This window comes from Gorilla gorilla, chromosome 7 (assembly GCF_029281585.2).
Source record: "Gorilla gorilla gorilla isolate KB3781 chromosome 7, NHGRI_mGorGor1-v2.1_pri, whole genome shotgun sequence".
Taxonomy (NCBI): Eukaryota; Metazoa; Chordata; class Mammalia; order Primates; family Hominidae; genus Gorilla; species Gorilla gorilla.
In genome coordinates this window covers 100,768,525-101,056,882 of record NC_073231.2, presented here as the reverse complement: position 1 = coordinate 101,056,882, position 288,358 = coordinate 100,768,525, and the positions used below count along the sequence as shown (strand labels likewise).

At 42.6% G+C, this 288,358-nt stretch overlaps 3 protein-coding genes and 1 non-coding gene across 18 annotated transcripts; 1 reads left to right on the top strand and 3 right to left on the bottom strand.

The window, feature by feature from the left end:
- Window positions 1-54,315: 54,315 nt before the first annotated feature.
- On the bottom strand, window positions 54,316-77,090 carry PLEKHF2 (pleckstrin homology and FYVE domain containing 2). The gene is made up of 2 exons (XM_031014157.3): window positions 76,949-77,090; window positions 54,316-56,972 (listed from the first exon to the last, which is right to left on the bottom strand). Exon 2 carries the CDS (start codon window positions 56,956-56,958, stop codon window positions 56,209-56,211), a length of 750 nt encoding a protein of 249 aa, XP_030870017.1. The 5' UTR covers window positions 56,959-56,972; window positions 76,949-77,090; the 3' UTR covers window positions 54,316-56,208.
- Window positions 77,091-92,818: 15,728 nt separating this feature from the next.
- Window positions 92,819-262,592, bottom strand: NDUFAF6 (NADH:ubiquinone oxidoreductase complex assembly factor 6). Of its 13 annotated transcripts, none has more exons than XM_063709380.1 (14): window positions 261,746-262,576; window positions 261,296-261,334; window positions 253,933-254,117; window positions 236,608-236,705; window positions 231,051-231,189; window positions 218,322-218,612; window positions 178,091-178,190; window positions 174,581-174,703; window positions 168,538-168,594; window positions 164,525-164,627; window positions 163,064-163,197; window positions 161,637-161,738; window positions 157,967-158,023; window positions 152,237-152,384 (listed from the first exon to the last, which is right to left on the bottom strand). In XM_063709380.1, the coding sequence occupies exons 6-14, from the start codon at window positions 218,333-218,335 to the stop codon at window positions 152,256-152,258; spliced, it is 819 nt and encodes a 272-aa protein (XP_063565450.1). In that variant the 5' UTR covers window positions 218,336-218,612; window positions 231,051-231,189; window positions 236,608-236,705; window positions 253,933-254,117; window positions 261,296-261,334; window positions 261,746-262,576; the 3' UTR covers window positions 152,237-152,255. The 13 variants fall into 13 exon arrangements, 12 of the variants coding, with proteins under 12 accessions (XP_063565450.1, XP_063565452.1, XP_063565451.1 ...); XM_063709382.1 differs by having other exon boundaries at window positions 231,051-231,169; XM_063709381.1 differs by lacking the exon at window positions 261,296-261,334 and having other exon boundaries at window positions 261,746-262,592.
- Window positions 154,881-154,987, bottom strand: LOC115935630 (U6 spliceosomal RNA). The gene has a single exon (XR_004071257.2). It is a non-coding gene; the product is annotated as a U6 spliceosomal RNA (small nuclear RNA).
- Window positions 262,593-262,684: 92 nt separating the features above from the next.
- Window positions 262,685-284,923, top strand: TP53INP1 (tumor protein p53 inducible nuclear protein 1). 3 transcript variants are annotated; one of them, XM_031014131.3, is made up of 5 exons: window positions 262,692-262,959; window positions 271,061-271,322; window positions 271,927-272,290; window positions 278,775-278,812; window positions 280,162-280,273. In XM_031014131.3, exons 2-4 carry the CDS (start codon window positions 271,211-271,213, stop codon window positions 278,794-278,796), a joined length of 498 nt encoding a protein of 165 aa, XP_030869991.3. In that variant the 5' UTR covers window positions 262,692-262,959; window positions 271,061-271,210; the 3' UTR covers window positions 278,797-278,812; window positions 280,162-280,273. The 3 variants fall into 3 exon arrangements, with proteins under 3 accessions (XP_030869989.3, XP_030869991.3, XP_063565455.1); XM_031014129.3 differs by lacking the exon at window positions 278,775-278,812 and having other exon boundaries at window positions 262,685-262,959; window positions 280,162-284,923; XM_063709385.1 differs by lacking the exons at window positions 262,692-262,959; window positions 278,775-278,812 and adding an exon at window positions 266,032-266,633 and having other exon boundaries at window positions 280,162-284,923.
- Window positions 284,924-288,358: the final 3,435 nt, after the last annotated feature.

Sequence of the window (288,358 nt, the reverse complement as noted above, 5' to 3'; positions counted from 1 at the left end):
CTCAAGGTTAAATTTCCTGAGTAGGGCTCAGAGAACATACATCCTGTGTGGTTGGTTAGAGAAGAATCAAGTGTTTGGGATAGCAGGTGTACAGGTAGCATGGATACATTCTATTTGGAAGGCTGAGCAGCCTGTTAAAGAGATGAGGCCTGCCCTATCTCCAGCTGTATGTAGGTCACAACCTCCTTTACAGAAACCCTGCACTTCGGTTATGCTGGATATTCACTTTCTCTAAATACATCTTGCACTTTTCCTTACCTCTGACATTTTCTGGAAGGCACCTGAATGCCCTCTCATTCTAATTTTTACTTAGCAAGGCTCTATTTATATGCCAAGGTCCAACTCATTGTGATAGAGTCATGAAGATAATAATCCCTGTTATCTGTTTCTTCCACATTAAATTTTTGGCTGAGCACTTGGCCACCTGGCTATCGACTACATTTCCCCATCTCCTTTGTAATTAGATGTGGCTAAATGACCAAGTTCTGGCCAACAGGATATGTGAGCCACTTCTGGGTCCGGGCCCTAAAGCACCTGTTGTATATTCCTCCATCCTGTCCGCCCAGCCCATAAGCTGGAACACTAATGTGGCAATGACCAAGTTTTAGCCATAGAGATGAGGCCAACACCCTGTGGAACACTGGAGCAAAGTAACAAGATAGAGCAGAACTGAGTCCCCGAATGATCTTGTGGAACTGAGCTATCCCAGCAGCCTCAACTGCCACCTACATCTGCACCGTCACCGGAGAGAGAAATACAATTATATTTTAAGACTGATCTTATATAAATCACTGTGTTTTTGGGGTCTCTACACTTTAACTTAGTTATTCATACATCATTTCCTCTGGGAAGCTTCCCTAAGAGCTCTGTCTGAAGTCCCGATGTGCGTGTTTGGTGCTAATGCTCTCACCACACTCCACATGGTATCACAGTGACCTCCATGCATGTTAGTGTGTCCCTAGTGGACTATAAGATTCCTGAGGGCAAAGGCCACACCAGTTTCATTTTTCATATCCCCCAGCGTAATTAGCACAGTGTCCTGTGCATGGAAGTCATATTTGTTGAAGAAATAAGAGAATAAACAGTACTTGCCACTCAAATACTCTTTTTAGAGGTGAAACAAAGATAGCAGCAGCAAAGTCAATACACACCATAGTTAAACAGAAACAAGAGAGAAATCAGCTGGCAAATTAGAGGCCCGGTGTGCTGAACTGGGGATGCTAATTCTCCAAAAATAAATGTATTGTGGCAACAAAGCCTGAGGAGACTTAGGGGAAAACACAGATAGTTACTGCAGCCCTGGATCAGAGCCTTCCCTCCACTCAGTGACCCTGTGTCCCTCAGAAGACCCAGGTGGAGGTGGCCATGTGCTGTCAGCACCTGGACTATCACTTCTGCAGACTAGACAACCATGCTGTGGGCACTTGTCCATAGAGCCAGACCTGGAAATATAGTTTCTCAGAGGTACCCGGAGAGGGGCACCAACTGTGTTCTCCCAGGCCATCCCAGAAAAGTGGAAGAAGAGAGCATTTCACAGACCATGAGGAAAACACTCAGCCATAAGGGTGTAGGGCCTGGGGCCAGACTGTCGGGTTTGAAACCCAGCTCTGCCGGTTATCAGCTGAGCAACCTTGGATGAGTGACTTCACCTCTCTAAACCTCCATTTCCTCACAGAGATGATAATATTGCCTAGTAGTGAGGTTGTTGCAGGATTGAATTTATACATTAAGGCATGCTTTGTTCCCAAAATGGGTATTTTGGGTAACCCTTTGTGCAATAGAGCAAACAAAATACCAATTTTCCAGGTTTAAAAAAAAGAACCTGAGGCTCAAAAAGATTACATGATTCTCCAGAGGTCCCGGTCAGAGATCAGGCCCCAGGCTCTCCCTCTAAACTGTATGCTACTGGGGAGCTCTGCAGCCTTTACCTGGGTGCTCTCATCTTGGGTCCTGGCCTCAGGAGGGAGCAGCCCCAGGAGGCTGAGAGCTGAGGGTGCTGTAATGCCCCCCTCCTGTTTCAGTGGTTTCTCAGGAATTGAGGGTGAGGAGCCCGATCTCTGCGGGCACCACCTACCTATCGCCCATCCCCAGCAGGCCCCAAGGAGCTGAAACTTCTGTCAGCCTGGGTCTGGGCCAAGAGGATGGGACAGGGGGCACCAAGAAGATGCCTGTATATTTGCTGATAAAAACGGATGAAAATATGTGAGGGGACCTGAAAGGCATGGATGACACTGTGAGCACGTGTTAAAAGAAGGGATGCATGAGGAAGTGTAAAGGAGAACATGGAAAAAGTGCTTGGGCAGGGCCGGAGCACAGGTGCTTCCTGAGGTGTCCTGGCCCTTCAGCTGAGGTAATAGGAATAAAGCCAGGCTCTGTGTGAGAGACAGCAAGAGAGAGAGAGAGAGAAAAGCAGAGACACAGATGTGAGTGGTAGACAGAAATAGAGACCCGATGTCAAGGAGACATACAGTGAGAAAAGGAAGGATGGAGGGAGAAGAGAGAAAGAAGGGAAGGGGAAGAGAGGGGCAAGAAGAAAGAGAGAAACAGAGGAGAGAAGAGAGACAGAGAGCCACCTAGCACCCCCAAAGCTGTGGCTGCCTTCACCATGTCTGACTTTCAAAGTGCCATCCCCTTTGCCCCCACAAACAAACAAAAAGAGAACAGCGGCTTCTATTCCTGAGGAATGTGCTGGAATGTTCTGATCGCTGGGTGCTGACTGGTATCCTCAACCTTGGGTCCTGGCTAAGGACTCCATTCCCCACTTTCCTTTCTCTTCCTGACAAGACCCCCTCCCTCTTCCCTGAGCTCTCTTTCTTCCATGAGGTTGAAGAAAAATGCCGTCGTGGTCCCCTGCCTGCTTACTCAGTGTGTCAAGCAGGAGTTCTTGGCTCCAGTGTGCCATGGAGGGCCTTGGAAAGAGGTCACATACCATTCCCATCCCCAGGTGAGAGTCACATAAAAACCAAGGTCCAAGGTCCAGGCCACACCGCATGCCCACCAAAGGTGGAGAGGCCTGGAAGCTCCTCTGACCCTCAGGGACTCCACCATCTTCCAGGGCCCAGCAGACACAGCAGTGACTGCAATCATGGCTCCTCTCTAGCCTGAAAGAGTGCTGTCCCTGGAAAGGGCTGGCAGCTCTCTGGCCTGCTATTTCCAGTCCCCCCCCCCCACCCACCCACCCACCCCCACACACACACCCTCGGCTGCAGGTCTCTGAGGCCCCTGGAGCTTGGCAGCTTCACACTTCAGCCCATGAACTTCCTTCCAGGTCAGGCTAGACTCCAGGCCAGGTTCCTCCACTGCCCTTGCGTTGACTACAGGAGAAACTTGAGCCAACACCTGACCTTGGGCTAGCTCCCTCCTCACATCTGCTTTGGAGATTCCAGTCTCCTCCTGCCCAGGCCTGTCTCTTAGCAGGGCCAGCAGGACGGGCTGGGGAATTCCTGCACCCCAACAGCTGCATCCCCAGCTCAGTACCTGTACAACATGAATCCACCCCCATCGTCAATAAGCGTCTTTCAGAGCTGCTAGCTCCCTCTGGGGAAAGCCCTTTCCACTCGTTCTTTGAGGCCCAAAGCTGATTCTGAGTCTAATTATAACTGTATTCCCAGCAGGTGTGACACAAAGCAGGTGCATAATAAAGATTCCTGGATGGATGACTCAATTTCTGACTCCTGGAATTCTATAGGCCATTTTTTAAAGTCCTCTTTTGTCCAACTCCCGTGCAGCTCAGCCTCTTCCTACCATTTCTGCCACTGGCACGGGAGCACTGAGGACCCTTCTTGACCTCCTGGATCAGAAAGGCAGAGGAAATGCTGGGCAGAAGTCAAGGTGTCAGTGGGCTGCCCTCCCTACGGAGGCTCCAGGGGAGAATCTATTCCTCGCCTCTTCCAATTGCTGGTGGCTGATGGCACACCTTGGCTTGTGACCACAATACTCCAATTTCTGCCTCCATTGTCACACTGACTTCATTTCTTCTGTGTGCATCAAATTTCTCTCTGCTCTGTGATTGCATTTAGGGCCCCTGGGTCAGCAATGTCATAAAAGACCCCAGTTCTTCCCCTGTCTCCTCTCTGCCATCTTTGGGGTGTTGATTTAACCCTTAAACTAATTTTCCTTATGGCCACAAGATAGCTGCCACTGTGTCAAATATTACATGCAGTCTCAATGAAGGCCAGAGATAAAATAGAATCATCTCATCCTCGCCTCTGTCTTAAGAATAAGGGAACCTTTCGCAGAAGCCCTCTAGAAGAATGCCCCCTTTCATGCTTCCTTGGTCCTAATGGGTCACATGTCTATTCCTAAGCCAGTCCCTGGCAAGAAGAATGGAACGACCACCTTTGGCTTCCATTATGAGGATTCGCTCTCTAGGGTGGGAACATCCATACACTTATGTCAAGGAGAACAGATACCTGTTGGGAAGGAGGAAAGAGGGACAAGCGCTGGGCAGGCAACCCAGGGACCCTGCAGCAGTCTCCGTGACAACTTCTCTTCCTGGTGCCTCTGCAACTCCGATCATTTTTTCTTGGTGTCCTCTTTCTCTGAAGGTACCCTGAATTTTTATTTCCTTGAATGTTTTATGCCCAGACTTTTTCTGGTCTTACTCCATACCCTCTCCCTGGCAGTCTCATTCACCCCTGTCACTTTAATTTCCATGTATAATCCTGAATAACAGCAATGGGGATACATTCTGAGAGATGAGTTGTTAGGTGATTTCATTGCTGTATGAACATCATAGAGTGAATTTACACAGACCTAGATGTTCTAGCCAACTACACACTAGGCTGTGTGATGTAGCCTATTGTTCCTAGGCTACAAACCTGTATAATACATTACTGCACTGAATACCGTAGGCAACTTTAACACAGTGGTAAGTTTTTGTGTATCTAAATGGAGATAAACATAGAAATGGTACCGTAAAAATATGGTAGAATCATCCTATGGGACCATATGCAATCTGTCGTTCAGTAAAATGTTGTTATGTGGCACATGACTGTATATGTCCAGAAGTCCAAATCTATATCTCCTGCTCTTACCTCTCTCTTGAGCTTTGGTGCCAAATATAAAACTATCTGCTTCTGACATGAAGCCCCAAGAGATCCTCAAACTCAATGTGTCTAAAACAGAACCGCCTTTCCCTTCCCAACTTTCTCAAAGTTGTTCTTCCTCTCTCTTGTGTCTGTAGTTTGTGTTAGTGGAATCACCTTCCACTCTTGACTACTCCTTCTACCACATCAAATTAGTCATCAAGCCCTGGGACTCAAGGCTGAAATCTCGAACTCACCCATCCTCCCTATCCTTATACAGCGCGTGGGTTGGAGCCTCATCATGTCTCTCCTGGTGCATCACAACAGCCTCTCACCGGCCACTTTACACAGCCACCAGAACAATATTTCCAAACCACAGGTCACATTATGCCCCTCCTTACCCACATCCCCCAGCTTCTGAAGACATCCACTGGACCTTCCATGAGCAGGTCATGCCTTGGCCACACCTTCGCCTCACCCCTTGTCCCCCTCACTCTGCATTCCAACAACAGTGAGCTTCCATAAGACGCCACCTCTCTGAGTCTTTGTGCATGCTGTTTCCACTGCCTGGTATGCCCTGCAAACTTCTATTCTTCCTTTAAAACCTGACTTAGTCATCACCTCCTCCAGAAAACCCTCCCAGATTCCCCCCTTTTAAAGTGAACCAGTGACTCCTCTGTGCAACAGCTTTCTTCATTCATTCAATAAACATTTCCTGAGTACTTACCATGTGCCCAGCACTGGGTTACAACAAGGAACAAGACTGACACAGTTCCTGCCCTGCAGGAGGGAGAGGAAAAGGAAACACAGGTTTCTAAGATTGTCGAACAACAGCAATTGGCATAATGAAGGGAAGGGCCTCGAGGAAGACTTTCAGGGGCACCTGAAGTATAACTAGGAGCTTATCAGAGGAAGGGGAGAAAGGGGTTCAGGCACAGGGAACAGCATGTGGCAAGGCCTTGACGTGGGAAGGAACATGGTACATCTGGGAAATGTCAAGATGACAAGTCTGAACCTTGTACACACTTAACTTGTTGGGCTCCTTGTACTGGGTTCACCTGCCCATCTGCCCTACCAGGAGGAACCCCTAGAGAGTGGGCTTCACATCTGACTCACCTCTGCCCCTTACCAGCCACAGGACAGTGCCCAGGGAGAGCTCAGGACATTTCTGATGAAGTGAAAATGGACCTAACAAAAGTATCACTTGCTGTTATGCTCGGGGTTGGGGTCCAGTCCCAGCTGAGGTCCGAAAAGAGGACATGGATGAGCAGATAGCTGAAAGAACACTCGGGGTGCTGTAGGCAGGTGAAATGTAATTTTATTCAGCAGCTCTCTCATCAGCAGCTTACACTAGCTCGTTTACACTGTTCACCTTTATTTTGGCTGCCTGCTCCAGCTCGGCGGCTCCTCTCAGCAGCCAGCTCCCACACACACCTGCGTGGCCAGCTCTCCCTTGCCTTCAGGGTCAGCAGCTGAACTCTTTCTCTCTCTGGGCATGAGTAGGCTGAGCTGTGTCCTGGCTCCCCCATCCATCTGCAAAGACCGACAGCTCTGGCTCTCTCTCTCTTTCTCTGGGTGCAAGTGCACCTGTACAGAGTCAGCAGGGCAATTATAGCTTTTACAGACACTAGTGGCATCGGGCCACATGGCTACATGGCTGTGATAACAAGTGGAGTTATTTGCCTGCACTCTAAACTCACTGAGTCATGCAGGCCTGGATATCCACCTCGGCCTGTTCTTGACCAAAGCACATCCATATACCTTACACTTGTAAACTGGGAGGCTCTCTGTCCAGGCAAGCTTATCCTCAGGGAAGGGGTTGGGATGGAACTCCCTTTCCCCACCTCGTGTTCATGCCCAGACTCCCCAGCAGGCATCTGGCCTCATGGGCAGCAGGAGTGACACTGCCACCACTGACCCCTCAAGGACAGTGCTATGTTGGTGGCCCTCCCCACCGCCCCAAATTCATATGTTGAATCCCTAATCCCCACTGCGAAGGTATTAGGAGGTGTGGCCTTTGGGAGGTGATTAGGTCATGAGGGTGGAGCCTTCACAAATGGGATTAGTGCCCTTATAAGAAAAGACATAAGAGAGGTGACCTCTCTGTCCCCATGTGAATAGACAGTGAGGAGTCGGCTGTCTGCAAGCTGAGAAGACAGCCTTCCCCAGAACTCAACCCTGCTGGCACCCTGATCTTGGAATCCCATTCTCCAGAATTGTGAGAAGTGAACGTCTATTGTTTAAGCCACCCAGTCTATGGTATGGTGTTATAGCCTGAATTAGACAGACAGCCACCTGCTGATACATCCCTTCAGGCTCCTCTGCCCAGCAAAAGGACATGCAGATCCACCCCATGAGAGAGCTGCAGATGGGAGGATGCTGGATCTTTCTGGACCCCCCTACCCCACTCCACCCCTGCACCCCTTCCTCAGCCCCACCACCTGGCCCCTGCCCACTCGAGTGTACCAAAGACGGCCTGTCCTCTCCTCTCTGAAAATGCGAGGTCCAGGCTGCTCTTTCACATATTTGACACAGAGCCATGTGCCACCAAACCAGCTCATCCCGGCACTTTAAAGGAGGGCCACAGATAAAGGCAGAATAAAGCCTGGGCTTCAGGATCCAGGCTGGGTTTTTGGTTGAGCCAATCCCAGCACCACAGAGGCCCGGAGTGCCACCACTGGAAAGAGGCTTGTTGATCACCCCGTTTTCCCCCACTTCAGACCAGCAGATGGAGGAGGCCCAGAGATGCCTTCTGATCTGTGAAAACTCAGCGATCCAGAGCAGAAGTTCACCCAAGGCCACCTGAATCGCCACGCAGGACTCTGCCCAGTATTCCACAATAGCTCTTGGTGCCCACAGGTGATGAATCAGATAAAAGGGAGGCAAAATAGACAAAGATTTTGCCCAGGGCCCCTAGGAGGCAGAGGTGAGACTCCCAGGGAGGGCAGCCCATCCAGGCTGGGGACAGTTAAGCCCTGCAGGAAGGAAAATGCGGACTCTGTACCTACCCAACTCCCACACCAGCTGGGTATTAACAGGACTTGAGCCGAGAGGTCCTGGAATTATACTCTGCTGTACTCCCGCCTGTACCTGGGGACTCTTTACCTGGATGGTCCAGGATACCCGATCAAAGCAATGATGACATCAGGGCAACTTACGAGAATATCTGAAGGATATCCCCTCTTATCCACTTTTTGAGGTTCCAGTTACCTGTGGTCAGCTGTAGTTTGAAAATATTAAATGGAACATTCCAGAAAGAAATAACTTATAAGTTTTAAATTTTGCACCATTCTGAGTACTGTGATGAAATCTCGTGCTGTCCCACTGCGTCTTGCCCAGGATGTGAGTGGTCCCTTTGCCCAGCATCTCCACACCGTAGATTCTACCTGCCTGTGAGGCACTTAGTAGCCACTTAGTAGCCAGCATCACTGTCAAATCAAAAAAACATAGTAGGCCGGGCGCAGTGGCTCACGCCCGTAATCCCAACACTTTGGAAGGCCAAGGTGGGAGGATCTCGAGACCAGCCTGGGCAACACAGTGAGGCCCTATCTCTATTAAAAAAAAAAAAAAAAAAAAGAAAAGAAAAAACATGGTACAGTATATATAGGGTTCAGTACTCTTGGAAGTTTCAGGCATCCGCTAGGGGTCTTGGAACCTATCCTGCATGGATAAGAGGGGCCTACAGTATACAGGTCCCTAGAACAATAAGCCAAAAAGGCATTTGGAACCACTGCGGGCAGGGGAGTTCCATTAAGAGGGTGATGTGGAGTAGGCGTGTGTATAGACAAGCCTACTATATGCAGACACCCAGCCCCTTTCCATTTTCTTTGATCTTTCTTTTTCACGATCTGCTTGGAGACAGAAGACAGGTGCAGCAGCTTCAGGTCCCGGGGAGTTTAAAAAGCAAAATTTCCCACGTTTTGTAGGCTGCCAGCCTGAGGCTCCTTCTTACCTGACCTTTCCTTATGTGGCATCTGACCTTTTAAAATGATCTTCCCTTGTCTCCCAGCAAGTTGTTCTGCTTCTTCCACTAACCCCTGCCCTCCCCATGGGAGAGTGACTAATCAGCACTGTTCAGGAGGAGATGGGGCACCCATCAGAATGCCCAGGGGGCCCTCGAACCCGGGCCCTAGTGAGGATGGGCTCCCTGCTCCTCCGTGTGCCACTACAACATGAGAGTCAGGTCTGGGATCTGCTTTGGCGACGCGAGTGGAGGTCTGCTGAGGAATGGGCTCTAAGGGCAAAAGGAGGTGGTTCTTAGACTTTCCATAGTAATGGAGGCTCCCACCCATGGGCATGACAGCTTTCCCTATGAACTGGAGTCCTCGTCAACACCTCTCCCTGAATTAGAAGTGTTTAGGACCACGTGTCTTCTCCCCAACCAGGCTCCTCAGTGAGGGAGTGACCAGCTCCCTTCAGGTTTCCATCCCCTTCATGAGTATGGCAGATAGCCACCTCCTGATCCCCACTACCTGTGGCTGCCACTGATACAGAAAAGAGGGAGGGGCACTTTGCTACCGGATCCAGGACTCTGAAATGAGGAGATGATCCTGGATTATCCAGGTGGCCCTAATAAGGCAGAGGCACACACAGGAGAGGAGAAGGTGATGTGACCACGGGGGCAGAGACTGCGACCACAGCCAAGAAACACTGCAGCTGTCAGAGGCTGGAAGACATGGATTCTCCCCTAGAGCCTCCAGAGGGAGCGCAGCCTGCCAGCACCTTGATTTCAGCCAGTGACACTGACTGTGGACTTCCAGCCTTCGGAACTGTAAGAGAAGAAATGCCTGCTGTTATAAGCCACCAGGTTTACAGTAATATGTTACAGGAGCCACAGGAAACTAAGTCAGTGAGTAGCCTCATAAGATTCTTTTCTATTTATTCATTCAACAAACATTTAGCAAGTGCCACACATGCCAGGCACTGTCATAGGTGGCAAGATGCAGCTGTGAACAGGACAGGGCAGGCCCTGCTCCATGGAGCTGCAGCCCAGTCAGATAACTGCCTGAAAGAGTGGTGCTTCCAATAATTATGGACGAGCATCACAGGTAAGCAGGAAGCAAAAATGGCAGCTAAAAAAACCACACAGACATCCATAAAATAGTGCCAATTCCTGTACAAATTATATACAAATGCACTTGTGAAGACAGATGTCACCTTCAGAGAAAACACAAGGCTATCTAGATCCCAGCTGCACCCCAGAAAGCCTGAAGGAACAGTACAGGTCAGAGGGTGTGGGCAGAGTCCCAGACACACTGCCTTTCTTCCCCTTCAGGGGGTTCAGCCTCCTGCAGAGGAGCCAGGTACAGCCATCGCCATTGCAGCTGCAGCCCCACAGAAATGGCCTAACCCCCCAGGGAAGGCCCCTAAAGGAAAGCACCCTGAAAGAGTGGCTTTCCAATGTTTACACAGAGATTGCATGGAATTTACACCAAACTTCAGGGTGAGGTCATGACCCTGGGCGAAGGCTTGCTTCAGATGAATCAAAACATGTTGGACCTGAGACTCCAGCAAACAGCCTGCTTTCCCACAAGTAAGTTGGTCACATCAGGTGGGCAGTGACCTCATGTAATCGCCCAGTGTGGTGTACTCCACAACAGGTCATCTCCAAAGCTGCTTAAGCTCCCTGCACAACCCTGGCATTACCAGATACCTGATTCTGCAAAATATCTGCTGATCTTCTTGGCCACAGGACTCGCTCTGTCTGAACAACCTGGGAGGAGGAGTCAGGGTGTGGCAGGGTGAGGGAAGTGGCCAGGACCCTCCACATGTTGCCCCTGCTCCCTCATCCCATGACCCTGGTGAGCCCCAACCTCCAGGCCAGGCTTAACAACACCCCTTCTTTCCACCTCTTTTGAGGATTAAATGAGACAACAGACGGAAATACACTGAAAAGTGTTAGGTGCTAAACCCAGGCCAAGTGATATTTTTAACCTGGAACTACTCAGTTGCCTCTGAAAGCAATGAACTCTATGCTGTCTTTGCAGGTACAAAAAGAAATCTTCCACTAAACTGTGTTTCAGTGGCTACAACTATGTGTTAGCTAATTCTTCCACCCTCTCACTACCTCCAGCTGCTCCAAGTATGCAGCTCTGTGGCAGTTTCAAGAGTAGGGTACTGTGTAGTAAAGAATTGACCTTATCCAGAGATGTCCAGAGGTTCCTGGGAGGCACCTCTAAGCCCTGGGGATGTCCTGCCTGATAAGAGTGTCTTTGTTTGCCTGGGGAGTCTTGAACCACATTGAATAGCCTAACAGCATGATTTATGTTGGGGACTTTGAGCCGCATAGTATCAGCTCCACCTCCAGAAGGGCTGGAGATTAAAGGTCAGTCACACAAGTAGTCCACCATGTCTACCTGTCTGAGACCCAGTAAAAACTCTGTACACAAAGGCTCAGGTGAGGCTCCTTGGGTGGCAGTACTCCACGTGTACTGTCACATATCCTGGCCAGGAAAAGTTGGCGCTGCCCATGAGTCTACTGGGAGAGGACAACTAGAAGCTTCCCTTTCGGGACTTTCTGCTCCATGCACTTCTTCCTTTGGCCCATTCCTTCCACTGAAACTATAAGTGTAACAGCTTTCAGTTGGTAAGTCCTCCTGCTGATTTATCAGATCTGAGGGTGGCCAGACCTGATCCCTTCCCACTCCCACCACCCCTCAACAGATAATTGGCGTCAGAAGTGAGGTGATCCTGGGGACAGCCTTGCACTCTGTAACTTCTTAACTCTTTTTGTGCCACAGATGCCTTTGGCAGTCTGGTGAAGCTGTGGACTTTTCTGAAGATGATTATTAAATGCACAAAATAAAATATATAGTATTCAAAAAAACCAGTTATGTTGAAATGTAAGTATCAAAATATGTGTTTCTTTATTAAGATATTAAATAACGAGTTATAGTAGAGATTTACTATCTACCATAATTTTGAAGTAGCAACAAACACCCAATATTTCAAGATATCTGCAACAACTATAAAGAGATGCAGATTTAAACCAGGCATGGTGGCTCACACCTGTAATACCAGCACTTTGGGAGGCCAAGGCAGGGAAATCACTTGAGGTCAGGAGTTCGAGACCAGCCTGGCCAACATGGTAGAACCCAGTCTCTACTAAAAACACAAAAATTAGTCGGGCATGGTCATGGGCACCTGTAAATCCAAATACTCAGAAGGCTGAGGCAGGAGAATTGCTTGAACCCAGGAGGCAGAAGTTACAGTAAGCCAAGATGGCGCCACTGCACCACTCCAGCCTGGGTGACAGAGTGAAACTCTGTCTCAAAAAAAAAAAGAAAAAAAAGATGTAGATGTATATTAGTGTCAACGTCAGAGGTGATGTATTTTGTTTCCTACATTCATAATTGAAATTAATTCTAAATTTCAGTTAGAGGTTATTGGAAATAAAGGTCTAATTTTTTTTCTCATCCAAGGTCACAAACCCCATAAATTCTATCCCCAGACCACCAACAGGTCCATGAGCACCAGATTAAGAAGCCTAGTCTAGGACTTGGGTGATTATCTCACCCTTCCTAGCAGCTTAAGTAGAGCTGTCACTGTCAATGTTGTTTTTAATGATACTAATCGTAGCTAATCCTCATTGAGCATTTGCTCTATGCCCAGCACAATGAATGTGAAAGTGCCATACACATATGAACCATTATTTTTATGTCATATCACTTAACGAGCTTTCTGATTGAGTTAGGAAAACAAGAGCTGTCGCTTTTGGCATGCTTAATATGGGCGAGGCACATACCAAGCACTTACAATGCATTCTTTCATTAGGCCTCACGGCAACCTGATGAGGTGGAACTGTTATTCCTCCCATTTTATAGACAAGGAAAGTGAGGCTTTGAGAATTTAAACAACTTACCCAAATGATAAGGATAGTAACTGGTAAAGCAAGATATTCAAATCAGGTGTCTGACTCAAGACAGAGCACAGCTCACAAAAGTTAGCAGAATGGCACTCGGCAAACCAGGATGGCCATGGCGGTGCCACTCGATGACCTGACCACAGTGGTCCTGTGTCCAGACAGAAAAGACTGACCACTGAATGGAAATAGAGATAACTCAGCACAAGGTCCTGAACTGCATGGATTAATAAGTCAATGATTACTGAGGCTGTGGGGAAGTTTCTGTGCTAATCATTAGTGTTCCGATTCCAGAACCATGGGGGTCATGAAGATTAACCTGCTCAGCGAAGAGTTTCCTGATTTCTCTAAGGGTGCCCTTGATTGGCACACAAAGGATCCTATGGGTGCTTCACGGCCTAGCAGCATCCTCAGTATCAGGCCATGTGGTCTTTGCTTTCTCCAGAATCATCATCATCATCATCATCATCATCATCATCTGAGAAGGTTCTTACAGAGCAACTATTGGCATCCAAGCCCATCCAAGGACCAGGATGCCCTACAGAGGCAAAGGCAGATGGGGAGGGGAGGGCTGAGACAGACACAGGGAAAAACAAACCTTACAACAAGACAAGTTATAATACAGGAATGGAAATGATGTGGCACCAATGCCACCACTCCCCACTACCACATCCAGTAGCAGAGATGCTACTCATAGTACTACTCATAGGACACTATATAATTTCCCCTTAAATGAGGTTGATGCAGCCTCAGAATCCTTCTCAACACAGCTCTCCAGGTAGCTACAACCAATTGGTTGAACTTGACATACAGGTTGCAACCTATTTTTCATCAGATCCGTGATACCAAAAGGAAAGGAGAAAAGTTATACTCTTGAAACAATGACATAAAACAAGAGTAGCTAATACTTATTGAGCATTTATTCATGCCAATTCCTGTTCTAAGCACTTTACATGATTACTCACATTTTCTTCTCACTACAACAATCTTACGATGTGAATACTATTATTAGCCCCATTTTCCATAAGAGAAACCTGAGGCACGAATCGGTTGTTCCGTATGACTTGTTCCTTGTCACCCAGTGAGAAGGGAGGAAAGTTAGGTTTCGAATCCAGGTGGTCTGGGTCTAAAACTTGCATATTTAATTAGCCACTATGCTGTACTCATCATGTCCAGTGCTGGGGGTATTTTTAGCTATTGATCATAGCAAAAGACAAAGATGAAATGGCTTTATAGTTTTGCATGTTGATATAAGCAAAAGTGACATAACATTCTCAAAGACTGTTCTCTAAAGTCTTCAGAGAGATGCCTTTGTCAGTCAATGCACTTTGCTCTGGTCCTGCTTCTCAATGCGGCCAGTCTCTTCACTTTTTACTTCCCCAATGCAGCTCATCTGCAGGCCCAGTGCTGGCCATACCAGAGCCCAGCACGCAGCATCTACATTGAAGACTCCTGGCTGAGGCAGGGCCTCCCCGCTCTCCCTCCTCACCTTGTCAGGTCCTCCAGTGCCTGTGTATTTTCCTGACCCAACTGCTTGCCTAATTGCAGATCCCTGGCACAGTCTAAACTGGCCCAGCTAGACCTGGAAGTCCCCGGAATCCAGGCATTCTGTTAACATCAGGTGTAGAGGAGAACAGATGCAGAGAAAGCCAGCTCCACCCCGCGCATGGTGCTGATGGCAACGAGTCAAATCTCCAAGAAAACAAGTTCAGTGCCAGAATCCAAGTGCTTAACTCAGCCACCATATTACATCTTTTATAGACAGAACCGAGGGGAGCTTTAGGAAAGGGATACAACCCATCTCAGCAACAGAAAAAACCCATACCTGCCCTTGTAGGTAGCTGCTCTTGGCAGCAGAAACAGGTGTATCCTTTGAGATGGCCCCAAGGTCACCTCCAATCCCCCCTCAAGGCTCCAAGCTCAGTGACTGCTGGCCAAGGCAGCCAGCAGGTGGCCGTGGCAGAGCGGGTAAGGTGCTGTCCACTTTGCCTCCGTTTCCACCCAGACCAAGAGCACTGCCTCTTCTATGGGTGCAGGGGTAGAAATAAGAACTAGACCAGCAGCTCTGCATGATTAGTACTGGCAGTTCTAGTTATGACCCAGATTGGCATGGGGCCCACTAGGCTCCCACACCCAAATCCTGACAGGGAGTGAAGTAGAAGCAGAGTCCGGGCGGGTTGGAGGATCTGGCTGGTTCAGTCCATCTAAACCAAGTCAGCATCAGCCACCATTTGGAATTAACTCGACTTCCTCTCTTCCTATAACCCATGCAAAAGGCAAATTTTCAGAAACTCTATTTAAAGCTCTCCAAGAACTTTCAATATATTTTGTAGAGTGTTTGGCAGTATATAATATTATTCCTTTTGTATGTAGTATTTTATTTATTCTTATATGAAGTCTGAGAGCATGAGGCCAGATCTCTATGAGGAAGATAGAGTGGAAAAGCCACCAGCACACAGCAAGAAAGATGGCAGAAAAAAAAATCCTAACCCAGATCTGACTGAGTGAGAAGGCCTGGCTCTTCCCACTACACCAAGCCAACTCCCCACTGTGCTAATACCTCACAGGTGGTTCATTCATCCCGTAGAAGTTCCTGGGTGTACCAAGAAGCAGACGCAGAATTAGACATGGATCTCTGGGATCCCCTCACCCTCCCCTAATTGGCTGCCTGGCCCTTTGCCTCCCTCTTCCCTTACTCCCTCCATCCCCTCCCTTCCTGGTAATTACCACTGGAGCAAATAAGTTAGGCCATTAGACACTCACCTACATTTGGTCAGCTTGCATCTAGCACTGGCAAGGCAGGGAGCAGCTGAAATGAGAGGGTTGGGCAACCCCGTCTCTACTGGGATTATGAATGTATAATTCTCTGCATTATCTTCAGCTTTTTTGTAGAGAAAGCATTTCACAAATGGGTCAGGCTTAGGGTGAGTCAGACAGATAGAAGCCATTCACATTTGCTGAGGTCAAGAAAACCAGGTGGAGAGAGACATTCTCAGCAGTTCCCTGTGGCCAGTGTGATCGTGGTCATGTGCAATTCTGGTGAAAGCTTTGCTTTGGGAAGTTTTCCCGGAAGCTGTCCAGAGGGCTCCAGGCACATAACGTTGAAAGCACCCCATATTTTTCTTTTTGATGGTAGAATTTGGGATTGGTTCACCAAGCTGCTCAGGTCCAGTCTCAAGAGATGCCCAGGGCCCCAGAGGTCATCAACTTCATACAAGGTCCTTATTCTTTAGGTGCCCTCCACCCTCACTGTGGTGCCCAGCCATCCTCCCTGGCACAGAAAAAAAGTAATACAGTAAAATGATGGCATGGTAAGATGTGCGTGTCACTCTTCCCAGAAATGATGCATCCACTTCAACAGAGGACACAGCACGGATCCCTAAGAACTGGTAACTGGCTTATTGACCATTCTGGACTCCTGGTTGTATAACTGGGTATTGCCTTTACCTTTCCTCTCACCCTGCCTTTCAGACCTTCCCTCTCGGTTTTCTCTTCCCCAGCTGGGCTGATATCTTGATAAGATCCCAAAACATTTTGGTCATTTTCAGATATTAACCAATGATGTTTATTTTTAGATATTAAAATTTGCAGGCCAATCTAAATGAAAACTTGAATCGCTTGGCCCATGCAAGTTTTATTCCCTCTCCTTCATCTTCCCCTATTTTCTACCTCCACGCCTGACCCGGAGTGCAAAAACCTGCCGTGAGGAGGGTCACGGTCTCTTCTTTGTCTCTCCCCACATTTCTACTCCTCCTCACATGTTTACCACCTGCTTCAGGCTCTCCAGGTTCAGGGCAGGGAGGAGAGATGTAAAACAAAGGATAAAAGTGTTCTTTAAATAAGTGGTTGGTTTTCTTCTCTCTTCTGGCTTTGAGTTACCAGATTTTGCCAAAAAAAAAAAAAAAAATTAAAGGATGTCAAGTTAAATTGGAATGTCAGATAAACAACAAATACTCTCTTAGTATAAGAATGTCCCATGCACTACTTGGGCATCCTGTGTTTTCTCTAGCAGCGCTCCTCAGCTGCTGGCTGCCTCCAGAGCAGGGCAGGTGGATTCATCTCCCATGGCTGCTGGAATGAATTGTTTCAAACTCAGATGCATAAAATAACACACATTTGTTTTCTCGTAGTTCTGGAGGTCAGAAGTCTGAAATAGGTAAGCAGGGCTACACATTCCTTCCAGAGGCTCCGGGGGAGAATCCCTTGCCTTGCTTTTTTCAGCTTCTAGAAGGCACCTGCGTTCCTTGGCTTGTAATCCCTTCTCTATCTTCTAAGCCAGCAGCTTAGCATCTTCTCTCCTCTCTGACTTCTGCCTCCATCCTCATATCTTATAGCAACCTGTGACTCTCTTATCACAACCCTTCTTTCTTATAGCAACCCTGTGACTGCACTGGGACCACCCAGATCATTCAGGATTTTCTCACCTCCAGATCTTTAACTTAAACACATCAGCAAAGTCCCTCTGGCCAGGTAAAACAGTATATTCGGAGGTTCTGGGATTAAAATTTGAATATCTCTGGGGGGCTGTTGTTCAGTAACTGTCCGGGCAGGCTCTTTCCCTATCCCTCAAGGAGGGGATTTTTGTGGATTTTTGGAGACCTGCTTGCTGAGGATCCCCAGCGTGCCCCATTCTCTGATGTAAGCAGCATGGGCGATACCCTCTCCAGCTGACTTCCTACAATTCCTCAGCTCCTGCTTGTAGGTACCCCTCACCGGGGCTCTTTCTGCTGGGGTCTCCTCTCCTCGGCAGACAGAAATCTTGAGAGGAGTGCTTTCAAGTCCCTGGGGCCTGGATACCACCCAAGAGATCATGTCACCTCGGACCCCAAAGAAACATTCCAGCCCTGGCCCCAACAAGTTGTGAAAGTGCATGCCACTCCCAAGTGTTTAAGGCTCAGATTCGGGAGCCACAGCGGGGAGCCACAGCAGGGAGTCGGCACACCCTTTCTCATTAAAGAAATCTGCTTTGAGCAATCTTTAGCCTTTGATTAGATCTAGGCTGGAGGTAGATGAAGTGCCAAGACCAGGACTTGCAGGACCAGTTGGAATACTTCTTAGCAAGTTCTGCCTGGAGGGTCTAGCACCTGTCTTTAAAATGTGTGTGTTGCGGGAAGAGAGGGGCATGGCAAGGGAGATTGCCTGTTGTTCTAAACTTTGGGTTTCAGCCGGTACCCCCAGACAACTGGAAAAGTCTAGCGTATCCTTCTCAACAACAACAACAACAAAAATCCAGAAGGTAAATTTGCAGTAAAGTACAGGTGTTACCTATCCCGGAGGTACTTATGTCTTAAAAAAGGAGAGGGCAATGATTGACTCAAATATATGGATCACTAATGAAAAAACTCCCACATCAACAATAAATCCTCACAGGAAACCCTGACTCTTCCCTGCATGCCTATACCTGGCCCTGCCTACCTGAACCAGGCATCAGCATTCTGCAGAGGAGCTGGGCCCTAAAACCCACCTGAGCTGACACAAAGAGCCCAACAATGCCAGGTGGAAGGCAGCATGAATGGTGCTGGGATGGCCCATGGGCTTGGTTTGCATGCCCACTCTTAGTCCATGCAGGCTGCTGCAACCAAATGCCGTAACATGGTGACTTAAAGACAGCAGAAAAAATACTTCTCGCACTTCTGGAGGCTGGGAGATCCAAGATCAAAGCGCTGGTAGATTTGATGTCTGGTGAGAGCCCACTTTCTGGTTCATAGATGGTGCTTCTTGCTGTGTCCCAACATGGTAGAAGGGACTAGGGGTCTCTCTGGGGCTCCTATGATAAGGGCACTAATCCCATTCAGGAGGGCTCCACTCCCATGACCTAATCACCTCCTAAAGCCCCCACCTCCTAATATCACCCTGGGAGTTAGGATTTCAGCATATGAATTTTGGGGGGAAACAAGCGTTCAGATCATAGCCCCCACCCTGCAGGTTGGTGGTGGCTGGCTGTATTTGGAAGAGTACTAAGGCTGCCTCCTGATGCAGCAAGAAAGAGTGCCACAGTCAGTGCACAGCATCTGCCATGGCATGGGGGACAGAGCAGTCGCTTGAGGCCCTCTGTTGTCACAGAGTCAGTCTTGGGTGTGAATCCTGGCTCCCTCACTTACAATTGCATGACACTGGGGGAGTTGCTTAACCTCTGGGCACCCATTTCTATAAACTGACAAAACCTATCTATGATATAGGGTTCTAAGGAAGTTTGAACAAAGTGATGTTTACAGAGCACCTGGGGCCTAGTTGCACCCAAGAAATGTCATTTCCCTTCTTTCCACATCTAAGATGCCCGCATGGCAGCGTTTTGGGGTACCTTTTCTTGGTGGCTATATATTGGTGGGCATAGAAACAAGGAGGAGTACTTACCATTTAAACTCTACATCACACAGATGCAAACCCATCTGTCACCGAGGACAGAGGCATCATTAAATTAATCACTAGCCCTTCCCGGGTGTGACAAAATTCCTCTGGCATTGTTTTTTGGGTGTGCCTGCTAGTGGGAATTCTGCAGAGACAGGTTTTCAGCTTCTAAAAGTCAGGTGGTGGTTTTGCTGTGAGATAATATCACCCTCTCCATACTACACACACACACACACACACACACACACACACACACTCACTCACTCATACACACTTCCTGGAGGCCGGGGGAGGGAAGCAGGAACTGGAGCCCACCCCTCATCCCCCAGGACATCTGCACAAAGCATGGCTTCATGGAAATCTTTTTGGCTTGCTCAAGAGAAGCCATTTCAACCTGACTTCAGATCAGCCTTTGCCTTCTCTTATTAATATTTGGTTCTAGACCAGGCGCTTCTGTTGCATCTTTTCATTATATCTTCCAGCAACCCCATGAATTTGGCATTTTATTATACAGATTTGCAGACAGAAAACTGGGGCATAAAGAAGTGCTAATCTGAGGTCCCAGTGCCTGCACCGGAGCTGGATCCAGGTCTATACCGCGGGGCCTCTGTTCTCCCCTTGGGAGAGCCGCTCAACCATCCACCTGCATGTCACCCTGATACAAGTTTGTAAATAGCCTGAAGTACATTGGGAACTTCTCCCCTCCTGAAGGTGACTGAGAGCTCTGTAAGGTGTCTTTCCCTCCACCTCAAGCACTTCAAAAACGCAGAAAGAGCGTTCACTTGCACCCATCTGCTGACATCCCAGTCCTCCACTCAGGCAGGTGGGCCATCACTTTACCCAGCCGGCAGGGACCACAGCCACAGAGTGAGACCGGCAGGATCCGGGAGGTAGCGAGTGGACAGTGCAGGTTTCTGCAGTCCCTCTCCCTGCTCAGGAGACACAGGAGACACAGCAGACGCAGCACCCAGGGCACATCTGAAGGTGTGGGCCAGGGCTGCCAGCTGCCCTCTCCCTTTATAGTTCTGAAGGCCCCAGAAAGCCATCTCCACAAGAGGCAGACAGGAAGGGCTCACGCCTTCAGGGGAGCCAGAATAAAGTGCTGACTCATAGTCAGGTGTGAGGAGAGCTCAAGAGGGGTGCGGGTTGGGGATGCAGCTTTGCAAGCATGGAGGTGCTAATCCCCTGTGCACCACTTGGCCCTCCCAGAGACCCAGGGGAAGGTGACGGATTAAGCTCTACATTAAGCTCCTGAAAGAGATCAAATGCTGTCCTGGAGTTTCCAGGCTAAAAGGAGGCCCTGAACCTGAATGGTCACCATAACACCAACAGCTCACAACTGAACAGCCCTTGACCCTTGCCAGGGTGTTTCATAATACAAGCTCAAGCCAGAAACCGTGGTGAATCTGTGTCCTCTGCCTTTGTTCATCTTCTGTACCAGCCCAACAAGCACGTGTTGGTTGAATGAGTTCATGGGAATTAATGAGACCCTCACAATGAACCAGAAGATGGTCAGAGTTACAAATTCATGCGTACACATGATAAGGGGGGAAGAAGTGACATTTGCTGGAGGCAAGAGTACCAAATTTAGCAAAGAAAACTATAAGATTTCCAGTAAATTTGAATTTCAGAAAAATAGCAAATAATTTTTTCGTCTTTTTTATGTTAGATTTACTGTGCTCTTCTACCGAAACAAATAATTTTTTTAGTATAAGAATGTTCTGTGAATATTTGGGGTATATTTATACTAAAAATACCTGTCATTTATCTGAAATTCAGATGTAACTGGGCGTCCTGCATTTATCTGGTGACCCCAGTTGGGGGTCTACTGTGCATCAGATGCTGTCTGCACATCTCTCCTTCTGTCCTCATACAGCCCTGGGAGGGAGCGAATATTAGTTATGTTGACCCGACTCTATGGATGAGCAAAAGGATACATTGAGAGGTAACCTGATTTGCTTAAGGCACCACAGTTCAGAAAGGCTGGGTGGGCGCTGGAAACTTGAGCCTCTGATCTCCCTGTGGAGGGCTGCTTCCCCAACCCTTCTTTTTGGTAGGAAGGGGGTTTGTAAGCCAAGAAGAGGCTGTGGTTGGCGCTGAGCTGTGGGGGATCCCACATCATTATGGCCAGGAGCGCAGGCACATGAGCCAAGTCTGCCAGCATTCCTGCGGGCAACACCACACAGGCAGGTGGGGCACAGGCCTGAGGCCCCTACCACCACAGTTCACAATGAGTACCTTTGTACCCAAGTGGTTTAGGGTCCTGTGTGGAATGCCTGGATGCTACACCAATAATAACAACCTCAATAATAGTAATAATAATAATAATATAGTGACAACAATAACAATAGGTCATATGTGCCAGGCATATAACTCTTTGTATCCATTACCTGTTCAATCCCCACCACCACTAAAAAACATTAATCTTATTAGTATTGCTAATAGCTACCACTTGTTAAGTATGACCATGTGCCAGACCTACACCGATATTTTGTGTTATTATCTCATTTAACACAAATGACAATCTTTTTTTTTAGGGTGTTTTTTTTAAATTTTATTATTATTATACTTTAAGTTTTAGGGTACATGTGCACAATGTGCAGGTTAGTTACATATGTATACATGTGCCATGTTGGTGTGCTGTACCCATTAACTCGACATTTAGCATTAGGTATATCTCCTAATGCTATCCCTCCCCCCTCTCCCCACCCCACAACAGTCACCGGTGTGTGATGTTCCCCTTCCTGTGTCCATGTGTTCTCATTGTTCAATTCCCACCTATGAGTGAGAACATGCAGTGTTTGGTTTTTTTGTCCTTGCGACAGTTTGCTGAGAATGATGGTTTCCAGCTTCATCCATGTCCCTACAAAGGACATGAACTCATCATTTTTTATGGCTGCATAGTATTCCATGGTGTATATGTGCCACATTTTCTTAATCCAGTCTATCGTTGTTGGACATTTAGGTTAGTTCCAAGTCTTTGCTATTGTGAATAGTGCCGCTATAAACATACGTGTGCATGTGTCTTTATAGCAGCATGATTTATAATCCTCTGGGTATATACCCAGTAATGGGATGGCTGGGTCAAATGGTATTTCTAGTTCTAGATCCCTGAGGAATCGCCACACTGACTTCCACAATGGTTGAACTAGTTTACAGTCCCACCAACAGTGTAAAAGTGTTCCTATTTCTCCACATCCTCTCCAGCACCTGTTGTTTCCTGACTTTTTAATGATTGCCATTCTAACTGGTGTCAGATGGTATCTCATTGTGGTTTTGATTTGCATTTCTCTGATGGCCAGTGGTGATGAGCATTTTTTCTGTGTTTTTTGCCTGCATAAATGTCTTCTTTTGAGAAGTGTCTGTTCATGTCCTTTGCCCACTTTTTGATGGGGTTACAAACAACAATCTTATCAGGGAAGTACCATTATCCATGTCTCAGATGAAGGTCAGAGAAGTTAAGAAACGTGCCCAAGATCACACAGCCATCACAAATCAAACCTAGGTCTGCCTTATTCAGAGGTCTGCTGCCTTCTGCTTCTCCACCAAACCCTGGTGGGATCTCAAAGAGGCCCCTGGAGCTCTTACCAAGGCAGATTGTCCCTATTGACGGCAGGGAGTTGGAATAGGGCAATGACAGTTCCAGCCTGCTCTTCCACACCCCTTCACCCAGACCAAGGGATCTGTGTCAAAACACACCTCGCTTCCCCTTGGGCAAATCCATCCTGGAGTAAAACTTAATAAGTCTGTGGCCCATAATGCCACTAGTTTGTAAATTCTCACAGGGAGTGCACCTGCCTTTCCCATGATTGCTGGCCCCTTCCTTACATAAGCCAGGCTAGTGAGGGCCTGTCATGGGTCTCATGGCCACCTTCCCATTGAGGTCAATTTCCAGCTCCATGCCCTATGGCCTGGTTGGATTAATGAGCAAAATGATATGACCAAGAACCCATAGGTTTCCTGCAAATTAGAAACCAATGTGTCAATCTTCCCAAATTAATTTATGGCTTCATTAATTTCATTTAAAATTCGAATGGGATATTTTTAGTGAAATCTCACAAATTTGGAAGAATAAACAAGAAATGTAGGGGGAAAATAGTATTGATTAGTGACTGGTGCTTCTTCCTTTTAATATTTATTAAATTAAAACTGCAAGTATAAGCAAGTCATAGGCAGACACACTAACAGAGCAGAATTAAGAATCTAGAAATGTATCTTATACAAAGAACTTGACATACGATAAAGGGTACACTTCAGATCAACAGCGAAGTGATGAATTATTTAACAAAAGGTTGTGAGGAAATGAAAACTTGGAAAAATACTAATTTAAAATACCGTGTCACTTTACAATCAAAACCCTTCCAGGTAATTGTCAAAATGTAAAAAAATAAAAATAAAAATAAAAAAGGGAAGAACTACATAAGCATAAAAGAAACCACAAAGAAAATGATCAATTAATTTAACCACCACCAACTTAAAATTCGTATATGGCAAAATCTTAACAGTAACTCAGAATTTGCACGCTTGGCCAATTATCTCCTTAGGATGCAGCCAGATGACAGGACTCTCTAGGTCAATGAATACACCTATTTCCATGGTAACACATGCTGGCAAGCTGCCCTCCAGAAAGTCTGAACCAATTACACCCCCAGCAACAGTTTCTTTGAGCCCACTGCTCTCCACACTGACCATACCTGATAACTGAACCTACCATCACCACCAACCTGGCAGCAAATCGTGGACTACATGGTTTTAATCTGTATTCCTTCAATTATGAGTGAGAATGACTATATTTTCATATACTTATTTCTCATTTGTTTTTTCTTCTATGAACTGCCTCTTTATATCTTTTGATCACTTTTTAATTAAATAACTTGTCTTTGTCAAATTAATTTGTAAATTTCTTTTGTATTATAGAGATATTAACCCAATGTCACATGTATGGTTAACATTTTTTTAGTTCATCATTTGTACTTCAACTTTGTTCATTCCCCTTTTTTTGTGCTTTTTTTTTCTTTTTTTGAGACGGAGTCTTGCTCTGTCACCCAGGCTGGAGTGCAGTGGCACCATCTCGGCTCACTGCAAGCTCCGCCTCCCAGGTTCACACCATTCTCCTGCCTCAGCCTCCCAAGTAGCTGCGACTACAGGCGCCTGCCACCACGCCCAGCTAATTTTTTGTATTTTTAGTAGAGACGGGGTTGCACCGTGTTAGCCAGGATGGCCTCAATCTCCCGACCTCGTGATCCGCCCGCCTTGGCCTCCCAAAGTGCTGGGATTACAGGCGTGAGCCACCGCGCCCGGCCTGTTCATTACTCTTAATATGCAAAAGGACTTTTAGAAAATGTTACTTATGTGAATCTATAAAATATTTTATAGTTGCTTTTTGGTATCATGACTTACGCACTTTAAGGCTAAAAATAATCACCTATATTTTAGCATTTTATGGTTTCATTTTTCATATTTGAATTTTTTATTATCTTCCATTTATTTTGGTATAAAAATATGAGATAAGGATCCAGCTTTATGGTTTTCCTATTAATAAACAGTTGCTCTGGTTGGGCGCGTGGCTCACACCTGTAATCCCAGCACTTTGGGAGGCTGAGGCAGGCAGATGGCTTGAGCTCAGGAGTTTGAGACCAGCCTGGGCAACATGGCAAAACCCTGCATCTACAAAAAAGGCAAAAATTAGCCAGGCATGGTGGTGTGCGCCTGTAGTCCCAGCTACTTGGGAGGCAGAGGTGGGAGGATCACTTGAGCCCAGGAGGTCGAGGCTACAGTGAGCCAAGCTTATACCACTGCACTCCAGCACAGAGAGAGACCCTGTTTCAAAAACAAACAAAAAAAGACAATTACTCCAAATATTTGAAATGCCCCCTCTATCAGATACTAAATTCTGATATATATATTTATATGCAAATGTACCCACACATATACATGCATACTCACACACTCACTCACTTGGATCTTTCTGAACTAACTTGTTCGATTGACCTGTCTTTTCCTGTATTAGTATCATACACACTTAGTATAGCTTTGTGTTAATATGTGGTAGTCATTCACTACAATGGCAGGCTTAGAACAAAAAATAATAATAATAATAATATTTACTGGGAGGAGTATCTCCATTTTACTTGCCTTTTCCATAATGGTCCTGGCTATTCTCATGCTGAGTTTTAGAATTCACTTGGAATCCCTTAGGGATTCCTTTTGAGATTACATAGGATTTAGAGATCTGTTGGAGAATGTGCCTCTTTCTGACATTGGATCTTCCCATCCAGTAACAAGATTTGTCTCTCAGTTCATTCTAGTCTTACTTCTCTCAGAACTGGTTCATAAAGATTTGATTTGAGTTTGTTTTGCTTTTGACTTTGGTTACATGTATTCCTAGGTGTTTTATTTTATTGCTGCTGATGTGAATGGAATATATTTTTCATTTTACTTTTAAGTGGTTTTGCTGATATATAAGAAACTAAGTTTTTATGTATTATTTTAAATATATATTAAATATGATTTTTAAATATTTGTTCTACGTATTTTCATATACTTATATATTTATTTTGTACAGTCTATTGAACTATATTATGTCTAAAATTTTTTAGGATTCTCTTTGTAAGCAATCATATTATCTTCAAGTGAAGATAATTTGGCCTCTTTCTTGTCAGTGTTTAGACATCTTGTTTAATTATCTTGCTCGTTGTGTTGACTAGGATTTTTAGAACAAGAAAATAATGATGACACTCATCTTTTTAGACTTTAATGTGACTATGTTTAATTAAACATAACGCTGACTATTAGTTTGAGATTTTTTTAAATCACAGAAATTTTCATATGACTTTTCAGTATCAAGATAATCATACAGGGTTTTTATATAAGGTTGATTATATTAATAGATTTCCAAACATGTTCTAATCTCTACATTCCTGAAATGAATTTCACCTGGTCATGATACATTTCTTAAACCATATTGCTGGATTCTATTGTCAATATTTTGTTTGATATTTTTCATCAAGGTCTATAAGCGAGATTGAGATATAGGGCTTATGTGTGTGCTCTGTGTGCTATTGTTTCTGTCTTGTGCAATTAAAGTGTGTGCCATGTTTTTTTGTTCAGGAAAATGCTTACAATGTAATGTAGATTTAGTATTTGACTTTATATACATAGCAAAAAAACAAAGGGCATCATAATAGCAACACTGGTTATCTGAGTGGTGGCATTAAAAGTGTTTTTCCTTCAATTCTATAATAACCGAGTGTTATGTTTATAACAAAATGTTTGAAATACATACCATTAAAAGAGGCTCCATAGAAATATATTAGCAGTTATCACTAGGAAGGGGAAATGAGGCACGATATTGACCTTCTTCATCCTCTTGTAAATCTCTTTAGCTATCAGCACTTCCCCCTTCCTGCCCATCTCCCCGCTCTGCTGAACCCAAAATAAAAGTACATATTACATAAAATATAATTCCTTTTTTAAATGCTACAAACTCAAGTCTTCTTAAATAATAATAAGCCAGTACAAACAGATCCAAATGATTCCCAGATACAATGAACAGGAAATTCTGTGGCTACGGAGTACTAGCAAGATAGAGAAGGCTGTTAGCTCTAAACATTGCATTTTCGAAACTAGAGTCGGGTATAAGCCATGCCTTTGCTCCTATGAAAGCAGACTATTTGTCTAGGGATCTAAGCAAAACTAGGAGGTATTGCTTCTATAGAAAGTGAGCATTTTAGGTTGTGCGGAACAAGAAGGATTTTAAACAGCCTACAGCCACACTGATGCAGCTGCAGCTTCATGCCACACACCTGCAGCCTCGCACGATGTAGCTGTGTCCTCACACAATGCACCTGAGACCTTACACAATGCACCTGGGACTTCACGCAATGCACTAGGACATAGATACCGGCATCTTTTTTCCAAAGTTCCCTAAGCACTTTGACTAACTTCCTTAAGATATTTTTTAAAATGTTGACATGAGTCATAAAAAGCAAAACTTTTTCTTTCTTGGGCATATTCCACTTTAACCAAATGATAAAGTTATTCCTCAACCGAAGACAAGGGTAAGGCTTGGACTGGGAGTGCTCTCTGGCTCCTGAAGACATTTCATCAGCCCACCAGAGGGCTGCACTGATGATTAAAGGAGAAAAATTAATCGCTCAGTCCGCAAAAGACTCTGTTTTTTCCCATCTCTACAGGACATCAGAGCTTGTCCATTCATTGCTGTTGGGCCAACTACAAAAGGTATAACACAACAATTTTTCTTCCCAAGGACTTCACAGTCTGGGCAAGAGACAGATTTTTAAAAGCAATTCCACTGAGATGAGGACTCACAGAAAGACTTGTACAGGGCATGATGAGAGCCCAGAGGATGGGCCCCTACCCAGCTTCTCCAGGAGCCCCTCCCCAGAGGAGCTGGTGCTCAGGCTGAAAAAACACATGGAGATGGTGAGGCCAGGAAGGCCCAATACAGAGCTCAGAACCCCAGCCCTTAGGGGAACTGCGCCCACTGTATTTCCTCAATTCTAAGATGCTGTGGATTATAAACCATAAGGTGGACTTCTCAACCATTTAGCCTTGTACCGGCACAACCCCAAGAATGGGCATCTCCTTCCTTTTGCACCCCAGGTATCTCATTCACCTCTCCTGAGTCCTGTCCTTGTTTAAATTATGCACTTTTAAAGGCTTTATGTTTTAAAGCACTTTAGATTCACAGCAAAATTAAGAGGAAGATACAGAGATTTCCCATCTATTCGCTGCCCCAAACACACACAGCCTTCCCATTATTAACACTCCCCGCTCTGCCCCAGAGTGTTACAGTTGTTACAATTGATGAACCTACATTGACACATCATAATTACCTAGTTTACATTAGGGTTCATTCTTGTTGGTGTACCTTCTACGGGTTTGGGCAAATTTATAACGACATGTATCATCCACCACTATTGTATCATACAGAGTAGTTTTATGGCTCTAAAAATCCTCTGTACGCAACTGTCAATAGCATACATTTATCAAAACACTAATACATCACTTTCTTCTTTAGTATCATAATCAACATTTAAGTCTTAGCCTGCTTTGTATTCTGCATCTGGAGATCCTTGGGAATAATACTAGATCATCAGTAGCTTTGCAAAACATCCTCGGTGGCATACTGCTTTCCATAACCAGGACTTGTGCCCTTGACCTCTAAAATACTTCAAAATATGAGTTCAAGGCCTGCACAAGAATCCTAAGTTTGCCTGCATTTTCTAGTTCCCCTTGAAGTTTCTTCTTTCTTTAGTGGGATTTCACATTACGGAAATTACATGACTTCTCCTGAAAGTCAACCGGAAGTTTTTGACAAACTGTCCATTACTCTAACTTTCTGAATTTTGGAAATTCTGGGATCTGTTCTGAGAGATTTGGCCATCTCTACTGCCATCAGTTCCACTGCCTGGTGTGTGCAAGCCATCTTCTGAAATTTCAATGCTACATCATTGTGTGACCTTTTTGAAGATATTAGGTAATAATTAAGATTCTAAATTTAAGTTAAAATGTAGTCATTCAGGCCAGGCGAGGTGGCTCATGCCTGTAATCTGAGCAATTTGGGAGGCTGAGGCAGGTGGATTGCTTGAGTTCAGGAGTTTGAGACCAGCCTGGGCAACATGGCAAAACCGCATCTCTGAAAAAAGACAAAAATTCACCAGGCACGGTGGTGTGTGCCTGTAGTCCCAGCTACTTGGGAGGCAGACGCAGGAGGATCACTTGAGTCTGGTAGGTCACGGCTGCAGTGAGGTGAGGTGAGATCATGCCACTGCACTCCAGCCTGGATGACAAAGTAAGACCCTGTAAAAAAAAAACAAAAAAAAAAACAGTCATTCAAGATGCTGTCTAAACAAATAACTCAGTGAGGTGCACATGGGATAAGCAGATAACCCAAGCCAGGCCAAGGTCACAGGTATACAGAGGCCAGGCTTTATTAAAACACACTTATTCCCTGTTCGCTGCCTGGACAGAAAAAAAGGACACATCAAAATACTGCCAGTGTAGATCCCCAAGCCACAAACAAGCCATCAAGCTGCATCTCTGGCTCCCATTGCAATGCCTTGCTGGGGTTAGATGTTCTTTGTCAGTGGCCCGAGCCAACTTCCCTTTGCAAAGCAGTCACACCATGAAGCTGGCGGTGCGAGACACCATGTGACCGGGGGCTTGTTTTATTTCCAAGCTGCCACTATCACGAGATCTGCCACTGTTGAATTGCTTCATCTCCTTCATCCCAACTTCGTGCTTTCATGTGAGTGCCACTGTCCTATCCTCCCCATTGTCTGCCAGAGTGCTGAGGAAGAAATGCTCCCTCCAGCTTTGAAGAGTCATTTCAGAAGGCATAGTCCACGGCTCCCCAAAAGCTGAAGGTGGAGGCATTTATAGACACATCCACTTGGCAGAGAGCCTTTGTTGTGGGCGAGGAGGAAGTGGTAACCCCCGGACAGCTGGGCCCCCTCCATGTGACTCGGCTATCACCTGCCATCAGCCAGTTGGCGGGAATGGGATGCAAACCACCATCCTTTGGGGGAGAAGCCAGGATACAACTTCCCGGCTGCAGCCTTATTTTGGTGTCACACTCCAGAGGCCTCCTGGCCACAACAATAACCCATGTTATCCCAACGGCTACACTTGGGTACCTCCCAGCGTCGCTGGCGTTTCCCTTTTGCTTGTTTGACCTCTTGGGAATGTTCTTAAATACACTCTTGAACCCCAAGCAAGTCACCGAGTCTTGCTCTCTTTGTTTTTCTTTTATTACATGGCAGGGATATCATTAGTGTTAAAATTTTGAGTTTCTATTTCCTTAGAATCTTTCCTGAGATTCTACATTTCCTTAGAATCACCCAGTTTCAGTGGTGGAAGGATGTTCGATATCATCTGATTTCCTAAGGGAAAATTTTCACAGGAAAAAGGCTGAAAACTCTATATAAAATTCTTAGAATTGGCAGCATAAATTTTAATGAGGAAGCAGTGCCTTGTGTAGACAGAACTTTCACCAGGAATAGCAAGGCCCCCGACTCTCAGGCTAACTGTGGGGCCGCGGGCTCTCTGCTCCTGTGTTAACTCACCCAAAAACTAGGAGGTGAGGCCGTCTAGCAGTCAGGAATGTGGGCTTCGGGGTCAGACCAATATGGGTTTAAGACATGGTTCAACCAGTTATAAGCCATGTAAACTTGCGTGAGTGACTTGACCTTGTTAAGGCCTTGGTTCCTTCATCTGTAAAGTGAGGACCTAAGAATTTGCACAAGTTAGTTGACCCCCTTAAGTCTTCGGTTCCCGCAGATGTAAACTGATTGTACCTAACCTCTCTTTCTCTAGCTCTGTCTCTCTTGACTCTCATATAAACACACTTACGCATCTCCTATCTTAAAAATATAAGAAAGGCATCAGCAAATAAACTCCTCTTTGACCTTTGTCCCTCTCTAGCTACTGTCCCATCTCTCTGCATCCCTTCTGTCTAAACATCTGAGGAGAGGGTAGATACTTCTCATTCCTTTATCAGTTTCATCCAAAGACATTATAGCTTTTCACATTGGACTATTTCTAAAATTGGACTGTGTATCTTTTGCACTGGTAACAACTCCAAATTTCAGTGGCTTAAAACACAATGGCGGATTTCCTGCTCATGCAACATGCCTATCACAGTCCACCAGGATTCTGCTCTGTGTCATTCCCAGAAGATTACCAGTGACTGTGGCAGGGGAACAGAGCACCCTGGAGGGTCTCACAACACCCACTAAATGCTCTGGCCCTGGCCCAGAGTGGCACATGCCACTGTTCACAGCTCTTCGGCCAGAACCAACCAGAATTCCCCTGACCCCACCCAACTGTTAAGTGCAACCCCACAGTGCAGTATTTGGCAAACCACACAAATGGTCTTCAGCCACATTATTATAACAGCAAATAGACTGTAGACAATCAGCTGTATTATAGCTTCAGTATGCTTTTGTGGGCTAGCTTGGAAACCTGACCACTATTCAAAACAGTGTTCCTATGAGAAAACACGTGCCAAAATCCAAGCTGCTGACTTATAAAACAAGCTGGAACACAATCTGTTAGTAAGTTGAGGCTTCTTATACTTAAGAAATTATTTTTGAAACATGGCCCCAGAATTTGACAGGCTGGATTGAATTATTCAGCTATAGCTATGAGATCCAGAACAAGCTACATAATTTGTGGGGCCCAATGGTGGGGAACCTTGTTCAAAAAGCAGGGGGGAAATGCAGTTAAAGGTACTAAAATATAAAGCTTTTCCCTTTCTCCAACAGTCTCTCTCTTGATTTATCATAGTGTTTTTTATTTGCTGTTTAGGCTGGGCATGGTGGCTAATGCCTGTAATCCCAACACTTTGGGAGGCCAAGGCAGGAGGATCGCTTCAGCCCAGGAGTTCAAGACCAGCCTGGGAAACATAGCAGGATCCTGTCTCAAATATTTTTTTAAAAATAATATGATCAAACAATTGCTATTTATTGTTGTTCTCAGTAAAGGTAAATTTTTAAATGATTAGAATGAACTGTTCTGTTCATTTTTATATTGTGCAATGCCAGGTTTAAATGCAAAGATAAGAGCATCTTACACACTTCCTATTTCAGACTTGGTACATGCACATGTAGTTAATTCTGTTTTTTAAGAGACAAGGTCTCACTCTGTTGCTCAGACTGGAGTGCAGTGGCACAATTTTATCTCACTGCAGTCTCAAGACTCCTGGGCTCAAATGATCCTCCTGCCTCAGCCTACTAAGCAGCTGGAACTACAGGCACCCACCACTGCACTGAGCCAGTTTTGTTTTGTTTTGTACAATCAGGGTCTTGCTTCGTTCCCCAGGCTGGTCTCAAACTCCTGGCTTCAAGCGATCCTCCCACTTCAGCCTCCCAAAGTGCTGATATTGTAGGTGTGAACCACTGAACCCAGCCTGTAGTTCATTGTTTTGTTTTTGTTTTTGTTTTTTTAGACGAAGTCCTGCTCTGTCACCTAGGCTGGAGTGCAGTGGCGCAATCTCAGCTCACTGCAAGCTCCACCTCCCAGGTTCACGCCATTCTCCTGCCTCAGCCTCCTGAGTAGCTGGGACTACAAGCGCCCACCATCACGCCCAGCTAGTGTTTTTTGTATTTTTAGTAGCGACGGGGTTTCACCATGTTAGCCAGGATGGTCTCTATCTCCTGACCTCGTGATCCGCCCGCCTCGGCCTCCCAAAGTGCTGGGATTACAGGCGTGAGCCACCGTGCCTGGCCAGTTCATTCTTAACAGAATAGTGGAACTGCTGCACCAAACTAACTCAACTAATTTCAGCTCACTTCCTAATACAAATCAGAGAACTAACATTCTACTTTCAGCTTACTGACAAGGAAGGAAGGGGTAAAGGAAAAGGTACTATTGGTTGCAGTATCTTTCCCTCTCCTATGTCATTTTCAGTGTTAGTGGTTGGCTAATACAGAAAAGGAACAGGAGTAAGAGCAGATGATAGGGTTCCTTGATCATTTGTGTTTCTTGCTTTATTTCTATGTTCAAAGCAAATTCTGATTCAGACAAAAAGCATGGGCTCTTAGCCTGTGACAGCCCCTGCTGACTCAGGCATAGACATAACACCCTTACTTTTGTTAAAACAAAAAAAAGGAGACAAATTAAATTTGGCAGCGTTTATTTAAGCAAAGAACAATTCATGAATTGAGCAGCAGTCTGAACCAGGAGGGGTTCAGAGAGCTCCACCCAGCAGTGCAGGCAGGCAGTATCTACAGAGAAAGAAAGTGATGTACAGAAACAGTAGATCGATTGCTTACAGCTCTGCATCGCGTTATATGGACATGGTCTGATCAGCCGGCAGCCTGTGATTGGCTGAAGTTCAGCTGCTGTGATTGGCTAAGACTTAGTTATTTGTTATAAGAATATACTCCTTAAGTTAGGTTACAATTTGTTTACTTACTAAGTTACACTGGAGTTTGCTATGTACAGATACAGCTTTAGGTCAAATTTAATTTAACACCTTGTACCTGCTTTGAGTCTCACTAAACTCCCACAGATTGTGGGTCCACTAGATTTTTGTGTTCCTGGGGTGTCATGAATGTTATATGCAAATGGAGTGGCAAAGAATAGAACTGGACACTCACATTACATGTGTCTCTCTCTCACCTGTGTGTTTGGTTATCCCATTAGATTTCACTTATAAAGCAGAAGTTCAAAGAAAAAAATACTAAGAATTTTTGGCAGTGACAGCAGAGTATTAAGCCAAGTACAGGACCCTTTTGAGTCCCTCTGCAACTGCACAGCATACTCCCATGATGACAACCATATCTCCTAACCCTTAACCCTGCCACAAAATCAACTAGACCCATATTTAGCAACCAGACCTCTGAGTAACATTGGACTAAGAGGTATGAAGTGGGCTTGAGCTATAGGGCCTGCCATCATTCATTCATTCCACAAGTATTTATTGAGCATCTACGAGGTGCCAGGCAGTGATTTAGGTGTTGAGATTACAACACAGGCTGGGTGCAGTAGCTCACACCTGTAATGCCAGTACTTTGGGAGGCCGAGGCGGGCTGATCACTTGAGATCAGGAGTTCAAGAGCAGCCTAGCCAACATGGTGAAACCCCGTCTCTACTAAAAATACAAAAATTAGCCAGGCATGATGGCACATGCCTGTAGTCCCAGCTACTTGGGACGCTGAGACAGGAGAATTGCTTGAACCCGGGAGGCAGAAGTTGTAGTGAGCCAAGATTGTGTCACTGCACTCCAGCCTGGGTGACAGAGTGAAACACCATCTCAAAAATAATAATAATAATAAAAAACACAAACAAAAAGCCCTCAGCCCAATGAAACTTACTCTCTAGCAGGAGAGAGAGATGATAATAAAGAAAATGTTTAAATAAAATAAATAGTATGTTAGATGGTGATAAGCGGTAAGGAAGAAAAAAATAAACAAGGGGTAGAAAGGATTGAATTGGGGGTACAGCTTTAGATGTTAATGTCTTAATGTTTTTACAGCCATTTACCAAAACAGATGGTCAATGAAAAGGGTCAAAATCTGTAACATATTTTAAGAAATTTATTCTGAGGCAAATATGAGTGACCAATGGCCTGTAACACCACTCTCAGGAGGTCCTGAGAACATGTGCCCAAGGTACTAGGGCCACAACTTGGTTTTATACATTTTAGGAAGACATAGGCATCAATACATGTAAGGTATACATTGGTTTGGTCCAGAAAGGTGGGACAACCGGAAGGGGTTGCGGTGGGGAGGGGGCGCTTTGAAGTCATAGGCAGATTCAAAGATTTTCTGATTGGCAATTGGTTGAAAGAGTTATAAATAGAAAGGAGAGTCTGAGTTACAATAAGGGGTTGCAGAGACCAGTGTTTTGTCATGCAGATGAAGATGAAGCCTCCAGGTAGCAGACTTCAGGGAGAATAGATCGTAAATGTTTCTTTTCTTTTTTTTTTTTGAAATGGAGCCTCACTCTGTAACTCAGGCTGGAGTGCAGTGGCATGATCTCGGCTCACTGCAATATCTGCCTCCCAGGATCAAGCGATTCTCCTGTCTCAGCTTCCTGAGTAGCTGGGATTACAGGTGTGTGCCACCACGCCTGGCTAACTTTTGTATTTTTCAGTAGAGACGGGGTCTCAGCATGTTGGCCAGGCTGCTCTTGAACTCCTGACCTCAGGTGATCCGCCCACCTCAGCCTCCCGAAGTGCTGGGATTATAGGCGTGAGCCACCATGCCTGCCCAGTTTCTAATGAGACTTAAATAGTCTGTTCTATCAGTAATTCCAAAAGGGAATAGGGCATAACGAGGCATGTCCAGCTCCTCTTTCCCATCATGGCCTGAGCTAGTTTTTCAGGTTAGCTTTGGAATGCCCTTGCCAAGAGGAGGGGTCCATTCACATGGTCAGGGGGCTGTGAATCTTATTTTTGGTTTACAAGGTAAAAGTAGAAAAATTATCACAGGAGAAAGCTGATAGGGAAAATGGAAGATGCTGGTAGTTAGAGAATTGGAAGCTTTCCAGCAGAGGGGGACCCTGTCTGCAATCACGCTGGCCCCCTTCCACTGTGGGCCTGCACAGGGAGCCTCCTGCCCTTTCCAGCCAGTCTGGTCCAGTTTGTATAATGTGAAACAAGGTTCATTTAAAAAGAGAGTTTCACTGAATGTAATGGCTGAACAAATTATCAGTTCTTGTAGCCCCAGGAAAGTTCAGTAGCCCACATTTAAATAAGCTTTTCAACCTTTCACATTCATGGTTAAGTGAGCCAGTTGATGATGAAACAACATACGGTAAGCCAAAAGAGGTACAGGTTTTGTGTGTGTGTTTTATTTCCCAGTCCTGTAAATCAGATGCTCACTTTGCCAAAGTGAAAGACAGAGGCTGAGGTGTCTTCTGTCTGTCAGGGCTGTTTCATTCTGCTCAGCTGAACACAGACCATCACCAGACCTACAAAAACACCAGGCAGGTGAGTCTGTCTTTTGAAACATCGCTAGAAACTATTCCAGTTATTCTCCAAGAGAATTGCTTCATAAGTTCTGTTTATTTTTTTAAATGAGGTTATAATGGATTTCTTGACAAAATACTTGACAACAGACATGAAGATGGAAAAGTCTAAAAAAAGTGAAGATTTCCTCTTCATCTTTTGTTTTTATGATGTTTTTCTTCCTCTTTTAGTAAATCAATAGACAGAAGTTACCAGGAGGCTTTCTGAGACCTTGTTCTTGGCTCATTTTTACATCTCAGGTTCAAATTCCACTTCTATTAACTTTTAAAACATCTGGTTGTTTGGAGAGAAGAAATAATATTATCACTTCTGTAACTAATAGCATGGTGACCTTGCAAAAAAGAAATCAACATGGAATATGCTGACCATCCAGACGCAGGTCTGAGAACTCTATATACCCTGTCCCTCTCTTTAATTTGGGCAGAGCTGAATTTGAAAGTTAATGCTTAGCCACGTCTTCCTGCCTGGTTCTCCAAGCTTGTGCCTGCATGCTGGCCAGAGGAGTGGGCACTGGGGCAGCCGGGTTGAGGAAACAGTAACTGGAGGTTGGGATCCTCGCCGCCCCAGCATGGTTTATTCTGTGCTATCATGCAGAATGAAGAGGGCTGCTGGGGACACTAGTTACTCATTCACCACTCCCACTGAGACCTCGCTCGGGCTCAATGGACTCTGGTGTGATTATTTGTTGGCGGATTCTGCCCACGTCCCTTCAGCGTAAACACTGGCATCTCTGAAGCTGGCTTTGTCTCCCACCCCATTGTCGGGTTCCTGCTGCAGTTCTGCATTTTGAGGTCCTTAAAGAACTTCATAAAGGAGAAGAGACAAGAAAAGGGACAGTCAGACAGGACACACTGATTGTACTATTCTAACCAGTCCATCCAATTCCAAGTAGGTCCTGCATCTTGAAGAGATAATGAAAGGTTAAGATGCAGCTGTGCCCCTTTGACCTGCTACCTTATCCTGAGAGTATTATGATTAAAAAAAAAAAAAAGCCATTTGCAGGTTCATCGATTGTAAAAATGGACCACTCTGGTGCAGGATGTTGATAGTGGGGAGGATGGGGGGTGGCAGGGACAGGGAGTGTATAAGAAATCTTTGTATTTTCTGCTCAATTTTGCTGGGAACCTAACACTGCTCTAAAAAACAAAGTCCATTAAAGACTAAAAGAAATAAAAAGATATGAGGAAATCTCCCTACTCAAAACAGTTTCATAGCCCAACCCCAAATGTTCTGTGGGGATGAAATAAAATGAGATGATAACTAACAATAAAAATATTCTTTATCCTCAGGCAGCAGCAATTTGCATGTAATTTAGAATGCAAGTATTATGTTAAAAACTGAACATCTTAGTAGTTCCCATTAATTAAACATTTGCTGTACTAGATCAGTCTGCTCTGATCGCTTTATTTTATTTTCATAAAAACAACTATGAGGAAAGTGCTGTTATCATCCCTGCTTTACAGAAGAGAAGCAGGCTTCAATAAGTTAAGAAAATTGCGTCAGCCAGGAGCGGTGGCTCACACCTGTAATCCCAACACTTTGGGAGGCCAAGGCAGGGGGCATAGCTTGAGCCCAGGAATTCAAGACAAGCCTGGGCAACACAGTGAGACCCCATCTCTCCAAAAGATACAAAAATCAACAAGCTACTTGAGAGGCTTCAGTGGGAGGATCACCTGAGCCTAGGAGGTCGAGGCTGCAGTGAGCCTTGATTGCACCACTGCACTCCAGCCTGGGCAACAGAGACCTTGTCTCAAAAAAAAAAAAAAAAAGTGTCAAAACAAAAAATAAAAAAAAATTAAACAAAGTGCCAAATCACACTGCCAATAAATGACTGAGCTGGGAAATTAGAATAATGGAATAGAGGAAAAATTGAAGGAGGGGGAAGTCATTAAATATGATTTTACCTAAACACACCTCCAAGATGATAAACATATAAAATTTTTTTAATTAAAAAAAAAAAAGCCCTTACCCTTACCTCTAAAGAGTAAACAAGCTGTAGCTGACAAGCTTAGAGAAGGGAATAGACAAAAAAGTAAATAGAAGGACATAGAAAGTGAGTATCATTTTCTAAACAATATATAATTAGTAGGAGTTAGCAGGTGTTTAAAATAATTCTACTAAAAAAATAGAAGATATGTTTGGCAAAAGTAAGTAAGTGGTGGGAAGAAAGTACATAAAAGAAGAGAGAAGTCTGTTGACAGACTGGGACAATCTCATTTAGATGACTTTTGTATTGGAATTAATTGGTTTCAACAAAATAATAATCTATGGTGGCACTGACCATGCAAATATGCTTTTAAATTATTTAAATACAGTTATCCGATTACAATTTAAAACCTCTAGAGAGTTGTTTTCATGTAGCATAGATGCCACTGTCTGCCCTGCTCCCTCTGAGCTTAGTCCAGAGTAAGCTGGGATGAAGACTGACCCTACTGTCGCCTCAGTTAGCCATGGACCATGGGCCTCTGGAAGGGTGAGCGTCTCATTGCTCAGTGGCAAAAGAGATGTGTGTTTGGGGCACACCATGGCCCCTAAATGCAAACCAGTGACTTCCCCTAGTGCTTCCATGAAGAAACAGTCACCTGTCCAATGCGGGAGGAAATGCTAGTTGTTTTATCTTCCTGAGACACTATGCCAGTCTCTTCCTAAAATATTTTCAGTGGGAGGCCTTCACTTTGCTACATTTCTGCCCTGTGTGCTATTCTAGAATGTAGCCCTCATGTATGGATGTCATGATGAGGGAGGGTGCCTTTCCCCTCCAGGCCCGACGGCACCCAAACACCAGAAACATCCACGCCTGTGAGATGAGCCCTTAGGAGAAGCTCCACCCAATGCCGAGTTCTCCTGCTCTCTATTCTCATCCTTAAAATATTTATTTTAAAGGACAAATCTTCATTTCTGCATTCTCCATCAAAATTACAACAGTGTTTCAATTATCCTGATTCACAGATGCAAACCGAGTAACTGGGAGGTCAAGAAATGTGGGTTCTGGTCCTGCTCTGTCTCACTGCCTCTGCATGACTTCGGGCCAGGAGAATAGGATGGATCAGATAACCTAAGGCCCCTCCAGCTACAAACTTTATTATCATGTCTGCACAACACCTCACAGCAGGTGGAAGCTGGAATTACAGAGAACTCTTAAGTTTTAAATTCTGACTTTGAATTTGACCCAGGACCAGTTCACTCTCATGTACAAGAACACACACACTTGCATGCAAGCACACAGACACACACATATATAGATGGCCTGTACTCCATTTGTCATCATGCAGGTTAAGGAACTCAGACCACAGAGATATACAATAAGAAAAACAGTCTCTATTACTGTATTGGGCTCCAGAATGTAAACAAGTGGCTTCTAGTAAGATGGAATAACAAGACTTTTAAAATGAGAAGAATGAACAAGCAAATGTTCATTCAACTGGAGAGTGACCACTGGTGAAAAATCTTGTAAAATAAAGACGTTTGGCTCCAACTTGGAGATGATGGTCATGAAAACATCGTAAGACAAACTAATGATCAGGAGGTCAGCAAAAATAATCTACCTATTACCTATCATGGGACTGAACTTCCCAGTCTATATAGACTCCTGTTTTTTTTTGTTTGTTTGTTTGTTCATTTTTTGAGATGGAGTTTCGCTCTTGTTGCCCAGGCTGGAATGCAATGGCATGATCTCAGCTCACCGCAACCTCCATCTCCCGGGTGCAAGCGATTCTCCTGCCTCAGCCTCCTGAGTAGTTGGGATTACAGGCATGTGCCACCACACCCGGCTAATTTTGTATTTTTAGTAGAGACGGGGTTTCTCTATGTTGGTCAGGCTGGTCTCGAAATCCCGACCTCAGGTGATCCACCTGCCTCAGCCTCCCAAAGTGTTGGGATTACAGGCATGAGCCAGCATGCCCGGCCAGACTCCTGTTATTATCACAGGAGAACAAAAGGAATAAAATAGTGATGAGTTAATATTAAATAGTTTTGTCAATTTCCATCATGGAGAAATCCAGATAAATTCAGAATGTTTAAACAACCCAAGGGTCAACAACTGAGAATTTCACATCTAATATTCACCGTGTGAATTCATCAATCTCCGTAGCTCTTCAGAGCACTAAATTTTACCTTAGGTCCCTACTTAGACCTTTATTTTAGTTACCTTTTAATTCTCTAGTCTGTCCTCCTGTTTCTGAATTACTTTTCCCTGGAATCTTTAACTAAAGAAGACACAGCATGAATAAATTTACAAATCAAGAATAATGATGTCTCATTTAAGGATTTTCAGGTGATGTGGTCACTGCAGCATCAATGATGCGCATATATTTGGTTTCTAAGTGATGCAGGATCTGAATCTAAATTGCAGGAGGTTTATGACAGTTGATAATCATCATTTATTAAAAGGAAGCATAACAAACAGCTACTATACTTATCTGTTCACATCAGATGCAAAAAAGCCAAATGTACAAAAAGATCTGTTCCTTAGTACCTGTGTTACTGTTCAGATGTTTCTGTGGTATAAGCCTGGGCAGACCTTAGTGTTCTGAAGTTTTCTCCCTCTTCTCAGCACCTTCTCTCTCTGTCTCTCTTTCTCTCTTATGTCTCTGTCTCTCTTCTCTCTCTCCTCTCTCTCTCTCTCACCTATCTCTCTACTCCCATCCCCTTATTTCTCTCTCTCTGTCTCTATCTCTCATTCTCTCCTATCTTTCTTTCTTTCCTTCTTTTTTTTTTTGAGACAGAGTCTCACTCTGTTGCCCAGGCTGGAGTGCTGTGGTGCGATCTCAGCTCACTGCAGCCTCCACCTCCTGGGTTCAAGCGATTTTCTGCCTCAGCCTCCCGAGTAGCTGGGACTACAGGCACACATCACCACACCAGGCTAATTTTTGTATTTTTAGTAGAGACGGGGTTTCACCATGTTGGCCAGGCTGGTCTCGAATTCCTGACCTCAAGTGCTCTGCCCACCTTGGCCTCCCAAAATGCTGGGACTATAGGCATGAGCCTCCGCATCTGGCCTCTCTCCTAGTTATCTCTCCTCTCTTCCCCTGCCACTTTGTCTCTCTTTCTCTCTCATTGGGTATCACTTCTGACTCCTCTGTAGCTCTCATCACTTTATGTTCTCCGTGCCAGGAATGTCCATGCTCCTGGTCTCCTGCCTGGTCTGCACTCAGCCCGCCCTTCTTGCTGGCATCAGGGAACTCTCATTGTGTCACATCTCTGCATAAAGTCTGAAGTCTTGAGTAAGTGCTGCAAGGCCTCTCATAATCTGGCCCCAACTGACAGGCAGGCACTCTTCCACAAACACTGCATCCCAGCGGCACTGACCTACTTAGTTTCTGGACCCTGGTATCGTGAAACTCCCTCTGTGCCTCTGACCATGCTCTTTGTTCTGTGGGAAAATCATTCCTCCTCAGTCCAAGGAAGGCTGCCTCCTTCTGGAAGGCCTAGAGTCCTCCTCTACCTCCTCCCATGCACTAGACGACTTCTGGAACTCATTCTTTTAGAAAACTTGTAGCCAGCTAGTGTCTCCAAACACCAAATTCCCATTTTCTTTAGTCAAGGGCCAAAATGCAGGCTTCTCAGGTCATCTCTTTGGCTACACTCTAACATCCAAAGAGATCTGATCTTCCTCGCCATTCACCAACCTCTCATTGCTCCCTCTCTGCATAACCTTTATCTGAGCCCTCTAGAACCTCATTCCATGGTAAAAATCTCTCATCTGCAGCCATATCACCAATGGGTCCTTCTCTCCACCTTGCTCATCCTTGCAAGGACACTGCGTCTCCCCTGTTCTCCTCCCAAGGAGATGCCACTTATTCTCCCTCACCCCACAGACTGTACCTAGGAGTTGAGAGAAGAACCACAATGTCAGTTCCAGGTGACATTTCCTCTATTCATTCAGGCTGATGCTAAACCAGCCTTTACAGTCCACATTGCCAATGTCAGATGCCAACCTCCAGTCATTCCTCCTCCTCATTCCGGAAGCCTTTGGCAACTTGCCCAGTCTTCCTTTTCACACCAGGTCCTTTATAGCTTCAAGATTTCAGTTCTTTGATCTCAGAGGAGTGTCCTTTCAATGACACCTACACCACCCTTTCTTTCACCACTCCCTGGGCCTTTTCACCACCCACAATTGCTCTGTCTCTGAAGCCTTTAATTCAGTCTACTCAGATCTCAAGCTACCACCTTTCATTCCAGTGACTGCTACCACACCTGTATTTTATTTCAGCAAGAGGTTCAATATCTTGACTCCTCTACTTTCTCCTTTTCTATCAACCCCTTCCTGTTTTTACTTCCTTCTCTATCAAACCCAGACTCCACGGTGCATCTGTCTTATAAATCTCTTTAACAACCTTGCCATGTACATTATCTTTACATTGCACTCCCCTGGCAAAACCCCAAACCTGGATAACTCTAGCTCCCCCACCCCCAACTCCCACTTCTAAACTTTGGCTTCAAAGGGAACTTGCATAAATGCCCCTGGATCTCATGGTTGGGCAAGTACAAGTTCCTGGTCTCCGACTGCAAGGGCCCCCAGGGCAGACCAACAATCCCTCTGGGTATCCCGATCAGCTCTCCCTGCCGGTCTCCATGGCAGCCAATTCAAATTCTTCCCATTCCTCAAATCTCTTGTCCCACCACTTCTTTCCAGAGTATGGAGGGAACCATACTCTGTTCCTTCCAAAGAATATCACACTCCCAACTTCATAAGGAATGAGAAGTCGTGGGAAGGGAGCTGTCCCTGTCTACATCTATACCCTGATGGGTTTCCTCCCTCCAGGCACAATGGAAGTGCTGTTTCTCCTCTAGTATTCCCACCTTTCCTGCCTCCTCGGGCTCAAAGATCCATCAGTTATGCCCCACCTCAACCCCTCTCTCTCCACTGGCAGAGGGGCTCACTTCCAGAGATATGCCCTCTGACTTTGAGGATGGCATTCCTTAAAGAGATTATTCCACTTCTGTGCTGTATTTTTTGAAATTACCAGTTGGTCACAGTCTTGGCCCCCGCTGACCCAAAAGCAAGCCATAAGATTTTGGCTTCTCACTTCTTAGGAAACATAGTAGATATAAGTAAACAGATTCAAATTGCTCCCAAAGAAAAGTTAGTAGAAACATCTTCCCTCCTGAGAGGCAGTGGAAATCAATTTGAAGTTGGCCTAATGTTTAGTATTCTTAGACTAGCCTAGGAAAAAATTGCGAGTAACCAAAGTAAGAGAGCAGGAAAGAGGTGATAAGGAGTGGAAGAAACATTCTTCACCTTTGCTAACACGGTCCATCTGTCACTTCCAAAGCTCACTTTAACAAGAAAAAACCAGCTGACTCTTCTTTTTGAGGATATATGAAAATCAAGAAATGGCTCTTGCAAGTGAGTGGCTTGAGCAGTTCAGCAAAGGCAGAGCACAGAACAGTGAAGTGGCACAGATGTCTTTTCAAAGGGAAATCCCTACCACTGTGGGCTTGTCCTTCTGGCACTTGGAACACGAGGCCGGTCGGGCCACCCCTCCTGTCACACCCGCAGGGCCCACCCGTTAAGCGGGAGCAGGTGGCCAGGCGTGCCTTGGCACTTGCACTCGGAGAATTGAGTATCAACAAGCAGCAGGGCTTCATTTCTGCTTCCATTGCCTGCTTTAAGAAGATAATGTAGGCCACAGACTCGAAGGCACTTCTCTTTCTCCTAAGAGAGTATGCTCAAGTGGACCCTTTGATCAAACTCAATTCCACCAGAAATTATTAAGAACCTACCATATGTCAGGCGCTGTGAGCTGCTGGGGATAACAGGATGGACAAGGCAGCTCCCAGTCCTGAATGGGTCCCAAAGTAGCCTAAGGAGGGGGCACAGATAAAGCAGCACTAATACAACAGGAGCCGAGCTTGCCCAGGGTTTGAACACGGCTCTGCGGGGAGGGAGTGTGGAGGAGGCAAGGAGTGAAGAGGCGAGCGCCGGGAAGGCTCTCAGAAGTGGTCACATCGGAGCTGGGTGTCCTCCAAACTTCCAGTGCCAGGATGCAAACCCCAAGCTTTCTAAGTTCATTGTTCTAAGAAGAACTGGCAAAGGCTTGGAAACAGCTACATCTTTAGATACATAACGTCCTAATTAGTGGTTGTCCTCCAATGCCAAACAAAGCAGCCGAGAAGCCGGCTTCAAAGCAGCTCTTCTGATGACAGACTAGGACACAGAATGACTTTAAATGAGAATGAGCCCTGGCTGAGCTACATTTTGGCTAGCTTCCCAATTATCACCATTGCTGGCATGTCTAATTTATTCACTCAGAAAAGTCCTTTTCTCTGTCATCTTAGAGCCAGCTAAATCCTTCTTCAGGTCCCCGATGGAAAATATTAACAAATTCATTAATTAAAAGATGCCTGTAAACTTGACCCTGAAAACTATCATTCTGTTTTAATTCAGTAAGTGAGCAAGTTCTTGAATTCAAGTCAAATATTTCCTAGCAGGGCTGAGCTTCATCTAGGACTGGAGCCTGACTTTATTTTTAAGCATGGGTTACTTTAAAAAATATTCATCCTTCAGAATAGAATTATAACATTATAGTTCATTCTAGTTTGGGACAGTAAACTTGATGTCTATCTTGAGCTTTAACTTTCATTCCAGCTTTTATTTTTTATTTTATTTATTTATTTATTTTGAGACAGGGTCTCACTCAGTCACCCAGGCTGGAGTGCAGTGGCGTGATCTTGGCTCATTGCAACCTCCACCTCCCTGGCTCAAGCCATCCTCCTGCCTCAGCCCCCAGAGTAGCTGGGACTATAGGCGCACACAGCACCACGCCCAGTTAATTTTTGTATTTTTTGTGGAGACAGGGTTTTGCCATGTTGCCCAGGCTGGTCTCGAACTCCTGGGCTCAGCATTTTTGAGGCACCCAGTATGTACACAGTAGGCTGTCAAAACTGAGCTCTCTCTACCACTTTCAATCCCCAGCACCCTTCTTCATTTTCTATCACAGCACTTAGACTACCTGACATTGTATTATAAATTAGAACATAAGCTTCCCAAGGGCAGAAACTTCAAACTGTTTTGATCCCTGCTATAATCCCACCACCTAAAACAGTGCCTGGCAAGGAAGGAAGTACTTGTTCGAGGAAAGCACTTGCTCCTTCATGCAGGTGAGTGAATGAGCCAGGGATTGTGCTGGGATGTAACTGACAAAAGGTTGCAGAATCTAGTAGCATCCATTCATTCCATATAAAAGGAGTTGAGAGGTCCCATTCTAGAATGGGAAGGAAGACATTTGCCTAAAAGCTGGTTTGCAAGGCCAGCACATTGTTTCTAATTAGATCATGATTTAGGTTGATTTGTTGAGAAAAATGGATCCTCAATTCCTGCCCTCCCATGGTCTCACATTTACTAGTCAAGTCCCATTTACTAGGGTAGACAGACATGTAAATGGACACATTAGGATCAACATGGTGGATGCAAAACATACATAAATTAAGTGCTAGGCAAGCCCCAGGAAATTAACAACCAAATGGGGAACACAGATGAGGCCCTTTGAGCTGGGGCTTACTATAAAAGTAGGAATCTGCCAGTGTTACTCATTTGCTCAAAAATCTTTGGTAGTTCCTTCAAACACACACAGGGACTTTCTTGACTTTGAATAGCCTCTTTAACTTAGACACTGGTGCATGAACTCTGGAGCCAGACTTCCTGGGTTCACATCCTGGGCCTGCCCCTTATTAAATATGAGACCTACCTCTCTATGCCTGTAAGTGAAGGATAATAATATTATACCTACCATACAGGGTTCACATAAGAATCCAATTGACTTAATAAATGTACTTAGAACAGGGCCTGACATACAGAGTGAAATTGAGTGTTAGCCCAGGCACAGTGGCTCATGCCTGTAATCCCAGTACTTTGGGAGGCCGAGCTGGGTGGATCACTTGAGCTCAGGAAAGCAAGACCAGCCTGGGCAACAATGCGAAACCCCACCTCTACAAAAAAATATAAAAATTGCCAGGCATGGTGGCATACGTCTGTGGTCCCATCTACTCAGGAGACTGAGGTGGGAGAATCGCTTAAACCCAGGAGGCAGAGGTTGCAGTGAGCTGAGATTGTGCTACTGCACTGCAGCCTGGGCGACAGAGCGAGACCCTGTCTTAAAAAAAGCAAAGACAAAAAAAAAAAAGATAAAAAACTACCAACTATGATCTAAAGGCAGTTCTACTTTCCACCATAGACAGTGAGGGCAACTGGGACTCCAAATAAAGGCCTATACCAGAGAGAAGGCCAATTTTAATAGTGCAAGTAAATCTTGCCCCTAAAACACCAGCATAGCTTTTAATGTAAAGGTAAATCAAATTGAATGATTCTTAAATCCACAGCATGGCTACACAGAAGCAATGAAGGAGCAATGAATGGACTCTTGGCCCTGTGCAAGAAACTCCATAAGGCTCAATAAGTAATAATAATAAATGTTTTTGTTTTTGAGACAGAGTCTTGCTCTGTCATTCAGGCTGGAGCACAGTGGCACAAACTCGGCTCACTGCAATCTCTGCCTCCCAGATTTAAGCGACTCTCCTGCTTCAGCCTCCCAAGTAGCTGGGATTACAAGTATGTGCCACCACACCTGGCTAATTGTTGTATTTTTAGTAGAGACGGGGGTTTCATCATGTTGCCCAGGCTGGTCTCGAACTCCTGACCTCAAGTGATCTGCCTGCCTCAGCCTCCCAAAGTGCTGGATTACAGGCACAAGCCACCGCACCTGACCCATTATTTGTTTATAAAGTGTTTTAGGCAGATCTGACATGGCCTACCACCAACCCATAAATTGGAATGGTCCCGTTTTTCTTTCAAGATTCTTACTGCCATATTCATTTAATTAAGAATATCCTAAATGTTTGTTATATATCAAAGCACATGAATACTTTAACTCTAGAGAGAAAAAAAAACATATTATTTTTGGTCCTAAGAAAACAAATGTTTATTCATTTATCCAAATGTTATCAAGCCATTTTTATGTGCAAGCTGCTGGCTTATAATGTATTTTAATGCACCATACTTTTGTTAAAGGGCTGGCAGCAAGAAAAAATAGCTACAACTGGCCAGGTGCAGTGGCTCACGCCTGTAGTCCCAGGACTTTGGGAGGCCAAGGAGGGCAGATTACCTGAGCTCCGGAGTTCGAGACCAGCCTGGCCAACATGGTGAAACCCTGTCTCTACGAAAAATACAAAAAATAAAAATATAAAAAGAAATAGCTACAACTAAGCATAATTACAAGGTAAGACAGAACACATTGTCAGAGGGAGTATTTCAGCTCTGAAGGAGGGAAGACAGCTTCAAGTAGGTAGTGTCTGAGGAAGGAGAAAACGGGGTAAATACACAAGGATTGCATAAGCAGTGGCACTGCCATGAGAAGAACAGTGTGAGCAGGAAACAGAGGTGACAACACTTCAGAGCATATTCAGGGAGCAGCAATGGTTCCAATTTGCCTGAAACCTAGGTGTACAGTGAAGGAAAATGCTGTGCAAAATCTGATTCAGGTATAACATCACAAAAACCAAAGTAGGAGTTGAAGGATGCAATTCAGCCTTGGCAACATGGCGAAACCCTGTCTCTACAAATACGAAATAAAAAATTAGCGGGGTGTGGTGGTGCGTGCCTGTGGTCCCAGCTACTGGGGAGGCAGAGGTGGAGGATCACTTGAGCCCGGGAGGTAGAGGCTACAGTGAGCCAAGATCATGCCACTGCATCCAGCCTGGGCAACAGAGTGAGACCCCGTCTCAAAAAAGAAGAAAAAAAAAAAAGCAACTTCAGACATTTTTCCTCATTCACTTTTGCAAACACATATTGCCTCTAAACATTTCAAGAAAGTTTTCTATCTTAGGTATAAACAGTTAATTAAATTTTAAAATAACATCTTTACAATGATTACTATAACCAAAATAAGTGTCTATAGCCAGAAAACAGAGACAACATATTCATGACAATAATCACAACTAATTTTATGGAGCTTTTCATTGATAAAATATAAATTTTCCCTTATCCACCATAGGAAAAATCCACATTAAAGAATGCTTTTAACTTCCTTTTTCTACTTTACAAGTAACCCAAATATCACATTCCTAGCACCTCATGCTCTCTAAACTGAGGTAACTCAATGAAACCTCAGTTACTGTGCACAAAATTAAAACTTCACAAATAGAAGTGAATTTAATTCCCTTATAACACATACATATATATCATGAGCATAGATAATAGTTGTACACATTCCATAGAAGGGAAGCTCCTGGTGAAAATAAGGAATTATATTAATCTACCATTTAGCCTAGACTCTACAACTTGCTTTGGTTAAAGTTAAGATAATTTGGCATCTTAGCCAAGTGAAAGCTGCTTTTAACGTTTTGCCATTGATTCTTTCTGCTTTGAAGACCTTAAAAGCTACCATTAGGTTGATGCAAAAGTAAATGCAATTTTTGCCATTAAAAGCAATGGAAATTACTTTTGCACAAACCTAATACTAAAATATTCCAAATCACAGAAGATATTTCTAAATCACTGGATGTAAAATATTATCACTGTAAACTTTATGATGTTACCATTGACACTTCCCTATTATGAAATGTACATTTCAGAAAATCAGTAAAAACTTTCTAAGTCATTTGTTTATGTTCACACGAGGCATGCTTTTCACACTTCTATTCATACAAAGGAACAGGAAACACCTTGACCTTTATTAGCATAGGCCTCAGCATCTATGCTCAGAGATTTAGATGTTAAGACATCCACCAGATTCTTGCAGATGTTTTTCTTGTAAAAAATATTTTTAAAATGTAAGTTATCTCCCAGAAATGCTTTTAAAAGATAGAAGCCTTTGAAATTGGGAGTCACTACACCTCAAAACCAACTATATGCTTTATTATACCAAGTTAAAAGTAAAGTGGTTTTCAAAAAAAACAAATTTTTCAAATGTAATCTTTTTTAAACTAATTCTCCCTGTTTGCTGCTTTTTTCTATTCTTCAATGACACAGTATTTTGTATAATTATTATTATCACTATGTTTTTGAGACAGGGTCTCAATCTGCTGCCCAGGCTGGAATGCAGTGGCACAATCTTGGCTCACTGCATCCTCAACCTCCTGGGCTCAAGTGATCCTCCTACCTCAGCCTCCCAAGCAGCTGGGATTACAGGCACGCCACCACATCTGGCTAATTTTTGTATTTTTTGTAGAGATGGGGTTTCGCCATGTTGTCCGAGCTGGTCTTGACCTCCTGGGCTCAAGCAGTCTGTCTGCCTCATCCTCCCAAAGTGCTAGGATTACAGGCATGAGCCACCACATCCAGCCTGTATAATCATTTTAACTATCAATATTCCCTTTGTACTTTAACATGCGGATAACGAAGTTTTTATTTACAGACTTTTTTTTGAAATATGCCATGATTTGCCATACTGGCCCAAAACACAAATATAGAATTGTATACAATAGTGGCTACTTATTTTTCACATCACAAAAATTAATTTTCAAATAATTTCTGGAGAATTGTGTACTTCACTTTTGATTCATTTCACTAAAACTCTCTTAAAAATCCAATAAATTCAATTCATGAATTCCTCATCTAAATCGAGATCCTAAGTCTCCTCCTTCCAGCATGTTTTATGTCTAAAAACATACAAAAATTAGCCGGGTGTGGTGGCAGGTGCCTGTCATCCCAGCTATTCGGCGGAGGCTGAAACATGAGAATCGCTTGAACCTGGGAGGCAGAGGTTGCAGCGAGCTGAGATCGCACCACTGCACTCCAGTCTAGGAGACAGAGTGAGACTCTGCCTCCAAAAAAAAAAAAAACAAAAAACTCTCCCTTCCTTTCCTTCTCTTCCCTTCCTCCCTTCTTCATTCCCTCCCTCCTCCCAGGTGAATTTGTTTTAAAAATATATTCTCCTGGCCGGGTGGCTCACGCCTGTAATCCCAGCACTTTGGGAGGCCGAGGCAGGCAGATCACTTGAGTTCAAGACCAGCCTGGCCAAGATAGTGAAACCCATCTCTACTAAAAATACAAAAATTAGCCAGGCGTGGTGGTGGGCACCTGTAATCCCAGCTACTTGGAGGCTGAGGCAGGAGAATCGCTTGAACCCAGGAGGCAGAGGTTGCAGTGAGCCAAGATCGCACCACTGCACTCTAGCCTGGGCAACAGAGCAAGACTCCATCTCAAAAAAAATATATATATATATAATTATTATATATTATATATAATACAATTATAATATATAATAATTATATATATATATATTTCTCCTTTCTTCTTCTCTTGGTTCTCCAATCCTTTCTTCAGGCAGAACAGCTTGAGAGCTCTGGTTTTATCTGTCTTATTTGTTTATGCTGCCAGGTGAGTTTGTTTTAAAAAGATCGTCTCTCCCTCCCCCACCCCCAGGTGAATTTGTTTTAAAACCATATTCTCCTGGCCGGGCGCAGTGGCTCACGCCCATAATCCTAGCACTTTGGGAGGCCAAGGTGGGTGGGTCACCTGAGGTCAGGTGTTTGAGACCAGCCTGACCAACATGGAGAAACCCCACCTCTACTAAAAATACAAAATTAGCCTGGCATGGTGGTGCATGCCTGTAATCCCAGCTACTCGGGAGGCTGAGGCAGGAGAATCACTTGCACCTGGGAGGTGGAGGCTGTGGTAAGCTGAGATTGTGCCACTGCACTCCAGCCTGGGCAACAAGAGTGAAACTCCGTCTCAAAAAAAAAAATATATACACACACACACACACACACACACACACACACACATATATTCTTTCTTCCTTCCAGGTGACTTTGTTTTAAAAAGACATTTTTTCTCCTTCCTTCTTTTTTCTCTTTCTTTCTGTTATGTATATAATATGGCCATAACCCTTCCCTCCTCCTTCTGAACAACTCAGCCCTAAAGCCATAAGGTGGGCCAGAGAAAGGCAGGCACCTATGCGGAGAAGCAGCCTGGTGTGAGGGGTCAAAGCCACAGCTGGCTGAGGAGAGCAGCAATGGTGACAGTAGAGGGTGGTGGGGGCACTGGGATGGTACAGCCAGTGTAGAGTCAGAGCCCAAAGAGAGTCAGGTGTCCACATGGGGGAGCAGCCTGACATGCTGGTTCGAGCCTCAGCAGAGGGAATGGGGAGGGCACCCTCCTACGTGGGGAGCTTGGTGCCTAGTTCTGGATCCCACACAGAGGACTGTGAGGACAACCACACAGAGGAAAGGCTCAGGGCCTGGTGTCAAGGCTCATGCAGGGTGAGGAGGGCACTCAGAGGTGCGGGTGACCCAGTGAGGGGAATCAGAGATCAAGCAAGTAAAATGTACTCACATGTGGGTAGCCCAGAGTGGTGGGTCAGAGCTAGGTAGGGTAGAGCATTCCCACGCCACAGAGGAGGTCCAGTGTTGAGTGCTGGAGCCCAAGTGAGGTGTGGAGAGCATCCATCTGTGAGGGCAGCCTAGAATGCAGTACGAGAGAGAAGGATGTCCATGGCAGTGCGGGCAAGCCAGCAGAGGGTGTTGGAGCTCAAACAGGGTAAAGGGGGCATCTATGATAGGAGCAGCCCGGTGTGAAGTGTCAGAGCCTTAGGAGTGCAACGAGGATGTCCATGTGGGAGAGGGGCAGCAGTGGTGATGAGAGATTGGTTACATACAGGGAGATTGATCAAATAATTTAAATATCTTAGAGCTAGTGAGACCTAGTTCCTCAATGTCAAGAGAAGGATGGAGCCCTATAGTATTGTTAGAATTGGAGGCATCTGTATGATATCATGGATTTCAATAGACACAGAAGTTTAAATAGGAACATGTAGGTATGTATATACTAATGTTCTCTAAATGTGTCCCCTGAAAAGGCCTGGGAGTGGCACTTTCCCCAAGGCAATGAGCACATCTGGTGCTCAGATCTTGGCTTCTAAGTACCACTTAGCACTAAAAGAAACCAGGGATCCTTGAAGAAATGGCCAGGTCCAGGGTTGGGGCAGGGAAAGTACAAGATGAGCCTGGAACATCTTACTGTGGCAAAAAAGTAAAGAAGGGTTCAACTAATGAAGATTTGTCAATAGGCCACAGAAGCCAGTTGGCCACTGACCAAATTAGAGACAGTTTGAGCATCAAAATAATGACAATAACAAGTAATAAAATGTGGTCCCTGGGCCAGCAGCACTAACAGTACCACCTGGAAACTTGTTAGAAATGCACATTCTCAGGTCTCACTCCATACCTACAGAATCAGGAACTCTAGAGATGGGACCTGGCAGTCTTTGTTTTAACAAGCCCTCCAAAAGATTCTGACGCACACTCAAGTTTGAGAACCACTGAATCAGGAAACTATGAGTTCATATTGAAAAGTAAATGAACTGAAAGTTTGATGAGGAGCATAGTATTTACATAATCTCAAAAGTACCACCTCAAAAATACTATAAAGAGAGTAACTCTACAATGAATTCTGGGATACACCACCTTAATCAAGTGATCAAAGTGAACATAAGCCACCGAACAAACTGAAATTGGGCACCATCTGATGTGATAATACAACTTCTGTGATATTTTGGCTACACAGATGCATAACCTGAATTTAATAATGAGAAGAATCAAACCCTAATCAAGGGTTATTCTACAAAATCGCTGGTGCATGATCTTTAAAAAATATCAAGGTCATGACAATAAGGGAAAGAATGAATTGCTATTCTAACTCATTCTAATGATAGTAGACATATTAGAAGTGTTCAATATGCCAGGTACTGTGTGGTTCGTGCCTGTAGTCCAACCTACTCAGCAGACTGAAGCAGGAGGATTGCTTGATGTCAGGATTTTGAAGCTGCAGTATGCTATGATCACACCTATGAACAGCCATTGCACACCAGCCTGGGTGTCAGAACAAGACTTCATCTCAGAAAAAAAAAAAAGTACTCAATACATATTTGAGTGAAATGGTTTAAGTAGCTCTGGAATTTTGGTTTCAAATCATTAGAATATTTCTGTAAGAAGGCAGGATCTATATCAAAAATCTAAACTTATTATTTTACCCTATCACTTTTGTAATGTTTAAGTCAAAATAGTTTATCTTGAATCATTCTTTTGATATGTACTTATTTTGTGAGACAGGGTCTTGCTGTTGCCCAGGCTGGAGTGCAGTGACATGAACACAGCTCACAGCAGCCTCAACCTCCTGGACTCAAGCTATCATCCCACCTCAGTCTTCATGTAGCTATGTAGCTGGGACCACAGGTGCATGCCACTATGACCAGCTAATTTTTTCTTTTTTGTAGTGTCGGGGGTCTTGCCATGTTAGGCTGGTCTTGAACTCCTGAACTCAAGTGATCCTTCCACCTTGGCCTCCCAAGTGCTGGGATTACAAGTGTGAGCCACTGCACCTGGCCTATTTTTAAAAAAACTGACAAAAATTTATATATATCTAATATGGTACTGTGTAATATATAATTATACATTATATATCATTATATATAATATATATATATGGTACTGTGTATTTGTTTTGAAAGATGGATACATTGCAGAATGGCCAAATTGAGCGAATTAACATCACATACTCATCAGTTTCTGTGGTGAGAACACAAAATCTATGCTGATTCCAAGGATACATTTTTATTAACTATAGTCATCATATTGTACAATAGATTTGTTGAATTTATTTCTCCTGAAATTTTGTATCCTTTGGCCAGCATCTCCCACCCCCAACCCCTCAACCAGCCCCTGGTAATCATCATTCTACTCCTGGTTCTATAAGCTCAACTTTTTTAGATTCCACATATAAGCAAGATCATGAAGTATTTGTCTTTCTGTGCCTGGCATATTTCACTTAATGTCCATCAGTTCCATCCATGTTGTCACAAGTAACAGGATTTAATTTTTTATGGCTAATATTCCACTGTGTATACAGACCACCTTTTCTTTATCCATTCATTTGTTGATAGACACTTAGGTTGATTCCATATCTTGGCTACTGTGAATGCTGCTGCAATGAACATGGGAGTACAGATTATCTCTTCAACATACTCATTTTCTTCAGATATTAATATATACTTAGTAGTGGGATTGCTAGATGCTATAGGTAGTTCTATTTTCACTTTTTGAGGAACCTCTACTGTTTTCCATAATGGCTGTGCTACTTTACATTCCCAACAGTGTGCAAGGGTCTCCTTTTCTGCATATCCTTGCCAACACTTCTTTCATCTTTTTGATAAGTCATTCAACAGGTATCAGGTATTACCATTATCTCATTGTGGTTTTAATTTGCATTTCCCTGATGATTAGTGATCCTGGACATTTCTTCATATACCTGTCAGCCATGCGTATGTTTCCTCCTGAGACATGTCAATTCAGGTCAAGTCATTCCTTCTAACAGTAATTGGACAGCAAAGCCAAATTATATGAAGGCACTTCCCAATAACATTAAGCCATATCTTCAACATTTGGAAGAATGTTTTCTGAGCCTTCGTGCGGTAAATCCAAAAGGGAGTTTTGTTCACTGCTCTAACCTACTACCTAGAACAATGCCTGGCACATAGCAGGCACTCACGGTTGTTGAATTATTAGGCAAAATATGCATAATATCTTTATTATCTTAGCAGAGGGGGTAAATCCTCAAGTCACAATATACAGAGAACAGAAAGTAAGTTGTAAAATATTTTTTATTGTAAAAACAAAGTCAATAAAGGTTGACAATGTAAATGTTATCTCAGAACATTTCCCCTTGGTTCCTGAATTTGCTAGATTCCTATGTACCAGCAAATCTCCATTAGCATTTCTCAGGTTTCATGATCCTTTTCAGATATGTTGGTTGATTATATATATATATATTGCTTAGAAACAAAAATCCACCTGATATTAAAACAAACCAAAAAAAATCATAAAAGCAAGCAAATGAACAAAAAACCCTAGCTTTGTTGTGCTTTTCTTTCACATTTCCTACAGGGAGATTTGTGTATCTCAGATACTTTCAAAATCTAATAGGTAAGTAAAATTAGTGCCTTAACCAAACAGTAAGATACCAAAGAATCCTCCATCACAAGTTACTGAATCAAACTTCTCATGACATTTGCGGTATATTCAGATTTGAAGATTTTTTAAATTTAGAATTTAAAACAAACTTTAGACTGCTGATTTTCCATATTTCAAAGTCTGTAGTTGTTTGCAGCATATAAATGGAAAGAGTAGTGCAAAACGCATCAAGTTTTATATGATAAATATATACTTTCAACCTAATGGCTGCCTCAAAAGTAAAGAGTGAACAATTACTTCTCAAAATAAATCTAGATTGACTTAAAGTTCACAATTTAGAAATAGCAATTGCTACTCTATTTCCATAGATTGCAAAATGATTTCAAATACAGATTACACATACAATTGTTTTACAAAAATAGAAATATTGTTTGGGATTTTACAAAACTTTATAAAATATAACACTATATTTGCAAATTCAAGATAGTTTCACACTGAAATAGACAATACTTCCAAGATATGAAGTCTAGCCAAACTTAAAGTGGTCTGCCTTGAGGCCATTCTTACATATTATTTCTTCCAAATCTTCAAGCCTAGGTAAATCTGTGCTCTAACACAGGCTTTGTAAAAAAGAGACTGTTTATTTTCAAGGGTTTTATAAGATTTTCAATCCAGAAATAATGTTAAAGCAGATGAATTTATACCTAAAAAATATCTTACTAAAGGCAGAAGCTAATGCAGTATGACAATTCTGTATAACTGATAAATTTCAAACCAAATTCCTAAGAATGACAACCTATTATTAATTTAAAATATATATTTGACAATTATAATTTGGGACCTATATAAAACAAAAATATAATCACAACTATTTTATGGAAAAATATTTATTCATATAGAGTGAAAATACCTCCAAACTTGGTTATTTGTAGCTGTCAGATGAGAAGTATTTCCTAATTACACCCATTCATAAACACTCATTTTATCACTTCAAAGAGCACCAGTGTATTTTTTCAACAAACCAGAAAGTAAGAAGGTAGGGGCTTATTTCATGTAACAGTGCTATTATGATAAGGCACCACTAGGTATATGAAAAAGCCAAACAAAGTATTTCCAAATCATGTGTTTTTGTTACTGGTGTCTTAACCATTAGACAGGATGGTTAGAAAAAAGCTGCTAACATTATTAATGAACCACATTATAGCCCCTTTCCCACCATTCTGTGCTTTTAGTTTTACTTATAACAGAAATGAAAACAACGTAGTACATGATCTGTTAAAACAAACATCTTTTCCCAAACTTCCAAGAAAATAACCTAAAAATAAACAAGAAACAAAAAATTTATCTGATATATTTGCAAAAGTCTATCCCTGTAGAAGAGTGTGAGGAGTGGGAGAAGGCAGGGGGACCTACTTTCTATGGAATATATTGAGGCACATAGGTTACAAGTTTCTCAGGCAAATTCATGGCTAGAACAAAACAGAGAGAGAGCTCAGAATCTTACATTTCCCCCAAAGTTGATTTCTCAGATAGCCACACCTGATTAAATACTCCCAAATGTGTCCTTAGTCACTGCTATCATCATCGTCATCATCATCAGACATATCATTTAAAGGAGACTTCAATGACTGACTGTAAGAGTCTGATCTAGCAGGCTGGCATGTGGCCATGTCCCCAGCAGAAAGCAGGTCATAGCAGAAGTCACAAATCCGCACAGGCTTAGAGGACTGGCTGGGAAGAAGAAATCTCTTTTCAGAGCAGGGCCCACAGACAACAAAACCACATTTGCGGCAATGGTGGCGACGATTAACAGGTGTGAATTTTGCTTTCTGACAACGCATACATACAGTTGCCTCAGAGTCAGGAACCCAGACAGCAGCATGTTCATTACTGGGTGTCTTCCCACTTTTGGAGAGTAAATCAGTAACACATTTATTTATATGATTCATCCATTCTGATTTCTCCGTAGCAGTGGCAGCATAAACTGCAAAAGATTTAGTTGGTGTCTTGATTAGCCATCCATTCCTTAAGTCTCCCTCATCTTTGATGGAATCAATAGTGACATTTTCCAGGGGAATAATATGTTGTTTGTTATATTTTTTCTTCTGGATGACAATATTGCCATATACAAGAATATCATTAAATAAGAAAAACTGCCTTGCTTTGGGCTTTTTCCTGCACAACTTAGTCAATACTCCTTCTCCAATAAGAACTCGTCCAGGTATAGTTAAAGGTTGACCAGCTGCTCCAAAACAGTTTTCCACTATACTTATACGTCTAGTATTTGCTTCACTGTTTGCCAAGCGATCCACCATCTTTCACTAATAGCCTTTTAAAAAACAGAAAAAGAAATTAGCACATATAAATTATAAATTCCTATAAGTTAATTATATATAAATTAAGCTAACAAATCATTGCTTTTACACAAAAGCAAAATGTTCTTAAATTCTTTCCCTCTAAGATAATCACTAAGCACATCAAAAGGGCTAACATTTCTCAATTTTTAAAATGATGAAAAACACTTATTTATCATCTCCACGTAGCACCATACTAGTTAAGCAGGTATTTGTAAAAGTATAAACTTCCTACAGATATAATTGAATGAAAGACGATTGGATAATTAGCATAACTTATCTCTGCAAAATAATAAACCCCATTCAATGAAATGTAATCTCAATGGGATTCTGAACAATAGGGAACAAAATGTTACATAAACTAAGAAAAATGACTACAATTTTCCAAGTAAGCTATTACCACTGAGCTACAGCCTTAATTCTCTCACCTGGATTACTAAAACTGTTTCCCAACATGTGTCCTGGCCTTCAGTCTTGCCCCCAAATCAATCTTTGGGCAGTGATCTCTAAAATGCTAATTTGACCCCATCATTGCTCAAAATGATCCCTTAACCTATTAAATACAGGGTGTTCACGGCCTTTCATTACTTGGTTCTTGTCACTCCAACCTCACCATAAGTCAGTCTTCACCTCAAATGTCATATTCTAAGAACACTCTACTACTTGTAGTCCACTTCACTGTTGTTCCTTTTACTACTTACTACTGCAGCTAACTCATATTCATCCTTCGAGACTTAGTTTAGGTTATCGTGTCTCCTCCAGGAAGCCTCCTTTAAACTCCCATGCTAGACTAAAACCCTTCCTGTGAGCTATCCATATTCCATGTATATTCTAGCTTCACTTTTACCAAAGGACTGAAATCTGTTCCTCCAGAGACCATGCGGAACCTAAAAAGCAGAGATCATCTGATAGTTTTGTTTGAAACTGATATGGTTTGACACAGAAAAGGTACTAAAAAATGTTAATAACATTTTAACAATGTGCAAAACACCCTATTAATCTAAACATTTAATCTCTAAGTCCAATATTGACTTCACTCAAGTCCCAGAGTTGTATCCTATTTCAAACCTACTAAACTAATACTACTATACTATAACCAAGTCATATTAACGAACAACAAGCCTTGAGAAGAAGAACATTTAAAGTTTAAAGACTAACAGCATAGTATGTAAGTTCCAGTATTCAGCTCAAAAACTGACACAATAGCCCTTCTTGGCCTTCATTATAAAGGACACTAGAATTCTGGTTATTTCTCAATTCTGTCTCCCCGCAAATCTTGGGTCCTTATAAAGCCCTCTTGTCCTCCACAAAGGTAGGATGTAGCAGGCCTAAAAGTTGTTCCCAAGAATAGGATAATGCATGGTTCCAAACTGGAAAGGTTTCTAATTAGGACTAATATGCCGGCCAATTAAAAGCTTACTATCCTATGCACAAGTACATCACAGAAAAGGAAATAAAAACGGCTAATAAACAGGAAAAGAGGCTCAATCTCTATCATAATTAAAGAAATTATATTAAACAGTATATTTTTCACTCAGATTAATAAAAATTTTTAAATTTACTAAGATTCAGTACTCATAAAGGTATAGGGAAATAGGTACCCTTGTACACTACAGAGAATATGTGTATTCACCAATCTAATTAAATAAATTTCACTCACGTGCATAAAGATATGTACAAGGATAATCAGCACAGCATTGTTTATAACAGGAAAACAATTGGAAAAGCTCCAAATAGCCATCAAGAGGAACTGGTTGAGAAAGTTATGACACACCCTTAATCATATATCTTGAGAATAAGACAGATCTAAAACCAGTGACAAGGGAAATGCTCAAGATCTTTAGGTGGGGAAAAGAGATGAACTTCCTGATCTCATTTTTATTTCAAATAAATACATTTCATCACATCTAAGATGCTATAGATTTTAAGACATATTTATGTGCAACTCATAAAGAGAAAAATGTTGCCAATTAAACCACAGCATACTGTTGATTATAAGACCAATTTCAAATACATATAGTAAAAAATGTTTATCTTTAGACTCAATGGAATACATATTTCAAAAGCATAATCATAGACATCTGTATCTGTAAGCACACACACAACATAAAGTTAAAAAATATATACTATACTATCAACAATGGTAATTTATCTCTGGAAAGTATAATTATGGATCATTTTTTCATACTTTACATTATATTCAAGCATTCCACAAGTATTTGCCAGGCACTTAGGATCTAGGTGCAGGAAAAGTAAAAATAAACACCACAGGCGATCATACTTGAGTATGTGACAACAGATAAAAATTCTTAAAAATAATAAATTAAACAATACAGGCAAGGTCCCTGCTCTTCAGGGTTTACATTGTAGTTGGAGAGAAGGAAAGAGAAAACAAAATTGAGAATCTAGTACTAATAAATGCTATGATTTTTTTTTTTAAGTGATTTTTAAAAGAAACTGAGAGCTATTCAGACTAGATGGTCAGGAAAGGCCTTTCTACAATGTTGTCATTTCGGCTGTACTAGATGGACAGACATAAGAAGGGGTAAGGATAGGGGAGAATATTCCAGACAAAAGGAGTAACTGCAAAGGCCCTAAAACAGGAAAAGACATTGGCACTTTAAAAAAAAAACTGAAAGGATCTATTTCTCTCCACCTGAATCAACTACTGAGTCCACCCATTTGAACATATCGTTATTAACTCATATACAACACAAACAGATTTCCTATTATTGCTACTATGAGAATTAATACTATCATAAATTTGTACTGTGCTTTTCATATTATTTTCTGATTTGAACTGTTTGAAATGCCTATGAAGTTACTAGAGAAGTTTTTATTATCCCCCAAAGAAGCATCTAATAATATTAGCTGAACTGTGAGCTGATGAAGAAATTAAGGCACAAAGATATTTAATAATGTAAAAGCAAAACTTAACCTGGAATGAACTCTACTCATAGGGAGTCCAACCAATGTGCTGAGCACTTTGCACTTATTACTGTATTTCCTTCTCACAGCAACCTTATGATACATGCACTATTAGCTCCATTTTATGGATGAGTAAACAGCCAAAGAGGGGTTAAATAACTTGCCCAAGGCTGTCACAGCAGAACAAGCCTCAAATCTGATTTCTCTGTGATGTTACAGTATGTTATGGTACACTAATTGTTCCTAAGAACTCCACTGAATTTACAAGAACTCTAAGGAAGCTATTAACTAACCTCTGGACCTTCACTACAAACCCTAAAAATACTGAAGATAAGGGAATACTACCTTGAACAAATCACCTGAAAGGATGGATATGTCATGATTTACCCAGCTGGTGTCTTGATAATCTTTCATTGTCCAAATGTTTCAATATATTAAGTCTAAATCTTTGTTCATAAATCTTTCTCCATGTTTAATAATGATGCAACTTAAGCGAGGTTTGGGGCATTATTAATTAGTATTTGGCTGCAGCAAAGCAAATAGCTTTCAAAGTTTGACAATGACCAACATAAACACATTTTATATTGCAAGGTTACAAACACTTGTATAATTATTTCAACAATGAATGATGCATTCTTTTATCTTCATTTATTTTAATGATTCTGGCAGCCCACTTGATTGATTGGTGGGTTGTGACATATTATCTGAAAAACTATGGGCATGCACAAAACCTAAGGCCTTTGGCCTTAAGCAGCCTCTTCCATTATCCTTTTTGGTCCTGAATATTTTCTGTATGTGTCAGACATAAAAAAGATGGTAAGCAATGAACTAAAAAACCTAGGAATACATAAATGCTGCCCTGCACACACACACAAACACATATAAGAGAGAGAAAGAGAGAATGGTGGTAGGGAAATAGGAGGCAGCAAGGAAAGAAAGGAGTGGAGAGAGGTTATCAAAAGGGAAATCAAAGTACCACTTTTATCTGGGTTACAGCTAGATACCCCAAATAATGTTCTTTGGTAAACTGGATTAGGGCACTACCATTTGGTTCAGGGCCTAAGCAAGTCCTCTCCCTTCCCCTTAAGCCCAAATCTAAATTTACCTCCAGCACACTGAGGTGCCCCAAGCAGTAAGAATGCTACATTTTTGTGAGAGGGTTAGAACACAAGATTACAGGGCCTAGCCAAGGACTGAGTCCTTCCCATATCCTACTCATTGAGGGGAGGAAGCAGAAGAGAGCTATAAACATGGCCCAATTTGATTAATGTCTACTTTTCTTGGGAAAGAATACCAGTGTATATAGGAAGAACTAAGAGAAAGCTTTCCTGTCCCCTTGCAGAAATGGCTTCATAGAACAAATTTCAAGAAGTAAATAAAATTACTGGCTCAAAAGGCATGAATAAAGAATCTTGCTACCTTTTACAAAATTTCCATTCTGGAAGTAACACCAATTTACCAAGCAGCACAATAACAGTATCCATTTCATCTTGTCCTACATATGGTATTTTTCTTTAAAAATTTCAGCAAGCATGACCGATTTTTAAAAGCATCTTGCTTTATTCATTTTACTCACTTTTATTTAGTGTTTATTCATTCAACAATTATTCACTGAGCACTCTCTAGATGCTGGGTATTACGCTTTTCTTCTCAGAGCTTAGAGGCCAGTGGAAGAGAAAGCCCATAAATAAATAAATAGGTAATTCCAAAAGATGAAGTACAATGAAGGATATAAGCCAGCTGTCAAGATACAGGGGAAAACTCATTTAGATTGAGTAGTACAAAAAGGCCTCACTGAGGTAGTATTATAAACTGAGTCTTAAGGGATGAGGAGTCAGCCATGCAAAGGAAATACTATAAGCAAAGGTCCTAAGATAGGAAGGAAAAGTACTTTTAATTTAATTGAATGTTTTCTTCCGTAGCTACCTAATGAGGTCAATGATTTTCTAATGTGTTTATTAATCACTTGCATTTTAAAGACTATATATTTAGAGGTTATTAATCTATGAGTGTGTTACACATAAAGACTATTAATCCCTTTTTTTTTTGTTTTCCTAGTATATTAATCTATAGTTTTATGGTGTTTGACATGAAGTCAGTTGTATTTCTTAAGCAGTTAAACTTACAGATCTTTTCTTTGCGCTATTTTTCTTCCATCACTCCTAAGCTTCCCTATCCAGATATCAGATGCACCTATTTATTATCTATGCTTTATGATACAAACTCTACATTTAATTATTTTATCCACCTAAAATGTATTCTGGCATATGTGAAAATACTTTTTTGCTTTTCAAATATTTGCATTCTAAAAGAGCTAATTAATTGTTCCAGAAACACCAAGAACTGTGTGACCTCAGATATCCTTACTTGTACATGGGAATAATAGCAGATACATCAAGGAAAAGATGAATGAGATAATGCATATAAAACGTTCAGCAAGCAGTCAACGAGTAGTAGCTTGCATTAATGCTGTTAGTAATCTAATCTACTGATTGATGTCACTCTCGTATTAAATTTTTACCTATTCTAAGATCTGCTTCTGGGCTATCTGCTTTAATCCATTAATCTGTTTCATAATTCTTATGTCAGTACCATACATCTGGTAGCTCTATTCTAGACCATTACTCAACTTTCTTAAAAACATTTTAACTAATCTTGTTTATTTGTCTAGATAAAATCTACTTAGAATAGTGCTTCTCAACCTTAGCTTCACATTGGAATCCAAGGCAGATTTAGTCTCTGGCACATCAGAAAAAAATGTTCACCTCAATTGACTATCTGGGTCCAAAATACTTTTTGTCTTTAATATTTTAAGTAATTTTATGACGAATTTACAAAAATGAGAATAAAGGGGTAGGTTTAAAAAAAAACTTTGAGAAAGCTTTATAAAAACTTATAACAAATTTTTTTAATTCCATCTTTCTCTGATATTAAAGGTATATATATCTGAAATAGGAAACATCCTTTGAATGAAACTTTGAATGCATGAACGTGTATTATTTCCATTTTTTGTCCTTAGAAATATTGTTCATTAATTCTTGAGTTTGAAAAAAACTCATCTAGGAAATCATCATTTGAAGACTCACAGTCTAAGGTTTCACTTATACAATTAAATTCACTATCATTATTAAGTGTTGTTTCTTTGCATTTATCTTCTGACTTGTCTAATAGTTCTGAAATGTCTTCCTTTGCCTTTTTTCTTCGCTATTAAAGACAGAAAATAAAAAATGAAAAAATATGAATTCCCAAATATGTTAAATGAAAGCTTAGAAGAAAAATGCTAAAAAGGATGATCTCAAAACTGTTTTCATATTTTTGAGAAATGATACAGTAGTGATGCTATATTTCACCATTGCATCATCCTTCTTGGCAATTCTATCACTCTTCCATTTTCTTCTTTTTGGCATAATTGGGGGAAATTAATGAATAATGATTAAATAATTTGCAGGAAAATGAAATAGTAAAATGCTTCAAGATATAGGAAAAGCAAAATCACTAAGATCCCATAATATATCTTAGATTTATAAATGCCCAATGAAACCATATGGTAACTGCACACTAGAATGAGTTTTATTTTGCTTTTTAAAATAAGTAAATTTTGTTTTTGTTCTTTGGAAGACTCTATGAAATGAGTTATAAAATATGAAATCAATATAATAATTAGAACTACTCAGAAAAGAAACCCAAAACCCAAAATTAAGAACAATGAACTCTGCTGATAAATATCAAGGATTAAGAAACACCAATACCTAGATTCTTCCCCCAGACAGTCTAATTTTATTGGTCTGGGGTATGCAGGGTAAGACCTGTGCACCAGAGTTGTTTTTAAAGCTCCTCAGATAATTGTAACATGTAGCTAAGGTTTAGAACCATTTTTTAATTACAATAAATAAATAAAAGAATAAAATCCCACTGAAATGTTGATGAAACTTACATTATATCCATAAATTACTTTAGAATTAACATCTTCACAGTTTTGAGCATTTAAGGGTGATAGTTATCTCTTCCCAAGGCTTCAAATCTTTTATGACATAGTAATTTTGTATGTTTCTTCTGTAAGATAGTTACACTTTTTAAATAGGCTCCCAGATTTTGTATACTTTTTGTTGCCACTTTGAATCTAAGCTCTTTTTTACAGTATGTTTTCTAGTTAGTTGAAACTGTTAATAGGAAAACTATTGATACTTGTTTCTTTTCACATTCAGGTACTTCATAGAATTCCATTAATTTCAACAGTTTTCCATTTGACTTTTTTTTTTTTTCACGTTGTCTTCTTTTCCAGCAGTGCCTGGCAGTGTTAATTCACAGTTAAAACGTAAAAATTAGAGCAGAAGCATATCTTTTATAAAGCCAGCTTTTATATACCAATTTTTAAAAATAATGAAAGGTTTCAAGTCATCTTCTTCACACTGCAGACAAGAACTGCATTTACATTGTCTAAGCTCCATCCTAGTCTTTAGGTAACATCTTGCTTTTAAAGTAACATATTCTTCAGTGGGGTGTCTACCACCTGTTAAAAATGTAATACTAGAAGATAAAAAATTCTTTAAAAAAAAAAAAAAAGACACAGAATCCTACTTACAATTGAGAAGAGAGACCAAATGTCATAGACTACTATGTCCTAGTTCTCCCTGCTGGAAATCAATACTTCTTATCTCATCCTTACAGGTGAGTTTAAAATGAAAACAAATCTAATTTTATTTCTTACATATACCCATGATATCTGTTATCAGTGAGCTTCAGTATTCAACTGTGCATTATAGTGAAAAACCAATGAACTATGAACTAAAGGACCTGGATTCTAATCTTGGTTCAGACACTAAATAAGTGATTTCATACAAATTACTTACCTTTTTTTTTTTTAAAGAAGAAAACATAAAGAATTTTTAAAGCCCTTTCAGTCCTTAAAATAGTGCGTCTTTGATAGTAAATGGGCCATATTTTCTGGTTTACTGTAGACTTACTTGTCTACAAGTTAATTTTTAATCAAATTTATGACTCTTAATCAAGATTTTAAAATCCGTGTTACTGCTGGATTGAAACTTTACAGAAAATGTAAAAGGAAAGGGAGAAACTAACAAGCAACTGGAGAATGGAGGTAAAAACAAACAGCAATAAACTACCAGAGGTACATCCTCCTGAGCAAATGTATAACAGTAAAGCAAACTATTCCTCTCTTAACACATCTAAGTCAAATGAACAAATATTCTGAGTACCTACCATCTGCAAGGGACAAGACAGTTCTTACTTTCAAAAGTTCTACAGTTTAGTAACCAGAATAATAATCAGGGAATTCTTGGTAAGAGTCTCAATAAATCATTAGGATGATAAAGCAAAAAAGAAATACTTAGCCGGGCGCAGTGGCTCACGCCTGTAATCCCAGCACTTTGGGAGGCCAAGGCGGGCGGATCACAAGGTCAGGAGATCGAGACCATTCTGGCTAACACGGTGAAACCCCCGTCTCTACTAAAAACACAAAAAATTAGCCAGGCGTGGTGGCGGGTGCCTGTAGTCCCAGCTACTCGGGAGGCTGAGGCAGGAGAATGGCTTGAACCCGAGAAGTGGAGCTGGCAGTGAGCTGAGTGAGCCTGGGTGACAGAGCAACACTCCATCTCAAAGAAAAAAAAAAAAGAAATATTTGAAAATTTAGTAAATTGCATTTGGAATTTTATTAAACTCTACTTATTCCATCTAAAAGAGAGGTCAAGATTTTTTCTGTCCCTTCCCACCAGCATTTCTGCCACTGTGGCCAACCGATCACACAGTATGTGTTGTAGAAATTATTAGTGATAAAAGGAAGAGGTTCATTTCTTTGGTAAGACAAAACTTTCATATGTTAATTTTAAATGTATTAAAACTGGATTGAGAAAAATGAAAACTTCAAAATTCTGATTCACATTTAGAGAGAGGTCAGTTTTTTTTTCCTTTAAATCTCTCATAGGCACCAAATATGCCTATTACTGAAAAGTAGACTTATTCTACAGTCTCAGCCAAGAAAGAAAAAAAGGAAGTTAACATTTACCCAACACCCACACATGTGCATAATAGCACATTCACATTATACTCTTTCATTTAATAATCTCGATTTTGTTAAGTGATCATTACTTTAATTTTACAAAAAAACTGAGTCATGAACTAACTAAGCAATTATCAAACGGCCTCACAGTTTTTGGTTTTTTTTCTGGGTTTTTTTTTTTTTTTTTTTTCTTGAGACAGAGTTTTGCTCTTGTCACCCAGGCTGAAGTGCAATGGCAAAATCTCGGCTCACTGCAACCTCTGCCTCCCGAGCTCAAGCAATTCCAACTCAGCCTCCTGAGTAGCTGGGATTACAGGTGGCCACCACCACATCCTGCTAATTTTTGTATTTTTAGTAGAGACAAGGTTTCACCATGTTGGCCAGGCTGGTCTCGAACTCCTGACCTCAGGTGATCCACCTGCCTCGGCTTCCCAAATTGCTGGGATTACAGGCGTGAGCCACCGTGCCCACCCATTTTTTTTAAAATGCATATTCTTTCCATTATACCTTCACCTTCAGAAATAAATATGACAGAAGTATTTTTTGCATATGGACCTATATTATGTATTTGGAATGGCCACTGACAAAATAAGAGGAAAAAAATTACATATCTATGGTAATAACCATAAGATATACTCAAAATGATTCTTCAAATACTAAAAGGAAGTAAAAGGCAAAGCTATGACTAATTTAGGGTACTAGTAAAGGCAGTTTCAAATAGGTTAGATTTGATAGAGAAATAGTACATAAGAACAACTAAGTCATAGTTGAATATTTTAGAAAATGAGTTTGGAAAATCAGAACAGTCACACTGGAGGTTTAAAAACATCTTTAGAGAGGTAGGAGAGAGGGAACAAATATAGACTTCAAGTTCTAAACAAGCCCTCTAAATTTTTATTATTTAAATCAGGGGTGTCCCATCTTTTGGCTTCCCTGGGCCACACTGGAAGAATTGTCTCAGGCCACACATAAAATACACTAACATTAATGATAGCTAATGAGCTAAAGAAAAAAAGAAAAAGAAAAAAAAATCACACACACAAAAAATCTCATAATGTTTTAAAAAAAGTTTACAAATTTGTATTGGGCCACATTCCAAGCTGTCCTGGGCTACATGCACCCCGTGGGCTGCAGACTGGACAAGTTTGATTTAAATCATCCTACACAAGGCAAGATTAATATTCTTTAACTATAGCTATAATCAGGTAAGTCTATTCAGAAACCAGATTCCTTGGCCAACAGAATCAAATCTAAAATCCTTAACTTGGTATTCAAAGCCCTTCACAGTCAAGTCCTAACCTGTTGCAATCTATCTTTCCAGTTTTACCTCTTTCTCTACATTCTCTGTTATAGTCAAACCAGACTACTAGCTATTACCAGAATATGTTCTGGGCTTCCTTCCCTATCTCTAAGCTCGGCATGTCCTCCCTCCTTTGTTCTTCTCTATTTACTGAAATCTCACCAATTCTTCAAGACACACTCAGTTCGACAGCCTCACAGCCAAATATTGTGGCTGGGTATATCCTGTGGCCAGGTGAATCCTCACACCATTTTATTTGTACCACTTTATAGCACTTATAGTCTATTTGTTTCATAAAAATGTGTGTACTTGCTCATTCCCAACAGATGTGGAGGTTCCTTAAAAAAAGATTATTTCCAGGCCGGGCGCGGTGTCTCACCCCTGTAATCCCAGCACTTTGGGAGGCCAAGGGGGGCGGATCACGAGGTCAGGAGATCGAAACCATCCTGGCTAACATGGTGAAAGCCCGTCTCTACTGAAAATACAAAAAATTAGCCGGGCGCGGTAGCGGGCGCCTGTAGTCCCAGCTACTCGGGAGGCTGAGGCAGGAGAATGGCGCGAACCCAGGAGGCGGAGCTTGCAGTGAGCCAAGATAGTGCCACTGCACTCCAGCCTGGGCGACAGAGTGAGACTCCATCTCAAAAAAAAAGAAAAAAAAAAAAAAGATTATTTCCTCCAACTTTGTATTTGCGACAGCACCTAAAAAAAATGCTTGCATAAATGGCATCAATGTGCCAATGTGCACTGAACTGAATATGATCAGCAGTTAGAAGTGGCAGCAGCTCCCAATCTTGAGTTTGATGAAAATCAAAGACTTCATTTTTAACATCTATATTAATTTTCACAGAAAACAGGAACCACACCCTACCCATCAACTGCTTCACTAGACCCACAGATTTTAAATTTACAAGCAAATGTTGTGGCCCATTTAAGTACAGTATGTAATTTAAAATTCTAAGTATTGAGCAAGGCAGATCCTGTTTTTTAAAAAATTTCAATCTCATGGTAATATATATAAATGATTTCTTTCTCCAAAAAGCACAGCTGTTTAGTTAGTAAATAAAAAATGATGATTACGTGCATATTTTCATCATCACAAAACTCAGATTCAAAAACTCACATCATTTCTAAAAGTATTTGTACAGGGGCAGCTGTACAGTGCTGACAGCTGTAAAGAAAGCATTGGATAATATCTAAAAAATAGCTTGGGCATAATGGCACAAGCCTGTAATCCAGCACTTTCGGAGGCCGTGGCAGGCAGATCCCTTGAGACCAGGAGCTCAAGACCAGCCTGGACAACATGGTGAAACCCCATTTCTACCAAAATTACATAAATTAGCCAGGTGTGGCAGTGTGCCCTTGTGGTCCCAGCTACTCGGGAGGCTGAGGCGGGAGGATAGCTTGAGCCTGGGGGGCCAACGCTGCAGTGAATCATGACTGCACCACTGCACTGCAGCCTGGACCACAGAGCCAGAACCTGTCTCAAGAAAAAAATTAATTAATTAAATAATATCTGAAAAATAAACCTGGTAAAGCTCAACTAAAACACTACTGAGGAATTAGTTATCCTGTGACATCCCTGACCAATTTTCTTTAGTATCATTCAAAACAGTTACAACCTGCTCACTACATTCAAGGTTTATGTTTGGTGGAAAAAAAGAACAAAGCAGACACTAGGAAATAAGATATACGCCACAAGGTCAATACAAAACACAAGGAGATAAGTACTATAATAAAAGCATTAGCAAAGTAGTAAGGAAGCAAAAAAAGCAAAGAGTGAGGGCATGGCACAGAGAATACAACATTTGAACACTGAAAACAGGTTGTGAAGAATGAGCGGAATTTAAGAAGGCAAAAAAATGGCTAAATAAAGGCACAAAGCTTTGCAAGTAAAAACGCACATAAAAAGTCACACTGGGCAAGGTGCAGTGGCTCAAGCCTGTAACCCCAACATTTTAGGAGGCCGAGGCAACCAGATGACTTGAGGTCAGGAGTTCAAGACCAGCCTGGCCAACAGTGAAACCCCGTCTCTACCAAAAAAAAAAAAACACAAAAATTAGTCAAGTGTGGTGGCATGCACCTGTAGTCCCAGCTACTTGGGAGGCTGAGGCAAGAGAATTGCTTGAAACCAGAAGGCAGAGGTTGCAGTGAGCCGAGATCGTGCCACTGCACTCCAGCCTGAACCACAGAGCAAGACTCCCTCTCAAAAGAAAAAAAAAAAAAAAAAAAAGTTACACTGTTCAGCTGCAGCAGAGGCTGTAGGGGAGTTATGTAGTGGGGAAAGAGGGGAAAAATAACACAAAATCTTGTTAATATCTAAGACTTCCTTCTGAAACTTTTGGAAGGAGTGGCCTGATCTGATCTGGATTTTTCTAAGATAACTGTAGAAACAATGAAAGATAAATTGAGAAGGAAGAGACTGAAAACAGGATCCAGTTGAAAAGTAACTGCAAAAACAGAGGGGAAAGTTGATGAAGAGTCTGAAGCTTACAATAGGAAAATAAAGGATAGGTGAGATTCAGAATTGCAGATTGGATATAGAAGAGTAAAGCCAAAATTAATCTCCAGGGTTTTAGTCTAAGTGATTAATTCAAAAGCAAATAAAACCATTAATTTTTAATGAATTTCAAGTAGTCAAACATTTATTATCACTTGCTCTGTGCAAAGCAGTATTAAAGGACAGAAGATACTCAAAACTGAAAACCTCTGAGGAAGAGAAAGACAGCTATATTCTCATATTTATATAGACAAGTATATATAATTCAGTTGTGTTTCTATAGGAAAGATTATCATGGGAGTAACTGACAAAGAAGGAAAAAAACAAAACAAGGAAGGGGTTTGGTATCCCTATAATGTGCTATAAACTGAGGTATACAATTAACTTAAATCTGTGCAAAGTCTAAAACAGCAGAGGAAAAACAAGCCAAAAACTTTTTAACTTAAAAAACAAACAAACAAAACAAAACAAAACAAAAAACAGTGGTGAAGGTCCCAGGGCCAAGGAGTTGAGGTGGGATGTAATTTTGACCAGGTAGAACATCTAGGAACATGTCTTGTAAGGACCAGAAATTCAAGCTGGGCCTTCAAGCAAAAGTAGTAGCTCAAACTATCTGGGGTTTGGGGATGGATGATGGTACACAAGACTATTCCCCCAGAGAGGAAATAATGGAGCCTAGGCCAGAGGAGGCAAGGTCAGGAGAAGGCATAGTGATAAGAAGTCTGGTAAGATAGGGATGAGACAAACTGCAAAAGAAAGCAACCATCAGATAGAAGAGTTTACACTTTATTACACAGGCCATGGGAAGACAAAGGTTTTTAAATAGGAAAATATTAATCAGACACAGAAGCAGTACACGGGATGGACTGAAGAGAATATGAAGAAGCAAGACTGAAGACAAAGAAACCAGTCATATGAGGATTACAACAATCTCTAAATGAAAGGTAAGAAAAGCCTGAACCACAATAATTGGCAGATAACTGAGGCATAGCAGATAGGATTTAGGAAATAACTGAACACATGGATGAAAAAGGACTGTAAGATGACTTCAAAGGCTTAAGGGTAAGCCACTGGGCAGATGATAGCTTTGTTTTAGGAGAGAGAAGAAATCAGTTTGGGACATGTTTATCTTGAAGTCCTCCAGGGCATCCACAAGACAAACACATCTGCGGGACAGAGATGCCAGGATGGGCAGGGAGCTCCAGGACAGAGAGATTTGGTAGTTACCCACCTAGAGATGCTGGCTGATGCTGGAAGAAAAACGAGAGCAGAGGACTAAACTTTGGGGAACCCCTAGTTTAGAAAGCAGGAGGAAAATTTAAGAGAAAAAAGAACGGGACACAAAGGAGCACAAAGCACCTTTTCAACCTGCTCTCATATGTTTCACAACTCTCAGAGACTAAATAACCTGCCAAAAGGTCACAATCAGCAGTGGGACACATGGGAAAAAAAAAAAAAAAATCAAGGACTAATGGCAATGTGTAACAATAAAATATCTGAAATTTTTACCCACAAAAATTTAACCTGGAGAAATAAACTGGAGAAAGGGGGTGGAGGGGGTGTGGCACATAAAAAGTTTTCCCTCTGGCATTAACTCTAATAGTGAAAAATAAAACCCAAATTTCTAGCTGAGGAATAGTTAAATGTATCACAAAAAGCCATCATAAAAGAAAAAATTTACTACCTAAACTTTTAAAACTTCATAATTGGGGGAAGAATATTAAAGTAATATGGCAAAGGGTCAACATTTATTGATTGATTGACAGGACAGGGTCTTGCTTTGTCACCCAGGCTGGAGTGCAGTGGCACAATCTCAACTCACTGCAACCTCTACCTCCCACTCTCAAGCGATCCTCCCACCTCAGCCTCCTGAGTAGTTGGGACTATAGGCATGCCACCCTGCCCAACTAATTTTTGTATATTTTGTAGAGACGGGGTTTTGCCATGTTGCCCAGCCTGGTCTCAAACTCCTGGACTCGAGCAATCTGATCTGCCCATCTTGGCCTCGCAAAGGGCTGGGATTACAGGTGTGAGCCACCACACCCGGCCAACATTTGTAATATACAAAGGGCTCCTGTAAATCCACAAGAAAAGAGGAAAATATCCCAACAGAAAAATAAGAAACAAATGTCAATTTAAAAAAAATGAAAATGACCAGTAAATTTAAAAAATGACACTCAGTCCCAATCAAATAAAAATTAAAATGATATTCATATATTACTCACCTAAGATGTGGTAAAAATGGACCCTCATATTCTTGACAATACTGTATACACACTGGAACAACTTTTCTAAATGCCATTTTGGCAAGAGAAATGCTTTAGAAAGTTTATACAACAATTCTATTTCCAATAATATATACAAAAATTAAAAGTGTACAAAGTTGTTCACATGAAGTTCACTGTAGCTTTGTCTATAATATAAAAAAGCTGGAAACAACCTAAATATTTAACAATAGGAGACTAAATTATGGCACATCCATTAATTTTTAGGCAGTTTTTTACAATATTTAATGTGAAATATTGTTAAAGCATTTTATTAAATAAAAGTTTCTAAATAGCACATATAGTATAAGCCTACTTGTTATTTAAAAGTGGCTGATATGCACCAAAAAGTAAGTAGTGGTTATCTCTAAGCACTAGACTAATAATATTTTGATACGCCTAATTATCTTATAATGAACACATTCTCTCATAGACAAAAAAAGCCTTTTAGTTTGGGAAGAAAATACAAAGAAGAATGTGTAGAAAAATATAAGTATAAAAAGTAAAATACAGTTATATGTACAAGTAATAAAAATGTGAGCAAAGAACACAAAAATCTTTCTTTTTCCCCAACTGTTGTTTAAATGAAACAAGTACAAAGAATTAAAAATAGTTCCACTTCTGAAAAAGGGGCGGGGGGGGGGGGGGGAAGATGAAGAAGTTGGTGCAAAGTAGAAAACAGAAAATTCACATCATAAAATCTTAATCATTTTAGAAGGAAGCAAGGTCATCTGCTCAAAGTGTTTCAAGACTAGGGTTAGCAACCTGACTGGAGTGAAAAAGCAACAGAGAAAATAAGTCAACTTGGGGATAAGAAAAGGATTAGAAAGTGACTAGTATAAAGCAGGTAGAAAACAAGTATGTAACGATCACCAAAAGTGTGACTTTGGGGGAGAGTGTAGGGCAGGGACAAAGGTAGAAAACTGACCAGTTACACCCAGCAAAGGTCAAGGAGAGGAGGGACTATGTGGTCTAGTGAGTTCATGGTTAGAACATGAACTACAAAGTTCAAGGTTGAAAAGAGGGAAGACAACTAATGGCCTAGGAGGGACTGGAGGTGACAATAAGGACAAAAAGCTGCTTCACCAGTTATGACAGAAAAGAGAAACAGAAAACAGACCCTTGCATCGCCACAGGGTTTAAGACCTGAAGTAGAGTGGTTCTGAATGATGACAAGTAACATGGTCATAACATGCAGGCTGCTGTTGTAGAGTAGCAGTGGGGGTCACCGGAGTTAGTGAAGTGTAGTTCCAAATGTGGCCATTCTGGCCAGAAATGAATGTAACCCTTACTTAACCTCTATGCACTTCGCTTTCCTCAGCTGAAAATATTTAATACATCCTTTCTAGCCTGACTGATAGGAATCTGGCTGGCAGCTAACCCCTCTGCATTTTACTCAACTACAAAATGAAAAGCATAAGAAAGGAGATGGGAAATTGAGTTAAATCAAAGGTTCTCCACCTGACTGAACACTAAAATCGGGGATGTTTTAACAAAGAGGCAAAATTACCTTTGTTCTGTCCCCAAACCCAGTAATTCTGATTTATTTGTCCTGGGGTGGGATCCAGGCAATATTATTTTTAAGTAGCTCTTCAGGAGATTTTAATGTGCAGCCAAGGCTGAAAACTGAACTAGGTATTCCTACAGGCTGCTTCCCTTCAAAAATTTTTAAATTCTATGATTCTATATAATTCACTGCCACTCTGTTCATTTGTTAAAATAATAGCTACTATCGTATTCCAGGCCCTTCCACAAACATCGAATCTTGGGTGACCCTCACGCTAACACTGAGGCAAATATTTCTGTGCCCATTTCACAAATGAGTCCAGTGAAGCTTACAGAAGTGAAGCGGCTTGTTCAAGAGTCACAAGCCAGCAAGGAGCTGAGTCAGGACAAGGTTTATTTGTTCCAGTCCATCCTACATGCAACTTGCTTTCTTTCTAGTGCATTCACAGCAACTATTTGAATGCCTTTTATTCTCTTCTCAGGACCTCCCTAAATTGAGCACATTAGTTTGTGGTTTACAGTTTGACAGGGGAGAAAGTTATCTTGGGTGTGGGCAGGAAATAAACCCCGAATTCTATAGGCATTACAGAATTACAAAACACCTTAACCTAGAGAGGTTTTCCAACTTAAAACAGCACTGTGAAAGTGTATCCATGAAGTATTTTTTATTCAGTTGAGTCAACACATACATTGCTTTTAAATATTAAGCAGGCAGCTCATGTACAAAGCTGGTTCATCAAAGATAAACAACAAAAAAAAATTTTCATATACTTTCTATTAAGCGGGGCATTCTAAAAATTCTAAGACAATTCTGGCAAAACAATAATTGATAGAGCTATAATGAGATTTGTTCCAAGGGCTTAAATGTATAAATATGACCTTTAAATTTTTCAAGCATTAACAATATTTCCATCAAGTTCAAATACATTCAATCACACTTAAAATTATGATTATAATTCTTTTGATGATCCATGGCTTCTCTCTCATACATCAGTAATTTTACTTTAATCCATTATCTACTTAGAAATTTCATAAATATTCAAGTTCTGTACCCCCAGGCGAAAATTCACTCAGGTACTAAGTTAAATTCTCAACAAAACAACAACAAAACATATATGTGTGTGTGTGTGTATATATATATATATATATATATATATATAAAATAAAAACCAATTTGTGGATTTAATGGAGTTGATGGCATGTACTGGGAAAAAGACTACAAAGAAGATTTAACTATGATGCTCATGGAATTTACAATTTCAAAAGAAATTCATGAAGCATATTTACAAGGAACAAACATACGTGCACTCATCCATTCAAACCTTTCCTGAGCATCTGCTATGTTCTTGGCATGCAGGGAATGAAGAGGCAAATCAGACCCGATGTGTTGCCTGCTGTCAAGGAGATGTCATGACAGAATCTATGCGATATTTACAGTAATACCATGGAAGAAATTAATTGATTTCTGGAGAGGGTAAGGGAGTGGAATGAGAGAACAGAGCAGAAAAGGCTTCAAAGAGTATAGGCTTAAGTATTTTTAAGGAAAAAATTTCATCACAAGGATCACCTGTAAATCAACTCGCTGGGAAATAAGTATTTATACTGAAGAACTAAATTCAAGTCAGAGCAGTGATAAGAGCAAACGAGATGGACAGATTGCTCCAGAAGACTGAGTTATGTATCCTACAAAGTTATGCTATAGGAAAAAGGAAAAGGCTTCAGAGTCATAAGATCTCAGTTAAATACCAGCTTGGCTGATACATTTGTGAAATTAGTTAATTTCATTTCTAAATAAAAAATAAATATTATAATGGCATTTACTTGACAATGAAGCAAAACTAAAAGAATTTTTAAGAACAACAGAAATTGGCAATAGAGCCTGAGCAACATGGCAAAACCTTCTCTCCACAAAATTCAAACAAAAATCAGCCAGGTGTGGTGATGCGCTCCTGTAGTCCTAACTACTCAGGAGGCCGAGGTGGATCACCTGGGCCCCGGGAGTTTGAGGCTGCAGTGAGCGGAGATGACACCACTGCACTCCAGCCTGGGCGACAGAGAGAGACCCTGTCTAGGAAAAGGAAGGAAGGAAAAAGAAATTGACAATCAAATATGAGCAGAAGCTGTATTTTTAGATCTAAAAAGTAAAATTCTCCAAGAATTTGGGGTTTTAGGGCTTACCGTATTTGTGTTTAAGAGCCTTTTCAGTTCATTTAACAGAATTTTAAAGCAAGATGTGTTTATTTAAAAATCATTTAGATTCATTTACTGAGGCTGAATCTTTTCTTCTGATGCTTAGTCACTATACTAGTTTTATTTAGAGGCCGATTATGTGTGCGTTCCAAATAAATAGCTTAATACCATTCATCCCCCGTGTGGTCGGGACCCAAAGAGATTATAATGAAGCCTTCGTTAATACTGAATTAACGTGAAGACCCCACGAGTTGCCAGAGTATTAAAAAAAAGCAAATGCTCAAAACGCGGTAGGCATTCACCCTTAAGAAACTAAAGGGAGGGGAAAAAAACTTCAAACTGTCAAGATCACTTCTTATTCTTAAGAGAACACATGCCTTTAAGACTCTCAAAGTTTGTGTCTAAATCTTTCTTTAATGAGTCTCTTCAGCAACGTACTACACAACACGACAAAGAAGGCATTTATCAACAACGTGTTTTGTGAATCTATGAATTACCGAGGAGGGCTTAGGTGTCTGTAACCTTCATACCCACTTCCACCGCACACTCAAGTTATTGCTGGAATGTACGGAGAGCACACAAGGCTATTCAAGCAACACCGGCAGCGCGCTCTCGGCCTTCAATCACGTTTTTAAAAAGAAAAATAAATTCGGCAAAGGATCATAAAACTTGAAAAGGCTCCAAATAAATAAACCATCGCTTCTATCAGAGCAAGTTCTGCGGGGCCATTTTTTTCTCCCAAGTGACATACAAATATGTAGTTCAGGTCATAAGGTCCCCGACACGCAGACCCTGCAAACTTTTCGGCCAGAAATTTGTCGCGACCCTGAGACGCCCCCGGCCGTGTCCAGGACCCCCGTCCTCAGGCCCCACAACTTCTCGCCCGGCCTCGGGGCTCCTTCCCGCGTCCGCCGGCCCCCGCCCCGCAGACCCGTGGACCGGACCCTACCCGGCGGCCCCCGTTCCCCCGCGGCGGCGGCGGCGTCCTACGGACGGGCGCGGCTCGCTCCCGGGCTGGCGGGACGGCGGCGGCAACTGGCCCGCGGGCCGGCCCCGGCGCGAGGGGAGCGGCCGGGAGCGCCCCGTTTCTCACAGACCCCAACATGGCGTCGGCCGCCACCGCCCGCGACGACGACACCTCCCGGCGCTGCGACGGCTCCGGGACCGCGGGAGGAAGCGCCCGGAAAGTTTCGCGTCTCCCCTCCCGGCCCGTCAGGAGCCGGCGGACCACCCACCCGGGCTTCACCTACCCCGACGGCCGCGGGCGGCGGCGGCGGCAGCGGCAGCGAAGGAGAAGGTCCGATCCTCCTGGTCGCGGACGCAGGGCGCGGACTCTGCCCGTTCCCCGCCGGGGCCTTCCAGGGCGTGTGCTGTCCGCAGCCCCGCGCAGCCGGCGCGATCCAGACGCGGTGGGCGGGATGGCCGCCAGCGCAGCCGCTCGCAGGTGACTCCCCCACCCCTCCAGTCGAACCCGACAACGGCTGCCTGGGCTGGCCTCTCCTCTGCGCGCGCACGGGCGCGCCCCCGTCCACACTCCGGGCGCGAGCGCGCGGGCACGAGCACACCCACACCGCTCGCTCCCCGCCCTTTCTTGCCAGTTCCCCCGCCCCGCCCCTCGCGCCCCTCGCGCCCCTCGCGGCGCGCTCTAGGGGCGGGGCCTTTGGCGGAGGCCACACCCACCCAGGCCGGCCGCGGGCGGAGCTTGTCCGTGTGTGAGGTCAGGACGCGCTCCCGCGACGCGTTGAGGTGCACGTGAGGCGCCTTACCTGACTTTCCTGACTCCGACCAGCCCTTGGAAAGTATTGTTCAACTGTCTACGAAGTTCTTAGGGAGACTGGAATAATAGAAGGAAGACACCTCCCCACCCACAACAGGCCTCCCCAGGGAACTGAAGAACGAGAAAGGCAGGCTTTGGATCTAAATGCCCAAAGGCATCGGTACTGGCATTTGCTGCTCCCATTTAGCACAGCAATCCTCTCCGTCACACTTTCCCTTTGCTTTACCTAAAATCCCTCCTCTTGAAACCAAGGGAACTGCGGCGACACACACATACCCTACGTGCTCCACCCAGCCCTTTCTTTTAAATGCATACTTTAGAATTCTGGTCTTTCCAAAACTTTGACGACACAAAACCCCATCAGCCTACTTCACATACCTAGAAACTGTAATTATTGCATAGTATATAAGGTTAAATGTGCCCTAATTGATCTGATAGCTAAGAGCTCTGATGGGTTCGTAGAGAGGTAACGAAGTTGCTTAGGGTAGACTAGGGATGGGGGCGAAGTAGGGAGAACAGCATACTTATTTTAAACAAAGTGTGTGTGGTGTGTAGGAGGAAATTGGGTTTTGGTAAATTTTATATTTCTTATTCATCTATTACTTCAGTAAGTTGTTTTAACCTGTGTTTGATTGCTGTTGAATTAGAGTCACTACCAGCCAAGCTGCACGTGGATGAGCACCTAGGGATGAGAGCAGACTTGGGTTCCGCCCTGCTCTTCCACCTGGGATCTTCCTCCTCCAGGCTTGTTGCTTCCTATCCTCCCCTATTTCAATAGAGTTTGTCTCTGAAACAAACAAGTCTTTTTTTAAATTAATAATTAGAACAAAATTGGCAAAGATGAACTTTTTTTAAATGAGGAAAGTTGTATGATCACACACACACAATCTTTCGTGTGTTAGAGTTGTCTCTAGATGAGTACAGATGTCACCAGGACGCTTGTCCGTACCATCACTCTACCTCATTCACCTCTACATGCACAGCAATATCTATCAGTGGGGAAAAGGCAGGACTAAATAATGCCTAAAATCCTTTTAAATTTTGAAAGTAGGAATTGCTATGTCTGACTGGTTGTCTAAGGTCAAGCCTAGAGCATTAGTTATCAAATATTTTTGGTCACTCACATTAGTAAAAATGTTTGCCCTCCTCACTTCCCATGTACTTATTTAGCTTAAGTAAAGTGCATAGATAGAAGCCAGAATGACTGTAATCAAACATTGGCTTTGTCTCTAACAACCTTGGCACATCCAAAGATGACTTTGGTTTTTTCACTTGTAAAATGGAGATAATAAAAGTATATCACAGAGTCATTATGCAGATGAAATGAATTAATATATGTAAAGCATATACCTGGCACACAGTGCTTTACAAGTGTGAAATAAAATTATTACATACATAATATACACACTTATATAGTGCTATGTAAGTGTGAAATAAAAGTTGTTACATATGTAATATACCCAGCTACTCAGGAGGCTGAGGCTGGAGGATCACTTGAGGCCAGGAGTTTGAATCCAGCCTGGGCAGCATAGAAGACGCAGTCACACATACACACAGAATTTTATGTATGATATATATAGTGTGTATTTATATACACACATACACCTATTATACCTAGTATGTTAGGTACATTAAAAAACAACATACACACACAAAAAAATCAGAAATAATGATTTTAAATATATATATGTATGTTTTCTTTCTGTACTCTTCATAGTCTATGCCCTCCCTGGGCTGCGTGCACCCCAGTTTGGAGACCGTTGATTTAGATCTGTGCTAACAAATACAGTAGCCACTAACCACATGTCTAAATTAAATGTAAATTTATTTAAATTAAAAATTTAGTTTCTCAGTCACACTGACCACATTTCAAGTGCTTAATAGCCACATGACTATTGGACAGTGCACATATAAAACATTTCCATCATTGCAGAAGTTCTATTGGATAGCACTGACCAAGCTGGAACAAAGCAGGGAACTCAAAAGTCACTGAAAGGAAGTAAGATTCACTCCTACCCGAACCTGTAACTATGGTACCCTGTTCAAGTCAAGTGATAAGACAGCTCTTTGAGCCTCACATCTCAACCGTAAAATGAAGATAAAAATAGGAATTACTGGCCAGGCACGTGGCTCACACCCAGCCCCATCCTCCCACCCGCCCAATTTTTTTTTTTTTTTTTTTGAGACAGAGTCTCACTCTGTGGCCCAGACTGGAATACAGTGGCGTGATCTTGGCTCACTGCAACCTCCACCTCCCAGGTTCAAGTGATTCTTCTGCCTCAGCCTCCCAAGTAGCTGGGATTACAGGCATGTGCCATCATGCCTGGATATGTTTTGTATTTTCTTTTTAGTAGAGACGAGTTTTCACCATGTTAGCCAGGCTGGTCTCAAACTCCTGACCTCAAGTGATCCACCTGCTTCAGCCTCCCAAGGTGTTGGGATTACAGGTGTAAACCACCACACCCGGCCTATAATCCCAGCACTTTGGGAGGTCGAGACGGGAGGACTGCTTGAAGCCAGGAGTTCAAGACCAGCCTGGGGAACATAGTGAGACTGTGTCTCTACAAAACAATTTTTAAATTAGCTGGGCACTTGGAGTCCCATCTCCTCAGGAGGCTGATGTGGAAGGATTCCTTGAGCCCAGGAGGTCAAGGCTGCAGTGCAGTGCAGTGAACAATGATCCAGCCACTGCACTCCAGCCTGAATGATGGAAGGAGACCCTTTCTCTTAAAAAAAAAAAGAAAGAAAAAAAAAAAGGAACTTCCTCATAAACTGCTGAATGGAGGAAATAAGATAATGTGTAAAGTGTATGACACGTTGTTAAAACATAGAGGAACTTGAAAAGATTAGTAAAACTTGAGTTTATATTTCCCCAATTTCTTTTTTTAATTTTTTACATTTGAAAATAAGAGATTGGGTCTTGCTTTGCTGCCCACGCTGGATTCAAACTCCTGGGCTCAAGGGATCCTCCCTCTCAGCCTCTTCAGTAACTGGGATTACAGGCATGCACCACCAAGACTGACTAACCCGATTCTTTAATCCTGAAAGGCAAAAAAGATCACGTTATTGTTCTTGAATCTAACGTGTATTTTGTAAAAGTGAATAGTTTGGTTAAGTTTTAATTGAAAGTAGAACATTCAAGAAGAGAGAGGATGGCAAATACCTGGATTTTAATTACTCCTTGATTTCTTTGTCCCCTCCACTTTTAAAGGCTGGTCTTCTCCTAGTTTTGCCCATCTCAGTAAAATGGCACTGCCATCCACAAACCTGATGAGTCATCAGCCTGTCATCCTTTTTCCCATGTCCTCCATCCAATCTCTTTATCTCCAAAATATTGTAGGATCTACCTTCAAAACACTTTATCTCATCTGTTCTCCTCTCCTCCTGGCCCCTCCACACAGGAGCCACACAGGATTGTGTCACTCCCTGAAGAAACATTTCCATGGCTCCCCACAGAGGCTGCCATATAGAATTGTACAGCTGTGGTAGAACAACCCTATGGGAGAGTGCATTCACATTGGAGGCACTGGAAATTTAATATTTATTATGAATATTTTAGGGCAGATTTTAGTGAAGTGACTCATTCTAACAAAATTATCTTACAACAATTTTCCAACAAGATGGAAATCTAATTTGCCCAAACATGCCACATAGAATAAGAGCGTTTCTCTTTCACTTAGTACGAAATACCAGCTCATCACCTGGTTCTACAAGACCCAGCACAATCCAGCCCCTGCCATCCCCTCCAACTTAAAATGATGCTACACTCCACCAACTGCCATTCACATTGACCTTCCATCATTTCCTAAAATAAATCAAGCTCAAAAGAGCTGCTGTGGGGCTCACTGCCCTGGACACCTCTCTACCTGGATAGTCACAACTCCACAGTCTCTGCCCTTCACATAGCTGTGGCTCCTTGTCATGTTTCAGGCCTCTGAGAGGCCTTTCCTGGACACTATGTCCTCAGTTACTCTCAGTCACAGCCCTTTGCTTGTTTCCCTCACAGAACTTACAGGTCTCCCTGGAGTCTGAAACCTGCATGAGGCCAGGGACCTCATTGTCCTCTCCTTTCTACCCATAGGTCCCAACAGGAGCATGTGCCAGCTTGTCAGTGGTCAACTCGGCATGATTGCCACCCCCTTCTACATTCTCTTCTGCACCTATAGGGAGACAGCCTAGCACTCTATTTTCCAGAGAACTTACTCTAAATGTTTCCAGGTTAAATTCTGCCAGTGGAGACACATGTATAAGGATTGAAAGGCAGAAGAAAAGCAGAACCCGTCATTCTCCAGTTGCTATGTTCTGAATGTTTGTGTCCCTCTAAAATTCATGTGCTGAAATATAATCACCAATGGGTTGGTTTTAAGAGGTGGGCCTTTGGGATGTGATTAGTTCATAAAGATAGAGCTCTTGTGAATGGGATTAGTGCCCTTAGAGAAGAGACCTGAGAGAGCCTGTGTGCCCTTCCACCACATGAGAACACAGTGAGAAATGTGCCATCTGTAAGGAACAGGCCTTCAGCAGACACCATTTGTTCTGGTTCATTGATCTTGGATTTCCCAGCCTCCAGAACTGTGAGCAATACATTTCTATTGTTTATAAATTACCCAGTCTAAGACATTTTGTTATAGCAGCCCAAATGGACTAAGATACCAGTATAAATTTGAACATGCAGCTCAAATCCTAAGGGGCTATTTTCCTGAACTTCTGGGAAAATATTAGATACAAAAAGGCAGCCATGCTGGCTCACACCTATAATCCTACCACTTTGGGAGGCCAAGGCAGGGAGACTGTTTGAGCTCAGGAGTTCAAGACCAGCCTAGGCAACATGGCAAAACCCGGTGTCTACAACAAATATAAAAATTAGCTGGGTGTGGTGGCACACACCTGTGGTTCCAGCTACTCCGGAGGCTGAGGTGGGAGAATTGCTTGAGCCCAAGAGGTCAAGGCTGCAGTGAGCCATCATCATGCCACTGCACTCCAGCCTGGGTGACACTGTGAGACCCTGTCTCAAAAAAAAAAAAAAAAAAAAAAAAAAAGCAAAAATCTGAATATACTACTTTTTAAAGAGGAGGGATACGTATTATTACTTTTTTTTTTTTTCTTGAGACGGAGTCTCGCTCTGTCGCCCAGGCTGGAGTGCAGTGGCGCGATCTTGGCTCACTGCAAGCTCCACCTCCCAGGTTCACGCCATTCTCCTGCCTCAGCCTCCCGAGTAGCTGGGACTACAGGTGCCCGCCACCACGCCTGGCTAATTCTTTTGAATTTTTAGTAGAGACGGGGTTTCACCGTGTTAGTCAGGATAGTCTCGATCTCCTGATCTCGTGATCCGCCCGCCTCGGCCTCCCAAAGCGCTGGGATTACAGACGTGAGCCACCACACTCGGCCAAAGGGGAGGGGGCTGTATTCTCGAAAAAAAAAAAAAAAGCAATACCTGACCCTAGACTGGACCCTGTACTATAAGGGGAGGGTGCTATAAAGGACGATATCAGGTCAACTGACAAAATTAAACATGAATGGAAAATTAGATAAAAGTGTTATGTCAAAGTTAAATTTACTGTTCTGGTTATATAAGAGAATGTACCTATTCTTAGGATGTATGCACTAGTGTATTTAAGGGTAAATGAAGTGTGTATAAATGTTATATATAACATAATTTAAATATTACATATAAAGGAGAAAACTCACATACATAAAGGATAAAGCAAATGGAGTAAAATGTTAGTGGGTAAATCTGGGTAGAGGGTATATGAATGTTCCTTATATTATTTCTACTTTTGCAACCTGTCTGTAAGTTTGAAACTATTTCCCAAAAAACAGTTAAAATATATAAAGCACTAAATAAAGTACTCTGAATAATGCAAGACAAACTAGGATAGTTGTTGTAAATATTCAGTCTCAAAATGGACCTAAACTGACTGTTATATGATTAAACAGCAATACATTTTACACTTTTTTTCTAATTCCCCAGAGAACAGAAAGTGAATTTACTGTTTTTACAGAAGACAAGATGTTCCCTGGCTATGGGAAAATAACCCATCGTACACACAGCATCTTTTTAAGCATTTCAATATGCAACATTTGTGGCTTTGCTGCCCACTGTGACCTGCAACCCAGTTTGGCACAACCATATTTGCTGCAAATCCTGGACTGCATGAAGTGGGATCAGATATTATATTCCTTATAAAATTCATTATGTAAAGAGAATAATCCAACATATAGCCTCATCCCCAAATTGCAGCATCACATACTTTTTGCTTTGAAGCAAGAAGGCCCTGGGCATGGAAATACAGTTCTGTGCCTTTTTGTTTGTTTGTTTGTTTGTTTTTTTGAGACAGAGTCTCGCTCTGTTGCCTAGGCTGGAATGCAGTGGCTCTCTGCCACTTCCACCTTCCAGGTTCAAGCCTCCCAAGTAACTGGGATTATAGGTGCCCTCCACAATGCCCGGCTAATTTATTTTTTGTATTTTTAGTAAAGACGGGGTTTCACCATGTTGGCCAGGCTGGTCTCAAACTCCTGACCTCAAGTGATCTGCCTGCCTCAGCCTCCCAAAGTGCTGGGATTATAGGCATGAGTCACCACGCCCGGCCAGTTCTGTGCCATCTTATCAAAGACCCTTATAGTCAGCTCTTAGAAAACCGTTTAGAAAAGTTTCCCAGTTAAATGACATAGAAGGTTCTTTTAAATATATTACAAAACCAGGCATGGTGGCTTGTACCTGTGATCCCAGCTACTCAGAAGGCTGGGGTGAAGGATCTCTTGAGCCCAGGAGTTCAAGTGCAGCCTGAGCAACATAGCAAGACTGTCTCTAAAATATATACATATTGCAAGACCCTGTCTCTAATATACACACACACACACACACACACATATATCTAATATATGTATATATATAGCTAATATATGTATATATATGTATAATAGCAAAAAAAAAAATCCTCTGTGCTCTGCCTATTCACCTCTCCCTTCCCCCAACACCTGGCAACCACTGATCTTTTCACTGTCTTTCTATATATATATATGTAGTATATATATATACACACACACACATATATAGCATATATATGTACTCCTATATATAGCATATATATATCATTCATATATATATATGTATATATAGTGCATATATAGCGAGAGAGAGAGAGAGAGAGAGCAAGACAGTGAAAAGATCAGTGGTTGCCAGGTGTTGGGGGAAGGGAGAGGTGAATAGTCAGAGCACAGAGGATTTTTTTTTTTTTTTTTTTTTGACAGAGTTTTGCTCTTGTTGCCCAGGCTGGAGTGCAATGGCGTGATCTTGGCTCACTGCAACCTCCACCTCCCGGGTTCAAGCAATTCTCCAGCCTCAGCCTCCCGAGCAGCTGGGATGCACCACCACGCCCAGTTAATTTTGTGTTTTTAGTAGAGATGGGGTTTCTCCATGTTGGTCAGGCTGGTCTCAAACTCTTGACCTCACGAGATCAGCCTGCCTTGGCCTCCCAAAGTGTTGGGATTACAGGTGTGAGCCACCATGCCCAGCCGCACAGAGGATTTTTAATAAAACAACTCCATATGATACTGTAATGGTAAAAAGATACCATCAGACATTTGCCCAAACCCATAGAATGTACACCACTAAGAGTGAACCCTAACATAAACTGTGGTCTTTAGGTAATATTGACTTGTCAGTGTAGATTCATAGATTGTATGAATAACAACTGTATCACTCTGGTGCAGGATGTTGATAGTAGAGGAGGCTGTGTGTTTTGGGGGTCAGGGGATATAATGGGAACTCTGAACTTTCTACTCAATATTACTGTGAACATAAAACTGCTCCAAAAATAAAATCCATTCAAAAAAAAATGACGCACATGTCTCTTGGAGAGGTTGAAATTTAAGCTTGGAGAGTCATTTGAGAAATTTTTTGGCAGGCAATTAAATTCATCGCTTGAAAGATTTATTGTAATCATTTTCCTTTGGCAACTGCTCTTTTAACCATCTGTCAAGCTATTTCACCTTAGAATCAAAAAGTGATGTTTAAATTTGAACTGAGATACTTATCAATATTTTTAAAAATTAAATTTTCTTGGCAGAAATTTGATCTTGATCTTGGGAGTTTTAACATAAAAATCTAGTATACGTTGCATCCTGTGAATTTTTCCAACAATCAATGTAAATTGAGTATTTGCCTTACTGCAAACTAAGTTTATATATTTCTAACAGGGACATCATTTACTTGTCATATCGGAAACTAAGGAACTAGGTTTATAATCACCTCTGTCCTATCAAAAACATAAGACTTAACACCCTACAATAAAATACATTCTAAGTAGATTAGTAAATTATGTGTAAAATATGTAAACTTGAGTATAAAAAAATCCATATAAAATACACCACTCTATTAATGTTTTTTCTCTGACTAGCATGCTTCTTTTCCTTTTTTCTTCTTTGTATCTAGCCAATCTTCTATAATAAGTGTGTATTGTTTTATTTTTTAGAAAAACACAAGGCACAATCATGGGTACATTTTGGATCCAGTTCAAATACTCATACACAAAAATACACAATAGCTGCTTTATTAGTCCATTTTCATGTTGCTGATAAAGACATACCCGAGACTGGGAAGAAAAAGAGGTTTAATTGAACTCACAGTTCCACGTGGCTGGGGAAGCCTCAGAATCATGGCGGGAGACAAAAGGCACTTCTTACATGGTGACAGCAAGAGAAAATGAGGAAGATGCAAAAGCGGAAACCCCTAATAAAACCATCAGATCTCATGAGACTTATTCACTACCACAAAAACAGTATGGGGGAACTGCCCCCATGATTCAAATTATCTCCCACCGGGTTTCTCCCACAATACATGGGAATTCTGGGAGTACAATTCAAGATGAGATTTGGGTGGGGACAAAGCCAAACCATATCATTCTGCCCCTGGACCCTCCAAATCTCATGTCTCACATTTCAAAACCAATCATGCCTTCCCAACAGTCCCTCAAAGTCTTAACTCATTTCAGCATTAACTCAAAAGTCCTCACTCCAAAGTCTCATCTGAGACAAGGCAAGTCCCTTCCGCCTATGAGCCTGTAAAATCAAAAGCAAGCTAGTTACTTCCTAGATACAATGGGGGTACAGGTATTGGGTAAATCTGTTCCAAATGGGAGAAATTGACCAAAACAAAGGGGTTACAAGGCCCATGCAAGTCTGAAACCCAGCAGGACAGTCAAATTTTAAAGCTTCAGAATGATCTCTTTTGACTCCAGGTCTCACATTCAGGTCATGCTGACACAAAAGGTGGGTTCCCATGGTCTTGGGTAGCTCCACCCCCGTGGCTTTGCAGAGTAAGCCTCCCTCCTGGCTGCTTTCACGGGCTGGCATTGAGTGTCTGCAGCTTTTCCAGGTGCATGATGCAAGCTGCCGGTGGATCTACCATCCTGGGATCTGGAGAATGGTGGCCGTCTTCTCAGAGCTCCACTAGGCAGAGCCCCAGTGGGGGATCTGTGTCAGGGCTCTAATCCCACATTTCCCTTCTGCACTGCCCTAGCAGAGGTTATCCTTGAGGGCCCCTGCCCTGCAGCAAACTTCTGCCTGGGCATCCAAGCATTTCCATACTCCTCTGAAATCTAGGTGGAGGTTCCCAAACCTCAATTCTTGACTTCTGTGCACCCGCAGGCTGAACACCACATGGAAGCTGCCACAGCTTGGGGCTTCCACCCTCTGAAGCCACAGCCCGAGCTCTACATTGGCCCCTTTCAGCCATGGCTGGAGTGGCTGGAATACAAGGCACCAAGTCCCTAGGCTACACACAGCATAGGGACCCTGGGCCTGGCCCATGAAACCACTTTTTCCTCCTGGGTCTCTGGGCCTGTGATGGGAGGGGCTGCTGTGAAGGTCTCTGACATGGCCTGCAGATATTTTCCCTGTGGTCTTGGGGATTAACATTAGGCTTCTTGCTACTTCTGCAAATTTCTGCAGCTGGCTTGAATTTTTCCTCAAAAAATGGGTTTTTCTTTTCTACTGCATCATTGGGCTGCAAATTTTCTGAACTTTTATGCTGTTTCCCTTATAAAACTGAATGCCTTTTATAGTATCCAAGTCACCTCTTGCGTGCTTTGCTGCTTAGAAATTTCTTCCACCAGATACCCTAAATCATGACTGTCAAGTTCAAAGTTCCACAAATCTCTAGGGCGGGGGCAAAATGTCACCAGTCTCTTTGCTAAAGCATAACAAGAGTCACCTTTGCTCCAGTTCCCAGCAAGTTCCTCATCTCCATCTGAGACCACCTCAGCCTGGACCTTACTGTTCATATTGTTATCAGCATTTTGGCAAAGCCACTCAATAAGGTTCTAGGAAGCTCCAAACTTTCCCACATTTTCCTGTCTTCTTCTGAGCCCTCCAAACTGTTCCAACCCTCTGCCTGTTACCCACTTCCAAAGTCGCTTCCACATTTTCGGGTGTCTTTTCAGCAGTGCTCCACTCTACTGGTACCAATTTAGTATATTAGTCCGTTTTCACGCTGCTGATAAAGACATACCCGAGACTGGAAAGAAAAAGAGGTTTAATTGGACTTACAGTTCCACATGGCTGGGGAGGCCTCAGAATCACGGTGGGAGGCAAAAGGCACTTCTTACATGGCAGCAGCAAGAGAAAATGAGAAGGAAGCAAAAGTGAAAACCCCTGATAAACTCATCAGATCTCGTGAGACTTATTCACTATCAAGAGAACAGCAAGGGAAAGACCGCCCCCGTGATTCAATTACCTCCCCCTGGGTCCCTCCCACAACACGTGGGAATCCTGGGAGATACAATTCAAGTTGAGATTTGGGTGGGAACACAGCCACACCATACCAGCTGCTTTCTTCCATAGAAAATTTCTAAATTATTGGAACATTACCTCCCCTGCCATTAGAGGAAAAATACACAGCAAATGCTGTATTCCTCAACATTAAATCCTATAAATGGCAAAACATTAACCTCAACAAGCAGTTATTTAACAAGCTTATGTCCTATGAAACTAGCTCAAAATAAGTATAAAATCTGCAAAGTTAGAACACTGTATTAGGTTTTTAAAAATTGGTGCCAGATTAAACAAAATTCAACAGAAACCTTAAATCCAAATGTTGCCAAGTGAATCTATTTAAAAAGCAAGCCGGGCTGGGTGTGGTGGCTCACGCCTGTAATCCCAGCACTTTGGGAGGCCGAGGTGAGCAAATCATGAGGTCAGGAGATCAAGACTGTCCTGGCCAACACGGTGAAACCCCGTCTCTACTAAAAATACAAAAATTAGCTGGGTGTGGCGGCACACGCCTGTCATCCCAGCTACTCCGGAGGCTGAGGCAAGAGAATCACTTGAACCCAGGAGGCAGAGTTTGCAGTAAGCCGAGATCGCGCCACTGCACTCCAGCCTGGTGACAGAGCTAGACTCCATCTCAAAAATAATAAAATAAAATGAAATAAAATAATAAAAAGCAAGCTGGGTGTGGTGGCTCACGCCTGTAATCCTAGCACTTTGGGAGGCCAAGGCGAGCAGATTGTCTGAAGTCAGGAGTTCAAGACCAGCCTGGCCAACAAGATAAAACCCTGTCTTTACTAAAAATACAAAAATTAGTTGGGCATGGTGGCACACACCTGTAGTCCCAGCTACTCAGGGGGCTGAAACAGGAGAACTGCTTGAACCTGGGAGGCGGAGGTTGCAGTGAGCTGAGATCACACCAGTGCACTCCCGCTTGGGCAACAGAGTGACACTCTATCTCAAAATAAATAAATAAATAGCAATATATTTTTCTAGAGTACTGGCATAAATATGTCATTTATATTCCCATGCAAATACATGAAATTTAAGCATGATTTTATTTTTAAAATGTATTTTTAAATAAAAACTTTTATAGTTTAAAGCCAGAGAGACCTAGATTCAAAATCTGATTTATAAGTTTTTAGTTGGCTAACTCTGTGTAAGTGGCTTAATTGCTCTGCACCTCAATTTCTTTCTTTCTTTTTTTTTCTCAGCCTCCCAAAGTGCTGGGATTACGGGTGTGAGCCACCACGCCTGGCCTGCACCTCAGTTTCTTTATTTGTAAAATTTATAAAATGAGGAAAACAACCGCTATCCCCTATGATTATAAAGATTAGCGATAATATGAAGCAAAGCACACAGCACGGCACCTAGCAAATAGCAGATGCTCAATAAACAGAGGATGTGTTGGCAATAGTTGCAGTAGCAAATGTTGCTGCTGTTGAAATTACTAAGAAAATATAAATTTTTACCACTCATGTGAAAAGGCAGGAAGTGGTATATTAATCCTTGATGTGTCTGATTCACAGGTCCCTGGCCAATTCTTGCAAAGGTCTTTCCACCATCTTTGTGCCTCTTCAATGACTTTATATTCCTGAAGTTGAGAACCCACAAGGGCTGTTCACAAACAGGACAAATGCCATGTGAACACACCATCATTCAGTTGTAGCCACCCAATCCCACTCCTCACCTGGTCTCCCTTTGACTCTGTGTGAAGCTATCCCCTACACTCATCTCCAGCCCTGACTTCTACCCAAATTCACCCACATGTTTCTCCACTTCTTAGCTCAAATTCAGCCACCAGGCCTGGTGGGCACCAGGACAGGCAGGCATGGCTGGATAGAGGGGAAGGTGGCTGGACCAATAGTGCCTCAAAGAAGGGTCTGTGTTCCTTGCAGAGCAGTTTGCCCATTCTACCTCAATTGGGCCTCAGCACATACAATCGCCATTGCATTATGACTCACACATAAGGCAAGTCATCTTTTAGGAAAGGAAACCAAAATTTGGAAATGAAACTAAGGGCAAGGCAGCCAAGAAACAGGGAACAGAGGCAAAAGGCAGAGAGGCTTATAGCCAGAGACCACAGGACTTGGTGCAAAGGTCTGTTTCTAAAACGAGGGCCAAAATTCCTAAGTGTTAGAAAGGAAATTTTGATCTGGAAAACACTAAATTAAATAGCTTTCTGATGGTGATGCAAAGTTACGAATGGCCTCTTCCCACTATGCAACACCTTCTTCCCACTTTCTCCGTTTACTGAACTTTTCTCCTGTTGTTTCTCTCCCATTTCATCTCCAGCATATCTTCACCTTATTTTCACCTTGTCTCTGCTTTCCTACAAGAAGAGTCCTGATACACATTCAACTTTCCCAGAAATGGAGCACTGTGGTTGTAAAGAGAAATAAAAATATGTTCATCATGAATTTGAAGACCAAAATTATCATGGAAATCTTCCACTTGGGGATAAGGTTGGAGTGGAAAGAAAATATAGAGTAAATTCATCTTATTTATTTATATATCAATTCATTCATTTATTTACAAATATCTATTGCCTGCTATGAACTAAGTATTGTTCCTAGAGTTGGGGATGGCCTAGGGTAGGGCAGGTAGGAGAAACAGACAGAGTCCCTGTCCTCATGGAGCTCACATTCTAGCAAGGAGAGAAAAGACAGACAATGGTGAGTACAATAAAGGAAATAAAGATGATAGGCAGCATGATGTCATTAGGAATCAAGAATCATTTGACATACTAATTTTGAAACATCTATTAGTGATCTCACATAGCAATATCAAGTCTAGAGTAAGGGGAGAGATCAGGACTGAAAATACAAATTTGAGCATTGTCTACAAAGAGATGGGGAAGGAGAATAGAGTTAAGGGTGCTTGCAAGAAAATTTTAAGAATAAAATCTTTCAAAATCAAAGATACAAAGATGAACGAATATAATCTGTCTGTTATGAACTGAATATTTGTGTCACCCCCAAATTCATGTTAGAATATTAACCCTCAATGTGATAGAATTAGGAGTTTGAGCCTTTGAGAGTTAATGAGCTCATGAGAATGGAGTCCTCATAAATGGGACTAGTGCCCTTATATAAAGGACCCCAGAGAGCTCTCTCAGCCTCTTTCCACAATGGGAGGATCCAAGAAGCAGGCAGTATACAACTCTTGCCAGAACCCAACTATGCTGGCACACTGATTTGAGACTTCCAACTTCCAGAAGTGTAAAAAATACGTTTCTGTTGTTGATAAGTCACCCAGTTTATGGTATTTTGTTATAGCAGCCTAAACTAAGAGACTATTATAAGAAATGATGCTTTATGGAGATACCATCTCACACCAGTTAGAATGGCGATCATTAAAAAGTCAGGAAACAACAGGTGCTGGAGAGGATGTGGAGAAATAGGAACACTTTTACACTGTTGGTGGGAATGTAAACTAGTTCAACCATTGCGGAAGTCAGTGTGGCGATTCCTCAGGGATCTTGAACTACAAATACCATTTGACCCAGCCATCCCATTACTGAGTATATACCCAAAGGATTATAAATCATGCTGCTATAAAGACACATGTACACGTATGTTTATTGTGGCACTATTCACAATAGCAAAGACTTGGAACCAACCCAAATGTCCAACAATGATAGACTGGATTAAGAAAATGTGGCACATACACACCATGGAATACTATGCAGCCATAAAAAATGATGAGTTCATGTCCTTTGTAGGGACATGGATGAACCTGGAAACCATCATTCTCAGCAAACTATCGCAAAGACAAAAAACCAAACACTCCCATGTTCTCACTCATAGGTGGGAATTGAACAATGAGAACACATGGACACAGGAAGGGGAACATCACACACCGGGGCCTGTAGTGGGGTGGGGGGAGGGGGGAGGGATAGCATTAGGAGATATACCTAATGTTAAATGATGAGTTAATGGGTGCAGCACACCAACATGGCACATGTATACATACGTAACAAACCTGCACGTTGTGCACATGTACCCTAAAACTTAAAGTATAATAAAAAAAAAAAAGAAATGATGCTTTATGCTCAAAGATGTTTTTTGCAGTATTCTAATACCATTAATAAGTGGGAAACACTAAACATCTATTTGAGAGCAGTTGAATACTTTGTCACAATGAAATATTATTCAATAATTCGAAGTCTTTACTAAGACTTCTTGATAGAAAAGGGATACATTTATATTATAATACTAAGTGATAAAAACTACAAACCTATCTATATAGCATGATAACAATATATAAAAAATATCTATAAAAAAAGAACAGGACAGCTGCTCGAGAGGCTGAGGCAGAAGAATCACTTGAACCTGGGAGGCAGAGGTTGCAGTGAGCCAAGCTTGTGCCACTGCACTCCGGCCTGATGACAGAGAGAGACTCCATCTCAAAAAAAAAAAAAAAAAAAAAGAACAGGAGAAATTACATAAAAGGGTAACCATAGTAATTCTTTTTTTTTTTTTTAAGTCTTTTCTATATTGTCTACAATTCCCATTTTATTAATCAGCTTAGGCTAGGCTGATGGTGAGGCAACAAAAAACACTGGATATCTCAATGGCTTAACACATAAAATGTATTTCTCACCCAAAGTCAGCTGTAAGTTAGGTGCAGTAGATAATAAAAGATAACCATTATTAATACTTTCCCACTCTGTGGCATATGCTACTCATTGCACCAACGTTAGGAGTCTAATGCCCCTCCCTTTGAACCTGAACTGGCCTTAGTGACTTGCCTTGACCAACAGAATATGGCAGCAATGATGTTCCAGGACATCCAGGGGTAGCTTGTAAGAAGCTTTTTCAATCCCATCTTGGTCTCCTGGAATACTCACTCTTGGGATGCATCTGGTGGGAACCCAGAACCCATGCAGTGAGACTCTAAAGTCACATAGGTGCTCCAGTTGACAGCTTCCTTACACTCAGTCAATAGCCAGCATTAATTGCAGCCAGACAAGTGAGCCACTTTGGAGATCCAGATCAGATGAGTTGTTAGGGTGACTGCAGCTCCAGTCAACACCTGACGGCAATCAGATGAAAGACCCAAGCAAGAACTGCCCAGCTTAGCCCAGTCAGCCGACACAGAATCATAAGAGATAATAGTAAATTGTTGCTTGAAACTACTAAGTTTTTTGGGGAGGTTGAACACATGGAAATCAATAACCAGAACATCTACTGGCTCTCCAAAGCAGCTGACATCCATGCAGTGACTCAGTGATCCAGGCTGCTTTGTTCTTACAACTCCACCATCTTAATATCTGGCCTCCACTATCACTCTGAAGGAGAAGAGAGAACTGAAAGTTTGCATAGGAATTTTTGCTGCCTTGGCCTGGAAGAGACATATGTCATTTTTGTCCACAGCCTAGTCATACGGCCTGTCTAACTAAAAGGCAAGCTAAGAAGTGCAGTCTTCCTGCACCCAGGAAGGAGAAAAAATGATACACTGGTGAACACTGGTAATTTCTGTCAAGCCTGTGCATTGCGTTCACTTTTTAATTGTGAAATATTCCAAACATAACAAAAGTGCAATGCCCAAAATAACAGGCATTCATCTACTCACTATCCAGACATTTAACTTGTACAACCACACACACACAAAGCTTTATTTGTAAAAAGATTATTGGATATTAAATGTCCCTGGAGAGCTTTCTGTGGATGTTGGGTGATAATCGCTGACTAAAGTCTTTCAAAGATTTCAAGTTCAGACTCTTTAAAATCCACTCTCACTCCTCAGCCCACCTTTCCAGGGACCTCACAGTTTTTCTACCAGTACACTCAATAGAGAGTGTTGGTATTTTTTGCCTCCTTGCATCCATTTACTCTCTCTAAAACAACACCCTAATTTTCCTTTGCATAACCATTCAAACCCACTCTCAGCAAGGCAAGTATAATCTGAATGGGATTAATTCCCCCGCAACTCCAGTGATGAGCTGATCTATGCTCAGCAGGGTATCCCGTGCTCCTGGATACAGCCACCAGTCCCATTAGTATGAAGCCCAGGAATTTATCTGACATCTGAGGGCAGAGAGGTTCTCTCTCTTGCTGTCATGAACAAGGAAACATATGATCCCAGGACTGTTGGCATCTGCTTTGGGACTTTGAAGGAAGACTGCCCTAGGATGCAGTTCATACAGTGGAAGCCAGAACAAAGAGAGGAAAAGAAACAAGATCCTTAATCAAGCCTTATCTAGAGCCTGAACTGCCTCCTGACTTTTTAGGTGAGACCATGAATTCTTTTTATTGTTTAAGTCAGCGTAAGTTGGGTTTTCTGTTGATTTCAACCAAGGCTTCTAACTAATAGTGTCAACACAATAATCCAGTCACACAGAGTCACTTTCAGTTCTCTTAAATACATGCACTTTTTACTTCAAAATATGGTTAAACTCAGCCTTCAATGTGGTTAGGCTTGGCACAGTGGCTCACACCTGTAATTCCAGCACTTTGGAAGGCCGAGGCAGGAGGATCACTTGAGTGCAGAAATTCAAGACTAGCCTGAGCAACACAGCAAGACCCCGTCTCTAAAAAAAAGAAAAATTAGCTGGTTGTGTTGGCATTCACCTGTAGTCCCAGCTACTTGGGGGGCTGAGGTGGGAGGATCGCTTGAGCCCAGGGGGTTGAGGCTGCAGTGAGCCATGATCGCACCACTGCACTCCAGCCTGGATGACAGAGCAAGATCCTATCTCAAACAAAACAAAACAAAAAAGTGGCGAGTACAGTCACTCGTAAAAAGCATGATCCAGGCCCCAGTGATCATGGCTGAAGAACAAATCACCATCTGCGGCATCTAGAAAAAGAAAAAAAAAAACTTTAAAAACTGAGAATATTCCAGCTGTTGAGCATTCCTTAAGCGTTGGCTTGTAGACATCTGTCACTTTTGTTTGTTCGTTTTTTTGTTTTTTTGTTTTTGTTTTTTTTTTTTTTGAGATGGAGTTTCGCTCTTTCGCCCAGGCTGGAGTGCAGTGGCGCGATTTCGGCTCACTGCAACCTCCGCCTCCCCGGTTCAAGCGATTCTTCCGCCTCAGCCTCCCGAATAGCTGGGATTACAGACACGTGCCACCACCCCCGGCTAATTTGTGTGTTTTTAGTAGAGACGGGTTTTCACCATGTTGGTCAGGCTGGTCTCCAACTCCTGACCTCAGGGGATCCACCCGCCTCAGCCTCCCAAAGTGCTGAGATTACAGGCGTGAGCCATCGCGCCCGGCGGACATGTGTCATTTTAGGGCACTTGCCTGAACAAGTGAGCAGCTCTCACACTCTGAGGTCACACCTTCTCTCAAAACTATCTGCCAAGCAGTCATGTTTGGAGCAACTGAAAAGATACCTTGAAGCTGCGTAAAGACCCTCATCCGAGGTCTGACAGCTCGCGTATGTGAAATACGTGGCTAGAAAAGCCTCGACTGAGTCAAAGTTATGCTTCTAACTTCCTGATGCGGTCGTTTGAATGGAGAAGTGTGCGTTCCTCTGAGTATGTGCAACAGAGCTCCAACCAGTGTGGCTGAGTCAACTGGAGAAAGTTTCAAGGACTGAAAAAAAAAAAAAAAAAAAGAAGGGAAATGGAGAAACAGTTTTCAATCAGAGAAGCAAGACTCTTCCTTTTCCTGTTATAACTCTGTCATCTTCTCACCACATTTAAACAGCTAGAGAAGTCTCCAAGAAATGATAATATAACATTTAAAAGTTGCCAAGGGATGCCTTCCAGAAATAGCATAGTAAGTGGAACATGTGGCTTGCAGTCATCTCAGTCATTCAGATCCATCTTTTCTCGGGTCACTATAATTTTTCCCTCTCTCCTTCCTAAATAAGACCCTTCAGCCTTCTTGGTGCTGACAAATATTGAGGTGTTCAAGACAAACTTTTTAGATTCCAGTAGAAATGATGAATAAATTAGATTGATTAAACATAAAAAGAATTTTTGAAGAGTTGGCAATTCGGCAAGTTGAGTACATGATTTGCTTGGCCCTTCAAATGCAAGCCTATCTCAATAGACACTTTTTTTTTTTTTTTTTAAACAGTCTCGCTCTATCCCCCAGGCTGGAGTGCAGTGGTGTGATCTCAGCTCACTGCAACCTCCGCCCCCCAGGTTCCAGCGATTCACCTGCCTCAGCCTCCCGAGTAGCTGGGATTACAAACACCTGCCACCATGCCTGGCTAATTTCGAGACGCTTTCACGTATTATTTTCTGCAAATCTCAGGAGAACATTTATATTAGCTTATTTTTCATTTCAGATCTAATTTGAAGCACTGGTATCAAAGTCCATTTTATAAATCTCAACAATATGTTAAAGAAAACCATATCTGACTTTTTTGTTAATGTTGCTATTTTAATCTCACAGAAAGAAAAATATGGGAAAAGGAAAGACCATAATTATCACCTGTGTATACCGGGTGAATGAAAGAGATTACAGAACAGTGGTAGAAAATATATACAGAAAGTCAGCAAGATGACTCATAAGTACAGTCACTGAAATAGCTCAGCTTGTGTATACGGTGTGACAGATCTGCCAACAACTAACTAATGGAATAGAATAATGAATCACTTGGGACTAAAGTTATTTAAAAGTTCCTGTGAAGTACACCTCCATAGGCAGTTCCAGAAAATGCCATTGACTTTCAGCAAACATGGCTTTTGGTATAAGCGGGGAAATCACAGGAAAGTCACTTACTGGTGAACTCACAGCACCAGCTGTTTTGCGGTCCTGTGGGCCTCCCTCACATTCACCTCCACCTGCCTGTCAGGGAACCACTGGGGTTCAGTGGTTAAACTTCTGGGACCATGCCTCTGGCTAAGGGTGAGGCACCCACTCCCCACCCTTCTCCTTTCTTCTCTTGTGCAAGCCTCAGGCCACTGAGGGCCCTTCTCCCTTTAAAGACAACACCATTCATTTTTTGTTTGTTTTTGAGACGGAGTCTCTCTCTGTCCCCTAGGCTGGAGTGCAGTCGCGCCACCTCAGCTCACCGCAACCTCTCTGCCTCCCGGGTTCATGTGATTCTTGCCAATGCCACTCATTTTATCTCTTACTTCTCTGCTCTAGTCCAAGGATGGAGGTGCAGATTGCTTGTCCAATGCAGTCTTTGCTCTTTCCTAACAAAAGCACTTATTTCCTTTCCTGGCTAAGCCTTCACTGCAGATGACCTCAGGAAGGCAAGCAGGGCTTGAAGGCAAGAAGAGTCAATGCAGGAAAGCCTCAGGGCTTAAGGAATCCCACCAAGTTCTCACCTCCCGGGACCTGGATACAATTCCTGACCCCTGGAAGGTCCCTCAGACTCTGCGTACTCTGCACCTCACTGTATCATAAGCTCTGAGCTCTCCTCTCCCAGGGATGGGGATGGCGCAGAGTTGATCATTCCTCCATGAGGCCTGTCTCCCAGTGCTTATACCTGCAGCTCCAGTGGGGACTGAATGATGAGTCAGCTACTATCCCCTCTGGCACCATTTGTCTGAAGTAAATAATTTAATTTTCGAAGGCCCCTAGACTGATGACACATCTTTTTTAAGTATTCCCTACTCCATAGAGAAATGATTCTCTCCAGGATTTTCCTCACACTCCCCACAAAAAATCAGACTAAAGTCAGGCCACCAGGTTTCCAGCCCTTCCTCTGCCACTTGCTTACAACCTGTGTGACCTCCGGCACATCACTGAACTTCAGTCAGTCTCAGTTTCCTCACCCGTAGGACTGTGGTGGTCTCAAAGAGATTGTCTACTCAGCACAGGCCCTGGTATACAGTGAGAATTAACACCAGGAGTCTTGCCAATATCTGCTGGCCAGGATCCAGCACCTAAGGGGGCAATGCCTGGCCTGGCAGTGGGCCATCTGGACTTTGCTCCATTGTGGCAACTGGCATCCATTCAGATTTGTCAGCCCATGGGACATCCTGGTTGCTAAACATTTTTAATCTTAGTGCTGTTTGTTTTTAATCTTAATGTTTGTACTGTGTGTGCTAAAAGCAAAGTCACACAGAGAAATATATACTAATGGGTCATCAAAGCACTGGGGAGGAGAGAGAGGAATCGGCAGGAGCATGGAGGGACAGGAGGGAGCAGGATGGCAAGGTGTCTTTTGTCTGCAACGTGGTAGGCAAACAGGATCTTAATGGCTTATGGTGTAACAGAGGAGTGTAGGGAAGATTGTTGTGTTGGTTTCCTGTGGCTGCCAGAACAGATTGTCACAAACTGAATGGCTTAAAGACAACAGAAATCTACTCTCTCATAGTTTTAGAGGCCAGAACGTTCAAGCTCTCTCTGAAGTCTCCAGGAGAGAATCCTTCCTTGCCTTTCTAGCTTCTGGTGACTGTAGGAGTTCACTGGCTTGTGTCAGTGGAGCTCCAGTCTCCCCCGTGTGTCTCTGCATCTTCAATCTCCTCTGCCTTTCTCTTATAAGGACACCTGTCACTAGATTAGGGCCCACCCTAAACCCATGATGATCTCATCTTGAGACCTTTCATGTCATTGTATCTGCAAAGAACAGTTTTTTAAATAAGGTCAAATCCACAGCTTCTGGGGGTTCAGACTTGAACATATCTTTCTGAGGGCCACTATTCAACCCATTACAATTACATACAAAAGCAGAGGCCTTTGCACACTTAGTCTTTAACTTAAGCACATATGCAAAGCCCCCTTGGCCATGTAAAATAGCATAATTAGGTTCCAAGGATTAGGAGGTGGACATCTTTGAGGGGCCATTATTCTGTCCACCATAGTTGGAAGCATGGGTTTCTTTCTAAGAGCAGTAGGAATCAATGGGAGGTTTTAAGCAGAGGAGTGAAACCAGCAGAATCAGGATGCAAAAGCAGAAGAACCATACTGGAAGCAGGGACAAAAGGCTTATCCATAGCTGGAGGATATAAAGTGAACATAGGAGCCCGCTAAACAGTATTTTAAAACTCATATAATATATGGTCACTTGTATGATAATGGTAAATAATATGTTTTTATTCTTTTATAGTCTGGGCTTGGTCTTTCTCAATTAATCCTCTGAGGTTTTTATAAGGTCCTGAGTTCCAGGACCCCTTTGGTTATTGTTACAGGTGGACAGCTGGCCATGGTGGATCCCAGATGACTATTTTGGTCAAGATACTGGTGCCCACGATGAGCAGGCAGGTGTGTGTGTGCCTGGAGGAATGCTGCTTTGGCAGGCACATTTCCACAACACCTTACCAAGGCACTACCTACACGAGCAAGATGCTGGAACCATCTCAAGAACAAGCAAATGGCTAAACAGCAAGAGGAAAGAATGTCATCAAACTATAGTCCAGGAATGTGCAGCATGTGGCTTCTTGGAACCACTTTATAAACACCAAGTAAAAAGAGTGCACAGAATCGATCATACTGAGATTACACATGTATTTAAAGGATACATATGTCAGTAAGGATTTGAATAGAGTTTTATATTTCCTGTGATGTTTGTGAAGTGTATTCCAACCTGTCTGTGCATCTGGCAACAGCTTCCTGTCTCTGATCTTGCATAGAGTTGCTCAGAATTGCCTGGAATGCCTTCCAATGACTCCTTTTGGCTTGCCTCTTCTTGCTCCTGTCTTCACTGGCCTTCTAATCTCATTCCTCCCTGCTTCATCTCTCCCTACCTATCTCAATGCTACTTGTTAGAATAAAAGTCTTGAGTTCGCTGGCTACCCCCCTGGCTGCTCTGGGTGTCTCGGCTCCCCTGTCATAAGTGTGGGTAAGAACCTCTGGCTTCCTGCCCAGGCCTTTAGGGTCAATCAAGCCAGGCCAGCCCACAAGGCTTCACCTCCAAGGAGGGGGATCAGCGAGTTGGGATGATAATTCCTTTCTAGCAATGCATTGCCTGGAGAAGTTACAAGTGATTTACCAATCAGCATAGGAAAGACTGCATTCAGCCAGAAATTTTCCATAGCAACAGAAATCTTGGAGCTGACTCTGAATTGTGGGATCCAGAAAGGACATTATCCAATAACACCTTGATGGAGCAAAATAAAGAGGGGAGGCAAATTTTCCTTCAGAAGATTGGACAACAACATGGTTCTAATGTAGAATTATCCATTATATCAATTTAACAGTTACAGAGGAGGCAGAAGAACATAAAAATTTAAAAGCACAAACTCTGGGCCCAGATTTTCTGGATTCAAATCCCAGCTTTGCTACTTACTGGCTGTTGTTTTTGAATCAGTGGCTTAACTTCTCTTTATCTTTGTTGCTACACCTCCACAATCAGGATAAGAATAGTATCTGCCTTATTGGGTTGTTTTGAAGATTACAGAAAGCACTTAGAATAGTGCCTGGAACATGGAAGCACTCAATGTATGTTAGCTAACTTATTTTTACTGGAATGTGTCCAACACTGTACATCACTGATATTTGAAATGGCTTTGCTAGCCCATCTGGCTTCTTAAGTAAGTGGCACCCATGAACCATACCTTACAGAGCAATGAAATTGTGCCTGTAGATAAAGAGCTCCACAAAGGCATCTTGACAGTTGCTGGGTAAAAAGCTGAAGCATGTTCTGCCTGGTGCAGTTTGTTGGTTAGGCGAGATACTAATGAGATCACAGCTGTAGAATTAAATACATTCATTCTGTTCTATGACTCCAAACTAAAGTTTTTGCTCCTCCAACCATCTCTCAGGCATATGCCACTGCTCCTAAGGACAGCCAGTCACCATCATTGGCTATTATAGCACTAAGAGCACCATTATTGGAGAAACTGCCACAGGTCCACGGATAACACATAATGGGTCATTAGAATATTCCTCCTAAATTAATAAGAATGCTTTTTACCACAATCCAGGGGATCAAATTAAGGTAATTCAAAGATGATAAAGAGGAGAAGAATACTTATAAGAACATACTGGTACACAACTTCACAATTTTTTTGGAAGTGTAGCAAAGTATTCCATACAAAGAAGCAGAAACAGACTCACCTGCATGATCTTGGATAAGTCATTTTCACTTTACCAATCTGAATTTCAGTTTCCTTATCAGCAAAGCAGGCAGGGGCTAGTCTAGGTGACCCAATGTAATCACAAAGGTCCTTATAAGAGAGAAGTAGGAAGTCCAGAGTCAGAAAAGGAAGATGTGATGACATAAGAAGAGCTCAAAGTGATATGGGGTCATGAGAAGACAAATGGATAGACATATGGGTTCATCATGAAGGTATCTCTCTCTCTCTCTCTATCTAACGCTACATCTCTATGATTACATTTTCTGCAAATCCACCCATTTATACATCTTCTCATGGAATTGTAAGGCATTCTCTGAAGAGTACAAAGATTTCCAGATGCTCTTCCAATGGATAAACAGCCTGCATGGGAAGAAGTTAGATGAAGCTAAGAAAGAAGTTTGACTCAGGCCGTAAAGACCATACAGACCTTACAGACATCTCTGGATATTATTCTGTTGGCAGCACAAATCCATCAAATGTTTTACATTTGTTAATCGTTTGTTTTGTTTTGTGAATTCTAAAAAGGTTATAAAAGGGCATGCCTGTACATTATGTTGGACAAATAGACTTTGATTTCTATTGCCCAACTAATTAATATTAAAGTTTTTGGAAGGACATTTTTAACAAGTGAGCTGAGAAGCTTTGGGGGGATTTAGTCTGAGGCGTTTGTTATCCTGAAAGAGCTTGGAGCTGGGAAAAATCCTGCAAATGGGATAAACTGTAAATTGTTTCTATATCTAACTCCACCCAAACATCACAAAATTTTTCACATATTGAGAAAAATGAAAAGAATAGTACAATGAATACCTGTATTCCACTTCGGTTCAATGATTAAAATGTTGCTACATCCACTCTATTTATCTATCTATTTTTATTGTGGTAAAATATACTTAACATAAAATTTACCATTTTAACCATTTAACTAATCAATATTGGAATCCCTGCTTTCAATTCTTTTGTGTACATACTCAGAAGTGGAATTACTAGATAAAATTGTAATTCTACATTTAATTTTTTGAGGAACTGACATACTGTTTTCCATAGCAGCTGTACCAATTTACATCCCACCAGCAAAGCACAAAGGTTCCAATTCCCCCATATCCACGCCAACACTGGTTGTTAAATGGACAGTTCAGTGGTCTTAAGTACATTCACATTGTGTGCAACCATCACCACTATTCATCTCCAGAATTTTTTCATCATCCCAAGCAGAAACTTTCTACCCATTAAACAATAACTCCCAATTTGTCCCTTCCCCCAGGCCCTGGTAAGCACTCTTCTACTTTTTGTCTCTAGGTATTTGACTATTCTTCATACCTCATATAGGTGGAATCATACCATATTTGTCCTTTTGTATCTGGCTTATTTTACTTAGTACAATGTCTTCGAGGCTCATGCATAATATGGCATGTATCAGAATTCCATCCCTTTTTAAGGCTAGGAAATATCCCATAGTATGTATGTACCACATTTTATTTAGCCAATTATTAATCAATAGATATTTGGGTTGTTTCCAAAACATTCCAAATAGTGCTGCTATGAACATGGGTGTAAAATATTTGAGTCCCTGCCTTCAATTCTTTAGTGTACATACCCAGAAGTGGAATTACTAGATAAAATTGTAATTCTATATTTAATTTTTTGAGTAACTGCCATACTGCTTTCCATAGCAGCTGTACCATTTTACATCCCACCAGCAAAGTACAAGGATTCCAATTGCCCCATATCCCACACCAACACTGGTTATGTTCTGGTTTTTTGTTGTTGTTGTTTTTCTATGGTAGCCATCCTAATGGGTGTGAAGTGCCAGCCGATGTTTCCAAGATCATTTGGGTGGGAGGACTTGCCAACACAGCCTAACCAAACTCATGTGGCCCAGACAGTTGAATACTAGGAGGGCATCTTTCTCCATCTACTTCTGGTACTATTGAAGCTCCTAGGTCACAAATCCAAATGACTCCAGGTCATTCAGTTATACCCTCCCAAGCTCCTCTAGCTCCTGAAAGGCAGACTCATTCTGTGCCTTACATATGTCCTTGATGACTTCCTTGGTACCTTTAAAAACTCAATAATCTGTACTTACATTAACATTTTAAAAAAACACTTTTTAATAATAGCTTTATTCAGATACAATTATCATAAGATAAAATTCACCTTTTCAGAGTAACACTTTTTTTTTTATTATACTTTAAGTTCTAGGATACAAGTGCAGAACGTGCAGGTTTGTTACATAGGTATACACGTGCCATAGTGGTTTGCTGCACCCATCAACCCGTCATCTACATTAGGTATTTCTCCTAAAGCTATCCCTTCCCTGTCCTCCTACCCACTGACAGGCCCCAGTGTGTGATGTTCCCCTCCCTGTGTCCATGTGTTCTCATTGTTCAACTCCCACTTATTAGTGAGAACATGCGTTGTTTGGTTTTCTGTTCTTGTGTTAGCTTGCTGAGAATGATGGTTTCCAGCTTCATCCATGTCCTAGCAAAGGACATGAACTCATCCTTTTTTATGGCTGTATAGTATTCCATGGTGCAGCCACATTTGCTTTATCCAGTCTATCATTGGTGGGCACTTGGGTTGGTTCCGAGTCTTTGCTATTGTGAACAGTGCTGCAAAAAACATATTCATGCATGTGTCTTTATAGTAGAATGATTTATTATCCTTTGGGTATATACCCAGTAATGGGTTGCTGGGTCAAATGGTATTTCTGGTTCTAGATCCTTGAGGAATCACCACACTGTCTTCCACAATGGTTGAACCAATTTATACTCCCACCAACAGTGTAAAAGTGTTCCTACTTCTCCACATCCTCTCCAGCATCTGTTGTTTCTTGACTGTTTAATGATTGCCATTTTAACTGGTGTAAGATGGTATCTCATTGTGGTTTTGATTTGCATTTCTCTAATGACCAGTGTTGATGAGCTTTTTTTCATGTTTGTTGGCCACATAAACGTCTTTTTTTGAGAAGCGTCTGTTCATATCCTTTGTCCACTTTTTGATGGGGTTGTTTGTTTTTTTTCTTGTAAATTTGTTTAAGCTCCTTGTAGATTCTGGATATTAGCCCTTTGTCAGATGGATAGATTGCAAAAATTTTCTCCCATTCTGTAGGTTGCCTGTTCACTCTGACGATAGTTTCTTTTGCTGTGCAGAAGCTCTTTAGTTTAATTAGATCCCATTTGTCAATTTGGGCTTTTGTTGCCATTGCTTTTGGTGTTTTAGTTATGAAGTCTTTGCCCATGCCTCTGTCCTGAATGATATTGCCTAGGTTTTCTTCTAGGGTTTTTTATGGTTTTAGGTCTTACGTTTCAATCTTTAATCCATCTTGAGTTAATTTTTGTATAAGGTTTAAGGAAGGGGTCCAGTTTCAGTTTTCTGCATATGGCTAGCCAGTTTTCCCAACACCATTTATTAAATAGGAATCCTTTCCCCGTTTCTTGTTTTTGTCAGGTTTGTCAAGGATCAGATGGTTGTAGATGTGCGGTATTATTTCTGAGGCCCCTATTCTGTTCCATACACTTTTTTTTTTTTTTTTGAGATGGAGTCTTGCTCTGTTGCCCAGGCTAGAATGCAGTGGCATGATCTCAGCTGACTGCAAGCTCCGCCTCCCATGTTCATGCCATTCTCCTGCCTCCGCCTCCCGGGTAGCTGGGACCACAGGTGCCCGCCACCATGCCCGGCTAATTTTTTGTATTTTTAGTAGAGATGGGGTTTCACCATGTTAGCCAGGATGGTCTTGATCTCCTGACCGCATGATCCACCCACCTCGGCCTCCCAAAGTGCTGGGATTACAGGCATGAGCCACCGCACCTGGTCCATACACATATTTTTAAAGACAACTTTCTGGTTCCTATGATTAAGATGGTTGCCCCAGGCCAGGCAAGGTGACTCATGCCTGTAATCCCCGCACTTCAGGAGATCAAGGCAGGAGGATCACTTGAGCACAGCAGTTCAAGACCAGCCTGGGCAACATAGCAAAATTCCATCTCTACAAAAAATACAAAAATTGGCCAGGTGTGGTGGCTCACGCCTGTAATCCCAGCAATTTGGGAGGCCAAGGCAGGCAGATCACATGATCAGGAGTTCAAGACCAGCCTGGCCAACATGGTGAAACTCCGTCTCTAGTAAAAATACAAAAAATTAGCTGAACGTGGTGGCGCATGTCTGTAATCCCAGGTACTCAGAAGGCCGAGGCAGGAGAATTGCTTGAACCCAGGAGGCACTCCAGCCTGGGCAATAGAGCCAGACTCCGTCTCAAAAACAAAACAAAACAAAACAAAAATTAGCTGGATGTGGTGGCACGCACCTGTAATCCCAGCTACTTGGGATGCTGAGATGGGAGGATCACTGGAGTCCAGAAGGTTGAGGCTGCAGTGAGCCATGATTGCACCACTGCACTCCAGCCTGGGCAACAGAGTGAGACCCTGTCTCAAAAAAAAAAAAATGCCCCTAAATTCAGGGTCACTTTTTAGAAGAGGTGTATTTTGTGATAGAGCAACAGTGTGCTATACCTCAGCTAGACATCTGCTTACAGGCATGGCCAGCTGTCTTGGTCAGGCTCTCTTTGTTGATGGAAACAAAGACTTATTTATTCCTTAGAAAAAGGCCATTTATGATAAAGATCTTTGTGAACAGAAGCTAGGAAGCCATCTGGAACTGAGGCTACTTTTTCTTTTTCTTGGGCTACGTGATCTCTCTCTCTCTCTCTCTCTCTCTCTGTGTGTGTGTGTGTGTGTGTGTGTGTTTCTCATAGCATCATTGCTTCTCTGTGCGCTTCTGTTACACTCAAAAATTTGACTTGCTCTTACCCTCCATGGCCCCAATTCTAATCTTCTGTCTTTCTGGGCATCCTTTTGTTTCCTGATCCTGTCACTAACAACTTTATTCTCTCAGAGAGAAACTCTGGCTGCTGCAGCTCATCTTTCCCAGCCAGGCCACATGATCAGTGCTGACCAGCCAATGTAGTGCTGCTTGAGGGTCAGGTGCCCAGCCTGGAACAATCTACCTTGCTGTGAGGGGGCTGCAGTCACATAACAAAAGAAACACAGAGGAAAGGGTGAAGAGAGCCCAAAGGCAACAGCACACACAATGGAGTGTGTTACAATGGGATGAGGAAGCCAAAGATTAGGAAGCATGACTCTTTTAGAATGGGCAGTTATAATGGCCTTTGCTCCAGAGGGGACACTATATCTTCCAAGGCTGTTCACTACATAAACATCCTTAGACGAGGCTGAGAAAGACAGTCCAGGACAAAAGGAAAGTCAGTACCTTTGTGTTTAAAGGTACTGACTTTGTGTTTAAGTGCAACTGTAAGATGCCTACTTTCATTTTATTCTTTTAAGTCATAGAAATAGGCCAGCCTTTGCCTGGGCCCTTGTAGGCTCTACTTGGTAAGCGTCAACCAGCCCTACCTAAAAGAGTACAAAAGGATGTCCACCTGGTTGAACCAAGCCATCCAGAATGGTAGGGAAGGCACCAACCACAGGGACCTAGCACAGGGAGTTACAAATGTAAATGCGTACAGGGGCCAGGCAAGTAGGTGTATGAGCGAGGTGACTAGATATAAGAACTGGGAGTAGTGGGGATTGCAGAAGATAGGACAGGCCATGCTCTATTTGAAACTGGCAGCCAATACTCAGTTCCAACTGATTCTTTCCACGGAAGAATGAGGATCCCAAGTTGTTTCACCTCTTTTTTCCCAAAAGAACTAGGAAATGTGAATTTTTATGTGCTATATCACCCACCCTTTAAATGTTGGTAATGAATTAGAATTTAAAATACAGGTGCAGTGGCTCACAGCTTAATCCCAGTACTTTGGGAGGTGGAGGCAGGGGGATTGCTTGAGGTCAGGAGTTTGAGACCAGCCTGGGCAACATAGTGAGACCTTGTCTCTATCACATTAAAAAATAAAAATAAAATAATGTTAAGTGGCCAAGAGAAAACCCAAAGAAGCAGTGGTTGGAACTGATGGAGCAGCCTTATAAAGGAAGAAGCAGGCTCTGATAGACACCTGATCTCCCCCAAGTGGGTAGTTAAAGCCCTGGTTGATCACAGCCTTAATGGCAAGCCCAATCAATTAAGAGAACAAAAAGCTAGGGATTGTGGAGAGAACTCTGCTAGAATCACAATCCTGTCCTCTTGCCCTACTCCAACTTCTTCTCCAAGAAAGAAAGAATAGCTTATTTTATTGGGAGTTCAGACAAAAGAACCATGCATGCCCGGACTGGCTCACTCCTATCCTTCTCTTTGAGATTTGCCTATCTCCAAAGAAAGTCACTGGATGTCTATGCCATATGTTTTACAGCAGCCAATCTACATGGCAAGAGGGGCAGGAGGTCAGGGAACAGGGTCCTGTGGGCTGTTTAACACTACCAGAGACCATGACACAGGGTCAGCCCCTGAATGTTATTCAATATGAACTTTTCTCAGTAATAAAGCTGACATTTTATTTGCCATCCTACTGATTTTTGAGTCAATTTCTCAATTGTTTCTAAATTTGGTTAAGAAAAAGGTGTGGCATTTATTTATCCATTCCAGCTCAAACAGGCATTATTATTATTCCCACTTTACAGGTGAGAAAACAGTCATTGATTGATCAAGCTGTATCTGGCCTCATACTCTGTTCCTAACAACCACCAGTACAGTAGATTTTTGCCTGCCTATCAGCCATTTCTCCCTCTTCTGGTATCAACAGGTTGATTTTCCTTGGAATTTCCTCCATATATTTGACAGGGGTAAGGTTGACTCACTCCCACCTAAGGGCTGACCAATCAGAGCCACAAAACCACCTGAACACTATGATTGGCTCAGGAACAAACATGTGACACAAGCTTGGCAAAACAGAGTCAAACTTAATCTGGCGTAATGCTGGGGGACAAAAGTGCTCTCTTTGCATCGGGGTCACCAAAATGAAGGGCTAAAAGCCTGGAGTTGCCACCCACCATCTTGTCGTCATAAGGTACATGAGACTGTAGAGCCTGTAGAGAAAAAAAGGAAAGCAAAGTTGGTGTGCGGCTGTCAGTTTATTGCCTCTCAGCTCCATATTTACCCTTCATCGTTTGTTGAGCAAAAATCTAGCTGGGCCCCAAAGTATTTTTTTACTATTTGTCATGTTATTAAACTTTTTCAGTAGAGGGCGCTGAAGAGACACTGCAGAAGACATAGTTTGCTTCCTGGTTCCAGTGTGTTCACTGGGAGCATGGCTGCTTCTCCAGTGTCCAGCTCTTGCAACACTGACAGCTCCTCTAGCACCTGGCTCCTTCAGTACCAGCAGCTTACCAGGGCACCTCCCTCAGGTACCCATGGGAAATACTTTCCCATGAATTGCTTTCCTGAGCATCCTAGAGATGAATTTCCAGCAAGTTCCAGGGAATAGATTTCTAGCAAGTTCCACTGACACTGCATAACAGCAACTCCTCTGTCAATCAATGAGACACAGCCATGTGCTCTTTGACAAGTTCTGGGTCTCAACCCAGGGGGTCAGGAGTGGGGGGCCAGCAGTAGCAGATTCTTCCTTAGGTGCTCTATCTCAGCCCTAGGAGAAGTAGTATCTGCTATTCCTGCATTCTTTCAAATTCTCTTTATTTCTTACTAGCCAATCCACTGTTATCCCAGGCCCCCGTTAATAGTTAATAATTCTTTAGATTGGCTGGGTGTGGTGGCTCCTGCCTGTAATTTCAGCACTTTGGGGGACCAAGGCATGTGGATCACCTGAGGTCAGGAGTTCAAGACCAGCCTGGCCAACATGGTGAAACCCCCAACTCTAGTACAAATACAAAAGTAGCTGGTTTGGTGGCGGGCACTGTAATCCCAACTACTCGGGAAGCTGAAGCAGGAGAATCACTTGAACCCGGGAGGTGGAGGTTGCAGTGAGCCGAGATCATGCCATTGCAGTCCAGCCTGGGCAACAAGAGTGAGACTCCATCTCAAAAATAAAAAAAAAATAGTTTTTTAGATTACACTTTTCCTAATGTTTAAATGATCACGTGGCTGCTCTCTCTTGATGGAACTGTGAATGACACAGATGGCAGGTGACACCAGGCCCTGATGGCACTGGCTGAGCCTGGATCCAGCTGGGTCAGAAGCTGCCTCTTCCTCTGCACTTTTCAGTTACAGAAGCCAATTTTTTTTTCTTTACTCGAGTCATTTTGAGTTGGGTTTTCTGCCTCTGTTAAATTGAAGAATCCTGATTACAGAAGCCACAAAAGGGGACTGAACAATTAAGATAACAAGAAATGTTTACCTCGGAAGAGTCATCTTCTGAGAGGATGATATGAAAACTATGCATGTGTCCATCACGTGAAAGCAGAATTTCAACGTTAGGGTGCACTTGAATTATATGACTGTAATATAATTTGTCATATGATGACCAAATTAGGGCCAAGGGGTGGAAGTTACAGAGACAGTTCATCATGACAGCATGAGGAAGAGCCTTCCAGCAATTCAGTGTTCAATAATGGAATGAACTGTCCTGCCCAGCTGTGAGTGCCCTGTCTCTGGAAGTTGGGAGACAAGGAGTGCCTGCCACTGTCAGGTATGTTATGGAAGAGGTGATTGCATTGGATGGGAATTGCAACCAAGTAACCAATAAAGTCCCTTCCAAATCTAAGATTCTACTATTATGCTTGCAGAAATTCCTTAGCCTAAATCCCATTAGATGGTCCCAGCTAAGAGAAAACCAGACAAGGGCAACATTGTGCATTATGTGACTCACTTGGGAACTGAGGGTGCTGCCAGATGTTATCATCAGATGCAAAGAAAATGGACTAAGTCACCAGATAGGGGTGTTTACATAAAGCCTTCTTTGCCCTGTTAAGAACACAATGTATTGCAGGCAATTACTATAAGTAAAATCATTCTGAAAATCAGCACATTAAACACTTGGTTTTAATTTGACTCAAGCATATTTACCTTGAGATTGCTTAAACAAATAGGTAAATTAAAAGTGCTCTGAGATTGGCTTAACCCAAGAAATGGAACATTAAGCTGGGAGGCAGCCAACACTGATTCTATTCCCGCTTTTTACGGTGACCTTGGGGCGAGGGGGGTCGGGAGGGAAGAGAGCAAAATAACTTGGTTTTGCTGAGCTTTGGTTTGTCCAACTGAAAGAATAAACAAAGTAATAGGCACACCTACTTTACAGAGTATGTGAAAGTTAAACAGGAAATGTCTACAAAAATAGAAAACAATGTATTAGTTTATGGACACAATGGATATTTTGAGTCAGAATCTTCATGCAAAGGTTTCTGGGTATAAATCATACTGGAAGCTGCGTCATTTAGCCAATACTTCCCAACCCCTTCTGAACTAATATAACTTCTAAAGATGTCCAATCCAAAACTAAGCTAGCTCTGGCATACAGGATAAATTGGTTTAACATAAACAAACATAGAAAGTGAAACTAAGACCTACAGTAAATCAGTAACACAGTATATTCAAACGCATAATATATTCAGGAAGCAGAGGCAACTTTGCCTCTGACATGGAGTAGCCCTCTAGACCAAACATTTCAGATCATTTCCTTTTCATTATCAATAACTTTTTCCTCTTCTTTAAGAAGAAAAAAATCCAGCCATACCTCCACCACAGTTTTTGTGGAGCGGAACCTGCTTTCAAGTTAAATTATTCACTTTGTCTTCTATGTACTGTTGTTCTATTTATTTAATTTTTTTTTTTTGCATGCAGACCGCATCCTGAGGAGGAAATCATTTTTAAAACCTAATTCTTACGGGTATCCTCATTTCAGGAACGTTTGTGATTGCTCGTTTATTCCTTACACAGCATGAACTAAGGCAGGAAATGATTAAGAGGGGAGAAAGGTAGGGAGAGCCCTGGATTGAGTCCCCACTTGGTTTAAATCAATTTCTAGATGAGATAGGCTAATCCATGTTCAACTCACTCCAAGCCTCACATATGATTTAAGCATCATTATCTGTAGCCCAGACCAGCACTAAAGAGCCTAGACACACCTGCGCATGTTCTCCCAAAGCCTGGGGCAATGAAAAAGCATCAGAGAAAACATTTAGAAGCTAAACTTCCATTAATGAAGGATTATTTTATAGGCACTTGCAGATGCCGTATTATAGGAAACGATTTAGTGATGAGACAACAGTAGTGGGGTAGTTAGGAATGAGAAGAGCTGAACTTCAAGATGACTTTGTGCCCCCACCAAGCCCCAGTAAGATGAGGGCTGAAGCTCCATAACTGGGAGTGAGTAGAAAGAAAAAGTAGAACATCCAAGAAGAATCTAGTCTCCAGAAGCTACTGCTAGGGGAGCTCTCCTCTCTGCTAGGGGCAGGGGAAACACTAGGAATCCTTTGTTTATTCTTTTTCTTTTTTTTTTTTTTTTAATTTTGAGATAGGCTCTTGCTATGTTGCCCAGGCTGATCTTAAATTCCCGGGCTCAAGGGACTCCCCTGCCTCAGCCTCTTTAGTAGCTGGGATTATACTACGCCTGGTATAAGAACTCTTTACGCTCAACCCCTTACATGAACTATCAGCAGTTTTGGCCAGATGACAGAAGTGGGTGGGTGCAGGCAGAGAATATGGAGGAAGGCACAGATGAGAGTGGCCATTTTTTTTCTTTTCTTTTCTTTTTTTCCAGCTGGAAGCCTGAGAGAATTGGTGGTCTCTGGTGGTTGCCCAGAAGAAAGAATATACTCTGAAAGAGAAGCCAGCTTTTGTTTTGTTTTGTTTTGTTTTTTGAGGCGGGGTCTTGCTCTGTCACCCAGGTTGGAGCGCAGTGGGGCAATCACAGCTCACTGCAGCCTCAACATCCTGGGATCAAGCAATTTTCCCACCTCAGCCTCCAGATTAGCTGGGACTACAGGCACCTGCCACCACGCCCAGCTAATTTTTTATTTGTAGTAGAGATGGGGTTTCACTATGTTGGCCAGTCTGGTCTCAAACTCCTGACCTCAGGTGATCTGCCTGCCTCGGCCTCCCAAAGTGCTGGGATTACAGGCGTGAGCCACCACACCCAGTCTAGAAGCCAGTTTTTTGTTTTTTATGTTTTTGAGACAAAGTCTCACTCTGTCGCCCAGGCTGGAGTGTAGTGGGGCAATCTTGGCGCACTGCAACCTCCACCTCCTGGGTTCAAGCAATTCTCCTGCCTCAGCCTGCCGGGTAGCTGGGATTATAGATGCGTGCCACCACGCCCAGCTAATTTTGTATTTTAACATGGCAATATGATCTACTTTGAATTAGATCCAGTACTTTTGCAAAATGTTCATAGAGTTTTTAATAAGACTTAGTTTTTTTGTTTGTTTGAGACGAAGTTTCGCTCTTGTCGCCCAGGCTGGAGTGCAGTGGTGCGATCTCGGCTCACTGCAACCTCCGCCTCCCAGGTTAAAGCAATTCTCCTGCCTCAGCCTCCTGACTAGCTGGGAGAGATTACAGGTGTGTGCCACCATGCCCGGCTAATTTTTGTATTTTTAGTAGAGACGGGGTTTCACCATGTTGGTCAGGCTGGTCTTGAACTCCTGACCTTGTGATCTGCCCGCCTCGGCCTCCCAAAGTGCTGGGATTACAGGCGTGAGCCACTGCACCTGGCCAAGACATACATTTTTAGTAGAGACGAGGTTTCACTATGTTGGCCAGTCTGCTCTTGAACTCCTGACCTCAGGTGATCCACCCACCTCGGCCTCCCAAAGTGCTGGGATTACAGGCGTGAGCCACCAGCACGGCCAGAAGCTAGGTTTTAAAGAAAATGGATCACTCCAGATTGGGGTACCCATTGCTTTAAACATCTTTCCCCCAGTTAGGAACGCTCCAGATGTAGCAGTAGAGATTCATTTTGCTTACTCTGTTAAGAAAATTCACTTTTGGAAAGCAAAAGGGACTCCAGATCAAAACATCACCACCAAGACATGAGCTGCTCTCAACAGAAACCTGTTACAAATGAGGAGCTGTAGAAAATAAGGAAACTCCTCTCACCTTTCTTACTGTTGCGTAGCAACCCCAGACAAAGGGGTCCAGAACCAACCACAAATCTCCCTCAAACTGCTGCATGATACCTTCTGCTCCAGTAGGCCTAGAGATCCCTCACTAGCCACAGATGAGGAATTTGCAAGGTATCTGACAGTCATCAGATCCTAAGCTTGCCAGTGCCTTTGCATTTTAGAAGTTAGGTCGTTTGGGAGCATACCAACTTCTAAATGCTTAATTTTCAACTGAAGAGCCAACAATACAGGCAGAAGATGTATTCTGTAACTATATTTTATTTTATTTTATTTATTTTGAGATGGAGTTTCGCTCTTGTTGCCCAGGCTAGAGTGCAATGGCGTGATCTCAGTTCACTGCAACCTCCACCTCCCCAGTTCAAGCGATTCTCCTGACTCAGCCTCCTGAGTAGCTGAGATTACAGGCACATGCCACCATGCCCGGCTAATTTTCTGTATTTTTAGTAGAGACAGGGTTTCACCATGCTGGCCAGGCTGGTCTCAAACTCCTGACCTCAGATGATCCACCCGCCTCAGTCTCCCAAAGTCCTGGGATTACAGGCATGAGCCACTGTGCCCGGCCAACAGTATTTTAACGTATAATATTCTACATCTATTGTCGAACATTTAGGTTGTTTCCAATTATCTGCTTTTACCAATTAGGCTGTTACCAATAAGGGGTGTACTTTTGCTACATGAAATTGAGATGTCTTAATTTATTCTTTTGTTATTCATTCTTAGTCTCATTTCATTTGTTGTCAAGGAATGAAGCCTATACCATTCTCCATTTGGAAATTTGAGGCCAGGGGCATCATGTATTTTGGTAATTTCCCATGGACACTTGAAAAGTTGGGACGTTCTCTCTAAGTTCATAATGTACATTTCCAGCCAGAGATAAAAACGTACAAATGAGTCTGCTCATTGGCCCAGGGGCCCAGAGAGTGTGCTTCTCTCCTTAATCCCCTGTTAGGCCTCATTAGGTAGGATCCCACCAGCATTGCCGCTGATGAGCTGCTAGAGGTCCCTGCCTAGCCCCTGGAGGTCTCCTTTCTGAAATTGTACAACATCTCTGCCTCCACTTTGGCAATTACAAGGAAAATGGCAAACACCGAACCAAACCCTTCCTGCTGTGTTTCTTGTGAGAAATTCACAAAAATCAGACTTGCATGTTCTTGCCCCATAGAAACTCAGGTAATGAACCTGGTATGGCAGTTTTGAAAAAAGTCAGTGTGGACTAAGGGCTGAGAGAATGATACAGGTGAAAACATGGTGATACGATCTGCTTTGAATCAGATCCAATACTTTTGCAAGATGTTCATCGTTTTTAATAAGACATACATACTGCAAATATTGTCAGAATGAATTCAGTCTCCTCTACTTACTACTTGTACAGCTTTGAGGTGCAATTTTTACATCCATAAAATGAGAAGAATGATACTAACCTCATCAGGTCACAGGGAGTGCTCAATAATATTAATTCTCTCCTTCATCAGCTATTGTTTCTTGCTGAATTAACTAAGGACTCCTTTTCATCCCCCCATTCATTTTTGTCACTTAGATTGTTTATAAAACCCGAAGGTGCTTTCAGATCTGGACTTGTGGAGTCCTGGCCAGTGACTTGCCCCAGGCATTGAGGTGATGTTGCAGGGAGGCGGAGAAACAGAAATTCTCTGCCTGACCTCCCCAAAAGGCCAATACTTTTGTTGAAGTCCTGTCTGCAGTGCCTCTTGCCCAGCAGTCTCCACCCTCCTGGCTGCTCAGCCAGTGCTCTCTCACTCCAACTTTCCATACCCACTGCCCCTAAACTTTCACACCCTTCTAAATAAAGGGAACCTTGCATCCTGATTCGACTCCTTGTCAGCAATTAAACTATTTGTAAATTGGGCCAGGTATCAAAGACCCCTTAACAGCGATTGCTAAAACCTGCTACACTTAAAACAAATGATGTATAAACTTAAAAACTGAAGGAGCTAGGCTTTAGAAGTTGTTACGATAATAAATGAAATATTCAATTTAAACTTCAAAAACAGCTAAGTCAGCCGGGCACGGTGGCTCACGCCTGTAATCTCAGTACTTTAGGAGGCTGAGACAGGCGGATCGCTTGAGGCCAGGAGTTCGAGACTAGCCTGGCCAACATTGCAAAACCCCATCTCTACTAAAAATACAAAGATTAGCCAAGCATGGTGGCAGGCGCCTGTAATCTCAGCTACTTGGGAGGCTGAGGCACAAGAATCACTTGAACCCAGGGGGCAGAGGTTGCAATGAGCTGAGATCATGCTACTGCACTCCAGACTGGGAGACAGAGTGAGAATTGGTCTCAAAAAAAAAAAAAAGCTAAATGATCTTTTTTAGACACAAGAAAACTCTCGTATTGGCTAATGGGGGTGGGGTGAGCATGGAATGCACAAAATTTAGGAGAGACTGAGGAGCAATCAGCCCCAGGGAATTTAACAGCCTCAGGCCAGAACAAGAAGATCTTGGGGGACAGACCTTCCCAGGTGTGCTGGCTTCCCCTGCACTCCACCCTGGGGTTCAGGGTGAATTGCCTTTAGGTTGCACCTTGGTTGAGAGGAGGCCACTGGGCACAGAGAGTGGCCAAGGATTAATGACCTGGATCCCATTTGGATGACTGTGTCCACCAAACCCTCACGTCCTTCCTTCTCCAGCAGTACTAAGGTGACTATCTTCTCAGCTAGCTTCACCCTCATCTCTGGGTTGGTCAAACCAGCAGATTTTCTCCTGATTCACGCCCTGAGGCACACTGCACAAATTAATCACAGATGCCTGCCTGTGAGAGGGAAAGAATCCTCTACAACCATGGGTCAAACTCAAACCTATGGAGTCCACGGCTTTTTCTTTTTATAATCTTTCTCCTAACTGCGTGATGGTTAGTATCTGTTGAGTGCCAACAGACTTAGGTGAGGATCAATAGAAAAATGTGGGCCAGGCATGGTGGCCACCTCACTTTGGGAGGCTGAGGTGGGAGGACAGTTTGAGGCCAATAGTTCAAGACCAACCTGGGCAACACAGAGAGACACCCCCCCGCCACCCCCAAACTCTGCAAAAAATTAAGAAATTAGCTGGGCGTGGTGGTGTGCACCTGTAGTCTTAGCTACTCAGGAAGCTGATGCAGGAGGATGTCTTGGGCCAAGGAGTTCAAAGTTGCCATGAGCTGTGATCATGACACTGTACTCTAGCCTGGATAACAGACAAAGACCCTATTTCTTAAAAAAAAAGGAAGAAGAAGAAGAAAGAAGAAGAAGAAGAGGAAGAAGAAGAAGAGGAAGAAGAAGAAAAGAAAAGAAAAGAAAAGAAAAAAAAAAAAAAGAAAGAGGCCAGACGCAGTGGCCCACGCCTGTAATCTCAACACTTTGGGAGGCCGAGGTGGGCAGATCACCTGCGGTCAGGAGTTCAAGACCAGCCTGCCCAACATGGTGAAACCCCATATCTACTAAAAAAATATAAAAATTAGCCAGGCATGGTGGCAGGCGCCTGTAATCTCAGCTACTTGGGAGGCTGAGGTAGGATAATGACTTGAATCCTGGAGGCAGTGGTTGCAGTGAGCCAAGATCGTGCCACTGCACTCCAGCCTGGGCAACAGAGTGAGACTCTGTCTCAAAAAAAAAAAATCCAAAAAAAAGAAAAAAGAAAGAAAAGAAAGAAGGAAAGAAAAGAAAAGAAAGAAGGAAAGAAAAAGGAAAGACGTAGAATAGTTGGGCACAGTGGCCAAAGGAAGTGGAAGAGGAAGGGGTGAAAAAGGAAGTATTTCTTGGTCGGGTGTGGTGGCTCACGCCTATAATCCCAGCAATTTGGAAGGCCGAGGCGGGCGGATCACCTGAGGTCAGGAGTTCAAGCCCAGTCTGGCCAACATGGCGAAAACCTGTCTCTACTAAAAATACAAAAAATTAGCCAAGCATGGTGGTGCATGCCTGTAATGCCAGCTACTAGGGAGGCTGAGGCAGGGGAATCGCTTGAACCCAGGAAGCAGAGTTTGCAGTGAGCCGAGATCACGCCACTGCACTACAGCCTGGGCAACAGAGTGAGACACTGTCTCAAAAATATACAAAAAAAAAAGGAAGTATTTATTTCAGGTCTAAAGAAGGCCTTGAGGAGAGAAAACAAAAGAAAAGAAGGTAGCTAGTTAAGTGAGGGAAGAACAACTGTGGGCCCTTTGCAGGGAAGATGTGTGGCAATCATACCACTAGCTACCTAACATTAACTGAATACTTAATATGTGTTAAGAATTTGTTATAAGGACATTGCCTATATTATCTCATGTAAGCCTCCCAACTGTTGACCTAAGGAAAGAAACTGAGGCAAAATTAATATAGTTTATTTGGGCCAGGGTTGAGGACTGTAGCCCAGGACACTTCCAATTTGCCTTGGGGAATGCTGCCTTTGGCCTTTGTTACTTTGTTACAAGCAGGTTTTAAAGACAAAAAGGGGACAGGGAGTGGTCTGATAAAAAAATCTTTTGAAATCCTCATTAGTTTACAGAAGTAACATTAACGAGTGATTGGGTATACACTGTTGAACTACAGGGTATGAGTTATGGTGTCCAGTGTATGCAATTTTATGGCGTCTTGGCATCAGATACTCTAGAGCTCACATAAGCAAGTGGCTTCAAGAAGTAATTATTTAGCTCAAGGGGCAATGAGACATGACTTCTGACACACATTGTCATGTTTCAGTGCTTCTTTGGGCCTGATAATGAAAGGAGGCCTGCATTCCTCAGATAAGAAGTTTCTTTCTCACAACCCCAAAGATAGATATTATCATTCTGATTTTGCTGATGAGGAACCCAAGACATAGATAAAGTAGATTGTTCAAGGTCCTGAAACTAGTGGTGGGTCAGAATGCAAATCCACCAAGGCGGACTCTAGAACCCAAGTTACATCTCCACCCCTCCCACCCACCCCTTACACTCCCAAGGGATTAGAACAGCTACCCAGTGAGAAGCATAGGGTGAGCACTATGGTTATGAACTCAGCTGAAACTGACTCAGGGAACTCGGCATATGTTTTCTATAATTCAGATTCTTAGGGACAAATGTTCTCATGAAATTGCCGATCAGTAGAGAAACTGGATTTATTTTGGATACTATTTCTGCAAAAGTAAGAATGGATATAGGACTATGTATTGCCCTTAAAAGGCTTCAGCAGGCCGGGCGCGGTGGCTCACGCCTGTAATCCCAGCACTTTGGGAGGCCAAAGCAGGCAGATCATGAGGTCAGGAGATCAAGATCATCCTGGCTAACACAGTGAAACCCCGTCTCTACTAAAAATACAAAAAATTAGCCGGGCGTGGTGGCACACACCTGTAGTCCCAGCTACTCAGGAGGCTGAGACAGGACAATCACTTGAACCTGGGAGGCGGAGGTTGCAGCGAGCTGAGATCGTGCCACTGCACTCCAGCCTGGGCGACAGAGCGAGACTCTATCTCAAAAAAAAAAAAAAAAAAAGGCTTCATGAGATATTAAATAGCTTTAGTGAAAAATGCTGACCAGTTTGTGGTTTGGCCTGGAGACAATTAGTGTGGAATCAAATTATGTCATAGGGGGCCAGGTGTGGTGGCTCACACCTGTAATTCCAGCACTTTGGGAGGCTGAGGCGGGTGGCTCACCTGAGATCAGGAGTTCAAGGCCAGCCTGGCCAACATGGTGAAACCTCGTCTCTACTAAAAATACAAAAATTAGCCAGGCATGATAGCAGGTGTCTGTAATCCCAGCTACTTGGGAGGCTGAGGTGGGAGAATCACTTGAACCTGGGAGGCGGAGATTGCAGTGAGCCAAGATTATGCCTTTGCACTCCAGCCTGGGTGACAGTGAGAGTCCCATTTCAAAAAAAAAAAAAAAAATTGTGTCAAAGGGGAATTTTAAGTTAACCACATGGTAGATAATTTCATTTAGAGACAGTAGAAGACACACAGGTGTGACTCAAAACTCGGAGTGCAGTGTGAAGTTGGGAACACTAGTCCAGATATAAATAAATGAGAAAGGAGTAAATATGACAGGTAAATGGCATCTGCCCTTTACGGTTAACATGCACTTAGGCAGTTTATCCAAGAGCATAATATTATATAATGGAGGTAAACAGAGTTGGGCTTGCCTTAAAGGAATTAAGAAACAGGAAAAGTCCTGGTGCAGTCATGGTGGAAGGATCGCTTGAGACCAAGAGTTTGAGACCAGCCTGGGCAACATACGAGATCCCTGTCTCTACAAAAAAAAAAAAAATTAGCCAGGGGCAGTAGCACACACCTGTAGTCCCAGCTACTCAGGAGGCTGAGCTCGGGGGGATCGCTTGAGCCCAAGAGGTCAAGGCTGCAGTGAGCCAGGATGGCGCCACTGCACTCCAGCATGGGTGCAGGACTCTGTCTCAAAAGAGAGAGCAAGAGAGAGAGATGAACAATTGAGTTATTTTCTTCTGCTTGAATAAATGCAGGGAAGAGCTTTTTGCAGAAAAGACTGACAAGGTTTTTTTGGAAGAGCTTCAGCATGAACATCAAATAGAGTTCAGCCATGGCGGGTGATATGGTTAGACTCTGTGTCTTCACCCAAATCTCATCTTGAATTGCAACCCCCATAATCCCCATGTGTCTAGGGAGATACCTTGTGGGAGGTGACTGTATCATGGGGACAGTTTCCCCCAGGCTGTTCTCATGATAGTGAGCGAGTTCTCATGAGATCTGATGGTTTTATAAGAGGCTCTTCCCCTTTCCCTCCTCACTCTTCTTTTTCCTGCCGCCATGTGAGAAGGTCCCCTTTGCCTTCCACCATGATTGTAAGTTTCCTGAGGTCTTCCCAGCTATGTGGAACTGTGAGTCAATTAAACCTCTTTCCTTTATAAATTACCCAGTCTCGGGTATTTCTTTATAGCAGTGTGAAAACGGACTAATACAGCGAGTGTTTGGCGAATGGAAAGGTCACCCTCTGTATTAGTCAAGGTTCTCTAGAGGGACAGAATAGGATATATAGGATATATATATATATATATGAGTTTATTTATATAGATGAGTTTATTTTTATATATGAGTTTATTTATATATATGAGTTGATTAATATATATGAGTTTATTAATATATATATGAGTTTATTAAGTATTAACTTACACTATCACAAGGTCCCACAATAGGCTGTCTGCAAGCTTGAGGAGCAAGGAGAGGCAGTCCGAGTCTCAAAACTGAAGAACTTGGAGTCCAATATAGAGGTCAGGAAGCGTTCAGCATGGGAGAAAAATGTGGGCTGGGATGCTAGGCCAGTCTCTCCTTTTTGTGTTTTTCTGCCTGCTTTATATTCGTTGGAAGCTGATTAGATTGTGCCCACCAGATTAAGGGTGGATCTGCTTTCCCCAGCCCACCAACTCAAATGTTAATCTCTTTTGGCAACACCCTCACAGACCCAGGATCAATACTTTGTATCCTTCAATCCAATCAAGTTGACTGACACTCAGTATTAACCATCACACCCTCCTAGTATTAAACAATCAACAAGACGGGACAGTAAGAAACAGCGGGGAGAAGACAGGAAAGACTCAACTTTATCTGAAGCCCGCAGAGGAGAAAAGCAGGGAGGGGAGAGTAGAAAGTTCACTGTAAAGAATCTCAAGTCTCCAAGAAAGGAGAAATGTCAGAACATAGAACTGGAGGCAAGGAAAGACATGAGATAAAGGCAGAACCCAAGAAGTCAAAAACAAGAGAAGGGGAGCTCAGGCCATGAACTAAAGAATGAAGTAAACACAATCATACAACAACTCACGTTATCATACTTAAGTCGCAGGTGCAGGCGTGCTAGGTAAATGGCCTAGGAATGTGAAATTCTAGAGTCAGAGGGAGGAAAACCCTGATTTGATACAGAGAACCCACTTCTGTGCACAGAGGCAGCTGTGGGGTTCTCCCCACAACCGGTGATTTGGGAAAGGGGCCACACCGAATAGAACCAGACATAATCTGAAATATTTAATAAGGAGCACCCACCTTAAGGTGTCTCTTAAGAAAAGACACCTGCTGAGGTGCAGGGTCTTGTAAACTGTCCCTCCCACCTCTTGCCAGGATGCCAGAAATGTGGGAAGTCATTTGGAGGAGGGGCTTGGAAGGACCTGGGGTAGAGGACCCGCAGGGCAGCAGATATTTATCCAAACAGTAGGAAAGTACAATAAAACCCATAATAGTGAGGTAAGTGGAGTCTAATATGAAAACACAACACATGGGCCCCACTGTTGTGACGTTAACTAAAAATAATATTTTTCAACCTCTCTGGGATTTCCCAAAAAGCACATAAGATAAAGTTAGTCTGTGCCCACTGACTCCACAATGAGCTGAGCAAGTGCAAATGACCACTGGGCAGTGAACTAGTGACCTCACCTCATGCCCGAGATAGGAATTTGGGTCCATTTGGAAGAGGGGTACCCATTGCCAATTGTGGCATATCCTAGTCTGTGTTACGGAGGGTTTCACTGGGTTTGAGGCAGTGAGTGGCTGATACCACCATACTAGAAACTTCCTGGAGAATTACTGCTTCCATCCACTCTGTAAAACTCTGAGGTTGTGGAAAGGAAATTCTATTTATGAGATGTGAAAAGTAAGAATATTGACAATCTTGTCCTCTCCCTTTTATATATATATATACAGTTTACACTATGTATATATATTTCTTCTATATACAGTGATACTGGATGGGAATTTCAAAGAAATTTTCAGAAATGTGACTTGGAGGCTGGGTACAGTGGCTCACACCTGTAATCCCAGCACTATGGGAGGCGGAGGCAGAAGTTCATGAGTTCATGCAGGCATGAGTTCATGAGTTCAAGACCAGCCTGGGCAACATGGCGAAACCCCTTCTCCACAAAAATACAAACATTAGCTGGACGAGGTGATGTGTGCCTGTAGTCCCAGCTACTCAAGAGGCTGAGGTAGGAGGATGGCTTGAGCCTGGGAGGCAGAGGTTGCAGTGGGCGGAGATCGCACCACTGCACTACAGCCTAGGCGACAGAGCCAGACCTTGTCTCAAAAAAAAGAAAAACAAGGCTGGGCGCGGTGGCTCACGCCTGTAATTCCACCACTTTGGGAAGCTGAGACCAGTGAATCATTTGAGGTCAGAAGTTCAAGACCAGCCTGGCCAACATGGTGAAACCCTGTCTCTACTAAAAAAATACAAAAATTAGCCAGGCAGTAGTGGTGCACCTGTAATCCCAGCTACTCAGGAGGCTGAGGTAAGAGAATCACTTGAGCCCAGGAGGCGGAGGTTGCAGTGAGCCGAGATGGCGCCACTGCACTCCAGTCTGGGTGACAAAGTGAGACGCTGTCTCAAAAAAAAGAATAAAATAAAATAAAATAAAAACAAGAAAACACACACACACACACACACACACACACACACACACACACACACACAAACCCCAAAAAAGTGACTTGGCTGAAATTAACCTAAAATTGACTTCTGAAGCCAAAGCCTGAGATCACTATGCGAGAATACAGGGTCTAATCTCCAGTGTACATGTCAAAAAGGGGAATGGGCTGCAGCATCTAGAGAGGAGACCATCCTGTAGACCCATCCTGTTGTTTTACAAAGTGTGGGAAACCACTGATGGGGTAGGTGTGTTTTGGGTGGAGAAGAAAAAGCAGGGTAGAAGAGAGCAGAATCCAGCCAGGCAACCCCCAATGGAAGAATATTCAACTCTAGCTCAACGTGGGGAAGGTAATGACTTTGATCCTTCCAGTTACCTTTTCTAGAGGGAATATGGAAAGAATCCAGAGTGGACAAGGGCAGCCTCACATTAGGACCCCATCCAATGGGCATATCTGTCACTTTCCAGCACACCAGGACTCTAGGGGCCCAGGATGGGCATAGCTGTGGCAGAGGTGAGAGGCAGCCTGTGGGAGGCGGTGAGCCCAGGTGGCCACCTGGGACACTATGGTCCTTATAGCCATGAGGTTTGCAGGCAGTGCCTCAAGCATCACAGCAGCTGCAGTGCAGGCACCTGACTGTGGATGACCTCATGGGGGTGGCGAGCAGGTGGCCCAAGGTGCCAGGGCCATCATGGCATCTGCAGGGTCAGCTAGTCTTCAGCGCTGCCAAGAAGAGTTTATGAGCTGCCTCTCCTCTGCTACCAGGAAACAGCCTGATGGGGTGGGTAGGGACTGAAGTTTCCACAATTAGCTGGAGGAAGAGGAGATCTTGAGGAACAGTGGTAATTTTGCTGTAATTGTATGTGTGCCACTCCCCGGCCCTGAAGGGCATGAGCAAGAAAGACTGAAAGTTGTGAAATGTACCAGGGAAGACACTGCGGTTCTGTGGTGACAGTGGAAATGAACGTCTCAAAAGCTTCATGATGGCTCAGCTGGACCCAGCATGTTAGCAACCCGTGTTTGAACAGAAGGAAATGAAAAATAAAGTAGAAGAACAAGGGAAGGAAGTTGGGATCTCTTTTCATGGAGGCACAGAATGGTGAGAAATATCATTAAATGTTTTAAAGTAAAAGTGCTTTTGGAAAGGAGGAAGCCAAAGAAAGGTTTTATACTGCAAATAGAGTTGGCTGTATGGAAGTTTAAATGAAAGGCATGAAAGGCATGGATGCAGGAAACAGGTAGAGAAATGAACCAGCAGCCAGAAAAATGCAGAAGAACAATTGCTACAGCCAAATGATGAGATGAAAAAAAGTCCCAGGAAACTTTGGGGGAAATAATCGGGGCAACGTCCGTCATGACGAAACAGAGCCTCTTACTCCAAGAAAGGAAAAAGTACAAAGAATCACAGATATGGGTATAAAAAAAAATATTTGGGGATGCCTGTTAATGTATAAGAAGCAGTCAGTGGGTGGGGAGGGAAAACCACTGCAGGAAAGAGAAAACGGAAGATGCAAGTATGAAAAGTTGTATTTGCAGATCTTTCTGGACCTTTCCTATGTTGGCTACTCTTTAAGAATGAGAGCGCCTGTGTGTGTGTATCCATCACATTAAGCTTTCTATATTTTTGAAAGTTTTACAAAAAATATGCACCATGCAGAATTTAAAAAAAAAAGGAAAAAGAAAAGTTGTATTTGGTCCCAGGTAACTCCCACAAACTGCTAATGGTGCACCCAGTGGACAGCTTGCCCCTCCCTCAGATGACAGTGCCCATCACCCCTGCAGGGACTCTAGGATGTGTTGACCTGATCACACAGGGAGAAGGCACTCAAGAGACAAGAGGGGCCGGGGTGCGGTGGCTCACGCCTGTAATCCCAGCACTTTGGGGGGCGGAAGCGGGAGGATCACGAAGTCAGGAGATCGAGACCATCCTGGCTAACACGGTGAAACCCCGTCTCTACTAAAAATACAAAAAAATTTAGCCGGGCGTGGTGGCGGGCGCCTGTGGTCCCAGCTACTTGGGAGACTGAGGCAGGAGAATGGCATGAACCCGGGAGGCGGAGCTTGCAGTGAGCGGAGATCGTGCCACTGCACTCCAGCCTGGGCAACAGAGGAAACTCCGTCTCGGAAAAAAAAAAAAAAAAAAAAAGAAAGAAAAGAAAAAAGAGAGAGGCAAGAGGAAGGAGGGAGGTGCCTTTTGTCAGGTTTGCCTTCCCACTGAGGGATTCTGAGGAGGGTTTAAGGGAAGGAGGCCATTTCGGACAGTTTGCTATTTCTGAGAACAGGATCAGGAGAAGCAGGGATTAACTAGGGACTGGGTGCTGCCATGGGGCTAAGCAATATATCCACAGTAACAAATGAAAACAGCAAAGTGCATCTGGGGTGCCATTGGTACAAATCAGTAATCACTCAAAGATAGGATTGTGGCATGTTACAGTGTTGAGGGGAACACTGTTTTCTGTTTATTTTGCAGTTGGCATTACCTGTCGCTATCCTCACAGCCCGATTAAAGGTAGGGCTGCTTTTTTTCTTTCTCAGTTTGAGGTGATTTTTATTCTTTCAGTCCTGGTCAGGTTTTTCTCTTTCAGTCCCCTGTTTTGGCCATGGGTAGACAGGACGTTATTCTGGATTTTCACCATAACCCAGGCTGGTCTAGAGGCAGTTATGAGAACATAGCCTATAGATGCAAGGAAGCTTGTTGCTCTTCCTGTTGCTGGGTAAGCTGTGGAACATGTGACAGGACAGTGGCTTTGCGTTAGCGTTTGGGACTCTGGAGGTCACATATTTAAACACTGCAACACAAATACTAGGAGAATAGATCATGATCAGAGTTTGTAGTTCATTTCTAAACCAAGACTCAAGTTTACTCAAATTAATAAAGCCCCATCCCTAATCTGCAGAACCTGCAGAACCAGATACGTGGGTATTATGTAAATTATCTCATCTGATTTTCATGTTTATGTCTTAAATCTTTTTAGAAATGTTAAAGAGTCTAGAGAGGTCTGTGGAAATGCAAGCAAAGCATTCTTTTAAGGTGGCATAGTTTTTTTAAATATCTCTTAAAATTTTTTTTTTTTTTTAGAAACGAGGTCTCACCGTATTGCCCAGGCTGGAGTGCAGTGGCTATTCACAGGCACGAGCACAGCACGCTACAGTCTCAAGCCTCCCGAGTAGCTAGGACTACAGGCAAGTGCCAATGTGCCTGGCAAAGTGGCATATGTTTCACCTTAAGAGGCCTTTTCAGGTATCTAGAAGAGTTCTGTTCCTAACCACCGCCTGTCCAATTTTATGAGTCTCCTGGCTGAGGTTTTCTATGACCATGGTGATATTGACAAGCTCTCCTGCTATTATTGAACCATAGTACGTAGGATTTTCTCATTCTTTAAGCCTTTGGTAAAGTGTAGAATGAAGAGGCATGGGAGGAGGAGAAGACAGCCCACAATTCCTCTTCAGTAGTTAAAGTTTTTGAACTTAGATCAAGGTCTAACTTTTCTCATCTTGAATCACATTATCTAAAGACTTCTTTTTCCAAAAAGGGAACTTTATGGGACAAACCGACCCTGGATCCTGTTAGGGCCTATCCTTGAAGCAGGCATTGATTACCAAGATAACAAATCCCTGTCCAATATGCAGGTAATAGCCAATGGGCTTTCATGCTCCATGCAGGTAAAGCCAGTAGCCATTAATAATGGCCATCAGTCTTTGGCCAAAATACTAAGGAGTTGACAAGTGGTATTATAATGTCTTATGCCTTTGCTGAGTGTGATTCAGGCCAATGATGTTTTTAGTACAGAGATTTTCAGGTAGATCTAAACCAAAATTACTTGGATCTGACTCTGTCCATATGCTATGCCTTTTTAAAATAAGGGCTATAAAAGTAAGGCAGCCTCTAACCATTCCCCAGTTCTTTCTCAAGTTCTATTTCTGGGAAAGTTTGGTTACAAAAGCTAAATCCTACGACAGGTACCCAAGTGTTGTTTTGGTACAGACAGGAACCTCCCTGTCCAGGTAGGACACATAAGAAATTTTAGATTTCTAGCCATCTTATTTAGCATTTGCCATCTAAAGTCTCTCCATGTTTGAGTCCAATTACCTAGGAAGCCAATTGAATTGACACCAAGCCATGGAATTGGTACCCAAGGATGCTGAATAGCACGTATTGGAAAGTGACGCCAATGTGTTTTAGCCAAATCACAAATTAACTCTAGCCAGGTGTTGGACTCAAACCAAGGAGAGACTAAGGATGCAAAAAAACAATATGAAGAGTAAGGTATGGACTTTCTTTGAATCCTAACTTAAACAAAGCACGAATTTTTAAAAAATATGATGAGGCAGTTGGGAAGATTTAAACACAGATGACATTTTCTAGTATTAAAAAATTATTTATTTTTTAAAAGATGTGGTAGTAGTTTTTTAAAGTCTTTACCTTTTAGAGATATGTACTGAAATATATATAAAGAAATAATAGGGTGTCCAAATTTTGATTCAAAATAACTAGGGGACTTTAAAAATTCATTAAATGGAAAATTTTTGCATTCACAATAGAAAAAAAGTCCTAGGAATACCACCAAAAGAAATGAGAAACTTCTACGTGAAAAGCAACAAAACTTGGGTTTACTAATGTTCTCAGATAAATAAATAATGCAATAATAAATATAGGAAGAATGAATTTTTCATACCAGATTGATTTATCAAACTTACACAATTCCCATTAAATATCCCAGTGAGTTTTTCTAAAATGTGACACATTTTTTTTCAGATTTTATCTACAACAGGAGTTCTTAAACTAAGATGCATGGATAAAAGTCAGGGGTTCTGTGATTTTGGATGGGAAAACATTATGCTTGTCTTTTTACTAGACTCTAACTGAAATGTAGCATTTTCTTTACTTATGAATGTAGGTAACAAAACATGGTCATATAAGCAGTCCCTGGGACTTTGTCTCCATTAGAAATCACAGATATTTTCATATTACATTATGATTATGGTTGTTACAGTTATTGAGAAATACCACCTATGATCATTGCTACTTTGAGACTGTGGTACTAGGGATGAGAACTGCTGCTAGATCTTGTAATTAATGCATTAATAAAGAAGTACATATTTACTGCATCATAAGGTTTTAAATATTTTGATGGCTATTTTTAAATTAAATTGACTTTCTTTTTAATCCTGCTTATTTTATCCATTTAAAGTCATTATCTGAGAAAGGGTTCAAAGGTTTTAATAAAGGGAACCGTAGCACAGTAAAGCTTAAGAACTGCTGTTCTAGATGAGTAGGCATGTGAAAAGTGCTAAAATTAACATTCAAGAATAATGTGAAAAAGTCTTAGGAAGTATTAAACACATTTAAAGAGCTCAAGAATTAAACAGATGCGGTCCTGATACAAAAATAACTAGATGGATAACTTGTAATGATAGCTAGATTGATAAATGCTACAGAATAGCATTCAAAGCTGATCAGGTACAAATAAGAATGTAATGGATGATAAAGACAGAGCCCCAGTTTAGTGGAGAAAGGAAGAATTATCTACTACATGAAGCTGGGAAAATAGGCTGGCTGTTAGGGACCAAAAAAATTTTAGCATCACCTTACACAATTTACCAAAATTAATTCCATTTAGATTGAAAAGTTAAATGTAAAAACAAAGACAGATAAAACCCTGAAAGAATTCTAAGGAATACGGGTCAAGTGCAGTGGCTCACACCTGTAATCCCAGCACTTTGGGAGGCTGAGACGGGAGGACTGCTAGAGGCCAGGAGCTCGAGACCAGCCTGGGCAATACATACAGACTCTGTCTCTACAAACAAACAAACAAACAAAAAGAATGCTAAGGAACACATGAACATATGAAAGCTCCCCCTCTCCGCCCCCAACACAGGAGAGAGATTATTTCGTAAAACAGGAAATCCAAACTATTTTCATAAATTCTAGGTATCTGTTTGGAAATCATACAGTGTATTAAGTACCTTCGAGTGATTCTGAACAGAAGGAAATGATTCTGACAGTATGAGAATACAGCTGGGCACCAGGGCCTCTCTATTTACTCCTCACACCCTCCCATCCCAACAGCAGCAGCACAGCACCCACCCCATTTCCTACCACCGCTGCACTATTAGTTTTTCTTTTTTATTTTTTTAATGAGACACGGTCTCGTCATGTTGCCCAGGCTGGACTCAAACTCCTGGGCTCAAGTGATCCTCCTGCCTTGGCCTCCCAAAGTGCTGGGATTACAGGCATAAGCCACCGCACCCAGGCTAATTCTTTTCTGGTTTCCACCATATGCCTCTTATTCCTCTTACTTCAGTTATTTCTACTAGCTTCAGCTTTGTTTCTCTCTTTTTCAGATTTTAACAACAGGAGTTTTTTTTTTTTTTTTTTTTTTTTTTTAGACGGAGTCTCACTCTGTCACCCAGGTTGGAGTGCAGTGGCGCGATCTCGGCTCACTGCAAGCTCCGCCTCCCGAGTTCACGCCATTCTGCCGCCTCAGCCTCCCATAGCTGGGATTACAGGTGCCCGCCACCACGCCCGGCTAATTTTATTTTTGGAATTTTTAGTACAGATGGGCTTTCACCGTGTTAGCCAGGATGGTCTTGATCTCCCGACCTCATGATCCACCCGCCTCGGCTTCCCAAAGTGCTGGGATTACAGGCGTGAGCCACCACGCCCGGCCCAACAGGAGTTCTTAAACTAAGATGCATGGATAAAATTCAGGGGTTCTGTTATCCTGGATGGGAAAAACATTATGCTTTTCTTTTTACTAGACTCTCACTGAAATGTAGTATTTTCATTTCTCTCTTCCCTTGATTAATTTCTTTGTATTTGTGCTCTTGAGTATTATCGGAGTCCGTGGGTCATTAAATGTTTTCCTCTACCATCATCCTTCATCATTAAGGCCACCAATCAGCGTATCAGGATAGCTGAGTAAGCTGACAAAGAAGGTGGGCTGGGACCTAGATCTTTAGAATGAGGAATGCAAGACTAGCCAGGCGCGGTGGCTCAGGCCTGTAATCCCAGTACTTCGGGAGGCAGAGGTGGGCAGATCACCTGAGGTCAGGAGTTAGGGACCAGCCTGGCCAACATGGCGAAACCCCATCTCTGCTAAGACTACAAAAATTAGCTGGGCATGGTAGTGCACTGTAGTCCCAACGGCTCCAGAGGCTGAGAGGCTGAGGCAGAAGAATTGCTTAAACTTGGGAGGCAGAGGTTATAGTGAGCTGAGATCGCACCACTGCACTCCAGCCTGGGCAACAGAGAAAGACTCCACTTCAAAAAAAAAAAAAAGATGCAGGACTCAGGACTCCATGTAAACTCCCAAAGGGCGGAACCTGTGCTGACTTTTGTTCACTCTTTTGTTCCCAGAGCCTAAGACAGTGCAGCCATCAACATGCAGGCTCAGTATTTGTAGAAAGGATACATGAAGAAGCTGGAAGATCAGCACTCTATCCTTGAGTACGAGGCTAGGTGGGCTAACATGGGGTGAGAGCACAGTGGGTGAACTGAGACATATTGGCCCAAGGGTCCAGCATCAAATCCTGGGATAACACAGCTTGGCCCAAAGCTAAGGCTCCGGTTGCTGTGCTCAAACAGCTTGCTCCAAGAAAAGAAAATAAGTCATTTGGCCGGGCACAGTGGCTCATACCTGTAATCTCAGCACTTTGGGAGGCCAAAGTGGGAGGACTGCTTAAGCCCAGGAGTTTGAGACCAGCGGGCAACATGATGAAACCCCATCACTACAAAAAATACACAACAAAAATACACTACAAAAAATCACTACAAAAAATACAAAATTTAGCCAGGCGTGGTGGTGGGTACCTACTTGGAAAGCTGAGGTGGGAGGATCAAGTGAGCCTGGGAGACGGAAGTTGCAATGGGCCGAGATCGCAGCACTGTACTCCAGCCTAGGCGACAAAGCAAGACCCTGTCTCAAAAAAAAAAAAAAAAAAGTCTAAAAAAATTAAAATGAAGTTATTTCTTCTTCCTTCAAGAATCAGTTTTTATTTTCCTCTATTAAGAGTTTGGTCCTATAGTTTAATTGTTGTCAATAAATTTCCTCCTTCTCTCATCCAGTTTTCTCACTGAATCTTCTTTAGTTCAATGGTTTTCAAACTTTCATCTTTAGAGACTTAGTGATTCCACAAACCTTTGAATGGAATGTCATGGGTACTGAAACTAAAAGAAAACCAAAATCATGGAGCTCTCTGACCAAAGCAATCTTGCTTATCTCAGTGATGTACTTAAAAAGAAAGACCTGCTATTCTTGGGCATTTACAAAGTAGATTTAGTCCAATAAGATATCCTTAATTTTTTTATGTATTGCAAGTTTTACAAAATATTTTATTTTAAAAAGAATTTATTGCCCCAAACTGGAAGCAATCAAGATGTCCTTCAATAGGGCCAGGTACAGTGGTTCACGGTGGCTCCCAGCACTTTGGGAGGCTGAGGTGGGCGGATCACTTGAGGTTGGGAGTTTGAGACCAGCCTGACCAATATGGAGAAACCCCGTCTCTACTAAAAATACAAAAATTAGCCGGCCATGGTGGCACGTGCCTGTAATTCCAGATGCTCGGGAGGCTGAGACAGAATTTCTTAAACAGAGGAGATGGAGGTTGCAGTGAGCCAAGATCACACCACTGCAGTCCAGCCTGGTGGACAGAGCAAGACTCCCTCTCAAAAACAAAAACAAAAACAAAAAAAAAGATGTCCTTCGATAGGTGAGTAGACAAACTGTGGTGCATCCATACAACGGATGCCTGCGTGCATTATTCATCAATAAAAAAGAATGGGCTTCAAGCCACACAAAAACATGGACAAATCTGAACTGCACACTGCAAAGTGAAAGAAACCAGGTTGAGAAGCCTGCAAACTGTATGATTCCATTTATATGACATTCGAAATGATGCAAAACTAAAGAAACAGTAAGCAGATCAGTGATTGCCAGAGGTTCTGGGGAAGAGGGGAAGGCTTGAATAGGTGGAGTACAGGGGATATATATATATATATTTTTTTTTTTTTCTTTTTTTTTTTTTTTAACAGAGACAGGGTCTCACTGTGTCACCCAGGCTGGAATGCAGTGGCACAATCATAGCTCCCTGCATCCTCAAACTCCTGGGCTCAAGCAATCCTCCCCACTGAGCCTCCGGAGTAGCTGGGACTACAGGTGTGTGCGATCATGCCGGGCTAATTTTCTTTTTCTTTTTGTAGAGACAGGGTCTCACTGTGTTGCCCAGGCTGATCTTGAACTTCTGGGCTCAAGTGATCCTCCTGCCCTGGCCTCACAAAGTGCTGGGATCACAAGCATGAGCCACTGCACCCAGCCTGGGATTTTTTTAAAGGCAGTGAAACTATTCTGCATGATTCTGTGGTGGTGGGTACATGACATTATGCATTTTCCAAAACCACAGAAGTTCTCCACACCAAGAACCCACACCAAGTTCTTCACACTCAATGCATGCAAGCATATCAGCTGCAGAGCCATGCCTCAGGGGACCGACCCCAGCCAGAACCCTCTGAAGCTGTCTCCACTCCAGTGGCCCCATGATGCCTGTGGCCTCCATCTCCACCTTTGATTCTCTCCATGGGCTCCTTTGTCCCAGGCTCACTGTTTAGCCTCTTCTCTGCCTCCTGGGTCTGCTTTATGAGTGGCCTCATATCTGTGGTCCCGTGGCTGCTGCTCACTACCTTCCTTCCGTGGCTCTCAGCTTCTTTTCCTGCTGCTGGCTCCATCTACCAAGGCAGATGTGATTGACTTGGCTGGTCCCTCACCATGAGCTCCATCTCGGGGGGCCGGCCATGCACCTGAGACTGGCTTGCCTTTGGCTCATGTAGAAGCAGGATGATGAGATCCACAGCAAGCCCACCCATGCCTAAGAGCTTTCTTCTGGTCACCGTTGCACCCTTGGAGGGACAGGCACTTCTCATGACCTTTATAACCCAGAATAACATCCCCCTGGGAAATGTCCTAACACTACTCCTCGTCTCCCACAATTGAGAGTTCTATGCTTCTCCTGTCATGGTAGAGTAGTGCCCTCTTGTCCAAGGTTTTGCTTTCTGCAGTGTCAGTTACCCATGGTCACCTGCATCTGAAAGTACTAAATGGAAAATCACAGACATAAAGACTTTGTAAGTTTTAAATTGCATGCTGTTCTGAGTTCTGAAATCTGCCATTCGCTCTGTCCTACCTGGGACATGAATCATCCTTTCGTCCAGCATCTCCACGTTGTAGACGTTCCTATCCCTTAGTCACTTAGTTAGTGACTTAGTCATCTCAGTTACCGGATAGAAAAAACATAGTATATATAGGGTTTGGAACTATCCAAGGTTTCAGGCATCCATTGGAAGTCTCAGAACATATTCCCCATGGAGAAGGGGGAATGACTGTGCTTACAAGGCTGTGTTGTTCTTGCTTCTTTTCTTATTTGTCTCCCTCTCCAGACTGTAAGCCCCTTGTATTCATTTACTAAGGCTGCCATAAAAAAATGCCACAGGCTGGGTGGTCTAAACAGAAATTTATTGCTCACAGTTGTGGAAGGTAGAAGTCCAAGTTCAAGGTATCCCCAGGGTTGATTTTTTCGAAGGCCTCCCTCCTTGGCTTGTAGACGGCCATCTTCGCCAGGTGTCTTCACATGTGTGCACGTCTCTGGCTTCATCTCCTCTTCTTATGACATCAGTTATAGTGGATTAGGGCCCACTCATATGATTTCACCTTAATCACTTCTTTAAAGGCCCTGTCTCCAAATACAGTCACACTGTGAGGTACTGAGGGTTAGGACCTCAACAAAGGCAAAAACCAGGTGCTATGAATTTTTTTTTTTTTTTTTTTTGAGACGGAGTTTCGCTCTTGTTGCCCAGGCTGGAGTGCAATGGCACGATCTCGGCTCACCACAAACTCTGCCTCCCGGGTTCAAGCAATTCTCCTGCCTCAGCCTCCCAAGTAGCTGGGATTAGAGGCATGGGCCATCACACATGGCTAATTTTGTATTTTTAGTAGAGACGGGGTTTCTCCGTGCTGGTCAGTCTGGTCTCGAACTCCCGACCTCAGGTGATCCGCCTGCCTCAGCCTCCCAAAGTGCTGGGACTACAGGCATGAGCCACCGTGCCCGGCCTATGAGTCATTTTATACTCAGCACTCAGGGCCATAACTGGCACACAGTGAGCACTCAATTTTTTAAAAGGAAGAAAAAGAAAGACGAAGAGAAAGAACATAGGCAGGAGGGACAGTTCAGGGCAGCTTACACCAAGGTGTGGAAAAGGAGTGAGCAGGACTCGTGTAAAGGAAATACAGAGACTGGCACGACCAGGGCAAAGTGTTCATTCTGGAGTGGGAAACGATGTTGATGGCTAAGGTCAGGCCCAATTCTTGAAGCCCTGAGTGCCTGGGTGAGGTGTTTGGAATTTACCCTGTGAGTACCACGGCTGCCCTGAGAGGTCAGGAACAGAGGAGGAACTTGAGGTAAATTGTATGTGAATATTAGTGAAAAATCTAGCATTGGAGAGCTTCTGCCTAGAGATACGCAATTTTTATTAATAATTCCAGAAAATTGTGAATTGTGTGAGGAAGGAGGGAACTGCCTCTTTCTGGTCAAAGGCTGATTTTTCTAATGATGTCACGTTAAGTAAAAAGACCATTGAGACCTCATGTAAAAATTGAGCCCTTTTATGATATAACCAGGGCAATTTCTAGGAGAGGTGAGTCACCACTCTTTAGAGATTTCAAAGCCCCGGAGTCCACCCCACCAGCCTTCTGGGAGACTCCAGCAAAGTGGCTCTCCTTTCCTGATTTTGATTTTGTGTAGTTGCCCAGTCTGGCTCACACTAACATCGACCTGTGTTTGTCAAAGATTCTCCTCTGGTAATTCAAAATAGCGCAAGGAGAAGTGTGTGCGTATTGGAGTGAAGCAAGATTGGCCTAGAGCTAGTTAAGCAAGAAGGTTTCCAAGCTCAAGTACCTGGAGAAGTGGGCATGCCTAGAACCAGAGTCCTTCAAATCTCTCTCCCAGTTGGCTTCATTTTCCCAGGCTGGCTGGCTGTGCAAGACACACGCCCTGAGTGTCTGCATCCTTAATTTCCTGCAGAGAGGAAAGAGGACACTTATTCACCAAGCCAACTAGAAAATTCTAGGGAAACATTCCCATGCCCCGAGAGATGCTTATGGTTGGCCTGGGGAGGATAAAATCCCAGCTCCAAAAAGGGAGTGCTAATCTGGGCTGACAAAATAATAAGTGTCTGTTTGGGGGCATCAGAGAAATATTGTTTTCATTCCAAGCATTTTGAGACTGTGTATTTGGCCCTGGTGACCTGACAGACTGAATTTTCCTGTATGGTCCTAATTTTATTTAATGTATTTTTTTCTTAATAAAGATGATTTTAAGTGTATAACTAAAAATGACATTATTGTATGCTTTTGTAAATTTCATCTGAATGAATGAATTCACATATCTGAAAGTCATTTGTCACGTCTTGTGTCCATGGTTTAGAAACCTGGTGTATTGCTTCATTTTAGAGCACGCTAGAAAAATCAGCAGGAATCTCTGGAGTGTTCTGTCATTTGAGCTCTTTCATTTGTCTGTTGACCCACATGAATGGGATCCTTGTGACCCTGGGTTCTGCTTGTCAACTGTCCAAGTCTGGGCCGTTGTTGACCTACCAACAATCAGTGAGGGATGTGTTTGCTTACCAATTGAGAAATAATGTTTTTCACGTTAGACTCTATTTGAGGGGTGGTGTTGCTGGCTGCCTGATAATCATTCCTGCTTTCTTTGAATGAAATTTTTGAGGTTGTAAAAGAAGGAATTTGGAGTTTGCAAAGCCTAATCATAACATGAGGCCCTTGATCTAAGGGCTCTCCAATGGGCAGTGGCAGGTGGGATCGCTGGAAGGAGGAATCTAAGGACAGGAAACCAGCAAGGAAGTAAATGTAACAGAGAAAATCCACATCTGGGATTAGACAACAGCAATGAGAGTGGAGAGGAAGAGATGAGTCTGAGAAACAGTGAACAAGCAATCCACAGAACTTGGTGACTAAGTGGAGGGACAGAGAAAAGAGGAGGGGGAAGTCAAAATGGCTAGATGGCTTCTAGTCTGTGACAGAGGCAGAGGAAATGCTCTGCTATTCATAGAAATGGGGAAGTTAGGAGGTAGTGCATAAGGCTGTACAGTTTTAGACATAGGACATTGGAGGAGATGGAAAGTCATCTTCAGGTGGTTAGAAACCCAGGGCCACTTTCGGTTGGTGTTCAGGAAGGGAAGTGCAGAGAGGTGGAAATCTCAGCCACAGGTCAAACACTTCCCTGGCCCCAGATTAAAGACCAATCCAATTAAGCATGAGAGCACACGAGCCACACAAGTCGCACAAGTCAGTAACGAAAAGGACTCCCAGGTGATCTTAAGTCACATAATTAACATATTTTCAGGGCCCTACTTGTATGTGGCCCTGAAAACGTTGAGACTAATCAATCAGCTGGAATATATCCATTTTTTTTCTCCTTCTTTTTAAAACCTTATTATAGAGAATTTTAAAAATATACAAGAGTAGAAATAATTCTAGAACGAACTCCCATGTTTTCATTACCCAGCCTCAACAACAATCAAATCATAGCCAACCTTGTTCCATCCCAACCCTTACCCACTTCTCCCTGCGTTATTTTGAAGCTAATTCCAGACATAAATATTTCAGTCTGAATTTCTAAAAATAAGGACTCTATCCTTTAAAAATAAGCACAATGCCATTATCATGCCTTAAAAAATTAACTATGATTTCTTATATCAAATAGCAAGTCAGGTTCAAATTTCCACTAAAGTTTTAAGTTTCCATTAAAAGCAGTTGATTTGAATCAGGATTCAAATTAGGACAACAGGTTGGGATTGGTTGGCAGGTTTTAAAGTCTCTTTTACTCTTTGGGTTTCTCCCCTACCCTCTGGAGAGAGCTCCCCACACCCTGGCTTTGCTGACTGCATTCCTTGGGTGGACTTTCACTTGTGCCTCTGTCCTCGACATGTCCTGTAAGCTGGAAGCTGGGATCAGATTCAGATCCATTTTTATTTTAAGTGTTATGCAAAAAGACACCCAGTGAAGGTGTTAGAATGAACCATGGCAGTGGATGCGGTTCGTAGGACCCCTGCGGAAGGGGGACGTTTAAGGGGCAAGCGGAAAAGGAGACACCTGGAAATGGGGGAGGAGGAGCAGCGGCGCGAGGCGGGGGCGGTGCCGCGTGGTCTGCGAGCCCGGATATTCCTTGGGGAGCGCACCTGCGACTTCACCTCCAGTCCCTCCCCGGCTGGGGCAGCGGGGCGCGGGCGCTCGGGAGAGGTGGCGCTGCCTACTCGGCCTCATCTTGCTGAGAATGCGACGGGGCGACAGCTTCCTGTCTTTTCCAGTGGCTTTTGGCATCCCCAGAGGAAAAAACGGGGAGACCCGCTTTGGCCTCAGGAAGCGCAGAAACACTGTCCTGGCTGCGCGCGCAAGGGCGAGAACCTAGGGGACCCGCCTAAAGCGCCGTGGGGGCTGAGCACCGAACTCGCACAGCTCCGGGCAGCGACCCGCGATGCGGCATCCTTCCGTCCGGTGGGAGCCCTCCTAACCCTCAGCGCGTCTATTCCTAGCTTCGGTCCCCGCAGCCATGTAAGCAATGACACCCTCGCCGACTCGCCTGCCAGCTTGGCCGCCTCCCTGCAGAGGGCTCACGCTTCTCCAGAAGTTGTAAGAAAAGGAGGGAAAGCAGGCCAACCTCGAGGATCTCCCCAGCCTTGGCGTTCAGGTGCTGAGGAGATCGTCGAGGTTGGCCTGCTTCCCCTCACTCCTCGGGCCTTGCTCTTCCCCCAGGTGCCCACTGCCCTCCCTGCTGTGTACCACTTTCTTGCTGCCTGTGAAGGTATTTGTCCTCACTCTTGTGCTGCTCCTTCAATGATAGAACTTCGGGACTTTCTCATCCAGCAGCACCAGCCTGAAAAAGCAGTGGCTTGCACCACCACACACATACCTGGTCTCAGGTGGGTGGATCAGGGCAACTTGGCCACTAGTGCCCCAGTAATGCCCATCTGCCCAACCTCAATGCAGGAGCAACAAGTATTTCTCTGTCTTGGAGAGATCTAGAAAAAGGCTGAACATACCACGAGGGTGTTGCTTCAGAAGAAAATGCTGGTCAGGGCTTCCAAGCCATCGTAGGAACTTGTGAGCTGAGAAACATGGTCAACTCTGATCTCTCTCTTCTCTACCTACCCAGGCAGCCACAAATCTCAGTGTCAGTCACTGCTTTGGTTTGACATCTAAGGGCTCTGTTACAAGGGTAACTAAGATGAGTACCAGTAGATGCCCAATGACACTTGTAAACATGAAAGTGTATACCAGTATAAAGGATGCTGCAGCCTCAGCCTTGAAAAGTAAGGCTTTTAGGGAATGAAACAAAGGATAGTCAGGTTCTTATGGGGACAGGGAGGGTTCTGGCATGGGGAGCAGCCCTGAGCAGGTCTGGGGGTGCTGCGAAGTAGGGCACCGCAACATAACGGCCCTGTGTCTTAGGTGGTCAGGAAGGGGAAGGCAGGAGATACAGAAGGAAAGGAAACTAACATTTTATTGAGACAGGCATTGTGCTGGTCCTGAGGTTTATGCGAAGATTAATTTCTGGGGGTGAGAAGGTAAAAAATGATGAGGTGGAAACCAGCATCTTCTGTTACTCCAATCTGTGCAGAGTTAAAGAAGACTTGAAAGAAGGGGATGTGAGTGGCAGGAAAATCCCCAGTGACCAGCCCTGAACCTTCTGCCAGCGCAGCTCACCTCCTCCCCAAATGCCTCCCAATAGGATCTCAGCTCTAAACAAGCACAGGGCATGGGGTGGTACAGATGATGATGTAGCTGCTTCTGAGATGCCCCTGGGCGCTGCTGGAGCTGAGCCCTGGGACTGGAATTACTTTTGCCCGCTGCCCTCAAAATTCCCACAGGCCACACCGCTACCACCTCTTGGGTAAAGTAGGAGGGACACATCTCCACCACCATCCAAATTGTTACCTAATGAGGAATTTTGCCAGGAACTACTTACAGCCCAATGGAGCCAGGCTGGTTATTTCCAGGACATGAGCCATTTTCTCTGTGCCCACTAAACAGGGTGCAGGTCCCTGAAGCCCTCAGGGAAGCTGCAAAGGTTACTGGGGTCGGCTCTGGGGAAACAGCTGACCTCTTAGCTCCCACTGCAGGCATAGGAACCTCCAGGACAGCCTGTGGGGGACAGCCTGCAAAGCTGGCTGGCTAATGAGGGTGCAGTGATGGTAGTATCTGCCTTATGCTTTTTTTTTTTTTTTTTCTTTTTGAGACGGAGTCTCGCTCTATCGCCCAGGCTGGAGTACAGTGGTGAGATCTTGGCTCACTGCAAACTCCACCTCCCAGGTTCACGCCATTCTCCTGCCTCAGCCTCCCGAGTAGCTGGGACTACAGGCGCCCGCCACAATGCCCGGCTAATTTTTTTTTTTTTTTTTTGTATTTTTAGTAGAGATGGGTTTTCACCGTGTTAGCCAGGATGGTCTCGATCTCCTGACCTCGTGATCCGCCCACCTCGGCCTCCCAAAGTGCTGGGATTACAGGCATGAGCCACTGCGCCTGGCTGGTTGCCTTATGCTTTAATATTAATCATATGGTATGAACACATGTAAAGCTAGCTGGTTTTACTGTTTAAGGAGAGTAGATTTAATTTCTATGTGATCTGGGTTATCACCATTATTATTTCCTTGGTGTAGAAATTGCTTTTTACTGCTTGTGTTTTTCTAAAATTATATTCTCCCTCTGACCAAGGCAAGTAATAACGGGCAGATGACTCGGGGAGGGGAGGGGAATAGGAAAAAATCATGGGAGATATGCTTCAAAACCAAGAGTTTTTCTGTTTTTAATTTCAGTTGAATTGCAAAGCAAAGACCCATAGAAGTGAACTGTGATACCAGAAATTCTCTGCCCAGCTTGAAGTTGTTGATATATTATAATCCTTATGTGTGACGTTAATGGTTTTAGTATATATTTATTATCTGCCATCTAGCCTGTTTATTTCAAATATAGCTTCTGAATTCATGGATTTTTATGTGATTTTTGTTTTGTTTTATGTATATATTTTTAATTTCATAATCCAAAGTGGAAAGAAACTCAGCACTCATTTTTAGAAGCTCATTCTCTGAAGTTAGAAGTAAAAATGTGTTTACTTTCTTAAATTTATTTGTTTGATAACCTGAAATCTTAAAGCATCCAAGATGGAAAATATCAAATTTCAAAGCTTAATGTTAGCAAGATTCCAAAAGATAAAATCTAGTGACCTGGTTTTCTCTGAAAGTGACACAGTATGTATATAAATAGATTAAAATGGCAAACACATATGTACACTTAGTAAGTGCCAGCCACTATTTTCAGCACTTTACAATTATTAACTAACTTAACCTTCATGATAATTCTAGGAAGTAGGCACTATCACTAGGCCATTTTACGGATGAGAAAATGAAGGCACGGAGAGGTTAAATATAATAACTTGCTAGTGGTCAATCAGTAGGCAGTAGAGGAGCCAGCATAGAAACCCAAGCTGCCCAGCTGCGGAACCACATTCTTGTCCCATATGCTATGCCTCTCAAAAAAGGAGGCCCTCTCCTTGGGACACAAAGGTAATAAAAATGCCTGCCCTGAGCTGTGTCTCTGTCTAGGTACACAGTTCATGAGTGAAGGAGCTCCTGGAGTCATGAATAATGGAAGTCCAGATTGGTCAAGTAATTTGTCCCAGCCCCAGCCTATGCATCTGGTATGTGGCTGGACAGGTTTCTAACTCATTATGTAACATCAAGAACATTTTAAACTGCTTTAAGACATTTGTGAATTAAGATCTTTGGAAAAAAAATAATATTATACATATATATATTTTATATATATATATATGTATTTTTTTTTTTTGACACAGAGTCTCACTCGTCAACCAGGCTGGAGTGCAATGGCATGGTCTCAGCTCACTGCAACCTCCGCCTCCCGGGTTCCAGTGATTCTCATGACTCAGCCTCCCGAGTAGCTGGGATTACAGGCGCCCACCACCACGCCCAACTAATTTTTGTATTTTTAGTAGAGATGGGGTTTCACCATGTTGACCAGGCTGGTCTTGAACTCCTGACCTCAGGTAACCCTCCCACCTTGGCCTCCCAAAGTGCTGTGATTACAGGCGTGAGCCGCCATGCTGAGCCAATATTTTATAATTTTAATTCAATAGAATTTTTAAAGACCAACTATGTGAAAGCAGAGCTTTAAAGCAAACCATCATACGAGTGCATATAAGGTGGTAGCAGTAGTCTTCTGTAGATAATGCAACTCTTACCCCCCGTACTTTTTAAATCTAACAGACAATTGGGATTATGCATACAAAAGTTTACAAGTGTGATTAATATTGCTGATACGCTATGTGCTCCGTAACTGTTGTTGTTTGTTTACCTCTGTGTCTCCCATTAGATATAAGCTCCACGAGAACAGCCACCTTGTTTACCTTGTTCATGGTTACAGAACAGTGCCTGGTGCTCAATAAATGAACAGTGAGTGAATAAGTGAGTGTTGAGTCATCTAAGTGAGCTTAGATGAACTGACAATGAGACTGTGCACAATGAAGAGACAGGAGGACTCTTGAGGAATTCCACCAGCTTGAAGATGGCTGAAGAAAGATGACAGAAAGCAATCAGAGGGATGGAGGGCAAACCAAGAAAGCAGAGTCAAGAGTAGGAAGACTGGGAAGTGGTAGACAACATTAGGAAATACTGCAGAAAAACCTAAAAGGATGAGAATTAGGAAAGACACTATTGAATTTGGTCTTTGGGGCTGAAAAAAAAGGCAGCTGCAGAAAAGAAATTGGAGTGGAACCCCATTTGCACAGAAATTATGGAGTAATTAGGACACCAGGCAGAAAGTTTGGCAATGAATGGAAGGAGAGATGACAGCCTTGGGCATTCGCTCGCGGAACGCAAGGACATTCATTCTTAATTCAGTAGAAAAGTGTCGTGTTGTTACTGTCTCAAGTGGAAGCACCCTCTCACTCCTTCATTGTCCTAAGAGAACAAAAGGGGCCTTGAATTTCATGACTGCCCCAGTGATGCTTCTGAGAGCTTGAGCTCTGGAATCAGACTGCCCACATTCAAACCCCAGTTCTTCCTATTGCTGGCTGTGTGATTTGGGGAAAATTACTTGATTCCCTAAGTTTTCTCATCTGTGAAATGGGGATTCACTCAGTTAGTGAATATTATTCAGCTCCTACCATGTGCAGACACTGTTCTAGTGGGGGATTCAGCATACCAGCAGTAAATGGGTCTCTGTACAATGCCAAAAACATGAAGCCAACTATTCATAGTATTTTTAAGTGATATCCTGGTGCTGCTTCCAGGAAGATGGAGTAGATATACTTTTTCCTATTGCTCCCACTAAGTACAACTAAAACCCTGGACATTATGTATAAACATGCATAAGAGGAGGCTGAAAGGTGGTAAGAAAGCAGACTGGCCAGGGACTTTGCGATCCAAGGAACAACCTGGTGATGAGTTTCCTGTACCCCAGACTTGGACTAAAGGAGCTGGCAACCCAGAAATGCCAAATGGAGCAAATAAAAAATCCCCAACAAAAGCCTGTTTCTCTAGACAAAGGACTAGGACAGGGGCAGCCTAACAAAACAGAAAACTCTTAGTAACAACTTACTCCAGCTAAATAGCACAGAAAAACCTATGGTCCACTCCCACCTATACCACCCAAGGGTGTGGGAGTCCAGGCTATCACAAGGGGCCTCGCCTCCACTGGTGTGGTATCAGCAAAAGCCACAGGGAGCTGATTCTTTCATCCCCATCTGACAAAAGGCTCCCGCCCCCATGGTGTCAGCGGAGACCACACTGGGAGCCTGAACTTCCACCCACTCACAGCGGTAACAAGGCAGTCCCTCCACCTCCCTGCTGGGGTGGTGTCAGAGGAGGCCAAGTGGAGAGTCAGGACTTTCACCATAGCCCAGTGACAATGAGGCCACCTCCCTATGGTGTCAGTGGAGGCCATAAAGAACAGTAACAAGGCCTAGTGGGAATCCAGAACTGCCACCCTGCCCAGCAGTAACCAGGAGCCCCTCCCCTCCATGTGGACAGAGGCCAAGTGCTGAAGCTGGACTTTGCTCCCCCTAGCCCTGCTAGGTGGCTATTAGAACAGCCAGCTAAAACTGGTTTCACCAAGACAGATTTAGGAACCGTGCCCCGGGCAGGAAAATGAAGGCACGGAGAGGTTAAATATAATAACTTGCTAGTGGTCAATCAGTAGGCAGTAGAGGAGCCAGCATAGAAACCCAAGCTGCCCAGCTGCAGAACCACATTCTTGTCCCATATGCTATGCCTCTCAAAAAAGGAGGCCCTCTCCTTGGGACACAAAGGTAATAAAAATGCCTGCCCTGAGCTGTGTCTCTAAGTACACAGTTCATGAGTGAAGGAGCTCCTGGAGTCATGAATAATGGAAGTCTAGATTGGTCAAGTAATTTGTCCCAGCCCCAGCCCATGCATCTGGTATGTGGTTGGACAGGTTTCTAACTCATTATGTAACATCAAGAACATTTTAAACTGCTTTGAGACATTTGTGAATTAAGATCTCAATAAATAGTCCTCCCTGGCACCAGCTCCATCCACATTAAATGAGACTTGAAAATTTCTTTGAATGGATATTAGTTTAGAAGGAGCTAAGTTATTAGTTGGCCTCACATTCCTCAGCTGGGCCCTGGGCCCAGCATGCCACTTCTCCTGGTTATTATGGTTCACATCTGAGGTAACCCATTGGGAAACTGGATGGGACAACAAACTAAAAATGTTTTAGTTTGGACCTGTCCAAAACCAAGAGAATAAAAACAAAATGGATAGTCAAGATGATTCAGAGCTATGGAATGTGTCATTTTTGCTTAGAAGCGTGCTAACTTGCAGTGTGGTTTATCAAAGCCTTGAATTTATCGTCTTCCTTGTTTCTGCTGCCTTTTCACTGTTAGAAGAGGGAGAAGGAGGAAAACAAAAAAGGAAACCAAAAAGATAAAACGCCTTATTTTTCTCATTCTCATTAAACACAGTGAAAGAGAACTGAAGGGATTGACTGAAATTTGATTTTCCTAGACTCTACCCCACTTTAGACAATGATTTAAAAAACCTAAATTTATGAAAATGATCAAGTGAAGAGTGACTACCCACTTCAGAGTTTTTATTTTTAATAAAAGGGTTTTAGGAGAACACTTTTTTTAAAAGTGATTTCCTTTATTTAAAATACCCTTCATGCTGGGCACAGTGGCTCACACCCATAATCCCAGCACTTTGAGAGGCCAAGGCAGGGAGATTACCTGAGCCCAGCCCAGGCAACATAGTGAGACCCTGTCTCTCAAAAAAAAAAAAAAAAGAAAGAAAGAAAGAAAGAAAGAAAGAAAGAAGGAAAGAAAGAAAGCAAGCAAGCAAGCAAGCAAGCAAGCAAGCAAGCAAGCCAGGCATGATGGCACATGCCTATAGACCCAGCTACTTGGGAGGCTGAGGTGGGAGGATCATTTGAGCTCAGGAGTTCAAGGTTATAGTGAGCCATGATCACTCCACTACACTACAGCCTGGGTAACAGAGTGAGACCCCATTTCTCAAAATAAAATAAATACCCTTCAGGCTCAGATATATATAGAAATTGAGTACAGATATATGCTCAGAATGGCTTTTCAAATCTGATGGTATTGGCTTAAGTGGACAACCATCTGTGGATGCATACTTCACACCTTGCTTCAAATTCATTCCATGTGGATCTAAATGCAAGAAATGAAAACATGAAAGTACTAAAAGAAATCGTGGGAGAAAAGGTTTTATAAACTTCAAGGGGACAAATATAAAGAACTAAATCAAAGGATAAACAAATGGCTTTTAAATATATAAAAGGTGCTCAAATTCACCCATAATAAAGGCAAATGAAACTATACCTAGAAGTGACAGAAGTATATAAATCCCATGTTCCATCCCACCCTAAAAATCCTTATCAATACTAGCAAAGGTTATGCTGGCTTTTCAGAGAATATTCCATGGGATGGTGGCTTAAGCAACTTTATTTGGTTATTAAAGGAAAGGTAGACCTCATAAGGCTGGGAGGCCTTAAGTACATTTGGATTATAACTGCAAAATAAGAGAAAAGAACATACTCCCGCTAAATAAAACATCTTCTACAGAAAAATTAAGAATATTTTTCTAATCTCTTCTTTTCTACATTATATTATTAAATTAAAATGTAGACTAAAAAACAATATGTAGAATGTACTTATATGTATGCCAAGGGGGAAAAAAAATAGAGGAGGACATAGACCAAAACATTAATAGTGGTTGTCAGTAGAAATATGTGGAAATTTTTCCCCACCAGCAAGCCAGCAGTTCTGCAGCAGACACCAGCCAGGGGACCTCCCATTTAATTCCGGCACTATTTACCTAGAGATAGCGTCAGATCCAAGTTGAAGGCTCAGGCCCCAAGACTGCCCCCTATTTCCCATACCAATTGCATGCCCAAGGTTGTTTTACCTGTGCTTCTGACCAAACATCTATAAATTGGGGTGTCCATGACTCCTTCCTTGGGTTCAATTAATTTGCTAGTACCTAGGCTCACAGAACTCAGGGAAACACTTATGTTTACTGGCTAATTATAAAGGATACAGATGAAGAGCTGCATGGTGACATATGGGGGAAGGGGCATGAAGCTTTCATGCCCTCCCTGGGAGCTCCACCCTCCAGGAACCTCCACATGTTCAGCTATCTGGACGTTCCAAACCCTGTTCTCTTGGCTTTTTATGGAGACTTCATTGGATAGGCATAATTGACAACTGTGCAAAAATATGAATGAACAAAAAGGGTATGATCTAAGCTCGTAGACTGAGGAAACCCAGCAAGGCCCGTCCGTTTAGATTCTTCTTGGCTTCTCTGAGGAGCATTCCTTCCCCCAGCATATGAGGCAGCACCCCTTCTGAAATGGGAGTCTTATCACCCACAATCAGAAAGGTGAGGGAAGATTAGAGTCTTGCCTTGAGAAAAAAAAAGGAGGAGGTGAAGGGAGAGCAGAAGGTCAGAGAGATTGTTTTCCGAGGCCTGCTTCTGAGGCCTAAAGCACTCCAACGTTATAACAAAAGACTGTAAAAAGGGCTATGGGAGTTATGAGCCAGAAATCATGCACACGTGCGCACACACACACACACACACACACGAATAAACGATAATATCACAGTGGCTATCTCTTACCTGGTGAAATTATGGGTGACTTTTAAGATATTTTCCTTTTACACTTTTGTGTGTATTTTTTTCCCCATGATTTTTGCAAGAACACATGGGAGTTAGTTGTGTAAGAAGAAAATAAACATATTCATTTTTCAAATGACCTCTTAAGAAAGAGTGTATTACAAATTCCCTCAAAGCAAGATTCAAACAGATCTATTTCTAACATCTTAAATGGAACAACTTACAAGAAAGGGGTGCTGGCAGCGTCTTTATGTTGATTAACTTGAGAAATTTCTTAATCAATTTAGAAAACTGATATCATATAAAACTGCAACAAGAGGCCGGGTGCGGGGACTCATGCCTGTAATCCCAGCACTTTGGGAGGCTGAGGTGGGCAGATCACGAGGTCAGGAGATCGAGACCATCCTGGCTAACACGGTGAAACCGTGTCTCCAGTAAAGATACAAAAAAAAAAAAAAAAAAAAAATTAGCCAGGCGTGGTGGCGGGCACGTGTAGTCCCAGCTACTCGGGAGGCTGAGGCAGGAGAATGGCGTGAACCCTGGAGGCGGAGCTTGCAGTGAGCGGAGATCACGCCACTGCACTCCAGCCTGGGTGACAGAGCAGGACTCCGTCTCAAAAAAAAAAAAAAAAAAAGACTGCCGCAAGAAACAAATATAGGACATAGCGAAATAGCTTCTCAAATCAATGTTGTATTCCTAAAGAATCCTTGTGACACCCATAAAAGAGATCCTGTGGTTTTAAAAAAAAAAAACTCTTGAACTTGCTCTCTGAGAAATTCATTATGTAGGCCTGTGTTTAAACACACAGGATATTATTATATAACTAAGCAGCTGGGAAGATTAATCGTGATTAAAAATAAAAGGGAAAACAGAGTACACCAAGGCAGGACTGTTTTTTTGTTTTGTTTTGTTTTGAGACAGAGTCTCACTGTGTCACCCAGGCTGGAGGGCAGTGGAGCGATCTCGGCTCATTGCAACCTCTGCCTCCTGGGTTCAAGCAATTCTCCTGCCTCAGCCGCCTAAGTAGCTGGGACTACAGGCACCTGCCACCACGCCCGGTTAATTTTTGTATTTTTAGTAGACAGGGTTTCATCGTGTTGGCCAGGCTGGTCTTGAACTCCTGACCTTGTGATCCACCCACCTCGGGCTCCCAAAGTGTTGGGATTACAGGCGTGAGCCACTAGAGGAAAACAGTATTTGTGGAGGGGAATAAAATGTCAACCCACAGACTTATCAAATAACAATAAAAACATTCTATCTCATATCTGATTCAAAAGGCACTGCTTATCTAAAGATATGATTAAATTAGAAACATTGTAGATAATCTCCATTAGGATATACACAAAATACATGTGTTATGGACCACCTGTGGAGAAGTGCTTGTTTTCAAATCTCATGTCACTCTTAAAATCCAAACACCTTAATGTGGCCTATGACTTCCTTATCCTTCCAGCCTCACTTCTTCCTCACTCTGCTTTCCAGCTGTACTTAACCTGGTTTCTTGAACGTCCCATGTGTTGCCCAGACACCACAGCTTTGACACATACTCTTTCAGTTCCATCTTTCTCATATCCAGTTTGTACTTCACCCATCAGACAGAATCCCCATTTACATTTCCTGAGAGTCCCCAGACCACATTATACTACAGCATGTTCATTCGAACCACAAAGATTTTTGGGGCAGCAACAGGATCTACTTTAGGTTCTGGGTATACAAAGACAAAAACATTGTCTTACGCTCAAGTAATATGGCTAAGTGAGGGAGAAATGTCTAACTAGTTAAAAGACAACAGGCATTTTGGGAGAAAGCATGGCTGTGCTTTGTGAAGTCAGCCTCAAATTGCAGATCCCTTGTTATTTATCTACCATTCACCGATTCTCCTGAACCAATTGGTCAGAAGCACAAGTATTTAGAGTAAGCAAGTAACATGAATGTTTGAGTCAGGCTGAGTTTGAGATAATAGCTCATGCCTGGACCTGTGGCCAATTGGAGAGGACACGTCCTGTCTAAAACATTCAATTTCTCATTCTTTTTCAAATGCCACTTTTGCAAAACAAAATATGCCTGTAGGCCTAATTTGGTTCAGGCTTCCAGTCTGTGTCTTTTGTACAATATTAACGTGTGTTTTTTACTAGATGTAGGTCACTATTCTAAGCACTTTACATGGAGAAATTCATTTATTCCTCACAACCACCACTGAGGTTGATATGATTTTGCCTATTTTACAAATGGAGCAACAGAGGTTTGGGGTAACTTGCTGAGGTTACACAACTCTTAGGGTGGCAGAGCTGGGACTGAACCCACACAGGCTCCTCTGGAGTTCAAACACACTTTTTTTTTTTTTTTGAGTCAGGGTGTCTGTCGCCCAGGCTGCAGTGCAGTGGCGCGATCTTGCTTGGCTCACTGCAACCTCCGCCTTCTGTGCTCAAACAATCCTCCCACCTCAGGCACCGGAGTAGCTGGGACTACAGACATTCGCCACTATGCCCAGCTAATTTTTATATTTTTTGTAGAGATGGGGTCTTGCCATGTCGCCCAGGCTGGTCTTGAACTCCTGGGCTCAAGGGATCCACCTGCCTCGGCCTCCTAAAGTGCTAGGATTACAGGCATGAACCACAACGCCCAGCCCACACTCTTAAAAGTACTTCACATCACTGTACAATACTCTACTGTCCTGTAGCTAATAACTCTTTGTATCTTTCAGCATATACTACAGAATGAGTTACATATTAAATAATTTATTGTGCCAAATATTCCTTTCTGCTGTTGAACAAACTCTTAACTACTATATACTGATAGGATAGAAAATGAATGTCTACCTATCTATTTATTGTTCCATAAATTTAATCACCTTCGCATTCTACAAGCATCTTTCTCATTTGGAGAGTCCTAACTTTTAAGAAATAACTTTGTAGTTACCCAAAAAATATACATTCATTATAGAAAAAAGTAGGTAAAATGAAGTGTCAAAATTATTTTAATGCATTCCCTCAACTCTTCTCCCCTCCTTCTGACCCATTTCCAACACCTTCCCAATTCTGGACCTGTGTTCCTTGCAGGAACAAACAGTAGGATGTTTTGTTTTATTTTCAGTAAAGAACCACATAATGTTTACAACTGTAAGGATCTTTCTAGACAAGGCAATCGATTAAGCCAATATCTTCAGAAAAGTCCAATTTATATGAGCTAAAACAAATCCAAGGGCACCTAGGGATTTGCTGAAATGGAAAAAATACAAACTCGCAAGTCTCTGATCTTAATTCAGTATTTCAGTAGATCAGGGGATGTGGTCACTTTATTCACAAACTTTCCTAAGAACTCTGAACATTCTGTTCTTTTTACGTAAGTTAAAGGCAAAAAAATCAAGAGTCTTGACATAGACCATCCATTCCGTTTCCTGGCCTTTGTACACACTGCTTCTTCAGCCAGGACCTCCCCACAAAAACGTCAACACCCCCTCCCCAAGCCCTGGGTCCTACCCAATCTTCCTGACACTATTCACATGCCATCTCCTCTGGGAAACCTTCTTTGACTGCCAAGCCGGTGAAGCATCCCCCCACACTCCCCCACCATATACACCCAGTGACCAGCACCTAACACCTATTTCGATTGTCTATTTCTCTCTCACCTAATTTGTAGTTGGAACTTATGTAGTAATTACCTTTTTTAACCTAATTTGTATCTGAAATTTAAGCAGTAATACTTATTTCTAAAAAATGTGCCTTTGAGCTTTTAAACTTGGCAGTTTACTTGACAATCTCAAGAATGGTAAAAAAATAATACTGGGCTTTGGGCTTTGGCATTGAACTAATGTGGATCTGGCATCCAGCTCTAGTACTAATGCCTCCATGACCTTGAACTTAACATCTCTGAGACTGTTTTATCATTTGGAAAATAAAGGCCTACTTCACTATGAGAGTTAAAGCATAAAAGTGTGAAGTACACCACCTGTTCGAGTTTGTGTTCAATAAGTGTTAGCTACAGTTACATTTCTCAAGAATTCAATTTCATCAAAACGAGAGCTTCAACCACAAGGAGAGAAAGAATATTGCCAATTGAGAACTACCCAAAACTTATTTCATAATGATATGCAACTTTACCTACATTGAGAATAATCTGTAATTTATACTTAATATGTTATCTGCTATCCACTTATTCAACAACAAAGCACATCTAAAATGGTTTGAAAATGTATCTGACTCCTTTAAAATATTCTAATAAAAACCCAGAGATTTGAAAAAATCAAAAAGAATGCCAGCATCATCTAAGGGAGTATCTTTTACACCAGGAAATTAATAGTACAGTAAATTTCACAGATAAAGACTCCACTTGAATCTCTAGATTGGTAACTGTAGTTCATCCAAATCTGTAAGCATCAAATTTAAAATGGTTTAGAAAGTATTTTGAAATTATTTACTTAATAAATTGGCTTCTGAGCCAGCAAAGAATCCACTAATCCAGTCGCGTAATTAAACCCTCCTTTTAAGACCCTTAGAAAGGAACCAAGACGCCTAGATGATTGCTGCCAAATTTAACCTGGGAAGACCTGCAGACAATGCTCCCTAACAAAGACTCTCTGATGAACTTTTCAACCCTGGATCACTCAGAATCCAAAGAGGAAACATGTCCCATTTCCTTGTATTTTTTTTTTTTTTTTTGAGATGGAATCTCGCTCTGTTGCCCAGGCTTGAGTGCAGTGGCACAATCTCAGCTCACTGCAACCTCTGCCTCCCAGGTTCACGTGATTCTCCTGCCTCAGCCTCCCGAGTAGCTGGGATTACAGGCACCCACCACAACACCTGGCTGATTTTTGTATTTTAAGTAGAGATGGGGTTTCACCATGTTGGCCAGGCTGGTCTTGAACTCGTGACCTCAGGTGATCCACCCGCCTCAGCCTCCCAAAGTGTTGGGAATGACAGGCATGAGCCACCACGCCCGGCACCATTTCCTTGTATTTTCATTTGAAGATAAGCTGAATGGCTCTCGAAAGCCACAGAATTAAAGAAGGGGATCTACTTTCAACATCAGTACCAACTAAGAGTCTACTAGCATATACAACCACATTGCACATTCATTCAACTATATATTTATTAATCTCTACTTGCTCTCAATCAGAAGCCATTCTAGGTGTGTGGTGGGGGTGATGTCAAGATGAATGAACAATGCATTCTTGTGCTCCAAAAGCTCTCAGTTTGAATTTGCAAAAATGTAACATTTTAAGCCACTCACAATTTAAGTAGGCACTAATTCATAGCTGATACCAAAGACTTAAATGAGAGAGCCGAATGGGGCAGGAGACAAGACTACTGAAAATACAGGAAAAAGGAAACTGGCATAATCCTGGTCCTGAGAGTGAGATTCATTTAGAGTCAGATCGACCAATTACCAGCAATGTAAAAAATTTGGGTTTTTCCAATTGGGATGCATTTTCTAAAAGTTTTATATTATTATTAATTATTATTCGTTTGTCTTTGAGACAGGGTCTTGCTCTGTTACCCAGGATGGAGTACACTCATGCCTCACTGCAGCCTCACCCTCCTGGGCTCAAGTAATCCTCCCACCTCAGCCTTCCTAGTAGCTGGGCGTGCACCACCACACCTGGCTAGTTTATGTATTTTTGGACGAGATGGGGTTTTGGATGTTGCCCAGGCTGGTCTCAAACAACTTAAAAGTTTAATGAACAAAAATGTGCCTCATTTCACAGGTTTTTAGGAAAACCAAATGAGAACACTGATGCAAGTATACAGCACAGTGCTCATCACTGGGAAGCACAATGTATAGCGCAGAATGTACAGTATGAAGTGTAGCAACCCTTTAATGGATGTTCAATACAATACCGTTCATATCACTTATACAAACTTTGTCAGTACAATTTTGTTCACGATCATGATAATGCTGAATGACAGAGTGAAGAAGTGGGATTAACAAAAAAGTAAAAGCTTCCAGACCAGCCAGAGCTGAAGTCAAATTAAGGCTCTGCTCTTGCCAGCCACTCCAACCTTAAAGAAGTTACGTTATTATCATGGATAAATTTTTACACAAGATTGTAAAAATTAAACGTTAAGGATATAAAGCCCACAACACGTGACTGATATTCCTCAAATATTAATTTCACTATTTGTGACCCCTAAATAAATGCATCTTCCGGGTGTTCTGAACACCTAGGTTATAGCTGCTCAGCATGTAAGCCCCTATGATAACTTGAGCCCTTTCCCCTTTCCTTCCCCAGTAGTGAAGGGAGGATGACATTCCTTCTCCCTGCCCACTGGCTCAAGTGTGGCTTATGGCCTATGCACAGCTACACCGATATTCCCTGTTGGAGCTCCAGCTTCCAGGGACAGCACAGCAGACACTGTCTGTGTCTGCCAATGGCAGTGCCTCTGCCAGAATCTCAGCAGTCTTGGCACCCTAGTCCCACGGCAACTTCTCATCAATTTTGTGAGCTACTTGACATCCCATTCAATAAATTCATTTTCTCCTTAACAGTCATTTCCTGTTGTTCCTAAATAAGAATCCTAACTTTTATAAAACTAATAGACTAGAATTAACATCAGTGCCATGAAATTATTTTAATATGTTTTTCTCCATGACTGAATATACAAATATAATGGAAGTAATGTATTCTTCTGCTGTAAAGATGGGTGGAATATATCAAAATCCACTCGCTGAATTTTCTTTAGAAAGTCCTCTAGAGAAACCTGGAAGAAAGAGAATAGTGATCACCAGATCATAAAATGATCAAGACTTAAAAAAAAAAAAAAACTAACTAAAGAATAATTACAAGTATTTAGGCTATTTTAGTTTCCCTGAGATGGTTTTCTATTTAAGTGAGAATTTTAAAAGAGAGAAAGAAAAAGACATCTAAGAAGTTTCTATTAGACCAGTAAAAGGGTATCACAGAGCTAGTACCAGAAAAGCCAAGCCTCTTCTGCTCATAATATAAAAAGCTTTGGTTAAGACAAAAGGATTAGCAAAATCATGTTTGCCTGGCCTTATTACTAGATTTAGTGGAATGCAAAAAGGCCGTTTCAATCAGGGAAAATGAAACATCCCCACCCCGACCCCCCAAATGTAGTGTACCATGAGGGGGAGCTCAAATTGTCTCTCAAGAAATTATTTTGTGAAGAAGTTGAACAGGTCTCCACGTTGTTGCTAGAGCACATGATTTTCAACCAGGCAAAATTATCACCCCATCCTTTCCCCACCACAAAAAACTTGACAAAGTTTTTACAAGGATAGCAGCAGGATAGAAAACACCAACGATGTGCAGTATCTTTCTTTTTTGGTTTTCAATTGTCTTGATTAATTTATAAATTTTTATTTTATTTTAATAACATTTTTGTTAAACAGGCAGGTCACTTAGTTTTGTGCTCCACCTTTCTAAGCGGCACGAGACCTCCTCGTCCACATAAGCAGCGCCCCCTAGAGTTCTGCGGCACAGAACCTGGGGGATCAATGCAGGGATTATGACTATAGATTCTTTAGAATATGCAGATGAGAACAAAAACAAAAAATATTTTCTTCCAGACTTTTTTTCCTATACTTTTATAAATATATGAGTGAAATACAAACAAATTCATTATCTACTTTTTTTTTTTTTTGAGACAGAGTCTCGCTGTGTTACCCAGGCTGGAGTGCAGTGGCATGATCTCGGCTCACTGCAACCTCCGCCTCCTGGGTTCAAACGATTCTTCTGCCTCAGCCTCCAGAGTAGCTGGGACTACAGGTGCATGACACCATGCCCAGCTAATTTTTTGTGTTTTTAGTAGAGACAGGGTTTCACCACATTGGCCAGGCTAGTCTTGAACTCCTGACCTCGTGATCCATCCTCCTCGGCCTCCCAAAATGCTGGGATTACAGGCGTGAGCCACCGCGCCCGGCCATTATCTACTTTTTAAAACCCTAAACTTACATATACAGACAACAGGAGACATATGCATCAATGTCCCAGCTGCCTTGTTTTATATTAGCAAGAAACTTAGAAACAATCCAGAGACCACACGTGGTGGCTCACGCCTGTAATCCCAGCACTTTGGGAGACCGAGGCAGGTGGATTGTTTGAGCTCAAGAGTTCAAGACTAGCCTGGGCATCACAGCAAAACCCCATCTCTCAAAAAATACAAAAACAATTAGCTGACTGTGGTGGTGTACACCTGCAGTCCCAGCTACTTGGGAGGCTGAGGTGGGAGGATGTCTTGAGCCTGGGAGGTCAAGGCTGCAGTGAGCCTGCACTCTAGCCTGGGTGACAGAGACCCCATCTCAAAAAAAAAAAAAAAAAAAAAAAATCCAGAAATTCTTTGATCAAAAAAAAGAGGAATTGTTTGTACAATGAAATATTAATATTATACTACAGTGAAGTGAATGTACTATAGGTAGATGCAGTAATATGTACAAATCTCAGAAACATTAAGAGTGTGTACATGTCCTAGAAGACATCAATAGAAAATGATCCGTTTTTATAAAGCTCAAAAACAAAACTAAGCAATATGTTGTTCAGGAATATATAAAATGATGAAAGACTTCTTGGAATAAAAGCAAGGAAATAATACGCACAAAATTGAGGAGAGCTACCTAAAAATGAAGGCAGTGGCAGGGAAATGAGATGGGAAAAACTTGAGTCCAGTTTAATGGTGACAGACTAGTTCCTGGCTCGAGTGGTAAGTTCATCAGTGTTTATTATGCTATACATTGCAATATATATACCTAGACAGATATATTCATTTAATATATAGCAAATATTAACAAGTTTAAAAGAGAATAAAAAACTTTGAAAATATTTCAGTGTACTTTCTTTCACATGTTCTCTTGGTTTTGAAAATATTTTAGTGTACTTCCTTTCAGATGCTCCCTTTCTTTGCAAAGAAAGCTCATGCTATTTCATGTTCTGTAACTTGCTTTTTTATCCCTTAATATACTGTGATCAACTTGCTATCTGTAAGAATTATGCTAATTTTAATAGCTTTATGACATTTAATTATAAGGAATAGTTAACAAAATTAAGGTATAGACACATAATAGATATTATATAGCTATTAAGTGTTACATTTATACTTTTTTTAATGATTCAAAAAAATGCTCAATAAACAGTACACTAACATGAAGTGTAATTTCAACTAAACATAAAAATTCATTTCCAAAAACCCCAGAATGACTAGCAGTTATCTTTTGGTGTTAGAATTATAGGTGATTTTGTTTTTTTAATGGAATGCTTCATGAATTTGTGTGTCATCCTTGTGCAGGTACCATGCTAATCTTCTCTGTATCATTCCAAATTTAGTATATGTGCTGCCGAAGCAAGCATGGGTGATCGCTATTTTCTCCTAATACTGTTTATATTGTCCAAATCTTTACTATGAAAATGTATTGCTTTTAGGATTAGGAGAAAATTCCATTAAAATACCAAGGAAATGTGACCTCAAAATTAGAGCTCAAGTGGGTATTTTTACATCAGGCTTTGGTTCAAAGGAAAGTCTGGCTGATGGTAAATAAACTGAGTAACAAATTGATTGTGAAACTCTCAAAGACATTATAAATTTCTGAATATGAATTCTTGAAACCTCATCTATGAAGAATATACCATACCTAGATTAGTCATATTCAAAGAGTTTTTAAACTGCAAATCCTTTCCTTGAACAAAATAATTAACAGATGCCCCATATATAAAACAACTAAGAGGCCCTGTCCAAGCTGGAATGAGGGTGTATGACAGAAGCAGCACCTCAGGAATTGCCATGTTGCCACTCTAGTCTCTCTTGGCACAGGACAGAAACTGAGAGCCGGGGCTGGGCACAGTGGCTCATGCCTGTAATCCCAGCACTGTGGGAGGCCAAGGCGGGTGGATCACCTGAAGTCAGGCATTTGAGGCCAGCCTGGCCAACATGGGGAAACCCCTCCTCTACTAAAAATATAAAAATCAGCGGGGCACGGTGGCGCATGCCTGTAATCCCAGCTACTCGGGAAGCTGAGGCAGGAGAATCGCTTGAACCCTGGAGGCAGAGGCTGCAGTGAGCCGAGATCATGCCATTGCACTCCAGCCTGAGCAACAGAGCAAGACTCCGTCTCAAAAAAAAAAAAAAAGCAGAAGCTGAGAACTGGGCCCCACCCCCCGAGTTTCTGATTCGGCAGGTCTGTGAGGGAGCCCAAGATCTGCATTTCTAACAAGTTCCCCAGTGAGGTAGATATTGCTGGTCCAGGAACATTTTGGGAACCACTGGTCTATGACAGTAGTTTTTAGGCCTAGCCACACCTCACAATTAAAACCAAAGGCGGCTGGGCACGGTGTTTTATGCCTGTAATCCCAATACTTTGAGAGGCCAAGGCTGGAGGATTGCTTGGGTTCAGAAGTTCAAGACCAGCCTGGACAACATACTGAGATTCCATCTCTTCCAAAAATAATTTTTAAAATTAGCTGGGTGTGGTGGTACATGCCTGTGCTCCTAACTATTTGGGAGGCTGAGGTGGGAGGATCACTTGAGCCTGGGAGGTTGAGACTGCTGTGAGCCATGACTCCACCACTGCACTCCAACCTGGGAACCTGGGCAACAGAGTGAGATTTTGTCTCAAAAAAAAAAAAAAAAAAAAGCCGGGCACGGTGGCTCACACCTGTAATTCCAGCACTTTGGGAGGCCAAGGCAGGCAGATCACTTGAGGCCAGGAGTTCAAGACCAGCCTGGCCAACATGGCAAAACCTGTCTCTACTAAAAATACAAAAAAATTAGCCAGGCATGGTGGTGCACGTCTATAATCCCAGCCACTCAGGAGACTGAGGCCTGAGAATCACTTGAACCTGGGAGGCGGAGGCTGCAGTGAGCCAAGATCACACCACTGCACTCTAGGCTGGGCAATGGAGTGAGAATCTGCCTCCAAAAAAAAAAAAAAAAAGAAAGAAAGAAAGAAAAGTAAAACGCGAAGCTTTTAAAAAGTATCAATGCCTGGGTCCACCAATATAATTGGTCTGGAACGGGGAGGCCAAGCATTGTTTAGGTCTTTTTAAAGCTCTCCAAGTGATTCTAATGGGCAGCCAGGGTTGAGAACCACCTTTTTCCACAGAAGTTAATAAAACAAAGTCCTTAACCTTTACGAAGCTTACTTAGTATGTTAAACAGCTGATGGTATATCCATCAGATAACCACTAAACAGGGTGATACAGAATAACATGTTGACATACACAAAATACATGTATGATTATATGTATATGAAAGGTTCAGAAAGATGAACAGACATTATCTCTAGATAGGGTAGAATTGTGAGAACTCTGATTTCTTCTCTTGTATTCTCTTACACTATGAAAATTTAAAATATTAATGTACTACTTTTATAATTAGCAAAAGCTCAATTAAGAAGCAAAATGACTTCACACGCACACACCTGAACACTAAGACAGAGGGTGTGAAGGGATTGAAATGAATTTCTAAGTATATTTCAGGGGAAAAGGTAGAAGATATGTTTGGTATTACAGAAAATGTGTAAGTTTACAATTTTCAAAGATTACAAACCTTTGAACCTTCGTTTCTATCTATAAAATGAAGTAACCACATTTTTGCTAGGAAGACTAGGAATAATGATGGAATGACCTAACCCAAGGCCTGTCTCATTAAAGGTTCTAAGTAACTGGTAGCAATTATCACTTCTCTATGTAGTTTTAGAACAACAGTTCCCAAACCTGTCTACGCATCAGAATCACCTGGGGAACTTCTTAAAATCACAGATTCTCCTAGGAACTGGCCTCCTCCTCAATCCCAAAAGTCTTACTAAAAAAGAAGACTCCAGGAATCTATATTTTTAAAAAGTTTTCCAGGTTACCCCACTGCAACCAGCTCAGCAGTGGGCTATGAACCACTGTTCTGGAACTGGTGCTACAATATGGTCAGGTCACAATGGAGAAAAAAATGAACAGAATAGTAATACTTATATAGCTATAAGCAGCCTAACAATCCCACAAAGTAGTTTCTCCTATTATTCCCATTTCACCTAAGAGTAAACTGAGGAATGTGGTTATTAAGGAATTTAAGGTCCCATTGCTAGTAAGGGGCAAAACAGATTCAAGCCAATGCAATCTGGCTGCAAAGTCCGTGCTAAAAACTCAGCTCACCTGCCTCTGAGAAATACAGAAATGACCCTCAGCAAAAGCATCAGTAACTAATGAAAGCCGCCATGAGGGAGGGAAACAAAAACAAAGGCTCCGAACTAAAGAAGTCCATTGGGAACTTTATAAAATATAAAAACAGATCATACACATCTGCTTCACTAATTATACAGCCTTCTCTGTTAATCTACTTACCGTCTGAAGAAAAGCAGGAAATGCTTTCACAGGAACACTTTTGTGAAACGACCTAGCCTAAAAAGGAAGAGGAAAGGAAGCTCGTTCAAAATTAAGCAAATAAACACTCTCCCTCTGAAAGCAACACCAGCAGTTTAACAATACTGATAGGGCCTCTCTCAAATCCAAGAAAACAGCTCATCTCCTGCAGATTAAGATTAGTTTCCTAGGCCTAAAGGACTCAGGAAAAAGTAACTACTGTAGTAAAAATTCCATCCTTTCTTACAGATTGGCTTTAGCATTTTCCAGCTACCTTACAATATCTCATAATCACTTTGACTCCCCAGCTCTGTGGTAAGGGGAAAATGAAGAAATACTTGCATTACCAAGTCCTGTGCACCCCTGTGACTTTATCTCCTGTTTAAATGAGTAAGATCCTCCTAGGTGATCTTGCCTGTGTTCCCTGACCTTTAATTCGTTCCACGCAGCCGGACAAATTAATGTCCTCACATCATCATTTCATTTTTACCTTCTTTAATTCCCTGATAGGTCAAGTTTCAACAATTCATCCTGGAATTCAAAGGCCTCCACATCTTGACTCTAACCTCGTCCATTCAACCTAACTCCCTACCACTCTGAGCTACGAACACCTGGTCACTCAGGCTGATGCCCATCATCCTGTGTTCGCCAAGCCCACTCTTGTCTCCATATCTTCATTTATATTGTCCCTAACACCAGGAAGAGCCCTCTACTTCCTGACTTACTTCTTAACCCATTATACTCCAGTTTGACCCCCAACCATCTACTGAAATTACTCTATGATCATCCATGATTTACTAATCACCACATCTATCTTTTCTCTTCAATCTCTCTGTAGCATGTAAAACTCTGATACTCCTCTTTCTTAAATCTTCTCCTCCCTTGATTTTCAAGACACTGGCTCTCAGTTCTATTCCTCTGAACATTCTTTCCTTCTCTTTCCTCCTAATAAATGGCCCTTTCTCCTTTTACCTTGTAAACAGAAGTGGGCCTCGGGGTTCTGCCCCTGGTCCTCTGTACATTCTCCTTCAGCAACACCATCCAAACTTGGAGCCTTAATTATAAGCCTTTTATGTGGATGACTCCCAGATATATCATCTTTAGTCCTGACTTTCTTTAAAAGTCACAATCCTGCATTTTTTTAATAGTCCATCTCCTTCTAATCCCCTCAAATTCAATTATGTCAAGCAGCTAGTCCAAAGTCTAATGATCCACACCAAACATACCTTTAGTTTCTGTTGTCACTGTAGCTTTTGAATGGCACCATCAAAGTGCCATACTTGAATTCTTCATGCAACCTTCAACTTTCCCTCTATCTGATCTTGCCACAATCCAATTAGTTATCAAGCCTTGTTATGTGTGGGATTCTACTTGTTATGTGTGGGCACGTATGTATACATATATATATAAATGTATATACACATAAACATCTACTGTCTCTAAATCAGACACTCTTTCTTCCTCTCCTAAGCCTCCTAACTGATCACCCAACCTCTAAACTCTCTTGTGTCAAACACTGCTAGCAGGGTTTCCTATTCTGCAACACTCACATCACTGCTTTATTTGATGATGATGATGAAAACTAACATATTTCATGTACAATATGCTGCACTTCGTTATAAACTCTTCATATATGTTAACTCATTTATCCAAATAACCCTTTAAGCTGGGTGCTAAAATGATCCACTACTACAGATGAGGAAACTGAAGCACAGAGAGGTTAAGATTACATGATTAGTAAATGGCAGAATTAGGATTTAAAGTCAGGCTTCTGGTTCCAGAGTTTGCACTCTCATCCACAATACTCTAATGCCTCTCAAAAGCCTCTACAACTCCATAATCTCTTCAATCCACCATTCCAAACCTATCTCCCAGGACCACATTTCGCATAACCCATACACCAGTGGTGTTCAAATCTGGCTGTTTAAAATCATTTGGAAATTTTAATTCCTGGCCCCATCCCAGATTTACTACCCCAGTCTCCAGGGAGTGAGGCCTGGGAATCGGTATTTCTTAGGTGCCTTACATGTCCATTGACTGGGACTGCTCAGGTTCCACACAAAGCTTTCCTGCCTCTCATGATTCTGTAGTGTGCTCAGATCTTACCCAAAACTCTGCTAGTTAGTCCTAAGTAATTTCTCATCTAAAGTTCCACGTATTTTATCTATACCTCTGTCAGGGCCGAGAACTGTTAGATATTCATGAAATTAAAAAGAAGCTGGAGATAGTCTTTGCCCTCAAAGAGCTTACAATCTGATTACTTATGTATTTAATATTTCACAAATATTTACTGAGTGCCCATAATGTACCAGGTACTTTAGATGCTGAAGAATATACAACAGAATCAAACAAAGTAACTTACATTCCAATGAAGTGGGGAGGCAATAAGCAAACTTTTAATGTCAGGTAGTGAAAAGCGCTAAGCCAGGTAAGGAGACTGAGGGTGATGGAAAAGGAAGATGTTATTTTAGGTAAGGTGGCCAGGGAAGACTTTTGTGATAAGGTGACATTTGAGCACTAACTGGAGTGGAGGTGGGGTACAGGGGAAGAAGCAGGAAAAACAGCAAGTGCAAAAGCCCTGTGGTATGCAGGTAAGTGTCCAACTCTTTAGAATCTACTGAAGGCTAAAAAAAAAGAAAAGGTTCACAAGAAGTACCAGGAAAAATTAGCATTATGGGAGCTAAGGAAATAGAAAGTTTCCACCAAGTCTTCAAGAGCCACTGAAATCAAGACACACTTCAAGGAGAACCAGAAAGGAATAACACCATGGAGATGAATGACAGACAATTTCAAGAAAGAGGTGTATAGTCAACAGTGTCAAATTCCAAACAAAAGTCCTGGAAAAGTTAAGAGGTGAAGAACCAACTCTTAGGGAACAACTAAAGTGACAGGCAGGAGAAATCAGGAACCAGTTCAGGAGCCAAGTCAGAGAATCAATGGAAGAAAAATCAGAAAGTGACACAGAGAGAAAGACGTCTATGGTGTCAAAAAAAGAAGAAGAGTTCATGAAAACCAGTTGTAAATGACCATTAAATTTGGCAATAAGGAGAATTGCCAAACTCGTGATTGTTTATTAGAGTGGGCAGGATAGGAGCCAAATCATAGCATGATGAGCAGTGCCAAGGTGGAAAGGGCCCGAGGTAACAGTGAATGCCGACCACTTCCTTCCAAGAGTTCACCTAGGAGAGAAAAATACCAACAGAAGGATCCACAGGCTGCCTGTAAATTCAGAAGGCAGCAGCAACAAACCAGAAGATAAAAGAGGCCACCTATCAGAGAAGCAAACTGAAAACACCAGCTGGGGGTGGCTGAGGGTGCAGCCCCTGGGAGGGGGAGGAGAGGCATCGGCCTTGGAAGGCAGAAAGACACCCTGTCTTCCGAGAGAGAAGTGGATGGAGCACAGAGGAGCCCACATGAGAAAGCTCAGGCTTGATTTACTCAGTAGAGAATGCATTCATATGCTGTGAGGTGGGGGGAGGGACTTTTTTAAGTGAAAAAAGTTTACAACAGACTCTGAGATAAATCTACTGGGAAATCAATGAAGAATGGAAAAAAGACTGCCAAGTTGGGAATATCATAACCATGTTCTAAGAAGAGCCACATCTAGAAATGATTATTCCCTAAATGATTTGGCAAAAAAAAGCCGACTTACATGCTTTAGGTGCAAGTGTGCCTGACTGGCAATGTCATATATTACATCTCTCACATTTTTATCTTGGTTCCTCCGTAGAAAGTCCTCTTGTGAAACACCATGCTGTGTGGGGAAATATACATTATATTAGGAATCTAAAAGCACTTCCTTCCAACAGTTCACCTAGGAAAGAAAATTAAACTAACAATTAAAACTAACTTAGCACAAGAGAACATGTGACAGAACAGTATGTACAGTTTAATGCCTATTTTGTCTTTAGAAATGTATGTGTGCACGTGCATGTGTGTGCATGTGTGGAGAGAGAGAGAAAAAAACAAAAATGAGAGAGTGACACCTGGAACATGCAACAAGATTTTTTGTTTTTTGAGACAGGGTCTTACTCTGTCACCCAGGCTGGAGTGCAGTGGTACAATCATGGCTCATTATAGCCTCAACCTCCCAGGCTCAAGGGATCCTCCCACCTTAGCCTCCTGAGTAGCTGGGACTATAGGTGTGCACCAACACACCCAGCTAATTTTTGTATTTTTTGTAGAGATGGGGTTTCCCAATATTGCCCAGGCTGGTCTCAACCTCCTGGACTCAAGCAGCCCTCCCAAAGTGCTGGGATTACAGGCACGAGTCACCGCGCCTGGCCACAAGATGTTAATTAACAAGTTGTAGGTAGAACAAAAATATATAAGCAAGAAAAGAAACATACAAAAAGTTTGAAAGAACAAATAATGAATCTCATATAGAAAACAAAGTTTTCGCCGGGCACAGTGGCTCATGCCTGTAATCCCAGCACTTTGGGAGGCCGAGGCAAGCGAATCACGAGGTCAGGAGATCTAGACCATCCTGGCTAACATGGTGAAATCCCATCTCTACTAAAAATACAAAAAATTAGCTGGGCGTGGTGGCGGGCGCCTGTAGTCCCAGCTACTTGGGAGGCTGAGGCAGAAGAATCGCTTTAACCCAGGAGGTGGAGGTTGCAGTGAGCCGAGATCACGCCACTGCACTCCAGCCTGGGTGACAGAGCAAGACTTTGTCTCAAAAAAAAAAAAAAAGAAAGAAAGAAAAGAAAACAAAGTCCTCATAAACAGATATTTAAAATGACTTACTCCAATAAAATAAAATAAAGAACAGGCTAAGGTGAACGCTAGGAATAATTACTGCAGTTTCTTGGAAGGGAGCAAGGCATCAACATGACGCTATACCAAATGAGGTTCTCTAGACCTTCCTACTCATTGCTCCTCCAGAGACCTAAAATGCCTGATGGACACAATTCTGACTTGATAACTCTGGGATAAAAAGAGGAAGGCCATTTTTAGTAAGCAATAAGCATTCCTTTCAAAGCAATTACTTGAATAGACTAAGCAAAAAAGCAAAAGATAACTTCCTTCCCCATATTCCTGAGGTAAATTATTCAAAGGTACAAATTACAGCCTTACCAGCATACAAATATCCATGGGAAGGAACACCTTTCTTCTGCTCCCATGATATGGTGTTGCTCTCAAGCAAGTGACAATGCCTTGTGCTTTTCCAATATGACTTGCAGCATGATCTGCATGAAGATCCTTTATACCTATGATTTCAGAAATTACACAGGGCTGCTCTATTCTAAGTGCATAATAAATAAATAGAAACAGCATAGAGAAATAACCTAAACATGTAAAAGTAGACATTTATCCTGTTTTACATCTGAAAAACAGGATTTATGAGTGAAAAACTGGGCACAATAACAAGTTGACCATTTACCACTAGCAGATATCTAATCAATCTCAACTTTTAAATAAGAGTTTTCCTCAGACTACAGCACACTAAGAACACATTTAGAATTTTAATCGGCTATCATGGAAAAGCTTTACAAGTCTTCCATTTCTTCTCCTCTGTGCAATTTCCATATGATCTCATTTTAAGAATATGCTTAACAAACACATTCTACTCTTTGCTCCCTCCTTTCATTGTGATGGCAAACATGTCACCAGAGCTGTGGGCCAGAACAGGCCTGGGAGATGCAATGGGGACTTGTATTATTCTTTTAGGGAGGTATAGAGATATATATTACCTTCTTCAAATAAGATGGTATTGTCCTTGGCCCAAATAATTTCCTTATTTGAATAAGACCTCACTAACTGGCAACAAAGTCAGAGAAGAAATCCTACCATCAAAATTTTGTTTTTAAAAAAGCAGAGAAAGAAAAATCTCAAAAACTTTTATAAATGCAGTTTTAGGCCAGGCACTGTGGCTCACGCCTGTAATCCCAGCACTTTGGGAGGCCAAGGTGGGCAGATCACAAGGTCAAGAGATTGAGACCATTCTGGCCTCGTCTCTACTAAAAGTACAAAATTTAGCTGGGCGTGGTGGCACGTCCCTGTAGTCCCAGTTACTCAGGAGGCTGAGGCAGGAGAATCACTTGAATCCGGGAGGCAGAGGTTGCAATGAGCCGAGATTGAGCCACTGCACTCCAGCCTGGGGACAAAGCGAGACTCCATCATAAAATAAAATAAAATAAAATAAAATAAATGTGTTTTACTTCTTCTACTTTTCTTTTTCCATGGATAAGTATTATTAACAGGAAAGGAAGAGTCAGGCTACAGGCCTTCCAAATTGTAGGAGATGCTATAATAAAAAAGTAAAGCCACTTGCAATTACCAGATTATTAATTTCAACATTCCCATGAGGTAAACTAGCTGTATGAGAGCCTGAGTCTTGGATTACTCTGCATTACAAAGAAAGAGATATAAATTATTCTTCTTGCTAACAATAATAACAAAAAAAAACTGTTCCTTTACAGATAGTACAAAGGAAGGCTTTAGTGCTAAACTGGTTAGATTGCCAAATTATGAAAAAGTGAAATCTCAAAGGTATTTTATTGGAAAAAAGAAGTATGACACAGAAAAACAACTTACCCAATATTTCTAGTGTTAAGTAAAGAAGAGAGCTCTGTGTGTTTTCAGCATAATTTTCCAGTTCCTTGATATTACGATATGCTTTGTCATCCAGATTTTTTTCCTACATCAAATAAAATGCAAATAAAGTCTGTTGAACTGTCAATATTTTAGAAAGAAAAGGTGCTGTTTTTTTGCCCCAAAGAACTGAATAACGAATAAAAATATTCAGTATATGTTATTTAGTACACAATAAGATAAAACATTACAATATTAAAGTTCTACACATTCAATACTTTGAAATCACCACCTCAAAATAAGACATCAGGAATAACCTCAATGTACAAATCACCATGGACATGGCATTTTATTTAAATTTCATCTGAAGCCCAAGTTATCAAAATAAACTGACTTTACTGAGCTCTTACGTAGGCACTTTAGACATTACGTAGGCACTTTAGACATTATCTTCTTAACCCAAACAACCCCCCCTCCAAGAGATAAGGAATTAATACTTTTCCCATTTTACAAATGAAGAAACTGAGGCATGGACACATTAACATGTCCAAAGACACACAGTTAATAAATAAATGGTGGGGACGGGAACCCACATATTTGACTCTTGAATCTACATGCTCAATGAGGAAAAGGTACCTAGAAAAAGAAAACAGAAACCAGTGCCCACCTCATCCCCTAAAAAGAAACCATGCTCAATAAAATAACAGGGTTGATTCCCTAAATACACCATATGCAAGAAACAGAAAAATGAGAATCTAATAGCAAGAACACTTAGCCACTTTTACAAAGACTATTATTAGGGCAAAATATTATCCCCTATTTCACCCTCTTTAAAATCAGAAGAAACTAACACCAGCATCAAATGCCACATGCAGGGTTTAAAAAAAAAAAAAGAGGCTGGGTGCGGTGGCTCATGCCTGTAATCCCAGCACTTTGGGAGGCTGAGATGGGCAGATCACCTGAGGTCAGGAGTTCAAGACCAGCCTAGCCAACATGGTAAAACCCTGTCTCTACCAAAAATACAAAAGAAGTCAGCTGGGCATTGTGGTAGGCGCCTGTAATCCCAGCTACTCGGGAAGCTGAGGCAGGAGAATCACTTGAACCCGGGTGGAGGTTGCAGTGAGCCAAGGTCGTGCCATTGTACTCCAGCCTGGGCGACAAGAGTGAGACTCTGTCTCAAAAAAAAAAAAAAAAAAAGAAAATGACACCAGCAATGATTCCAGAAAAAAAATGCATCCTTTATGGTTTTTTTTGAGACACAATTAACATACCATAAAATTTATCCCTTCAAATAATACAATTCAGTGGTTTTTAGTATATACACAAAGTTGTGCAGCTATCGCTACTAATTCCAGAATATTTTAATGACCCCCAAAAGAAAAGTTGCATCCATTAAGCAGACACTTCCCATTTCCCCCGCTCCTCAGCCCTGGCAAACCACTAATCTACTTTTCATCTTCATGGATTTGTCTATTCTGGGCATTTCATAAAAATGGAATCGTATAATATGTAGCTTTTTGTATATGGCTTCTTTCAATTAGCATATTGTTTGCTTCATCTATTGGTACTTTATTCTTTTTAGTTGAATAAATTATGAATAACATTCCATTGTATGGATATACAACATTTTGTTTAACAACTCATTAACAGACTATGAGTTCTTTCTACTTTCGGGCTTTCATGAATAATGTTGCTACAAACATTCATATACAAGTTCTGGGTGGACATATGTTTTCATTTATCTTGGGTATAAACCTAGGGATAGAATTTCTGGGTCTATGATAACTCCTATGTTTAACTCTTCGAAGAAAAAGTTGCCAAACTATTTTTCCAAAGCAGCTGCACCATTTCACATTCCCACCAGCAATGTACAAAAGGTTTTAACATCTCCCTGTTCTCACCAATACTTGTTATCGTGTATCTTTTTTCTTTTTTATCACAGCCATCCCAACAGCTGTGAAGTGATGTTTCTTTGTTTCAATTTGCATTTCTCTAATGAAAAGATGCTGAACATCTTTTCAGATGCTTATTGGTCATTTGTACACCTTATCTGGAGAAATGTCTACTCAAATCCTTTCCCCATTTTTTAAATTAGGGTTTTTTTTTTATTGTTGAGTTGTAAGAGTTTCTTGCATATTTTAGATAATTGTCCCTTATCAGATATATAACTGGCAAATAATTTTTTTCTTTTAGTCCAATCTATCTATTTTTTCTTTTCTTGCTTGTGCCTTTGGTATCACATCTAAAAAACCACTGCCTAGGGTGCGGTGGCTCAAGCCTGTAATCCCAGCACTTCGGGAGGCTGAGGCGGGTGGATCACGAGGTCAGGAGATCAAGACCATCCTGGCCAACATGGTGAAACCCCATCTCTACTAAAATAAAATAAAAAAAAATTAGCCGAGTGTGGAAGCGCACACCTGTAGTCTCAGCTACTCAGGAGGCTGAGGCAGGGGAACTGCTTGAACCCAGGAGGCGGAGATTACAGTAAGCCGAGATCGTGTCACTGCACTCCAGCCTGGCAACAGAGCGAGACTCCATCTCAAAAAAAAAAAAAAAAGAAACCACTGCCTAACCTAAAAGTCATTAAGATTTACACCTATGCTTTCCCCTAAGAGTTTCACAGTTTTAGCTCTTACATCTAGGTCTTTAATTTAGTTTGAGTTCATTTTTTTATATGGTGTGAGGGAGGGGTCAAAACTTATTCTTTTGCAAGAGGTATCCAATTGTCCCAGCACCATTTGTTGCAAAGACTGTTCTTTCCCCAGTGAAGTGTCTTGACACCCGTCACTCAATTGACTATAAATATATGGGTTTATATCTGGACTCTCATTTCTATTCCATTGATCTACATGTCTACCCTTTATCAGTAACACACAATTTGATTACTGTAGCTTTGTAGTTAAGTTCTGAAATCAGGAAATGTGAGCCCTCTAACTTTGTTCTTCTTTGTTAAGATTATTCTGGCTATTCTGGGTCCCTTGCATTTCCATATGAATTTTAGGACCAGTTTGTCAATTTCTGCAAAAAAGAAAGCTAGAATTTTGATAAGGATTGAAGTGAATCTATAGATCAATGTTTGTTCACAGTTCTTTACTTTTAAATATCCCCCCCTTCAAAAGCCAAGTGTTATTTTTCATTAAACTAAAATGGTATCTCTGTCTTGAGTTCCCTAATTTTCTTTACCTTGTAAAACAGAAAAGATGACACCTGAAAATAGGTCTTCTTAGCTAATATATCTTTTTGGCTTCTTCTTGTTATTGCTACAGCCTATAGTTGGCAAACTATCTAAATAAATTAAGTAAACTTACATATTTCCATGACAACAGCATGTAATTAATATCAGGCCAAGGGGAACACAGACCTAACAATGCATCAGAAAGGTCACACATGTTAGGCCAGGTCACACAGCAATTCACTGACTTGGCTGGACCTAGAACTCAGTTCTAAGAATTTAGTGCAGGATTCCATTCACTGGAACTGTCAGACTTTCTTTATGCCCTCTACTATTTAGACACCGATCCAAGTACTGGGGTATATTTAAAGGTATGTGAATGACTAGTCAAGTATTTGATGATATTAAGGAATAATTAGTAATTTTTAAGGTATGATAATCATATCATGGCTATGTTTTTTGTCTTTATCTTTTTAAGATACATATGTATTTACGAATCAAATGATAAGATGTCTGGGATTTTCTTTAACATGTCACCAGATACTCTACACATGTAGAGTATTCTCTCTACTTTTATGTAAGTATGAAAATTTCCTTTTGAAAAAACCAAAATAGTGGAGTGTGGTTGTGCATACACATGCCTCTGCCTGGGTGCTTGTCTGTCTCAATGTGAGGGTATGGGGGGGTAGCATGCAAGGGTAAAGTATGAATAAAATGGCATAATTCTCTAAAAGTTTCCTTCCTCCAAAATATTAATATACAGTCAAAAAATTTCCTTCTTGAAGAATTAGCTTAAGAATTAAACAGGAAGAAAAAACTTAAGACTTGAACAATTTCGACTCACTCTTTCATCGATGATTTTCATAAGCCATCTTTTAGTCAGATTATGTCTTTTAACAGCCTAAAAAACAAAGAGCATTATAAGTTTTTAGAAAGTACTAGAAATGACTTCTGTAGATCTGAATAAAATGAACAAACCAAATACAAAACTAAGTAAGGGAACATTTGTAATAACATCACCATATAGACAGCTATGTTAAAAGAAGTATCAGGGAAAAAGAAAATGTCCCTAGAAAATATTTCAAAACATTTATAAGACTATATTTCTAATACTTCTCTACTAACTTGTCTTTTTTTCCTATACTGCTAATAATTTAACAATTCCACTTTCAAACAAAAACAAAACCAGAATTAAGCATTAAGTACTGAACTTCTCTATTAAGTGATATACCCTGACTTTTTTATTTTTTTAAACTGTAGAGACAGGGTCTCCCTATGTTGCTGGTCTTGAACTTCTGTGTTCAAATTATCTTCCTGCCTCAACCTCCCAAAGTGCTGGGATTATAGGCATGAGCCACTGTGCCTAGCCACCCTGACTTCTATACTTACTCATTACACGCAAATTGTTTTCCACAGGATAAAGATTCTATTTAGCAAAAATAACCACTCCTCGAAAAATAGAGTAACTAAAACTCCAACAAAAATAATCCACATGGTAAATTGTTACCTTAGCAAGTAAAGACACTCCAGTAGGAAAGAGCTCACCTAGTGCCCAGACACTTGTCTCTACTACCATTCTCCTTAAAGGAATCAGGGCTCTCGAGAAATGGGTGATTCCAAAGGTGAGGCAGGGGAGAGATTCAAAAGGATCCTAGAATATCTTACTGTGTCAGAAAATAAGAAAGTGCTCCAAAAAATGATGGAAGCGTGTCACAAGGACATAGCAGCCACTGTGAAGGAGTTTCCGCTGTCCAAAGCTGGGACAACCTGAACACCAAAATCAGTACATGAGTGAATTATAAACTGTAAAAAACAAGAAATCATGAGTCTACACCAATAATTAATAAACAAATAAATATAGGAAAATAAGAGCTCATTCTTATAGCAGAATACTAAGTGCCAACTGGTAAATGTGGACCAAGTGCTGAAGTTGAGAAGTTATCATTTCGCAACTATAAGAGTAAAGACTGAATCAGACAAGAACCATTAATGGCTACTAAGTTTAGGGAGAAATTTTGATGAGGAGCAGGATATTTGCAGTCTTAAAATGTCTCCTCAAAAACTGTTGATTACTGCAAGCAGAATTATACAGTGGAAAACCAGGCAAAATTGTGACTAAGTAATAAAAATTAACAGTGCCATAAAGGACAGGTAGACGAATTGTGCCTCTACATGTGATACTCTGAGAAGGACATACCACCTATGAAGTATGGCTGCCAGCTAAGAATCCATAACTTCAATCTAATCATGACAAAACATCAGACAAATCCAAAATTAGTGTTTTAAAAAGACGAGGTGGGGGGGATACTCTTCAAAAATATAAATGTCATAAAGGGCTAAAAAAAGCTACGGAAATGTTCCAGATTAAAACAAACTACAGAGACATGACAATTAAGTACATGACCCAAGATCAGATCCTATACTGGAAGGGAAAAATGATACTGTAGACATTATTAGGTCATCTGACAAAATTGGAATATGAATGGAAAATTAGATGAAATTGTTCTATCAAAGTTAAATTTACTAAAGCCAGTAACTGTTCTGGCTGGGCACAGTGACTCACGCCTATAATCCCAGCACTTTGGGAGGCCAAGGTAGGAGGACCACTTGAGTTCAGGAGTTCAGGAGTTCAAGACCAGCCTGGGCAACATAGCAACCTCATCTCTACAAAACATTTAAAAATTAGCTGAGCTTGCTGGTACGTGCTTGTAGTTCTAGCTACTCAGGAGGCTGAAGCAGGAGGATAAAGCCCAGGAATTCAAGGTGGCAGTGAGCTATGATCACCACACTGCACTCCAGCCTGGGCAACACAGCGAGATCCTATCTCTAGGAAAAAAATAGAAATAAAAAAAAAACTGTCCTGATTATATGTATCACTATTCTTAGAAAATATTAGGCCGGGGTGGTGGCTAATACCTGTAATACCAGCACTTTGGGAGGATAAGGTGGGAGAATAGCTTGAGCTCAGGAGTTTGAGACCAGCCTGGGCAACACAGTGAAACCCCCCCTTTTTTTTTTGAGACAGAGTCTCGCTTTGTCGCCAGGCTGGAGTGCAATGGCGCAATCTTGGCTCACTGCAACCTCCACCTCCCCAGTTCAAGCGATTCTCCTGCCTCAGCCTCCCGAGTAGCTGGGACTACAGGCGCACGCCACTACGCCCAGCTAATTTTTGTATTTTTAGTAGAGACGGGGTTTCACCATGTTGGCTTGGATGGTCTCAATCTCTTGACCTCGTGATCCACCCGCCTCGGCCTCCCAAAGTGCTGGCATTACAGGTGTGAGCCAACGTGCCTGGCCATGAAACCCCATTTCTACAAAAAAAAAATTAGCCAGGCATGGTGGCGGGTGCCTGTAGTCCTGGCTACTTGGGAGGCTGAGGTAGGAGAATGGCTTGAGCCCAGCAGGTGAAAGTTGCAGTGAGCTGAGATAACGACACTCCACTCCAGTCTGAGCAACAGAGCAACACCCTGTCTCAAAAAAACAACACAAAAAATAGGCCAGGTGCGGTAGCTGACACCTGTAATCCCAGCACTCTGGGAGGCTGAGGCAGGCGGATCACGAGGTCAAGAGATGGAGACCATCCTGGCCAACAACCCCGTCTCTTCTAAAAATACAAAAATTAGTTGGGCATTGTGGCACACACCTGTAGTCCCAGCTACTCCGGAGGCTGAGGCAGGAGAATTGCTTGAACCCAGGAAGCAGACGTTGCAGTGAGCTGAAGTCACACCACTGCACTCCAGTCTGGTGACACAGCGAAGCTCCGTCTCAAAAAAGAAAAAAAGAAAATATTTACTGAGGCCAGGCATGGTAAAGACTGAATCAAACAATTCGCTCACGCCTGTAATCTCAGCACTTTGGGAGGCCAAGGTGAGTGGATCACTTGAGCTCAGGAGTTCAAAACCAGCCTGGGCAACAAAGTGAGACCTCATCTGTACTAAAAATTCAAAAAACATCAGCCAGGTGTGGTAGCACGTGCCTGTAGCCCCAGCTACCCGGACCTGGGAGATCAAAGCTGCAGTGAGCCAAGACTGTGCCACTGTACTTCAGTCTCGGCAACAGAGGGAGACTCTGTCTCAAAAAAAAAACAAAAAGAAAATATTCACTAAATTTTTTTGGTTAGGATTATGATGTATATAACTTACAATCAAATGAAATTTGTCACAAAAAAATTATGAATGTGAATACACATATGGGGGAATAGGAGAAGGAGGAGAGGAGAAGAGCAAGAAACTGAATATGTGAGTGGGGAAAAATGATTAAACAAATGGGATAAAATATTAACAATAAGTGGGCCACGCACAGTGGCTCACACCTGTAATCTCAACACTTTGGGAAGCCAAGGTGGGAGGATGGCCAGGAGGCCAGGAGAGGCAACACAGTGAGACCTCATCTCTAGAAAAAAAATTTTTTAATTAGCCAGGTGTGGTGGCGCATGCCTGTGGTCCCAGCTACTCAGGAGGCTGAGGGAAGAGGATCACCTGAGCCCAGGAGGTTGAGGATGCAGTGAGCCATGTTTGCACCATTGCACTCCAGCCTGATGAATCTGGATAAAGGGTATAGAGGTGTTTGTCCTGCTTTGAATTTCGTAACCGTTCTGAAAGTTTGGAATTATTTCCAAGTAAGTTTTTAAAATGTTTTTTTTTCTGCCATGTCAGCATTAAGCATAATATATTTTCACAAAAAATAAATATAGTAGTGAAACATAAAATCTAGGGATATGCTATACTTCAACTAAGACTCTCAGATGTCACTGATACTAAATGTAAAGGCCAGCGTGCTCATCAAAATGTATTACATGACAAAGGTGTATGTATGGAGAACAGAGCCCACTTTGCCTGGCAGGAATCTAATAAAAGTTAAAAAGGCATTAGTTCCTAAGTGTTCTCGGCACTACTACTACTACTACACGGCAGGACTCTCCCCATAGGCCTCTCTTCCAAATTCCAGGAATCAGCCAATCGGTCATTACAGACTCATGCTCTTGTTTTATTTTACACGTCTGGGCCGATGGGCATGTTTGATTTTGTAGACCTTCAAGCACTATTCCTAGCACATAAAAAAGTACTAAATAAATATTTAATAAATGAAAAGCCAAACTCCTATTTACTCAAGGCTGAAGCTGTAATGGCTGTAGATCCTTGATTATAAAATATAGCTCTGATTCAGAAGGAAATCGGAGACCAAGGTAAAAAAGTAAATATTTTAAAGAAGTTGGAAATCTGCTGAATGAAGTGTGAACTCTGGAAACTGAAGCCAAATAGAAGAAAGACCTTGGTTATAAACATAAATTCAAACTGCAGCTAAAATTCATACAGAGAAATGGGGAACCCATCTAGAATGGATAAGAAATTATAAATATTCAAGTATCTTGTACCCTAAAAATACCAATGAAACAGTGCAGCAGAAAAGTGCTCTCTGGATAACACATTGTCATTGTTCCCTCTATTTAATCTCCTCAAGAACCCAACACTTCAAATACCCAATATGCCCCATATGCTCCAGCAGGATGGGGAAGGATAGAGAACATGCAACAAGGACAACTGCACTGAACATGACCTGCATCTTTCAAATATTCACGTTCAGCTTCAACACCGGTCACGTCAGAAAGCCAGCCAACATTAACCATCAAAATTTAAGCAGCTATTAAAATTGGACAAATTAGCAATCCTAAATTGGCAGATACGTAAACATTCTGTAATTCAGATGTGTCTTCTGGTTTTTTAAGGGAAGCCAAGGAAAGATAAATTTGCATCAAAGGACTCTCTAATCTTCCACATATTTCCCAACAAAGGCCAGAACCTTTTATGCAAGTCTTAACATAAATCTCCACCTCCACTATACTCCAGTTTAGGTGTAAAATAATAAATAGAAAGGGTTTCTGGATTTTAGGAAAACTTTTTAGTGAGTCACCTAGGTTGAGCTTCTTGAAGTGGGATGAACAGAGGTAAAGAACTAATCTAATACTCACAGCTTCCCATCCACTTTTTCTTCTCAATCCCCAGTTGGGGGGTTCTGGCTTTCCATCTTTACTGGGGCTCTGTGAAGTCAATCTGGGGCCCAGAAACTGGGCCTGTCTCTGCTGGTGCGCAGACCTGAGAAGAGGTGTACCACTGTCAGGTCTGTGGGTGGCTCCTGTTACAGAAACCCTCTTTTGGCAATCACTGCATTACAACAGGGACACAGATCAGTGATGAAAGATATCTAATTCCCTTCCTCCTCTCATAGTTTAGAATATTTCTAAGCCATGTGTGGCTGCTTATGAGTGAGGGATCCATACAGCTGCTTTACTATAAAACCATTTATGATATATATCTAGCTATACAAATAATACTCTAGCCCATAGGTTTCCATTCTCTAACACCTAAAACTCAACAATGGATAGGTAATTCTATCAAACTAGACAAGGCAGTTTTAGATTTGTATCTGGACAACACTGAGAGGAAGTCTCCCATCACAAAAGATTAATACATGTTCTACAGCCCAGAACCTGGATTAAAACACTGGTATGCCCAAAACCTGGATTAAAACACTGGTATAAGGAGCTGCTGCTAGGCAGAGAGAACAGAACATTTTACTTGCTATTACATCAAAATGTGTAGGATTTAAATTCTGCAGGCAAATATGGAAATGTGGAAAATACAAGTTATTATGTAGAGACTAATTCTTCCTTTTTCCTTTAATAAACAAATATACAAAAGACGTGTGTAAATTATCAGTGGGTGATTTTAAACTTCTGTGCCAAAACTATAACAGCTCTGAATACGTAAGCCTAAGAATATTTTCAGAATAGATTCCACTATAATCACCAGTACCCAAATTATATCCATCAAAAAGTAGACTCGAATAATATTCATACAAATTAAAAGTGGTATTTTTTTTTTTTTTACCTTCCATAGTTCAATGGCCACAGGCTGATGTGGTGGATTGTCACAGTATATATCTTCCACAGTTTTTTTCCAAAACTGCATTCGCATCAGTCCAATTGTTTTCTCAGAGACTGAGTCTTTAACCTATAAATAGGGTTTAAAAACTTTAGCAAATGCATTGTCTACTGTCTAAAAAATCAGTATTTTTGAGGGAATTTTTTGAGTTAATGTAACTGTTCTGTATTATGACTATGGTGGTAAATACATGACTACATTTTTTGGAACCTATAGAACACAACAAAGAGAGAATTTTACTGCATGTACTTTTAAATAAATTCATTCATTCATTCTTTAAGTAATTTTTAAAAAGAAGATTATTAGATTGTCTCCCTCACTCACTACTAAGAATGGCCTTCTGGTCAGGCACGGTGACTCACATCTGTAAACCTCACACTTTGGGAGGCCAAGGAGGGTGGATCACCTGAGGTCAGGAGTTCAAGACCAGCCTGGCTAACATGATGAAACCCCGTCTCTACTAAAAATACAAAAAATTAGCCGGGTGTGGTGGTGGGTGCCTGTAATCCCAGCTACTCAGGAGGCTGAGGCAGGAGAATCGCTTAAACCTGAGAGGCAGAGGTTGCAGTGAGCCAAGATCACACCACTACACTCTAGCCTGGGCAACAAGAGCGAAACTCCGTCTAAAAAAAAAAAAAAATGGGCTTCTTAGGTTCAGGCAAGAATCACCAACACAAGCTAAATCTAGGAGGTAAATTTTGATGAGGAACATGGTCTTAAAAGGTCTCCTCACAGGCTGCTTATTAGCAGCAAGGGAAAAAGTATTAACATCTTGACTCAGTGACTAAAATTAACATTACTGCTGGGAGTCAGACGGATATTTCATGCCTCCTTGTGACTCTGAAGAGGACACAGACCACTTAGGTAATATTACGCTAGGAATCCATAAGTTTAATATAAACCTGATGAAAAATAAAATAAACCCCAAATGAGAACCATTTTAATTCTTAAAAGGCGTAGTATTGCTTAAAATATGTCAATGTCACAAAACGCAAAGAAAGGCTATGGAAATGTTCCAGAACATTTCCAAAGTACATGCAGTACATCCATAGTTCCAGAGGCTAAAGAGACAGAAAACTAAATGTAATACATGATCCTAGATTAGATCCCATACAGAAGGGGAAAAAAATGCCATAAAAGACCTTACTGGGTCATTTGAGAAAACTGGAAACCAGATGGTAGATCAAATAAAAGTACTGCATCAATGTTAAGTTTATTTTTTTGTAAGTGTACTGTGGTTATGTAAGAGATTATCCTTATTCTTATGAGATACACAATCAAGTTTATAGGGATAAGGGTCATGATATAGTCAAGTTACTCTAAAATGATTCATAAAAAGAGAAATGTGTATATATACATATGTAGACAGAATAATGCAAATGGGACAAAATATTAACAACAGGGTCATGAGTATTGTTTGTACTACTCTTACTTTTCCATATGTGAAGTTACTTCCAAATATCCTGGTGGTGGGTGGGTTTCTTAGCAATGTTTAGTGTTCAGATCCCAGTGGCATACAGTACAGCAAGACAGCAGCAAGAGTAATCCTTTCAAAATATAACCAAGAGGTGATGTCTCTCTGCTCAGAACCCTCCAGTGGCTGCCTATCTCACTCAGCCAAAGTGATTTCAATGGTGTCTCCAAGACCTTACCTTTCTGACCCAGGTGCCCCTAACTGAATCTCCTCCCATGCGCCCCTCCCTGCTCTGCTGGACCACCTGCCTTCTTCTGTTCTTTAAGCAGGCACAATTGCACCTTAGAGACTGCACTCGCTGTTCCTTCTGCCTAGAATACTCTTTGCCCACATATCTGTACAGCTCTCTCCCTCACCTCCTTCAGATCTCTGCTCCAATGCCACCTTCTCCGTGAGGTTTCTCCTAACCATCCTACATAAAATAGGAACCCCTGGTGTACCCAGCCTTCGAAGCCTCCTTATCCTGCTTTATTTCTCTCCATAGCACTAGTCTCCATCTGATACATTACACAATGATTTATTTGTTCATTGAGTGCAGACCCTGTTTTATGTCACGTGGGTATAGCATTGAATACAGACTATGTAAAGTATCTGCATTCAATCAACACTTGTTGAATAAGTGAATAAACAAGGCTCCATGTGCAAAGCAGCAGCAAGATGTACAAAGTGTACAAAGAAGTACAAAGTGACAGAATTCAGAAGGAACTCTGGGGGTTTATTAAAAATAAAATTGTATTGACTGGTGGCTTATGCCTGTAATCCCAGCACTTTAGGGGCTGAGGCAGGAGAACGATTTGAGGCCAGGAATTTGAGACCAGCCTGGGCAACATAGCAAGCCTCTGTCTCTAAAAGAAAAATTGTTTTTAATTAGCCAGGCATAGTGGCACATGTACAGTTCCAGCTACTTGGGAGGCTGAGGTGGGAGGATTGCTTTAAAGCCCAGGAGTTCAAGGTTACAATAAGCTGTGATCATGCCACTGCACTCCAGCCTGGGTGACCTGTCTGTAAAATTAAAAATTAAAAAATTAAATTTTAATCATTTAAAAAGGATAATAAAGACCAAGGTGGGAACTATTTATGGCTAAACTGTGACTGATTTAACATGCTTATGTACAGTTTACACTTGAAAAAGGATGAGGTGAAAAATCATAACCCATGACTTCCAGGAAGATACCAGAGGAAAAAACAGCCAGTCTATTAGACTCTCTACAGACTCACAGTTGTGAATCTCAGTTGTGCCTCGGTGCCATATTCATATCCTTTTATTTGTTCCTTGTTCACTTCCTACCATATTCCCTGAGAATCTGTGTCAAAATTTGCTACTCTCTTCAAGACTCTGAACCCTCTCCTGCTCCCTCACTCCCAATATCTGACCTCTCAATTTATTACTGAGAAGACTAAGGCTGTTCCAGTTTTCACTCTCTCATCTCCATCCACCATTCCAATTTATTTTGTATTTGTACATATTCTTTCCATTCTAAAGAAGAAAAAAAAGGATCTCTCCTTCCTTTGGAATTCTTAGACAAAAGTGAATTAGTATGATCTAAGGTCCTGGTTTGCTACAATTGCTTTCATTCCCTACTGACATTAAAGCTAAAACCTCAATTTAAAAAATGCTTTGAAAAACTGCTATATACATGTAAATTATGCAATTGTTGGAAAGAATAAGCAGTAATTCTCTGACTAACCTATTTAATTAGCAGACAAATGTGTGCAATGTTAATGGCACAGTTTTATAATATCCTCGGGAAGAGAAATAAAAAATTCCAGAATGGCATTTCTAGAACCATTAAGTTCATTAGATAGTTTTATTTTTGGTATTGAATTACTAAGCCTAAACAGTTAGCAGGGAAAAGAAATCACTAGCAGAGACCTTAAACACATCTAACATATAAATTACAACTATATTTCTTTATTGTTCAGCATTAAACACATTATATCACCATTTCACAAATAATATTTTAAGGTATCTTAATACCAGCCTGAGCCAGTTCCACATTAAAGGCCCTCAGTGCAAAAACAGAGCTTCGGGATTCTGCAGGGAGCAGCAGGGAGCATAAATAACCTTCATAATCCCGTTTCCTGTAACAGACAGAAAAAAAAGACAGTTACTCTTCACTTTCCAAGCTGCACAAAAAAATACTGACTAAAATTAACCGAAAACAAAAAGGCTTCAAGTTGGGTGCGGTGGCTCATGCCTGTAATCCCAGCACTTTGGGAGGCCAAGGCGGGCGGATCACTTGAAGCCAGGAGTTCGAGACCAGCCTGGCCAACATGGTGAAACCTTGTCTCTACTAAAAATACAAAAATTAGTCGGGCATGGTGGCATGTGCCTCTAATCCCAGCTACTTGAGTGGCTGAGGCCCGAGAACTGCTTAAGCCCAGGAGGTGGAGGTCGCAGTGAGCCCAGATTGCGCCACTGCACTCCAGCCTGGGTGACAGAGCAAGACTCTATCTCAAAAAAACAACGTGAGGCTTTAGTTCAGAAAAGGCCTGACATGTCTTATTTTTTATATCCGTTCCTTAAAAATTATGAAAAATGTACCCCAATGCCACCTAATCTCTATCAATTTACTATGACTTATGTAGTACTTATAATTTTAACTGTTTCAGAATCACTTTTAGTAAGAATTCAAATGAGTTTCAAAAGTATAAATCAAGTTAAAATAGTTCAAGCAAATATTGGGGTGAATGTATGGTTTTTAAGACATATAGACAGATATACAGAAAGGCAGAGATAAGACACAGAAATTCATGTAGGACTGTGTGCACACATACGTTTCCTTACAGCACCTGCTGAAAGAGCCTAGAAGTAATAATGCCCCCAGCCCCCACCCCACATTCCCGGTATTGGTGAACACACCTAGCACCCAGATCTTGGTTTCTGAAACCATTCTCCACTGAAAGAAACTAGGGCTCTGATATTTGGATATTTGTCTCCTCCAAATCTCATGTTGAAATGTGACCCCCACAATGTTGGAGGTGGGGCCTAGTGGGAGGTATTTGGGTCACAGGGGTGGATCCCTCATGAATGGTTTGGTGCCATCCCCTTGGGGATAAGTGAGTGTATTAGTTCACGCTAGAGCTGGTTGCTTAAAAGAGCCTGGCACCTCCTCCCTTCTCTCTTTTGCTTCCTCTCTTGCCATGTGATACACCTGCTCCCCTTCGTCTTCTGCCACAAGTAAAAGCTTCCTGAGGCCTTGCCAGAAGCTGAGCAGATACTGGTGCCATGCTTCTTGCACAGCCTGCAGAACCATGAGTCAAAGAAACCTCTTTTCTTTACAAATTACCAAGTCTCAGATATTCCTTTATAACAATGCAAAACAGACTAACACAGGCTCCTGGAAGGAATAACTGACTCCATTCCTAGGGCAGGGAAAATACAAGATAAGTCTGAAACATCTTCTTGAGCAAAAAGTAAAGAAATGTTTAAAGAATGGAGGAAACTTCTCAAAAGAACACAGAAACTGGCTTGACAGAGTTCTCACTGGCCAAGCCCACAGCAATTTCAGGATCAAAAAATAATGACAGGGCCCAGCATGGTGGCTTATGCCTATAATCTAGCACTGTGGGAGGCAGAGCAGGGAGGATGGCTTGAGGTCAGGAGTTCAAGACCAGCCTGGACAACACAGTGAGACACTGTCTTTACAAAAAACTTAAAAAATAAAAAAATTAGCTGGGCATGGTGGCATGGGCCTGTGGTCCTAGCTACTTAGGAAGCTGAGGTGGGAGGATTACTTGAGCCCAGGAGTTCAAGGTTACAGTGAGCTATGATCATGCCACTGCACTCTAGTCTGGGTAACAGGAGATCCTGTCTCTAAAATAAATAAATAAATAAATAAATAAATAAATAAATAAATAAATAAATAATAGTAACAATTTGAAACAGGACTCTATGAGCCTGTACCAATAAAAATTAATAAATAGGAAGAGAAGGAAAAGCTTGACAACCAATACAATGCCTACTACTAAATTTAGAAGACATGATGGAATTTTTAAAAATCACCATTTGATAACTATCATAGTATTAACTGATTCAGATAAAAATCATCAATAAATGCCTGAAAATGTTAAAGGGGTAAAAGTTTGATGGAAAAAGAATACTTACATAGTACTGAAGTATCTCCCCATGAAGTAAGTATGCACTTCTTGCTTATAATTAACATTCTTAATTAAATTTACAAAAAAAAAATCTGGAAGTCACCTTTTCAACCACGTAATAAGAGGTTAACATCATAGTAATAGGACAAATCAATGTCATGTGCTTCCTGATATGATATGGAGAGAAAAGCTGAGTGTCCCTTCTGTGATATTCCTGCCAAAAATGCATGTCATGAGAAAATATTAAAAACCCAAATTAAAGGAGATTTCTACAAAGTAACTGGCCTATTCTCTTCAAAAAATATCAAGCTCATGAAAGATAAGATTTGAGGAATTGTTCCAGATTGGAGAAGACTAGAGAGATATAACTACATGTAGCACATGATTTTGGATGTATGAAAGACATAATAAGATAATCAGCAAAATTTGAATGGGGCCTGTGGGTTAAATGGTAATACTGGATCAATTTTAATTTCCTGATTTTGATGGCTGTACTGTGATTCTACGGGAAAGCATCCTTGTACTTACAATATATAGACCAAAGTATTAAGGGCAGTTAATGGAGTATCACGTCTGCATCTTAGCCTTAAATGTTTCAGAGTGTTAAAAATGAGGGAATCTGCTAAAGAGTATATTGGATCTCTGTGTACTATTTCTGTAATTTTTATGTAAATTTACAATTACTTGAAAATAAAATGTTATGAACATATAGACCTTACCATATTCACTCCAGGAAAGATGACTTAAGTATAAGGTACTTACCTACTTTAATACATTGGAATCTTCTTATAAAACAATATTTAATATGAGTCTAACCTGGGCCTCATCCCATAGAGTTTAGGTACTAAAATTCAGTTTTCTCCCACTTTTCAACTGGTTCACACTTTGTCATGTTCCTAACAGAGAACTTACACTGTTTCTAGCCATTCCCTTGACAATCTCCCCCAATTGCCACATAAACCAAAAGAAGAGGTCACAAACAGTAACCTTGCTATCTCAAGAGTACTGCTAAAAAGATCTTACCGTAAGCAGTTTCACCTTTGGGGAACAAAATGGTTCCCCAAAAGTTTCTAAGGACAGCGAAGGCAAAGCAGCTCTATAGCTGACATTTTTAAATTGTATTTTGCCATAAGAAGTCTCCAAACTTCAGAAGTGTTTAAAACACTTGAAGTTAACATGAAACAGTGAGAAAACACTGAATGGGAATCAAACTACAATCTTAACTTCCATCACCCAACTGGTTATTAATAGAAATGATACCAATCACTCCTGCCTATTTCCCAATTTGCAAATGAAGCTTAATAACCTACCAAGGTTATCTCCTAAAAAAAAGCAGTATGTGAAGTACTTCAAGCTTCTTAGAGGGAAATGAAAAATGAAATGAAGACATAATAGAACTGTAGTAACATTTGGAAAATAAAGTCTTCCACACAGCTAAGGATCTGCCGTATTAACAAATATATTTTTAAATTTTGGATGGAAATTTTTCTAAACAATATTACCCCCTTCACCACATTAAACATGATATACTGATTATTTAGCCATTTCTTCATCACTTAGGATCATCGTTATAAATATGAATTATTGAACTATGGATATACAAGAATGTGCTAAGCATCTAACCAAGATCCAGCTACCTGAGATTATCCAGTCCCAGATAATGAGAAATGCCATGTTACGGATGTATACATAACAGCTTTATATGGCAATAGGGCAAATAACCTCTCATTCATTCTAACATCTATGCAGTGCCTACTATGTGCCAGGCACTGTTCCCGACACTGAAGATGGGTACTGACTTCGATTGAGTTGAGAGAGACAGACATATAAGAAACAAGCACACGGGGTATTAGGATTGTTGTGCGTTAATACCATGGACCTGTGCCACTGAGACACAAAGGAAGTGATTCCCTGGTGAGATTGCAGCAAAGTAAAGAACATTAGTGCACTCCAACACCACCAGTAGTACCTCCTCACCTTCTCACTACAGCCTGAGGCTCTGTGTTTATCCTCCTCAAAGCCAAAGTCAGAGAAGCCTATGTAAATTAGGTTTGAGATTTTCCCAAAAACCTAAATTGCTAGGAGAGCCGAGGGTGGCGAACCCGAAGTTATGGCCTGCTATTTTTCCTGCTATTTAGAGGCCTTGCATAAAATGCACATCCAAAACAACCCTACACAATTTCAGAGGCCAAATCTTGCAGAGATTATTGATGGACAATTAGAAGCCAGAAATTCTATTTCAAGTTTTTTATTTTTTAAACTTATATTTGTCATGTGTCTGAACTCTGCTAAGCATTTTTTACTATATCATCACATTTAATCCTCACAACACCAGGCTATAAGGTAACAGTAAACATTTACAAATGAGGAAAAAACCGAATCTTTTTTTTTTTTTTTTTTTTTTTTGAGACAGGGTCTCATTTTGTCACCCAGGCTGGAGTGCAGTGGCAAGATCTTGGCTCACTGCAGCCTCAACCTCCCATGTTCAAGTGATCCTCCCCTCTCAGCCTCCAGAGTAGCTGGGACTACAGGTGCTTACCACCACGCCCAGCTAATTTTATTTATTTTTTGTAGAGAAGGGGTCCCACTATGTTGCCCAGGCTGGTCTGGAACTCTTAGGCTCAAGCAATCCTCCCTCCTCAGCCTCCCAAAGTGCTAAGGTTACAGGTGTGAGCCATGGTGCCCAGCCAACATGGAATCTTAAAGAAACCTTCCCAAGTGATAGAGCTGGGATTAATACTTCAAATCAGGTCTGCCTGCAAAATTCAGCATTTGAAATAAGTCACTAGAGTCAAGAGCCCCCATTCCACACAAATAACATGGGCAGTTTAAGTACCTGACCGTTTGTAAATACAGTATATATACTTGAGAAAAACTAGCATGTGACTGAAGTAAAAAATAACTAATAATGTACTTAAATATTTTTGTTTGTTTGTTTTGAAACAGGGTCTTGCTCTGTTGCCCCGGCTGGAGTGCAATGGAGCAAACTCGGCTCATAGCAGCCTCAACCTCCTGGAGTGAAGTGATCCTCCCGCCTCAGCCTCGCAGTAGCTGGGACCACAGGCTGTGCCACCAAGCCCAGCTAATTTTTTTATTTTTTGTAGCAACAGCGTCCCGCTATGTTGCCCAGGCTGGTCTCAAACTCCTGGCATCAAGCAACCCTTCTGCCTAGGCTTCCCAAAATGCTGAGATTACAGGTGTAAGCCATCCCTCCAGCCTTAAATATTTGTAAATCCACAGACTATCCCTGGAAGAATAGGTAAGAAATTTTTAAAAGTGATTATCTCTGCAAAGTTATGACACTAGCGGCTATTGGGTGCTATACTCTGGCAACTTAAACTTTTTATCATCAAAATATAACAACTTAAATATATAAAAATAATGCAATCTTTTCACAATTTTGGCTTTTACAATTTTTTTTTTTGGCTTTTACAATTCTTAATGCCTGATTTCCATTACTGCTATCCTGTTTCTCTTACAAGTAATCAACAAATAAGGTAGGAAATAAATAATTTTTGTTTTTGTTGTTTTTGAGACTGTCGCCCAGGCTAGAGTGCAGTGGAGCGATCTTGGCTTACTGCAACCTCCACCTCCCAGGCTGAAGCGATCCTCCCACGTCAGCCTCTGGAGCAGCCGGGACCACAAGCGCGGGACACAACGCCCAGCTAATTTTTTATTTTTTTGTAGGGATGGGGTTTCGCCATGTTGGCCAGACTGGTCTCAGACACCGGGGCTCAAACAATCCACCGGTCTCAGCCTCCTAAAGTGCGGAGGTTACAGGCGTGTAGCCACCGCGGCCGGCCCACAATTTTTAAAAGGGATTATAAACAAAACACTGAAATGCATGCATTTTGTTGTGTTATGCTGCTTTTCTCTAAAATGGAATTTAAAAAAAAAACGGTTTTACTTGCATGATCAACTTCAAGGTAGTTTAGTTATTCGAGTACTTTTGGTAAGTCCTTGAGACCAAGTACTTCAAGACCTTACCCCAGTCTTTCAAATGAGACACAGCAGAAGGGCAGAGGGGCTAAGCCACTGGTCTCAGCAGTCAGGCCTGGATTCCCAGGGGTCCCTGCCGCATGAACCAGGTGACCTGATTGATCCAACCCACCTCCACAAATGATTAAGGAGCGACACCCAAGTGCCAGGCCTTCCCAGCACTACGCCCGACAAACAAAACACTTCAGGGCTCTGACTTTATGAGGCTATTCTTGTGAACCTGTGGCAAATTCCCTAATCACTATAAAACCCAGTTTCCTTGTCTGTTAAATGAGATAATAATGACTTCCACTCACTGTGCCCTTACTATATGCCAGGAATTGTTCTAAATGCTTTATAACTCACAACCTTAAATGATAGGTCTACATTTGTCCGTCGCAACTTGTAATGAAGACTAATTACTCGTAATCTGCTTTGCATAATGCCAGGCACACAGAAAGAACTCAAAGTTGGCTACCGTTGTGGTTAAAACTAATAGACGTTCTGTGAATAACAAAGGTTATTCATGCAAAAACGCTGAATTCGGCTAAAATTAAGGTTCAGGTAAGGCGACAAGCGTGGGCAGTCGAAGGAATTTTGCCATAATTTTGTGACCCATGTGAATGTTCCTGTGGGCCCGCTGCCTCCGCACACCCGCACCCGACGCCCACCAGAACGCACACCCAAAGGGGCACGAGGAAGGCGCCGGTCCGCTCGCTCAAACGTCAGGCCAGACGCGAGGCGCAGCCGCTCCCACCCCGGGACCCCGCTTCCCGCCGCGCCAGGGAAGGTCGTGCTCGCTCACCGCAGCAGCTCCAGGCAGTAGTGGTCAGTGCCCCAGGCGCCCGGTCCGCTGGCCGCAGCCACGCTCCGCCCAGACACCTCCGGCCCGGGCAGCCGCCGCACGCGCGCGTACAGACCCAGAGGCGGCCGGCGGCAGCACATGCCGGGGATGCCAAGCCGCAACGGCCCCCAGGCAGAGCCTTGCGCGGAGACCGCCATGACGCCGGCACTGCGTGCCCTTCGACCCCACGCCGTCGGCGCGCAGCTACGCCCCTGCCACGCCCCTGCAGGTTCCCCTACGCTCCTTTGAGTCGCGGGAAGGCAGCCTCTGGACGCCGCTCAAAGAGCCAGGTGTCGCTGTGGTCCTCTGCATCTGGGCCGCCGCCGCGACTCTTTGGCCTTCGTTCCAGGAAAGACCCGCCTAAGTCCGTCCGACCCCTCCTGGGCTCTTCCCCTTCCCCCACGTGCATCCACAGGCGACCTCAGAGCACCTACAAGAAGTGATGGGTGCTGCTGGTGAAGGAAGTAGCTGCCAAAATCACGCCCCGCCGCCCCTATACCCTAAATCCACCATGAGAACAGAACACCTTGCACTGTTTCTCAACAGGGGCTGCCTTGGCACTTTGGGCGCAATAGCGCTGTCCCGCACGTTGCTGGAAGTTTGCAATAGGTGAATGCCCAGGCTTGGTGACCACCAAACGCCCACACACCCCCAAAGGCCTCTGGAAATGTCGCCCTGTTTGGGAACCACTGGCCACCTAACACCTCCAGCAGAAAAGCACACACATCTCTCAGAGAAGCCACACAGTAGGCCATTATCAACCACTACCTATAGCTAACCTGCTTGCTGACTTTTTTCTCCCAGTATCCTCTGGGTTCCATACGGGCAGTGCCATTATTTTGTTTCCTGCTTTACCCCAATGGCTGTCACTTGAAAATTGTAGAAGCTGAAGTGCCTCAGTTCACATAAATAGTAAGTAGTCGGGTAAGATCCAAACATTCAAAATATCTGTGTTATTCCACAATCTTATTTGGACAGGGAAAGGAAGTGAAGACAGCCATAGGCCAGAGCCTGCTTTTCTGGGCCTCCAAGGTCCAGCATGGAACTCCAAGGAGTCAAAATTTTCAATGTAAACCTGACCTTTCAGGTCCTTAGGAAGATGTATTTATCAAGGCAGGAAGACAGAGCTTTTAACAGTTTACTAACTTGATTTATAACTTTTTTTTTTTTTTTTTTTTGAGACAGAGTCTCACTCTGTCACCAGGCTGGAGTGCAGTGGCTTGATCTTGGCTCACTGCAAACTCCGCCTCCCGGGTTCAAGCGATTCTCCCGCCTTAGCCTCCCGAGTAGCTGGGACTACAGGTGCACGCCACCACGTCCAGCTAATTTTTGTCTTTTTAGTAGAGATGAGGTTTCACCATGTTGGCCAGGATGGTCTCGATCTGACCTCATGATCCGCCCACCTCAGTCTCCCATAGTGCTGGGATTAACTTTGAATATTTGTTCACATGGTATGTTGGCTTCCTTTGGTACTCTTACCTTCAGGCCCCTCAAATATTAGAGTTGGGTCTAGCTGCTACCAACTAGCTGATCCCAGCCAGCAGCTGCCTACACTTGAATCCCAGTGACACCTCTTGCCTCCAGATTTGCCTAGACTTTTCTTGCTATGGCCAGACTGCTTCTTTCTAAAATGTCCATCTGATCATGGCGTTTCCCTACTTGACAGCATTTACTGTGTGTTATATGGAGTCCGTCCATGATGTGGCCTCAATTTACCTTTCTGCCTCAACTCTGGCCACTTGCCTTTGTGACTCCAAGTTAATGTTTTTGTTTAAACCCAAGGGAAAGCACCTTGTCCTCTGGACCTAAGAACTCTAACCAATTCATGCAACTTTGGTTTTTACTCTCTGAAATTACCTTTCTTCATCCTGTGTAGTAGCAGAACCCCGGTGGTGGGTGTTACCCTTTCATCACCAGTAATTGGTCCAGGACAGTGCATATTTCCCTGATCTGGCCAATTAGACTTGAGAACAAGTCCACTGTGGTGCTTCTGAGAAAGTTGCTTCACTAATAAAAGGAAACATAAAATTCAATATACTACATATGAAATATTCTTGGCAAAAAGGCTTAACATAAAGTTAATTAAGCTTCTAAATCTAATTTTAAAGTTTATAAGAAAAAGACAAGAAACAAGATAAATCGACACCACAGGGAAACAAATCAGAAAAATTCGAAAGAAAAACCCAATGTCACTCCTGCGATTAGGTTATAAAAGGTCTGCACCTTCCATATTTCATCTTGGGTGCTCTCTCTCTCTCTCTCTGGTCACTTACTCTGTGGGAAGCTTGCTGCCATGACACGTGAGGGGGATTAGTCCTTTGTCTGTAATATAGATTATTATTATTTTCCTCAGTTAGGTTTTAGTTTTGTCTTTGCTTGTGGAATCTGTGCCATGCAGAAATTTTGCAATATATTTTTATCTAGTCAAATTTACAATATTTACTTTTATGGCTTCTGGATTTTGCAGTCTTTAAAAAGGCCTTCCCCATTTTAAATGTGTTAAAAGAATCCCTTGCTTTCTTCTAGTCCTTCTGGTTTCTCTCGTACTACTTGTAGATTTCACTTTTTTACATTTTTTTTTTTGGAGGGGTAAAGATTAGGAAGGTATGAATCTAACTTTTTTCTTTATATCTAGTAGTTGTCTTACTATCATTTATTCAGTAGTCCACCTTTTCTTCCTTTGATTTGAGATGCTTCCTTTTTCACAGAATAAACTCATGCATATACTTTGTGTCTATAGTGTTCCATTTGTCTATTAATGTTCTAGTAGTAAACTCTTTTAACTATTGCCTCTTTAAAATATTTTTTCATAGATATCTAGTAGGGCTAGTCCTTCTTCGTTACTCTTTTTCTCTTCCCCGGTCTTCCTGGCCATTCTTGTTTATTTTCCCATTCGGCTTTTAGGATCAGCTTTTCGATTAAAATAAGTCTGAAGGTATTTTTATTACAGCTATGTTAAATTTATACCTAATGTATGGAAAACTGGCAATTTTATTATATTGAACCTTCATAAACATTTTTAATTACAGCATTATAGTTCATCTTATTGACAGATGTAACACATTAACTATGCCCTTATTCAATCCTTATATTTTCCACAATTAAATACTTTTTAGATGAACCACTATTAAAAAGGAAAAACAATTTTTCTATACTTATGCAACCCTTCTGACACTAAATGTATAGATCTTCCACACCAAGCATTTTCAGGACTACACAGTTAGGACAGAATCAACAGGTTCAGAGCTCAGTCTCACAAGGCTGCCCCCTACTTTGGACACCAGTAGCAATTAGTGAGTCCTTAGGTTACCCATGCTTTTGTTTGACTTGGCTACAAATCAAGGATTTTCAGGACCTTCCTCCTCAGGTTTGATAATTTGCTATGATGGCTCCCAGATGTCAGGGAAACACTTATATATATTTTCTGGTTTATTATAAAGGATATAGATGAAGGTCAAAGAACAAATATAACACATTTATAACAAAAGATGCTTCTCTCACCCCTATCAGTCAGGAAATTATAAGGCTTTTAGGAGCTCTGGGTTAGGAACCAGGGGTAGAGACCAAATATATATTTCTTACTGTTACAATTATGGTTAAATTTTTGCTCATATCTGTGATTATTACCTTATATTCCTAGAAAGAGAATCACTAATCAAGACTGTGAATCTTTGAGATATCTGGCATTGCCAAATTTCTTACCAAATAAATTATATATTCCCACAAACTGTGAATAAAATACTAGATTTATTAAATTTTAAAAAATAGTCTTGCTACTCTAATAGGCAAAAAGTGATATCTCACTTTTCTTCTTTCTTTTCTTTCACTAGTTTAAACCTGTCACTAGATACATCACTTTTAATTTGTACTGATTTGACTATTAATGGACATTTTTTATTTACTACATATTTATACTCAGTTTTCAGCATTTTGTTAACATCTTTACCCATTTTTTAAAGTTAAAAACTTAGGCATTTATTTCAAAGTATAAATGTTTTTCTTACCCATTTTTATTTTAATGATCTTAATGTTTTCCTTTTGATCTGTATGAGTTTCTATATATTAAGACTATAAGTCTCTTATCATATTTGTGTCAAATAATCAGTGCACTTATTTTTAATTGTTTATAACATGTTTTATTGTATGTATTTTTCTTTTAAAAGATGCACATAGTCAATGAGTAAATTAAATAATACAGAAGCATGTATAATAAAAAGTAAAAGTTCTCTCTTCCCTATCCTCTCGTTCCTACTGGTAAGAAATATATGTGGTGATGTTTTCAAAATTTTCAGCTTTTTATGTTGTCAAATCTATATAACTTTTTCTTTGTTAATGTCTATCATTTGTTTATGTTTACAAAGACCTTTCCCATACAGAATTAGGGGTATTGGGGAGCCAATGTGAATATGGAGAAACCAGTAGGTAGGCTATTCAGGTTGTCCAGGCAAGAGATTCTTGAGGCTTGGACTGGGCTGGTGGCAGTGGAGATATAAAGAGGTGGATAGATCAGTATATAATTTAGATGTTGGCTTGCTGATCGATTGATTGATTGGTTGATTGACTGATGGGGGAGAAAGGAAATAAAAGGGAGAAATAAATGATGGTTTCTGAATTTTCGACATAAGCAACTGGGGAATGGGAAATCTTTTCCTGAGCTGAGGAATGTGAAGGCTTTAAGGGTGAATGAGGATAGTTTTGATGCATGATACTTTCCCAGATGCTCTTTGTTGATACATGACTCTCTTTAGCAGGACCCCTAAATACAGGTTGACACTTCCTCGACTCTCGCTGCTGCTCTTGATCTTTATTCTTTGACCTGCTCTGTTCTTTTGAGTTTACAAAGTGTTCTTGAGTTTGTCTTATGTTCTCTTTGATGACTCCTTCCTGGGTACTAATGTGGGCTGGGTTTTTCATTATCTAGTCTGTGGCGTGCTTCAGAAGGAGTGTCTTGGGCACTGGAGGGTCATAAACACTGGGGAGGTACTCCTGCGTGCTTTCTGCTTTATCGGATTGCTGCAATAAGGGCCCTGGGGCAGGTTCCTGAAGGCTGGTGCTGCCTCTCAGCACCACCTCATCAAAGGAGAACCAGGTTAATCAGCGTGTATCCTGAAATAGGCAGTTGGAGCTAATCAGTAAAAACATAGTCAGTGAGTTTGTTGTTGATGATAATGTTGTTACTGCGTAGAATAGTGCCCAATGAAACTTCTAGTCTGTCTTGAACTCCACGAACAGGTTCAGAGGACACCATTATTTCAAAACATGAAAGCAAGATCAGAGTGCCTCCTATAAGGAAAGAAATAAAAGTCACTCCCCACCCCTGCCTCATGCAATCAGTTCGATGCTGGCATATGACTGCTGTCTCTTAATCGTCCAGAGAACATGTTTCTGACTTCCTGCCAAAAGGACACACACTGAGTTTTTTTCTTAGAATGACAGTGACTTGTGAGGAGCTGTTCTATGCACATACTGCCTCCTGATTCGTCTAGCAACCAGTAGCACGTGCCAAAAGGGAAAAGGCTCACAAGAGTTGGAAATATATCTGTTGCCTTGGGATAGTGTTTCTGGACAAAACATTCTTCTAGGGAAATAAGAAATTTCATCCTAGCTGATCTACAATTCTATTGAATAACTGAAGGTCACACCTGGTGCTAAGTTAAATGTTTGTCACTAAAGAGATTTCCATTTGGCAAACAAAATATTGTGGGATTATGCTGTTCCCTCTTTCTGGATTGTCCTTGTGTGCTGTATCTTCAAGGAGGCCATTTCGTGATAATCCCAAATCCCCAGCCTTTAACCAGCCACCTACGGCCTCTACAGACTCCCAAGAGAGCTACACAGAGGACAGTCCTGGCAAATGGGCAATGTTTATTACACTGTTTTTACAAACCCCACTGCTAAGCTTGTCTGGATCACTTCAAAGGCAAAAAGACATGTAGAAAGACAAACCCAACAAAAATGGTGTGATTCAAGACCTAAATCAAAGTAAGCCGCAACCCAAGGCTTTCCTGAGATTTGGGGTTATAGGAGGAGAGCTCTAAGTTTGTCCTTGTCACCACAAAAGTTCTAATGCCCTTTTTCCCTTTCATGAACTTCTACTCATCCCCCAAACACCTAATTAAACACCTCTTCCTTCCTGAATTTTCCTTGACCATAACCCCATCCAAGAAAATAAGAGTTGTTCCCTCAGTTTTGATCCTATAACAATTTGTGTTCATGTTTGATCACTTTGCCAGGTCTTACTGTGGTGATCTGCTTATATGGCCCTCTTCCCAGACTGCCAAAGGTAGATGTTTTCTTACTCCTCTTTTTATCTCCAGTGCCTGGCCAAGTGCCTGGCATTGGGAGGTGTTTAGTGTATTGTTCTGAAGGCCAAGTTTTTTGGCACCGGAAATAAGACACCAGGTTATGCAGTATGTGCACTGCACAAACATGCCTGGCTAAGGGAGCAAGAGGGGCTGGTGTGAGCTGGTGTGGGATTGTCTCTGCTCAGAGGAAGGGCAGCCTTTCTCTTCACACAGAGAGGCATGTGCCTGCAGGCCTGCCTCAGCCCAGATGGGGACCTTCTCATTTATAACAAGGCACCATACAGGCTTGCAGTCTTAGTGACTGAAAGAGCAAATCAGACTCAGCAAGTTTAAGAAGGGCAGAATATGAAGAAAATACAAAGTTGAAAGGAATATTTCCCCTTGTGAAGGGTTTCCACTATTCGTTTAATAGTCAAGCCTTATAGTTATCTGATTTTAAGGAACCTATTATCAGCTATGAAAAAGAGGAACTTGAATGCATCGTGCTTTTTGGGTAGTTTACTTATCCTCAATTACCTTTGTTTTTTTGAGACAAAGTTTCACTCTTGTCGCCCAGGCTGGAGTGCAATGGTGCGATCTCCGCTCACTGCAACCTCCACCTCCCAGGTTCAAGCAATTATCCTGCCTCAGCCTCCCAAGTAGCTGGGATTACAGGCACCCACCACCACACCCAGCTAATTTTTGTATTTTTAGTAGAGACAGGCTTTCACCATGTTGGCCAGACTGGTCTCAAACTCCTGACCTCAGGCGATCTGCCTGACTCGGCCTCCCAAAGTGCTGGGATTACAGGCCTGAGCCTTCATGCCTGGCCCTCAATTACCATTTTTTAAAAAAATATAGAATTGTACAACTTTAGATTTGAAAGAAAGTCATCTATCAATTCAATAGTTTTTGAGCATTTAGTACTGGTTATACACATAGTATGGAAGGGGCACTAGAAACTAACAAAATTAGCCAATGTCAAATACCTATTAGGTGGCAGATTTTTCATTTGCTAAAAGGACACCTACACACTGTTCTCTCAGAAACAAGAAGAGGCAAAGTGGTCACTATGTTATGCAATTGCAGTTTTATTCATTTCACTCTTTGGTTTCCACTATGATCTTATATTGCCAATTTTTCAATACCAAAGCTGTCATTTCTTTAGGATTTTTTTCTCTTATCTGTTCACACCTACCAAAAATGGACCATCAGCCATTCTGGGGCATACCTGCTAAATGTTCCATAGATTTAATGCATACAAAATCACATGTAGGAAGAGGAAGATTGATGATGACCCCTACATAAGACACAGACAAGACTTGTCATAGTTGTCACATGGGTATGGTGGGTTGTCTCTGCACAAGTTGTTTCTAATTAGAATAAAGAACTAAAGTTTGAAAATACTATTGTTTGCTTTGTGTATATATTAGAGATGAGGCGGGGTGCAGTGGCTCACGCCTATAATCCCAGCACTTTGGGAGGCCAAGGCAGGCAGATCACTTGAGGCCAGGAGTTTGAGACAGCCTGGCCAACATGGCAAAACCCCGTCTTTACTAAAAATACAAAAATTAACTGGGCATGGTGGCGCAAACCTGTAGTCCCAGCTACTTGGGAGGCTGAGGCAGGAGAACCGCTTGAAGCTGAGAGGTGGAGGTTGCAGTGAGCCAAGATCATGCCATCGCACTCCAGCCAGGGTCTAGAGCGAGACTCTGTCTCAAAATAAATAAGTAAATATATACATACATATATATATATATATATGTATATTAGAGATGACTCCAAGTTATCCTGATGATAATGTCATTTTCAACATGGGAGAGAAACAGGTGGAGTTACAGCTATGCACCAGAAACCACAAATACCTTGCCTATGCCATAGCCCCTAAGTCAAGTACCCAGGGAATATAGCATATCTGTGAACATCACCCCATCACCCCATCACCCATTGTGTGTATTGTAGGGGGAAGTGGTTAGGAGCCTAAAGGCTTATGATGTCATTTCTTCTTCTTTCTTCATCTTGTCCTGTTCCTTCTCTTTCTCATTTCTCTTTTGGCACCTGAATTGGGTTGCTGTCCACTAATGTACCAAGATCAGTTCAATCAGTTCAATACAATTTGTGTTTAATGGGCATCTTTATGCCTGTGTTTTTATCCCAATGTCTGGGTTGCACACCCCCTCTTCCCACCCCCACCTGTCTTCTCAGATGTTTTCTTGTCTGTCCCCACAAAACAGATTGGGAGCACCTTGAGGAAAGGGAACAAGACAAGCTTATTTGTATGTATCCCCTGGCTTTATAGTCTAGTGAGTAGTTGCTCAAACATTTTTCTGACATGAAAGTTAATGGATGAATGAATGAATGAATGAATAGGAGGTAATGGGAGGTAAAAAGAAACCCTCACTGTATTGGTGATATTTTATTTATTTAAAAATTCTAAAGCAGGCCAGGTGTGGTAGCTCACACCTGTAATCACAGCACTTGGGGAGGCCAAGGCAGGAGGATTGCTTGAACCCAGGAGTGCAAGACCAGCCTAGGCAACATAGGGAGACCCCATCTCTACAAAAAAAAAAAAAAAATAGCCAAGCATGGTGGTGCACACCTGTGGTCCCAGCTACTCAAAGGCTGAGTTGGAAGGATTTTTCAAGCCCTGGACGTTGACACAGCAATGAGCCATGATCACTGCACCCAGCCTGGGTGAAAGAGCGACACCCTGTCTCAGAAAAAAAAATATTCTGAAGTAAACATGTCAAATTATTAAAATTTTCTAAATCAGGATGGCAGACATATGAATATACATTATCTTATTCTCCATATTCTTCATGTTTGGAAACTTCTGTAATACTGAAAAACCAAGATGAGCAGTGGAGGTGATAGCAGTATGACAAAATGTCTTTCTTCAAAGGATGTCATCATTTAATTAGGGACTTGTTCTAAGTGCACATGATTGCAGAAGTCTGTTGGATTGTTCATTTTTAGGAGTTGACTGGCTAGATGTTAAAACAAAAAAACCCACAGTAAATAACTCTGAAACTAGAAAAGCAGGAGTTGACACTACCTATCCAATTTGTAGGGTATCCTAGGAATCAGCAGATAAACACTTTTGTTATTTTCTAATACATACCCAGCCTCTATGAACTATGAAATATTACCAGGAAAAACTGGATAGAACTAGACAACCAGCTACTGGCTAGCTAAACACCTAAGGGTTGGTAGAAAGTCTGTGGAAATTTATGGCAAAATACATTTGCCTCTTTAGGTCAGATCTACTCTTCCTCTTCATCCTACTTTCTACCTGGAGGGCTGACCTGTATGGACCACATGGATGGATGCTCATGACTTCTGGCTTCTAGTTGGGTTCATATAGAATCAAAGAGAGGGAGGGAGAGATGAAGGAAAGGAAAGTCAGGTTGCTTAATCCCCTTGTTCCCTTCCTGTAAGGTTGTCTCCATGACTCTACATGACTCCACATGCCTCTGTATAACCCCTCACTTCAGTCTCCTCATCCCTTTGTGCCTACAGCTCATTAAGAAGCACCAGATGGGCGGGGCGTGGCGGCTCATGCCTGTAGTCCCAGCACTTTGGGAGGTCAAGGCAGGCAGATCAGCTGAGCTGAGGAGTTTGAGGCCAGCCTGGAAACATGGTGAAACCCCGTGTCCACAAAAAAAAAAAAAAAAAAAAAAAATTAGCTGGGCATGGCGGTGTACACCTGTGGTCCTACCTACTCGGGAGGCTGAGGCAACAGAATCACTTGAGCCCAGAAGTTGAGGCCGCAGTGAGCCATGATTGTGCTGCTGCACTCCAGCCTGGGCAGCAGAGCAAGACCCTGTCTCAAAAAAAAAAAAAAAAAAAAAAAGAGGAGGAGGAAGAAGAAGAGAAGGAAGAGGAGGAGGAGGCACCAGATGCCTGCACACATAGACCTATGAAAATAGTCCCTTTGTATATAAAGCACCCCAAATTATTTTCTTCTGTCTCCTGTTGGGACTCTGATTGATCAAGGACTTGGACCATGACGTTCAAGTTTTGTTTTTTGCTTTTTGTTTTTTTGAGATGGAGTCTCGCTCTGTCGCCAGGCTGGAGTGCAATGGCGCAATCTCAGCTCACTGCAACCTCCACCTCCCGGGTTCAAGCGATTTTCCTGCCTCAGCCTCCCAAGTAGCTGGGACTACAGGCACACGCCACCATGCCCAGCTAATTTTTGTATTTTTAGTAGAGACAGGGTTTCACCATGTTGCCAGGATGGTCTCGATCTCTTGACCTCGTGATCCGCCCACCTCAGCCTCCCAAAGTGCTGGGATTACAGGCGTGAGCCACCGCGCTCGGCCAGATGTTCACATTTTAACTGCTCACCAGTAGTTAGAACCCAGGTCTCCATCCTTCACTTAGCAGATGCCAGAAGAGAACTTCCAAGAATTAACTTTAAATGTGAAATTCCTATCTACACTTGGTGTCTCCAGCTCTTTCTAACTCATTTCATCCTCTTTTTCATACCATGCAGTTATAAAAACAGAAATGTTAAAAGATTGCAAAACAATTGAAGACATATTGTCAACATGAAATAATTAATCATCCTTTAATAAATTCTACCTTTTGAATACTTTTATCACTTTGTGATCTTCATATATTAATACATTAATATATGTAAGGCACAATCGGAGGGGAGAAGCTAAACATTCAGTCTACCAGGTAATGATGAAAAGAGGATGTGTATGATTTAGTTCATTTGAAATATTATGAACATCAATAAACAATGGAAATGGTAAGCATCTGGGATAACAGTGGGCCTGGCCAGGAATGTCTGGTGATATCTTAAGCTCTTTAAAGCCTTTGCGTATGTCATTTCCTCTGCCTGGGATATTCTTCCTCTCTTTCTCACTCTTGATCTGGCTAATTTCTATTTATCCCTTAGCACTCTTCTTAAATGTCACAACCTCAGGTAAGTCCCTGGTCCCAGTCTAAATCAGCTCCCCACTTCTTGCTAATTTCTCTGATAGAACACAGTTCTTTTCCTTCTTGGTACTTATCACTATATAAAAGTATGTATTGTATGTTCATTGCTAAGTGTCCATCTCACTCTTGAGGAAGGGAACCAAGTTTGGTTCTTCTACTATATTTGCAATTTCCAACACAGTGCCTATCAATATTAATAGTTATCAAATAAGTGAATGCTCAAAGTTCTTAGAAGGAAGAACCATTGCATTTATGAATTATAACTCCATTTATACTATTGCTGTCAAAGGTGAATTATCTACTTGTCCTAAGTTTAAAAGTGTACCACAGTTAGGACTATTAGGTATTGTTCCCTGGGTAAATTAAAACAAATGTATTTATGTATCTACTGTAGATTAGAATTTTATGTCATATTTTGTTCCATGAAGCCAGAAGCCCAGCCAAGACCTTGTCATAAATAGTCTTTTCTTAAAAAAGTCCTTTCTTAAAGTTACAAATGACTAACTTTGTAATTAGATACAGTAGGGGATGCCTGCTGTTTGGGCTGCCCAGCTTCCTTTCCTCCTTATTTAGGTTATAGAACCAAGAACCACTCTGTATGGCCTCTCAGGGTGTACACTGCACAACTCCAGGAGGTCCCAAACAGATGGACTACAAGATGGATTAGAGTCTGGAGCTGTGCAACAGCACCCTGACAGAACTCTTTCTTTTGGTAAATGCTCATCCACCCAGACAGTCCAACCTGTGGGTCTGCTCTCTTTCCACTGTAGTAGACATGATCCAGGCCAGCCAATTAGAGTACTATCTCTAGAAATTATCATTGATTACTGCAGGTGTTGACACATGACCTGAGGAAGCCAAACAGCACTTTCAGGGGGGATTATATAGATGGTAGAGAAGAGAAAACATTGCCTGATATTTCCAACACTGAGAAGCATGAAACTCTAGAGCTGGTAGGGGTTCTTTTGCTGCAATACTGTAAGAGCCTGCCTGCAAATGAAGTCAACAGAGAAAAAGCAGAGCTGAAAGAGGAATAAAAGGAGACAGATTTTTGACAATATGGGTTGATCCCCAAATTCTAGCTGTGCCTAAAGTATTCATAGACTGGTTGTTGGTTATGTGAGCTAATAAATTATTTCCCTTGCTTAGGAGAATTTGAGTTGGATCTTTTCACTTGCAACCCAAGAGTCCTGGCTAACACAGATGCATAAACAAAACCATAAACCAGGAACTTGGAACTTAGTTTCTGCTTAACCAAAAACTGAATTCTCTACTTGTGACAATGGGGATGTCACTTCTCTGCTCACAACCTTCCAATACCTTCTCATCTTACCCAGAGAAAAGGCCAGCTGTCCACACATGGCCACAGGTCACAACATGGTCTAGCCTGTCTCCTCCCTTTCCCCCCAACTTTGTTCATTATACATCAGGTACCCTGACTTGGTGTTCCTTACACATGCCAAGCATTCTCCCACCAGAGGACCTTCACATGTGCTGTTCCCTCTACTATTATATGTGACTCACAGTGAACTGTTTGACACAATTCAGTTATCTGTTCACATGTCAACTTTCCTCACACTCCCCGCCCCATCTAAAATCTTCCTTTCCCTCTCTGTATTAGTTGCCTAGGGCTACCATAATAAAGCACCACAAATTGGGGTGTCTTCAACAACAGAAAATTGTTGTCTCACAGTTCCGGTAGTGAGAAGTCTGAGATCAGGGTGTCAGCTGTGTTGTTTTGTTCAGCAGGCTACAAGGAAGAATCTGTGCTGTGCCTCTCTGCTAGCTTCTGGTGGTTTGCTGACAGTCTTCAGTGTTCCTTGGCTCATAGAAGCATTGCCCTGATCTCTGCCTTTTTCTTTACATGGCATTCTCCCTGTGTGCATGTCTGTGGCCAGATTTCCCCATTGTATAAGGATACTAGTCATCTGAGATTAGGGTCTACCCTAGTGATCTCATTTTGACCTGATCAAAGAACCTCTTTCCAAATAATATCACATTTCCAGTACTGGGGGTTAGGATTTGGGGGAGGGGGGACACAATTCACCTTGTAACCCTCCACTTATGCTGCCCTGTTTTTTTCTTTGCAGTATATATCACCATCTGACATATTATATACTTATGTTTTTACTGGCTTAATGTCACTCTCCCCCCCACCAACTAAGATGTAAGTTCCATGAACATATGGATGTCATGTTATACCCACGGCACTTAAAACAGTGCCTAGTATATGGAGGTATGCAATCAATATCTGTTAAGTGAGTGAATACTAAACAGGGAAATAGGCTGTCTGATTTTAAGATACTAAAATTTGAAACTTCTTTTTGCATAGTCAACTATTTGAAGAAAGCAAGACTTCTCAGATGTCATTTATGTATATATTTAGAGTTTAAAGGCTCAGTGGAGATCAATGCAAAATCTCTATCAGTCTGGGTGCAGTAGCTCACACCTGCAATCCCAGAACTTTGGGAGTCCATGATGGGAGGATCCCTTGAGGCTAGGAGTTTAAGACTAGTCTGGACAGCATAGCAAGACCCGTCTCCACAAAAAATAATTTAAAAACATTAGCCAGGTGTGGTGGTATACACCTGTACTTCCTAGCTACTCAAGAGGCTGAAATGCGGGGGGGATTGAGCCCAGGAGTTTGAGGCTGCAGTGAGCTATGATTGTGCCACTGCATTATAGTTTGGGTTGGAGAGCGAGACCCTGTCTCTAGAAAAAAAAAAAAAAAAAAGGAGAAGAAGAAAAAGAAACCATATCTCTATCACAAACTTACAAGTACCATTCCTTTGAAAACAGAAGAGTAGAAAGAAACATTCTGAGGAAGAATGGAATTTGGGAGTAGTAGGTTGATAAGGGACGGGATAGAAGTTGAATGAGGTTGAAAGAGGTCAAACTCTGGCAAAACTAAAAGTACTGATCTTTTCCCTGACTTAATAATGAAAGTATGCCAGTAACCATCTATGGAGTTATGTTATTTTTATTACCCATTAAAAGGGTTTTTTGCTGTTTTATTGAGACAGAGTCTTACTCTGTTGCCCAGGCTGGAATGCAGTGGCGCGATCATAACTTATTGCAGCCTCTACCTCTCATGCTCAAGCGATCTTCCCACCTCCCAAGTAGCTGGGACCACAGGCATGTGCCACCATACCTGGCTAATTTTTATTTATTTATTTATTTATTTATTTATTTATTTATTTATTTATTTATTTATTGTAGAGACAGAGTCTTGCTGTTGCCCAGGCTGGTCTCAAACTTCTGTCCTCAAGAGATCCACCTGCCTAGGCCTCCCAAAGTGTTGGGATTACAGGCATGAGCCACTGTAACCAGCCTAAAGGTACTTTTAATGAGAAAACAAATTTATTCTTCAAATATTAGAAATGCTCCATCTGACATTTATTGAGATGTATTAGCTGTGTGTAGCTTTATCAGGTTATCTGTCTTTCCTCTGATGCTTTCACTGGAATATGAGCTGAGGGGCAGGGGACTGTGTCTTTACTAGCCTATAGATAGTCAAAAGACAAATGGTAAATTAAATGAGCATAAACACGCAGAAAAGAGTTAAGAGCCCTTACTTACATAAGGGTTTTACAAAGCAGTAAGAAGACAAATGATCCAGTGTATCAAAGGAATTACAGATGCTATGTAAGCATATAAAACAGTGCTCAATCTTGCCAGTAGACAGGGAAATGAAAATTAAAAACAAAATTGAATTTTTACCCATCTTCAGTTGAAAAGATTGATGATTTTCAGGCCAGTGATGTGCAGTTAATCAGAAACTCATACTTTTGAGGATGAGTCAGTATGTGGAACTCTATGTTGAAATTCAAAATACACTTACCCTTTGACCTGAAAATTCCACATTTAGGAACCTATCCTATGGAAAAGACAGTCTTCATAATGATGCATATCCATAAGGCTCCAGAATTTCAGTACAGGAAAGAGATAGGCATGCCCATTTGATTTTAAACAAATACTCAGAAGTATAAGATACTTATTATACTTTTGAGTTTGTAGAGTAAAATTTCTTCTTTGTACATAATTAATTATTAATTAAACATCCCAATCAACACTTATCAAATGTCAACTAGAGGCAAGGGGTGGTGTCTGAATCCCTAAAATTGTGTTTTAGGAGTTAAGGCATGAATACTGAATAAAGTAACTCTTTAGCTTCTATACCATTCCCACCCTAAACCCAAATCTGATCTGTGTAAAACTTTAAGCCCCAAAAGTGAGCTTAGAAGGTGAGAGGTCAAAAGAGTGTACACCAGGAGGGCACCACCTGCATCTAGGGCAGTAACATTCTCATCTTCAGCTCCCAAATGTCACTCTCCGTTCTTACCATGCCCAGTTATTTCCCTCTGGAATAAGAAGGGGAAAGTGCCACTTAAAGCAAGAATTTCCCACAACCATTTTATCAGATTAAGGGAGTGACATGTTCATATCCAGGGAAAATACTCTTTGAAGATGACTCTGTCCACTAGGAAAGAAGAATTATTTTGATTGTGCTGAACTGCTCTGCGTAACAAAGTGAGAGGAACCTACACTTGTCTCTTTGGGAAAGGGACAAGATGAGGGGCAGGGAAATGGATAAGATTTGAAGTTTTTTGAGAATGAAAGGTGGCGTCTCCTCCAGAAATGTAGTAAAAGTGTGGCTAGCACGTGTCACTGAAGGCCCTGGTGCTTCTCTGATGGTCCCACGACACATGGAGCCCAGCTGGAAGCAGCGTGGCTGGTGACAGCCTCCCGTTTACAGCTCCCTAAGGACTAGCATCAGCTTTGCAGCCAAGATCCCACTCTTTCCAGGGCGGCCGGCAGCAGTGATGGAGGCAGGCAGTAGACAAGGGCATAGACATTTCTGCCGCACAGAAGACTCCTTTAATGTACTATCTGTGCTCACGGCTCCCCTGGCTTTGCCAGAGTCTTCATCAAGTCTGACGGGGTCTACTGGCTCCTTCTGCCCAAGCCTGCTTCCTTCCCCTTTGTCTTGACGGCCTTTACTCCCCACAAAACCTTTCCCACACCTACCGTTTCTCAGCATCTGCTTCCCAGAGAGCCCAACCAGCACCACTAGAGACCTCTCATTTGAAACTGCTGAACTTCAACACTAGTGGGATTTTTTTTTTAAAGAGTCTGAAAGGAACTATTTCTCATATTCAAGTGTGGGAATTAAAACTGAATAGCTGCCAGTTGTTCTCTGCGGCATAGTCACTACTTGACTTAGTTGATGATTGATTTTGTCTTAGTGAACAATCACAGATTCTCTCAGGAACACAATCCTTTTCTTTTTTGCTCTTAAAGAGAAAGAAAGGGGGGAAACCCTATAGATATTGCTACAGTACTTTCTAACTTTTATGAACAATAGATTCCAATTTTAAAATTAGAAAGGATCTTGACATTTATTCTGATTAAAGCCCTTCACTTTGCATAACAGCACATGTCCATAGAGCCCTTGAAAATCGTGGTCTAGGCAAGGTGCAGTGGCTCACACCTGTAATCCCAGCACTTTGGGAGGCCGAGGCCTCCTCCACTTGAGGTCAGGAGTTTGAGACCAGGCTGGCCAACATAGCAAAACCCCATCTCTAGCAAAAATACAAAAATTAGCTGGGCATGGCAGCACACGCCTGTACTCCCAGCTACTGGTGAGGCTGAGGCAGGAGAATTGCTTGAACTCGGGAGGTGGAGGTTACAGTGAGCCGAGATGGAGCCACTGCACTCCAGCCCCAGTGACAGAGTGAAACTCCATTTCAAAAAAAAAAAAGTACAACTAAGCTTTTTGTGTTTGTTTTCAGAAAAGCAGCATCCCTCACATAGGGGCCACTTGGCACTTGACCTTCCCAAACTCTGTGCTGGGGAATTTTGCAATCACATTAATTTGATGCAGTGTACTTGGGGGAGGGCATTCTGTATTTTGTTAAGAAGAAAAAATACTTCAAAAATGTGTAACTGTTAAAAGAAACAATAATCATTACTTTAATAAACTTTTAAATATAATATTTAGGAGGAAACTGACATTCAAACGAGTATTCTGTGTGTTCAATAAAGGAATATATTTGTAAATTCCCTTTATTCTCTAAATACTCCTTTCTCTGCCCTCTTTTGAGATCTCTGCTGAAATTACATCTCTGCTTGGCTTTTTCTCCTTTACAAAAAGGAGAAGCTCAACTTTCTATCCAGACTGCTTAACCTTCATTAATCTACTTTCTGTCCGGGCTGGCCCGAAGCAGATGGGGTTATGTGAGCTTTCTCAGCCTCTTAGGAAGACCATGGCCCCTAAACCTTTCTCCGTTGCTGTTATGGGAATCTCTTCAGTGACATCCACCCTCTCTCCCATAACCCACTGACCCAGATGGCTGAGGATCTAAATCCAACTATATCTGGTTTCTATCAACACCATGGAACAGCCAATTTGTCTACACAAAAGGGTAGTTTCAGCTACAAATTACATGCAGATGGTTGAGCATCTCTTCTGTGACTACAGTTGAAACAGGGTATTTTCAAATCAAAGGCAATTACGTGAGTGAGTGATATTTGCTTACGTATGGAGGTATATATGTATTATGTGCTGGCTGACAGTGGCAGTGTCTGTGTTCACAAGTGTGGAGTTCAGGATATTTCCACATCTATACATAATTTTATTTTTTGTTTTTTATTTTTTTAGAGATAGGGTCTTGCTCTGTGGCCCAGGCTGGAGTGCAGTGGTATGATCATGGCTCACTGCAGCCTCAACCCCCTGAGCACAAGCGATCCTCCCACCTTAGCTTCCCAAGTAGCTGGAACTACAGGCATGTGCCACCAAGCTAGGCTAATTTTTTTTTCTTTTTTTGTAGAGATGGGATCTCTCTGTATTGCTCAGGCTGGTCTCAAACTCCAGGCCTCAACTGATCCTCCCACTTCAGCCTCCCAAAGTGCTATGATTATAGGCGTGAGCCACCATGCCCAACCCATATCTACAAATTTGTAAATGTATTAAAAAATTGTAATGAAATGTACATGAAATGAAACGTCAGTGAAAATTGTTTTTCAGTTTAAATATTAAAACAAACAGTTTAGCCAGGCACAGTGGTTCATGCCTGTAATCCCAGCACTTTGGGAGGCTGAGGGGGACAGATCACCTGAGGTCACGAGTTCAAGACCAGCCTGGCCAACATGGTGAAACCCTGTCTCTACTAAAAATACAAAGAAATTACGCAGGCATAGTGGCACGTGCCTGTAATCCTAGCTACTCGAGAGGCTGAGTCAGAAGAATCGTTTGAACCCAGGAGGCGGAGGTTGCAGTGAGCCAAGATTGTGCCACTGCATTCCAGCCTGGGCAACAAGAGTGAAAACTCCATCTCAAAAAAACAGTTTAAATGGGTATTAACTAATAATATTAATTACTGTTTTTAGTACTAGCTCTGGATAGAATTCCTTTGTAAGGAGCTTGTGATCTAAACAAGACATATCAAACTGACACGAATAAAAATTAGCTAAGGAAAAGCTAGGCTTTACCATTTGGGGGAGAGACTGATCTTAGAATCTGCCCTTTGCTGCACTTACCCAAGCTGGGATTATTCAGAGTTTTTCTTTACACAGTTGAAATGGGTAAGAGTTGATGATGATCATCTTTAATTCATTACATATTATTAAATAATAATGTGCTTTCCCCAAATCAACTATATATTCTTGGCTTGTGGTAAGAGAGAGGAGGAGGATAAATGAGCACAGAGCTGAAAGCCATCTGGCCTGGGCTTTTAGGATTTAGGCTTTTAACACTGCCTCCAGAGGAAGTTACACAAAGATACTTTGGTGGAATTGAAAGAAGACACTCTCCTTCCAAGTTTAAAATTGAGACTCAAGACTGGGTGCAGTGGCTCATGCCTGTAATCCCAGCATTTTGAGAGGCCAAGGTCGGAGGATTGCTTGAGCTCAGGAGCTCAAAGCTAGCCTGGGCAACATAGTGAGACCCCGTCTATACAAAAATTCAAAAATTAGCTGTGCGTGGTGGCGTGTGCCTGTAGTGCCAGCTACTCGGGAGGCTGAGTTGGGAGAATGGCTTGAGCCTAGGAGGCAGAGTTTGCAGTGAACCTAGAGAAAACTACTCCAGCCTGGGCAACAGAGGAGACCCTGACTTAAATAAATAAATACATAAAATTGAGATCCATGACTAAACTACATGATCTTTAGTATACCACAGATTAAAAAAAAAACAACAACAGAGCCTCACACTGTTGCCCAGGCTGGAGTGCAGTGGCATGGTCATGGCTCACTATAGCCTCAACTTCCCAGGCTCAAGTGATCCTCCTACTTCAGCCTCCCAACTAGTTGGGACTACAGGCATGCACCACTATGCCTGGCTAACTTTTGTATTTTTTGTAGAAATGGGGTCTAACTACGTTTCCCAGGCTAGTCTTGAACTCCTGAGCTCAAGTGATCTTCCTGCCTTGGCCTCCCAAAGTATTGGGATTATGGGCATGAGTCATGTGCCTGGCCCATGGATTTTTAAAATTAAATATTTTAACTATATCCTTATTGGCACAACTATATTGTGCTGTAAATTTTTTTTTTGGTATTACAGGCATTAGTTTGTTAAAATGTAAACACTTGAAACATCACAATTTTTAAAACCTTATTTTATCATTTTAAAAAATGTTAATATACAAGCAGCCTCAAAAAAAAGAAGGCAGCTTGGGTCTCTCTCAGCCTTTGAGAAGCTCTGAAATCAATTGGTTAGAGTGCAAATACTTCCATGAGGTAGCAGGAGCGTTTTTGTATAAGCCAAAGGAACTATAGTATAAGAAACCTGGAAATAAGGAAATGATAGTTAAGAATAAGTTGTATGTTTGAAATGAAAATTCAATGTATGCTTTTTTTTTTTGCCGTTATATTGGATTATATGGACTCCAAGGAGTCTTTCAGTCTTACTCTCCCAACATGTTAATGCATACTTAAAATATACAATATTGCACCTTTAAAGCATGCTTTTCTTTTGAGACAAGTCTGGTTCTGTTACCCAGGATGGAGTGCAGTGGCATGATCTCGGCTCATTGCAACCTCCTCCGCCTCCTGGGCTCAAGTCAACCTCCCACCTCAGCCTCCTGAGTAGCTGGGAATGCAGGCGTGCACCACTACACTCAGCTAGTTTTTGTATTTTTTGTAGAGACGGAGTTTCACCATGTTGCCAGGCTGGTCTCGAACTCTTAAGCTCAAGCGATCCGCCTGCCTTAGCCTCCCAAAATGCTGGGGTTACAGGTGTGAACCACTGTGCCTGGCCTAAAGCATGCTTTCTTAATCTGAAGTTAGTAGCTTGCCTTGGTAAACTTATAACAATAGCATGTCTGTAAAGCTGTAAATGTTCAACCAGCGTAAACTACCTGATGACGAACAAGTGTTCTTGTACACCAAGTCCTGGAGTCTGAAAATAAAACCTGATACATAGAGATTCTTTGAAAGATAAGTCTTACAGAGATGTCTTTTTTTCTTTTTCTTTTCTTTTTTTTTTTTTTTGAGACGGAGTCTTGTTCTTGTCGCCTAGGCTAGAGTGCAGTGGCATGATCTTGGCTCACTGCAACCTCCACCTCCCAGGTTCAAGCAATTCTCCTGCCTCAGCCTCCTGAGTAGCTGGGATTACAGGCGTCCACCATCACGCCCAGCTAATTTTTATATTTTTAGTAGAGACAGGGTTTCACCATGTTGGCCAGGCTGGTCTCGAACTCCTGACCTCAAGTGATCTGCCCACCTCGGCCTCCCAAAGTGCTGGGATTACAGGCGTGAGCCACCACGCCCGGCCTTACAGAGATGTCTTAAAGGAGAAAGGAGTGACAACAGAAACAATAGGAAAGTCAACTCTCACGAGTTAGAAGGGAAAATTAATTCTGGGTGTAGGTCAATAGAGGTCATCATTTGAATTAAAAATATCTTGAAAGGGAAGTTCTTCCTCTGGTCTGCCCAGTTCCTGGAACTGCATTGTCTCCTGGGGAAGCATGCATAGTTACTCAGCAAAACCATTCTGGTTCCTCTTAACAGACTAAAATATGAAGCCAGCTGTCCAGTTGGGGTGGAGACATTCTATCTTTGAGACCAATAGGAATTGGTCTAATTAAAGGCATTTAGAGAAGGATAGAAGAGAAAAGACACAAAGGGCAGAAAAGATGGAAGAGGGCTTGAGTCTGAATTCCATCTCTGCTACAGGGTTAATGTATTCCTAACAGTCTTATTCAAGTGCTTAAAACAAAGGCACAATAAAAGGATGAGGGCTTATAATAATAAAAACAATAAATAATAAATATATTATTTATATTATATTAATATATTATATATATATATTTAAAAGGACCAGTCCTCCCCTGAGAGCTCAGAGTTCTAAAGTAAAATCCAATCTGTTGAATAATGATGGCACAAGTTGTAACTTTCTAGGATTCCACAAAATGGAAGGTTGAAGGAAGATTAAAAAATCTGCTGTGGTATTCCAGGAAGGGGTATAAGAGACACAGGTAACCAATGACTTGTGTCATGGTAACAAGAAATGTACTTCAAAGAAACCCTTGTGAATGGTTCCTGATGCCTTTCGGTCTCTTTGTCACATCTCAAGATATCTAGCTTGGTGGGGGTCTCTCTCAGAGTGACTGTATGTTCGGCCTATATCATCTCAGTTACTCCCGACAGCAACACTATGAGTTGGAGACTTTTTTCTCCCATCTTACCAAGAAGGAAACTGACCTCAAAGAAAAGTGTCAAGTCATTTACTCAAGATTGGATGGGTAAGTTGGGATTTTAGATCAATCTGACCCTAAAAATCCTGCTATTTCTATACTGTCATTCTGTGTTATTATTACCGACTTTAATTACTACTTGCACATTAACCTGACTCTCCCCTTACTTGGGCCTACAGATTTGAACCTCAGAATTATCTTTGACCCTTCCAATAAATCATTTCACCAATATTTATTGAGTACCAAGAACTAGCTATTGAGGATAAAGAATGAATGAAATAGAATTCCTGCCCTCACAGAACAGACGGATCATGTGGGGAATCAGTTGCTAAATCTTGTAGGGTTCACTTATTATACATCTATCCTCACTTCTCTTTTCTGTTTTTCCCTGGTGCAAGCCCTCACTACCTTTGTTTGTCTCTGTTATTAGTCAGGATCACAGAAGAACTAATTACAGAGTTGTGGGTAGAGTTAAGAATTCAAAAAAGTGGGCTGGGTGTGGTGGCTCACACCCGTAATCCCAGCACTTTTGGAGGCCAAGGCAGGAGGATTGCTTCAGCCCAGGAGTGAAAGACCAGCCTGGGCAACACAGCAAGACCCCATTTCTACAAAATATAAAACATTAGTTGGGCATGGTATCATGCACCTGTAGTCCTAGTTACTTGGGAGGCTGACGTGGGAGGCTTGAGCCCAGGAGGTTGAGGCTACAGTGAGTTGTGATTGTGCCACTGCAGTCTAGCTTGGGTGACAGAGCAAGACCCGGTCTCAAAAAAAAAAAAAAAAAAAGTAATGGTGAGACACTCAGAAAATATCAGCAGTGGGAAACCATGGCCATGCCAAGGGCCAGTGTTCCTGGAGCCCATAGCGAGCTGGAGATGTGCAAAAGCTGGTGCCCTTAGGAGCTATAGTCATGAAGGGAGGCAGCTCAGAAACTCAGCTTCTCTCTCCTCTTGCCATCTGATCAGCTGGCATCCTCCTCTGCTCAAACTCAATCAGAAGCCCCCCAGCCAGGAAGCCAGGTCTGCAGAGGTCAGCCTCCCCAGGTGGAGAAGTCAGGGAATGGATCAGGCGAGGTAGATGGAAAATAACCAGCACTCTCTCTACTCGTTCCTCAACAAATACACACTGAACGTGTAGTCTGTGACAGGCACAGTGGCTACAGTGGCAAGCAGAACAGAGCTCCTCCTTTCCTTTCTGGAGATTACAGTTTGGAGGAGGCTGCTGGGAGAAACCCAATAAAGCACTAATTATCCCAATTTAGACAGCATGAATGTAATTAATGCCAGTGAATTGCACACTTAAAATGGTTAAAATCACAAATTTTATGTTCTATGTATTTTACCACAATAAAAAACTTAGTAGCTAGAGAGTTTGGAAGGAAGCAAGAGAGTGTGGCATTGAGGAAGCCCAGGGAAAAGAATGTTTGCAGAAGGAGAAAGGAGATAAGAATGTTAAGAAAGGTGAACAAGAACTCCTTAGCAAGAACTCGCCAACGGAAAGATGGTAGTGAAGCCAGACACAAAGTGTTGAAGGGTAAGAGAAAGAAGAGAAAATGTGGCTGAGTCTCTGTTATGACAAGCCCTACCCAGTAGGGCCCTGAAATAGCATTTTAGACCTGTCTCTAAATTCTCCTCTGTCTCCTTCTGCTCCTCTTAGTATACCTACCCAGTACTGAGCCAGATTGGACCACAAACAGCTCCATTGCTTTCCTACCTCTGTGTCCTTACTTATATATTTTGCTATCCCAGGAATGCCCTCTCCGTGACGTAAGTCACTCCATTATCAGTGTTCTAATGGCACTTAATACATATCTCTATTAGAGCCTTTGTCATATTTTATTGTAATTTTTTGTTTTCCTTCAGAGAGTCTCTTCTGCTCATCTGCCCAACATCTCTTCCTCCATGGCCCCTCCTTCCTTTGGTACCAGTTGCACCCTGTAGTTAGAGAATTGCCCCTCCTTCATTCATTGTGGATCTGCTATGGCTTCTGAATATGACTCCAGGGCCCTCTGGCTATAATTGTAGGTACATGACCCAAGCTGAGCCTACAAGCATCTCTTCTCAGGGTCATACACATGAAAGGTGAAAAGATCTCTCTTTCTTTGGGTCTAACAGCTGAGATGATGTAAGCCAGAAGTTGTCTGTGGCCAACTTCCACGCAATGCCTTCTAACCACTACCACATAGAGGAAGTCCAATTGTAAAGGGAGAAAAAAGAGGAGACCTAAGCAACAATCACATTATTTGAGTTCCCGGATCCACTTACGCCTGACACCACCTCCCCTCCTGGACTGTCAATTGTATGAGCCAACCAGGTGCCTCTTATGCTTAAGCCAGCAGGGTCTCGACAAATACATATGTTGTATTCCCTACTAGTCTCTAAGTACTCTACAGTTGCAGAGACTTTGCATCCCAGAACCTAGCATAACAGGTACTGAATAATGTTAAGTAATGGTTGAAATCTTAACAGTCATCTAGATCCAATTCAAATTTCATTTACTAAAAACAATTTTACTGAACCCTCAAACAGGATCATTCAAATGCCTGTGATTCCTGGTAGCACTTTATAGATTCTGCTTCTTATTTTAATTGTTTGTGTTCTTGGGCCTCTCTCTCTATCAGATGATACATAAGTTGGATGCAAGGCTTAAGTCTGCATAGTAGGTGTTCACTAAATGTTAACTGTTCTAAATTGGACTTGTATGTGTTAGTTTTTGCACAGAGGGGAAAAAAGAGAAAGAGAGGTGAGACTCGTTTCTGCTCTTGAGGGCTCACAGCGCTTGTTCAACAGATAATGTTGTGACTTGCCTTGGCCTGAATAGAAAATGAATAATAGAGAAGAAAGAAAGTAACATATATTATTTATGGAGAAACAAAGCTCTAGACTGACAGCAAAAGATATTTTTATCAGGAAGTGTCAAAAGAATGGGGAACAAGATCAGAAAAATTTTATAAGTAGATCAGGAACCAAATATTCTGGATATATAAAACCACTCATAAATAAAGTCAGATGCAGCATTCCACTGAACATAATTTAACAACTACCATAAGAGTCACTAAATCCTCTTTTCATTGTCTTCAAACTTCTTTCCAACTAAATAAGTGCAGGTTAACCTGATCCTCTGAGTGTCTAATCCTGGGTGAACACAATGGCTGTAAAATGCTCTGCTTCTCCAAAGAATGTTCCATGAAGCTTACAATGTTCTAGCTCTCTGTTAAATATGGTGGAGAACTTTGTTCAACTTTGAGGCCCTCAAGGCTCCTCACACAGAAATCTGCAATCTGCAGATGCTCTAGGAATATCTGTGAATGACTCAAACCAAATCTTTTCCTCCAATGCATGATTGTATCCAACTTCCCCACACTATTTCCTCTTCAGCCTGCTTCAGAGGTTTAAGAGTCCAGCCCTGGACAGCCAAATTGAAGCAGAAGTTTATGCAAGAATCCAGAAATCTTAGTCTAGTTTTTGGATAATCTTGGGGGGATTCAGGCAAAAAAATACCTGGGCAAAAAATACCAAAAGTGATGATATAATCTTAGCAGTAATGGCATTGTTCAATGTCCTCAGTCACCTGGAAGCTTTCCTGCTGCAATTAACATATGGACAGCCCAGTTCGTTGGCCTCTAAGCAGAATGTCATTGAAATATGGCATTGTCAAGGTGAGGCACCAAAGGTTGAGGGCCTGGTGCTCAACTCTCCTGAATTAAACTAGCTCTCTCAAGGTGGGGATGATGAAGCTCTGGCAAGCAGAGTCACACTCCCCCAAAAGATTTCCCAGGGGGTCAGAAATTCAAGCAGAAATTCAGTCCTTCTATTCGAATAAAATAAATACAGAAACTTTATCCACAAAAAGATAAGGAGGGCCAGGCACAGTGGTTCACTCCTGTAATCCCAGCACTTTGGGGCCAAGTGGGGAGGATCACTTGAGTTCAGGAGTTCAAGACCAACCTGGGCAACATAGCGAGACCTCAACGCTATTAAAAATTTTTAAAAATTAGCCACACATGGTGGTGCTCCTGGAGTCCCAGTTACTCTGGAGGCTGAGATGGGAAGATCACTTGGGCCTGGGACATCAAGGCTGCAGTGAGCCATGATTGTGTCATTGTACTCCACCTTGGGAGACAGAGCGAGACCCTGTCTCAAAAAAAAAAAAAAAAAAAAAAGTAAGGGGAAGCAATTTGGAAACAGAGCCTCACTCTGTTGCCCAAGCTGGAGTGCAATGGCACAATCTTGGCTTATTGCAACCTCTGCCTCATGGGTTCAAGCCATTCTTGTGCCTCAGCCTCCCTAAGTAGCTGGGGGTACAGATGTGTGTCTCCACCCCTGGCCAATTTTTGTAATTTTAGTAGTGACAGGGTGTCACGATGTTGGCCAGGCTGGTCTCCAGCTCCTGACCTCCAGCAGTCTGACCGCCTCAGCCTCTCAAAGTGCTGGGATTACAAGTGTAAGCCACCATGCCCAGCCAGAATTTTTTTTTTTTTTTGCTTACTATGTTATACTTTTTTACATAGTTTGAATTTTTTTACAATAAGCATATTTTACTTTTAGATTAAAATATGCATTTTTGCATATCTTATCTAATTCTAATAAAAAGATTAGAATATGCATTTTTAATTATTGCAAATCATTCAGGACACCGATTTTTGGTTCTATGAGGGTAGAGGCCAAGTTTCGTTTTCCTTCCCACCGTATCTCTAGCATGTATCATAGTGTCTAAGAAATTGTAGCTGCTGAATAAATATTTCTGAGTGAATGTCCAAATAAGCTTTCATTTTTTTCAGACAGGGTTTCATTCCTGTCACCCAGGCTGGAGTGCAATGGTGCAGTCTTGGGTCATCGCAACCTCCGCCTCCCAGACTCAAGTGATTCTCCTGCCTTAGCCTCCAGAGTAGCTGGGACTATAGGCATGCACCACCACACCCAGCTAACTATTGTATTTTTTGTAGAGATGGGGTTTCGGCATGTTGCCCAGGCTGGTTTCGAATTCCTGAGCTCAATTGATCCACCTGCCTCAGCCTCCCAAAGTTCTGGGATTACCGCACCCAGCTAAGCTTCTTTAAAAAAAAAAAAAAAATACAGCCTGTCTCACTATGTTGTCCAGGCTGATCTCCAATGCCTGGCCTCAAGGGATCCTCCCCCATCAGCCTGTCAAAGTGCTGGGATTATAGGTATGAGCCACCACATCTGGCCCCCAAATAAGCTTCTTGATTCCTGTCAATATCTTCTAATTCAAAAAGTGGTCATGGTCATATAAATCAGGGAGAGGCTGACTAGGTTATAGAATATTAGTGTCTGTAGATACACTGTAGTCCAGAATTTTTCAACTCACAGATAGTGCCTATTAGTAGTTTGCAAAATCAATGTAGAGTTATTACTAGCATTTTAAAAAATAAATAGAATGGGCCCGGTGTGGTGGCTCACGCCTGTAATCCCAGCACTTTGGGAGACCGAGGTGGGTGGATCACCTAAGGTCAGGAGTTCGAGACCAGCCTGGCCAACATAGCAAAACCCTGTCTCTACTGAAAATATAAAAATTAGCCGGGTATGATGGCATGCACCTGTAATCCCAGCTACTGGGGAGGCTGAGGCCGGAGAATTGCTTGAGCCCAGGAGGTGGAGGTTGCAGTGAGCCAAGATTGCACCACTGCACTCCAGCCTGGGTAACAGAGCAAGACTCCATCTCAAAAGAAAAAAAGAGGCTGGGCGCGGCGGCTTACGTCTGTAATCCCAGCACTTTAGGAGGCTGAGGTGGGCATATCATGAGGTCAAGAGATCGAGACCATCCTGGCCAACATGGTGAAACCCCGTCTCTACTAAAAATACAAAAATGAGCTGGGCGTGGTGGCATGCGCCTGTAGTCCTAGCTACTCGGGAAGCTCAGGCAGGAGAATGGCTTTAACCAGGGAGGCGGAGGTTGCAGTGAGCTGAGATCATGCCACTACACTCTAGCCTGGTGACAGAGTGAGACTCTGTCTTCAAAAAAAAAAAAAAAAAAAAAAAGTAGAATGGAATTTAGTAGAAAAATACCGGAGTACATTTAATAAATATTAAATGTTTTATGACATTTTATGTCTGTTTTACACACACACGAACACACATATACACTGTGTGGTGGTGTAAAATACATTTCTTAACTGGATTGTGGTCAAGAAGTTTGAAAACCACTGATCTAATTTCACACACACACACACACACCCTGCTCTCCAACCATAACAAACCCAAACAAACCTTCAATTCCCCAAAACACCAGGCTGTTTTATAATCTATAGGACTTGGCATTTTTTGCTTCCTTTACCAGGAATAAATTTGCCTTCCTTTTCTACCTGCAAGTCCTTGGTTTACCCTTCAAGATGCTGTTCAAGCAGCATCTGAACAAAGCCAGACTCCCTCCTGCGTGCATCCACCTCCCCTTCCACCTGACCTACTCATAGCACTGTGCACTGGGCAGCAGCCGCTTCCAAAGGTGTCTGCCTCTTCTACTCATGTGGGCTTCTGAGAACAGGGACTTTGTGGTCCTCACCTTGATGTCACTAGGGCCCCACACCATGTCTATAGCACTCAATACATGACTGCTAAATAATTACAGGGAAAAGCTCTTATAAAGAACAAAGCAGCTCTTTATGTAATGAAATAGAATGGCATCCAACTTTCAGTAGTAAGTGGGGAAAAAAAGTTACAATACAGTATCCTTAATATGCTGTCATTGCGTGTGTGTGTGTGTGTGTGTGTGTGTGTGTGTGTATTTGATTGCAGAGAATAACTTTAGAAGAATACAAAGGAAATGGGTAACAATAGTTGTCATCTGGGGACAAGGATAGAAGGGAGACTAGTATTTCACTGAATGCCTCTTGATTTTGGTACTTTGTGCACGGGTCATCTGTCATTAAAATTAATTAATAAATATTCCTCCAAAATATTTTATACGCAAAGAACATAAGAAAGACAAGATTTATGGCTTCCAAATATTCCTTAATATAGAAAGGCAAAATTGTTTTCCTCGAGTAATTTTTTTAAAAGAGTCTTTATTTTCTGTGAAGCTTAAGGTAAATCTAGTCTTTCTCCGATTGAGAGCAAGAAGGAGAAGATGCATTCCCTCTAACTCAAGAGCAGCCCAGGTGTAAGAGGCAGATGGGATTGGACAGCATTTCATTTTCTAAGAAATAAGAAAACCTCAATCTTTACGGAAAACCACAGATCTTCAGGGAGGTCTAACTAAAGAACACTCAGTAGTTGTCAAAGAAGGCAATTGTAACAAAGGACAATCTAAGCTAATTTTGTAACTGTTTAGAGAACAACGTTCTTCTTCCACCAGACCTCTGGCTGGGCTCTCTAAATTCTTCACCTCATTAAAATATTCTTTTCTATAAGCCTAATTGTCAGAATTGAAAGAGCTGCTTATTACAGACCTGGGTTCCTATGGCAACAGTAAATAAATGCCAAATTATCTAAAGCATTGAGAAAAATAATATACACTAATAATAGGTAGCCCTGTGAATCCTTTTAATAAGACAGCTAATTGAGAGCCAGCTATTCCTACATGTTGGAACAAGAATGGCTGTGGAGATCTTCAGACTTTTTAAAACCCAGTAAAATGTCCTCTATTAAAGTCACTGAAATGATACTGAGTCAAAAATACATTCACGGCTACTTTAGGGATACCATCATGATGTTCTAAGCATATCTGCTAGTGGAAGAAAAAATCATTTTTCCTTTTTACATTAAATACTCAAAATCTGTCTCTTACATTCTCTCTGTCTCTCTCTCTCTCTCTCTCTCTCTCTCTCTCTGTGTGTGTGTGTGTGTGTGTGTGTCTTTCTTCTTGCTTAAGTGCCTACTGAAATCCTGGCAGGGTGAGGTTGGCCCCAGGCCATTGCCCGCACCGTGGCTGCACAAGCCAGCCGGAAAACACAGGGAGCTCTCCCCATTCTACCACATCTGTCACGTTCCTCTCCACAAAATGAAGGATAAACTCCAAACAGGAGGGCCCTGAGATGGGACCTTTCCACTTTGTATTTCCTGAACATAAGTTCTTTTCCAAAATCAGCTCTTTCCTTGACTTATGGTGGCAAGTGACATAACCCTTTGTAGTAGTCAGCTCAGGCTGCCATAACAAACCACCAGGTACTGGGGCTTAAACAATAGAAATTCATTTTCTCACAGTTCTGGAGGCTGGAGGTCCAAGATCAAGGTGCTGGTTTCTTCTGAGGCCTCTCTCCTTGGCTTTCAGGGAACCATCTTCTCCCTGCGTCTTCATGTGTTCTTCCTTCTGTACCTGTTGGTGTCCTACTCTCTTCTTAGAATGACAGCAGCCATGTTGGATGAGGGCCCACCCTAATGATGTCATTTTAGCTTACTTACCTCTATGAAGACCCTATTTCCAAATCCAGCCACATCATAAAGTACTGGTGGTTAAGACTTCGACTTTTGAATTGGGGGATGGCGGTGGGGGCACAATTCAACCCAAACAGCCTTTCTATTTTCTCTGCACAGTGAGCATACATCGTATTTACCAGCACAGGTCACTGGAACCCAGGCTCCATCACCACAAGATCAACCATCCAATTATCTAATTCTATTTTGATAAGAGGCAATAATGATTATCTCCTAGGTAACAAAGAGAAATGAAGAATTCTCATTCAGATGCCCCATTTTCATACTTATATGTCAGTTAAATACATGAAAATAGTTATAGACAACCCAACAGCAATAAGAGACGCAGGTATAAGTTATGCAGGGCGTGATTAATTTTGAGGGTATAAGGAAAGTATCTTAGAGAAGATGTGTGATTCTTGACCTTGTTCCTGGGCACAGAAGGGATGGGAGAAGAGAGGGCATTTCCAGAAAAAGAGAGTGGCATTTGTTTCATTGTACTAAGCTGGTTGTTGCGTGTGTCGGGAGACCCTGGAGGCTTGGGATTGCTATATTGAATCCACAGTGCCTGACCCAGGGTCAGTTTAACTTAACGTGATAATTAATGTGATGCACTATTTTGACTATCTAGGAAGAAACAGCTTGAAGGGAGTAAGCAGCCGGGTGCAGTGGCTCACGCCTGTGAGCACTTTGGGAGGCCGAGGTGGATGGATCACCTGAGGTCAGGAGTTTGAGACCAACCTGACCAATATGATGAAACCCTGTCTCTACTAAAAGTACAAAAATTGGCTGGGCGTGGTGGCGTGCACCTGTAGTCCCAGCTACTTGGGAGGCTGAGACGGGAGATTTGCTTGAACCCAGGAGGTGGAGGGTGCAGTAAGCTGAGATCGCACCACTGCACTCCAGCCTGGGCGACAGAGCAAGACTCCGTCTCAAAAAAAAGGGAGTAAGCAATGTAGCCTGGAACACTGAGGGAAGTCAGGGCCAGAGATCCAAATCTGAGAGTAGACTTGGTGGCTGAAACTGGAATGAGTTCTTGAAGGCAAGGATATACTGAGCAAGTCACTGCCCTGTTTAAAACCGTGAAGCGATTTCTCAGTGCTTTTAGAATAAAGTCGGCCATTCTTTTTTTTTTTTTCCAAGTTTTATTTTACTTTTAAAGATGGGGGCTCAAACTCCTGGCCTCAAGCAATCCTCCTGCCTCAGCCTCTCAAGTAGCTGGGATTACAGGTGCAAGCCACCATGCCCGGCTCAAATTTTATTTTTAATTGTGGTTACAAACACTCAACACTAACCATTTTGAAGTGTATAATTCAGGAATGTTAAGTATATGAATGTTATTGTGCAAGAGATTTTTAGAATTTTTTCATTTTGCAAAACTGAAACTGTATGCCCATTAAACACTAATTGCCCCTCCTTCCTCCCAGCCTTTAGCAACTACCTCTCTACTTTCTGTTTCTATCATTTTAACTCCTTTAGATACCTCATATGAGTGGAGCCACAGTATTTGTCCTTTTATGAATTTTTATCACTTAGCACAATGTTCTTGAGGTTCATCCATGTTGTAGCATGTGACAGGTTCTCCTTTTTAAGGCTGCATAATATTCCACTGTATGTACAGACATTTTGTTTATCCATTCACCTGTCAATGGACAACTGGATTGTTTCCACCTCTTGGCTATTATGAATAATGCTGCAATGAAAATGGATCTCTTTGAGATCCTGCTTTGAATCCCTTTGGATATATACCCAGAAGTGGAATTGTTAGATCATATGACAGTACTACTTTTTAATTTTTTTGAGGAAGCTTCATGTTGGTTTCCACAGCAGCTGTATCGTTTTACATAGAAGAAGGGTCCATCGTGTGTTTTTGTCTTGTCTTGTTTGGTTTGGTTTTTTGAGACAGGGTCTCCACCCACGCTAGAGTGCAATGGCATATGATAGTTCACTGTAACTTCAATTTCCTGAGTTCAAGTGATCCTCCTGCCTTGGCCTCCCCAGTAGCTAGGACTACAGGTACATGCCATCATGCCTGGCTAATTTGTTAATTTTTGTAGAGACAGGGTCTCACTGTGTTGTCCAGGCTGCTCTTGAACTCCTGACCTCAAGCAATCATCCCACCCTGGCTTCCCAAAGTGCTGGAATTACAGGCATGAGCCACCGAAGTCCATCTTCTTTTTTTTTTTTTCCTTTGAGATGGAGTTTCGCTCTTGGCACAATCTCGGCTCACTGCAACTTCTGCCTCCCAGGTTGAAGCGATTCTTCTGCCTCAGCCTCCCTAGTAGCTGGGAATACAGGCGCCAGCCACCATGCCTAGCTAATTTTTGTATTTTTAGTAGAGATGGGGTTTCACCATGTTGGCCAGGCTGGTCTCAAACTCCTGACCTCAGGTGATCCGCTCGCCTCGGCCTCCCAAAGTGCTGGGATTACAGGTGTGAGCCACCGCGCCCAGGCCATCATTTTTAACATGGCTTTCAAGGCCCTGAATGACTGGCAGCTCCCAGAGGCCAGTAGAACCACACATCGGTCATTTCTAACCATGAACCATTGGCTCAAGAAAACCTCATGGCCAAGCCCAACATAAATGGGGCAGGGAAACATATTCTTCCCATGGAGCACAGGGCAGGGGAGAGAGTGAGTATTTGAATAGAATCTGACCTATACCTTCTCCTCCTACCCTTTACTCTCCCAAATTTGCCTCACTACTCCTACTCATCATAAACATCTCAACTTAAACATCCCTTTCCCAGAAGACCTTTTCCCCTTCCCACATGAATTTGGCTCCCCCTATTTGCCTCAACATGTATTTTTCCTTTTATGAAACTTAATGTGTTGATAGTTTTTATATAATTTCTCTATCTCCCCCAATATCAACGACTGTTGTGTGTAAAAATAGTGATTTATAACAATAATCATGTTTTAGTGGCTTAAAACAACTACCGTGTATTCTTTCTTATTATTTTTGTGGGCTGGATGGGCACTTCTTCAGCTTGTCTTACCTGGGCTTACTCATGCAATTGCAGTCAGATGATGGCAAGAACAGCTGGATGGTCCAAGCTGACCTCACTCAAATGACTGGCAGTCAGTGCTGATTGATGGCTGCGATGCATTAGCTCTCCTCCTCCATGCCCACTTATCCTCCAGGAGGTTATAGCAACATCCATCCCTGTATGGTGGTCTCAGGGCAGTGTTCCAAGAAAGTATAAGTAGAAACTGCAAGTCTAGACTTGGAGGTTGGTCAACATCACTTCTGCCACATTCTGTTGGTCAAATCAAGTCACAAGGCCAGCCTAGCTTAGGAAGTGAAGAAAGAGATTAAACCCCTTACTGGGGAGGACAGCAAAATCATACTGTAAAGGGCATGCTTAAGGAATGGGCTGAATTGTTCCTCCCAACACATATGTTGAAGTCCTAACTTTTGGTGCCTCTGGATGTGACTGTATTTGGAGACAGGGTCTTTGAAGAGGTAATTAGGTTAAAACTGAGCTTGTTAGAGTGGGCCCTAATCCAATATGATTGGTATCCTTATAAGAAGAGGAGATAAGGTTGCTGACAGGTACAGAGGGAAGACAATGTGAAGACAAAGGAGAGGATGGCCATCTCTAACCCTCAGAAAAGAGGCTTCAGAAGTAATCAGCCCTTCAAACACCTTGATCTTGGACTTCTAACTGCCAGGATTGTGAGTAAATAGGTTTCTGTAGTTTAAGTAATGCAGTTTGTGGTATTTTGTCACAGCCACCTTAGCAAACTAATACACTTACAGAGGCAGGAGGAATTGTCTCAACCACCTTTGCAAACAATATGCCAAACCCCTAAGACCTTAAACTCCTTGTGGTTTGGGGTTCTGTTATTCTTGTGCATCATCAGCAGTCAACAAATATTGCCTATTATTAGGCCTGTTTTTTAAGGCAAGAGAAGAAAGAGAAGCCAGAGAAGATGGTAAAGGATCAGAGAATTATGAGCGAACCAAAAGAATGTTTGCATCATGAACACCAAAGGAAGAGAGAATCTTGGGAATAGATCTTTATATATCTCAAGGAGGACAGAAACTGAGAAATGGCCACTGGATTTAACAATTATTAATTGACACACCAAATAATTCACAACATGGGAAAGACTGGGATTGGTTGAAGGGAAGAAGAGTATCAATCAAGGGACACTTTAAATTCTTACCATATTTTACAATAAGAACATAGACCTATATGTAAACTTTTTTAACATGTCTTTTTTTTTTTTTTTTTTTTGAGATGGAGTCTTGCTGTCATCCAGGCTGGAGTGCAGTGGTGCAATCTCAGCTTACTGAAACCTCCACCTCCCAGGTTCAAGCGATTCTCTTGCCTCAGCTTCTCGAATAGCTGGGACTGCAGGTGCACACCACCATGCCCAGCTGATTTTTGTATTTTTAGTAGAGATGGGGTTTCACCATGTTGGCCAGGCTGGTCTCAAACTCTGACCTCAGGTGATCTGCCCCCCTTGGCCTCCCAAAGTGCTGGGATTACAGGTGTGAGCCACCGTGCCCAGCCACATGTCATATTTTTAAAGACAGTTGAAATTCTCTCTGGGCCCAACTATCCTACCTTCTGTAAGTGCCCACTTCTAATAGTTTACTGTACACCCTCATATATTGCTGGGTAGTACAAAATGGTACAACCCCTTTGGAGGGCAATTTGGCAAAAGCCATCAAATTACAACTGTAATAAATTTTATGTTAATAAAGTTGTTTTTAAAAACTTCAAATGTATAAACCCTTTAGATATACTCACATACATGCAAAATGACACTATGTACAAGAATATTCACTGCAGCTTTATTTGTTGTAGGAAATATTTGGAAATAATCCAAATGTCTTCTGATAAAGAATGGTTAAATAAACTGTGCTACAGCCACACAATGGGATCTCGTGCTGCTTTTAAAAAAAAAAAAGAGGGGGGGAAAGAATGAGGAAGCTCTCCTTGTACTGATATGGAAAGATTTCCAAGATAGATGAAGAGAAAAAAACAAGGCACAGAGCAGTTATATGCTACTTTTATGTAAGCAAGAAGGCAAAAGAAAAAAATATATTTAATTTGCTTATATTTCCGTAAAGAATCTCTGGAATGGTAAGAAACAAATAAAATTATCTAGAGAAAAGGAAGTAGATAGGGACAGGTATGGGATTATTCTAGATTATGTTCTCATTTACATACATAAGCTGATTAGATTCATATAGCAAATCTGAGGCTATTATTATTATCCCCATTTTACAGATGAAAATTAGAAACGCTAAGTCACTTCCCCAGTTTACCAATTTAGACAGCTGGTGCACATGGAGTCTGATTCTAGCCTACCTCTGCCTGACTCCAGAGTTCACGCTGCAGCATCACTCAAACTGTCGCCTGAGCAAACACAAGCCCCTGATCTTCAGATCTAAAATAAATAACATCAGAGGCAGAATAATCAAAAGTCATAGCCAAACATATTTTAAGATGTTTATCAAATCAGGGAGCTGGAGATTGGAAGATATTTTTTATTAAGGGAGCTGGTTTTACTAGTGGTTTGTGTTTGTTTCTTTCTTGGTTTCCTGGCTTTTCAGATGTCTGTTTTGGAAGAAATCAGTGGAGGAGGGGATGGAAAGATGATCTACTTTGTGTGGTATATACAGTTCCCTTAGACAAGTCATTTTTCACAGATGTTTTTGAAGTTTAGGGTATACTGCTGTTTAGCTCCAGGACATGATGTCCAAGTAAGTGACTAGAGGTACAGGGAGGAAAATAAAAGGTTAAGAAAAGTCCCTTCGCGAATAAGGCTTCTACTGTTACTGCTGTCAGGTCTCCTGCATAGGAAGGGCTTATTGTCTGAGCATAAATGGGGAAACCTGGAGTTCATCTATCTGCGAGGAAGCTTTGGCACCCAGTTAAATTTCACTGTCTCAAGCTTCCCTTGTGTGTCCTAGAGCTTTTCTTTAACAGTTGTCATGAGGAAGTCTCATTTCTCAAGTTGACCAATTGTCCATTTTTTCCCCGTCATGAGGAAATCCTTTCTTAAGCCAGCTTTATTTTCTAAATGGAAATTTCCAGCCTTGAATGCAGTAGCTGTTGCTCTGGGTAGTCCAGGTCCTAAAGTTCAGTTCTTCAATCACGTTTCCATGGCTGTTACTCACACACAAGACATGAGTAGTCCTTCAGAGGGGTTCCAGTTAGAGTTTTTGGGTGACAAGGATTTTTTTTTTGGAAAGGTTTAGTGAAAAGAGAGCAGGGAACTCAAGAACCCATCAGAGGAAGTGGAGTGTTCTCCCCTAGAATTATTCTCCTTTTGATTTCAGCTTTTCGGATGTAAATGGCACTTGTTTGCCATGATGTCAATTTGGTCCCAAACTCACAAGTCTTTTCCCAAATGGCAAAAATAGAGAAATAGAGAATGGAGAATGGTTGCTTCTCCCCAAGGCTGGTGATTCCTGTCCCATCACAGTGACCTACAATGGCAGGACCACACAAAATTGTTGCCCTAATTCCAAACCACCTTATATATGTGTTGTCCTTGTCTTTCAGCAAAGCAGACCTCTCAGCTTGCTCCACAGTCACTCAGGACTCCTGGCATGACTAGACCAAGCCTTAAGATCCTTTTGTTCTGGAGGCCAACCCTTTCCTTGACTCATAACAACTAGTAGAAGATAGAGCGAATCATAGCCACAATACTGGAAATTTTTTACATTAAAACTTTTGGCCAGGCATGGTGGCTCACACCTGTAATCCCAGCACTTTGAGAAGCCAAGGCAGGCGGATTGCATGAGCGCAGCAGTTCAAGACCAGCCTGGGCAACACAGTGAGAGCCTATCTCTACAAAATAATAAAATAAAAAACTATTTGGGAGGTGGTGCGCACCTGTAGTCCCAGCTACTCAGGAGGCTGATGTAGGAGGATCGCTTGAGTACAGGAGGTTGAGGCCATGATCACGCCACTGCACTCCAGCTTGGATAACAGAGAGAGACCATTGTGATGTGCAACACGTGAAAGACAATTATCACTCTCTTAGCAATGGAACAGGTATAATCCCCAAAAGTCCAAGTCACTGTCAACATTAAAATATGAACCTGAATTTGTTGGCTGGTAAAAGTTTATTGGCTGAGTGAAAGTGCCTCATCATTTTCATTCAGACCCCCAGTTCATTAGTTTGACCATTGATTCATTATTCACTCATTCACATTGATTGAGTCAGGCACTGTACTAGGCACTGGGATTACAAAAGAGAACAAGATAAAAATAATCCCTGACCTCAAGGATCTTACAAACCAGCCATTTTTTCCCTCCCCTCAACACTCTCACCAACTTGAAACTGTTCCTCCTCCCTGATCTTCATCCACAGAGCTGTAAGCAGAGGTACAATTCTGGTTTATAGAAATGCCAACTGTCACTGGAAAAATTCCTTTAGTACATCAGCCTCGAATTTAAGAAATAATTAAGTTTAAAAATAATTTTCATTGTATAGTTTTAAGTGGTTTTCTTATTTGTAAAAACAATTCATTTGAGCCTCACAACATATCTGGGCTGGGTAGAAATCACTGTTTCATTTTTTTCTCTTTTTCTTGAACAACTTTATTGAGATATAATTCACATAGCATACAATTCACTCATTTAAAATGTACAATTAAATGGTTTTCAGTATATGCAGAGTTTTAAATACAACCATCAGCACAATCAATTTTGGAACATTTCATCAACCCAGAAAGAAACCTGTACCCATTAGCTAACCTACTTTATGGCCTTAGATTTAGCTATTCTGTACATTTCATGAAAGTGGAATCATGAAATGTATGGTCTTTGTGCCTGGCTTCTTTCACTTAGCATAATGTCTTTAAGGCGCATCCACATTATAGCACATGTCCATACTTCATTCCTTCTCACAGCTGAACAAGATTCCCTTCTGTGGATATATCACATTTTGTTTATCCATTCATCAGTAGATGGTGTGTTTAATTTTATAAGTGAAGAAACTAAGGTAAATAAGTGCCTGGGTTGGGATCATTCAAAGCCAGGTCCCCTGGCTCCCAATCCAGGGCTCATTCCATTAAATCTACTAGGTCCCATAATTTTAAAGTGCATGTTCATTCCCACACATTTGCCTAAGACATTTTTGAATAGGGAATGAAACTAAGAAATGCAAATGCAGTGCAGACTAAGCTGCTTTCTTGGTTTGCTGTTGTTATTTGAGAATTTTTTCCCACTTTTGAGGGAAAAAAAAAGAATTTCAAGAGAGAAAATGAATTCAATTAAAAATGGTTCTTTGTAAGACATAGCCCTCACTGTTGCCCCTGCTTGTTTATCTAATTCTATTTTTCTTTTCTCTGTTGTTCTGTGTATACAAGTCATGAGTCACCAGAATGGGCCTGTGGGAGCTGAGAGAGAAAGAGGGAAAATAAGTTCTTGATTAAAAAGTAGCACATCAGAGGTCAACAACCATCACAGTTCAGCTTCAGTTGCCAAAGTTGTCTCCAGGGATATTCCAAATTTAGAAAACCAATAAAGAAAGACATGTGGATGATAAGCACTGAATGCTGGATAGCTGTTACCTCTGGGTGACAAAGCAATGCATTCAGCGAAGGACACACATGGGATTCAAAGATATCAGTAAAGTTTTATTTCTGAGGCTGAGTGGTGGATACACCAATGTTAGCAACAACCACACACTTCAGCTTCAGTTGCTGAAGCATAGGCTCCAGAACCCACAGGCCTTAAGAAAATGCTGTGCAGTTCATCCTGATTCCTCTCCTCTATCTAACAGCTTTATACACACTTAGATGAGACCTTTGAGAGGTAGGGGAGAACCCTAGTGGAGGCTACTATAGTAAGGATAATAAAGTTGAATAAATTAACCCAGAAGCATTGGAATTAAACACCAGCCTAGTAAGCCAGGCTAAGAGGAGGAGGCTGATATAAACAAGAAAACATTGTTAGAACTTATTATGCAAAATGTTACCTTGAGGTTGCAATCTGATTAGTTTTTTGCAATTCATCTCTTGCTTCCTCTTTTTGTCTCCAGCTTTCCTCTCTTCATAGGAGGGGGTGGGGCTTCTTATTCCAGGACCCCTGTTCCCCTAAGCAGCCTAAAACTAGGCAGATCTATTAGCCAGGACCATCTCTATCAATAATGGCTGCTCTTCCAATGCATTTTTCAGTGTGTAAGATGTAATTCTAAACATATGCTGACTCCCACACATGTTAGCTCCTATTCTAATGTAATGCTCTATTGTGGCTGGGAACATATTGAGTCCCACAAATGAGTACTTGTGGACAATGGACCTCTTTGGGGGAAGGAGCCCCAAGGGAGAGGAGGGAAGAGTGTTTATTCCATTAACGTGTATGTGTGTATCTCCACCATAATTTCTGAAGGGATTGGAAACAAGACATCAAGGCAGCTAATAAAGTACTAGGGAGAACTGCCCCTCTGCTTTGGAGGGGGTTGGGTAACCAACGGCACCTGGAGGGGTGGATGAACCAAGTCAATAAAAGTTCCAAAATAATACACATACTGTGTTATGGCTGCATTGGCTTAAAAATTTTAAACTATCTGTCTCTGGGGATATTCTAAATTTAGAAAACCCATAAAGAAAGACATGGGAATGATAAACACTGAATCCTGGATAGTCTGTACCTCTGGGAGACAAAGGAATGCATTCAGGGAAGGACACATATGGGGATTCAAAGGTATCAGTAAAGTTTGATTTCTGAAGCTGAATGGTGGATACACCAATGTTAGCATCATCTATTCATAATGGTGTTCCTTTGAAAAAAAAATCCCAGTTTTACTGACTACTAAAGTAAACATTGATAGGTATAGCCCACATAAACAAGAGCTCCTGTAGAGCCTCAATTTTTAAATATACACAGTGGCCAAATATGCATAACATAAAATTTACCATTTAACCACCCTGGTGTTTTCTTAGTCCTAACTGGCTCTCATGTGACAGGTAATAGGGGAATAGAATCATCATGTCACAGAAACCAAATTAGCTCATATGCTATTTTTCCAGTATGTTTTTGAAGTGACTAGAATGAGCTTTCTCACAAAGAGAAAGCCTTCCTCATCTTTGAGGACCCTAAGGAAAAAGCAGAAAACCGAAAACCCCATGGAATTGCATTTTTTTATTAGACTTGGTGGCTTCAAGAACCTCTCAATTTTTCACTATATTAAGCTATTTATGGAAATTGACAGTTCAGATGAAAAATTTTTAAGTCATATCTCTTTATGTTTAAAATGATTTCAGAAAGCTACCTCTAGATTGTATTTTTAATTTTGGTGACAATTGTCTCTCCAGGAAGCAAATGTCCTCAAGGACCTTCATGTCTCAGGAGGAAACAGGTGTACCCAGATACAAAGCTGCAAAGGAAGGCCTGGCTGTATGGTTAGCTGCAAACAGCAATAGAGAACAAACTGTGCCAAGATATTTATTAGGAGAGTTGTTTTTATCAGGGCTCTACTTACAAACTTCTTAATGTTTTGAGTGGTCTGCCCTTGACCCTATTTTTTCCATAAAACTTGTGATGCATGATTTTGCTGAACATGAGATTTTTTAAAAACAGAAAATTGTGCCAGGCGAGGTGGTTCACACCTATAATCCTAGCACTTTGGGAGGCTGAGGCAGGCAGATCACGAGGTCAGGAGATCGAGACCATCCTGGTTAACACGGTGAAACCCCATCTCTACTAAAAACATGAAAAATTAGCCAGGCATGGTGGCACACGCCTGTAGTCCCAGCTACTTGGGAGGCTGAGGCAGGAGAATCGCTCGAACCTGGGAAGCAGAGCTTGCAGTGAGCCGAGATCACGCCACTGCACTCCAGCCTGGGCGATAGAGTGAGACTGCGTCCCAGAAAAAAAAAAAGAAAGAAAGAAAAAAATTGCACAAAATTGTATAAAAATGTATTGTTGCAGGGCATGGTGGCTCACACCTGTAATCCCAGCACTTTGGGATGCCAAGGCGGGCAAATCACAAGGTCAGGCATTTGAGACCAGACTGGCCAACATAGTGAAACCCTGTCTCTACTAAAAATACAAAAATTAGCTAGGCATGGTGGTGCATGCCTGTAATCCCACCTACTCGGAAGGCTGAGGCAGGAGAATTGCTTGAACCTGGGAGGCGGAGGTTGCAGTGAGCTGAGATTACGCCATTGCACTCCAGCCTGGGCGACAGAGTGAGATTTCTGTCTCAGAAAAAAAAAAAATATATATATATATATATAATTATTGTTTTTCTTTTCTACTTTCTGGGCTGATACTAACCCAGGGGTTGTGCAAATCAAAATGGCCTAAGTAATCAGGAAAATGTATCATTTTATACAATCTGATATTCCAAACAAAGAGTGGCATATGTAGAGTGGCATAATGATGTCATCAAGCACTAAATACTTTATATCATCTCCTCTGCTAGCCTCAGCACCTTGGCTTTCATCAGCAGCTTTTCCTCATGGTTACAGGATGGCTGCCATAGCTCCAGTGCTCACAGTGTCACACAGCTATGTTCAGAGGCAAAAAGAAGTTTTTGCTATACAGTCTTTTTTGATTAGGGAGAAAATTATTTCTAGAACCCCCCCCTTAGATTTCCCTTCAGGTCCCTTTGGCCAGACTTGGATTACATGGCCATCCCCTAGCTGCAAAGGAGGCTGGTAAATGAGTATCTAGCATTTCTAGCCTTCAGAGAGGAAGGCAGCCCTACCACCAAGGAAAATACATTGAGAATGGCTCTTAGGTTGGCAATCAGCACTGCCACCTGAGGCAGGAGGTAACCAGACAGGTCTGTCTGCCAACAGAACCTATGCCTTTAACCTCTGCTCCATGATGTCACCTTTAAGATTCATCCAGCTCTTAAATTACCTTTCCATCACAAACACTATAATGTAACCACACCCCCAAACTCACTCTACACCTTCGTCTCTCCCATCCGTGTACATGAAGTTCCCTCAACCTGAAATTCTGCCCCTTCCACATCTGCTTTTAGACATAAAGTCTACTCTTAATAGATGCCACTCAAACACCACTTTCCCAATAAAGTCTTCCAAACAACTGTGGCTAGGCTTTGCAACTCCTCTCTGGTCTCCTGTAGCACAAGGGAACGCCCTGTGGACTCCACAAGTTTGGTGATTGAATTGGACTGTTTTGCCCTCTGAGTTTCAGAAGGAAACGTAATAAAAAACAGATTTCTCTTCACATAATAGGGTATTGGGGAGGATTTGAGTAAAGTGATATTACACAAAAGAGCTACCAAAATACTTAACATTATCAGTTTTTTGTTTTATGCTATTTGTAATATATATATATATATATATATTACATATATATATATGGCTCTTGCCCAAATCATTTAGGTAATTTACTTAAAAATAATTAATTTCATCTCCCAAATTATTTGAATGACGATTTTAACTCCCTGTTTTTTTAACTGTTAAGCACTGGTCTCTATGAGTTTTTAAACTGCTTCTCAAAATTAGCAAAATTATAATAATTATTGAACCTAGGTGATGGATACATAGGGATTCAGCACATTGCTCTACTTTTGTGTATGTTTAATACAATTTAAAACTATTTTGATAGGACCTCTGGTTTCTGCTTCTGCATGTAGGGAGCTTGGAAGTCCATTCTATCTTAACAGCAACTACAAAGCTGGACAGGCTGAAAAATCAACAACTCTTCTTGCACCTGTAAGAAAGGTGAGGCCATAGGAAAAACTGCTGTCCCCAAGATTGGAGACAGACAGGCAAATACAGCTCATTGGAGCAGAGGCTCATGAGTGGAAACCACCACAGAAACTAGGTCCCTCCCCTAGAGACCCTGATTTGCTATCTCTGAGGTAGACCCTGGAATCTGTACTTTAATAAGTGCCCCTTGGTGACTCTTCAGTACAGACACATTTAGGAAACCAAGTGAGTGATTAAGATGTGGACCCTGGACACTCTCTGGATGCACACCACCTCGGTTTGAATCCTGGCTCTACCACTCATAGTATGATCTTAGAAAAGTTACTTAATATCCATAAGCCTCAGTTTTCTCATTTGTAAAATGGTAACAACCATAGCTATCCCATTGTATTGTTGTGAGGTTTAAATGAGATCATGATAGTGAAATAATACCAGTACAAGATTTGGGGTACTTGATTTAAGAAAAATCGGCTGGATGTGGTGGCTCATGCCTGTAAATCCTAGCACTTTGGGAGGCCGAGGCGAGTGGATCACTTGAGGTCAGGCGTTCGAGACCAGCCTGGCCAACATGCTGAAAATTTGTCTCTACTAAAAATACAAAAATTAGCCAGGCAGTGGTGGCGCACACCTGTAATCCCAGCTACTCACGAGGCTGAGGCAGGAGAATCGCTTGAGCCTGGAAGGCGGAGATGGCGGTGAGCCAAGATAGCGCCATTGCACTCCAGTCTGGGCAACAAAGTGAGACACTGTCTCAAAAAAAAAAAAAAAAAAAAAAAAGAATAGCAAAGATATCTTGAATTTACAATTTTTATGAAACCAAAGGACTATGTGAACACATTGTTAGGGCCCAGGAAACTTTATTAACTTCATGGAAAATCTGCCTCTGGGTAGTTATTATTCTATTTTGCCTAGACTTCATGTATATCATTTCTTTTAGTTTTTGCAATGACCACATGCAAAAAGTGTTATTTTTACCACTTTATAGTAGAAGAACCAAAATAGAGGCTTAGGGAGATGGTGGTCTGCCCAAGACTACACCAAAAACAGTAGCTGTACAAACCCAGGACTACCATGTTCCAGGGCTGACCAGTATTGTGAGCACCACATAACGAACATGCACATTCTGTCTTTATTAGTCCTCCTTTTAGGTGAACAACCCCGTGGAAGTTAAAGAGAGATACAGAGTCTCAACTTAGTTGGCTCTTCCTTCCATATTACGGTGGGTCACCATGGAGCTGGGACTGTTCTCAGCGTTGAAGCCAGAATCTCAAGGTTTCTATTACATGCATGCTCTAGCAACTAATTGGTTAAACAAACTTGCAAAAGGCTGACTGAACAAATGTAATGCCAGTGTGTTCACGCATAATGGGAGGGTGCCTGCCTCATAATCAGTGCAGTCAAAGGGCTAAACCATAGATCAGAAGACAGCTTGGTAAACCTGGAATCAGAAATAGGAGTTGGGTTTCATGATGAGATAGTTTCATCAAACTAGGCTAACCAAATGAATTGCTATTTCTTCAGGGGAGATACACAGTCATGCATCACTTAAAGATGAGGACATGTTTTGAGAAATGCATCATTAAGTGATTTTCTCATTGTTCAAATATCATAGAGTATACCTACACAAACCTAGATGGCTTAGCCTACTACACACCTAACCTATATGGGATAGCCTATTGCTCCTAGGCTACAAACCTGCACAGCATGTTACTGTACTGAATATTGTAGGCAATTGTGACACAATAGTATTTGTGTATCTAAACACATCTAAGCATAGAAAAGATGTATAATTTTTTTTTTTTTTGAGATGGAGTCTCGCTCTGTTGCCCAGGCTGGAGTGCAGTGGCATGATCTCAGCTCACTGCAAGCTCTGCCTCCTGGGTTCACGCCATTCTCCCGCCTCAGCCTCCCTAGTAGCTGGGACTACAGGCACCCACCACCACATCTGGCTAATTTTGTTTTTGTATTTTAGTAGAGATGGGGTTTCACCGTGTTAGCCAGGATGGTCTCAATCTCCTGACCTCGTGATCCACCCTCCTCAGCCTCCCAAAGTGCTGGGATTACAGGCATAAGCCACCGCGCCTGGCCAATTTTTTTTTTTTTTTTTGAGACAGAGTCTCACTCTGTCATTTAGATTGGAGTGCAGTGGCACAATGACAGCTCACTGCAGCCTTGACCTCCTGGGCTCAAGCGCCCATCATTGACCAAAATGTCATTATGCAGTGTATAAGTGTACATCTGCCAATCAAATAGTGGTCGAGGTCAGGAATCAGAATATCAGCTCTCTCATGGAAGCATTGGTCAAAAGGCAACAAATTCTCTCTGTCTAGTTCTCTTTTAAAGCAAATTGCCATAAGCATAGTTTGACCTGTTTTGGTTATCAGTGTCTAAAAACATAATTTTACCTGTTTTAGGAAATGTATTGGCTCACATAACTAAAAAAATCTAAGGGCAACTCATGGCCAAATTGGGGCTCAAAAGATGTGTTCCCTTCCATGTGTTGCTTAATTCTCAGGCTTCACATGGAAGTAAGATGGCTATAGCTGCTGCAGCCATTAAACTTCAAGTTCAAGTACATTAAGGTTCAAGTACAACATATGTCTTAATCCGTTTTCTGTTGCTATAACAATATACCTGAGACTGGGTAATTTATAAAGGAAAGAGGTTTATTAGGCTCACAGTTCTAGAGACTAAGACGTTAAAGATCAGGCAGCTGCATCTGGTGAGGGCCTCCTGCCACATTATACTGTGGCAGAAAAGTGGACGGGCAAGCAAAAGAGACCAAACGCAAAAGGCAGCCTTGCTTTATAACAACCCACTCTCATGGGAACTAATCCAGAACTGAGAGAACAAGAACTCACTGCAAGAGTAAGGCATTCATCCCTCTTAACCATCTAATCATCTCTTAAAGGCACCACCTCCTAATACTGTCACACTGGAGTCCAAGCCTCAACGTGAGTTTTGTGGGGATAAACCATATTAAAACCATGGTAATACTGGGGTTGGGGAAAGAGCCTCTTTGTGTTGGCACTAATTTAACTGATTTCAATTACTTGCTCACCTTTGAACCAATCATGAGGAATGTGAAATGCTGATTGGCATAGGCCTGGGTCATGTGCCGTTCCTCTTGAGCAGAGGGTGGAGCTCCAGACACTTCATGGGTTGTTGAGAGGTGGCTGCCTAAACATATACAAGGTAGTCTTGATGGAGAAAAGGGGGAATGGAGGTAAACAACTATGCACTAAACTAAGGTTTTATGCCTTATTCATTAAAGTACAGTTGACAGGCCAAGCATGGTGGCTTACACCTGTAAACCCAGAAATTCGGGAGGCCAAGGCATGCTGATCACCTGAGGTCAGGAGTTCAAGACCAGTCTGGCCAACATGGTGAGACCCCCCCCACCCCCCTACTAAAAAAAAACAAAAATTAGCCGGTTGTGGTGACAGGCACCTATAATCCCAGCTATTCAGGAGGCTGAGGCTGGAGAATTGCTTGGAGCCAGGAAGTAGAGGTTGCAGTGAGCCGAGATCACACCACTGCACTCCAGTTCAGTGACAGAGCCAGACTCTGTCTCAAAAAAAAAAAAAAAAAAAAAAAACCACAGTTGACAGTGTTATTTGTGTCCTAACAATAAACACATTCCTGTCACACCTTTCTTGGGATACACCCCAGTAGCTCCTTTGAGCCTGGGTGTCTCCCACAAACTGTTTCTTATGATATGTAACTTCTGCAGTTGACTAAACTCATTTAACATGAGTGGTTCAATTTCCCACCTATTATAAAAGGAGAATATACTCTTTTAAAATATATATATAATAAAAATGCATAAAGAACAAAAGACTTTCCCACATATAAGTAAGCACTGATCTCACCATGTAAGCATAACCACTATTTCTTTTTCTGTTTTTTTTTTCGCTTTGAGACAGAGTCTCACTCTGTAAACCAGGCTGCAGTGCAGTGGCATGATCTCGGCTCACTGTAACCTCCACCTGCCTAGTTCAAGTGATTCTCCTACTTCAGCCTCCCAAGTAGCTGGGATTACAGGTGCGCGCCACCACACCAAGCTGATTTTTTTTATTTTCAGTAGAGATGAGGTTTTTGCCATGTTGGCCAAGCTGGTCTTGAACTACTGGCCTCAAGTGATCCACCTGCCTCGGCCTCCCAAAGTGCTGGGATTACAGGCGTGAGCCATGGTGCCCAGCCCATTCCAGCCTGTCTTCTATGGATAAAGTTCGTTTTTTGTCATGGTCTTTTTTTACATTGTTGTGATCCTCCTGCACATATATCTGCCTTTTCCCTTAGCATTATGTCATAAACATTTTCAAGGTTATTACATAGGCTTTATTAATATAAATTCTTTTTATAAAAACACTTGAAAAAATATTACAAAAACAATGTATTTGTGGCAAAATTATTCAAATAACACAGAAATATATAAAGTTAAAAAGTAAAATCCCCAGATTTCAGGAATGTGGACTAAACTCATGCTGAAATCTCCTTCATAAGACCCCAGGAAGAGATTTTTTAAAAGATACAAAAAGAAAGAGAGAAGGAAGGATGGAAAAGAGAGAGGGGTGTGAAAGACAATATAGCCACTTTTGAAAACAAGGAAGGACCCTCTCTCTAAAGGCTGGGCAGCATTCCTCAAGGAAGTGAGGAGATAGGAAAGCACAAGTCAAGAAGCCCCAGGTCCTCACCTCCAGGTGGGACTTGAAGCCCAGGGTGTAGGCAGAGGTGTAGCCCAGGTGGCAGAAGGTAAGCTTGGTCAGCCTCTGAAAATGGCCCATGCCATCAAAAACAAAATCTCAACAAAAGCGGGGATTTGCATCTGAGAAAAAATAATTACCAGAATGATGAGGACCTGAAAAGTAGTGACTTCAGATCCTCAGGACGGCTCTCAGTTTTAGCCGCATGCTAAAATCACCTGGGAGCTTAAATAGGAAACAAACACTGTTTTGCTCTACTACACTCAACCCTTCTGACACAAAATGTCTCAGGGCTTATTCTACCCCAAACACCCCAAACAATCCTCCAACTCTTTGGACACCAACTAGGTGTACCACAATTTAATTATGACACTAACTACCTGGAGTTACTGTAGATGCCACAGGTTAAGGGCTCAGTCCCACAAAACTGCCCCCAAACTTCAGATGCCAACTGCAGGTAGTGAGTCCCTAGGTTGCCCACACTTCTTTCTAACTTGGCTACAAATTGGAGGTTCCCATTTGCTATGATGGCTCACAGAACTCAGGGAAACACTTATGTTTACCTACGTTTGCCAGCTTTTTTTTTTTTTTCTTTTTTTGAGACAGGGTCTTGCTTTGTCTCCCAGGTTACAGCAAAGTGGAATGGCTATGGTTCACTGCAGCCTCGACCTCCCAGGCTCAAGCGATCCTCCCACCTCAGCCTCCCAAGTACCTGGACTATAGGTGTGCACCTCCAAGCCTGGCTAAGTTTTTATTTTTCATGGAGATGGGATCTCACTGTGTTGCCAGAGCTAGTCTCAAACTCCTGGGCTCAAGTGATCCTCCCACCTTGGCCTCCCAAAGTGTTGGGATTACAGGCATGAGCCACCATGCTTGGCCTGTTTACCAGCTTATTATAAAGGATATGATAGAGAATACAGATGAACAGCCAGATGAAGAGGTACATAGAGTGAGTCCAAAAGTGTCCTGAGGGCAAGAACTGGAGTGCGCCATCCTTCTAACACGCAGATGTGTTCACCAACCTAGAAGCTCTATGAGCCTTGTAGTCTTATGGAGGCTTCATCACATCGGCATGATGGGTTATTAACTCAATCTCCAGCTCTGCTCCCCTTCCTGGAGAATAGGGGATGGGACTGAATGTTCCAAGCTTCTAATCATGGCTTGGTCTTTCTGCTGACCAGTTCCCATCCCAAAGCTATCCAGGAGCCCCCCAAGAGTTGCCGAATTATTAACAGAACAAAGGACTCTTCTAGTACCCGGGAAATTCCAAAGGATTTAGGAGCTCTTTGTCAGGAACCAGAGTCCAAGACCAAGTATTAGAACAAACGATGTACCTAGCACCCCTGTCATTCAGGAAATTACAAGGGTTTAAAAGCTCTGTGCCAGGGACTGGGGAGGAAAACCACATATATGTTTTATTATATCATAATGTCACAGAGCTTTTCAGGGTTCATTGCCCACTACTCCCCAGAACAGATATTCCCTAGACTAAACTGTTCATCAGTTAAGTCAGAATTTCAAGTTCAAAAGCTTCAAAAGCAGGAAGCCAACAGTGCAGCCCTCAATCTGAAGCCAAAGGCCTGAGACCCCCACAGAAGGCCACTAATGTAAGTTCCAGAGTCCAAGGGCTGAAGAATCTGGAGTCTGATGTCCAAGGACAGGAGGAGCGGAAGCAAAACATCTGGTACAAGGAGAGAGAGAGAGAGAGAGAGAGAGAGAGAGAGAGAGAGAGAACCCAGCAGGGTGCTTATGCCCCTTCTTATGCCTGCTTCATTCTAGCCAGGTCAATTTTTTTTTTTTTTTTTTTTTTTTTTAGAGACAGGGTCTTGCTCTGTTGCTCAGGCTGGAGTGCAGAGGTGTGATCATGGCTCACAGCAGCCTCAATGTCCCAGGCTCAAGCGATCCTCCCACCTCAGGTCACCTGAGTACTATGAGTACCAGGGCTACAGTTGTGTGCCACCACACCCAGCTAATTAAAAAAATTTTTTTGTAAGGATAGGGTCTCTTTTTGTTGTCCAGGCTGGTCTTGTACTTCTGGCCTCAAGTGATCCTTCCACCTTGGCCTCCCAAAGCGCTGGGATTACAGGCATGAGCCACTGCACCCGGCCCATGTCAATATTTTTATGTACTTTTTATTGTAGTAGAAAAGCATAACATAAAATTTACCATCTTAACCTTTTTTTTTTTTTTCTGAGTCAGGGTCTCACTCTGTCACCCAGGCTAGAGTGCAGTGGTGCAATCATGGCTCACTGTAGCCTTGACCTCCCTGAGTTTAGGTGATCCTCTCACCTAGGTGGGACCACAGGTGTGCGCCACCACGCTTGGCTAATTTTTGTATTTTTTGTAGAGATGGAGTTTTGCCATGTTTCCTAGGCTGATCTCAAACTCTTGGACTCAAGCGATCCGCCTGACTGGGCTTCCCAAAGTGCTGAGATTACAGGCCTGAGCCACTGTACCTGGCCTCTGAACCATTTTTAATTGTATGGTTCAGTAATATTAAGTACATTCGCATTGTTGTGAAACAGATCTCCAGAACTTCTTCACCTTGCAAATCTGAAACTCTATACCCATTAAACAACATAAACAACAACTTCCCTTTTCCTTCTCCCCAACCTCTGATGACCATCATTCTCCAAACATCAGTATTTTTTTTTTTTTAGGTGGAGTCTTGCTCTGTTGCCCAAGTTGGAGTGCAGTGGTGTGATCTTGGCTCACTGTAACCTCCACCTCCCAGGTTCAAGCAATTTTCCTGTCTCAGCCTCCCAAGTAGCTGGGACTACAGGCACCTACCACCGCACCCAACTAATATTTTTTTTTTTTTTTTTTTGAGATGGAGCTTTGCTCTGTCACCAGGCTGGAGTGCAGTGGCGCGATCTTGGCTCACTGCAACCTCCACCTCCTGGGTTCAAGTGATTCTCGTAACTCAGCCACCCAAGTAGCTGGGATTACAGGGATGTGCCACCATACCCAGCTAATTTTTGTATTTTTAGTAGAGACGGGGTTTCACCACGTTGGCTAGGATGGTCTCAACCTCCTGACCTCGTGATCTGCCTGCCTCTGCCTCCCAAAGTGCTGGGATTACAGGCGTGAGCCACCGCACCCGGCCCAAACATCAGTATTTTTTTTTTTTTTTGAGACAGAGTCTCTGTCACCCAGGCTGGAGTGCAGTGGCACGATCTCGGCTCACTGCAAGCTCCGCCTCCCGGGTTCATGCCATTCTCCTGCCTCAGCCTCTCTGAGTAGCTGGGACTACAGGCGCCCGCCACCACGCCCGGCTAATTTTTTGTATTTTTAGTGGAGACAGGGTTTCACCGTGGTCTCGATCTCCTGACCTCGTGATCCACCTGCCTCTGCCTCCCAAAGTGCTGGGATTACAGGCATGAGCCACTGCACCCGGTCCAAACATCAGTATTTTTAAGCTTCTCAGATATTCCAATGTGCAGCCAAAGTTGATTTCTTGTGCTCAGAAAACTAAAGCAGGGAATTATATCCACAAAATGAGAATGGGTGGCTGTAAAATAACAGCACATTATAATTAGAAAGAATTAGCAAAAGATGCTGAAAATAAAATACATGTAATTTTTGGAAGGAAAAAAATCAATAATGCTGTGAATATCAGGCTAGACACGACCATGAAGGCAGTCCCTTCAGATGCCTCACTTCCTAGCACTCATTCAGCCTCTTTCCTCCCACCTGTCCTCTCACCCTTTCTCTAACCCAATCCTAGACCCTGTGAATGTAGTTAAAAGAGCATCATAACAACAGTCTTCCAACCAAGAGCAACAAAGGAAGCTTCCAGGAGGCCAGCAGCTGCAGGTCACAGGGTTTCTGCAAATGTGTTCTTTCTAACTGCTATAGCTCCCCGCTGCCTGAGGCTCTGCTGGATTCTGACTCCCAGCATGGGAGACTCACCTGCAACTTTCGTTGAGAGTACATGGGGAGGGGCCTTGGCAGGAGCAGTTCAGTAGACATCTCACCATACCATCATCTCTTTTCTCCCCAACCTCCACCTTAGATTTATAGGAATATAAAATCTGATTAAAATAGCAATTAGGACAGCTTTAAAGGGAAAAATAAGCTCAAGAAAGCCACCTGCTGAATGTGAATGAAAGGGGATCCTCCAACCCACCCACACCTGCCCTCTGTCTCTACCTGGCCCTAACAGTTACAGGGGGTGGAGGAAGACTCGCTCTATCCCAGGGGCAACTCAGCATTGGAATGAGACAGTGGGAACTGGCAAACACATGACTTGGTTCAGGCTCCTCCAAGTGGTTATGTTGGTGGGCTGAGAAAGGAAGAAGCGAGGAGCTGGTGTTTTGGAACCTCGCAGATCTCGGTTTGACTTCCTGGGCTGCTACTTGCTTACTTGTTTTGGGCCAGAAGGCCTTGGGTTTGAATCTCAGGTTGACTCTTGGACAAAGATCTACAGGTGTGGAAGTGAGCACCACGCCTCTAGCTGGACAGGCTTCTGAAGCTGGCAGGCTATGTACTTCCTACATATGGGGAAAGGGACGTCCTTTGAGACCCCCTTAACAAGGAAAGGCTTGGCTACTGATACACTGGGAGCGGATGGACTACAGGCTCCAGGTACCTCTGCCCACAAGTTCCTTAGCATCTCTCCTATGGCACTCTACCTCCTGACAGCTTCCATGCCAGGTGTGATGCTGCTTCCTTCTTCATCAACACAGCCTCATTGCTCAGCATATTGCTGCCTAAGCTGCCCCAATTCCATGGGGTTCCTATCTGCAGCATCAACAAATCCTGAGGGCTTGAGCTGGGGAAGGCATTGAAACAAACGGCTATAACATCCTTCCCTTCTTCTCCATACTGTCTGCAATATCTTGAAAGCTGGAGAACAATATACCCCTTCCTAAATGCCCAGGAAGAGAAGAGATTGGAAAATGGAGCTCCTGGGCCCAGTCTTGCTGGGGGCAAGTTTCTTTGAATCAGGAAGGTAGGTGAGGTAAAGGCCAACTCACTGTCCTTCCCTCGCAGGAAGCCATGTCTGGTCCATATTTTTCTGTGTCTTCCACCCCTACCACCTACCAGGTCTGTTTTACTGTGGTTTTTTTTTTCCTTATAATAAAGATAATTAAAAAAAAAAACAGATTTGGCTCTAAGTAGACACCTGCTGCAAAGGGATGAGGAGATGGTATGGCCACAAGAGCTGGTCAGTGCCCTGAATGACCTTCCAGTTCCTGACTAATGGCCACCGTGCAGGGTGGTATGATGTTCCTGCTCTAACCTTGAGGACTGGCTGAGTGGCTTTCTGGAGTTCCCATAAAGACATTATTTGTTTTCCTCACTTTCATGAACACCCTTATCTTAGTTGGTTCAGGCTACTATAATGAAAATACCATAGACTGAGTGGTTTATAAACAGCAGAAACTTATTTCTCACAGTTCTGGAGGGTGGGAAGTCCAAGATCAAAGATTCCATGTCTGGGGAGGGCCTTTTTTTTTTTTTTATAGAGACAGGGGTCTTGCTGTGTTGCCCAGGCTGGTCCTGAACTCCGGGCCTCAAGTAATCCTTCCACTTCGGCCTCCCAAAGCACTGGGTTTGCAGGTGTGAGCCACCACGTCTGGCCAAAGGTCACTTTCTTTTTTTTTTTTTTTGAGACAGAGTCTTACTCTTGTCGCCCAGGCTGGAGTGCAGTGGTGCGATCTTAGCTCACTGCAACCTCCGCCTCCCAGTTTCAAGCGATTCTCCTGCCTCAGCCTCCCGAGTAGCTGGGACTAAAGGTGCCCGCCACCACACCCGGCTAATTTTTTGTATTTTTAGTAGAGACGGGGTTTCACTGTGTTAGCTAGGATGGTCTCGATCTCCTGACCTCGTGATCTGCCCGCCTTAGCCTCCCAAAGTGCTGGGATTACAGGCGTGAGCCACCGCACCCAGCCCAAAGGTCACTTTCTGATTCATAGTTGGGCATCTTCTCACTATGTCCTCATGGGGGAGAAGGCATGAGGGAGCTCTCTGGTGTCTCTTTCATTTTATTTTATTTTATTTTATTTTTTGAGACAGAATCTCACTCTGTCACCCAGGCTGGAGGTCCTATCATCTCCATTTTACGGATAAGGAAAAAATACTGAGACACAGTGAAATTAAGTAGCTTGCTTAAGGTCACACAGCTAGGGAGTGGCAGAGCCAGGATTTGAACCCAGATAGTTTGCCTTCAGACATTTCAGTCCTAATCACATGGTAATTATTGAGGGTTTCTCTTAAGAAATGAGTATTTATTAATTTAGCTAGTTAGAGACAGAGTCTTGTTCTGTCACCCAGGCTGTAGTGAAGTGAAGCTATCATAGCTTACTGGAGCCTCGAACTCCTGGGATCAAGCAATCCTCCCACCTTGGCCTCCCAAAGTGCTGAGATTACAGATGTGAGGCACCATACCTGGCTAAGAATTGAATATTTATTTATTTATTTATTTATTTATTTATTTATTTTTGAGACAGTGTCTTGCTCTGTCGTCCAGGCTGCATGCAGTGGCACAATCATGGATCACTGCAGCCTCGACTGCTGGGCTTAAGCAAGCCTCCCACCTCAGTCTCCCGAGTAGCTGGCACTACAGGCATGCACCACCATGCCTGGATGATCTTTTTTTTTTTTTTTTTTTTTTTTTAAGTTTCAGTAGAGACAGGGTCTTGCTACATTGCCCAGGCTGGTCCTAAACTCCTGAGCTCACACAATCCTCCCACCTTGTCCTCCCAAAGTGCTGAGATTATAGGAGAACTGAATTTTTAAATTGTACTTAATTTTATGATCAAAAACTCATTTTCCTTTAGGTTGGTCTTTGATCTATTTTAAAGATCACATTGTGGCCGGGTGTGGTGGCTCATGCCTGTAATCCCAGCACTTTGGGAGGTTGAGGCGGGCAGATCACTTGAGTTCAGGAGTTAGAGACCAGCCTGACCAACATGGCGAAACCCCATATCTACTAAAAATACAAAAATTAGCCTGGTGTGGTGGCACACGCCTGTAATCCCAGCTACTTGGCAGGCTGAAGCAGGAGAATTGCTTGAACCCGGGAGGCAGAGGTTGCAGTGAGCCAAGATCGAGCCACTGCAATCCAGCCTTTGCAATGGAGCGAGACTCAGTCTCAAGAAAGAAAAAAAAAATCATGTTGTATCTATTCTTTGCTCTCTAAATCTGCCTTGCTACTCCATGGACCAAAACACTTAAAGAATAACCTGGTTGGACTTTTCAGAAAGTAGCTTTCTAGGAGAGCTTTCTCTCTGACACTATCAGAATCTTTGTTTTTCTGATTTAGCATTTATTAAATAACTACAGTTTGATAGGTAAAGGAAGCAAGATGGAGGTAACACTGCCAGAAAATTTTAAAATGCAGCTAGTTGATTTCCAGCTACCAACTGCATCATTCTTCAATTTGCAGATGAGTCAGAATTCTTTTTGAGACGGAGTTTTTTTTTTTTCCGCTCTTGTTGCCCAGGCTGGAGTGCAATGGCACAATCTTGGCTCACTGCAACCTCCGCCTCCAGAGTTCAAGTGATTCTCCTGCCTCAGCCTCCCGAGTAGCTGGGATTACAGGCGCAAGCCACCACACCCTGCCAATTTTTCCATTTTTAGTAGAGACGGGGGTTTCATCATGTTGGCCAGGCTGGTCTCGAACTCCTGACCTCAGGTGATCCACCCGCCTCGGCCTCCCAAAGTGCTGGGATTGTAGGCATAAGCCACCGTGCCAGGCCCAGAATTTTTAAAATATATGTGAAATATACATAAAAGAGTCTAGAAATACGAGGTGTCATTCTGTCATCTCCACCTGCGAGAAACCTGAAAATAGAGGCATTCCCACTGGCCCAATCCTGACACTGCAGCAGGAGCCTCCAAGCTAGTCATTGCCAAAGAGTGGGGCTCAAGAAGTAACCCAAGATGGAAGAAGCCCAATGATCCATCTGGAGTCACTCTGGTGGTTCTGAGCAGAGGCTGGGCAGAGGCACTGTTACACCAAACCACTTACAGCAGGAAGTTAGGCAACAATATTGTTTGGGAGTATCAGCTTCATTCTATGAATTCTATTAGCTACACCCTGACTTTCATTCCTTTGGAGTCAAGGCCATCTTTACTGTAGCACTGGGGTTTCCAAGAACTCAACTGACAGCTAAGTACGCTCCAAAATTTCCTATTGCCTCTGGGCAGCATCACTGAAGGCCCAGCTGTGTGGTCAACATTTACCTTGCAGGTGTGTTCATTTCTGCTGTGATATTTTTGGATTCCAATTATGCTTATAGCTTTTGAGGCTTAATTGTTTACTCACACAGAATAGTTTTTCGGATCATAGATGCAAACTCTTCAAGGGAAGGACTTTCTGAATTATCTTTATACTCCCAGGACTTGGCAGAGAAGCCAGCACAGAATTTAACAAAGTTGTGCTGGCTCATGCCTGTAACCCTAGCACTTTGAGAGGCCATGGTGGGAGGATGGCTTGAGGCCAGGAGTTCGAGACAAAGGTGTGCTGCATGAAAGAATGGTAGCCAGTCTTCCTGTGTGATGCTGAGGGAACATTTTGGTGAGTTTCCCTTTTTCTAGAAATATGTTCCCATAGGTGAGAAGAAAAGGTATATACAATTTACAATCCTGCTTTTTAAAAAAGTTAATATGATATAGGCATTTTCCTGTGTTACCATAAATTCTTCCCAAGCATTTTTGGTATGTGCTTGATTAATATTCTATTGTATGAATGTGTCATACTTTTCTAAGCCAGTCTCCTGGTGTTCAGCATTTTGATTATTTTCTGTTATTTTTAATTTTTTTTTAGAGATGGGAACATGTCACCCAGGCGGGAGTGCAATGGCAAGATCATGGCTCACTATAACCTCGAACTCCTAGATTCAAAAGATTCTCCTGCCTCAGCCTCCTGAGCCACTGGGATTACAGCTGTGAGCCACCATGCCTGGCTATTTTCTGTTGTTAACTATTATAAACAGAATTGTGACTAGCTTTTTCATTTGCATTTTGGCTTAGTTTCTTAGGATTCCCTGACCTGGAATTTCTGGGTTAAATGATATTAGTAACTTTTTGCTAATTCGATAGTTGAAAACACGTCATTTTATGTTTTTTTCCTTCTTCTTTTTTTTTTTTTTTGAGACGGAGTCTTGCTCTGTCACCAGGCTGGAGTGCAGTGGTGTGATCTCGGCTCACCGCAACCTCTACCTCCCACGTTCAAGCGATTCCCCTGCCTCAGCCTCCCAAGTAGCTGGGACTACAGGTGCGTGCCACCACACCTGGCTAATTTTTTGTATTTTAGTAGAGACGGGGTTTCACCATGTTAGCCAGGATGGTCCTGATCTACTCACCTCGTGATCCGCCTGCCTTGGCTTCCCAAAGTGCTGGGATTACAGGCATCAGCCACTGTGCCCAGCCCATCTTAAGGTTTTAATCTGTATTTCTTTTCTTGCTAATGGTGCCAGTTTTCTTTATCTTTGTTTACTAGTTGTAGTTTCTCCTTTTCAAACTGTCTGTTCATGTCCTTTGTCGATTTCCTGGTAAGGTCTTAGCATTTTTCTTATCAATTTGCATGAGTTTTTTTCCATTGTAAAGATCCTAAGCCTCATTATATTTACTGAAAACAATTTACCTCTTTCTGTATTCTGGGTTTTATTATAATGTTTGGTTATTGATATCAATATATTCTAATTTTGCATAACTTAGTGTTTTCCCTTGTGCTTTGTTTCCAACTTTAAAATTATCTTATTTAGAGACAGGGTTTTGCTCTGTGAACCAGGCTGGAGTGCAGTGGTACGATCACAGTTCACTGCAGCCTTGAACTCCCAGGCTCACCTGATCCTCCTGCCTCAGCCTCTTGAGTAACTGGGATTACAGACACGCACCACCAGGCCCAGCTAATTTCCCTTCCAAATCCAATATTGTCCAGCTGCTGACCTTATGACTTTGCAAGCTGCTCTCTCTAAAGTAATCAATGACCTTCTGCTACTTTTCAAATCCAGTGGCACCACTTGACCCTTGGAGGCATGTGAAAGGGCAACAGCACCTCTCTTCTTGCTCTCCTAGGTGGACCCTATTGGTTTTCTCCCTAGAATCATCTACCCTTTGTCATTGGTTTCTCTTTCTCAGTTTCCTTTGCCTGATCCTCCTCATCCTCTTATTTCCAAAGGTTCCAGGTGCTCCAGAGCTCATTCTCCATTAATACTTATTCCCTAGGTGATTCATCTCATCTAGTCCTCTGTTTTTAAATGGCAATTTGATCCTGATGCCTCTCCAATTTCTATTGCCAGCCTCCACCTCTCATCGGAACTCCAGACTCCAACTTCTTCTGCAACATCTTCACTTGGCTATCTAACAGGTGTTCCAAACTTAACATGGTCAAAATCTTGATTTGCTCTCTCAGGTTAATCCGCCCCACCTGAGCAAATGGCATCCTGACCTTAGAGATTCTTATTCTGAAAGGCTTGCAGTCATCTTTGACTCCTCCTTCTGTCCCACCCTAAGTCAATCTTTCGGCAAATCTTATCAAATATATCCAGAACCCAGTCACTCCTCCCCACCTGCATCAACATGACTCCATGATTTCGCTCTCTCTCCCCTGGGCCACTGCAGTAGAATCCCAACTGGTTTACCTGCTTTTACTCTCGCCCTTGGTACCATCTGCTGCCCACATCGTAGATTTTTAAAAGTAAAGCAGATCATGACATCACACCCCTGTGCAGAACCTTCCAGGAAAGTCTCTACCATCTTCTCTAAGTCTCTTCGTGATCCCACCCCACCTCTCTGACTTGGTCTCCTCCCTTGCTCACTCAGCTCCAGGCACCTTGGTTGTGTGATTTGTGAAAGACACCAAGCATGCTCCTGCCTCAGGGAGCTTGCACCTGTTCTTCCCTCTGGCTGGAATGCTCTTCCGCAGATGCCCACATGGCTTGCTGCCCCGTGTGCCAGGTTTTACCTAAATGACGTTTCATAATAAAGGCCTTCCCTTACTCTGCGTTGATTTTCTTCCTAGCACTTATCACCCCTGACATATGATATACATTTGTTTATTGCCTGTCTCCACTGACTAGAATATTGTGGTAAGCAGTCTCAAAGTGGTTCCCCATGATCTGAACTTCCTGGTATTCATGCCCTTATGTAATCCCCTCCCCTTCAGTGTGGCCTGGACTTATTGGCAGTAATTCAAAATAAATAAAATATGGTAAAAGTAATGGGATGTCACTTCTGAGAATGTTTTACAAGAAGACTGACTTCTCTCTGTTCCTTTCCACCCGCAACTCCCAGCCCAGTAGAGATGTCCACGTTGCAATGAGCTGACATCTCTGGCCAGTAGCCAGCAGGGACCTGGGGCCTGCCAACTACCATGTGAGTGAGCTGGGGTTGAAGGCTGAATCCTCCCCTGGTTGGCCTTAAGATGACTGTAGCCCCAGCTGACATTTTTTTTTTTTTTTTGAGACAGAGTCTCGCTCTGTCGCAAAGGCTAGTGTACAATGGCGCAGTCTTGGCTCACTGCAACCTCTGTCTCACAGGTTCAAGCGATTCTCCTGCCTCAGCCTTCCAAGTAGCTGGGATTACAGGCACATGCCACCACGCCTGGCTAATTTTTTATATTTTTAGTAGAGACGGGGTTTTGCCATGTTGGACAGGCTGGTCTCGAGCTTCTGACCTCAAGTGATCCACCCACCTCGGCCTCCCAAAGTGCTGGGATTACAGACGTGAGCCACCGCGCCCGTGGGGCAGTGGCTGACATTTTGATAGCAGCCTTATAAGAGAACCGAAGCCAGAGGCACCCAACTAAGCCCTGCCCAGTTTCCTGACTCACAGAAACTGTAAAATAATAAATACTTGTTGTTTTAAGCCTCTGAGTTTCAGGATAATGCAACAGATGACTAAAGGATCTCTGTCATTATCTCTGGCACCTAGAAAAAAACCTGGCACACAGTAGGTACTCAGAAATATTTTGGAATGAATAAATGAATTTCAGGACTTTTTCTAGGAAGATGGTCAGTCTTGCTGTGGATGATGTGTGCAAATGTGAATCCTGGAACTGCTTCAGCCACTCCATGGCCATTTGTGAGGTCAGCCTGAATGCAAGGCCAACACAGAGGGGCATATCCAAGAAAACAGTGAAGTTGCAAAGCCAGAGCCCCAACAAACACATCTGCCCTACCTGTAAATTGTTTTGGCTACTTTATCAAAGTTTAAGCTAGTTTGGTCTCAGCTTTCAAGAACTTGTAACTAAAAGCATCCTAATGATTACACTTTTCATGGCATCATTTCCTTTTTCTCTCTCTCCGCATGTTCCTTTTTTTCTTTCTTCTGCCTACCCCCTTATGGTAGAGATTACAATGGTCTATCCAGTTTCCATTCCTTTCATTCCTTACCAAGGGAACCTGATTTAGTTGGTCCAGTGAGGGGCCTAGCTAAGAATTGCATTTCCAGCCTCCCTTGAAAATAGTTCTAAGTTTTGGCCAATGTAAGCAGAAGTTATGTAGTGAGTCTCCTGGAAAGACTTCCTTAAAAGCAGCCCCACTTGGCTGGCAGACACCTTTTTCCTTTGGCCTCTTCCGCTTTCCTGCTGCCTGAAATAGGATGATGGGACCTAAAATGACCGTTTTGTGAAACTAAAGCAAATTTGAGGATAGGCCACACACACTAAGTATGGTGGAAGAAAAAGAGAGCCTGAGTGTCTAATGAAGCCAAGAGTCTAACCCTGAAAGCCTCACTGCTGAACTCTGTGATGAGAAGAAACCAATCCTAATCTTATTCATTGCCTTTCTGTTATTTATTTATTTATTTAGAGACAAGGTCTCACTCTGTCACCCAGGCTGGAGTGCAGTGGCGCAGTCACAGCTCACTGTAGCCTCAAACTTCCGGGCTCAAGCAATTCTCCCACCTCAGCCTCCCAAGTAGCTGGGACCACAGGCGCGTGCTACCACACCTGGCTAATTTTTTGACTTTGTGTAGAGATGGAGTTTCACCATGTAGCTCAGGCTCAGGCTGGTCTTGAACTCTTGAGCTCAAGTGATCCTCCTGCCTCAGCCTCCCAAAGTGCTGGGGTTACAGGCACGAGCCATCATGCCTGGCCGTCCTTCCTGTTACATGTATAATAGTTTAACATCAACCTGACTGATATAAGCCTTACATGTGAAGTCCCCAGGGTCTGTCCCTGTCTTCTTTCCCCCGCATGCTCTCCCCAGGTGATCTCATCTGCTCCTGTAATTTAAGAATGATCTCCTTTATAAGGACTTCCAAACCAATGCCTGTACCTCATGAGTATCTCCCAAGCTCCAGACTCAGAGTCTTGAGTGACTCCTATATGTCCCAAACTAGATGACACTTAGAAGCATACTAGGAAGCAAAGCATGGGTTACAGATTATGGAGCCAGCTGGCTATAGTTTCCGATCCTGACTCACTTTCTGAGTAACCATGGGTGAGCAAACATTATTTCTCAGCCTTTGTTTTCTTATCTCTGAAATGATCATAAAAACATTACTTCATAGGGTTTTTATGACAAAAATATCTCTAAAACAGTAATGGCATATAACCAGTGCTAAATACATTGAGTTCTCTCCTACCCCATCACCTGTCCCCATCCCTGTCCATATTCCCAGTCTTCTGACTTCTCACCTTCAGGTAAATGACTTTACGAACTACCTAGTCTTCCACGCTAGACATCTTGGAATCTTCTTCAACTTCTGTCATTTGCCATCATTCCGTCATGGCCAATCGACTAAATTCTGTTGAGTTTTTATCCCAGAACCGTGACCTCGCTTTCCTACCTCCATTGCAACTCCTGGCTTGAACTCTTATTAGCCCTTGTCTGGCTTATTCCTATGGCCAACCACAGCCTCTTCACAACTTAATCTCCCACCCTTCTACCAAGGTTGTTTCCTTAAACATAAAAACAGGATCATGTCTCAGCATAGCTTACTGACCTTTCCTGACTTGTGTGGCCCTCAGAATAAAATCCAAATTCCAGAAGCAGTCATCCAAGGCTGTCCATCAAGGCCCTGACACCCTCCACCCTGTCCCAGCCTCTTCTTCCTCATTCCCCGGGGACTCACCATTCTCCAGACAGATCAGGCCCTTTCCTGACTGTCTTTGCACCTGTTGGAATGTGTGTATACTGCCCCTGGTCCTTTAATTATATCATCACCTTCAATATGTATATGGCCCAGTAATTGTTTCAAAGTTTAATTTGTTTTTCTCCCTGCAGTTCCCCTTTTTCCTGTCCCCATTCTAAAAGGATCTGTTCTCAGCCTCAGGGCCGACTGGGCAGGATGACCACAGAGTTGACTGCAGACTCTTCCCTTTCCTGGCTCTTATTTCCCAAGCCCTAAGCTCACTGAGGTGAACAGAGCTTGAGGTGAGGGTCTCTGATGGAAACAGTGCTAGAGGGAGGGATTTCCCTCATACCAAGAAGAGATCCTGGGCCTGAGAAGAGGAAAGAGACATCTCTGGCGCCCATCAGTGGCAGGGATCTATACTATCCTTTCTGGATGTATCAGGCACTGGGTGGAAATTCCCATGGTCCATCAGGGAGATGGAGTGTGATATAGTTTGGATATTTGTCCCCTCCAAATTTCATGTTAAAATGTGATCCCCACCAATGTTGGAAGTGGGGCTTAGTGGGAGATATTTGGTCACAGGGGCAGATGATTCATGAATGGCTCGGTGCCATCCCCTTGGTGATGAGTGAGTTCTCATTCTATTAGTGCACATGAAATTGGGTTGTTCAAAGGAAGCTGGCACCTCCTTCTCGCTCTCTTGCTCTCTCTCTTGCCATGTAACATGCCTGTTCTCCCTTTGCCTTCTGCCATGAGCAAAAGCATCCTGAGCCCTCACCAGAAGCAGATGTTGGTGCCGTGCTTCTTATACAGCCTGCAGAACTGCGAGCCATATAAACCTCTTTTATTTATAAATTACCCAGTCTCGGGTATTCCTCCTTTTTTTTTTTTTTTTTTTTTTTTTTTTTGAGACAGGGTCTCTCTCTGTTGCCCAGACTGGAGTGCAGTGGAATCATTGTAGCTCACAGCAGCCTCAACCTCTTGGTCTCAAAATATCCTCCTGCCTCAACCTCCCAAGTAGCTGGGACTACAGGCATGTGCCATCATGCCCAGCTAATTTTTAAATTTTTTTGTAGAGATGGGGTCTCCCTATGTTGCCCAGGTCGGTCTCAAACTCCTAGGCTCAAGGGGTCCTCCCACCTCAGCCTCCCAAAGTGCTGCGATTACAGGCATGAGCCACCGTGCCCTGCCCAGGTATTTCTTCATAGCAATTTAAAAAGACTAATACAGGGTCCTACCGCCAGGGTTCCTACGTCACAGAAACAGCAGCACCAGGGACTGAAGGGCCCTTCAGGCTAACTAAGGCCACAGAATTTTAGCACAGCCTTGGGTGCAGGGGGAATCCCCAGGAAGGACTAAGATGACTTTCCCACAGCCCTAACAGGATGAGGGCTGAATGTGAAAATGAAGTTGAATGATACGATAATGAAATGGGGTATTTATTGACCTGCTGAGCTTGTGCACTGAGCTTCTTAACTGCTTGAGAAGCAGGCCTCCACCTGTCTTCCCCAGCTACTGCCCTGTTCTCCCTAAATGCCCTCTGCTCTCTGGCTCTTGCCTTTCGGCTCCAGATGTCTGGCTCCCTAGACCTGCTGTCATGGGTATTTGCCAACCTTCACAATTTCCCACCTGGTTCTTTGGACTTTTGAGTTTCCTGAAGTTGGCTCTGCAGGCAGCTTGAGTTTTGGAATCCTTTATTACCTAGTTAGATGTCTGGCTACAGCCCTTGTTCCAACCCATCTCCAGCTGAGCCAGCCTCTGGCCCTCAAGGGTAGAAGAAAGAAGGGACTCAAGCACAGAAAGCTTTTTTCTCTTTGCTTCCTGACATAACTGTATTCATCCTTCAAGTCCTTTTTCATATGTTATCTCCTGGGATCATTCCCTGACCTCCTTAGGTAGGATTCCTTTTCTGGGTTTCCATAGCATTTTGTTTATACATCTGTCCCCTCACAGTGCATTCTTCATATGTTTATATGGTGGTCTTTCCACCTTGACTATGAGCACCTTGGGGGCAGGACCCCTGCTTCATTCACTTAGCACAATGTCAGCTACAGAGTAAGCCTCAAAAATGCTTGTTAAATGCCATTTTTCATGCAGTCTCCACACTGCCACGTACTCTTCTTTTTCCAGCCTTCTTTTTCTCTGTATCAATAAGACATGCCTTTGGCTGCAGGTAATAGAGAGCCTGACTGCAGTGATTTAATAGTTAGCGACTTTTTTTTCTCACACGAAAAGGAGTTTGGGCCAGGTGTAGTGGCTCACACCTGTCTGTAATCCCAGCACTTTGGGAGGCCGAGGCAGGTGGATCAGTTGAGGTCAGGAGTTCCAGACCAGCCTGGCCAACTTGGTGAAACCCCGTCTCTACTAAAAATACAAAAGTTAGATGGGCGTGATGGCGGGTGCCTGTAATCCCAGCTACTCAGGAGGCTGAGGCAGGAGAATCACTTGAACCAAGGAAGCGAAGGTTGCAGTGAGCTGAGATCATGCCACTGCACTCCAGCCTGGGCAACACAGCGAGACTCCATCTCCAAACAAAAAAAAAAGAAAAAAAGGAGTTTGGAGGCCAGGTGCAGTGGCTAATGCCATAAAAGCAATTTGGGAGGCCAAGGTGGGAGGATCACTTGAGTCCAGGAGTTGGAGGCTGCAGTGAGCTATGGTCGCACCACTGTACTCAAGCCTGGGAAACAGAGTGAGACATTGTCTCAAAAAAACAAACAAACAAACAAACAAAAACAGAAGTCTGGGCTAGGTGTGGTGGCTCATGCCTGTAATCCCAGCACTTTGGGAGGTCAAGGCAGCCGAATTACTTGAGGCCAGGAGTTTGAGACTAGCCTGGCCAACATGGCAAAACCCCATGTCTACTAAAAATACAAAAGTTAGTCAGGCATGGTGGCACATGCCTGTAATCCTAGCTACTTGGGAGGCTGAGGCATGAGAATTGCTTGAATCCAGAAGGCAGAGGTTACAGTGAGCCAAGATCTTGCCACTGCATTCCAGCCTTGGCTATAGAGCAAGACTGTCTCAAAAAATAAAAAGCAGTCTGGAGGTAAGAAACCTAGGACCGTCAGAGACCCAGCCTCCTCCTGTCTTTCTATCCTGTCCATTTTAATGTGCGGAACATAAGGTGGCTGCTGTGCCTCTGAGCATTGTGTACCTGTTCTGGGCAGGAAGAAGTAGAAAGGGTGAAGAGCCAACTCTGTCCCTTTTCATCAGGAAAGCACAGTTGTCCTAGAAGACTTCTGCTGACATCTCATTGGCCGGAACTATGTCACATGGCCACCCCTAGCTGGAAGGGAAGCTAAGAAGGGGGAAGGCAAAGGACAAAGTGGAGAAGTGTGGGTGTGAATGAGAAAATTCTTGGGCCTCACTCCAGACCTACTGAATCAGAAATGCTGGAGACGGGCCCTGGCAATCTGTGATACAGCAAGCCCTCCAGGGGATTTTGATGCAGCTGACACTGGAGAATCATAGCAAAATATGAAGGCCAGTATTATGGTAGGAAAAAATACTGGACTAGAATTCAAATCAATTTCTTGGTACAAGTTTTGTTATGGCTAGCCAAGAGACCTTAGTTTTCTGTCTATAAAATGGCAGTAATAATGGTTGCTCTAGGCCGGGTACAGTGGCTCATGCCTGTAATATCAGCACTTTGGGAGGCTAAGGCGGGTGGATCACGAGGTCAGAAGTTGGAGACCAGCCTGGCCAATATGGTGAAACCCCGTCTCTACTAAAAACTACAAAAAAATTAGCCAGGTGTAGTGGTACGTGCCTGTAGTCCTAGCTACCTGGGAGGCTGAGGCAGGAAAATCGCTGGAACCCGGGAGGCGGAGGTTGCAGTGAGCTGAGATGGTGGCACTGCACTCCAGCCTGGGCGACAGAGCGAGACTCCGTCTCAAAAGAAAAAAAAAACAACAATAATGGTTGCTCTGACTTCATTCTCTGAATTGTTGTGAGGACCAATTTAAACAATGCAGATGAAAACATGTTGAAACTGTAAGTCATTAGATAATTGTACTGATTTAAAATGGTAAAAGTTCTTATTGAATGAATGAAAGGTTGGATGGTACTAAGGAAGGAGGAGAAGTTTTGTATGAGGTAGGCCTGGAGTTCAAGGACAAAAATGAAATGTGAGAGAGTGTAGTGGTGAATTTTATGTGTTAGTGGAGAACACTGATGAATAAGAGAAAAAATTTTCTAATTGGGACCGAGTGGTTTATTTTGCTTCTCTGTATTGTTGGTCAAAATTCCAAAAGAATGATAGTCTCTTGACACTGTTTCTGTGTTCAGAGATTATTGCATATAATTAATAAAAGGTGAAAAATGTCTATGTGCTGGACTTTTAGAGTTTTGGTCTCTCACAAGATGTTTTCTTGGGTAATAATTATAGAGCAATCTTGCAATAGCCTTGTCACAGTTTATGTAGCTGATGTGTTGGGCAGAGTGCAAATGCCTGGGAAAAGCAAAGCTACCCGTAAAAGGTATGAAGGGTTTGTTCGAAAAGTTACAACAGTCAGGGACAAAAATAGAAATTGAAACCACAGACGTTCAGAATACACTGTTATCAAAAACAAATGTTTGCAGCAGCTCCAGTGGTTGCTGCTACAGGTGGTTTCCATGAGAGGAAAGAGGACATAGACATACATGGTTTCAAAACAAACACTTTGGAGGATAATGAAATGGAGCATTTAGCAGAAAGGTTGGTAAGAAGATGTGAAACAAATGAAAGGGATTTAGCGTTCTGCCACTTGGAATAAAAGTACTGAGATGTCATTGTCTGTGCACCAAGCAAGGCGTCCATCCTTTATTGTATTAAAACTGCTCACTCGATTCCTTGTTCATTAGTTCCACAACAGCCACCCATATAACAGACATGGAGCAGTTTCCACCGGATGAACTTAGACAAGTCATCAGCTGCTAACGAGGCACCAGGGAAGTCCCAGTCATATCTACATTTGCCTTCAGATAACCTTTACGGGTTTGGAAATTGCCATGATGAAAATAGCAGAGTCGTACTGAAGTTGGGAGTTTGACCTGTCTATTCAGGTGAAAACCACAATGTCAAGAAGGAAATGTTGGCAGCTGTGTGAAAGCACCAAAAACCAATGAGTTGCACGTCTTCAATGCATGAAGTATACAGCATGTCAATTTTATCTCTATAAAGCTGCTACCAAAAAAAAGAAGGAAGTGTTTTTAAGGCAAAGATCTGGTGACACAGAGGCTATGCAGTAGCTAAGAGACTTTGTTTGTATATGTCTTGGTTAAGTTTGTCTGCACAAAATGTGAAGCCAAGGTTTACTCATTGATCGATCTGTTTAACATCTGGACTCGGACATGCAAGTGCTGTGATAAGAGAGTTTGTAGAAGTAAAATCACAAAACCACGTGATCCTTGGTGCTGGGGACAGACAATATAATCTGCACATGAAAAGCTGATGAAATGTAAACATCCGAAACTGGGGGGGACCCAAAGCCAAGGTCAGTTCATACAAATAGGCCAAGCCAGGCATGGTGGCTCATGCCTATAATCCCAGCATTTTGGGAGGGCAAGGCGAGAGGATCACTTGAGCCCAGGAATTCGAGACCAGCCTGAGCAACATAGTGGGATCTCATCCCTACAAAAAATAAAAAAAATAAAAATAACAGCCTGGCATGGTGGTATGCACCTGTAGTCCCAACTACTCAGGAGGCTGAGGTGGGAGGATCACTTGAGCCCAGGAGGTAGAGGCTGCAGTGAGCCATGAATGTGCCACTGCACTCCAGCCTAGGAAACAAAGCAAGACTCAGTCTCTAAAAAAAAAACCAAAAAAACAAAAAGCAACAACAAAAAAATTGGCCAATGCTAAGTCAGGGATTCAAAATATTCAACCACCTTTGGAACTGGACTTTCTGAGGGTGTTTTAGTTGTCAATTAGGCAAATGGAGTCTTATCTGTTTGTCCTCTTCCCCTTCCAAGAACCCATTGACCTCCTTCCTCCTCTTCAAGCCTTGAGTACCTAGTATGTAGGTAGCCAGGACAGCTGTAATTTGATATGTGAATGTGTTTCCTCCTTTACATCCTGGGAGATTGTTATGGTTACTGCTGCTCTCAAAGACAGGAATTGAAATGCAGCTTGGTTGGACTGGAGAGTCTCAGAGTGAGGATTCCTGAGGTCAAGTGCCAGCCCCATCACTCACAGGTTATGTGACCTGAGTAAGTCATTGGATACTTCTTGATCCCATCCCTTCTCAGGTACTCAGGCTTTGCTACCGCAATCACCTCCTCTCTCCCGCAGCCAGTTTCAGCTTCTCTGCCATATCATTCTTACCAGCAATACCAGTAGTTGTAATTCCTCCCATAGTAAAAGCCCAAAGTAAAGACAAAACCTCCCTGTCTTCCCATTCACATCTAGTTCCACTTTGATCCTTTGCTTTCCTTTACAACAAAATTTCTAAGAAAATAATTGCTTAGTGTTATGGGCTGAATTGTGTGCCTCGCAAATTCATATGTTGAAGCCCTAATCCCTAGCACTTCAGAATGTGACCATACATGACTGGGCGCAGTGGCTCACGCCTGTAATCCCAGTACTTCGGGAAGCTGAGGCTGTCAGATCACCTGAGGTCAGGAGTTTGAGGCCAGCCTGGTCAATATGGTAAAACTCTGTCTCTACATGGTGGTGTGTGCCTGTAATCCCAGGTACTCAGGAGATTTGCTTGAACCCAGGAGAATCCCAGGAGAACTGCTTGAATCCCAGGAGAATTGCTTGAATCCCAGGAGAATTGCTTGAACCCAGGAGGCGGAGGCTGCAGTGAGCTGAGATCATGCCACTGCACTCTAGCCTGAGCGACAGAGCAAGATTCCATCTCAAAAAAAAAAAAAAAAAAAGAATGTGACTATGTGTGGAGATAGGGCTTTGAGACAGGTGATCAACAGGTCATTAGGGTGGCCCCTAATCCCGTATGACTAGTGTCCTTACGAGAAGAGGAGATTAGGATGCAGACAACACAGGCAGAGCATGTGGGCACAGAGGGAGAAGACAGCCATCCACAAGCCAAGGAGAGAGGCCTCAGCAGAAACAAGCCCTGACAACACATTGATTTTGGACTTCCAGCCTCCAGAACTATCAAGAAAATACCTTTCTGTTCTGTAAGATGCCCAATCTGCAGTTCTTAGTTATGGCAGCTCCAGAAGTAAATATATTTAGACCTTCTATGTCTGCTTCCTCACCTCCAGTCTCTCTTTCTTGTGATTTTCCTCCTTCTTTTTAACCTACTCCAGTCAGGACTCCATGGCCACCAACCACTCCTCACGAACTGCCCGTGCCGAAGTCACCACTGACCACCATCTGTTGTGCTGGACCCCTGCTGACTCCAGTAGGGCTGGCACCATGTCAGAGAGGCCGAAGAAGAGACCTGGAGACAACAAACGAGACATAGGGTTTGTTGGATGGATTTACAAACAGGGATGGTCCAATGGCGCTGGACAGGAGCACCACCACCATTTGTAAAAAGCATGCAGTTTGTATGGCATTTTCACTTAGCGACCTCCACCTAGCAACCTTCATTTAACCCCAAACAAAGAGCCTCTTTCCCCTGTACAACCCTCATTCCAAGAGGTGGCCCGGGGGTTCAGATGTCCTTCATGAATAATGAGTGAATTTCTGGGTTGGCTGCTTCCACATTCCTCAGCTCGTAACTCCAAACACACATCTTCTTAGACTACAAGGTCATTCTCAGGGTATGTGTAAGTGAAGTTATTGCTATCAATACATCTGCTGTAGACCATCTTGCTGGATCTAGAAGCCACCTCGCTGTTCTCATTGTATCTGGCTTCTCTGCAGGTGGTCACACTTTCCTTCCAAAGACAGTTTCAGTACTTGGATCAGGCCACCACGCTGTCTTATTTTTCAGTCACCCCATTGGCTGTCCCTTCTCACTCTTCTCGGCTGGATATCCCTTATCTTCTTTCTTCTAAATGTCAGAGCCCTGGGCCCAGCTTTCAGCCCTTTCCTCTGTCCATAATCTCTCCCTAGCTCCTTGATCCAGTTCTATGGCTATAAATATTAAAGCTGATAAGTTGCACATTTACATCACCACTCCCACCTCCTCTTTGAGCTCCAGACCCAAATATTCAATTGCTCTGGAACTTCCACCTGGATATAAAAAGCATTTCAAGCTCAGTGTGTCTCCCTCATCCTTTGTTTCTCCCCATTTTTTTATTTTTTGAGATGGAATCTCACTTTGTCGTCCAGACTGGAGTGTAGTGGCATGATCTTAGCTCACTGCAACCCCCGCCTCCCAGGTTCAAGTGATTCTCCTGCCTCAGCCTCCCGTGCAGCTGGGATTACAGGTGCATGCCACCCCACCTGGGTAATTTTTGTATTTTTTAGTAGAGATGGGGTTTCACCACATTGGCCAGGCTGGTCTCGAACTCCTGACCTCAAGTGATCCGCCCACCTCAGCCTAACAAAGTGCTGTGATTACAGGCATGAGCCACTGCGCCTGGCCCCCATTCCCTTTAATAGTATCATTATTCACAGTGGGAGATCAGAACCCCAAGCACCATCCTTGATTCTCTTTCTCTCACATTTCACATCAGTCCACTAAGCAGCCTTATCGTCTCTGTCTTCAAAATAAATCTTCATCTCAGTCATTCATTTACCTCCCCCTCCACTGCTGCCACCCTGGTCCTAACCCCACCCTCCATCCTCTGACTCACTGCATCTTATTTCCCTGCCTTCCATCTACCCACTACGAGTGTTTCCTACACAGTAGCCAGGGGGATTCTTTTGAAATTATTGAATCCTTTCATTTCCCATCACATTTTGAATGAAATCTAGACTTTTCATTCTGGTTTGCATGTTCCCTCCTGACCCAGACCCTGCCCACCTCTCTGATCTGGTCTCCTTCTCCAGTCTCTTTCCCTCACTGCACTCTGGCCACACTGCTGGTCCTCTAAGCACCCCTGTGGCATGGTGGGGCCTTCACACTCACTGTTCCTTCTGCTACTAGTCACTGATGAGAGCTTCACAGAGCTTGCTTGCCCCTTTCATCATGCAGGGCTTGGCTCAGAACTCACCTTCTGGAGAGGCCTTCCTTGACCCCCCAGCTCATATAGCACTTGCCCAAACGCTGGAAAACCCAGCACGCTCAGGTTACTCTTATGACCTTTTAATAAGCTCTTACTATAGTGCCAAGCATTGTATTAAATGCTTACATGCATTATCTCATTAACCTCGGAACCACTGAAGGAGGCATTCTAATCATCCCCATTTTATGCAACAGGAAATGGAGGCTAAGAGAGGTCAAGCCTAAAGTCATTCAGCTTGCACTAAGGTCTGATTCTAGAATTAGGGCTCTTAACCATTAGATTCAGCTGATTCAGCTGCTTCTCACTTTAAATTCTGTTCTGAGTTATGGATTACATGGCTTCCAGGAGTTTAATTTACAGGACTGATTGGTTTCTATTGCACTTGTGTTTGAGCAGGTAAAGTAACTCAGGTGTATCAGTGTGTGCTAGGGAGGGACTTCTTTTCCAAACTATGGTTTTCAACATTCACATAATACAAAATGCAGGTTAGGGAGGCACAAATTCAAGCATAGGTCAAGACCACCTCTGTGGTTTCTACTTATAGACTTATTAAAGAAGATGAAGATATTTTGCTGTTGATTTTATGGTTTGAGGGGGCTCAAGTTCTCAGAAGTTATTAAAGCTTTTAAGCATTTTTCCTCTTATTTTCTTTTAAAATCCTATTTCCTTTTCATCTATTTGGGGTTCAAAAAAGGGAAATAGATAAATAAATAACATCCTATTTCCACATGGTGATTAGAGACAAAATACTTCAAATGAGAAGCACTATAGTTTGAACGTGTTCCACAAAGTTCATGTGTTAAAAACTAAATCCCCAATGCAACAGTGTTGACAGGTGGACCTTTAAGAGGTGATTAGGTCATGAGGGCTCTGCCTCATAAAAGGATTAATGCTGTTATCCCAGCAGTGGGTTAGTTATCACAGGAGTGGATGCCTGATAAAAAGGATGAGTTTGATCCCCTTCCTCTCATGTGTGTGCACATGTTTTCTTGCCTTTCTGTGGGTCTGTCGACCTTGGATTTGCCAGACTCCACAATTGTAAGAAATAAATCTCTGTTCTTTATGAGTTACCCATTCTCAGGTATTCTGTTATAGCAACACAAAATGAACTAGGACAAGAAGGGTCTATGTGCTGGTAAGAACACACACTTACCAAAGACCTACATGTGCCAGGCACCTTTCTGCCTTTATTGTCTCTCTGAGCTGGTATTATTGTCCCTCTTTTACAGGTGAGGAAACTGAGGCACTTAGAAGATAAGCAACTGTCCCCATTCCAGAGCAGGAACTCCATAATTATCTGTTCTTTCCTTCCTTACCAGACAGCACAGAGTGTATTTATCTCCAGCATGCAACAGAATTGATTACCTGAGGCCCATTCTGTGAGACCTGTTCTCAGGGCTCTACAATTTAGTTCCACGTTATAATAATAAACACAAAAAGTGACTTCTCAGAGATCTGTGGCCCTTTCCGGAAGTGTTGGAAAAACCAAAAAGACAGCAAAGGAATTCAAAGTTCTACAGCTCTTCAGCTTGTAAACCTATGGGTCTGGTCAGGTCACCATCAGATACCAGATCATGCCAAATCCTCAGTTACACTGTGTAGCCTGAGAACAGCACTGCTCTTAAGCACAGCAAGGACTCTTCTACCTCAGGCCTTTGCACTTGCTCTTCCTGCTCCTGGACCACTCTTCTATGCCCTTTGGTTCTCAATGCTCAAATGCCACCTCCTCAGAGAGGCCCTCCTGACCACACTACCTCCCCACCAACTTCTCTCTAATCCTTTACCCAGCTTATCTTTCTTCACAGCACCCATTAAATTATATATTTACTTGTTTATTGTATCTCCTCTACTAGATGGAAGGTTCTTGAGGGCCAAGACTTTTCTGTTTTGTTCACTGCTGTATCCCTGGTGCCTGGCATAAAGTGCTCATTAAATAACTGTTGAATAGGTCAGGTGTGGTGGTTCATGCCTGTAATCCCAGCACTTTGGGAGGCTGAGGCGGGCGGATCATGAGGTCAAGAGATCAAGACCATCCTGGCCAACATGGTGAAACCCTGTCTCTACTAAAAACACGAAAATTAGCTGGGCGTGGTGGCACACGCCTGTAGTCCCAGCTACTTGGGAGGCTGAGGCAGGAGAATCTCTTGAACCCGGGGGGCGGAGGTTGTAGTGAGTGGAGATCACGCCACTGCACTCCAGCCTGGCGACGAAGCGAGACTCCATCTCAGACAAAAAACAAAAAACAAAAAAAAAACAAATTCATCTTGCAAAATGTAATGGATATTTAAGAGAAATAAATGCCTACTCCTATCAAAGAGGAATAAAGCAGGAAAAGAGGCCCCGAAAGGATACTATAGAAATAAAAAACCTTGCCTTGGATGATCAAAACGTTTAGGCCTGGCTTTGCCAAAGCCATGAGAAACATGGACATTTAAAAGCATAAATTCATCTTGCAAAATGAAATGGATACTTAAGGTAGTTCATTCATGCAAAAAGAAAAAAAAAGAATCCAATAAACGAGTTTTCCTTAAATAGGTAGATTACTTAGGCAGTGTGTGGCTTATGTAAGTAGTAACCATATCATCTGCATCCTTTTGAGAAGAGCAGAAAGGCACTTGCACTCACGCTGTCACCCTAACAAAGCAATTCATGGTTACAGACCCACCTCAGGTTTCCTCTGGCATATGCGGACTGTTGGGCAGTGCCCAGAAGTAGCAGTGTGAGTGAAGAAGTCGCTTTGGCAGCGGGAGTTACAAAAGCCCTTTGCTCACACACTTCAACTAATCTCTGACAACCGCCCCAAGAACGAGTCACATCTGCCCCACACAGTGCACCTCTTCAAGCTTCATGGCTCCTTGGAGCTAGGGTTGTGTATGAAGGGCCATTCTGTATCATGTCTCTAGACCATATCCAGTAAGGGATGACCTTGCTTTCTGCTCAAAGGTTTTTTTTTGTTTTTTTTTTTTTTGAGATGGAGTTTCCCTCTTGTTGCCCAGGCTGGAGTGCAATGGTGCGATCTCGGCTCATGCAACCTCCGTCTCCCCGGTTCAAGCGATTCTCCTGCCTCAGCTTCCCGAGTAGCTGGGATTACAGGAATGCACCACCATGCCCAGCTAATTTTGCATTTTTAGTAGAGACAGGGTTTCTCCATGTTGGTCAGGCTGGTCTTGAACTCCCGACCTCAGGTGATCCACCTGCCTCGGCCTCCCAAAGTGCTGGGATTACAGGTGTAAGCCACCGTGCCCAGCCTCTGCTCTAAGTTTTAATATAAATAATTGGGTTACCTGTACATTCAGCCAGAAACTAAGAAGCCTTGAAAGGACTTTCCAGAAACTAGAGAAAATACTCTAGGCCTGAAGCGATCATTAGTTACAATCCAGCGCAGGCTACCCCACCTCTTGGGGACTCCCCCTAGCACTGGTTACTGAATGAAGGGGGCCCACCTCCTTTTCCTTTCTGCTGCCTCAGCCAGCACACAGACCCTTTTTATTTTAAGGATTTTATTTCTAATCACTACGTGGAAATAGGGTTAAACAAACAGACAAACATACAAAAGTCACAAAGGTTGCAGGGTCTTAAAAAGCTATTACACTTATGGCCCTGGAATAATTCTTGACTCCTTTCTGAGATGGTAACTGGCAGCCCAGTTAAACACCTGTTTTCTGTTTTTATTTCAGAAAGCAGAAATCACAGAATCTCTTGCTTCTTTGTTCCAGGCTTTCTGGAGACCCAGACAGACCCTTTCTTCCCTTAAGACAATAGATGTCACTGGAATGCTAAGTGATTGTTTATCTAAAATGCAATTTTAAAAAATTCTTGTCTTTCCCAGACACTTGGCAACATGCTGTGTCCATGGTAGAAGCCCAGCAGATCCTAACTGTTGATGGGTAGATAGAAAACGACCTAAGTGGACTTCACTTTGTGATTCTCCTCAGTACAGACCGAACAACTTGTTGCTTTGTGTTCTGAGGCTGGCCCAAGTAGCCATCCTATGGGTTGGTAGGAAACAACATTCTTTAGCAGCCTCGATGCAACTGGCAGGGTTATGGCCACAGCCTGCTTTCATAAGCAGGAGGCAGAGGCATTAGTTGCATTGTATCTGTTTGTTGGTGTGAATGTGGTCCTGCACTGTGAGTCTTCCAAACAAAACTTGAGGTTGAATTCCTTTTGTTAGGGTAGATAAGGGAGCGTATTGAGCTCCATGGAAAACAGACAGGAGGACTCTGACAGATGGGGAAAGGGTCACCCCCACAGCAGGGGGTCAGCCTGGAAGTAGGTACTATAGCAACACGCTAAGAATTATTCTGTGAATTAAAGGATGGTTGGATTCACTGGATCTGCCCAGGCAGGGAACCTGGCTGGGTCTTTGTCAGTGAACAGATGAAAAGCTTGCTTGCATTTGTGTAATTTGACAGTTTGGTTGTGTTCAGACAGCTCTACGCTATGGAGATGACATTACTCCTGAGTTTCACTGCATGCATTTATGTAAACCAGTGGCATACCAGGAAGGGAGGCAGTGGGAGTGATCCACCCCAGGTACAGGCAGTACACAGTAAATTTGTGTGTCTGCAAAGAATTTTAAAATAAAATTGACTAAAAGTCAGTTTGCTTTTTATTATTATGCTCCAACAGTTCCAAACAATGTCGTGGTAAAGTACTCCTCCCTCCTAGGGACAGACTTCACCTATGCTGCCCTGAGGCACTCCCTCCTTGGTGCACCACTGGGAATAAACAAGCACCAGGTGGGAAGATTATAAATCAGCAAGAGAGTAAACAGAAAGCAAGTGACTCCTGAGATAAGATGTTTTCATCACAAACACTATTTGGTAGAGTTTAGAGTCACTGATCTGTGATGGGCATTTCTGTTAGCTTTGTGTTTTGGTTATCGCTGCTTTAAAAACTACCCCAACATTTAGTGCCTTAAAACAATGATCATTTATTTGTTCACAATGCCGTCATTTTGGCAGTGCTCCGTGGGGATGGCTTATCTCTCCTCTGTTCAGTATGGTGTCTGCTGGAGCTGGAACTTCCTAAGAGCTTTTCCACTCATGTGTCTGGTAGCTCAGCTGGGATGAGCTGAAGAGCTAGAGCTGGCCAGGCATCTCTTTCTTTTCACGTAGCCTCTCCCTGTGGCTAGCAGGGTGGTCTCTCCTCATGGGTGGCTGGCATTTTCCAGAGTACAAAGCAGAAGCTGTGGGGTTTGCTTAATGCTTTTGCTTAATGGCGAGGCTTGGAAGTCCTAGAACATTCTTTCTGCCACATTCTATTGGTCAGAGCAATCACAGGGTCAGCCCAGATTCAAAGGGAAGAAAAATACACCCATTTCATGATGGAGATACTGTTGTGGTCATCTTTGGAAAAATGATCTACTTCATACTGAATTTTTCTATCATAACAAGATGATTTCACATGTTGCTTTAACCATGATAAACCTTATCAAACTGGAAAAAGGTAGGCCTTTTTCTTTTTAAAAATTAGCCCCTTGTAATTGTCATCATACCTTGGTTCTGAATGTGGAGATGGCCTCTTCAATGGATTCCTAGGGAGAAACAAGAGATCATGGGGCTCCTACCATAGCATGTGGGAGAAAATATTAGAACAAGCCTGATTTGCAAAAACCTAAAATCCAAAGCATGTTCAAGTCTGTGAGACTATCTAGAACACAGTTTTAGCTCTTTCTCCCAAGATAAGGTCCAATGACCATCATATTTTGATCATTACTCCTTGGTGTCTGACAACTCCCTGCACTGCAATTTACATCCTTTAAAACCAGCATTGTTGGAAATGGACTGACTACATTGTGAGGGTCAGAATGTGAGTGTCTTTCAGATACTGTAATGTGTGATAGGCATCCCTCCAGGGTTGCTATACAGTTCACCCCAGGTCAAAGAACTACATCCCAGTCCAAACAGTATCCACATGAGAGCTGATAGGCATCAGCGTTACTCACCTGCCTTTGCCAGACAGTTAATCCACCTATATGTGGGACAGAGCCTTGGTCTGGAAAACACTTTCAAGCCCACTGTCTCACTCTCTTGTCACTATAAATAAACTGGTGAGTTGGCAGTCCCGGCGTGAATGCCCACAATTTGCAGGTATGCAAACAGAACAGAGGAGCTAAGTTCCGTGGGTCACATGAGAGCTAGGCTGCAGCGCCTGGGGAGGCGGCCGTTCCCGCCCGGTGCGCTTGTTGTCCGCTGGAGCAGAGGCCCCCGAGCCTGCTGACCTCTCTGCCTTCAGGCCTGGTCTCGCAGTCCCTTGTGCCTCGCCTATAGGCAGGCGGAATCCAGAGCGTGCAGCAAGCCCGGCCGGCTCTCGGTGGCGGTTTCTACAGCAGGTGGGGCCTGGCTCCGTGATTGAGTGGCCTCTACCCCTCTATCTGGGGCCCAGCAGCGGCCCCCTCCCAGCACCCTGGCTACACGTCTAACCCTAGGCTGACCAGGTGGGGCTCTCGGAGGCGTTAGCCCCAGCCCTCCCAGGAGTCTTAATGTTCCTCTCACAGGAAAAAACGTTCTGCGCCCTTTGTGCCCCAAACCCTCGACCCTTCACTCGGCGAGAGGGGTCGCTGAGGGAGAGCTCCACCTCTGCCCTTCCCGTTGCCCGCCGGTTCTTCCTCGCCCGCCTCTTACGCACCCCGCTCCCGCCGGCTCCTGGGAAGCCGGCCCCGGCCCCAGCGCTTCCCTCCCCGGCCTAGCCCCTCTCTCCCACCCTTTCTCTCGCCCAGGCCTTCACGCTCAGCTCCCGGTTTTTGTTGCCCGGACTTGTTTCGGAGCTGAGCGCGCCACCGGCCGGGCGCCAGGTCACGTGCGTTGGTGACAACCTCTCGCAGGGCGGCCCCGGGGCCCCCGCACCGCCGATTGGTGGGGCCCGGCCTGGCGCGGCCCGGGGCGGGGCGGCGGGGCAGCGGGGCCCGACGGCGGGCGGAGCGGCCGATCAGCTGTTGCGAGCGCTGCACAACAACAAAAGGACTTGGACTGGCCGGCCTGGGCGCAGCGACCCGAGGGCTGGAGCCGGCCCCGCGCCTGCCGTCTGGGTACCTGAGCGAGGTGCAGCGCAGCCCGGCCCCACCGCAGCTACCTCAGCAGTCCCGCGCCGCCCGCGTCCTTCCTCGCCGAGCCGGCGGCCGCTCCCTTCCCCGCGCAGCCCCGCACGGCCTGGGCCCACGTAAGTGCCGGGGGGGCGGGCGGGCGTCCGTCCAGGGCCGCCTCGCTGCCGGTTGGGGCCGCAGCGCTGCCCGCTCCTGAGCCCGGCGGGGCCGGCCGCGCGCCCTGCCTTCGGGGCGCCGGTTGCGCGTTCACCGAGCCCCCTCGCTGCCTCCCCTCGCCGCCGCCGGGCCCGGCCGCCCACCCAGTGGGTCGGTCCTCGGCGGCCCCCGGGGCCCAGGGCGCGGACAGAGGCTGACAGAGGCGGCGGCGGCGGCGGCGGCGGCGCGGCCAAGGGCCCGGCCTGGCCCCGGCGCTGGGCGGCGGTTGGGAGTTTGGTCTCTGCCTCCTCCCCGGAGCGTGGCCTGTTTTCTTGGCCGCGGCGGGACCTCCTCCTCTCACTCCTCCTCACTCCCCTCCACTCCTCCTCCTCCGCCTGCTCTCGGCCGTTGGATGGGGCCGCCCCCTCCGGACTCGGCGTCGGGGCTCCCGCGGCCACCCCCGGGACGCATCTCCGAAGACAGCGGCGCTTGGGCTTGTGGCCCGGCGCTCTGTCCCGGCCCTGCGATCCCGTCCCCTGCGCCTGCCCTCCGAGTTCCGGAGGCCCTGCGGCTATGGGGAACCTGCTCCGTGACCCGGCCACCGGCCCCCGCCTGTCCGCGGCCTGTCCCTTGACCTGGCTTGAACTCACTCTTCGCTACCTGACTTTGCACCTGTGTAAAGAGCGCTCTCCTTGGCCCTTAACATTTAGATCCTTTGGATCGCTCACGCTTACTGAGCGCTGAGTATGTGCCATATACTATGCTGGGGGCTTTGCTTTATCGCCCCAGTTGATTCTCATAATAACTTTATATGAAATAGGCCCGGCTATCTTACACATAGGAAACCCGAGGCACAGAGAAATTAAGTTGCTCAAGGCCACACAGCCAATTAATAAAAGGAAATGGTGTTTGTATTTCAAAGTGGCAGCTGAATTTTACCTGGAGAGTCTGTTTTGCTTGTATTTCCTGATTATATCTGCTCAGTAGGTTAATTCCAATACAGAGCGGATTAAGGAAGAGCCTCTTTACAACTGTGACTCCCAAGGACTTGGGCATCTATTGCTAAAAAAGCCTTTTCTCAATGCACAATAGTTTTGGGAAAAGGGGGAACAATGTGACCCTTGGGGTCACTGAACAGAAGTCATAATGAGTTCCCCCACGATACTGAAATCACCAGCCTGGTAACTGAAATACATTTTCATTTGCAGATGTGAAAAGCACTGGGAAGCTTTTAAGTCGCAATCAGTGTAATTCTGAAGTGGCAGCATAATTTTAAAAGGCCCCTGCCTGGAACCAGGACCTTACTAATTTCTGTGACCAAGGTCTTGTTTTCTCATCCTATCTTTTGTTCTTTCCTGCCATTGCTTCCTCTGATGTCTGCTTTCAAAATTCAAGATTATCAGGCTGTGAATTACCACTTACTCTTGTCTTTGTCCACTGTCTTTCAGCCTTAGGGGCAGACAGGGGTGGATCCCTGGGGGAATAACCTCCCTTGCACACTAGTTGAACAGTCTTCACATAAGTGGAACAAGCGAAGACAACTTTTTTGGCTTGGTTTTTTCTGCAGTTCAAAATCCATTTTAAATTACTTGAATCTAGTCTTCATATAAGTGGAACAAGCAGAGATAACTTTCTTGGCTTGGTTTTTCTCCAGTTCAAAACCCATTTTAAATTACTAGAATCTGCACGTTTTTAAAGTAGTGGAAGAGGGTGGGATAAAAAGAAGGATAATTCTGAAGCTGCTTTTCAATGACTGTATGTTTAGCCATCTGATTTCCTGAAACTGTGAAGGAGCCACAACTGTACACAGATTTAGAAGTTAGATCATCAAACTTGCGGGGTTTTTTTGTTTTTTTTTTAAATATTTTTTGGAGCCGCCTACTGGCAGCCGAAACTAACTGAAAAGGGCTGTTTTCTGAAGTTCATAGACCCATAGTTGAGACTGGGAGCCTAAAAGAGCATGTATAGGGAAAACAAGGAATTGGAATCAGATGGATTTTTGCCCTAATGCTGACTCCACCCCAACCAACTCTGTCACTTTTGAACAAGTTAGTTAATTCCTCAGCCTCGGTTTCCTCATCAGTAAAATGGGACAAATAAGTACTTCAAGGCCCCGTTACATACAATAAGCATTCTGTAAATTGTAGCTCTAATTATTAAGTAGACATTTTATGGATAAAGAGACTCAAATGCAGCGATGCTAAATGACTTGTTGACAGTCTCACAACTGGCTTTGAATGAACTTGTAGTTAATATTTACCGAGGTCTGCTATTCTAAGTAGTATACACTTAATCCTTACACTGGCACTGTGAAGTAGGTATTATAACTATCATTCCCATGTTAAGGATGAGAAAACAGAGACACCAAGATGTTAGTAAATATCCTGAATTCACATAGGTTGCAAGTAGCAGAGCCAAGATTTCAAACTCCAGGGCCTGTCTTTTTTTTTTTTTTTTGGAGACAGGGTCTTACTCTGTTGACCAGGCTGGAGTGTAGTGGTGGGATCACAACTCACTGCAGCTTCAAACTCATGGGCTCAAGTGATCCTCCTACCTCAGCCTCCCTGGTAGCTGGGACTACATGCACATACCACCACACCCAGCTAATTTATTTTTTGTAGAGATGGGGTCTTGCTTTGTTGCCCAGGCTGGTCTTGAACTCCTGGCTTAAAGTGATCCTCCTGCCTTGGCATCCCAAAGCACTGGGATTATAGACATGAGCCACTGCGCCCAGCCTCAGAGCCAGTCTTTAAGTACCACAATATACTGCCTCTTGGTGGGCTGTCTTAAAAGTGACAAAATAAATTATGCTAACAAGATCTTCCAAATTAGCAGTTCCTTTTCTAAGTGGTCAAACTAGAATGCTCTTCCCCATGAGTATTAGACTCGGTCAGCCACCTTTCTCTGCCTACAAAGCATCTCTACTCATGTAATAATATGAAAACCATTGATGATAAAATGTTAAGTAACAGTGAGATACAAAACAGTGCATTCACAAGACTATAACTATGATAAAAAGAAGCCTTATGTGTAGAAGAAAAAAAAAACAGAAGAAAAGGCACCAATGTGTTAAGTGGTGGGAACAAGGCAATGGAATAATACTTATTTTTCTTATTTTCTAGACTTTTTATAATGTGGTTTTGTTCAGTTTATAATTGAAAAGACATAATTTATTTTTTAAAGGGAGGGATGGAGGTCTTTTGAGCCAAGCAGAACAAGGACAAAGCTGCCTTCTTGAAATGCTAGGGCCCAGACACTTTGTTTCTTTTCTGTATTGAGGGGTTCTTTTCTCTTGTCGGGGAAACTGCTGGACTGACGCTGGTTAAAGCTGAAAGCTTGCAGGTGCCTCAAAGAACAACAGCGCTACTTCACCTAACCTTCTTTGCCTCACCTCTTTGCTGAATTCCAGAACTGTATTTGTAAGTTTGTCCTCTTAGGACACATGCTTTCTCTGGAATTTTTATTTTCGTTCTATGATTGCCCTAGCATTGTGAATATTAGTGATGATCTGGGGAGGAGAGGAGTCTAAAGCTCTACTTTTCCATTTACCTCCATGTAGAACCAGCCCAATTGAGAGCCTCCATCCCTGGGCAGGAGCCAAGGTCAACAGTAGCAGTGACTGGGCAGGGACAGTCTCTGGGTCATCAGTAGGAGGGTAGGCCTTTAAGACTTTTTCTAGAACAGTCCTGTTCAACAGAAATAGATAATGTGAGCCACATGTATGTTTGAATTTTCTAGTAGCCATATTTAAAAAGGAAAAACAAACTGGTGAAGTTAATTTTATTAATGTATTTAATATACTAAAATTATTTTTTCAACATGTAATCAATATAAAAACTGTTTTGCATTTTGGGGGGTACTAAGTCTTTGAAATACACTCTAGTGTGTACTTTACACATACAGCACATCTCAATTCAGATACAAAGTTTTCATTTGAAGTACTTGATCTATATTTAGACTTCGTAAAATTTATAGGTGAAAAAGTAGATTAACATACCCTAACTGTTCCAAACATACTTGAAAGTTTTCAAAAAACTAAATTGTCAGCTTTTAAGTTTAACTGGATTAAACTTAGTAAATGGATTAAATAGTAAAATGAAAAATGCAGTTTCTCGATGATACTAGTCACATTTCAAGTGTTCATGTGCACAGTGTGCCTGGTGGCTACCTCAGTGGACAGTTTTAGCAATGGGGGGAGGGTCTCTCCAATAGCTCCTTGCCTTTTGTGACACCTGCGGAAAGCAGGGCCAAAGGAACTTGGCTTTGCTAGTTAAACCAGCCTCACTTTTTTGTGCTAGAAGTTGGTGGGGAAAGAGAGTGACGAGGTGATTCAGCGCAGTCTCCCCATTTTCCCAACAGTGAGACTGAAGCTCAGAAGGGCCAATTTAGCTCCAGCCACCTGTAGTAGAGCCACAGCCAGAACTGCTGCTGTGGATGGCCAGGCCCTTTAACCCTCCCCAGGAACTCCATTCTGTGTTCTTCCCACGGGTGTCAGCAGATGCGCCATGTAAACACCAGCAGTGGCTTGAGTGAGATGAAGGATGAGCTCCTCCCTCACTTGGCTGGGCTTCTGAGCACTCTATTGCCCAAGGTTGGTTGTCCTTGCAGAGATATGGGACATCTGGAGGCAGCCTCTGACTTTGGGAAACCAAAAGAGCACTGACTTGTACTGCTCCCTAGAAAGCTCCTCCAGAGAAGCCTTTCCTGTATCTTACTTGCTACTTGCATATATTCCAGGCAGAAGCTGCCTTCCTGGGTTTGGACCTGTGGCCAGAGGGGGCAATTTGCATGTGGGAACCCAGCAGCTGTCACAACTGCAGTGGCCCCAGCAATGTTTTTTGGCCTTACAGCTGCCAGTTATCTGACCTGGGCCCCAGTGCCTTACTCTCATGCAGCATCACAGGTTGGGGACAAAGCATTCGTTCAGGACAAGCAAAGGTTCCCCTGTGTGGTTCTCCCCTCCCAGTGGCTTTAGCTGATTCAGGGCTAGAGTCCAGCACCATGCTCTGCAGAATTGGGCTTATTCTCTCAACTGGTTCAGCAGACACAGAATTGTACGTGGGGCCAATATCTGCCTCCACAATTTAAAATAAATGGAGGAAGGATTTTGAAAATATGTTTTTCCCTCTAAGCATGTATCCTCAAAAATCTTTATTTACATCAGACCTTATGATAACTTATTTTGGAATATAACTATCACACCACAGCAGGTCAAACAAACAAACTACACTTTTCTTCTGATTGTTCTTACATAGAGCATAAAGCTGACTTTGAATTCTGCTACAGCTCCAGCCTTCATGATTTGGCCATGCTGCTTTCCAGAAGGTTTCAGGAAGACTGGTTATGCAAGTGACACTTCCTGTTTACCTATTTTTAATAATTAATGGCTGAAGAAGATGAATTGTGACCACAAAGTGTTCTAATGTTATTTATTTGAAATGTTTTACTTGTATAGTAGTGTGCCAAACAACTGTAGCAGTTCAGTTTACACACAAGGAACTGAACCAGGAATCTCATTAGCTACAGATCCCAACTACTTTTACAGCTAAAGATTATTTTGAAAGTGAACTGTCAGGAGCCTGAAGTTGTAGATTCAAGGCTGATGCTTGTGATAAAAAGAGGTAGTGATTAGTGAGGTGCATTTCTTCAGCCCTGGGTGATCTCATACATATATATAACTTTTTTTTGAGACAAGGTCTCGCTGTGTCACTCACACTAGAGTACAGTGGCACAATCATAGCTTACTGCATCCTTGAACCTGGACTCAAGGGATCCTCCCACCTCAGCCTCCCAAGTAGCTAGGACTACAGGTGCACACCACTGCACCTGGCTAATTTTTTAAAATTTTTTTGTAGAAACAGGTTATTTTGTTGCCTAGGCTGGTCTCCAACTCCTAGGCTCAAGCATTCCTGTGGCCTCAGCCTCCCAAAATGCTAGGATTGCAGACATGAGCCTCCACACCTAGCCTCATCCATTCCTATGCTTTTAATCACTGTCTTTGTGTCATCAGCTCCCAAATCTATGCCCCTAGCTGAGACCACACTCCTGAGCTCCAAAGCTCTATATCCTGCTGCCTGCTGGACATCTCCAACTGCATTATTTTGCATATTCCCCCAATTTACCATATTCGAAATGCCTAACCTGTACTTTCTGCAGGATTCATTCCTATTTCCCTAAATGGTTCCACCATCCTCTCAGTTGGCCAAGCCAGAAACCTGGGTCTTTGACTTTTCCCTTCCCCTTTTCCGGGCTTACAAGGCCCTGCAGGACCTGGTTCCTGCTCAGCTCCCCTAGCCTGCTATTGTGACCCTCCCTCTGGACCTTGAGCGGTACTGAAGGTGCCACATTCTCACTCATCCACAGGCTTCCATAGTGTTCCTTTGCCCCCTTCCTCCATTACTGACCTCAGCCACTCAAGAGTAAAGTCATTGCAGGAGTCCACCCAGGTAGCCTGGAGAACACCAAATACTTCTTCCATGGCATTCATCACACTGGATTGTTAAACTTGTGGGTGGGCCCTGTTCACAGCCATCTCCCCTGTGCCCAGCACTGCACCTGATGCATAACAGGTGCTCAGTAAATACACGTAGAATAATAGTTGACCTGGACTGAGGACTTTATTCGAAGTATTTTGCTAAGTCCATTGCCTTTAACAAGAGTAGGATCAGGTAGACTGTCTAGTAGACAGTTTTGGCAAAGTCTCAGAGACAACAGTTTGGCTTAAACTAGGATGAGAGTGGTGGACGGAAGCAGGCAGATTCGAGCTGCCTGTGCTCCTGGGGTTGACGGGACTTGCTGATGGTTGGGATGAGGGGTGAGTAGGAGGGAGCAAAAGGCTTGCGGGTGCGGCAGCTCACGCCTGTAATCCTAGCACTTTGGGAGGCTGAGGCGGGCAGATCATGAGGTCAGGAGATCGAGACCATCCTGGCTAACACGGTGAAACCCTGTCTCTACTAAAAAATACAAAAAAAGAAATTAGCCGGATGTGGTGGCGGGCGCCTGTAGTCCCAGCTACTTAGGCTGAGGCAGGAGAATGGCGTGAACCCGGGAGGCAGAGCTTGGAGTGAGCCAAGATTGCCTCACTGCATGCACTCCAGCCTGGGCAACAGACCAAGACTCCGTCTCAAAAAAAAAAGTGTGAAGGGTGACTGCTAGGGTGTTGGCCTGAATAACTGCCAGCTGCTGCTGCTTCCTGAGAAAGGGATGAAGGGCAGTGTATATGAATAAGTTTGTGGGGGGAAAAAGCCTATCTTTGGTATGTGTTTGGTTTGATACGCCCATCAGGTAGCCAGGTAGAAATGGATAAATATTCCAAGATCAAGCAAGCCTGGAGTTCTTCATTTAGAACTCAGCAGAACTCCCTAAGGTAGGAGCTGTTGCCAGCTGAAGTCACATAACTTCCTAACTCACACAGCAAGTGAGCAGCCAGCCAGGGTCTGAATGCAGGTGGCTGACCCAGCACCCACCTGCTGAGCTGCTACACAGGAAGGGTGTTTCCAGTTCTAGGTTTGGCCAAGCTCAGTTTCCTACAGTGTAAATTTCTTCATGCCAGCTGTAGGAATTGTTTAGAAGGTCAAAGTATGCTTGCTGGGCTTACAGATTTTAAGTGTAATCAGGTGTGCTTACAGTTACAGACAAGAAGTACAGAGTAGAAGAGAAAATGAGCCAGAGGAGGATGAGGGCCTGGCATAATGGTGGTCACCAGGCACTGTTGCTGGGACTTCTGGGCAGTTGAATAACATATAGCAAGACTGTTAATATCTAGAATTTGCTCATCTGCTTGCAGAAAAGTTTGAAGGATATTATTCAAATTCACCTTATTATAAAAGCGTAGATATGAAAAAGAACCAACTCTTTCCCTTTTATTTCACATTTTAAGATATTTACAGGTTGAATTTGAGTAAGAGTATTTACAAAACATTATGTTGCATTTCTTGTGTTTGACTCCTGCAGAAAGGGAATAGCTGTAGAATGTAGGCCAAGGCATATGCTTTCTTCTAAGGGTATGTGTGTATGTGTATGTACTTATGTATATATGTGTATGCTGATTTGAAATAACTTTCTTTTTCTGTTTTATTTTAGGTACAATGACTCTTCTTGCTTTTCACCTAAGTTGAATAAGCACCCTGTGCACTTTAATCTCCTGTCGGTACCATTGGGCCAACTAAAGACAAGGTTTTAAAATCTCAGCTATAAAAGACATCCAGCCAAACTCTCAGTCTTGCCTTAACAATGTTCCAGAGGCTGAATAAAATGTTTGTGGGTGAAGTCAGTTCTTCCTCCAACCAAGAACCAGAATTCAATGAGAAAGAAGATGATGAATGGATTCTTGTTGACTTCATAGGTAAGGTACACTTGGTTACTTGGTGGTTCATCTTCACAGTAAAAATGGAAACTTGCATCTCAGTTTTTGCATAAGGAAACCAATAACTGAGGGGTTTTCAGCCTTAAAAGTAAGCAGGAGTTTGTCTTTAAAAAATTGCAGGAAACCATCTGTGCTAGATAATGTCAGTGAAATTGACTGACATCAGACTTTTTAGTTTTGCAACTCTCACAGATTGATTAAATCAAGGGCACTTCAATAGAAGACCCTTTTATTAGACAAGTAGTAACCAATATGTCTCATTACATAGTTATTCAGCAGAATAGAAACAGTCTTAAAATCACTCCTGCAAAGCCAACATAATCTATCCCATATAGTGACACACACACACACACACACAGAATTTCTGTGCTCAGAAATAATTTTATAGTCATATAGATGAATATAAATGGGTTTCTGAACTAAATAAAAGAAGATACGTGAGCATCAGCTAATAGTATCATCTCTTCTTTTTCTGTGCTGTGAATTTGATGGGTGACTTTATAATGTCTGCCCAATGTGATAATCATCCTCCTGTGGGACTCTTCAACAACACACGTGGACTGCAATGTGGACTACGATCTAGATACTTGCACTGGTTTCTCAGCAGAAGAAGAAGAAGAAGAAGAGGAGGACATCAGTGAAGAGTCACCTACTGAGCACCCTTCAGTCTTTTCCTGTTTACCGGCATCTCTTGAGTGCTTGGCTGATACAAGTGATTCCTGCTTCCTCCAGTTTGAGTCATGTCCAATGGAGGAGAGCTGGTTTATCACCCCACCCCCATGTTTTACTGCAGGTGGATTAACCACTATCAAGGTGGAAACAAGTCCTATGGAAAACCTTCTCATTGAACATCCCAGCATGTCTGTCTATGCTGTGCATAATTCCTGCCCTGGTCTCAGTGAGGCCACCCGTGGGACTGATGAATTACATAGCCCAAGTAGTCCCAGGTACGTTACAAGTATTTAATTCTCTGTAGGCAGTCCACTGAGCATGCATTTTGTCTCTACTGTAATTCAAAGCTAAGTTATTAGAAGATGCAAAACTAATTTTGTTAGAGATTTATGAAAGCATGTGCATAGTACACAAGATGGTCCGTAAGATAACTTGTTGACCAGTCACGGTGTCTCACACCTGTAATCCCAGCACTTTGGGAGGCCAAGGCAGGCAGATCACTTAAGCTCAGGAGTTCAAGACCACCCTGGGCAACATGGTGAAACCCCGTCTGTACAAAAAATAACAAAAAATTAGCCAGGTGTGGTGGTGCACACCTGTAGTCCCAGCTACTCAGGAGGCTGAGGTGGGAGGATGGCTTGAACCAGGAGGCAGAGGTTGCATTGAGTCAAGATTGTGCCACTGCACATCAGCCTGGGTGACAGAGCAAGACTGTCTCAAAAACAAAAACTTGTTCATTTTAGATTTTTTTAAGAAGTTAGATGTAGCATGGCCCCAGTTATATAATAGCATTCTCATTTACAAAATTCTGCTACTGATTAGAAATAAGACTGGCATTTCTGTTAAGTATCTTAGAACATAACTCTGACTTTATAGACTGGATTATTTAGGGTATCAAATTCAACTAGAATATCATGTCTTAAAATTTATTTTCTTCCAAGTATTTCTAGCTATATCTCATCAATGATGTAACCTTGAAAACCTTGTCTGAGAATTTAACAAACTCAGTTTCTTCCTGCAATACTCACACTGCACAGTCACCCAGTGCTTCTCACACCAGATGTGTGGGTTTTTTCCACACACCAAGCAAACAGTCCTCCAGCAGTGGACACCCTCTAGTGTCCTCTGATTCAATTCAATTCTGACACTGTCTACCTGGAGATGGCATCAGATCCCATAGGTTAAAGGCTTAGTCCCAAAAGACTGCCTCCCATTTCTGATGCCAATCTCAAGCCCCAGGTTTTACTTATGCTTCTGACCAACCAGCTGTAAACTGGTGTTCCCACGACCCCTTCCTTGGGTTTGATTAATTTGCTAGAGCATCTTATAGAACTTGGGGGAACATGTTTACCAGTTTATTAAAAAGGATACAGATGAAGGGATGCATAAGGCAAGGCCCATGCCCTCTGTGCACCCCACCCTCCGGGAACCTCCACATGTTCAGCTCTCCAGAGGCTCCCTGAACTCAGTACTATTGGGGTCTTATTGGAGGCGTCAGTACATAGGCATAATTGATTAAATCATTGGCCATTGGTGATTGGCTTAACTTTCAGACCCTCTCCCCTCTCTGGAGTTTGAGGGGTGGGGCTAAAAGTACCAACTCTAACTTGGTCTTTATAGTGACCAAATCCCATCCTGAAGCTGCCTAGTTGCTGCCAACCACCAGTCAACTAATTAGCATACACTTTCCACATTGGAGGTTGCAAGGATTTTAGGAGTTGTATGCCAGGAGACTGACAAGACCGAATATATATTTTACAGTATCACAGTCCAGCCTCAGTCTTCAAACTTGGATTCCTTACAACAAAAGGATATGGAACTCAAAAAATACTGGCACAACACCAGAATCCCATTCAGTCAGTAATTCATTCCATCCATCATCGTACTGTATGAGCATGTCTCCCAGGGCGAGGTCACTCAGGTTTGCAGGTTAATTGATCTTGTTGGTTTCCAAAAGCAGAAGTGGTTTTAGCAAACATGTAGCTTCACCCTTTCAGGCATCTGGTATACCTGAGCTTAGAAACAATGTCATCTTTTTCTCTGAGCCTGTTTCAAGGTATTAATATAATGAATTGATCCCAATTCATAACCTATTTATTCATTCTTTTATCTTCTTTCTCTTCATTTATACCCAAACTTTTCCATCTCTGGAAGGGACGTTAGCTTTAGCCACTGTGCTGGTCTAGATTGCAGGTAGCAATACTAGTTTAGCAAGTACCTCTCCCTCAGTCCACTCCCATTCAGATAGGGTAAGGTGACATAGGTACAAAATTAGTGGGCTATTTTTACCACCAGACAATATAGCTGCGTTCGTTGTTGACTCCAGTTTTGCAAGATGGGGTGTAGGTAACCCCCATAAGACCCTTAGGAATTTTGACATAAGGTTTAAAAACATAGTTACAGCTTCTTGCTCAGGAACCATCCCTGCTTCCAGTACTTGTAGTTACAGCCCTGGTCCTAGGACCATTGCATCCAGTAGAGGGGAAAAAAAAATGAGGTGATGTGGGAAAGAAAAAGTTAAAGTCACTATACTAGCATACTTAACCCTTGGCTAGAATTGCATAAGTCATGCCAGCATCCTCCTCCCCATCCCTTCTTCCTCAGATTACCAGAAAAACAGGAAAATCTTGTGGGGACAGCCAGCCCTTCATGCTTTTATCCCCCCATTTTGTTTTTGGGTTTTTTTTTTTTTTTTTTGAGATGGAGTCTCACTGTGTCACCCAGGCTGGAGTGCAGTGGCAGGATCTTGGCTCAGCGCAACCTCTGCCTCCCGGGTTCAAGTGATTCTCCTTTCTCAGCCTCCCAAGTAGCTGGGATTACAGGCGCCTGCCACCATACCTGGGTAATATTTGTACTTTTAGTAGAAAGGGGGTTTCACCATATTGGCCAGGCTAGTCTCGAACTCCTGACCTTTGGCGATCCACCGCCTCTGCCTCCCAAAGTGTTTTTGGGCATTATGGGCTGTATAGTGTGTCCTTTGGTCTGAAGAAATGACAGTTAACTATCCACATCCAGGCAGTATCTTCTGTTCTAGGTTTTTTTGGCACTCTGAGCATTTGCATCTTCCATTGGTTAAGTAAAGCCCACTCCAGAGACTGTCTTTTCTTCTCAAGACCCATTTTGTAGCTCCCCAGGGCTACCAGCACTAGTCTCACTTGCAGCTATGCTCAGGGCCTTCCCACCAGGGAATCTGCCCCTCATCAGTAGTCTGTCTCTTTTGTTGACTGGCAGAACGGTTCTCATTGGTATTTGTGCCTGAGAGAGTAGAAGAGGAATGTCTAGATGCAGCCTGTCTCTGCATTGCCTGTACCACTCATTTAATGAACCCAGGATGGCACCTCCAGGGAGCACACGGGGATATATCTGCTTCCAGTCCCAGTCACCTTCCAAACCTGGAAGGGAGTTCTTCTGATGGCCATTGGCATGTCCTAATGTACCCCTCAAATTTCCATAGGGTTGTGCTCCCTATGGAAGCCATCCCTTTAAAAGTCCAGGTTTTCATTGTGATTCTGCCTGACCACGTCCACTAGCCACTGCCCATGAGTTAGTAAGAACCCAAACCTAGGGGCTTCCATCATCGCTAGGAAAACAGCATGCAGTTCAGCCCACAGAGCTGATTTGTTTTTACCTTCTTTGATCAAAGTAGCATCCTTCCAAACAAGATGCTGTCTGTTCACATTGCAACTGCCATCCACAACCAAGCAGCTCTTTGTCAGTCAGTTGAGAGCTATTGGCAGTGTGGAATCCAGCTCCTCACACAGTTCCAGAGTCAGTCCAAGGTGGGGAGAGGCTCCCTGCTTGTGGGTGTGTCCTTCTTACATTCCCTACATAACATGATCTTGTATAAACCATTTCCATTTATTATGGAACTCTTCTGGGCACTGCCCTCCCAATTAGTGTTTCTCTGACATCACCAGACACAGCATGGGTATTTCAGGTTTCAAGATCATTTTATGTCCTTCAATCCTAGGGGTAGCTTCAATTAATGTCCTGTGGCAAGGGAGTAAATGCCTCTCGTGGAAATTCTCTAGTCCAAAGTGCCAGTAGTTGTTACTGAGAGGTGTTCACAGTCTTTTGCCATAAGTGCCAGTTTCCCTTCCACATAAGACTATCAGACAGATAATTTGTCCCTACCACCACTCCAGCTTCTACTATACATCACTGGGCCTCAGCAGTGCTGTTGGTCCCCATTTAGCATGTCCAGTTAATATTGTCATGAAGGGCAGATTTACATGCCTTTTGTTTTACAGTGCTAGGTAGGGGAAGTGTGTCTCCAGCCAGACATATCCATTCTCATAAAACATTTAGGTAAAGGGGATATAACTTCTTTACGTAAAGCTCACTTAAACATCCTAACTTTCATAATTCTATCAACCCTTGCATTTTTATGTTCTCCAATCTAATTGTAGCCTGAATCAGGTCTTTACCAATAGATCTTGATACCACAGCACATGGAGCTCCCATAGCAAGGAGTCCCAGGAATTTATCTTCACCACCCCGACCATTTTACCCACTTGTGTAGGAGAGGCCTTTGGTTCCCAGCAGAGACTGAGAAATAGATCCTTGCCCATTTGTCAGTCATTATCTTGATTAATCAATCTGTCTATTGCCCCAAGCAATTGTTGGTCACTTTTCTTGTAATCTCTGCCTTCTGGCTTTTTAAGTTTCCCCGAATTTACAGACATCATACGACCTTTGTCCAGAGAATATAGCCAGGAAATATCTGAGATTGCTCCCACCCACTAAAGTAAACCCCATTACCCAGTTAATTAGCTGAAAGTCACACTGTTCTATCGTGTACCTTAGTGGAATGTTTCCTGTTAAAGTATTTTGGGAATGTTGGCATTCCCTCTCTTAGGTTGAGGGTCCAGGTGGATTTGGATCCTTGGAGCAGTTCAGAATATCCCTATTGTTAGTGTTGTCATGTCCAGGCTCTGACTCTACTAAGAAAAGTATTGTATCTATTCTATCTATCTATCTATCTATCTATCTATCTATCTATCTATCTATCTATCTATCTATCTACCTACCTACCTACCTACCTACTGTTTCCTGTTTTCCAGATATAAACAAACCCTAGGCAGCACATTAATTTGTTAACTTTACCAGAGTTTGCCATACTCTCAAGTCTCAATATTGTAGATGATTTTTTATGAGGCTAAACATATTTCATTTTGCTTGTACCAAAATGAAAACAACTTTCTTATGTTACATGATGCCAGGCTATATCCTAGGTAAGGTCATGGGTGGGGAATGTTACTTTAACTGGCACTTTATTCAGTGCTACAAGTTTAGTAAGAGGTGTTTCAGGCATTCCAACAAAAATTTAAAATATAACTTTGTGGAGTTGCTATTGATTTAATTGCTTTAGAGTTGCTTCAGATTCATTTCTTGAAAATTCTTCCCTTCTGATTCTGATTTTACCTCTGAGGAATGCCACTCAAGAATTTATAATTAGGCCAGGCGCAGTGGCTTACACCTGTAATCCAAGCACTTTGGGAGGCTGGGGTGGGCGGATCACGAGGTCAGGAGTTCAAGACCAGCCTGGACAACATGGCAAAACCTCATCTTAAAAATACAAAAATTAGCCAGGCTTGCTGGTGGGCGCCTGTACTCCCAGCTACTAGGGAGGCTGAGGCAGGAGAATTGCTTGAACCTGGGAGGGAGGCAGAGGTTGCAGTGAGCTGAAATCACACCATTGCACTCCAGCCTGGGCGACAAAGCAAGGCTCTGTCTCAAAAAAAAAAAAAAAAAAAGAATTTATAATTAATAGTCACTTTAAACTTAACTGGCATTTGTATGTTTACTTTTCAGTGTTGTGTGTGTGTGTAGTCAGCAGCTTTGCAAAAGAATTTACTACAGAAACAGTACAAATGCAATGTAAAAAAATTAGAAAATACAAATATGCAAAAATTGGAAATGACATTTTCATGACCCAGAGATGAATACTTTTAACATCCTAGAGTATATCCTTCCAGATTGTTTTTTTTTTCTGTGCCTGTACGTACACATAAACTTTTAACCTAAATGGCAACATGCCATATATACTTTTTTTTTTTTTTTGAGACAGAGTTTCACTCTTGTTGCCCAGGCTGGAGTACAATGGTGCAATCTTGGCTCACTGCAACCTCCGCCTCCCGGGTTCAAGCAGTTCTCCTGCCTCAGCCTCCCAAGTAGCTGGGACTACAGGCACCCGCCACTGCGCCCGGCTAATTTTTTGTATTTTTAGTAGAGACGGGGTTTCACTGTTTTAGCCAGGATGGTCTCGATCTCCTGACCTCACGATCCGCCCGCCTCAGCCTCCCAAAGTGCTGGGATTACAGGCGTGAGCCACCGTGCCCAGCAGGGATTTGAAATTCTTATAAGGAAGTCTTGCTAAATCAAGGTGGAAATCAGGTGTTACCAAAATTAGGCTAGCTTTGTAGTAAATATCTGTTTTCTTAGCAGGAAATGAATCATATGTCTTTCAGAAGTCAGATTGCTTCCATTGTGTCTATCATTGGGGATATTACCATAAAGCACAGAAAATTGAGGTGCTTTGTAATTACAGTGGGCTTCAGGGTATACATTTCATTGCATTTTAGCCTTTATAAGTATTGTTTTTGAAGGTTTTACATGTTATCTTAAGCACATGTACGTGCCTTTAATGGCACATAGTAAACCAGTTTTAATAAAAGTTGACCACGTCCTAATAGTAAAGTTACAATAGCATTTTAAATCTTACTAGTGATTTAATAGTTCACCATTTAACATTTGTAGGGCCAGGAAAAGCTGCTTATAAGACTCACGGGCACAGAGTAAGTATATTCACTTTGAGACTGTGTGATATATGTATGCATAGGGAGGCAAAGGACCCAAATGCTGACCTTTTAAAAATGACTTTCTTTCTTTTTTTGAGATGGAGTCTCACTCTGTCACTCAGGCTGGAGTGCAATGGTGCCATATTGGCTCACAGCAGCCTCCACCCCCCAGATTCAAATGATTCTCTTGTCTCAGCCTCCCAAGTAGCTGAGATTATAGGCTTGCATCACCACACCTGGCTAATTTTTGTATTTTTAGTAGAGATGGGGTTTCACCATGTTGGCCAGGCTGGTCTTGAACTCTATTAAGGTGATCCACCTGCCTCAGCCTCCCAAAGTGCTGGGATTACAAGAGTGAGCCACAGCGCCTGGCCTAAAAATAATTTTCTTTATATTAACTTTTTTTCTATTAGTTTCTTATTGTGGCCTCTTAAAATTCTACTTTAAAAAAATTTTATATATATGTGTGTGTGTGTGTGTGTGTGTGTAATAAATATGTGTGTTTCCTCAAGTGATTTTAGGCAGAATGTGTCACTGCCCTTCCTGTGTAAAATAACTCTTAAAAATCGTACAGCTCTTCATGTTATGTGTTGACATAGTTTACAGCAATCCTACTTGATTAGCTTTTTTATATGGAAAACATAATCATACTGTGTGTAGCCAATTTTAAGATTGTGTTATTCAAGAGTCTTATAATATTGCCATGTAAATACCATCTCAAAATGTGCCGTTGTGAGATAAAGAAAAACTTAAGAGATTTATTCTATTAAGCTATAGCTTTTTATCTAGAAAAATGGCAAATGAGTAGAATTTCCATATGCAAATTTCTATTAAATAAAGATTTAAAGCATGTTTCCTGGAACATTTTACTTATAGACAGGAAATGTCTTGTGAAGGTATTGTGAGCACACTGCTTTCTGATCAGTAAAATTTGGGAATTAAAATATTTTCCTTTTAAGATTATGGTGAGAATTAAAATATATATTTGCAAAAGAATTGGCAAATGCAGATATTCAATAAATGTTAGCTCCCCTCCCAGACAAGCTTATATAAATGTGTGTGCTCTGTAAATGAAATTCAAAGTTTAAAGTGTATTTTTAGAAAACAGTCTACTTAGCGAGCCATCTGGGGCTTATATGGCATCTTTCTAGTAACAGTTGGCTCTCCTTTCCACCACTATCAGTCAGTGGGGTCACAGAATAATCAACTTGTCTGTCAGCCATGAAACACAAGCTCTCATTCAGCCATAAACAAATTAGCGTGGCAAATTGAATTGCTAAGTAACTTTTCCACTTTCGTTAATAACATACTGTTATTTAATACATCCCCACTTTTTTCTGTTTCAGAGTGGAAGCTCAAAATGAAATGGGGCAGCATATTCATTGTTATGTTGCAGCTCTTGCTGCTCATACAACTTTTCTGGAACAACCCAAGAGCTTTCGCCCTTGGCAGTGGATAAAAGAACACAGTGAAAGACAGTCTCTTAACAGAAATAGCCTTCGTCGCCAAAATCTTACCAGGGATTGCCACCCTCGGCAAGTCAAGCACAATGGCTGGGTTGTTCATCAGCCCTGCCCGCGTCAGTACAATTACTAATAGTTTCAAGTTTTGTTGGTTGGTTTCTCTTGGTTTGTGCTTACATGTATGGATGTGTGTATATGTACAATGAAAATGTTGTCTCTTTACAACCAATTGATAACCAATCATATAGTTTTATCAGTGTATTTAGACACTATCTTGAAAATCAGATGTATATGCTGTGTATCACATAATGCCTTGCCTTTAACATTTACTTTTTTTGTACACTTTTTCAGATTATTTCTGGAAACATATCAATATAATTACAGTGTTTGGGGGTGTCTTTAAATATATTAGGTTATACATTAGTCAGCATTTTAAAGACATTTCTTCCCAAGTACGAGAATAGGCATCTTTCATTTTCATTTTATTTTGTATTACTTAATCTTTTAAGCAAGCAAAAATTTATTCTCAGGGTCAGCTGTACACTTTATTGACCAGTACTTGATAATCTCTCTGTATATGATGAATACATTTTTACACACTAACATTAGCATTAACAGGTGATAGTTGCCATGGATATAATGGAATTATGGCTGGACTTTCTTTTGAAAGAAAACTTGATGTATTCTGTGTGTATGGTTTTTCCCCAGATTAGTCATGCAGTTCATTTGGAATTCAGGTACATTAAGCTTTAGTGAAGAGTGCATGCAGTAATTCCAATGTGACTGCATGACGTGGTACAGACATTACAGGTGTTGTAGACAGAGGCACTTGTCTCGTGCAGAGGGATTAAATTAGACCTGTGAAATTATATTTGGAAAAATTCATGTCTGTAACTAACCCATTAGTGCAGTATTTAATTTGTTACGATTCCTTCCTGCCAATTCTGTCCACTCCTCACCTCGCATCAGCTATAAATTTGGAAGTACTTGTCCAGGCACTCAAGTGACTTCATATTTCTCTCTGCCCATGGGAAAAGAGATAGGCTTTATATTTCCACAGAGTGAAAAATCCTCTGTCATGGAGCCTGTCCTGCCAAGTGGCAAGAGTGTGGGGACTGTCTGGTGATGATGTCTTTCATGGCATCTGAGTGAAGAGTGACAGGTTGGCTCAACTTTTTTCTTTTTTTTTTTTTAATTGCCTTGTATTGTAAGTATTCTTCCCTGCAGTCCAAGTGACTTTTCATTTTTTGTTTTAACTTCAGGCAAAATCTTTCTTTAACCACTCTGGCCTCTGTTTCCCCCACCAACGGGGAGCAGTGACATTTACCTCCCTCACAGAGTCACTGTGAGGATTCTATACTGATTTGAAGTGGAGCTGTTCAGAACTGAACCTTGTAGGAAATTCCAAGGGCCTTTCTACTGAATCTGATGATGGGGTGGGGCCGTGGCACTTTCTCTGCCACAGCTGTTCTTCACAGTGTTGGTGCTAATGAGGCCAGGGTGCAGGGTTCGATTCACACGTAGGCCAGTTAACTTAGAGAAAATCTATTTCCTTACCTCTAGCCAGTCACTTCCTTTTTCCGCAGTTGTGATGGGTTTTGCTGAGCCATCCACTCTGACTGATTTCCTCTGAAGTAAACATATTTACAATCCAAAGCAATTCTACTGACAGAAGTGTTGCCTTCATAATCAAACAGCTTGTTTTTCCATCTCCTCTGCAACCCTAATTAAATGAGTACAGGTCTACAAAATGTTTTCAAGGAGAAAAGCAGCATATCCTTAAGTGAAGTATTATATTTTTCAATAACCCTGTAGTGGCTTGATGCAGGGAACCCTGGGAGACTTTCAGCGAAGAGCTGTGCTCTTTTCTGACTAGACTAGAGCGTTTGGAGTGGAAGAGGTCAAATGTGTAGTGAGATGGAGGTTTTACATTGTTCTTCTACTGGCTGTGATGAAGTGCCAGAATGTCTCTTTAGAACAAGAGTCTAGATTCCCCCTTTCTCCTTATTGCCCCTTCCGTTTTGACTTCCCCTTTATTTATTTGTTGTCTAATTAGGGGCCAAGTTTGTAAAGTTTTGTCAAAGTGAGTTAGAAGTTGTTTTCTCTTACTATTTGTGTTTACCAGAGTTGGGAGATAAGATAGTTTCCATGAAGGTGTGTATGTTTTATACGATGTTTGTTATAGGGCCATGCATTGGTAACTTGAAAATAGACCAGCTTAATGTCTTCAGGATGTAAACCTCTGAATACATGGCGTCTCTTTTTCATACATTGCATGTAAGTTGTTAGTACCTCACAAGCTACAGAAGTTCAGCCATGAAATTTTGTTTGGCAACATGAACAGATTTGTGTATAACTGCAATGGCCTTTTTTCCAGATTTCCTTATTGACTTTTTGTTTGTCTTATCTGGGGCTAGTTTTTTATGCTTTGTACCTAGAAAACAAAAAATTACATTCATTGGGCTTTTTTTCAAGGTTGGGATTACCACACCACCTGGAATATCATACTGTGGTTTCTGCCTAAAATTGGCACATGTAAGTATTGAAGAAAATGGTTATATAATTCAGTTGAAACTCTTGGTTATTAGATGTTAGGCATCTCCTGTATGTAAGACACAAGGCCAACCACAACACAGAACGATGTTGACGTGTTAAGTATTCTCTGAAACATGGCCAAAATGCATTTTATGAGCTTTTTTTTTTTTTGCTATTGTAAATATTAGTGGTTTACAATGCGCTTTAGACATATTTCTTTAAAATGCAAGCAGTGAGAGATAAGACCTCTCTGAATTAGTAGCTCTAAACTGTTAACATAGAATGTTACTTGGAAAAAGTCTAGAATATGTGGTGTACACAAGCAGTGCTTCGTGAATGAGTTTCTTAGGTTTTATAGTGCACCATGTTTCTCAAAGTTTGTTTTTGTTGACAAAATATTTTATAATATATATCTTATGTTTATTTTTTTCTCAACTAATTGTGTACTGCACTGTAAGTTGAAAATTAGCCATCCATTATTTATCTTCTGTGGCAATGCATTTATATGGTTGATTGGGTGGGGAATTTTTTGCAGAAAGATGCAAAGTGATTGGGTTTTCGACTTCCTATCGCAGGGAGCTTTTAAGAAATATTAATTTCCTATACATTTTTCCAATCCCCATGCAAACTGTTCCTGTTTACATACCTTCTCTGTTGTATCAGTGCTTTGAGTGAGAAGACAGTTTATTTAAAACTTGAGCAGGCTGTTCAGCATTGTTTCTGCTTCTGAAATCTGTATAGTACACTGGTTTGTAATCATTATATCTTCATTGAAATCCTTGCTACTTCTCTTCCTCCTCAATGAAATACATTATATATTATCTTTATGTACTCTTAAGAAAAACGAGCAAGGAAGAGTATCTTCATTATTCTCATTTTCTCTGAGTTGGAAACAAAAACATGAAGGACTCCAACTAGAAGATAGATATTTACATTTAAATAGATTAGTGGGAAAAGTTTAAGAGTTTCCACATATTAGTTTTCATTTTTTGAGTCAAGAGACTGCTCCTTGTACTGGGAGACACTAGTAGTATATGTTTGTAATGTTACTTTAAAATTATCTTTTTATTTTATAAGGCCCATAAATACTGGTTAAACTCTGTTAAAAGTGGGGCTTCTATCTTGGATGGTTTCACTGCCATCAGCCATGCTGATATATTAGAAATGGCATCCCTATCTACTTACTTTAATGCTTAAAATTATACATAAAATGCTTTATTTAGAAAACCTACATGATACAGTGGTGTCAGCCTTGCCATGTATCAGTTTCACTTGAAATTTGAGACCAGTTAAATTTCAGTTGTTTAGGGTGGAGAAAGAGGTACTGGAAAACATGCAGATGAGGATATCTTTTATGTGCAACAGTATCCTTTGCATGGGAGGAGAGTTACTCTTGAAAGGCAGGCAGCTTAAGTGGACAATGTTTTGTATATCGTTGAGAATTTTACAACACTTTTAAAAATTGTGTAATTGTTAAATGTCCAGTTTTGCTCTGTTTTGCCTGAAGTTTTAGTATTTGTTTTCTAGGTGGACCTCTGAAAACCAAACCAGTCCCTGGGGAGGTTAGATGTGTGTTTCAGGCTTGGAGTGTATGAGTGGTTTTGCTTGTGTTTTCCTCCAGAGATTTGAACTTTAATAATTGCATGTGTGTGTTTTTTTTTAAAGTGGCTTTGTTTTTTTTTCTCAAGTAAAATTGTGAACATATTTCCTTTATAGGGGCAGGGCATGAGTTAGGGAGACTGAAGAGTATTGTAGACTGTACATGTGCCTTCTTAATGTGTTTCTCGACACATTTTTTTTCAGTAACTTGAAAATTCAAAAGGGACATTTGGTTAGGTTACTGTACATCAATCTATGCATAAATGGCAGCTTGTTTTCTTGAGCCACTGTCTAAATTTTGTTTTTATAGAAATTTTTTATACTGATTGGTTCATAGATGGTCAGTTTTGTACACAGACTGAACAATACAGCACTTTGCCAAAAATGAGTGTAGCATTGTTTAAACATTGTGTGTTAACACCTGTTCTTTGTAATTGGGTTGTGGTGCATTTTGCACTACCTGGAGTTACAGTTTTCAATCTGTCAGTAAATAAAATGTCCTTTAACTTCACACTTGTCAGATTCTTTTATCTTTATACTCATTAATATTAAAAGGAGGTACAACTTACTGTTTAGTTTTGTTTGTCCAAAAGATGTATTTAATACACATTTTAAATATGTTTTTAAAAGCTTGTATATATTAAGGCTGGGCGCGGTGGCTCATGCCTGTAATCCCAGCAATTTGGAAGGCCAAGGCAGGCACATCGCTTGAGGCCAGAAGTTCAAGACCAGCCTGGCCAACATGGCAAAACCCTGTCTCTACTAAAAATACGAAAATTAGCTGAGCATGGTGGTGTGCACTTGTAGTCTCAGCTACTTGGGAGGCTGAGGCAGGAGAATCCCTTGAACCTGGGAGGCGGAGGTTGCAGTGAGCTGAGACTGCACAGCCTGGGCAACAGAGCAAGACTCTGTCTCAAAAAAAAAAAAAAAAAAAAGGATTTTTTTTTTTTTAACCTAAAATGAGGAATCACTTAAGTGAACAGGAATTGGAGGGTGATCCCCAACCAGTACCTTTCCCTCCAATCAATGTTTAAAAATATAGAATGTAATACACTGGCTTTAGCCTTTTTAAAGCCAGGTGGATGAATTCCCAATGGATCTTCTCCCAAATGAATGGAGTGTTTTAGGACAATATGGCCTTCCCTGATGCCATTGATACCCCTATTGTGGAGCTCTAGTTTCAATAGGCCAGTAAACATTCAGAATAATGGAACAGGAAGCCCAAAGAATAACTCCCATGTGAATGAATGTTTGGGGCAGATCAGCATTCTACAACTGTAGCTTATTTAAAGTCAGATTTTTATTATCTGAGTCTTTGCTGAGATGAAAAGATTGGGTGCCAGGGGTAAGAAGGAGTCACCCAAAGATGAAAATAAGGTCATGAACGTTGACTTGAGAAGCAGCAAGTTGAAATGAAAGCCCCACTTTGGGCTGGGCATGATGGCTCGTGCCTGTAATGCCAGCACTTTGGGAAGTTGAGGCAAGTGGGTCACCTGAGGTCAGGAGTTCAAGACCAACCTGGCCAACATGGCAAAACCCCATCTCTACTAAAAATACAAAAATGAGCCAGGCATAGTGGCACACGCCTGTAATCCCAGCTCCTCGGGAGGCTGAGGCAGGAGAATTGCTTGAACCCAGGATGTGGAGGTTGCAGTGAGCCAAGATCATGCCACTGCACTCCAGCCTGGGCAACAGAGTGAGACTGTCTCAAAACAGAACAAAAACCCTACTCTGGAATGGCAGCTGCTGAGAAGACTGTTGCTAGGCCCACTTACAGAGTGTCCAGGGAATCTAGCAGCTTGATCAGGTCTCAAGGCAGTGACTGTATGGAGTCTAGAAGTGGGTAGTCAAACATGAAGGTGGCTTGTGGGGATGGGCACATCAAGGCTTCACAGTTTGATATGTGGCCTAAGATTATCTTGCTCCTTTGCTGTAAATTTGTACAGACCACAAGGTTATTCATTGAAACACTGTCTGCTATAAATGCAAAATTGAAAAACCCAAATGCTATGCATAGATTAGTTGAATATATTATAACACATCCCCACAATAGAGGTCAATGCAGCTTTTTTAAAAACTGAAGAAGGGGCCAGGTGCGGTGGCTCATGCCTGTAATCCCAGCATTTTGGGAGGCCGAGGCAGGCGGATCACAAGGTCAGGAGATAGAGACCATCCTAGCTAACACAGTGAAACCCCGTCTCTACTAAAAATACAAAAATTAGACGGGCGTGGTGGCATGCCCGTTAATCCCAGCTACTCAGGAGGCTGAGGCAGGAGAATCGCTTGAACCCGGGAGGCGGAGGTTGTAGTGAGCCAAGATCGTACCACTGCACTCCAGCCTGGGCGACAGAGCGAGACTACGTCTCAAAAACAAAACAAAACAAAACAAAACAAAACAAAACAAAACAAAACTGAGGAAGAGCTTTACGAACTGCTTGATTTGATTTCTAAACATATTCAAGTGAAAAAAAGCAAAATTCAGGCTGGACGCAGTGGCTCACGCCTGTAATCCCAGCACTTTAGGAGGCCAAGGCGGGTGGATCACAAGGTCAGGAGTTTGAGACCAGCCTGGCCAGCATGGTGAAACCCGGTCTATACTAAAAATACAGAAAAAAAAAAAAAATTAGTCGGGCGTGGTGGCGGGCACCTGTAGTCCCAGCCACTCGGGAGGCTGAGGCAGAAGAATTGCTTGAACCCAGGAGGTGGAGGTTGAAGTAAGCCAAGATCCCCTCACTGCACTCCAGACTGGGCGACAGAGTGAGACTCTGTCTCAAAAAAAAAAAAAAAAAAAAAAGTAAAATTCAGAGTATCTATTGTAAGCTACACTTCATGTAAGAAGGGAATATAAGAAAACACACCACTATCAGCTCATTATGCAAAAGAAATACAGGAAGAAAAAGCCAGAAATGAAGGAGTGGTTACTTACAGAGGGTGGATAAAAAGGGTTGGAATAGAAGACAGGAATTGGAATAGGTTAGTGGGGATGAGAAGAGAGCAACATTTCTTTGAGCATCTATTTGTATAGATAGCTTTGGCCTTTAGAACTATTAGTAATGTTTCCAACAGTTCTTCAGTCATACTAGTAGTATTTCAAGTGCTCCACAGCCACATGTGGCTAGCGGCTACCATACTAGACAGTGCAGATAGAGAACATTTCCATCATCCAAAAGGTTCTGTTGGACAGTTTTCTCTGGACCTAACAGTTCCACAGACTCTATATAGCAATCTTGGACCACTACTCTGCTAACTTTTTCTCACACCTTACCTGCTTCATGCTATCAGAAACATTCAGGTTGTCACCACCTTTCTTCATGGCCACCCTCCTTCCTATCCGGCCTACAGACTCCCATCTGCACGATTTTGGCCATTCTCATGGTCGCATGTCAACTTTCAATCATTTCTCTTTCCAACATGCCTGTTCTGCTAACCTCCCACTACAAGTCAATCTGAATGCAAGGCTTGCTTCTACATTTGAGCTGCCTAAGAGCAACTGGAAAAAAAAAATGACTCTTGTGGGGATCACGGACATGAGACATGGAGGGGGTACGAGCTCAAGTGCCAGTTTGGCAATTATTTTGTGTGCAACTGGTCAATTCTCTATACGATTCCTTCTCTACTCTCTTCAATATCCCTAACATAGTGCTTATCAAACTTTAAAATGCAAACAAATCATCTGGGGGATCCTGTTAAAAATGCAGATTCAGCCAGCGCAGTGGCACATGCCTGTAGTCCCAGCACTTTGGGAGGCCGAGGTGGGTGGATCACCTGAGGTCAGGAGTTCGAGACCAGCCTGGCCAATGTGGTGAAAGCCCATCTCTACTAAAAACACAAAAATTAGTTGGGTGTGGTGCCAGGCGCCTGTAATCCCAGCTACTCAGGAGGCTGAGGCAGGAGAATTGCTTGAACCCGGGAGGCGGAGGTTGCAGTGAGCCAAGATTACACCACT

Bases quoted from the DNA above. Each gene is read 5' to 3' on its own strand.
- NDUFAF6 (XM_004047319.5), bottom strand. From the start codon at position 185,189: ATGGCGGTCTCCGCGCAAGGCTCTGCCTGGGGGCCGTTGCGGCTTGGC. The intron at 168,595-174,580 runs GTAAAAAAAAAA...TTTGTTTTTTAG, and splicing joins TGGCCATTGAACTATGGAAG to GCTGTTAAAAGACATAATCT. The intron at 163,198-164,524 runs GTAAGTTGTTTT...CTGAAATCATAG, and splicing joins CTTAACACTAGAAATATTGG to GTATAAAGGATCTTCATGCA.
- TP53INP1 (XM_031014129.3), top strand. From the start codon at position 271,211: ATGTTCCAGAGGCTGAATAAAATGTTTGTGGGTGAAGTCAGTTCTTCC. The intron at 271,323-271,926 runs GTAAGGTACACT...ACTACGATCTAG, and splicing joins GATTCTTGTTGACTTCATAG to ATACTTGCACTGGTTTCTCA. The intron at 272,291-280,161 runs GTACGTTACAAG...TTTCTGTTTCAG, and splicing joins CATAGCCCAAGTAGTCCCAG to AGTGGAAGCTCAAAATGAAA.
- PLEKHF2 (XM_031014157.3), bottom strand. From the start codon at position 56,958: ATGGTGGATCGCTTGGCAAACAGTGAAGCAAATACTAGACGTATAAGT.